Source organism: Cimex lectularius, unplaced genomic scaffold (assembly GCF_000648675.2).
Source record: "Cimex lectularius strain Harlan isolate CLEC.00 unplaced genomic scaffold, Clec_2.1 scaffold44, whole genome shotgun sequence".
NCBI classification, from domain to species: Eukaryota; Metazoa; Arthropoda; class Insecta; order Hemiptera; family Cimicidae; genus Cimex; species Cimex lectularius.
The window spans coordinates 579,910-859,775 of NW_019392639.1; the positions used below are offsets into that span (position 1 = coordinate 579,910).

Below are 279,866 nucleotides of genomic sequence, written 5' to 3' on the forward strand. Positions count from 1 at the left end.
TTTTCTTATTTCAAATGTTTCTAGTTTCAGAGAATTATTCATAAATATGCAGTTGTTTTGTCAAAGAAACAAAAAAGCCTGAGTATATTTGTTTCGCATATATCATCTATGTTTCATCATTTAGGCAATCCTGATACAATGTAAAATGTAATTTAGTTTTTACCAAATACAATTTTCAATAAAAATAAATAAAGAAAGATCACTTTAACAACTTAATGTTATTAAAAACTATATTAAATCATTTTATCATTTCCAATTACATTTATTTGAAAGAAATCAACCCAATTGCTAAGTCTTTTAATAATTCCTAATAAATACTAAAAGTGTTATTTGTTTAAGTAAAATTTTTTATTGTTGGCTGATAAAAAGACAAACAATTCTTAACTTTAGTCAAAATATTTTGAGATATGTTTATCTTTCGACAGTGGACAAGTACGCCATTGTTGACTAAAACACTTAGAAACAAATTTATTTCTGCCTTTTATCTCCTGTTATCAAATGTTACAATATCCATTGTCTTTTATTCACTAAAAAAAAATTTTAAAAAAAATCAGGCCTTTTCGCATGTAATCCCGCTTTTGAAATTCTTACAGTGCGAAAACTAACATTAATATTTCTAACTTGTTGAAGCCATTGCTTGTTTTCAACAGCAGTAGTGTCGATTACGGAGTAAATTTGAATCAATAAAAAGATCATGTCTTTGTGATGTGACCTGATCCATGCCTTCTTGAGTAATCTCCAGTAATCCTGCTAGCGATGGAGGACCCTTTGCATAGTTGTTCTGGAAATCTTAAGCACCCTGGACACAGACGCTTGACTTCTTCCATCTTTCAACAATGCTATGATTCTAGCTGAGTTGTCTGTATCGCTTAAAACCATCACAAAAAAATTTGAAACTTAAAAATGATACAAATTTAAAAAAAAAAAATCAAACCTTTGGAACGTTAGAAAGAAGCTTTACAGAAAAACCAACAAAGAGATTAACATTCAGATTTATTTACAAAATCCAATTGTAAACACGAGTGGGAAATTTTTATGTTTTATTTACCTCTAATCCTTTTAAACAGACCAAATATTGTTGTAAAATAATTAATGGAGCATTGTCTTTGGGATGGTAAAAAATATTAAGGGTGGCCACTTTTTCCCTCTCTGTATAAATATTAGGTGGATTTGTTATTTTTAGTTGAAGCAAATTTTATAATTGTTTCTTTTTTGCATCCTCCATTATTTAAAATCAATATATTTTAATTTCTAATCAATGAACACATCAATTTAGTTCTTTATGGCCAAAAATATTAAACATTTAATTTTTATACTTAGGCAAAAGCTCAATGTTTCCATGGTTACTTTTATCTATACATTTTATCTTTCTAAGTTTGCATTATTTTGTCTCAATTGTTTACATCTGGTCAACGATAGATTGTGGATAGAGATAAAAAAAGGAAACTGCTAGCAATTGAAAAGATTTTATTATTTTTTGTACAAATCACTTGTTATAATGCCACCTGTTTAAAATATGTGTACTCGTGTAGTGATTGAAAGTACAAAATTAGTTTTTTTACACATCTAAAAAAGTTCATGAACAGTGTTTTGTTTACATAGTATCAGAAAATATCCATATAACTTATTAGCGAGCTAAAATTAGAAATAAATTAACTTCCATTTCTAAAGGCATCCTATATAAACTATGTCAATACTTAGATAATAATACATGATAAAACAGTAATTACTATTAGTCTCTCTGTATATTTTTTGTCTGTTTGTCTATCTTTAAAAACACAAATTAATTAATAACTATTATAACAAACAATGCAAAAAATAAAGCCGTTTGGCATACATCACAACCATTTGTCATAAAAATTAAATAAAATATTTCAACAGATCAACACAATTTTTATCACAGATAAAAGTTCAAAGGAATAAATCTTACAAATTATTGTTAAAAATAATAAATGACAAAAAAAGGTGAATAAAAATAAAATTAAAAAAAATAAAAGGAAGTAGTGTATTTATAGTATCAAATTATGAACGCGCTTAAGAATTCTCATCACTCTAAATAATACAATTACCTCATCTTTGTGATGTGGTGTCAAGTGTTATCGACTTGTTAGACTTTTTGAAATACATCAAAATAATTTGCTTTCTTTCTGTAAGTCTTTTTGTAAAATTTAAAACAAACTAGCAATATAATCGCCATTGAAACAAAGTATAAAAGGATGCAGAGGCTGATATCAAAGAAATTAAAATCCCACAACGAATTGTGCCCAGCTTTCTCTAAACTTTTGAAAGATACGTCTTTTTCATCGACAAGAACCTCGTGCTTTAAAGATTTGCTAAACGGGACAGAAGTTGAAGATGAAGAAGTTTTTGGTAGAATATCTTCTATAACGATGAAACTTATTTTTGAGTACATTTTTCTTAAAAATTCTAATACTGCCGTATCGTTCCAGATGCCTTCATTGGTACAATTTTTGCAAATGCTCTGTGGTGGAAATTGAACTTTTGGGTGTGTCGGATCTTCCGTCTCGTCGCCTGAAAGTCGCTTATTCACACTGTTATGTGCTTTCCAGAGCCATAGAATGCTCGATTCGGTGCTGGTAACGTTTCCGGCCATTGTCGTCGCCATTTCTTGAAAATGCTTAGAACATTCTGTGCACCCAAAAAAGTATTTAATGTAACCTGTCATTCCGCTCAAGACTTGCTTTGGGTCATCGGCATTCTTTAAATCCGCTTGGACCGTCAGAGTATGAAACATGGTCCAGAGGGAACACGGATATCCTCTAAGAGTAACTTTACTCCCTTTACAACCGAGCCATCTCTCTTTTGACTGAAGAAAAACCTGTTTTTGCATTTTCTGACACTCGTCAGTCAGATTATAAAAATCTGCCCCATCAATATTTTTCTTGTTAATTAATGACTGTTTAATACAACTCAAAAACTCTATACCATTTTTGCCTATTGGGAAAAATTTATGAATTATTTCTATATAATTGAAAAGTGCATTGAACATTTCACCTTCGATGTGTTTTTTCGAAGGGATTTCGGTATAAAGGCTTTGCAACAAAGCACCTTCTATATCAACTTGGAACACGGTATCGCTCAATTGATTTGAATGTAGCTTTTTCTTTACTTGATCTTCAATTTGCAACAAGGATATAGCTTGAGTAATATCTATAACAGAATCATCAATATCAGCGTAGTCAATGGGCTTGGGCATTTTCAAACCCTTCGGTTTTAATAATTTATCTAATGCGGAGAGGATATCTTCTCTAGTAAATTGCTCGATGGGTACGTGTTGAGTGTTTCCATGTTTTTCTAAAAGATAAATCGCCGGTGTGGAAGTCACGACCAGGTTTTCTACGACATCGGCATTCGAAGGTTCAACGACGACTACTTTGACTTCTTTCGTCTCTACGAGATCCAGGGCCAACTCTTGCCCTATGAAAGAAGAGTTGTTATCAATAACGGCGATGATAAAATTTTCTCCAATGCCACTCCAGATGTCCTCGGACGTCCCTTTGTAATGAGACAGCTGGGGCAGATCACTCCTCTCTTGAAGCCTGCTTACGATAAAATGTCTCAAACCGTTAATCGTCCTCTCATCGACGAGCGATCCAAGAAATTTGTCGGGAGACAATTTTGGGAAATATTTAACCGTCGGGTAGTACATAACCTCATACTGCCGACATAGCTGGATATTTGCCTGATTTGAACAATCAACTGCTCCTATCTTTATCACGCTTCTCCAATCTAGAAAAAAAAATCAATACCATGATTTCTAAACATTTTTTATTTTGTTAAATTACTGCATTCATTGTTTTAAATTTTTTATCTAAGGAAGATAGATTTCTAAAATTCATTTTTGTTCTGATAGTACTTTGATTGATTTAGAAATGAAAGATGCTATTATATAAATAATTCAAGTAATTTCTGCTCCACAGAATAACTTTGCTTCCATCTTCTGAGTAGTTTTGATAAGTCAACTTTCTAAAGCAATATTATACAATTTGACGGTCATAAAATAAAAAAAAAAAAAAAAAAAACACTGACCATTTTGGCAACTTTGAGGTATTTATTCAGGTAATAATAGGCATGCTATTTTACTCAAAATCAAGATAATGTTGTTACGCTTTTAGATTTGCGAACAAGTGTGTTGGAATTGGTTAAATAATGAAATGTTCAAAATTCAAAACAGACACTGTACACACCACCTGTTTATACTGCGCATTTGAATAATACTGCAAAGTTATTTAGTCAGGCACCTATGTTATAAGAAAGCTACTATTGACTACACAGTAATATATCAAAGAATTAATGTTAAAAAAAATATTGAAAAATACATTCAATAGAACTAAATTTGTTCGCTTATAATACAAACTATTAAAACCTGTAAATAAACTAAATTAATTTCCAAATCAATATACAATAAATTAATTTTATTTCAGTATTTTAATTTGTAAACATTTTGAACTCTAAAATGAATTTTTTTGTATAAATTCTCCTTATTTTTGCTCTAGACTGGGTGAAAAATTTGTTAAAACAGCAAACAATTTTCCTGCATCAATTGTTTAAATGTCTTCCTATCGCAATAAAAAGTCCAAAAAGGCCTGGTAAGCACTTCTCACAGTGTAACTATGTATGTAAATATTTTTAGAAAAAATTTCCTTCGAATTATAGTAATCATTTCAAGCTCAAACAATTTACATTAATGATGAACCTTGTCGGACATTCTTATTAAATTATCTCTAACTTTTGCACTTCTAATTCTTCCTTGGCAACCATTAACTTAGATATGAATTTAACAAGGCTTTGTATGTTAATAACAAAGTTCATTGACTGACAGAGGCAATATATTTTTTGTATTATATATTTTTTTAAAATAATTTCTTTGTAGCCTGTACATATAAAAATAAATATTGTAAATATGACCAGAACTGCACCTAGAGGACACATGTTAAGGGGAAACACTCGCACTCGATATGAGGGATTAATGGGCGAGGAGGAATTTAGATTCAATTCATTGACAAAAGGAAAGTTGAGGTCGTTGTAAAAGTGACAATTTTTCTGAGGAGTTTTGATTGGAAACTCATAGTTCCAGTTCGTAAGAATAAATTGGTTGCAGTGTCTTGTTAGTTAATGATCCAAAGAGATTTCAGTCCTAAAGGCCTTCTGTCTACATATCTGACTTGGAATTCGGTAGCTCCTCGTCATTGATGAATAGTGGAGGGTAAAACTATTTTGTCACATACACTGTATATTTTTCCTCATTTAGTCTTATCCTCCATTTTTCACACCAGTCTTTGATAAACTGAAGGTGATGTATTGGATCTTCTTGAGGTCATTTTACAGGTGAATAAAGAACATCACTATTGGGTTTCACCAAGCTTTCGGCGAATGTTCCGCCATCATCAGGGCCTAATTTATTAAAAAAATAAAATTTACATAGTGATGTTCTTTATTCACCTTTAAAATGACCTCAAGAAGATCCAATACATCAGTTTAAACTACGTAGGTCGATCAATGTCAACTAGTAAACTGAAGGTGTTCTTGGATAAAATTTGAGTGAGACGATGCAATCCCGTAAGTGATATTGATGATCATATGTATAGGAATGTCAGCAGTGCAAATGGTATACATAACGACACCGAGATAATAATATATTTTAAAAAATCATACTGTGATTGTTCAACAAAATTTATTCAAAAATATTTTTGAATGTTAAGAGTTACCCTAATACATAACATGATTTTTAACTGTTAAAAATTAAGGGTGTTCGGTATTTTTCACAGGCCATTGAAAATTCTTAAATAGGAGAAAATTATAAATATATTTCAACAGCAATGTCACTTCAACACGTTTATTACGTGTTATTGCAATGTATACAGGATGTCGATAATTGAATATTTCCTCAATTCTACTAGAACGCAAAAAATTATCTTTCTAGTTGAAATTATATAATTTTGAATTGAAATAATTAAATAAATTGAAATTAATTTTTCCATTATACGTATAATTCAGCAGATTGTGGAATAACAAGTTGAAATTTTTTTTTCTGGGTTTCTATGTTTCTTTTTTTTTAGCAGATACAAATAGCGGTTTCTATGCCAAAATCACTCAATGCTCAAGTTAGCTTTAGTTTTAATATTACTAATTGATAGATAATCTCACGTTTTCCCAGAACAAATCCTACATGCCATGAAATGGTCAATTTTCAGTATTACCTCACATCTCTGTGCATGTTTACTTGATTTAAGTTTTAGCAACAAGTTATTGAAACAAAATGTTACATGGAAACTGACTGGTTCTGCTTCTTTATGAAACTGGTGTGAGGTCGGTAAAGTGACGAACCTTATAGCTTGCTGGTTTGCTGATTCATTCTGGTTTTGTAAGACATATTTTGCAAGTTAGACCTCGATACTACACCGATGAGAAGAATTCCATACTTTATTAAATAAAGGAAAAGCATTAACAGATGAAAGTGTTAAAGGGGACACCCCTTCACATATTACAAACTTATAAAAGACCACGGTTGCCAAAGCATACAAAAGATGGTTAATACTAAGAAGAAGAAGACAAAATCTGCAAGAATAGGTATGCTATATTTTCTACTTTTTATAGTATGTAAATCTTCTTCGGCTCAACTGAAAATAATATTGTTTTAATGAATTAAATACAATCTGTTCATAATTGTAAGATTTATAGTAGAAGTCTGCTGGATTATAAAAAATCATCAATATGGAGGTCGATACCGATGCGGTGCAAAGCTTTATCAGCAAAGATCTGATAGGCAGAATGAAAAAGCGCTATTGCAAGTTAAATGATGATCTGTTGCTTACTTCTCCCATGATCATGCTGGTCTGCTGATTCTTTCTGGCTGTGAGATACTTTCTGGCATTTTACCAATGGTAGTTACACAAAAAACAAGACTGATGAAACAGTATGCAAATGGTAAAATAAAGAAAAGTATGCCATAGAAAAAAACCCAGCAAGATTAGGCAGATTATGTTGTTTGGTTGATCAAGCTTCAATAAGCTCTAATACTCTTTCTTTATGAGAAAACTGTAAAAATACTGTTTCAAAAATTAAGCATAACTGTTTTGTTAATGAACTTGAAGTTGGGTTGTTTCCGACCATCTGGGTCTATACTTATTGCTTTGCGTTTCAACATCATCTGTTCTGGGACAAACTAAAAATATCTCATTGTGATTGTGCCCAACGAAGAAATTCTCAGTGTTGTCAGTGGGGGTGATGAACTTGTACGTTATCGATTATTTTGGTCTGCCTATCATTGCTGATTTGGTAAGACGTATTTCATCATAACTGGTGGAGCATGACAGACCGACCCAGTGAAGATAGGCAGACCTAAATGATCGAAATTGCACAATGAGAATAGGTGTGAACAGGAGGAAGTTTTAAGATCAACCAACGGATTCAAATCCAACTGAGACCTTGCAGAACACAACGCTTCACTGAAGACATTTTCAACATTTGCATAACATTTTGGTAGTAGAAGAAGTCTTTCTGTGACCTAACAATATGTTTGATTGAAGACTGCGATACTCACTGTAGACGTCGAGGGCAAGCCGCTTCCATACCGGAGCGAAACGATGACAGTGGCCGCACCAACTGTTGTAAAATTCTACAAGCCAGCATGAAGTGTTGTCAAAGACCTGGTTCTTGAAGCTGCTTTGGTTCAGGGAAATTATCTTGTTGAAGTTCGTGTACAACCCTTTCCCCGAGGTGATGTCGTGGTAAAATTTGAGCGAGTCCGGAGACAGGCTCGAACAGCCGACCAGGGCCAGGAAGGAGCACAGGAGAACGGCGTTCGTTTCTCTTTTCATTTTCGCTTTCTTCTCCCAACTGTTAAAAGGGCACGGGTCGCATTTTAGGAAGATAAGACAACGTCGAAGGTTTTGAAAGACCTACAGATCCAAGGAAGACGTCAGAAGTGAAAAGCCATCGGCGAAGTACTGAAATCAAGTTTTGACAGGAGTCGGGAGGTATGAATTTTGCCCGATCTACGCACCCTACCACCGCACGGGTCGTTTGATGGGATTCGCCGCTTTCACTCTTATCTTCCCTTTCTCCTTCCCTTTCGCCGCACCCACCACATTCAAACTGACTGACCCTTCAGAATTGTGACGGAAATACCGGCTCGCTGTCCCACTAACGATGTTCATCGTCAACTTTGTTATTATTTTATTCAAATCCTATATGAAAGTCCGACTAAAAGTCTAAAGTTGACATTTCTCCATTCAAAATACTGGAATGAAATAACGGAAAATACTACCCGTGCACACAATAAAGGATTATTACATAGAATCATATCCCTAAGACATGAATACTTCACCAGAAATATATTCAAACATAACATCATTCACTACACAAAACAACAGCCTCCACATCATCAAACCTATCACACAAAGACAAACCAGTAAACATGTCCAATATCCATTCCATTCGTCCACACATTGTGACACAAATTAAGTAAATTTCTCTCCTCAGACTACATTAAAATATACTTCAAAAACTACAAAACTAACACACATTTTTCCAACAATTCAACAACAACAGCTTACAAATCCGATGTAATTTGTACAATTAATTGTATGAACTGTCCAGCTGTATACATTGGGATCTCATCGCAATATCTAGAACAAACACATTTATGAATAAAACTAATCCCATGGCATTACACACCATTTTGAAAAACAATACTATTCTGATTTCACCTAAAAATTATTAAAACATACAACAAATCTTAAATAACGACAACTACTTTAAAAACATAATTAACATGATCGTAAACAATTACAACCCAACACAAAACAACACGAATACTTTCACAAAAAAAAAATTCAAATATAACATCATGCACTACACAAAACAACATCCTCCACATTTGTGTGCTGATTAGTGAACGTTAGTCGATAATTATTCAGAAATCGTGAGATGCGTTCTGGTGTGAAGTAGGTTTCAGAAAAACATTTTTTTTTATCTGCCAACGTTTCGATCTTTATTGAGATCATCTTCAGGGCCTGGGATTTACAAACATTGTTTACATGTAGGATGTGGAAAGAAGTGAATTTATACAATGCAAAAAAAATATATATTTTATATTCAATCAAAGTATTTCTACTCACTCAAAGTGTTTGTTTTCTCAACACGACACTTTGAGTGAGTAGAAATACTTTGATTGAATATAAAATATATATTTTTTTGCATTGTATAAATTCACTTCTTTCCACATCCTACATGTAAACAATGTTTGTAAATCCCAGGCCCTGAAGATAATCTCAATAAAGATCGAAACGTTGCACGATAAAGAAAATGTTTTTCTAAAACCTACGTCACACTAGACCTCATCTCACGATTTCTGAATAATTATCCTCCACATTACTCAACACATCATCAGACCTATCACATAAAGACAAACTAATATACACGTCCATTCCATTCATCCACACATTGTCATACAAATTAAGTGTATTTCTCTAATCAGACTACATTCAATTGTCTTCAAAAACCATAAAACAGAGCACACACTTTTTTCCAACAACCCAACACCAACAGCTTACAAATCCGATGTAATTTGTAAAGTTAATCATATGAATTGTCGCATCGCAATTTCGAAAAACGGAAAAAACAACATCTATGACTGTAAAACACCAAAACTAATCTCACATAGGCAACACCATTTTGAAAAAAAAAACATAACTTTGATTTCGTCAAAATACAAATACTAAATTCCGCAACTTTCTAGAAATGGTTACATAACAGAGACGTACAGAGCATTAATTGCATGCAAACTCAGCCGTAGCTACGCCAACATCATGAAGCAAATAAACTATTAAATTTCATTTTTATATGTCCCTTTCCTTCGTTATGGTCCATAATAATTAACTTCCTTTTCAATATTGAATAAACCCCGAATCACAAATCCAATCCAGAAAATTCACGACTTCCTTTGTGCCAGACAAAACCGTCTATGATCAAGGAAAATTTCCCAGATTTGCCGCTTTCCCCATCCTGATCAACAAATCAAACAACAGGTGAGAGCTAACATCACTTTTTTCTCGCCATGGTGGCTACAAAAGTTTTCTTTCTTTTATGGTTGAGCTGTACATCCCACAACACTATCCTATGCAGATTGGAGTAGCTCTGCGGTCTGGTGTGTCAGGGAAATCTTATGCTTCTTTGTATGATTTACAGACCGAATCCATCATGTTTTATCTCTTACCCAGGTAGCTAAAACGAATTATCTTTCTTCCATGGTTGAGCTGTGAATCCTAAAACACTTTCTCCTTCAGATTAGAGTAGCTCTGCAGTCTGGTATGTCATGGGACTCTTCTGTTTTAACAACTCGTTTTTGTTTTGCTAAGGTGGTTAATTTTTTTTCCTTCCATGGTTGAGCTGTACATTCCACAACACTTTCCTATGCAGATTGGAGTAGCTCTGCGATATGGAGTGTCATGGGACTCTTCTCCTTCTTTTCAGGATTTAAAGACCGAATCCCTCACGTTTTATCTCTTGCCGAGGTGGCTAAAAATTTTTCTATCTTCCATGATTGAGTTGTACATCCCGAAATACTTTCCTCTGCAGATTGAAGTAGCTCTGCGGTCTGGTGTGTCAGGAGACTCTTCTGCTTCTCTGCAGGATTTAAAGACCGAATCCATCACGTTTTATCTCTTGTCGAGGTAGTTAAAAAGAATTTTCTTTCTTCCATGGTTGAGCTGTGAATCCTAAAACACTTTCTCTCTCAGATTAGAGTAGCTCTGCAGTCTGGTGTGTCATGGGACTCTTCTGTTAAAAACATCTCGTTTTTCTTTTACCCAGGTGCCTAATTTTTTTTTCTTCCATGGTTGAGCTGTACATTCCACAACACTTTCCCCTGCAGGTTACAGTAGCTCTTTAGTATGGTGTATCACGGGACTTTACTGTTTCTTTGCATTAATTCACATGTTCTGCACCATGGACCTTTTTTGAATCCTATTTCACTTGTTTACGTACACAACACTTTGAAACACCCAGATCCACTATGACAGTCAGTCTATAAAACAATTATTAGACCCATCATTGCGTAGGGAGCGAGAGCTGGATTTAAAGGTAAACGGAATGGGATAGGAAGGTGGTCAGAAAGATATTCGAAAATGGGATTTGGAGAATTCGACGAGAACTGCTTGGCGTGTCAGATTTAATAAACTGAGAGCTAAGTGATGTTCAGAGGACGCCAGATTCAAGACTATCGAAGAAGTTGTTGGTAGGAAGGTAAGGCGACTGAAAGAAAAACCGATGCTTTGATGGGCGGATGATATGAGGACCTTAGGAAGTTGATAGTAAGAGGATGAAGAGGAAAGTTGTAGGCAGAACAGGTTGGTCTTGATTCAGGAGAAGACCCAGGCTTAAGTAAGGCTGCATCCCTTATTAGTAAGTAAAGTACCTTTCAGGCTCAATGAGTCTACCGTGCCCAGTTCTGTTTCATGAAATCTTTGAAGTGCTAAGGAGCATTGTTACCTAATTCTGTATCTTAAGACAGTTGGCAAGTGTTGAGGCCTCAATTGCTATATGGCGAGCAAGCAAGAAAAGGTCAATTGTGTTGAAACTTATGTCTCTTGTGTGTAGAGATTAGTGACCGTTAATCGATAGTTATTCAGATATCGTGAGATGCGGTCGGGTGTGATGTAGGTTTCAGAAAAACATTTTCTTTATCGTGCCAACGTTTCGATCTTTTATTGAGATCATCTTCAGGGCTCAAAGTGTTGGTCTTCTGTGTAATTGTGCCATCTTTGCGTGTCGACTCTAACGAAACGTTGGCACGATAAAGAAAATGTTTTTCTGAAACCTACATCACACCCGACCGCATCTCACGATATCTGAATAACTTATGTCTCTTGTTTACGTACACAACATTTGGAAATGTTATGAGCCATTGCGACTTTGACGCCCATTTACAACCATCGCTAGAGTCCAGTAGAACACTGCAACTTTTTTATAGGCACATGGATATAAACCAAGTAGAGAGTGGCTGTCCCGCATTCCTACGATGTTTAACCTCATTCAAAAGCTCATTCCTGCTTGTGAGTAATCTAAAATTTCATAAAGACTTCCGAACAGATTCTTTGAGTGTGACAATTGACCCACACTTATTGCTTATTACTTCTCGCCTTACAGTTCTACAGATTATTGTAGTGGGTTATCCGATCTTACAGATGGTTTCGAGTCAGGGCGCCATCTTCCTTACATGGATAATCCGTTAATACATACAGATTGACGAGCAAGCAGGAAACGGTCAATTGTGTTGAAACGTATGTCGTCTATTGAGTCAGAGACATGCATATACTAGCAAAATACTTCGCTTTTTCGTTTGGAAACAACTGTACCCATTACGATTTAATTGTACAAACACGTTATAAAATGTAGTTTTAAGGGTTGACCTATTAAAAACTCATTACTTCTGCACTTCAAATGCTTAATTTATCCTGGTTGCAGAAGTTATCTTCTTCCATTGTAGTGTTATAAGCCTTTTTTCCTATGGCGTAGCAGTGAAGTCTGACCGTTGTTGGTTCCATTTAAGTCCAGATACATTTTCTTCAGTCTACTCTTTTGAGCATACACAATATTGAAACTACTTGTCAGTAGATGTTTATATTGATTTTCAAGCCTGCTGCCCACACACAGAAGCGCAATACTATACTTTTAGATTGACTTCCCATCTACTTGTCTCACACTTCTATTTTTCTTCAACTCTTATTGAAATTTCACCCCGAAGGGTTGTCACTCCCATATGTGCTGAACCTATGGTCGATACCTCAGGAGTTAACTACCTCGTTATGAGGCTGGATCACTATCTCTCTTAAGCCATATGCCCAGACCGTCTCTTCCAAACCAAAGCCTAAAACTAACTTCTATGATACAATCGCACAAATAAATACGATTACACCTATGTATATTCTGATTAGTCTGTGAAGTTCTCGATATTCCTTTATCGACCCACATTATTAATTATCTAATCTAAATTAAGGTAGATGGGCTACTTTTATAAATATCCTGCAATCGGCATTATACACACACACTGCTGAAGGGGCAATGGTAACGCTCCATGACCTCTCACCACTTACGCTAATAAATACACGCACTCGAACAAAACATAACCACAATCAACTGTCACTACATAAAGTTTATTTAATAATAATAAAAACTTGATTGGCGTGGTTTTATATCAATTTGGCCTACCTTTCTTGTTTTGGTTTGATCAGATATGCAGATCAAACAGGACTTCGTGCTCCTCTTTTTTATGATAAAATATAAACAATATCACTACTTCAAAATAGTTTTATTTACATATTTATATAGCATAATTCAAACTTAACTTTTATTTAAATTAATTTTTTAAAAGTTTAAATGAATAAATTTAATGCATTGTAAACGTGAGAGATCACAGACATTCTTGTACAGTACACATTCTTCGATAAAAAGTTAAGATCCCATTAAGTTGAACATGTGAAAATTATCGTACTTATCAATTATTAACTTAAAACTAATTTAAAGCGAACAATGATGATTATTTTTAAATAACACTTACTTAATATAATATGGAAGGAGCAAATGGTTGGTATTTGTTTTATTATATCACTTTTTAAAATTTTGTTCAACTATCGAGGTCAACCGACGATTGGACTTATATAAGTGTACATTTCTCTTAAGAAAGGCAAGACTGCTTCGTCGTCGTACATTCCATCTTCAGCCGTACAATTCTTGCAGACGTTCTTTGGCGGGAATTGGTGTTTGTAGTGTGTCGGATCTTCCGTCTCGTCTCCGAAGAGTCTCCTGTTGACGGAGTTATGGGCCTTCCAGAGCCAGAGGACACTGTCTTCCGTGGTGGTGACGTTGCCCGGGAAGGTGACGGCCATTTTCAGGAAGTGCCTCGAACAGAAGGAACAGCCGAAGAAGTGCTTCATGTAACCCGTCATGCCGTCCAAGACGTCCTTCGGTTCGTCGGTCCCCTTGACGTACGCCTGTACTGTCAGAGTGTGGAACATGGTCCAGAGGGAACACGGGTACCCTCTGAAGAAGACGGTGCTCCCTTTGCAGCCGATCCACCTTTCCGTGGAGGGCAGAAAAACCGGTTCGTACTTGTTTAGACAATTTTCCACCAGCTTGTAGAAAAGAGCTCCGGAGAAGGTCACTTGGTCAGCGACTCCAACGTGAACGCACCGTAAAAAGTTTTTACCGTTCGCTCCCGCTGGAAAGTAATCTTTGAGGATTTTAGTGTAGTTCTGGAGAGCGGTGAGCATACATCCGGAAATCTCGTTTCTAGAAGGGATTTCGATGAAAAGCGACTGACTGAGCGCCCCTTCGATGTCAACACGGAACACCGTCGAGTCGAATTTTTTCGGATATAACTTCTCTTTAATCCGCAGCTGAAAGTTCAACGTCGAATCTACATTTTCTTTTGTCAGAAGCGCAAAATCGTAATCGGTATAATTCTTCGGCTGTGGAATGTCGATTCCTTTCTGAGATAACCTGTAACTGACATCGTACAGGATCTCGTCTCTGTTGAACCGAGGTAATGTATCGACGGTACCGTTCTTTTCTATAAAATACGCCGCGGGTACGTTCATAGAAGGTAGCGAGTCCAAAAATCTTTGGTTGCTAGGTTCGACTATTAACACTGTTAGCTCGGATGACCCAATGAGGTCAAGGACCAATTCTGATCCCGTGTAAGAAGACATGGACTCAACGACTGCCAATGCATGGCTTGCGTTAGTTTTCGACCAAATATCCTCCAACAAACCGTTAAACGGAACAAGAACGGGCAAATTATTCCTTTCACGAAGTCTGTCTATGACGAAGTGCTTTATACCCTCCATCGAAGTAAAGTTGTCGATCGGTAAGCCGTAATATTTCTGTTCGAGGTAAGATGGAAAGTACTTGACCGTGGGGAAAAATTTGATTTCGTATTCTCTGCAAAGTTTAGTGTTTTTCGGGTTTGTGCAGTCGACAGCTCCGATCTTCACGACACTTCTCCAATCTGAGGAACCAAACAATTTCAATAATTTGGCAACAAAGTGAAAAGTCTATCTCTAAAGTACTCACTTTGCAGATCTAGGGTGAGTTTTTTCCACGTGGGTGAAAACCTGTGACAGTCACCGCACCAACTGTTATAAAATTCTATTAGCCAGGAAGTCCGGCTTCTGTAGACCTCTTCGTCGAAGTTATCCGAATTCAACGGGATCAATTGGCTGAAATTTTGGTAGAGTCCTTCTCCGCTCGGATCGTGGTAAAATTTGAGGAAATCCGGCAGTTCCGACAAGACGCCAGCGATTGCACAGATCAACACAATCGACGCGAAAGGAGTTAAGTTAAACGGAACCATTGTTTAAACGTTCTTTCACAATCAACGGGGAATCATGAATCCTCGGAAACAATTTTGTGAAATTCATAAAAAAACATTTATAGCTGGGTACAACAACGTGTCCCGGCAACGCCGAATATAAACGAGCTGGTCGTCGACCAGGAGTCTTAAAGGAACCGGTCTTTCAACTAACTAGTCTTGGCCCAACAACCCCCCTTAGCCGTTCTTCCTATCAATCATCCCTACCATCCCTTTCTCTTTCCGTAGTCCTCATTAATGGATAATTAGATATCTGAATGAAAACTATCGTATGAGATAACAATATGTTCGTGTTTATGCCTTAATTAAATGAATCTCTTAGGATTTTATCGGAATGGGATCTGTTTTAGATAAGCTAGATATGTAATAGATCTAAATAATCAGCGTTTGACGTATGACTAAGAATTAAAAAAATGAACTTGACCCGAAATTTAAACTAGAGTGCTGAAAATATAGTTTTCACAGTTTTTACCTGCATATTTTGCAGTGTCTTTTCTCTAATAGATTCAACGTTTTACTTCTGTAACATCTAATATATTATGGTAATGCAGCAATTAAACATAATGCAGGAAAATCAAGAAAAAAATAGTGTCACGAGCGGGACTCGAACCTGAGACTTCCGGCTCGACCCCGAAGGTCCCGCTCGTATCACCAATTTATCGTCCAATTAATTAATAAATTTAAATCATTACTTTTAGTTAACTAGGACCAACTAAAAACATATGGATTATTATAGCAATATTTTAATTTGTCAAATAGATTTCTGGATCCATTTCTGGGAAATCTTTGGATCAAGATGATGCCCAGCAACTATTTCCGGTTTTATGTAACTAAACAATTGGGCAATTCTTCTATATAGCCTTATAGTCGTAGGGCCAATTGCACCGAATTGATTTAAACTCAGTTTAGTAGAAAACCGAGTTCAAATGATGAACCTGGTTCAACTCTGAACGCCCGTCGAGCGTGGGTTAAACCTAGTTTAGTTTAAACGACGTTCTTTTCATAATATAACCTGTACGCTGTTAAAGATTGAACTTTTGACCGACCAAAGTTGAAGGCGATTTCAATCAGTTTTTTTCCCAGGTTTCGATAAAAAATTGTTCAACTTTTGACTTGCAAATTTTCGAATTTTAATTGCACATAGTTCTAACCGTCTTTTGTTTTTCTAATCAGTAACAAGTCCGGTTATTTCTATTTATTTTATGATATAGCTCAATGCTTTTTCTCTCGCATATTTATTTATACTCGTCATTAGGCCGCAAGGTTCAGTAGAACTTGGTTCAAATTGTGAACTAGATTCTAGTGAACCCAGTTTAAAACGTGATTAGTGCAACAAGGCCTTCATTTAACATATTTTACCAATTCTACCAATGCCTTAGAACATTTGCAAATACGCCCTGTTCCTTCTGGTCAGTTTTGCACGTTCGTACAATTTTAAAAATAAATTTGAAAAAAAAAATCGTTAAGTTCTCATTCTAAGTCGGAAAGGGGGTCTTTTATTAGCTAAACGATACCGATTGTTCGGCTAACAAGGTTCAATTCGCGTGTTCGTTTCTATTCTCAAGAATTGTCCTAAATTGATCTCTGCACAAAACACGATCCACAGGGCAAAATCATTATCACTTTATTACCAATTTTCACATTGTGGTTTTAACATTATTGAAAAAAAATGCTGTCCGTTTTTGGTCAATTTTGTTATAACATAGAATTAGACATCTCATCAAGTATTGACGTTTCAATTGATTTCGAATTTGTCAAACGAAATTGACACTAATTAAATGACAAATGGGTAAAGTTCTCCTCAGGAGAGTTTACCCGATTTTATGAGAACAACGCGGAAAAGTTTTGAATGGGTGTCTTTTGTTTTGGGATTGGTTGCCTTCTGAAACGGAAGTTACTGATTCCATTGATCATACCGTGGTTTCAATTGAATTTCACTCTGATTCGGACAAGCATCGCTTAAAATAATTTCAGTTCAATTCATTAATATTTGTGATTAGGCAAACTATGTGAATTTTGGCCAGATAACTGATAAAGCCGTTGTCTATGCTTGGTCGGAACTTGGTTTTTCATTATGCTACCATGCAACCCTTGAAAATTATATTCTAATCTATTTTCATTTTTAATTAAGTGATTAAGGTTAAAATGATGTTATCGTGTAATGTGTCTGATTGATCAATTTTTTTCAGAAGCCAGATCAACCACTTCAGGAACAAGAACAGAAACTCGGTTATGACTATGGCCAATAGACATTTCCTACTGTATTTCATAGTTTTATTTTTGAATTGATGAGATAATAATCCACTTCTTAGAAGGTTAATAACTTTGGGTTCTGTACAGATGTGCGTATCTCACTCAGTTGAGTTGAATTAGACTGAGAATCTTTAACGTCCGGACTCACCCCCTAGGGGGTCTCTCAGATGCCCGATACCATCTTAGGATAGTACCAGAAAAATTTTACATTGGACTTGTCACATTCTCTGGCAAGCCAGGTTCAGAAAAGCTCTAAAAAGGGCACATCCATTCATGCGACTTTAAAAAGACAGTTTTTTTGGGTTTCAGCCACCCCCCTGGAGGTAGAGAAGGCACTCTTCGGCTCCGGTCGGTATCCTCCAGCTAAGATAGAGGTTTTTCAAACCACGACCAACTCGAGTACGGCCTCAATTGGCGTCTAGTTGGTCTAAGAACCCCTGTTTGTACCCGTTGCCTGAGGGGTGCGGGTTCAGTAACCCAGGAAGCCTTTGTCAAAGCATCAAAGCAGGGGGTAAAGAGGGAAAGGGGTTCTGTACTCATATAAAAATCCTCAATGTTCCAAGGATGAATTGAAAAAAAAACATACACCCGGATACTCTTGCAAGAAAAAGATATGGCACATCGTTGACTAGCACACTTCTCCATAATAGGAAGACTCACTACAGGAATCTACAGAACAGAAGATAAGGCGAGAAAGAACAATGGGAGTCTTACATTTGCTTTACCCTCAAAAGTATCTTCTTTGAAGCCTTTGTGAAAACACGGAACTAGTAAGAAACTTTTGCCCAGGTTTATCTATTTTAAAAATAGGTTAACATCTCGAGAATGTAGGACGGACAAGTAGGGTGTTTAGAGATGTTCTTCCTTATAAAGGAACTGCAGTTTTCTACAAGACACTGACAATCCAAGATACTCCTGGAAAGGTTTGAAGTTTTGAAAATACAACAATAAGTAGGAAGGTATGTACTATGTTTAACTAAATTTATTGATAAGATACTTAAACTTCAATTGACGCCAACGGAATCAAATAAGCAGAAGAAACAATGATCAGACTGCTGTACTACGTCTCAGGAGAAAATGTTAGGGGCTTATAGCTCAACCATGGGACTTGTCAAACCAAGATAAATTAGGACTTCCTGCCTATAAGTACAGAACAGGTGAGTTGGTTTTTCATAAGTCATTCATTGAATCTATTGTATTGGTTGTAAGAGTAAATGGACTGTCAGTCGTGTCGGACTGCCTATGCTTTATTAAAGTTACTACAGGGGCTACTGCTTCGAATGCTTTCGACTCACAGAAGCACATGAACGTGCAGCACGTCTCTATGTAAGTAGTGTTCAACCGGCTTAAATCAGAATCATCTAGATCTCATCACTAACGGAGCAAGTCGCCAACACAAGCCTCAAGCCACAAGGTACTTGGGGGATGGGGTTTAAAAATTAAAGGTCGGCCTCTTTACGATCAGTATTGGTCTATTGAGCATCTCCATTAATAAAGCTCTTCATTAAGATGGCTACTACTAGATCTCCAAGTTTGGCTAAGTTAAACAAGGTTAAGTCCTGTGTGTACCCTTTAGGCACATGCTTTTCCTCTCCGAGGAGTAGGAATCAAAGCCGACATAAACCTTCGCACCATCGATAGATATATTCCACTGTTTCTTCTTTCTTCTGGCAATATCTGTCTTGTAGAGCCTGTACATATGCCTTGGGAGTCTGTACTGTCCAGTCAGCAGTACTACTATTAATCTAGCTTTAGTTCTAGTTTTAGTACTTCTGCCGTTAGTTTCTGCATCCTTTGATGAACTTTTTCACATGCCTCTGTTCTGATACACAATCCCATTAAACCAAGAACTTGTTCTTAATCCATTGCCGGATGGAGCTTTATTTATGGCAGTTTGGTATGCCAGAAAAGAGCAATGTCTTTTTGAAACTTTCCTTGGCAAATTTATCGGCCTTTTCTTTACCCCTATGTCATCTGAGCCCTTTTACACATGCAAGGGTAATTTTTTGTTATACCCAATGTCAGACAAGATTCTGATGCAGTTCCAAACGACTCTAATCTTTACTACCGATGAGGTAATTGCCTTTAGTGCCGTCTAGCTGTTCGAATAGATGGATAATTTTTGCTAATAGTACCTAGCCTTTTAATCTGTTTGACAGTATTCAATAGATACAGACTCCGCTTGAAAGACGGTGGCATATTGCCCAAGGCTTAAGGCGCGTACAAACTAAGCAAATCTCGGCCAACAAAAGACTACCAACCGCTTCATTGGCCATGATTTGTTTAGCGTGTACGGGTGTGTTTGCGACCAACGTTCGGCCCGATATCTTGTTTTTGGTTTCGTTGGCCGAGATTCACTTAGCGTGTACCTGCCTATATTTGTATACTAGCCCTTGGCTTATTTCCATAGATAGCTCCTAGCCCATAGTCGATCTTAGCTTTCCCGTACACTCGGTCGTCCTTAAAAGGACAATGAGGATCTTAAACGTCCCCACCTAGCCTTTCGGCTTTATCGGACGTTTTGATTCTCAAGTTGAGAGCTGAAGCATGGTGTAGAGGCAGCTCAGTCACGAGGGGCCAAGACAACCTCGCACCCCGCTTGCCCATTCTGAATGGACGGGTCCGCATTAAGCATCGAACCATATGCCGCGCGCAAAGGGCTACCTAAGCCGAAATACATCAGCCTGGTCTCGCGCACTCCCTAGATAGAGAAGGCCACTCTATCTCCCAGAGTATTCCGGCTTCTCAAGCATAGAAACTACAGGATCCGCTCCGGCCGCGGTTTTGTTTAAAGTGGAATTGCTAACCACCCCCTAGAGGAGACTGCCTACGGTAAAAGGCTCCAATCGAGCCTACACCTGCGTGCAAAGCATACTTGAATAGGAGCAACCGATTCACTACCCATTTCCATCCGCCACTACTCACACATTGGAGGGATTCTGTCAGCGTAATTTTCAAGCGTAATCTCAACGCTTATACGCTTCGGTCCGATCCGCCGTATCCCGTGAGGCCAGGTGTATAACGATGATCATACGCAAGTTTCGCGCGAAGGTCACAGATAGAAGACAGCTTCTTCTCTAAGTTCCCGCCAGGGGGGAGTCCATTCCCAGTGTTACAGGGGCTGAACCTTAGAACATTTCTGTTACCCCGTAGTACAGATGGTTATGCACCCTCCCCCGTCTACGCAGACAGGATCTGGTACCCTAACTCTCGTGTGTCTCTGATTCGGTCTTAGCTGTCAACACAAGCAACTCTCATTCGATAACCGACTTGGCTGACAGCTACTTGTACTTAGTACTGCCTACAACATCGACACCCGCCAAGAGCTCTCACGACAGCGCACGACACTGCACACTAGAGAGTCGACGGCGCTCAACAGTTCCAAACCAACTTCTCAAGGTCACTACACTACTCCGTACATTATAGTCGTCAAGGATCAAGAATTTTCCGAATGAAGAAACAATGAGGCTCCACAAAGTGGTAAATAAGATACAAATGGGGCAAATAACAAATTCGATAATTTAGGAGGTCTATTGTAAGTACAGGGCATGGGACAAAACAGTTGCACCTTTCCAAATCAACAAAAAACGGTGTTGCAAGCTTTTGAATGGCGGATTTAAAACGGAAGAATTGTACTTGGTAGACTTCCATCTCTGATCAATGGAAAGGTTGGTTGAAAAGTTGATGTAGGTTTTTAATATTGAAATTATATTTCATTTTAAAAAATTAATAACTGAAGGAAGCTGGAAAAATCGGTGTTGGGAGGTGGTTTTCAATTCAATTTAAATTTTTAATTATGGGTGGGGTTTGTTGATTTAGGTCAACACACACGAGCAAATACAGCCTGAATGACTTCGTTGACTAACTAACTTGAATTTATTATTGATTATTAATATTGATAATTTTATTTCTAAAAAATCGTTCTGTATATTTAGTTTATGTTGGGCAAACTAATTTTATGATTTCTTTATCTGAGTTGGTCTTCCTTTACGATGGTCTCACGGTTGTAATAGTTAATTAATTTCAAGCGTAGACCTTTGCCGTTGGAAAGCATTGAAAGTAAGGACACCGGGGTGGCGTTAAGGTCGGCGTTAAGCGGCCGAATCGATATTCATCCACGCTAGAGAAATTTGCCAGTCGAGGGGTACAACTCGAACAGAAATGATCACCAACTCTGCGATATCACCGGAGATCACAACAAATGTCAGTTGAAAAATAAATTTTACAATTGCACTCTTATGAAAAGCCGTTTCTTGCAAACAGTTGCAGCCCGGGAAGCCGTTGGACGCCAACAGGTATGCCACGAAGAAGACCATCGCCCAGGGGATGCTCGACATCGCCTTGCTCACTGCGAACGCAAGCCAGCTTAAATATATCCTGCAAGTCGGAGATAAGCACGAATTCTATTCACTCATGCTCGGCCTCATAACCACATCGATAATTTTACAGGTAATTTTGTCTTAAACACAGCACTGAGTTTTCTGTCTCCGTCTCTCTTTAGCTGTTGCTGTTCGTTTTTTTTTTTAAATTGTCATGCTTGAAATTGGTCAAAAGTCATCGATTCCTGTTTTGTTTTGTTTGCCGTGTCGTCATGGTTGCCCGTACGATTATTCCTAGCTCAGGCCCTTTTCACGCCTTTTTCTGCCAAATGGATGGCCCCCTACCATGCTGTATTGGGTTGACATGCCAAATCCTTACTTATTTCCCATTGTCGAAATTCAATACCCTTTGTGCAAAGGCTTAATAATCCTTGACCTCAATTTAAAATAAAAAAAAACTGTAAGGGGTCAAAGAATCACGATCACTATCAGTATTTTGTAATCGTACTTTTGAATATGTTTCACTGTTATTGTTGATAACATTTTATTATGTTTTGTGATAAAAAATTCTCAACAGTGCAATTTTGACCGTCGATTTAGAAAACAACAGAACAATAAACAGTTATTCTCATCAGTGATAAATTTTAATAGGAAAATCTAGTTTAGCAACGGTGGAAACTTTTTTTATCGAGAATTAGGCAATAATTAGAAAAAGCCAGTCGACTGTTTTATAAATAAAGTTTCATTTGTCCCCTATGGAGGTTTTTATAATGGCTTTTCCTTAGGCACTCGACCATATTTCCTTATTTCTCACTCAGGTGGAAGGACGGCATTAATATCCTTCATGCGCGAGTATTTTTCCTCGAGCATGCTTGCATTCATGACAAAAATCTATGATTTTTAGCGTGGCACTCGATGGACCTGGAGCCTTTGATGTGCTATTTTTTTTACACGACTTTTATTATTTTAAAGATGCGGTTGAGACTATTTTGATGTTTTTAACTTTTTCTCCGTGCGATATCATTTAGATTTTAAAAATATAAGCCTGTTTTAAAGATGCGCCAGTTTGATGATTCATGCAGGTTTAATTTTTGAGTTTATAATGGTTTTAACAACCAAATCCAATATCGATTTTGTTGGCAGTTTATAACACTTTTCTGGACGAGAACGAAAACTACATTCTACATTTTACCAAACTAAATTAAACTTTTTCCGAATCATTTTTCCAAATCGAATTGATCTCATTCCAGATCGAATTCTACTTTTCCAAACGGAAAAGAGCCAAACTGAACTTTTTCTAATTCCAATTGCACTTTTCTCAAATGAAATTTTATTGTTCCAACCCATATTGAACTTGTAGCAAATCAAATCCTCTTTTCCAACCCAAATTGAACTTGAACACAAAAAAACCGATTTTTTTAAAAACCTAATTTCTTTTCTCAAATAAAATTCTACTTTTCTAGCCCAAATTGAACTTGTACAAAAAAAAAAAAAAAACGATTTTTTTAAAAACCTAATTTATTTTCTCAAATAAAATTCTATTGTTCCAACCCAAATTGAACTTTTACAAAAAATTGATTTTTTTAAAAACCTAATTTCTTTTCTCAAATAAAATTCTATTGTTCCAACCCAAATTGAACTTTTACAAAAAATTATTTTTTTTAAACCTTATTTATTTTCTCAAATGAAATGCCATTGTGCCAACCATAATTGAACTTGTAGCAAATCAAATTCTCTTTTCAACCCAAACTGAACTTGAACCTAAAAAATTGATTTTTTTTAAACCTAATTTCTTTTCTCAAATAAAATTATATTTTTCCAACCCTAGTTGAATTGCCAATTCAAATTACGGTTTACCCAAATCAAATTGTCTTATTCCAACCTAAATTGAACTTGTACAAAATCAAATTGTACTTTTTCCAAATCAAATTCCCCTTTTCCGACCCAAATTGACGAACATTTGCAAAATCAAATTAAACTGATTCCAGATCAAATCATATTTTTCCAGCCGAAATTCCACTTGTACCAAATTAAATTTTATTTTTCCAACCCGATTGGACTTTCCCCAAATCAAAATCTATCCAAATCAAATTCAACTCATTCAATTTCAATTTCTATTTTTTCAACCCGAATTCTACTTTAACCGTAGCAGACTGACCTTTTTCTAAACCCAATTCTCTCAAATAAAATTCTAATGGTGAACTCATTCCAAATTCTCATTACAAAATTCTATTATTCCAACCAAAATTGAACTGATTCCACTTCAAATTTTCCCATTCAAAGTAAACTATCGATTTTATTGATCAATTTGGTTGTTTGTAACACTTTTTTCTATGTGGTATACTAATTCAGATGAGACAAAAATAGGTCCAAAGCAGGTCTAGGTTGAAAGTTTTGGCAAATGGAGAGAATCCGCTTGCTCAAACACGGATTATTATAGTTTATGATTTCCCCAGAGGGCATTTTCAACTTCGGACTGACCTTTGGGTGTTTCTGTAAATAATTGTGACCGAAGCCGTTTGCTTTATAAATTGATTCTTCTTTTGTAATTGAATTGTAGCGTTTATATTGGTCAAATAATTAAGGGTGGTTATCGAAAGATGAAAAGCCTATTTGACTGTTATTCAAATAGATTTGTGATTCTGATGAACAGGCATATTGATAAAACCGTATTGGCTGATTTTATCTATTTTTATACGGATTCACATCTAAATAGACAAATATCTTCTCCCCTCATACAGACGTCCGAAACTAATTTAGGAGATTAAACATTTCCAGCATACGACAATAACAAATCAAACACCCATCACCAGAGATGAGGACTGATTGTATAATCCAAAAACATCCTTTACATCATCATATAACATCTTATAAATTTTTAACAGGACACATATCAGCAATTCCAATATCAATGAAGGAATCGGGTCCCAAAATATGAGAAGTCAAACTCATTAGGAAATGTTTTAAAAGAGATTACATTGACAACATCAGACGCCAAGCAGCATTAAAAGTATATCGCGTAAAAAGGTCACATCCAAAATAGTCTGTGAATGCATCCAAAATCTCCAAAACATGGGAAAATCTGACCTCCCGACATAGGGTGCCAGGTACAAAGGGAATCTGCACAGAACCTGCAGTTATAATAAAAGATCATCCCCTTCGTCTCAGAATGGGTCAACAAAAACAAAACGTGAAATGGATGGACTCCAGTCGGACTTATTACAGGGTAGTGCTAGGGTTATATAGCGGTCTCTGGCACACCTACATTGCATGGGAAAATTCAACGATGACCCCATTTTTACGTTATCCTAGAAGGAAGAACCTCCACCCATATTTTCTTCGAATGGGAAGCAACCGCTCAATGTTGACAATCTAGGGTACCCCTAGGTTAATAGGGGTAGAAGACCTGGTATAAGAAATTCAGCGATGATATTCAATGACTTCTTAAAAGAAAGATCGAGCCATTTTAAATGAACTTAGGAAAAGTACAAACTTGAGAATAGAAAACTCCTCCTTCCTAGCATTCTTCTCATCATTATCAATCATCTTCATCCCCTCCCATCCAGGTCTATTGCATAAATGGAACTTATGTCTGATTGCTCGGATAAATTTGACAATGGTAACATATACATTAATGTGTTTACATTGTTTTTCGAGATATCTGTTAATATCGGACCTTATCTAAAATGACGTCCCAACTGCGTGGAAATTTTAAAGGCGAGGAATGAATTGTATCTCAACAATTGTATCGATAATCTTAAGGATCTGGCGCATAGCGATAGTGTTCCTCTTTTCTTTTTTTTCTGGTCAAATTAGGTTACTGGGTTGCAACCGAATCGCTCAAATTGCAAAATTTTCCTGGATTAGGTACAGATGTGAAATTAAGATTTGCTTATTTTTTTTTTACAGCAGCGATGAGAGGAAAATGACGAGAATGGGAATTCTGTTCATACTGGACATTACAGCAAATAGATAAGGAATATTTATTTGACAACCGAGTTCAAATGTTAACTTATAAATCTGAATTGGCAATTTGCAAAATTTATAGTATCAGGATGTTGCAGTTTTTTAAATCTTTGCGACATATTAATATCTCTATGCTATGACTAAATTAATTAAAATGCATGAACCATAAACGTTTTACTTTATAGGTAATCAAAGCTATTTTTTAAACATTATTATTTCTTACATCTATTAGGTTTCGTGGTTCGATTGACCAAATAAATTATTTTCAATTAATTAATCTTTAATTAAGGTTTTGGTTGAGATAAAAAAGTCAGTGTCACGAGCGGGATTCGAACCCACGACCTTCAGCTAAATACGCTGCTGCTCTACCACTTGAGCTATCGTGTCTTCGATCCACTCGGACACCAACTTCTCATCTCAACCCCACCTTTTGACTTTTCCCTTGAAATAAGCAAAATGAAGTATACTTCACTAAAGCTCTCCGTGGCCATTTCATTTGTCCCCGAAAATCAAATAGACTAAACATTTGAAAAATGTCAAAAAGGGAGGGAAATTCAACTCTAGTTTTCTGTTGAATTTGTCCATATTATATGCATAATATAATATTATATTATATTATTATATATTATCCATATTATTATCCATATTATATGCATAATATGACTCGACTGACGCACTGTTGTCCGTCAAGCCGACGGTCAACCGGTGGAGCCCGGAGGGGATATCCCGAAGGGGAAGCGTTGTCCTGACCCGCCTGCGGATCGGTCACACACGTGCGACTCATGGGTACCTGTTGGTCGGCGCTGGTCGACCCAGGTGCCCAGCATGTCAAGATAACAGACTCGCGGTGTCGCTCGAGTTAGAGGGGTGTGCTGGGAGGGACCGAAATGGAATACCGCCGGCCTATAGGAGAATGCTCGAGCATGGCAGCGAGTTTAAAGAAAAACCTTTTAGGTTTTTGAGAGCTATTGGGATAATGGGTTATGTATAGTGGTGTATTTATTTTATAGGTTAAAGTTAAGGTTAAGTTTATGTTAGAATACGGCCTGAGCGGCGGTGCAGCATGTCATCTCAAGGCTCCGCCGCTGCTCCGCCAAGCCGGGTCGGGGCGAAATAAGGAGTACCCTCCGACCCGGATTTTAGACAGAGGATATGCATTGCATATGTGATTAGGTTTGTATATAGGAGTATGTATTTATTGTGAGAGTGAGTGTGAGAATGACTAGTTTTAGGGAACGGAAGGGCGCCGAAATGACCAAAAAAAGTCTATGGCGCCCGATCAGCGCCCAACCTCGAAGTTGCTCAGGCACCAAGATGGGTCTCCTAATCCATCAGGCCAGAGGCCTCCTAGGAGGTCTCGTAATTCTACATCCATAATATGTTTATTCTCATACGACCGGGCTTGCTTTATAAACTTAAACGTTTCTACCCACTCCTTATTATCTTACCCTGGTCCAATCTTACAGACCGCTGCTTCAGATGGAGGAGTGGCAACGAGTTCTCGGAAATCCGACCGATACAAGCCGGCGTCCCACAAGGGAGCAGTCTCGGTCCCATCCTTTATATGATCCCATACATTTGACCCCAAACCATCACCACCTTCCAATTTTGTCATCTAACTCGAATCCTCTTCGTCTCTAACCTATCCACAACGAACTATTCCGTTCCTGAATCCAAACGTTTCACGCCAACCTCTCGATCCATCCTAACTGTACTATTCGAGCCACCCGCCACGTCGCCTAGAGACCTCCTTGCTCCATAATCCTTCACACTGGATGGAGTCTCATGGCAAGTGTCATCAGGATGCAGCACTGGCGTTAGTATTAGTGCTGTGACCGTGTAAAAGAAACATAGTCTCATCACATTTGTAAAATGTACCGTTATGTATAGGCTATCAATATTTTTTTTTTAAATAAACAATTTCTCTTTCACTTTCCTTAGACTCTCAATCTGCTCATCGCTTTCAAATTGCTTATCATTCCTGCATTAGATACAGTCATGATCTTAAACCAAGAGAACATATTTCTTCCTATATTAACGCCTTCAGCGAGCTAAGCACTTATAAATCTAGAGTTTTAATGTACATAAAATTTAATCAAATAAATTCTCAAAGCTTGGGACTTCGAACTCCTTTAGCCTTATCTTTCAAAATTGCAGTGTCTATGGAATTTGCTTCCCTGGGAAGTACGTTTTTTTCTTTGGCTAGTTTCAGTTCCATGGCATCTGAGTTCTTAAAACGTCAAGAATCGTCTCCTTTTCTTCCTTCTTCCTTTTCTTTCCTCGTTTCCTTTTTTCTTTCTAGTTCTCTTTTTCTTTCTTAACGTTTCATTATTCGATTATAATGTTTAATATTTTAAAGAATATATTACGGTTATTCTTGTTTTAAATATTTTATTTATGTTTTATTATTATTATTTTACTGTTTACAAAACAGAACTTATTTCTAAGATATGTTCAAGTAAGGAGGATTGAAGCCATATTTGTTCCTTTAAATAAAAACATTTGTTGTCCCAGAAGTTTATCTAGGTATCCTGGACTTCTTTTAGAACAGTACAATCATAATTTTCCTAAATTTTCCAACTCGAGGCTGCCTTCTTTCTTTAAATTTGGCGATTGTTTTTTTTTTCTTTCTCGGGGACAGTTTTCCTCGTAATTTAATTCTTTGTTGCCAAAACTGTAATTCAGTACGGTGATTTGAATACAGCTTTAAATGGTCTGTTTAATCCCATCTTTGAACGGGTGAATGTTATCGATAGAAAAACGTCTAATATTTATCAAGTCCGACCTTTGTAGATGTTCTTTACTTTTTTAACCCCGTGTTTCCGCGATAATATCTGCTCTGTTTATACTCTTCAGTGGGTTTTATCTCGACTTGCATATATAGATAATAGTTAATTAATTGTTATTTGTCCATTCCTCGTGGCGCATCGAGGAAAAATCGAGAAATTCAGATTCAATTCAAAAACCTTTAATTTATCCTTGTTTATATGGACTATTAAAATTTACAGTCAATTTTGGCTGTTTCAAAAATCTAGAGATGCAGGAATTATATTTCAGAGATGTCTCGGTTAAATTTAAAACGTACACCTGCACGTTTAACTCCCACGGCATCATCAGTGTAAATTATCTTCCGGGTGTAAAAGGCCTGATGGACGAGAATCAGTAATGATCCGATTGCTTGGAGTTCACTCAACCCTCGACGACAATATCGCCGAGATTTGTCCAAGTCTAATTAACGGTGGATGAAAAAGGCTTTGTGTTGAAAACTATTAATCACCTTAGCAGTCAATAATCTAATATTATTCTATAACAAAGACCATATTCTGCTTGGGTGATAACGACCCCTTTGGTTCCACCTTTTATCACTTTTTGTTGTTCGTCAGACTAGTTTCGTCTATTTAAAATACAAAGAATTACCAAAATCTTAAAATTTCTCAACTATCTATAACTCTTTACATAAGTCTTAATTTAAAAAAACAAAAAAAACAACGATCATCTTTAGCTGGACTTTGTCGTCTTTTTCAAATAGTACTCATACCGGAGGTGGTTAATTTATGGCAGGGTCGATATTATTGATTATTATAACTGTCCAAATGTCAAAGTTTCAACTAAATATGATGGTCAAACGCGTTCAATGTTTCATAAGCACGCCAAACGGATCGATGCAATCAAAACATCTCATAATGCGATATTTTCGTGTTATTTTTTTCTTCTCTCGCATTATACTTGATGTCATGATGACAATCGAATTGGACAGATTTGGCTAATCTTCTATGGTCTATGTCGTTAAACCGTTGACTAAATTGCATCCAGTTATGAAACCAACCCAAATTGAACTTTTCCCAATACAAAATCTATTTGTCCAACCAAAATTTAACTTTTCCCAATACAGAATCTGTTTTTCCAACCCAAATTGAACTTTTCCCAAAAGAAAATCTATTTTTCCAACCAAAATTTACCTTTTCCCAATTCAAAACTGTTTTTTGTCCAACCCAAATTGAACTTTTCCCAATACAAAATCTACTTTTCCAACCCAAATTGAACTTTTCCCAATACAAAATCTATTTTTCCAACCAAAATTAGTCTTTTTCCAATTCAAAACTTTTTTTGTCCAAGCCAAATTTTACTTTTCTCAATACAAAATTTATTTTTCCAACCAAAATTTACCTTTTCCCAATTCAGAACTTTTTTTGTCCAACCCAAATTGAACATTTCTCAATACAAAATCTACTTTTCCAACCCAAATTGAACTTTTCCCAATACAAAATCTATTTTTCCAACCAAAATTGATCTTTTTCCAATTCAAAACTTTTTTTGTCCAAGCCAAATTTTACTTTTCTCAATACAAAATTTATTTTTCCAACCAAAATTTACCTTTTCCCAATTCAGAACTTTTTTTGTCCAACCCAAATTGAACATTTCTCAATACAAAATCTACTTTTCCAACCCAAATTGAACTTTTCCCAATACAAAATCTATTTTTCCAACCAAAATTGATCTTTTTCCAATTCAAAACGTTTTTTTTGTCCACGCCAAATTGAACTTTTCTCAATACAAAATTTATTTTTCCAACCAAAATTTACCTTTTCCCAATTCAGAACTTTTTTTTGTCCAACCCAAATTGAACTTTTCCCAATACAAAATCTATTTGTCCAACCAAAATTTAACTTTTCCCAATATAAAATCTATTTTTCCCACCCAAATTGAACTTTTCCCAATTCAAAACTTTTTTTTGTCCAACCCAATTTGAACTTTTCCCAATACAAAATTTATTTTTCCAACCCAAATTGAACTTTATACAATTCAAAATCTGTCTCCAACCCAAATTGAATTTTTCCCAAAACAAATTTCCCCCAATCCAGATTGAACTTTTCCCATATCAAACTTTCATTCCAGGTCAAATTCTATTGTTCCAACCCAAATTGAACTTTACCAAATCAAATTATATTTTTCCAACCCAAATTGAACTTTATACAATTCAAAATCTATTTGTACCAAAACAAATTAAACCTTTCCCAACCCAAATTTAGCTTTTCCCAAATGAATATATTTTTCTAATCTAAATTTTTCTGTCAATTTTAAATTCTATTTTTCCTACCCAAATTGAACTTTTCCTAGGTCAAAATCTATATTTACAACACAAATTAAAATGTTTCAAAAAATCAAAATGTATTTTCCCAACCCAAATTGAATTTTTCCCAAATATAAATCTATTTTTCCAACCCAAATTACACTTTTTCCAAATGACTCTATTTATCCAAATCAAATTGAACATGGCCCAAATCAAAATTTATTTGTTCCAACTCAAATTGAACTTTTCCCAACTTACAATTATTTTGCCAACCCAAATTTAATTTTTCCCAAATGAAAATAAATCTATGAAAGAAGATGAAAGATTCCAATCCAAATTGAACTTGTACCAAATCAAATTGAAGTTTCACCATATCAAATTCAATCTTTTCTAACCCAAATTTAACTTTTTCCTGTTTAAATTGCATTTTCCAACCAAAATTGAACTTTTTTCAATGAATTCAATTTTTCCAACAAAAATGGAATTTTTTCCAAATTAAATTTCATTTTTCCAACCCAAATTTGACTTTTACCAAGCAAATACTAATTGTTCCAAACCAAACTGGACTTTCACCAAATCAAATTGAACTGATTCCACATCAAATCCAATTTTTCCAACCCAAAGTGAACTTTTACCAAATGAACTTTTTTCAAACACAAATTTATTTTTTAAACTTTTATCAAACTAAATTGAATTTCTTTTAAATAGAATTGAACTTTTTCAAAAAGGAATTGAAACAATCTGATGGGCTGTGGATTTGCTGGTAGGCACAATTTATATTAATTCATATATTTACAATTTTAGATAAATTTAAAAGTAACAATTTTTTATTTGTATTTTGGCGGAGAAAAGATTATAGCTTTTTTAATTTTATATATATGTGAGATGTTTTTTTAACACATATTTTTGAAATAGTTAATTTTAATTTATTTATGATTTAACTATAAATTTTAAATCTAAAAAGTGTATTAAGCATATTTATATATGTAAATAAAATTTTGAATATTATTATTGTTTAAATATTTTTTTTTATTTCAGTGAAAATGTCAATAAAAAAAACCTTAAATTGATTTAGAATAGAAAGAATTTGGTTTGAAGAAATAGGAAAAGTTCAAAAAGGCATATATTGTAGATAAGGGTGGCATAATCATAACTTTGTGACTCAATGGGTATTAAAAATTTTATTTTTCAACATATAATTTCTCAACTCATGAAAAATAAATCAAAATAACCATAATTTGTACGGAGAAATAATAATGATAAAAAATATTCAATGTCAGACATTTTGACTAAAAGATTCATTACACCGGTTTTAAAAATATTTATTATTAGTTAATCAGTGTCTGTAAAATGATGATTTTGGCAATTGGACAGCAATTAGTTAGATGGTAATCAAGAGTTGATAAATATTCTGAACAACAGATAAACCATTGAACTGCTGCTATTATTTATTTTTTCTTCAATAAGGATTGTGCAAATAAATACACAGTTTAAAATATAGTTTTCATGATCACAAAGATAATTATTTTGTTTGATAGACAATTTTTGTTTCAAATAAATAAGATTTTTCATTAATAAAAGTAAAATGTATTAAATTTAAATAATGGGTTGTTGTGTCAGATGGCCAATTTTTGTATTGTTTGGGTAAGTTGTTAATCTTTACCAGGTCGGTATGGGAGTCCTCTTTCTGTCACTGAATCTGATGAGGGATTGTCGGCTCCACTTGATCGAGTACAAGTATTCAGCAATGGTCATCAACCACCTGGCCCTAGCCGGATCTTTCGTGGTCACGGCGCTGAACCTACTTATATCCGCCTTTGATCCCAGCCTGGGACGGCTCGTGCCTGTGAATACTGAACTCGTTAAGAAATAGAAAAACCAATGTATGTATTAATGTGTTAGTTTTTAAACGCAATCTTGACGTATAAGCATTGGACAAAACACACATACATGAATCACAAATTAAAAGTGCAAACATTTTTTTCCTTCGGTCAATGTTTGCCTGATCAAGAATCTTATCAATATGATTTCACCTTGACTTCATTTAGCTGAATAAATGATTTTTTTACAAGCTCATAGTGCTCAGCGTCATTTGATTTTTCATTTAATAAACAGTCTGTTCCTTTTCTTTTTCTTCATACAAACACAATAATAACAGTTATAACTAGTTTTAAAACACTGCTTAATTTGTCAATAATGTATCTAAGAAATATAAAACTGGTCGTAACTTTAGAATTTAGAACGTGAAATGTGTGTGTTGTATTAATGCACGATTATTGTAGCCAAATTTGTTTTTAAATGTAAGATGTGATTATACTATTTTTACTTACTGTTCTATAATATTTATTAACAAAAATTGAGAAAGTTTTAGACAGTAAAAAGCCTGTTTCATAATAGTTATTGTCTCAGAACCAAATTAAATTAAAATGTTAAAATTCTAATAATTGGAAAAATCAGTATTGTACTTTATTACTAAGAAAAAGAAAAGTTTTACGTATTTTCTTACAATAAATAATAGTTTTTTTCTCAAGAATTTGATATGTACACTTTTTTTGTGACGATCAGCAATAACGTTGTCAGCATTCAATTATATAAAACATAAATTGAATATGTTGAAATTATTTAATAATTTTAATAGTTTTATTTGTTAAACATAATTGATTTTATTAAAGAAACGATAACATGTCTACCTGTAAAATTATGATCGTTGTACTCTAATATCCATAAATTAAGTTGTAAGTATGTCATAAACATGTCAAACTCGGGATTAAAAAATTAAGTACAATTTAGAGAGACAAGAATGCTTTACATTGTGAATGCAAATAGTGCACAAATATGACTTTGACACAGTGACAAATTAAAAAGAAAAACTTACAAAAATATATCTGGGTTAAACAAAGTTAAAAATATATTCTAAATCTCTGCCACTGTAATGGATTGCATGGAACATCCAATTTTATTGATATTTAAACATAGTTTGAAACATTCACATATAATTTTTTTTTAAAACAAATCTGTAAACATTATATAAAAAAATCTCTAAGTTATTCACAACATATTAATTTTTTGTTTAAATTTAAGTTTTAATGATTAAATTTTGTCGAATTTCAAGTGTGTAGTGAAGTGAAAATGTTGTGCAGATGTGCGTGGGAATCCTCTTCTTGATCATTGGTGGCCTGGACATCAACCACATCAGCGACCATCTCCCCGCGGTAATCCTCAATGACATAATTCTCATCATGGTATTTCTCATATCGATACTCAACGTTATCATATCCGGCTTTGGTATGGAACACTCGAACCAGGCTCTTTTCATAGTCAGAGACAGTTAGCCGGTTGTCCGAGCTGAAACCGTGTTGCTTCTTTCATTTAGCAGTATAACATTGGAAAAAGTGAAAAATTGTAAATTAAAATATTTTGTATATACCATTGGATACAATCTTGTAAAAAATAACTATAACTGTTTTAATAAATGTCATTTAAACAATTTACTGTTTTTTGTTTTTTCAAAGTTCACACTTTGTCCTAATAATTACAGTAAATAAATTTTGTGTTTGTATGTGTATCTAATGTTAAAATCTTTTAGTAGTGACAGTGTGTTGCTTATGTTACACTATGCACATTAAAAAAATATCCTTTAAGAGTTTTAATAGCATTTATTAGATGTAGATTTCTTTTTTCCTTATAATTGATTAAATAATGCTCCAAGAAACACAAATATTAAGATGCTGCACATTGTTTAATTTGTTAATTAAATGGGTGAGTAAAAAATGACCATTTTAAAACTTTTATGAATTATTTATTGAATTAGTTTCTTGTCTTGGTATAACTTTGTAAACTCAATGTCTTGAATATTATTTTATCATTAGAGAAAAAAAATTGGCTGAAAAAATGGGTTGAGCCTGGAATTTTGGTAGTATAAAGCACTGAATGAAGGGTAAAGTTTTGAGACAAGCTTGCAACCAATTCACGGTGATCATGGTGACTGCTGATTCCTGTGATCTGTGGAGATGAACCTGATACTTACCAAAGATCTGTCTCTCCTCGTTGGGTTGATCTGTCAGACTTGTTTCGGCATTCGCCACATTCATATATTGAGTCAGGGTGACCAACGAACCACGATGGTTGGTAAAGATCAAATTATCGGCTAACCTTACAGAATCCAAGTCAATAATTCATCACTCGTGACAAATATTGGAATTAATGGCCCAATTCTAACACATCTGTCAAATAAATGGACTAGGGTCACTACGCTCTCCTGGAAGAATTGACCTGTCGATTTCTTTTAAACGTCTGAATGAGCTATTATTTGAAGAAGAAAATTTGGCAGTCAAAAAACTTGTTTGGTCTGGAATTTGACTAGAAGAATGCTGCTAAGATGTATCTACCGTTTTGAGAAATTGAGCTTTGAAGTTTTTCAAATTGAATGTCCTGAGTTAAGTTGTCATATTTTATAAAGTTTTTAGTCTTGGTCTAACTTCACATTTTTATAATCCTGAAAGCATTATAATTGATAACTTTTTTATGATATAATTTATAACTTATTTACAATTCACTTTTATATGTTTTTTAAATAAAAAAAGGTTATGTTAAATTTAACTAGCATAAATTTATGATAATTATGAAAAGGAATGTATCTGAAAAGAAAATGTTTTTACAAGCATACATTTTAATTATGATTTCTCTTACAATGTGATAAAAATATAAAACATAATGTAACACATATTTAAATTAATACCATTGAATTTCAATTTCCTTGTTCAATGCAATGCATCTCCACACTAATTGATGGTTCAAGCAGAAAATGAGTTTTCGCAGTGTAAAACCTAGAAAATAACATAAGTGGCACATACTATAATTTTATCTAGTCCAAACACTTTATTTAGTAAAATTTCGAAAATACTGATATTTTTAATACTTCTAGACTGAGTTACACTTATTTTATCAGGTCTTTCAATAGGGAAAAAACTGAAATATTTGGAGCTACTTAGCAGGGCAATGAAGGAGAAATTGTCGATACAAGCTCACAAAGCATTTTGCCGTTAGTGTTGGGCCAGGGTGGTCAATAGACAAATATGATCGGCAAGGATCAAATTATACATCAAACAATTGTCTGACATTTGCATAAGTTAGGAAAAGGGAATAAGGTCAGTAGAGAAGCTAAATGTACAGCGATTTACAAGATGAAAACAATAATTAATCTCTAATGACAAATATTGGATTTACTGGCTCAACCCCTATAAAATAAATAGACCTACATAATTATGCTCTATTGGAAAATAAAGATTTTTTAAAAATTTTGAATAAGAGAAAGGCATTCTAACAGTCCTTAGATCTGTTCAAAATTCAGAACTGCATAAGTGTATACTATGAGGTTTTGTAGATGTAACGTAATGTAATTCCTGACAGGAGGATCAATTACATGTTGGGTGTTGCGGACAAGGGGTAATTACAGTGCTTTTTACAAATTATTCCAAATAATTTAACTGCTATGTCTGGATTTGAACCCAGAACTGCTAATTCGTCAAATACGAGTTGGACGCCCTGACTTGGTTTTGATATGCAGCTAGGTTTTTGTAAATTTTGTAAAGGAGAAATTTTCTGATATGGATGAAACTAAGCTTCTATTCACCCTTCCAGACATTGATATTAAACGAATTGAAAAATAAGTTTTATTCTGGGACTTGAATAACAAATTATGAACAAAATGTATTTATAAAAAATTCCATCCTGATGAGGGTATACAAAAATTAATAATGGAAATAAAACAAAAAGAGGTAATTAAATATCTTTCGTGCCAAAATGACAAGAGGGAACTGAAGAGGGATGTAAATGTGGTAAAGGATAAAGCTTTGTAAATAGAGAGAGGAAGGGAATTCCACAGGAGATACCGATGTGGAAGGAACGACTAAATTCTGTATTTATGCTTAGTAGTTAGTAAGATAGAGGTCAGAAGGGCAGGAGTGAGTTTCATGGATGAGTAGTCACATGGAACCTCCTTGAGCGGCTTAATATAAACTGTATAAAACATTTCATAAATATGTTTAAGCTTATTTTCAACCTCTCAAATAAGTCCCTTATACAAACATCCATAATCAAAGGAGGCAAAAAATATGAATTTATGCGTACTAAAGAGTAGAAAGTGGGTGGTATGACGGATTGGATGGACAATGAAGAATCTGAGACATATGGATCCAGGGCTGATTAAGAACCTACCTTGCACCTTCAGACTACCACCTCTTTTTATTCAACAACCAACTATCTTAAGGGAAAAATATTTAATATTAAAGTGTAAACAGGTAGCATCTAGATAATAACTAATGATTAGATATGATAGGCTGTATACCACGAAAAATAAATAAATTGACAATTACAATTAATTAAGGTTTTTAGTTGAGATGAAAAAAAAGTTAATGGCACGAGCGGGATTCGAACCCACGATCTTCGGCTAGATACGCCGCTGCTCTACCACTTNAAGCGGCGTATCTAGCCGAAGATCGTGGGTTCGAATCCCGCTCGTGCCATTAACTTTTTTTCATCTCAATTAAAAACCTTAATTAATTGTAATGTATTAATTGGTCAAGTGGACCACGAAATTAGTGAATTTAATTGACAATATAAAATCAGTTTTAATTTTAATTCTTCAAATGGTTGATTTTTCTCTCACCCACGAACAAATGTTGACTCTTGGAAACTAACGAAATGTGCAGCTTTTTAGAGCTTCAACTTATTGAAGACAATAGAAATATTTTGGGTTGTAGGTTATCGGAGGTGCCGTATCTGTGGTTCTGTACCGAATGCATATCAACAGCGAGCACAGCCAGCTCATCAACAATTTGAACCACATCGTCCTCTCTTGCTTCACATTATCGATGTTTGTCGACATTGTCAAGATGAGCTTCGGCCTTGATCCGGCACTCCCTGAAAGCTCGGAGGCCAACTGACAGTAAGTGAAATACGATCGGGTATAAAATATTTTTTTTATTTTCTTATATTCCATAATACAAATAGGTCTAATGTTAAACATAGTTATTACAAAGAAACTGAAACTGTCCTTACTTTTATTCTTCAATCTCTTATCAATTTTTTTTCCCCTAGGAGCCTGCAGACGTATCACAGCTAAGCTTCGTGTGGCTCTTACACAGTTAAAAAAATGAAATGATGGCCTCTCTTGGTATTAAATATTGCTCAATTTTCTTAACTCATCCTGGAAACCTTATTTTCATGCTGAAGGGTAGTTAGTTTTGCAATGGACTGAAAAAAAAATCAAAATATTTAATTATTTTTCTAGATTTCATAGGCTTATCAATGTACCATCTTGTAATAATCAAATTTGAATATAAATCTATATAAATTGTTCTTTATTTATTTACATCTGTTTTTACACAATTTTAATAGGCAAACTAACCGATAAACTCTGAGACAGGGTCTGAATCTGAGTCGCTCCTCATGTTCCCAGTGATCTCTTCATTTTCAACTATGGGGAGGAAAAGTTGGACAAATTCTAATGTATAAGGAGGAGCGATTGCTTCCAAAACCTATAAAAAATATATTATAACTATAAAATAACTCTAAAAAACATAATAAAAATAAAAAATAGTACAGAAGTTGGTGGAATACCTCTGTAACGAAATAACGGATAAGAGAAATATCAGTATCACCCCTGTGCCAACATTGTTTTATATATTTGACAACTGGGACGACACAGCCACGACTCAGAAGGTTGACCATTCTTTCCAGCAACATTTTCTTCATTTCAAGCTAAAATTAAAGAAAAAAGTACATTAATTTATTACAGCTCAAAGGGCAATGTAAAAATTATACAAAAATTAATCTATTGTCATACTTGTATTTTTTTTTTTTTTTTTTCAACAAGCGAGCTGTTTAGTATAATTTGAACTTTACCTGCACGAGAATTTCAAGTTCGTCTTGTTTTGATTCAAATAGCCTTATAAACAAGGATAGGACTGTGTGGTGTAGCAAGGGGTGATTTGTGACAACTTCGTCCAAGAGGGCTAAATGAATCGGTGTGTGTTCGGTGCTCAGTTTAAAATACGACGGCTCCATGACAGTATACTCGACCCATCTAACAATTCCAATTGAGACAACTGGAAACCTATTAGCAAAAATTATTCTCCTAATAATTATGTTGCAACATGAACAAATATGAAAACAGCACATGCTTAAAATTATCTCTAATATAATTAATATTAAAAATGGGAAAGAAAATACTCAGTTCCTTAGAGTTTTCGAGGAATTCTCTTCATCAGGACTTTGAAGCTTTAATTAATAATTTTCAATATTAACAAATATTGTAAATAATTATAAGTATTTAAAGCTTAACAAAGGATCTTGGTCTTTTCTTTTCAACTGATTTTTTAATATAAAATTAAGCTTGTAATGGTTAATTTTAAAAATGAAAAATATGGCAAAAAACTTTGTACAAGGTATACAAGGCAAATAAACTTCTACAGTCCACCTATTTAATTTGGAAACTATCAACTTTAGCAAAAAATTGTCTTATACAAACCCGAAGTTATTATGTCTAGGAATCACTTGGTGGCAGTGGATTTAACATAACTTCACTAATTTTGTGGTCCGCTTGACCAATTAATATATTACAATTAATTAAGGTTTTTAGTTGAGATAAAAAAGTCAAAAGCACGAGCGGGATTCGAACCCACCATCTTTGGGTAGATACGCCATTTCATTTGTCGCTGAGAATCCAATCCGATTACACGACATTTGAAAAATGGCAAAAAAGGAGGGAAAACTCAAAAGGTGGGGTTGAGATAGGAAGTTGGTGTCCGAGTGGATCGAGGTCACAATAGCTCAAGTGGTAGAGCAGCAGCGTATCTAGCCGAAGATTGTGGGTTCGAATCCCGTTCGAGCCATTGACTTTTTTATCTCAACTCAAAACCTTAATTAATTGTAATTTAACATAACTTTCTCATTTAGCTGGGAAATGACACCCCCTCACGCATCTTCCGTCAGGCATAAATCAGAAAAAGTCAATTCGATCAAAAGTGGCATAAAATAAGCTCTAGATTCGAATTGTACAATAAAAATATGGGATTCCCATTTAAAATAACAAAGTTAGTTAACACCATGCGATTTCTAGCCAAAATGAACTGGGGTTTGTATAACTGTTTTTTTTTTGGTAAAATTAATCGTTTCTGAATTAAAGGGATAAACTATAGAAGTGTATATTTAAAAATACAAATTTGTTTATGAAAATTTGAGTTGTTCCCTACATAAAGTAGTTTTGGTCTTACTTAATGCAGTTGTAGATTGTAGACAGCTCAGCAATTAGTTCTGCAGAGCCTTTGCTTGTTGAACAAATGTTGTGGACTTTGTCGATTGCGTGCGTCGTCGCTTTTAGCTCGTCTTTGTTCAAAGTTCTTTTTGCGCCTGCTGTCTTTTTAGTGGGCAGAGTCTCACTGACGCTTGTGGCATAAGCAAGCAGATAAACGTACTTCGGTTTGTGCTCGGGGTTCAGTTTCATTCCAGGCCGAAATAAAGCATCGACTACTAACTCTATAGTTAAGTAGAAGTATGTATAAAAATTATTTTATATTATATAATTTATATAAATATTGTTTGTGAAGTACCTAAAAACTGGGGGATTCGGATTAGATCAATAGGTGGAGGATCTGGCGCATTATAGTTACGATAGAGAACAGTGATGTCTGCAGGGTTTAATGCGTTTCTAGCCAACATTGAAGAAAGCGCTTGGCATGCTTGAGGAAAGCTTGCCGCACCATTAAGGGACATTGTGATCGGTGTCACATCATGCCTGTAAATTTAATGTAATAATGAAGATGTTAACAGAATAAATTTTTGTTACTTACTGCTGCTGGGCACATTTTGTTATTTCTTGGGCTAGCCTTTTCATTATTGAGCCACCTTTTGTTTCCCTAGAGAGCACATGGAGAAGTACTTGACTGTATACATACGTGTGCTGACCATGACAGACCATTTTCTATATGCACAAGGAACAAAATAAATTAATATACATCAGTGTATCAGTCAAATTTTGAGAACTTACTGCACATTCATCAATGTTTTTTTGCCAGTCGTCAGTTGTGAGCAAAAAACCGGAAATTGCCGTTTTTAAAACCCTAGAAAATACTTCAATTTGCTGCGCTGCTGTTGATATACTTGTGATCTCGCCTTGGAAACCTGCGTCCGATATAAGCTGTACGGAATTAAAAATTAATGATTGTTCGTTTCTTATCGGATCATAATGGATCATACTTTAATTGTGAAATTCAGCATAAGACAATCCGGATATTCTTCGGCGAGTCTGTAAATTAGCGACCGCCAAGTGGGATGCTCTATCATCTCGGTTAACCAGGCGGGAGTCTGAAATTCACCTTGTTAAACGTATGAGTGTCTCGTATATGAATGAACATAACTCACTTCTCCCTCCTCTGTGAAAATTGTATCGGCCTTTTTTGGATCAAACGTTTTCAAGATCATCTCTTTAAGATGGTTTTCTACCATCGCTTGAACATTATTGACTTTTACCCCTGGAATAAAATTAATGTAAAAACAACGAACATGGGAGAAAAAAAAGACTAAACGTCCTTACCGCCGATAATCAACCATTCGGCAACCAAGTTGGCCATTTGAGCTACAGCCTTGTAATTATGAGAAAGAAGTTCAATTACTTGTTCAGGTATACCCCCAGCTTGAAAATACCTAGAAAGTATAATTTATTTTTTAGTAAATATTACCAAGGTAAAATTTTGTTTTATAGCTTCATCATCTCCAATTCTCACTGATATCATAAGTGGCATTTAACCAGTCTAACTGACCAACCACTGAAGATGGTGTCCGAGCAAACCAGCAAGATCAGGGAACAGTCAAGCTATATGTCTTCAACTCACAGACTTACATTTTGCAAAATATGTTTTATTATGTTATTTTTGTTTTCCTTATAGATTTTAACCACATATTAACTACTGTCAAAAGACCAAGAGTTTAGTGTAAATATTTTGAAGGCTATAGTAGAAAGCTTATTAGTTAAACTAAGAATAGATGAAAGTAGCTTGGTCATTTCTGATCATAGCAAAATGTCATTTGTCTGGCTTTCCTTGCTGTTTTGTCTGTAAGAAATGTATTGATCTTTCACCACACTAACCCATCATTGATGATGGCAGAGACCAAAATGTAAAATATCAAAACATCCAGAATGGACAGACCAAAATATTTGAAAACAATCGAATGAGGTAGGGAGAGAGAGAAAGAGAGAGAGAGTGTGTGTGTGTGAGAGAGAGAGAGAGAGAGAGAGAGAGAGAGAGAGAGAGAGAGAGAGAGAGAGAGCATACAAAAATTTGTGAAAATGACCAATCATTCCAAAAACCTCAGGAGGAAATCTCTGTTTAAGAAAAGATAACTGCCAAATGACTTTCTAGAAGGTGGCAAAACTTATAATTACTATGTTGTTTCAGTTACCAAAATTACAAGGATCAGCAGGCCAAAGATATGTTTTTTGCCATCAGTGGTAGTTTAGTGTGAAGAAATGCCATTATGTATCTGACTGAAAAAATACTGAGAATGACAGACCATAACAATCAAAAACAACCAATATGATACATCACACTAAAAACATCAAGAAGAAATGTCTCAGTTTAAGAAGATATAACTGCCAAATGGCCTTCTAGGAGATGACAAAGCTTATAATGACTGTTGTGTAGCTGTTTCTGATCATTTTGGTCTGTCGATCCTCACCGTTTGGCCTTTCATTAGACTAATGATGGCAAAAGACCAAAATGCATCTAGAAATGACTGAACTACACATTCATCAGACTTGTGTATCTCTGTAGAACTTAGAGGAGCACAAAAATAAATAAATAAATTAAAAATAAATTAAAAGAGGAAATCTCTCAGTTAAAGAAGAGATAACTGCCAAATGGTACGCCAGATGATGCCAAAACTTATAATTATTATGTTGGTTAGTAAATTATAATTATTATTTTTGATCTGTTCATCCTCACTATCTTTTATTACAATTTCTTTTCCGCCATCAGCAGTGGTTTAGTATAGAGAAAGGCCGGTACATTTCTGACAAAAAAACACTGAGAACAGACCGACCAAAATTATAATATTGATATATTATATTAAATATAATATACATATATAATATATATTATATTTTTTAGCATTTTCCCATCAATTTAGTTATCGGCCTTTCAACACACTAATCATGGCGACATATCAAAATGCATCTGGCAATTCGAAATTTTGAGAAGGGGCAGATCAAACTGCAGGATCATCAACCTCATAAGAAATCTTAAGGCGTTTACACAAAACGAAAATCTCAGCCAACGAAAGACAACCTTGAGGTTCAGGTTGCTGGCGGTAACTTCAAAAGGTTTGATGTTGAATTAGCCTTAAGACCCCCTCATAGTGCAGATACAGTGTACTGTGTAGACAAAAAACCTCTCAGACAAAAAGGAGTCCACCCAACCCAAGAGGGGTTGGCCCACAACTAGTTTTTTGAATTTTTTGACCAGGATGAAGACGATCTACACTATCAAAAGTTTTTGATAAATCCGTATACACTGAGTGAACACATTTGCCAAGCTCTAGATAATTTAAAATGTATTCTTTACAGAGAACAAGGTTCGTGATTCAGGAGCGTCCTTTGACCAATGTGTTGGCGACCAACGTTCGGCCCAATACATTGGCTGACTTTCGTAGGCCAAGATTTGCTTAGTGTGTACTCATAACGAATACTCATAACAAAAAAAGAATTCATGTACAAACATAAGCTTAAACAATAATAATTACCGTTTCAGCTGGGAGAAAATCCCTGGCTCCATGATATAATCTGGTGTGCTGAACTTTTCCAGGCACTCTTTGAGCACCTCTTGAGGGTTGTCCATCGCCTCTTCCCCGACATCGGACTGAGGGTGTAAAAACAATTAAATAATGTAATAATTAAACTTTTAAAAAAAATTTTCTCACATCGTCTCCCATGTCGTTTTCTCCCCATCCTCTCTCGTCGTCGTAATCGTCGTCCATTATTTGGAAAATAACAAAAATTCACTGTTCAAATATCGTCGGAACTCAATTACCTGAGACACTTAACATTTTTTAATATATAAAATAGATTTCTTTTTAAATATAGGTTGTTATTACGGCGAAATAGTGTAAGTTAAAAGAAAGAATCGCCGTCAGAATTTGTTTTTATTTTATTTTTTAATAATAAAGTTTCCTTTGAAACGCTTATTTTGAAAATAACGTCAACAATAACCTTACTACTTTATAAACATTTTTTAACAACTAAGCGTCAGGAAGCGGAAATTTCGACCAGGGCTGGGTCTCGTTAAAATTATTTAATTGTTAAAACTCACAAAATAGTTATAGACAAATAATACTGTGACATTATTAATTATTTTTAATTTAAAAAATTCGTTTCTTATCAGCTTTTGGTTAAAAAAATATCTAACATAAGAAAAGGAGGTTACACGATTATCGACCTTCAGAACAATACAATAAAAACAATAAATACTAGACTATTTATTATAGTCGAGAAAGATTTAAATACAAGTGTTTTACTGTCGAAAAAAAGAGGCGAATTCAAATAACCTAGGCCTGTGGTTTTTTTCCTTCATCTAAACGGAATACCCAAGGTAAGCGATTAAATCTGTGTATCCGTCAGATTTGTTTACAATGTTGTTTTTCAAAAGTGGAAAATGAAACCCAAGTCGGTTTCGAAAAAGGACGGCCCTGGGAAGCACGGCAGGGAGGTCTACCCGAACGGGAAGCAGAAAGAAGGAAGGAGCCAGTCGTGCGAGAGCCAAGAAGCATCACTCTTCAATTTTCCGTACCTGAAGTCAGTCGACAAGTCTCGAGACCTCCATTGCTTCACGATGAGTAAGCGTTCTTATGAATTGTGTCAAAACCTATCGTCATGATTGTGTTAACTGCATGCAGATTATTACTACCTAATTAGTACACTATGTTCTTTAAGAGCTGTCACCCGTTCAGTGCTTATAGCACACCGGTGAATCCTAGTTCATCATAAAACTTGATTTGTACAGTCTCAGTGGTTGAATCTCTTCTACGGTTATGTTGTACGTCCCAAAATACTGCGGGCAAAGTAGCGCCACAGTTTGTTACTAGGTGGATTCATGTTTCTTCTGCTTCTTCAGAAACTGGACGTGTCATTGGATTATACCAATCTTGTTCAAATGCCCATTTAGTCTGCAGTGTCCTGTTAAAAATACTGTTAGAATTCACAGTTTTTTCCTGCTTCCTTTAATGCATTGTTTCATTTCTTCAAAAATTTGCTAAAGGTTCTTGGGTTGTTTGTACTATATGAGTGAATTCCTATGCTACAGAAGGGCTCAGGACCTTTCCTTGTAAGAGCGTACAATCTCTTGTTGCCTCTTACTCCCACATGTCCTGGGACCTAGCTGAGACTTTATTTTTTAAACTTAATCTGTTTAGTTTTGCAATTCTTTGAGCTAATGATATTTGAACTTAATGCTTACTTGATAGTACCTTTATTCATATTGAACTGATTACACTTCTTGATTGCATGGACTTAAGGATGGAAGATACAGATGTATTTTCCTGTGGGATGTGAGTATTTAGTTCCAGGTTTGAATTCTCATGCTCCTGTACCTTCTTGCATTCTAATCCATGAAAGACCCAGAAGGTGCCATTTTTTATGAAGGGGTTTCTCTCTCTTTCCCATTCTTTTTTGGCACTTAAGTTGGGAAATTTTGCTTGAACTCGAGCAAACTGTTTAGGCTATCTTTTAGAGTTATTTCATTAAGCTGTTGCTAGCCCCTCCGTTTTAGTTCCTGTTGGAGGATTCTCTTGGATGATGCTGGTCTTGATTATCATGGTGGAAGTACTCTCGGCTCATAGACCTCGTGGTCATGGGTTCAATGTTCAATTCCCACCATCGCCTCTGGCTTTTTCACGATACCCTCCCTCCCAATTTGCATATTCAAAATAAATTGTCTCCTTGGCTAATATGTAGATCATAAGGTCATTAAAAAAAACACTATATTCATACACATTGTTATAACATCATTTGGGGACAACTTCATCCATAATGATGAGTGAAACACCTTTACTTATAAAATCATTTAACTATGCTATAGAATGTAGATTTAAAAGCTGGATCTTGAAAAACCTGCCTTCATTTACTGTACTTACAGTAAACCAGTGAGACCTAATTCATTTGTTGCAAAAGTTGTACTTCTTAAGTTTCCTTCATAGTAGAGTAGCTTTGCGAAGTATTCTGCTCTTTTGCAGAAACTATACATTCTGGTCCATTGACGATAATCTTTTTCGGATGTCGGTTGAGTTTACAGTGCACAGTCAAAAAACCTTCTGACTTCTTTCTATTCTCTAGGTTCTCTCTATTCAGTTTTTAAGAAACTTCTTTTGCTTAGTGCTTCTCTTCTTATCTTTTTTTATAAGATTTCTTCCTGTGGTTTGTCGGGTGATGAATTTGATCCTTATCGATCATATTAGTTTGCCTAGAAGAAAGTTTGTTTTGTTTCTGACACACAAAACAGCAAAGACCAAAAAAATAAAAAATAAATAAATAAATCCAGACCAAAATGAAGTGACTAAACTTATATGTATTTTTACTTGTAGTAATTATAAGGTGAGGTTGAGATGGGAAGTAGTGCCCGAGGGGATCGAAGTCACGATAGCTCAAGTGGTAGAGTAGCGGTGTATCAAGCCGAAGGTCGTGGGTTCGAACCCCGCTCGTGACACTGACTTTTTTATCTCAACCTAAAACTTTAATTAATTGAATTGTATTAATTGGTCAAGCGGACCACGAAAAATAGTGAATTTAAGTAATTATAAGCTTTGTCATCTTCTGGAAATCCATTTGGCAGTTATCTCTTGATGTCTGAGGGGTATTTGTAATTGGGTCTTCACTGATCATCTCGGTCTGCCTATTTTAGCTCGTTAGTCTGTCAGACATATTTCGCTATTTCACAGTTTTTAATACCTGTAGTTTCGGTCATTTCCAAATCATTTGGTCTGTCCTTCCTAGAAGTTTGGTCAGTTACATTTTAGTGGTTCTCCATCTTCAGTGTGTTTTTAGTTTAATTACTTTCCTTAAATTTTGTTTCATCTGCAATCTAGCATTCCTCTCAAAATTAAATGCATTAAAGTTATTCATAAGTAAAAACGCATTAATAAAACCTTGGAATCTTTCAAAATAAGCCGTAGCTACCATTTTGTATTTGATAAAGTAACTGATGATTTGTGTTGATAATTTTCGTTTTTGCATGCAGATGCTGACTTAAGGTCTTTTTATTGCATTTCAAACCTTTTAAGTTTTTACTTTGATATTGTATTTTTTTTTTGTAATATTTTAGCCATCCAGTTCTTGGCGCATATAACCTTAAATTAATTTTGTCAACTGTATCAGTGTTTTTTTTTCTTAAGTGCATTTTACGCCATATTAATTTAATTTACTTTTTAGTTTTAAACAGAAACAAGGAAGATGCTGTCGGGATGAAGGATCTGGACCGGCTCCAGTCTGAATTGGAGCAGATGCTATCTGCAGCTGCCCTCAGACTCAGGGTGCTTCACAACGAACTGAACAATTTCAGTGCCACGGAAGGAAATAGAAACGAAACTTCTGTTATAATTAACAATAATGTAAGAATGCATTTATTTGACATAATGAAACGAAGCTATTTCGCTTTATCCCTTTTAGAAAAAAAGAAAGTTAAATGACGGGCAAGTAGGTAAGTCGATGAAAGAAATGGTGAAGGTTCGCGAGAAGGAAGCGACAACAAAAATGGAGAGCTCTTCTAGTGAAAATGAAATTGTAATTACTAGTCAAAATTACAAATATATCTCATATCTGCATATGATAATTTGTCAATATTGTTTTCAAGGACAACTCTTCAGACGTTCTTTGTGAAAAAAAGAAGGAGAAGAAGAAGAAGATAAATAACGAGCTATCGAATAAGTTCTGGGCTTCGGTCGAACCTTACGTAGGAGATATCACTGAAGAAAATATCGAAGTTTGTAATTTCAGGAAATTGTTGTTTGTCACTTTCCAATTATAAATATTTTTTAAAGGACCTTGAAGAATTAATACAGAGTTGTGATAATGACATGATGATTAAGATACCACCATTAGGCCTTCATTATACATCAAGATGGGCTGATGAAGATCTAAGCGAAGAGAAACAATCATCAGCTATACGACAAACCAAAAATAGTCCAAGTTCTGAATCGGATTCAATCAGTCTAATAAAACGAGCGTCATCTTTATGGTGAGTGATTAAATATTTTTCACTTTTCTATAAAATAATTAAAATTACTTTCCAGTTCTGATAGAACTCCTGGGCCTTTTGTACAAAGACTCGTATCCGCACTGATGGATGAGCCCTCACACAATTCCTTCAACAGTAAATTAGGAGGTTTGTCAACTTATTTAAAAATTTGCTCTTTTAAGAAAAACAAAAAACTTTTTTGGTTTTAGATGAAAATGATTCTACACTTTTCCTAGGAAAGTTACCACTCTATCACACGTCATCTTGTTTTGAAAGGAGGATAAGAAGAGAACTCGAAGTCGTCGGACTTCTCGATAACAATGATAATGTATGATTTTCAATTATTTTTGTTTTTATTCTTTTGTTTAATAAATATTTGATTCTTGAAGAGTGAGGACACCGATGAAATTTTAACTGAGATTAGGAAATGTCATGAAGAACTCAAGACAGTCGCCATTCAAAATAAAGAGCACCTCACAAGGCTGGTTGAGGAGGCCAAACAGGAAATGAAAAAGCAAGAGATCAAGAAGAAAATAAAAGCCCTCGACACTCAGGTATGCGTAGAATTTATTTTACATTTTTTACAATGTTTAAAATTTATTGTTTTTCTAGTTGATTGAAATTTATCGAAAGATAACAGCGGCCAAGCTCAAAAACAAGAAAACACTCCAGGATAAGGAACGCGAACAGGCCTGGAAGACACTTAAATCACGAGAAATGTTACTCAAAGCTCTAGAAGAAGTCTAGACTTTACTTTTATCAAATCCAAAATATTTAATTTTTATGTATAAATACTATATGTACACACTGTAACCAAAACGGCATTACATAAAATGTCCTAATTTTATATTTAAAAACTAAGAAGGATGTCGGATTTATTTTTATCCAATTTTTTTATTTATGTTGAAATAAACAAGGAAGTTTAATCACATTTAATCTGGTGCATTTTTTTTCTTCTGTAGTCCTGCAGAATGAAATGTATTTATCTATAACACATTGCATATTATTAAGAAATCGTGAGATGTGGTCTGGTGTGATGTAGGTTTCAGAAAAAAATTTTCTTTATCGTGCCTATGTTTTAGTGTAACACTTTGAGCCCTGAAGATGATCTCAATAAAGATCGAAACGTTGGCACAATAAAGAAAATGTTTTTCTGAAACTTACATCACACTAGACCACATCTCACGATTTCTGAATAATTATCGATTAACGATCACTAATCACCACACATTGCATATTATTTAAAAATAATATTTCAACATTTGAAACCAGCAAAAAACTAATATTTTTAAATTGCAATTTCTTCTTGAGGTCTGCAGGCTCTTCCATATTCTTTATAGCAACCGACCGCTCTGAGCTATTGCCAACATTAATATCCATTGTAGACTTGTCTTTCCTGCAAATATGAGTTGAGCCACTTGAAACCTCTTACACCATACAACTTGATAATAATATGACGAACTCAGTCAAAAGCTGCTAAATTTCCTCATCTGAAGTGCACATACTTTATAAGGTTAAAAAGTGTTATGACTGTGTTTCAGAAAGCTATGTTGGAATTTGGAAAGTGATCCATATTTATTTTAAAAAATGGTAAGGTTCTTTTGTATATGACTGAACACTTTAGAAAATACTGTAAGAAGTATATTGGTCTATAGCTGTTGGATTTTCTAGATCACCTTTTTTACAGAGGCATCCCTGAGAGATCAAATTGAGGAAAATTTTTTTTCATACATGAAGAACAAATAGTTCAATCCAACAAATAAACTGAGCCTCTATCACTATGGGGAAATAATAAAAAAACCCTGAAACTAGATAATAAGCCTCTAACCTGTTTAGGAGCACAATAGTCATGCCTATCTATGTATGAATTGTATTGCATGTAATTTTTAATTTACAGTATTTGTTTATTATAGGCTTATATTTGTACACAGTTAATGCACCTTTTTCACCTAACTGCTTTAAATATAAGAAGATTTTTAAAAAGCATTTTATTATAAAATAGTTTAGTGGAAAACACATTAAACTCCCAATCATACACAAAACAATAAAGGTATTAAACAAATAAAATAAGACAATAAGAATATTCAAGTACAAACTATTCACAAATCATCCACGAACAGAAAAAAACTTTAACAACATTTATTTACACGTTATTTATGACCTATTTTAAGGTCATCATCAGGGCAAAACAATCTTAAATATTTTATAGATCACCTACAACAGAAAAGCCACTTGAGGCCCTGAGCCTCATATCTCTTCCTAGAAGTTAGCACTTTAAGTTATCTACATATAGTATAATTTAAAAAGAGATTAATTAATCTTAACTGTGATATTCACATGTACCTGAAAAAGTAATTTTATTTATAAAAAAAAAAAAAGCTTACTTATATGTATAATTTAACCGAGGTAACCTATACGGCCACGTTTTTTAAAAATTTTATATTATGTTGTTTTTCATGTTTATAATTAATTCCGTACTGTTAATTTTTAGAACTGAGCTTCACCTAATTTTAAATAATCTTATTATAAATGAAGTTTCTTGTTCTCAAGATATATTTCAACACTCATTGAGTTAAAGTAAGAAAAATGTAATTTTTTTTTAAATTATACAATATGTTCTAAGTGCATATTTTCCTAAAATAAACAGGCCCTGATGATGACGATATACGCGTCGAAAGCTTGGCAAAAACTTAAAGAATTGTTGTTCAGTTGTGTTCTCACCGAAGATCCTTTTTTCCAAGTTGCTCAACAGCAGGTCGATACATCATCTCATCTTTAATCTTAAATATGTGTACAGATTATTTCAAATTTACTTGAATACCGATGCAGTCCAAAAGTAACTATATTGATTATGAACTGTTGAAAATCCGAATCACTCCAATAATGCCTTTTGCAGAATTTTGGTCTAGCTGGAGCTTAGCAAAATTGGGTTCAGAAATATTTCCCCAAATGAGAGCATTGTAGATTATTATTAGGTGTATGTATAGCTATGTATAGTTTTTTATTTTTTACTGTACCATACATGACTTACTCATTTAAGATTAAGGCTGCTAAGTCCATCTTAGATGGTCCACGCATTTGTGCATTTTTTTGAAATTAAAATTAAGTCTAGAATCATTTTTAATATTTAATGGCACCATTTATTCTATGGTGTTTTAAAAAGAACTTATTTAAATGCTGCTAGTTGCATTAAAAATGAACTTGTTCAGCATCTTTGCACATTTCATTTTTGTTTCCTATTTGATTTATTTATTACCAACAAATCAGTAAATTTTCTAGATGAATAAAATTAAAATATTTATCCATGTCTGGACTAATGTGACAGTTTTTTCTAACATGTCACAAAGATTAAGTTCAACATGTGATAAGGAGAAAACCTTCTCGGTTTTACGTTTTCCAAGCCGAGATAAAATGTATTTATATTTTAATTCAGCCTTTTTGATTAAGGGTTGGTTTAGAATTGTTTAAATCACTATCAATTGATTTAAAATGAATTGGATAAAATGTGCTATAAGTCCTCTTAGAAGGCATGCTGTCTGCAGTAGAACCCAACTGGTATATTTATTGATTTGTTCCTTTATTTATTGTTAAATTAGTCTAACAATTTATTAATCGAACAATTTAGGTTATTTATTGTCAAAAACAAAGGTTGTTAAACAGCGAGGCAATGATGAAGAAAGAATATCCCAGGCCAAACTTGAATCTGTCCAGCAATAAAGGAATACCCTTGATGGGATGGTTTATACTCGTAAGTATCTTTGATATAATTTTTTTTTAAATTGTGGTTCATAAGATTTTCAAAATTTTTTTTAGCTTGTGCCTGTAGGGACGTTTGCACTAGGGACTTGGCAAGTGAAGCGAAAAAAGTGGAAAGAAAATCTTATCGAAAAGATAACGACGAAAACCAACCAACCTTCCATTCCTCTACCAGCGGAGTAAGAGTTTTTTGAAAATTAATCAATCGTAAACTTTATTTTTGTTCGGTGTTTAGTGACCGTTAGTCAATGATTATTCATAGTTTGTCAGATGCAGTCTGGTGTGACGCAGGTTTTAGAAAAAAAATTTCTTTATCGTGCCAACGTTTCGTTCTTTAATGAGATCATCTTCAGGGCTCAAAGTGTTTGTATGAAAACGCGTAAATCGAGAAATTCTCTTCCACAACTGAGATTTTTGGAACTAATAGCCCAGTCTGAGATCTGCCAAGACTAATAAGACCAAATTTGTACATATCGCACACTTACAAGACGATTAACAAAAGATAATTTTACAGGAGAGACAAACCGTAGTATTCTTTTACTTATGTATTAAGTATACGCCATTACGGTTGTTAGCAATAAAAACTGGCATGGTCCATCAATATTGTTTTTCCAAGACAAGCGAAAACACAAAACTTCAAAAATCTGCCTATACTGCCCCTAAAAAACTACCCCTTTTTGTTTGTGACACTTTTCTTGCATATATTGGCTTTCATTAATTTATTTTATATGCTCTAACGATAATGGTGGTCAATGACTGACTAAGGGTGTTAATTTTTTGTGATTGTAGACAACATACAAACCTAACAAATGAGCATAAATATCCATGTAGTAAGTTTTACTAAGGTTATTTTGGACCCAAATGTTCTTTCTTCATGGAGTCAGGGCTAATTAGTTATCTAAAATACAAAATTAATTATTGATTATTAAAAATTGTGTAATTCAAACATTAAAAAAATCATTGGAACTAAAAATAGTCATTCGGAGATGGTGAGATGTGGTCTGGTGTGACGTAGGTTTTACAAAAAACATTTTTTTAATCTTTATTGGACACTCTCAACACGACACACAAAAATGACACATCTACACGGAAAACAAACACTTTGAACTCTGAAGATGTTCTCAATAAAGATTGAAACGTTGGCATGATAAAGAAAATGTTTTTCTAAAACCTGCGTCACACCAGAGCGCATCTCACCATCTCTGAATAATCATAAACTTATTTATTATTATTTTTAAATTTTATATTGGGTTGTAAAATAAGTTCTTAGCATTTTTCAATAATTCAATTTTATCCTACTTGTATTTGGAAGCAATATTTATTCAGTCTTTATTGTTTAAATTCTCTGAAAAGGATTAAGGTGTTTTTATTGATCAGTTTCGTTCAAGATCTTGTATTTTCACAAGGTGTTTTACTAATCAAAAATTACTGATGTGTATAGTTGACGCTTCAGTAGAAAGCACCGTCCCGAACAGTTTGCTTACTCATTCTGCAGAAATTTAGATTTGGGAGACGTAAAGTGTTCTGTTTGTCCTTCAACAAGCTTTTATTACAAAAAGCCCACACGTAACGATATGAGACATTGAAGACATTTAGCACATCTCGATTTCTTTCTAAAACGCAATATAAATGGCCTATTATTATAACTGGGAATGAAAAATGGGTTTTTACTATCTTCAGAAAAATCCTGGGGAAAATCCAGTGACCAGCCATTAACAATTCCAAAAGCTGGATTACACCCTAGAACATGTTTATATTTGATGAGATTGGCATGTTGTAACAAGAAAACGAAAGAAAGAAGATTTTTTTCTGCGATGGGGGTAAAATGGGGTCTGCTCGAAATGGAGGGGCTCACCAGAAAGCTAGGCGACTCAAGAAATGTACCTTGATGGTACAAGAGCGGAGGAATGAGAGGCTAAATCTTATAATAAAAAGGAATACAATATAAGCAAAATAATATATTTAAAAAAGTTCATCTTGTATGGAACAAACTGAATTTACACTGTACAAAAAGTTCTCGTTTCCTTGTACAACAATATTCATTCAACAATGCAATGTTCAGAGATTAAATTTTAAAAAAATTCAAAATAAACAAATGAAATTAAAAATATATATACATTTAAATATTTAAATTTCTCGGTGACAAAAAAAAAAAAAAAAATCTACATCCTTCTACCAGTAAACTCCTGTCAGGATTAACCCTAACCTTCTTCCTCGGATGTATTTGCCATGATAGTTCCCTCTCTTCCACAGTACAGTTTCCTATTTTAATGGGCAACAGACTAGAGAGTAGCTATCCAACGAGGATAGGTAGGCTATGGTTACAACAGGATGCATGGGACAGACGCTGCGATTGAGCAGAAAAAATGAAAAAGTTGGTTTCCTGATATTTGGCGATTTTCTTATGGTTGCATGGTATCCGAAGACCTTGACGGATTTTGCACCGCAGAAGGGAAAAAGATTCCAGGGTTTTGTTTGATTTTTGTAAATCTCATTGCAGAGTTTGCCAACTAGTTAGGGTTTGATTTTTTTTTTTAAAGTTAGATTTATTTTCAACTTTTCTAATGTACATACTTTGTATAATGTTATTTTATCTTATTTTGTTATTTATAACCAAGCCTTTTCATATACCTCTTATGGACCAGAAGGTATATTTTCAAAGGTTCATTATTCTTGGGAAAATAGTGTGTCTGAATGATATTTGTTTTGTTTGTTTTATCAAACCCTAGACAAACTTCTCCACCGAGCTTCAGGCACCCATAATTATTTTGGGCCTGTTGTCGTATAACCCATGACAATGAATGCTTTAATGAGCTTTTGCCCAATCAAAACCCTCAGTTGTCACACAATTTGATCAATTAAAGTCAGCAGTTGATCAAAATATGACCAACATTGGCCAATCTCAAAGGGATTGTTTTCCACAATTTTACACCAGGATAACACTCACCCTGTATGTGGATTTACAGAAGCTTCAGAAATTGTTGGACTTTGGTTGGGATACGCTACCCCACCCAACGTATTTGCCCTTCAGGCTTTCACTTATTCCAGGCTAAAACACTTGGGAAAATTGTACTTCACTTAAGGAAAAACATATTGAGGAGTTCATCACTCAAAAACCTGAAAAGTTCTAAGAGGATGGAACCACAAAATAGAAAAGGTAGTGGAACAAAATGGTTCATATATTGGTGATTAAATGTGTTTACAAGTACCTGTAATTTTCATAGAATTTACCATAAAAAACACTTCGTTCATATTTTACAGCCTGATATTTAAGATCATGCAGTACTGAAACATTTTCCTTTTAGTTTAGAAATTTTTCAGTTTTTTCCTGTTTTTACTATAATGGGCACTGAAGTGTATTAAATATTTACCAAACGTAGGAAAAATCAAACTTTTTTTTTCATCCATGATACTAAATTACTGATTACCTATTTTAAGGATATAACAACCCTTTGTGGTTCCTGGCCTCCCGAATATATTTTTGACAGAAGTTTGTCATTTGTAGCTGCCTACTTGATGATAGCAATTGGCATCTATGTGTGCACCATCAAGCCACCTAAGCTTAGACATTACAACCTTTCTGCTCTTGCCGAGTTGTCCAACTTTGCACTTCGCCCCCTCCATCCTCACATGACCAGCCCAGCTTAATCTTGATAACTTCATTACTTTTGCAATATTCGCTTCTTTGTACAGATTGTACACATTCGTTCTCTTTGGCATTCATCCCTTTCTTTTAAGGTGTAGAAAATTTTTCCAAGAATTTTCCTTTTGAAGATCAAGAGTTTCTTATTATCTGTCTTGGGCATGGTCTAAGTTTGAGAAGCGTATGTCAGTATTGGGTGGATGAAGGTTTTATGGAGCCTACCGCAGAACATAACCAACTATAAAAAAATTCAAAGAAACTTTAAGCTGTAAGGAAGTAAACAATACGTGGAAATTTAGTGAAATATAACAATGACAAAGTGTAAATTATAAAGATGGGAAGTGGTCCATTTCAAGTAATAGCACACATTTTCTCCCCCTGTTACAAAAAATATTTCATATTAGTGCATCAAAATGCAGTGAATTTTTTATTACGGAAGGGACCTGCCAAGAGTTCATATTATCAAGAAACTTGAATTAACAAGAGTCGAATGTATTTTGAAAGACAAAAATATCTCCTATTAGTAGCTATGATTCTCTTGCTGATCTAGGAGATGCTATTAATGGAGTTAAACTAAAAAAACGAAAACATCCTTTAATCATGGGATTGTGTGTGCTGTGATGTCCTTCAACAACGACATAGCCAATATTTTATGCTTCCTGAGGATGCCAGAACCCCTGATTATTTTTGCTAGGGATATGTTCAATAGGAGGCAGGCTAGAGAGTCACCTTGCCTCAGCCCTGAAATCCGGATCAGGGGGTGTTTGGCGCCTTTCATATCCAGACCATGGATGACACAATATAACACAGACCAACCACTGTGGCTGATAAAATGAGGCCAAACCAATGGAGATAAGCAAGCAGACTGTAGTTGACATATTCATTATTTTCACCAACAATGAATTTGAATTGATTTTAATTTACAAATTTTAATTCATTTCTTGTATGGCCTCTTAGGCTTCGGTGTATGATGTTATAAGCACTTTTAAAATCTATAAAAAGGTGATGTGTGGATTGGAATTCAATACCTCTTTCAAGAATCATTTGAGGGGCGTTGGTGCCGCAACGGTTTAGGCGTTGACACGGTGCTCATCACTGTAAGGTAAAGGCCCCAGGTTCGAATCCAACGGCCGTGCATTCGATCCCGACATACTTACAAATGTTTTTGTTTTTTTCAAAAACAATGGCACTCAGAGGGTTGATATAATCTCTGCTGTTGTGAACCCTCGTAAAAAAAAAAAAAAAAAAAAAAAAAACTTACTGACAGAACATGCAATATTTGGCCCCTTTCATATCCAGATCATGGATGACACAATATAACCCAGACCTACCACTGTAGCTGATAAAATGAGGCAAAACAAATGAAGATAAGCAAGAAGGATCTACTTCAAAATTTTGATTGTTTGTGCATTCTGACAGAATTGTTATCAGGAAGTTAGCTAGAGATTAGCACATTGTTTCAAAAGTGTTTTGCTTTTGGTCTAGTATGATTAAGCATGCCATATACAATTACAAATATGTTCAATACATATACCTACAAATTTTTTTTTTTCCTGTAGCGATAGTGAATTGGAAGGACTTGAGTATAGGAAGGTGATAGTAACTGGTACGTTTGATCACTCTCAGGAAATGTACTTAGGGCCAAGATCTTGTTTGGTGGAGGGTGAGTCTAAATTCAACAACAAACTGGTATCGTCACGATCGAACAATGCTGCTGGATACCTGGTGATAACACCTTTCATCTTATCAGACACAAAGTGAGTTTCTTCAAATTTGACCGTTTGTATGAATTGTTAATGTAACAAATGGAAAACAAGGGAGAAAATTTTAGTAAACCGAGGCTGGGTCCCGTATTCGTTGAAAAATCCTGAAAAGAGGAAGGCTGGTCAGATTCAAGAGGAAGTTACACTCGAAGGCGTTTTGCGGGTGAGTGAACCCCCTCCGTCCTACATGCCATTAAATAAGATGGATGTTAGAGTATGGTTTGCAAGGTGAGCTCTTTTTTTTTATATTTTTTTTTTATTTTTAAATCACTAGTTTTGATGAAAATGAAACATTATTTTATTTAATGTAGGGATGTTGAATTAATGGCAGAAACAGTACAGAGTAGACCTGTTTACATCGATGCCACTGCTGAAAGTACAGTTGATGGAGGTCCCATTGGTGGACAGACAAGGTCATCTTTAAGAAATGAACACTTGTCATACATCTTTACTTGGTATTATTAGAATTATTCAATCATAAATTTAACATTATTAATTTTTTTTTAAATTTTAGGTATGCTTTAAGCGGAGTGACTGCTTATATATGGTATATTAGATTCTTAAAATGATTTTTTAAATGTTGAGATGAAATTAATGTTGCATTATGTAAATGTATATAATGTTTTATTACAATAGAATATTGCATTATTGATTTACTCGTTCTCTATAAAAAATTTAATGCAATTAAATGATATTTGGTTAATTAAAGAATTTATTGTTATGTCTTTGTGTTATTCCAGTTCTTTTCTATGATAGCTTATGAAAATTTCTTTAGGGGGTGTCAAATCGCAAAAATAACTGGAAAGAAGTATGAGCAAAAAAAGCGTAGAAAATTCAAAATATAGAAGAAAGGCAAAATCTTAAAATATGATTAAAGGAATTGGCGGTGTCGTATGCCAAAAATTAGCCGGCTTTGCTCTGTGGAGATGGGTGTGGTTAAATAGTTAAATATTAAATTCACTAGTTTTGTGGTCCACTTGACCAATTAATATCTTACAATTAAAGATATTAATTATAAAGATTTTGCGTATCAAGCCGAAGATCGTGGGTTCGAATCCCGCTCGTGCCATTGTCTTTTTTATCTCAACTGAAACCTTAATTAATTGTTAAATATTAAATTGTAAATGGGCGCCACAATGTTTAATATGTGAAACAGTTAACTGTAAAACAAAAGGTAATAATAAAATAAATAGTTATTGTGAAATTAATCAGCGAGTAAGGCATAAGCTTGTGTCTCTACAACTCAACTGGCTAAATGTGTCTATCTCGCACACTTAATAATTTCATTAGGCCAATTAACTGTATAATTAAAAAATTCTAAGTAAATAGTGCACGATATTTACATATTGAAAAGGACACATTTATTAAAATACAAAACAATTTAATTTTCTATGAGTAATTAAAAAAAAAAAATTGAGAACAACTTTACAGACTAATTTCAATTATTATTCCTTTTATGTAAGGTCTTGGTTGAGATGAAAAAGCTAGTGTCATGAATGGGATTTGAACCCACAATTCAATGCTTATTGTACTTCATCCCTGGCTCCATGTGAAGGCTAGTGTTCTTCTATTGAAGAAACTCATTTTTGAAGTGGGTTGGTCCCAAATTCAGGGTCAATTTGTCCCCATAGGTCAGAAAAAAAGCCCAGAGGCGATGGTGGGAATCGAATCTAGAAAATCTTAGTTCACCTAGTTCTATAAACAGCTGGACAGTTTTAATTCACAAATGAACTGCTGATTGACTTGATGGATCTCTGTTGGATATTTAAAATGAGGGGCGAATTATTTTATGTTATATTATTGTTGATCATATTAAACATTCTTTGACCATTAGGGTCGCTAAAAAAAAAAAAAATTCTTTTATACCATCAGCAGTTCTCAAAATTTTTCCGTTTCCGGCGCCCTTAATATATCAGAAATTTTCTGAGGCGCCACAAGTCAAAAAATAACCTACTCGACATGAACTTTATGATAATACTACAATTTTATTTAATAAATAATTGAAACACAAAAACATGTGAAATTGAAAAATTGCCTTTTGAAAAGCAATTAAGCACCCAATAGCTAAAATATAAATGGAATATTTTTTTAGGGCAATAATATAAAATACACAATTGCAGGGTCTCATTATCCATTTTGAGTGGATGGCTACCAGGGTCTAGTTTTTAAGATTTTATAAAAGGGTATTTTCAGGTTTTTTATAAATATAAAAATAAAATTTTTTATAGAAAATTTTTGCAGCACTCCAGGGAGCCACAGCACAGTTTGGTAATCTTTGCTATACATGTTTTTAGTTTAAACATTCTTGGCAATGTTGGGATTGAGTCGATCTTCAAGGAAATTTGAGATCGCTTGTAAAAAACATAAATATGTCAATCTAGACATATTTCAGACTGTTTTGCCCTGATGATGACATTAAAATAGGTCAAAAGCTTGGCAGTAACCTGAATTTGCTTTCTTCTTCACGACCATACCTTGATCCAGAGTGTTCGTTCTTATATTTACTTAGTGATATAATTATTTTTATATTGTGTTTAACTTGTTTTTTGCCTTGTGATATTAGGCTTCTCAACCTGTTTTTTGTAATAAATGCTGAGGTAAGTAGGAAATGGAACTTTTGGCTCAACACCAAATAGGAAATAACCTTAACATTTTTCAAGGAAAGTAAGGAAAACGACAATCTAAACGGCTCACTGTTTTATTTAGTTTAACTATATATACACACTCATATATTTTTTTTTTGTAAAATAAAACATATCTTTAAAAACAATATTAACAAGTAGTACAGGTATGTAGGATACCCATAAATAAAAATGCGATAAACAATACATCTGTGCTTATCAGTAAAGTTACACAATAAATAATAATTTCCTTGAGGTTTACAACACCCCGTTCTATCATTTGGGTGTTCAAAGGTAGATAAATTATTACAGCTGCCACTAAAATAATTTAGATTCTTAAAATTATTTTAAAAATGAGAATCACATATTCAAGGCACTTATATTCCAATTCTAACCAATTTAACTAATTACTATTTGATCACAATTGCAGTTTGAATGTTTTTGCAACACACAAGAAGCGCCTTGAGTGATTTAAGCTACTCAGGTTTACCATAGACACATCAGGCATTGCTTTGGTGAGTTTGATCAAGACAGACTTTATCTATCACTTCTTGTGTCTGTTACAATTATTAAATAATATATATAAAAAAATGGCTGAGAATACTGTTTGTGAAATACTATCATACCTAAATATACACAAAATCATTCATACTAATTACTTACATGTTTCACACTTACATGCATACGCTGAGTATTGGTTGTTCATAGATTCTAAGGAGCCTTATAGACCCACTACATTAATTATTTACACATTCTATTACAAACAATCTCAACGAGTTTGTTTTCGTATTTTAAAAGATAAAATTTCTCTTCAGTTCGAGCGTAATAGAAACCCGGTCTGCCAGTCCTGGGTCTGTTAAGTTATCACCGCATATTCATCATAATTTTCTCTAAAGACGTTCAGATATTTACAAGTGAGTGATTATCATCTCGTCGTCAATATCATCCTTTTCGTCATCGGTTTCTTCAACGACAGGTACTGGAGGAACAATTTTGTTATCGATCTGAGCTTCAGCCGCCTTCTTCATCCTCTGCTTCTTCCTCTTGTGGAGGATCTCAACTATGCAGTAGCCGATCGAACCGATTATGAGAACGGTGAGCATCACGTGCAGTTTCATCCTGGCGCACAAATGAGTGCTGTAAGCGTATGCAACGACGAAACCGGCACTTTCCCACAGCCTGTAGTTACTGAAAGCGGCTTCCTTGTTTCTTCTAAACAGCGTACCATAAAGACCTGCAACAACAATTAATCAATTAATATTTTCATAAACTTAATGTAAGAAATAGAATGAACAAAGAATTGAAAACTTTTAAGGAAAATGTAATATTTAAGCATAATATAAATGAAACAGTCAGAAATTTATGTCTTTTATATATATTAACAAAAATAAGATTAAAAATATATTTTTCATTAAACTTTGTCATTACGTGAACTTTATAGAGATTAGGACCATCAACACTTTGAAAGAGAAGCTTGTGGGTCAAAAGTGACCTCTCCTCAACATTTTTGGTCCTCCGGGCCGGATTTCATTCTTTAATTTTTTTGTCTTTTACTTGTTTTTGCCTTTCTTTTTGAACTCCATAACTTCTCACTAGACTTGAAATATTTTTGGCCTAATGAAAAGATAGCCGATACTCATGTCTCCTAGAGATAACACAAACAGGATTTTTGAATTTAAACAAAATTTCCAGTCCTAAGCACCAACAGGAGTGGGAAAAGGGAAAAAACCAAAATAAAGGAAGATACAATCTTTGGGCACACCGATGGATCTAGTACTTAATTAAATACAACGGGAAGGAGTATTTGGCCCCAAAACCATTCAGACCCCAAGGGCATATCCACCAGTAACTTTAAAATTAAAATGCTTGCAATTAGGGATGCGCTCAATTCAATTTGAACAGTGGTATAAAAGCAGACATAACCACGAAAGAGAGTATTAAATTCGAATATCATCAGCTTGTGAATGGTGCTGTACAAAACCTAACTAAACATGCTAGGTGTGAAAAACAGAATCAGTCTCTACTGCAGGACATACATGAGTAAGAAGCGAATGGCCTTGCAAGGAAAGGGGCTGCTACATCGTTGATAAGTCCTGAGGCCTTTTATGGTTTATGGATTCATCGCATCAACGAATATCTTAGGAAAAGAAAAAAAAAAAACATGGCGAAAGTGTGACAAAGTGAAACACAAACAATCCAAAAACCTTCATACTAGATTTGAAAGGAAAGTACTGAATGCATAAAAGGAAGAAAGAGATTCATAATTCTAACTGGATTCGAAAGTATAAAAACTACGAATTAAGAAACAATTACGAACAAAATATGACGAGAACACACAGACCAGGGCGTTTTGAGGATAGAATAAACTCACTCGGGCCGAAACAAATTCAAGTTTATGCTAAACCTGCAAAGGGCAACTGTATTTCTGGTCTGACGGTTGAAAGATATCCCGACGAATATTAGACTGTGAAAGCCTTGTCATACAAGGAAATCGGCAAATTTAAAATTTCGGTGTATTAATTGGGTTTGAACATATTCCGACTGATGGAGCAGGAAGCTTGCCATTTAAAACAGGCATTTGTTCTCGTTATTTCAGAAAGCCTACTTTTTGAAACTGGTGACGGCCGTTTTTTCGAGTTGAACCTTGACGGCAAAGTACCCGGAAAACATGTCACGTCCAGGGGAGCCTGTTGCTAAGTATCGGGTGAACATGTTTGGAACGTTTCGGTGTGCTGGGTTGAACAGATAATAGTTTCAATTTCAATTGTCGTTTCTGTTCAATCGTTTAAGATCACCTTGGTTTGCTCATCCTTGCTGGTATGATACTATCCTGAACTGACAAATATTGAATAAGCTAAAGTAGAAATGTGGGATTTTCTCCGTAGAGTGATGAACCTGTAGCTTGTTCGCTTCCGGCCATTTTGGTCTGTCAGATGATTTTTTTTCTATGCATTGTGATGGGTCTTTTAACGCACCCAAACCAGCAAATTTTGGGATTTCTCAGTAGGGGGTGATGACCATTTGTTTTAAGTTCGTCATTACCGAGGTACAAAAAAAATCGGAAACGACCAAATTCAAATAGTTTTCCTTAAAAATTTTAGTTCAGTGCTGAATAAACCCACCACTGAAAATGACACAAAAATCGCACCTGACTGACAAAAACAGGACAGACAGATCAAATTCATCGTAGATACCCAATCTTCTGTTAGGTTGCCACGTTTATCGAGCTCCTTGTTGTTATACACGAAGGGGAAAACTGTTTCTCAATGTAAATGTTCATTTTTTCATGTTAAAAGTTTGCAAAATGTGAAGAGGTCAACAGTCTAATTTAAGGCAAAATGCGTTTAACTGAGAAAACCAGCGAGAACAGGCGCCTCTTCATTTCATTTCATGACTGAACACGGCGATTCCAAAGTGTACCACACATACCAAATCGATCGAACTAAAGAATAAATGGGTGATCGAAGCCACGGTAGCTCAAGTGGTTAGAAAAGCAGCGGCGTATTGAGCCGAAGGTCGTGGGTTCGAATCCCGCCCGTGACCCAAATTTTTCATTTCGAAAAAATTGTGTATAATGAAGAATAACTTGATAAAAATAATAATTTTTGGTAAAGAATAAATATTAAAAATTCGTAGAAGAAAGATATTTATGATATGAATATGATAAGGATAGGGATAAAAAAGGCGGCCACAAGCAGCATTCTGCACCTCGACCTGAGAAGATCTAATGGGCTTCCCTGTTTTTTATAACTAACTGGCCAACTTCAGGTTGTTAATCAACCTCCATAGCCTCCTAGCAGCTCCTAAATGTAGGATCTTTTTTTCCTGTCCTAGTTGCAGTACCTGCACCTACACAAACCTACACAGAAACATAGAAGGCGTTCTCCTCCTCTTCCTGGCAGTATCTGCATCTGCAAAGTGTTTCTTCTGCGCATTCCTATCCGGTGCATGTGCCTCCTTATGTGGTAGTGCCCTGTTAGGAGTCCAACCAGAATCCTAGTTCGGTTGCGGTTGCCTTCCAGTAATTCCTTTTTAAGTTTTGCGGATGGCCCTCCTGTATCTCTTCATTAAAGATCCATTTTATAATGCACCTCTTTTGTGGCAGTATGCTAAGCGACAGGGGTTCAGGACCTAGAGAGTCCATGTTGGCCCACTCTTTCGCACCTTTTCGTTGCCTCTATACCCAGAGTGACCAGGGACCATGCCAGGGTCAGGTCATTAGTGTCACTGACTTCCGTGAGAGCTTCCATGCAGTTCCAAACACTCTTTGCCTTCATCTCGCATGAGGCTAGGGCCTTTAGAACTGCCTGACTGTCCGACAAAATGGCTATCTTCCGGGAATGCATTCCTAGCCTTTTATTTCACTGGCGCAGTGATGATTGATGATCGCTATGATTTCAGAAAATTGTTTACCGTCAGTTCTGTCTTTAGATTCATCCCGGAGATTCCAGCTCCCGTACCCTTGTCGGTTCTGACTATGATACTTTTTCGTCAAGGTTTTGCTTAGTACTTCTAGTGGTTGAGTACAAACGCATTGAATATGACAAAATCAGGCAGGTAGGCAGATCACAATGAATGAAATCGATCAAGAGAGAATTATTTTTCGAAATTCAAGAAGTATGATGGGAAGTGTAGACAGAACAGGATGATCAGAGACAATCACGCTAAAGAAACGAAATAATCCTTTTGAAACCGTGCCATTTGAGTGGTTAAATAAACTCTGTGATTGCCATGGTTTGAAATTGCAGTAAAGAGCAAGATGTTCTCTTCCGAAATTCCTCGTGCACAAAGTGAAACTCATTATAAGAAGATGGATTATTCTGAGATGATCTGTTCCTACGTAACAAACTGCAGGGATTTTGCTAACCTCGTGCGATTTGTTTCCGGCGTGGTTAGGGCAATTAAAAAAAGCGAAGAATTATAGAAAAAGATTTAGTAGATATAAACAAGCATAAATCTCTCGTTATGAGTTAATTTGATACCACGCCCAAGGCGTTCAAATAAAATATGAACCGTCAGGTCGATAATCGAGCAAGCTTTTTCCCCTGTTGTATCGAGGTTGCGAGAACACCCGGCTTATGATCGATTGCTTGGCAGAATGAGGAGAAAAAATAAGTAAAATTGAAATTGACCGAACCATCCACACCGAAAGGTCAACATCCACATGGATGCGTTTTTGAAAATGAATCCCTTTCGTAATATATCCGGCAATTTATTTTCCCGTTGAGTTTAATAACAAAGTTCAAGGCGGCTTCCACCTCGAGGGACGTTCAACTGAAAAGAAAAGAATTATCTGCTGGAGAAGTCCTTATTTCTTGTATTGCATCATACAAAGGCTTTTTTTAAAAATAAATTTGTATTAAAACGGATTAATCATTGAAAAGAAAAGAATGTTTTTATGTTTTATTTTACTTTACTGATGCCTAAACAAAAATGGCAATAGCGCAGATTCATAGAAACAAAAGGTAACGTTCTAAAATATTGTAAAAAATATTAAAAAGTCATAGTAGATCATGAAGTACTCATGAAAAATCGATATTTGTAATTAGTTATCCATAAGAAGCACATCACACACAGCAAGTCCTTGACTTTTACCTCACAAAATATCTTATATTTTCCGTATTGTAATTGGAATGGAATGGATTCGGGCTTCAGACAAAGGATACCAGGAAGGAGTCGGTGTGCCATTTTACTGGTGTACCATGGCCAGGAAGAGTCAAAAGCAACTTATTCTATATAACTCTTTCAAAAAACCAACCTATTAGTAATAGTGGATGGTGTTAGTAGTGAGTTGTAGTTGTTGATACATACTACTAATAATACTACATTAAGTCTATCAAAGACAAACAAACCAGCATACATTTCCATGCCATTTATTCAAGGCCTATCACATAAATTAAACACATTTCTCTCGTCCGATAACTTCAAAATAGCTTTCAAAAATTATAAAACAATCCAAACACTTTTTTCCAAAATTAAAGATCCCACACCAACAAATAAATCTGAAGTAATCTACAAGATCAACTGTTTAAACTGTCCGGCAACTTACATCGGTCTTACATCCCAATATCTGGACAAGAGAGTAAAGCAACATATTTATGATTGCAAAAAACCCAAGTAAAATCCTACAGCACTCGCTACCCACCATTTTGAACACCAACACAATTTCGACTTCAAAAATCCAAAAATATTACATACAGAACAAAACATAAACGTAATTTCTTAGAAATGGTTTACATCAACAGAGATAAACAGCATCAATTACAGAACAGATACGTGTAAACTCAGACGCAGCTACGACAATATCATTAATCAAGTTCAATATAGATAACATACATATATCATTACATTACATTCCACACATCAAATATTTTTCATATGGTATAATTTTTTCCTTTCTATATAATCCTGAAAGGATAATCTGGCCGAATTACATTGTTTCCCTTTGTCGGCTCTTTTCACCTCAAAGAAGTCGACGCCTTACACAAAATTGTCTTTTATATACCGACTTCCTTCCCCACCCCTTCAAAATCCAACGTATATAAACATAAAACAGCAACGTACATAAAGACAAACATTTTGAGTGAGTAGAAATACTTCGATTGAATATAAAACATATATTTTGCATTGTATAAATTCACTTTTCCACATCCTAAATGTAAACAATGTTTGTAAATCCCAGGCCCTGAAGATGATCTCAATAAAGTTCGAAACGTTGGCACGATAAAGAAAATGTTTTTCTGAAACCTACATCACACCAGACCGCATCTCACGATTTTGAATAATTATCGATTAACGGCCACTAATCACCACACACGTTAGCTAGGCATTTTTTCAATTCGATCGATTTTGATGAGTGGGAACTTGTATAATTCTTCACATTTACACGAATCTTCCGCTATACCGGATCATTTAACTGATCCCTGCAATTTTTTGGTATTAGATATTGACTCTGTTTCTATTGAAAGAAAGTTTATTCGGAAAATCTTTAAACAGCGGAGAAAATGTCTGAAAACAATGAACAAGTAATCACGTAACTAATTCATACGGTTTACCCAGTCCACCTACGAAAGGGAAAATTAATCCCAAATTTAATGGTTAAATTGTAAAACCAAAAAACCACTGTTCTCCCGGAATTTAAACAGTACCTAAAGCATATTTTCTTGGTACGTGAAAGACTTCTAAAACCATCATGTTACTAAAGCTCGTAAGAACCTTGTGGGCCCCATTAACTACCATCAGTTTAGTTAGTGCCGTAAATAAAATATTCGAAAAGGAAAAAAGAAATCCGCAGAATTAGGAACCTCCAGGGGATACTGCTTGGTGAACAGTTCGGCTTCAGGTCTTTCTTTCGACTCATGCCCAACTATGCAGTCTGGTCGACCGCACTACATGGAATTTCAGTAGTAAAAAGCTTACTGGTGTCATGTTTCTTGACATAAGTAAAGCATTTGTGGCTTAATGTATAATATGATAAACATGGTTTACCACAGAATATAGACATCTCAGCCAGTTATAACAGTGGAATTGATGTGTCCCACAGGGTTATTTCTTAGGGCCCACGCTATTTCTAATTTATATCAATGATTTGTTGAAAACTAATAAATTCTGTAAGTCTGCGGGGTCTATGACCCTTTGGCTTTAAGTTTGAATTGATGATTTCAAAACGAATCCGACGGATTAAAATAGGTAAATAGGCAGATCAAAATGATAGGAAAAGGAGAAACTAAAATTGGATCTCGGGTGAAGACGGGCCAAATAAGTGACCAAGTGCCGGTTCAGCTATAACGAACTATCAGTGCTAAGCAAAACTATTTTAGGGTTGATACTGGATGTTGTTCTGCGAGTAGGTGAACTCAAGCTGAACCGGCCCTGAGTCACAATTGGGTCGCGGGTTAAGACGGAAAAGTGTGTGAGACTGCACAAACCCACCGCTGAAGATGGCATAATGCCGAATCGCATCTGACAGACCAAAACAGGATAGGCAGATCAAAATCCTCGTAGTTGGCCAAATCTTCTGCTTAGCTTTTACTATATCTTAAGCCATAGGTGTGAATTAAAAATCATTCCATTGTCTAATCAAGCTCCTTGATGTTGATGTACGGGGGAGGATATTTCTGCGTAAAATGGAACTTCTTTTTATGTTATAAGTTTATAAAACAGATGGCGTTTAACTGATAAAATAGCGAGAGTAGACCAGGGTGATTTGTCGATAAATGTTTAATAGTTTGCTCACCGTTGACTTGAGTCTGCCAGACGGCGTCGCCGACACCCCAGAGTCCCGAGATGGCGAAGAAGACGAGCGGCGATGCCGGGTGTGGCCTCCAGTAGAGCAGAATGATGACGAGACCAGCGTGGACCAAGGCACCCAGCGCCATGATCGGGAATCTTCCGATGTACTTCATGAGAGTCCCGAAGACCAAGGAGCATATGGCGTTCACCACACCGAAGCATATCATAACGTAACCGACGTTTGGAACTCCCAGAGCGCAAGAGACATACGCCTGAAAAAAAAAAAAAAATCATTTCATTCATCCGTTTAAAAGTTCAACATTCGAACCAAGCCGGCAGACTCGGAACTTGTCGAACGTTGACAAAGGTCGGAGTCCTGGAATAAAATGTGTCGGATAAAAAATAATATAGGTTGTCCCGAGGCGATAAAAACCACACTGGGACAAGGCCGAACGGAGGAAGATGTTACCGGTCAGATTCCTGCACTATAAACAAATCCGTGGAGAAAATACGAGAACCCGGGAGGTTTATGGGTCCTCCCCTCGCCTGTCAGAATAAATCCCATTGTAAAAAGTCAAAGCTTCATCTCTTTCGTAAATCTTCCGGGAATCCCTTGAGGATGAATATGAAGGGTTCGATTCTTCGATCAAATCCGGCAATAAGTGAAAACATTAACGACAACTAATGGAAATAGAAAACTGCCTTCATAAATACCGATCAGACTTAAATATGTGGAAATAATGACTTTCATAAATATGTAGTCAAAAGCTAATAAAGAGAATTTTTTCCCGGCCGGGTAGCCACTAGGGCTATTGCTACCTCCTGACGTTTTGTCTCAAATTTGTTTTATTACCGAATTTTTAATGTTTAACCCTTCCACACATGATTAAAATACCCTAAGTCAATTAAAATACACGTTTATTATATTTAAAAGATTATCCAAGTTAAGATTGGCGGGTTTCAAGAGTTTTCATTATACTGCTGAAATCCCCCCCACTAAAGTTCAACTTTTGTTCATTCACGCTAATAAATTCATTCACACACAATAAAAATCAGGCATTCACTATGCTAAGTTAATCTAATTGGTTCGACAGATATTTGATATTCCGTACAGACCGTATATACTCTTAACAACTCACGCAAATAAATACACACAGGGTTTTTGATATTAGGCCAGTGATTACCCCTATCTTAATGCCCACATATATAAAACTAAATAACCCAGATTGGTGTGTTTGCTGGGTACTCGATGTTTCAACACAAACACACCCAAACTACAACTCTCACGCTAATAAATACATTCACACACAATAAAAATCACGCATTTGCTATCCTAAGTTAACCTAATTGGTTCGACAGATATTCGATATTCCGTACAGACCGTATATACTCTTAACAACTCACGCAAATAAATACACACAGGGTTTTTGATATTAGGCCAGTGATTACCCCTATCTTAATGCGCACATATATAAAACTAAATAACCCAGATTGGTGTGTTTGTTGGGTACTCGATATTCCAACACAAACTATAACTTTCACGCTAATAAATGCATTCACTAAAATTAAGCATATTATTTCAACTTTTTATGAAAGTGCCTTAGAAGTTTTAATCTGCAGGCAGGCCACACTTTGATGTGAATTATTGTTAAATATTATGCTCAAATTTTTTAAATTGATTTGTTTACTTAAACACTCCAGATAAAACTTGATTCTGTTAACCTGTTGCCGACATTGTTGGCTCAAGGTTTTTTTTTTAAATTGTACAAAGCCGTCTTTGTTTCAAAAATGACTCTTATCTAATAAGCCAGTTCATTTATCAACCGAGAATTTCGTTAATTGTTAAATTAGATTATTATCGCGGTACGAACGTATAAGCGAGAAGGGGTAATTAACTTGAACCAAGTCACATTCTTCAAGGATCTATTTTAATGACTTAAAATTTAAATAATTTCCTTTGCCGCGTGTTTTTTGTTTGTTTTCAAGCAATTTCCGGCTTATCAGTCAAAGACAATTTGCAAAATTCCTGGTAGATTACCTTCATAGAAAAGACCATTAGCGGGCACGCGTTTAAAAAAACAACTCTTATTTAGGTTTTCTTTTTGTTAGAAAAATCTTGCAAATAACACGTATTGAATGGATACTGCATGCAGACTTAGTACTTTCCTAGTTCTCTAGTTCAGTGCAAACTCTATCTTTCTCCTAAGGAGTGCTAGGTCATTGACTTTGCTACAGTTCCTTTCCCAGGTTGCCACCATTATCAGACACTTCACATTCGAAGATGATATGGATTGGCTGTTTTTCCTCCTCATTGTATAATCTACTAATGTGGTCATCACTAAATAAACCCATGTAATGTACATGTTTTGCCAGATGCTAGTGTTGGTTAGGGTAGTTTTAAGACAAGCTTATTTGTGCTAAGAACCTCTAGAGTTTATCCAATTCTCATTTTGTATTTTTTGAATCCATTCTGTGATGGAGGATTCTGTGTCTGTTTTTTGTTATTCCAAGTTCAGGGCTTATATTTGGTCTTACAGATCCTTCTCTGGCCAGTGCATCTACTTTTTCATTACCCAAAATTCTCTTATTTCTTGGGACACAATATATTGTATTATCAAGTTGTTCTGTTGCCCCAAGTTTTGGAGGTTTTTGTTATTATCTAACTAATTTTGATGTGATTTTTTACATCTTAACAGCTGCCCAAACTCAGCTCTTATGAAGACTTTTTTTGTCAGTATAAGGTCTTTTAAGATTTTCTAAGGCAAAATAGGGACAGGGATAAAAGAGGCGGCGACAAGGTCTACTGCACCTCTGAATAGATCTATTGTGCTCCTCGGTTATTTATTTTTATTGGCCAGCTTCAGACTACACAGCTTTTCCATCGGTTCCTTGGTGTAGGATCTTGCTTGTGATTTTTCTTGTCTTAGTTGCAAGAACCTGCACCTACATAGACCTTCACAGAAACAGAAAATGTCTTCTGCGGTCTCCTCCTCTTCCTGGAAGTATCTGCACAGTGTTTCTTCTATCTGTACTCCTATCCGGTGCATGTGCTTTCTTAACTTGCAGTACCCTGTCAGGAGTCCAACCAGAATCCTGGTTCGGCTGCGGTTGCCTTTCAGTAATTCTTTTGTAAGTTTGGCGAATGGTCCTTCTTTGAATCTCTTCGCGTGCCTCATACCTGCGGAATTGTTCCACCATGTTTTGGATTCATTAAGGATCGATTTTAAGATGTATGCTCTTTTGTGGCGGATGCTAAACCGCAGTAGGTTTCGGGATCCAGAGAGACTCCCTTTGTGGCCAACATGTCAAACTTTTGCAGTGCCTCCTTATGTTGCAGTGCCCTGTCAGGAGTCCAACCAGAATCCTGGTTCGGTTGCGGTTGCCTTCCAATAATTCTTTTGTAAATTTTGCGAATGGTCCTTGGAATCTCCGCGTGCCACATGCCTGTGGTATTGTTCCACCAGGTTGGTCTTATTAAGGATCCATTCTAAGATGTATCCTCTTTTTGGCAGGCTGCTAGGCTTGTGGGTCCATAGAGTCCATGTTGGGTCCCTTTTTGGCCAACATGTCAACCTTTTCGTTTCCTCTATGTCCCGAATGTCTGACACCCATGGTCAGGTCATTAGTGCCACTGAATTCCGTCACAGCCTCCATGCAGTTTCAAACATCTCTTTGCCTTCGCCTCGCACGTGGCTAAGGCCCTGAGAGCTGCCTGACTGTCAGGGAAAATGGCTATCTTCCGGGAATGTATTCCTAGCCTTTTTATTTCTCAGACACACGGTTCAATCGCTATGATTTCAGCCTGGAAAACTGTAGCGTACTTGCCTAGGTTTACGTCAGTTCGGTTCATCGCAAAGACCCCAGCTCACGAACCCTTGTCGGTTTTAGAGCCGTCAGTATACCAGTAGGAATTTGCCTTTAGTGGTGTTCCTTTGGCCCATTCTTCCCAGACATAATAGGTGACATGTATTTCAGCTTGAAAGACCGAAATGTACTTTCCTGATGAGTTTGATTGCTCATATTTTAAGCTTATAATCGAATGGCACTAGTAATTAATGTTCCATAGAGTGCAGTTAATTTTTATTCAACAATAGACTGTTAATGTATTTTAGTAAAAAAATTCTATTAATAATTAATTACTATTATTACTGCTAGGTTCGATTAAGTAAAATAAAAAATAGTGTTAATTGATTTCTTTGGTAGATCATTTGAGACGAATTGATTGAGATATCACAGACAGCTGCTTCGCAATTCAATATATTTTTCCAACCCTTTAGTCTTTTTCCTAGTCTATTGTTCATATTTTTTAAACGTTAGGAAATCCCTAACGATGTTATGAATATATGGGAAAGTCGTACAGTCAAGGTGAAGCTTTCTTGATTTTGCCAAATAGACTCCTTCATTGTACGAAGTCACGTTTTGAACATAATTGATCAACACTTTGAACACGAGTCTTCTTTTCAAAGCTAAAAAGAGGTCAATTTTTTAAGTTCACCGTTGCAATTTGAAAGCGAGAATTTAATTCAGAGAGCTTAATGTAGTTTTTTTGATATTTATTATAGAATATTATTTGACGGTTCAAATCTCCTGTTAAAGGCATTGAGCCTTCCAATTGAAAAGTACGTTTGTGGGAAAGTTTAATTTCCGTTATCACGGTGAGAACCCATTGTATATTGGAAGGGGGGGTTAATTTATCACAATTACATCTGACGACAGGCAATTACCTCGGGAGCGGGCCAGGGGGACAAATTGTTCTGGAAATTGTTTTATACAATTCACCTGTGTAAAATCAGCGCCGATGAAGGCCTGCTCCATCCCGATCCAGACGGTGATCGGAATCAGCAGCTGTTGGTATGGCTTCTTGAGATGGTTGGCGGTCGCGGAGAGTAGCTGGATTCCGCTCAGTTCCGCCGAGTCCGTCCTTCTTTGCTTCTCACCGTACCTGGACAGAAGAAAATGCAATATTAATCGATTAGATACAATACAGATTAGATACACTTATATTGAGAGATCTGTGGGGTGATGGACCTGTAATCTCGGTGTGTCATCAATGAAGGGTCACACAGACTAATTTGATCGACAAACATACAAACTTTACCATCTAACGCGAATAAGCCCATAGCTTTTTATAAACGTATAATAAATAATTGTTTGTATCTCTACATAAATCCGAAGTTGTGTTCAGGAAGGATGGTAGATTAAATTCTTTGGATCGTTTCTTCTAAAAAAGATGAGACTATACAGGTGGTGAATGACTATAAATACTTAGGCAATTTATTAACTCCCTGGTTTTCTTGGTCGAGACTTGTCTCCTCGAAGTCGTCGACGGCTAAATTAGCATTGAATCAAACCTGGTCGTCTATTATGACCCTTAGCACGATCCTAATCGATGTAAAGTTTATATATTTAACTCTGGGTCCCGAGGAATTCTTTGCTATGGGTGTCAGATGTGAAGCTTTCAGAGATTCGAAGCTATGGGAAAGGTAGATTCTTTCGCAATCTTGCTCGACATTCTGAAAAGGACGTGAGGATCTTTTAAGACCGCGCCTAGCCATATCGGTGTCCCTCGTGCGAGCACGGTATCTTTTCTCAAGAAGGGAGACGACACGCTTCCGTCTGCGGTGGGATGTGCAATACCGTAGATTTTCAACCTTGAAAAAGCCTCTTCTCCGCTTGGCCCTTCTGTAGTGCTGGGTCGGCAGGCCGCCCGACTAGAGTCGCAGCCGAAGTTACTCCCGCTCGATAGAGAAGCAGCTCTGTGGCTACCCCGAGTGGAGGCGCACCCCTAGCGTGGTACTTCCGACGGACGGGCCGGCACCGGTGTTTTATTTAAGTGGAATACTAACCACCTTCCAGAGGGTAAGATATACCCCCTGGGCTACTCTCAAGGAGTCTCACCACGTACCATTACGAGTCCGCCCTCAATAGCAAGCAGTTAGGCTTGGAAAGTGCTTGCGCCCGTAGTTCAGTAATTCTCGCACGTAGGACTCGCTTAGTGCTGTCCACGCAGTGTAACTGATCTCACACCGGACAGTTAATCGTGGCAAGGATCTTGTCAGAGATTCATCAAACTGTCTACTGATTTAAAACGCTTGTCAGGCGCTTGTGGAAAACGTACAGTAATTTTTCATAAGAAAACTTTTTACTCTACCAGGTCGCACACCAAATTACCTCACAGTTGCATTTTTCCTTTATCCTGGAGACGCTAGGTTCTCCAGACTCGAGACTCTCAAAAATTACCTTTGAAATAGTTCGGATATTTCTTGCTTCTCTGCCTGGCGAAATATGACATGGGCTTCTCCCTGTCATTGGCAAGTATCATTAACTGGAGTACTCATTTTTTGGCTCTCTTGATTCTGATTAATGCCCAATACCGCAGTCAATGTCCTGATAGTGCCAAGAGCTCGGCGCACTTTTCATTATATAAAAAGTTAAAGGTTGTTCAATCTGAAGAAATCCAATTTAAAGGTTACTCTTTGGTAGAGCTGCGTTGGCTTTTTAAAATGCTTCAGCTGAACTCGACCACGTGGAAAGGGGTGAGCAGGGCTTCTGCTCGCTTTGCAATTCACACGTCCTCGAATCTGTTTTTCATTTCTTGGCAGTGTTCAATTCTGGGAGAGATCAGCTTGCTTCACCTAGGTCGCTCCACTCTGTGTAGGAGTGAACTCTTCCGGGTTATTTGGAGGGTTCAAGATCTAGGCCTTTGATTGGGTTTGTGAGGCAGGCTTGGTGCTACAGATACGAACTGACAGAATAATTGAATTTTTTATTTTATTACTGAAGTAATAAGACCTAAGGCAGACGGATTTTTCGATCCTTGTCTATTTAATGTTGTTTTTCTTCTTTATATTGTATTTGGTTTATATTGTAAATATTACAGTTTTTGCATTCATTCAGTGATTCAATTGTTTTTCTCTTTGGATCCAACCGACTAAACATCTGACAGACCAAATCAGCGACGATAGGCAGACCAAAATGATCAGAACGACCAAATTTTCAATTTTTTCTTTAACTTTGCAATTCAGTTGGCTTGCCTATTAGGCTTGGAAAGTGGCTTAAATTAAAAATAGACATTACTTTTTTAGAATATGGTAAAAATTGATGTTTTAATAGTGTGCTATGTAAGGTGACGTAATTTTTTTAAAACTGTAGTTTTGCATTTAGATTAGCACAAATTCGCTTACGACAGAAATAAGTCGTTGAACTCCGTTTGCGCAATGAAGGCTGAAGAAAAAAGTTGGACGGCTTTGAAAGAACAATTTTCTGATTAAAGACCGTGGCAAAATAAAAATAAAATCAGCAACAAAGGATGTACAGATCATTAAATATTACGGTTGGATTTTTTTTTCTTTAAATACATGTTTTATCTTGACTAGCAGACGTGTGACATTTGCCTTCAATCGAGCCAACCCACATGATAGTAATAATAGAACTTTTTGAGTCTTCTTTGTTCATTTTGTTCTTGTCTTGTATATTTGCACTCATAATTTGCGCAAAATTAAATATTGTATTCTAATAAGTTTCGCACTCGACATTCACTTTTCAAATATAAAAAGTGTCTAGAGACAAGAAGCTATAATCACTAGCTCCAATAACTCGAAATTGTTCAAAAAAGTTGGCAACATGGAAATATAATGTAATATTACAAAATATCTTTCTGGAAAGTTCGTTATTGTCTTCAACACAATTTCTCTGATTTGGTCGTTGCCTATCTTATACTTGTGCAAAAAGAGACAAGACTGGTAAAAAAAGCACAGTAACCAATTAGTGAATGTGGTAAAATGTCTAAACTGCGTCTGTTAGCCAAAATATCAAGTATAAATAGATCAGGATGATGTGAAACGGTCAACATACAGGTTCTTGCAGACCCCAAGAAGAAATCTCAAAAGTGTTTCAAAAGACGACGACAGACGAAATGGTGCCCAAATCCAAAGCAGAAGATGGCGAAACACTGAAACGAAAATCTGACGCATCAAAACAGCGTGAGTAGAAAGTCGGGGATGACCTCAAACGGCCAAATTACAGCTTCATCTCATAATTGTAACAAAACCCAAGATTGGCAAAAAAGGACAGCATCACACTATTGAAGATGATAAAACTCTGAATTGCATCTGATGGACCAAAATAGCGTGGATAGAAAGATTTGGATGACCTCAACTGCCCATCACTTTGCAAACCCCAAGAAGAAATCTCAAAAGTGTTTCAAAAGACGACGACAGACGAAATGGTGCCCAAATCCAAAGCAGAAGATGGCGAAACACTGAAACGAAAATCTGACGCATCAAAACAGCGTGAGTAGAAAGTCGGGGATGACCTCAAACGGCCAAATTACAGCTTCATCTCATAATTGTAACAAAACCCAAGATTGGCAAAAAAGGACAGCATCACACTATTGAAGATGATAAAACTCTGAATTGCATCTGATGGACCAAAATAGCGTGGATAGAAAGATTTGGATGACCTCAACTGCCCATCACTTTGCAAACCCCAAGAAGAAATCTCAAAAGTGTTTCAAAAGACGACGACAGACGAAATGGTGCCCAAATCCAAAGCAGAAGATGGCGAAACACTGAAACGAAAATCTGACGCAGCAAAACAGCGTTAGTACAAAGTCTGGGATGACCCCAACGGCAAAACTACAGGTTCATCTCATAATTGTAACAAAACACAAGACTGCCAAAAAAGGATAGCATCACCCTACTGAAATGGCAAAACTACGTCATCGCATCTGACTGACCAAAACAGCGCGAATAGAAAGATTTGGATGACTTCCAACGGCCCATCACTTTGCAAACCCTAAGAACAAACCTCTCAACTGTAAAAATAGGACAACTGATAAATTGGTCTTCAAACCCAGCGTACAAGATGACAAAATTCCGAAACATGTCTGACATACCAAAGCCACGAGGAGGTCGAGATGATCAAAGATGACTATACTAGAGGTCCACTCCCAAGAAGAAACCTTAAAGAAACTTTACTTGGGGTCTGCGAGGTGATGACTTGTTGCTCGTTGTCGACCATTTTGGTTTGGCTATCCACGATCTGCTGGTCTCTCAGACGCATTTCTGCATTTCGCCTTTTTCATCGTGACTGTAATAACTATTGAAAATTGTGACATGTTTATCAGTGCTATTTATCTCGGCGGCCTTTCACTAACAATGAAAAATTATGCAAAAAAGTCGTTAAACGTAGTAATTTGACGTTGGCGTTAGAAAGGAACACAACTGTTATTTATTGTACATTATTCACTAAAATACATTCTTACACGCCATTAGGCTTTATTATTGTCTTTTAAATTACGGTGTACTTTTTTCATCCCGAGACACTGAGTAATCGGAATCGGAACCTCAGACACTGAGCAATCCTGCGAAACGTGTATGGCCTATATACAGGGTGAATTGCTACTCGTGCTACAAACTTCTCCAGTAGATTCTTCACCCTAAAATGAACAAAAAAGTTCATATTGTCCATGGTCCGATTCTCAACCATTTCAGAGTAATTTCGCTTTTTATCGATTTTGAAAGATATCACGTCCTGGCGTCGGAAAATCGTGATATCTTTTAATCTAAACATTTCTCTGAAAATCTAATAGCACCGTTGAAATTCCCGTTAATTTTTCAATAAGAAGATGACGGTGGCAAAATGTTTGGGCTAATTTTTTGTGTTTTATTTCAGCCAGAACTACAAAAAGAGTGGAAAATTGTGTAAATCGGAAAGTGTATAAAGTAATCCAGAGTTTCTAATTTTAGTCTCAGAAGGCAGCAAATTTGAGGAAAACTACCTGATTTAATAACGCTTCCAACGCACTCGTCATTTTCTTATTTAGTGGTTGTGAGACCAAGATGTTGATGACAAAAAGAGAAAAAATGGTGGTTCAAGGATTGCTAATGTTTGAGAGTGACTTGCTACTCGTGCTACAAACTTCACCAGTAGATTCTTGACCCTAAAATGAACAAAAAAGTTCATATTGACCATGGTCCGATTCTCAACCATTTCAGAGTAATTTCGCTTTTTATCGATTTTGAAAGATATCACGTCCTGGCGTCGGAAAATCGTGATATCTTTTAATCTAAACATTTCTCTTAAAATCTATAAGCACCGTTGAAATCCCCGTTAATTTTTCAATAAGAAGATGAAGGTGGCAAAACGTTTGGGTCTTTCTTCCTTGACCTTCTAGCTGTTTGTAAACTTCTTAAGCATTACATACTAAATGGGCATTAAATTAAATTAAAAAATTTCAATGGAATTATGATTTTGATTCTCTCTAAAAATTAACGGGGATTTCAACGGTGCTTATAGATTTTAAGAGAAATGTTTAGATTAAAAGATATCACGATTTTCCGACGCCAGGACGTGATATCTTTCAAAATCGATAAAAAGCGAAATTACTCTGAAATGGTTGAGAATCGGACCATGGACAATATGAACTTTTTTGTTCATTTTAGGGTGAAGAATCTACTGGAGAAGTTTGTAGCACGAGTAGCAATTCACCCTGTATATTTCCATGTCCGCGAAGATTTACTAGCGGTAGCCGTTTAAAAAACCGTTAAATTTTCCTGTTTTTCATATTATGATATTTACTATTTTTGAGTTTTTTTAAGAATGGTGTAAATACACTTATTAGATACACTTCAAATTTTGCCATTATTTCAAATTTGGAACAAAAGACTTAACTGGCGAATTTTAAGGAAAGATTTACTTCATGCCGAGTACAAAGCTTATTTTTAATTATGGATAAGTTTAAAAAAACTAAACTAACCCCAGGGACTCTCCCGACAGGTCGAAACCGAAAGTCTCAATTTCTCTCATATCCACCCCAGCACATTTCTCCTGCAATTTTTAGTGACCGACTTTAATATTTCTTGAGATTTCTCTTCATTTCGAAGGGGGAAAAAATCAGATGGAAGGTATGTAAATTTGCGCTGGAACCGCCCAACCTTGTGAACCTGACTGTCCTTCGTCTAAAAGCGAAAAACATTGAAGTTTCACAAGAAATATCCGGATCTAATCGACTCCTGCTATGGGAACTGTTTGGAGGACTCTATTTTCTGACGATTTGACGAGGTTTTTTGCGTTTTTACAGCCTCCAGGGTAGTTTTAGAGATGATACGATCGCGGATTTGTTCTTTTTAGACCGTTAGACAAAAGGTGGCGTTAACCATATCCGAGATCTGGATCCCGCGGTCAACAACCTTGGCTGGTGAAAGGACGATTCGCCTATCCCTAGGCATGCAGTTGCAAAATAATAAAACACCTGCTTTGGCAAAGTGCTTGTGGTTTTGTTGCAAATCGCCTGCTTGTCCCAGGTAATTTCAAATGGCCCCCTTCTTCTGTACACAGGGCTTTTGTATGACTTTACTCATCATCGACAACTTCTCAACTTAAAACATTTTTACTTTCTAGCCTTGTTGATGTGAATGAATTAAAGAGATGCCAGAAAGAAATCAAATCTGTAAAAATGAAGAAAATATATACATGCAAAAGAGAGTTTTTTTAAACAGTGACATTATCTTCTTGTGTTGTCTTTTAAATAATCAGCTATAGGCAATAATTCCATATTATTTGTACCCTTCGCATGAATACATAATCAGTTCATATGCTGTGATTTGTGTTCTTATTGTATGAAAATCGCCATGACATATAATTTATCACTACTCAGAAAGTTGTCTACCTTCAGAAAATTGCGATAAACCATCTTCCTCGGCACAATCGGCAAACTTAATCTCCTTGAATGGTTCCTTAAAGAAAAAAAAAATCTCGCTGAAATATGACAAATATCGTCGATTATTGGCGAATTTCACAATAGCATCGCTTAATTTCTTTGAAATTTCGAAATACATAATCTTTTTGTCTTAATCATTCAACTGATTAGTATGAATTTTAATTTGTTTTAATATAATATCCAAAGATTAGAGTGTGAGTGGAATGCTAAAATGTAGGTTTTTTAAAATCAAAACGAATCTGGGACAGGATGTAATTGCCAAAACGTTTTAAAATATCTCGAGAGGTTATAAAATATGTAATTTTTTTAAATTTCTGATTCGCCAATTAGACTTGGATTATTGGATAAGCTCAGTCCACCTGTTGAGTCATGTGTTTTCATTTCAATTCTATTAAGAAATTGAGTTCGCCAGTGATAAGCGACTTTCTATATTTTCAAACTACCAACAGTTAACGGTTTTCTTAGGTTTTGATTTGTTCCAAGGGTCAAAAGACAGGTTGAATTTTATTTTTTCTTCAAAATTGTACTCGGACCTGAAAACCCGTCTCTCCGTTAGACACGGCATTTTGACAACTTTCAAAAATTAACTGGATACTGATTTTTTTTAATTGCCGGCTTGAGGCTGGAGGCAGAAATCCGCCAGTCATAACTAATCACTGTAATCATTCCATCTTTTGCAAATCGTGTGAAAAGGAGAAAAAGGAATCAAAGCCCAAAAGCGACGTGCATGATTCTTTTTGTGCCCAATTTTATAAATTGCTCTGTCTTGCGTCACGAAACCTGAATTTCACCAAAGATTACGTACGACTAAAAAAAAACTTTGTATAAATCTGCCAATATGCTTCTTCAAAAAGTCCTTTAACCTATAATTAATACATTTCCAAATAATAAAGTCATAAATATAAACAAACATCCATCTACCCGGGGAGAAAAATCTTTGGATTGTAAAACTGCATTCTTCGCATGCTGGCTAAAGCAAAGAACACGAGGCGTGAATTAAAAGAATGCAGTATTGAGCATCACTCGGCCACCGGTTTCCTTTTTCGCATCATCCTGCCATGCAAGAATGTTCAATGACAGAAAAAATGGACGAGGATATTGCCAATTGATCTGAAAATTGACCTGTAACGTGCTTTTCTTTTAAAAGAGAAGTGTTATCCTGTTGTGTTTTTTTTTTGGTTGAAGTTACCTTCCTGTTTCGTTATTTTTACGTTTTCCATAAGAGTTTTGAATTTACAGGTGGGAATCAACCCCCAAGCGTAAAGTACTCAATACAGCGGGCCAGGCTATGAGGCGGCCAAACTTCACGTCCATCTCCTAGTTGATCTGCCCCATTTTATTAAAAAAGTTGATTTGTACTGTGTATAAAAATACGCATTGCAAATATATACATGTATAGATTTTTCTCTCAGACACAACAATAGCTCTATGGCTAGAACTAGACTCGGAGGGCACAGGTCCTTGCCTAGCCAACGCTAGAACTCAAAATGAGGGATTAAAGGGTAAGGTCTCTTCTTAAGGCGTCGGCGGGTTGTGGAGATGGAAATACGTAGGCAGGCAGTTAGTCTATTAGGATATTAGGAACCATGGAGAAGTTCATTTGGAAGAGGACTCGGATTAGTTGACAAAATTAACGTTGAGGTCGTTGTGGACAGTGAGGTTAGTGACGTAGTAAAGACCTTTCACAATTTTTCTAAGGCCTTTTCATTGGAAGGATTGGATGCGCTGGATGGAACCCCACCGTCCACTAAAAATGTCCAAATGGTTCGCAATAATGTCTTGTAGTTAGCTTTTATCCTTTATAGTTGTCCTAGTCTTCTGTTAAGTGGTAGTCTCTGAAGTCCACGTCAGTCTGGGGTCTAGGCATAGTCCTAAGTATCTGACTGAGTGGAAGTCGATATCTCCTTGTTCAGTAGATTTCGGTCCTAAAAGCCTTTATAGTTGTCCAAGTCTCCTCTTAAGTTGTAGTCTCTAAAGTCCACGTCAGTCTGGGCTCTAGGCATAGTCTTAAGTATCTGATTGAGTGGAAGTCGATAGCTCCTTGTTCGGTAGATTTCGGTCCTAAAAGCCTTTACAGTTGTCCAAGACTCCTGTTAAGTTGTAGTCTCTAAAGTCCACGTCAGTCTGGGGTCTAGGCACAGTCCTAAGTATCTGATTGAGTGGAAGTCGATAGCTCCTTGTTCGGTAGATTTCGGTCCTAAAAGCCTTTACAGTTGTCCAAGTCTCCTGTTAAGTTGTAGTCTCTAAAGTCCATGTCAGTCTGGGGTCTAGGCTTAGTCCTAAGTATCTGACTGATTGGAAGTCGACAGCTCCTTGTTCAGTAGATTTCGGTCCTAAAAACCTTTATAGTTGTCCAAGTCTTCTGTTAAGTTGTAGTCTCAAAGTTCACGTCAGTCTGCAGTCTAGGCACAGTCCTAAGTATCTGACTGAGTGGAAGTCGATAGCTCCTTGTTCAATAGATTTCGGTCCTAAAACACTTTGTAGTTGTCCAAGTGTACTGTTAAGTTGTAGTCTCTAAAGTCCACGTCAGTCTGGGGTCTAGGCATAGTCTTAAGTACCTGACTGAGTGGAAGTCGATAGTTTTGTACATAGATCCCTTTTCCGAGGCAGAAACATAATTTGCCAACTACTAGCAGGACCATGAGTACTTTTGTCCACATACAATTTAAGTGGTTTAAACAGCTATCATTGAACTTGGCCAAAGAAGAAATGGTTAATTGGTTATAACATTGGTTCACTGTTGACCGTTTTTTGTGGGACGTTTCTATACATTTGAATTTCGATGAGATTATGTGTTGATGTACCTGGAAGTTATTTACCTTGACCCTAGGCACAAGTGGAGAAAGCACAATAAAAGCTCAGTAATGTAAAGTCCATGAGAACCAGATACTACTATTCACGGCAATCCTATGACCAAGTGAATGCTTATTTTTTTGAATTATGGATCTCCACAGTTCATATAAAAATATTCCAGAACAAAGTCATAGGGTAGGGGATCAAGACAACTCGGTTTGCCTTTTAATTGGACGAATTGAATGCATTGGAAATGATATCGCGAAACCCCACAGATCCGGTATAAATGTACAAAGTGGTAGCAGTATTGTTTTATATAGTAACTAACAGATTTCGGTACTAAAAGCGTTCTTAGTTATCCAAGTCTTCTGTTAAGTTTTAGTCTCTTAAGTATCAGACTTGAGTGGAAGTCCTCTTTGTTGTTGATGTACAGCAGAGAACTTTTCAATGTAAACTGGTTACATTTTTCCTCATTCCTCTTCTTTTTCCACCAGTCTTGTGTCCAGACAGTCGAAACTCAAAGATAGTTTGAGTCTTTTGAAAGTCACTAGAAATCATCTATGTAACAACGTTCTTACCCCTTGAACTAGAATGCTATTCAACTGAATAATACTCAGATATCAATACAAACCGACGTCCCTCAAGGGAGCATTCTTGGTCCTATTATGTTTAACATTAACTGCCGATTTTCCTATACTTTCCAATACTATTATAACCACCGGATGACACGTTTTGTCTTCTAACCCGAATTCTATCCAAACAACAAAATATCTAGGTAAAATAGCACAAAAACCCTCCTCTGAAGATGGCAGACAGACCTGAATAGACCTATGCTCGGAAACGATCAAACTACATCATATTTTAACCTTATCATGCTGTCCTATTTTGTTCCGTACCAAATAGATATCAGCGAATGCAGGTTTTTAAAGCATGCAATAAAAAATTGTAGCTCTAGTTAATCATTAAATTAATGTGCATTTAAAAATATCAACTTTTTAAGATAGCCGAATAGGTTGATTTATAGCTAATTGGAAATAATTATTTTTCTTGATGAATTAATTAATGTATATTGAATAACATTCTTTTACAATAAGTTCGTGTAATTTTTTTTGGCAACCATGTAACTGTTACAATTCAACCAATTCCAACTTCTTAACATTTATATATAAAGTTTACCGGTTGTTCAACTTTAACAGAGATTTAAACAATATTGCTCAGCTCCTTGTACACTTGTTGAACCGACATTAGGTTATTTATTGTGTCCGTATATACTCGACGGTTTTTTATGCTACGCGTTTCAGCTTTGTGCCATCTTCAGTGAGGCGTCTCAAATGAATCTGAAAGAGGTTAGGTGTTGAGGGTATTGAGATGCACGCTGGCCAATCGGAGCTCTGAATTTTTGTGTAGACTACTAGCAGGTGCTTGTGTACATGGATCCCATTTCCGAGGCAGAAACTAATTTGCCAACTACTAGCAGGTACCATGGGTACTTTTGTACATGGATCCCTTTTCCGAGGCAGAAACTAATTTGCCAACTACTAGTAGGTACCATGGGTACTTTTGTACATGGATCCCATTTCCGAGGCAGAAACTAATTTGCCAACTACTAGCAGGTACCATGGGTACTTTTGTACATGGATCCCATTTCCGAGGCAGAAACTAATTTGCCAACTACTAGCAGGTACCATGGGTACTTTTGTACATGGATCCCATTTCCGAGGCAGAAACTAATATGCCAACTACTAGTAGGTACCATGGGTACTTTTGTACATGGATCCCATTTCCGAGGCAGAAACTAATTTGCCAACTACTCGCAGGTGCCATGGGTACTTTAGTACATGGATCCCTTTTCCGAGGCAGAAACTAATTTGCCAACTACTACAATAGCAGGTACCATGGGTACTTTTATACATGGATCCCTTTTCCGAGGCAGGAACATAATTTGCCAACTACTAGCAGGTACCATGGGTACTTTTATACATGGATCCCTTTTCCGAGGCAGGAACATAATTTGCCAACTACTAGGTATGCAACACTACGCCAACACGCTGCGCGATATTTGTGCCACTGCCAGAGCGCTACGCGTGGTGTGCTGCGCCACGTCTCAATGTGCTGTTCCCTTTGATACAAAAAGGGGTAACTTCAATATGCGCTTTGCCTTAAAGTATTATGACCTTTCCTGGAGTCAAATGTACAATTTGCAACCGGTTAATCAGCGCTAGTATTATTTTATTAATAGAATGAAAGATCACACGTCAAATAGCTATAGCATCGACCTGCAAGTGTGCAAAAGGGAAGCAGATGTCTGATGACCTACCATAAAAATTAGCCAAGAAGGCGATTCTCCCCTGATTAATATTCCTTACTGGGTCAGAGATAAGATTTTCACAGTTAGCTTCAATCTTCAGCCATTTTAGCTGTGAAATCCAGTTGTAGCGGATGTCGTTGGTTAAATTGGTGAGTCCTAGCATTTGCAGTCAATCAGATTCCATAGAAGGTACTGACTAAGCTGTGGAGTATTTGAGATGGATTAGGGCGAGCTAGGTGGGCAAAATAATCTGAAGTTTCCAAGCATGGCCCAAAAGAGCTTAAATCTTTAAAATATTGATATTGGGACCCCAGACCTCCCAAGCGTATAAGGAGGTACTGGTGATTAGTTTGATGTGAAGATGGTATGCATGGGAGTGAAGGATGATCCGGATGTTGTTAAATGCCGCTACCGATGATGAAAGTGATGCCAAAGAATTTTTTTTAATACAAAAAGAATAAGTGTGATGAAGCACAGTGAAGTTTCTTGCTTGCTCTATTGCTAGCTGTTTGCTTAAGCAAGGTTAACTTTTTCGGCTGATAACCGATTTTTTGCCAGATCATCAGCCAGTGATAAAAGAAAGAGGAGATGTAAAGTTTTGAATTATCCTTTTAATTGAATAAAAAATATTTAGTTTTTTTGAATCGGAATTACCTAATCGGCGGATGGTCCCATTTGGAAGATCGCAATTAACTAACGGTAGTCAAATCATTGTAACTTCATCTTCATCCTTCATTTTCCTTTTGGAATGATTGTTACGCCAGGACGTTACTAAACGCTTTGTAAGCGGTATGGCAGCCTTGGCCGACCGTGTTACTTGCAATAAGAAAAGAAACGTTTTCGGCCCAACCTTGTCCGTCATTTGATTCGGGGCCCCGTACACGATAAGGTGTTGAGTGAATGTATTTTTTGTAATAGGAAGCTACGAGATAAACGGACGTGGACAGTCAAGCAGCCTTAGCATGAGGCTGGAACATTTGATTAACTAAAACAGAAAAGTAGGAGGAGATAAGAGGTAATATCCAGGGGTTTCAATCTAAACGAGTCAGTCCGATAAAAAAAGGTAATCACGTATACAATCTTATTGGCTTGTCCTACATTAATTTAGGCTTTGGAGATGTTTAAAATGCAGAAAAATAACAGGAAATTATCTCCTGTCAAGCTACTACAATTGATTCCTGATGTCCAATAAAAATGAACTTTTTATCATCCAGTCGTCCAGCAATGAATGTGGGTGTACGATGAAAAACCAGTTCTGTGGTTGATTAAGGGAACCACAGGTCAAGATTCAGCACTCCTTCCACCACAAAGAATTTTTTTACAAAGTGGTTTAAGCAATATCATTGCACTAGACTATAAGCTTGACCATATTTTTTGTTGGACTGGAAGGTTTCTATACCTTTTAATTACAGTTATGCGGTGAAGTACTTGTAAGCTTGTCCCTAAGCACAACTGGAAAAAGAATAAGAGCTCGGTAATAAACAAGTGCCTAAGAACAAAAATTGCTATGCTCGGCAATCTTAAGACCACATGACTATTGCTAACCTGACGTTTTTGAAGTTCGGTTTAAACACCTCCAGAGTTTATATGAAAAGCTTCAAATATTTCAGAACAAATTCATAAGGTAGGCGAGCAAGACAACTCGGTTTGCCCTGATTTATCAAATACAGGAATATTTGGAATATTTAACTATGGACAGCAGACATCGTCACACGCCTTCATGAGAAAGTAAGTACAACTATGATAATCACAGGCGGATCAACATAGGTGATTTTTGTAAAGTGAAATTTATTTTACTAAGTCCTGAGAAGTGTGTGCTTTTTCTTCTTGGGTCTACAAAGTTTTGAAACTTGTAGTTTGGCCGTTTGAGGTCATCAGGTCTATCCACTCTGTTTTGATCCGTCAGACGCGATTCTGCAGCTTTTAACTATCTACAGAATTCGGATACTTTTGACCAGCCTTGACTCTTTTTTACAATTGTGATTATTCTTCTTGGGATCTTCGTAGTGATGGACCTGCGGTTTCTTCGGCTAGATCAGTGGGCTGATTTATCCAATTATTAAGTCCAAAAGAAAGTTTTTATATATGGTTGGACGTTGCCGATCGATTCGCCTATCCTTGCAGCTTATGCCAGTCGTTTTCCGACCACAGAAGAAAATCTCAGGATTTAGCGCATATTATTAGAATTCATCTTTCATGAGGTAATAAACCTGTAGTCATATCGTCCATAACCATCGCTAAAACAGCGAGGATAGGCGAACCGAATTGATCGGTAACGAACCAACCACATATAAAAACTTTCTTTTCTTCTGCCCAAAATAAAGTACACACTTTAAAAAGGAAAATTTGAGTTATGTAATAGGCTTGCATTTCTTCTGACAGAGTAATCTCAACGCAGTGTGTGTTGAAAATAATTTTTTGTAAGATGGTGCAAATAAATACGTCATATTCACACGATGGAAGGCATTCCCTGGGATTTAAGCCCAACTGGAGACGACACGACTTCATGGTAAGCAGAATTACTGTTCTTTTAAATAAGAAGTGGAGAAGGTTGAGCTGTTGTTGAGTTCTTTGAAACGTTCTTCAACATCCGGTTCCCGTCTTTGATTTTCGTCCGAATGGACGGCGAGGCCTCGCGGAAGGCCTGCTATTAGCTCCGGCTGACAGACTAAGGCCTGCTGTTACCATGTGTAACAGTGACAAATCGCGTATCAATCACGAAACGGTAACACACCCGGAACCGGCTACTCCAAAAACGCCCACCGGGCCGATTCCTTTTATTTCTAAGGACGGCTAAATGGCAATCGCTCTCGTGGGAGGGGACCTTCAAGACCATCCCTTTGCTCCGGTTCGAGTTCACTTTCAGCAAGGTTCACAAACAAAATGCCGCTCACTTTTTCGTATATCCTTGAACTTGATCCATATAAAAGTTGAGTTAGTTTTTTTTAGGACATCATCAACGAAAGAAAAGAAAAATCTGATAGTCTGCCGTATCTTCTGAAGGCTTCAACCAATCGTTGGACTTTCTTCAAACTTGATTTACTTGCTTTTTCGACCTATTTCACTAAACAATATCAATTTACCAGGGATCAGATTTATTATTATCAATAATATTATCAATGATTTCTTTGATTAAATAAGTTTAAGCAGAACAAATGGATATGACGATGGTCCTTGGGCAATATGGACTCCTGTAGTCACAATAATCCTTTGGGCAAAAGGTGTGCCTGATGACTTCCTGTATGTCACCTCTGATTGTCAATACTGATATACACGTTTTTTCTCTTTGGTCCACTTTGGAAGTCAATCCTGTTCTGTATGTCTCAATAGTGTGAAGTGATTATAACCGAAATAAAGGCGAAATTTGCAGCTTAAATTTTGTGTGAGTTTTTAAGAGACTGGAAAGAATCTTGTGAAGTGTTTTTAAGCGAAATAAAGGCGAAATTTGCCGCTGAAGTTTTGTGTGAGAATTGAAGAGCCTGGAAAGAATCTGGTGAAGTGTTTTTAAGCGAAATAAAGGCGAAATTTGCCGCTGAAGTTTTGTGTGAGAACTGAAAGAATCTTGTGAAGTGTTTTTAACCTAAATAAATACGAAATTGGCCGCTGAAGTTTTGTGTGAGAATTGAAGACACTGGAAAGAATTTTGTGAAATGTTTTTAACCTAAATAAACGCGAAATTTGTAGCTGAAGTTTTGTGTGAGAATTGCAGAAACTGGAAAGAATCTTGTGAAGTGTTTTTAAGCGAAATAAAGGCGAAATTTGCTGCTGAAGTTTTGTGTGAGTTTTTAAGAGCCTGGAAAGAATCTTGTGAAGTGTTTTTAAGCGAAATAAAGGGGAATTTGCCGCTGATGTTTTGTGTGAGAATTGAAGAGCCTGAAAAGAATCTTGTGAGGTGTTTTTAACCGAAATAAAGGCGAAATTTGTCGCTGAAGTTTTGTGTGAGAATTGAAGAGACTGGAAAGAATCTTGTGAAGTGTTTTTAAGCGAAATAAAGGCGAAATTTGTCGCTGAAGTTTTGTGTGATTATTGAAGAGACTGGAAAGAATCTTGTGAAATGTTTTTAACCTAAATAAAGGCGAAATTTGTCGCTGAAGTTTTGTGTGAGAATTGAAGAGACTGGAAAGAATCTCTTCTTCAGCCAGAAAGGAGTTCCCTTGTTATTTCCATTAATTATTGTACATCATAAAATCTTTAATAATTAAAGATTTCCTAAGCAAACGTAAACAATTTTCAAACTTCCTTAAATTGCATAAGAAAGGCGTAAAATTTCTGTCTGAGCCTTGTAAATCAACTTCAGCTTGTGCACCTCAGCATGTTATTATGTATCTTAATAATTAGTGTTTATATTCGAAGATGATAATACGTGATAATAGCACGTAAATAACCATACTTACCAAACCAGACATCTATGATCTCAAGATATGCCATGATTTTGTAAAAATGATTTATCGTTTCTGATACTACTACAATGATAAATCGATTTATAGAATGGTTCGACAAAACATATTCGCGTATAAGAGTGAAAGTAGTATAAAGTCTTCTGGAATTGGTTTTCAGACAGAAGTCCAACTTTCATTCAAGTCCTAATACGTCCTTAGTTTAATAGTTCTACCGTTAGCTTCTGCGGTGGCGTTTTGGTGAACTTTTTTTTCATGGATCTGTCCTGGACTTCTCACTGAACCGAGGGGGATTCTTAAACCATTGCCTGATGGATCTACGCTTTTTGGGAGTGGTTTTGGCAAAACAGCGATTTTATCAAGAATCTTTGCATTTTCTTCAACTCCTCCGAGGTTTGATAGGAATATCCACGATGGTTACAATTATTTATTATTTTGTAGAACATTGGCTGTTAGTAGAACATAATCCGTTTTTTTTAACCGACTCGAGGTGCAATTTTTAACGTTTTATGACACGAATTTTTATGCTAATCTGATACAAAGGAATAAAGGGTTTGAATTCGATTCAGCAGACAATCTGATAATAAGAGAAAATTGTCGGCCGACCGTTGCAATTGTCGTGATTTTCAGAGATCTATCTTTCTAGCCCTAGGGTGATTTGTAAAATACTCTTGAATTTGTCAATTTCTCAAAAAAAAAAAAACAACCACAAACAAATTACAGTGTTCAGTTGACGTTATGTAAAAAATTACTGTTCAATATAAAACATTTTTTTTGAAATGTTAAGAATGTTAGAATGTTTCTTTATCTATGTGCAACGAGAAGGAATCTAAGCTTGAATCATTTAAGTACCGGACGAGTAGGAATTCCTTATACACCAAGTTAATTGTTTCGATCCTGTTCGAGGCCCATCGAAGGATTTCCACGGAGGAAAAAAATCATTTCTCAAGTTGCCTGGGGATCGCCCTTGGTGCTTCATATCCGAGTAGGGTTCGGAACCGAGTCGTCCCGTTTCCGGAGCAGGCCTAGAACCGGTTTCTCCAGCCGCAACGATAAAAGTTGCACGAGCTGTCGATTAAAATCTGCATAAATCTGACACGGTGCCGTTCCAGAATCCTTTTACAGCTGATACTAACACCTCAAATAACTATTTGCTAGAAGTTAATTAAATAAAAACTTCTTTAAGGGCAAAAATTAATGATTTTATATAGGAAAATCAAGACTGGGTTTATTGCAAAACAGTTAAACTCAATCCTTTTATCACTATCGGGTCAAATAATCAGACACAACAAATGTTAACTGAAGAAAAAGAACCAGACGACTTCATTGTTCCTGAGAATTTTTACCAACTTTTATCGTCATTTTAGCTCATTGTTTCTCTGATTTTTTTTATAGGGGCTTGGAAGATAATCTTCTGGAAAAGGTTTCATGGGGTTTTGATTGTCACAAACCTGCTTGCTCAAAGTTGTTCCTTGAGGGACGATCCTCGCTGGTTTGGTCATGCATTGTGCAATATCCAGTGGTGGATTTTTGTGGTACGTTGCCAATTTATACAGTTATTAGGGATTTTTTTATGTCGTTTGAGATAGGTCGTCAGATATGCCCAGCACCCAAGATGGTAAACCACGGAAACTCGTCTGGGAGACCAAATCAGCGAAAATAACGGATTAGGACGATTTGACCACAAAACTACAAAATTGAACCTGTCCAGTTAACTAAGGCAAAAATAGAAACAAATAGTGGGTGTTCGAGATATATAAAAATGTAAGTAGATCGGTAGATACAGATAGGTATAGATAAAATATTCATAAATGTTTAGGTCGATATATAAATACAGATAAAGATAAATAAAAATGGATAAATGCGTAGATCGGCAGGTGCACATAGAAATAGATAAAAGTGGATAAATGTATAGATCAATAGGTAAAGATAAAGTTAGATAAAAGTGGATAAATCTATAGATCGATAGGTGCACATAGAAATAGATAAAAGTGGATAAATGTATAGATCAATAGGTAAAGATAAAGTTAGATAAAAGTGGATAAATCTATAGATCGATAGGTGCACATAGAAATAGATAAAAGTGGATAAATGTATAGATCAATAGGTAAAGATAAAGTTAGATAAAAGTGGATAAATCTATAGTTCAATAAAGGCAGATAAAGTTAGATAATAATGGGTTAAATGTATATATCAATAGATACAGATAAAGTCAGATAAAAATTCATAAATCTATAGACAAAATTATAGATCTATAGATACAGACAGGTATAGATAAAAAAATTCATAAATGTATAAATCGATAGGTGAAGATAGAAATAGATAAAAGTGGATAAATCTATAGATCAATTGGTACAGATAAAGTTAGATAAAAGTGGATAAATCTATAGTTCAATAAGGGCAGATAAAAAATTCATAAATAAATACAGACAGGTATAGACTAAAAATTCATGTATGGATGTATGTATATATGTACAAATGTATAGATCGGTAGGTACAGGTAAAGATAGATAAAAGTGGTAGGTAGATAAAAGGAAGAGGTAGAGATGAAATAGATAAATGTATCGATGGATGGAGATAGATAAAAATAAATAAATATTTAGATAGACAGATAAAGATATAGATGAAATATGGATCAATGTATAAATCGATATATGAACATATAAATAGATATGAGAGAGAGAGAGAGAGAGAGAGAGAGAGAGAGAGAGAGACAGAGAGACAGAGAGAAAGAGAGAGTAGACAAATAGATAGATAGAGAGAAAAATAGATAGAGAAAGAAAAAATAGATAGATAGAGAAAAATAGATATATAGAGAAAATAGATAGATAGAGAGAAATAGAGAGACAGAGAGAGTAGATAAATAGAGGGATAGAGAGAAAAATAGATGGATAAATAGATAGATAGAGAAAGAAAAAATAGATAGATAAATAGATAGATAGATAGAGAATAGAATAGAAGTATCGAAATTATGGTGGGTCAATGGAGTTCAAGATCAAGTGGATTAAAAGAAGTAGAATGAATACTTTCTTAAAGTATTGTAAAATAAAGTATGATATTTTATTAAGAATCATTTGGTTCGGGGACATCTTTGGATATCCATATTTGGATGCTTACTCAGGGAGGTCCGTATAGGATCGCTTGTTTTCGAACTGAACCAAGAAATACTACTGCTCGACATGCAGTTGCGATTAGTGATTCTGGCCAGGACGAAATCATTAAAAAAAACCCCCATAAACGTCGAACCAAGGCAGCTTTTATAATTTTCCATCCATAGCGGATCAGTCGCATTTCCCTGGATGGCGGACCGTGTCAGTTTTCCGCAAAGACGGACACAGCTAATCATCGGCCAAGGGCGATAAAGAAGAGGAAAAAATCATACACCCCATTGTGTTACAGAAGGGGCCTTGGCAGCGAAAATCGTTTCCGGAAATGTGAAATTCGAGAACGGATATTTGGCAGTACAGGAAGATTTAAATTGCACCAATTAACTTCGATTGGCAGTGTTTCTGGTATATTTGATAACTCTTCGGACAGAAAAAGTCTAGTCCTCTGATGACCAAGCCTAATTAATCATAGTTTTTTATTGTCAAGTTTCATTACTTTTTTGTCCATCTTAACGACCAGGTCAGCCTGGAAACAGGCATTAACACCGCTGTTAGCAGTCATTTAGCATTTGTCCCTGAAAGTCGAACCAAGCATACTAATCGAGTGCCAATGTAAACGTGAATGGAATAGGCTTGGGTAATTATAATACCATCAGAATTTTACCCTAGCAATTTGGCCATAAGGAAGGCGAAATGAACAAGCGTTAGTGGAATTGGTAATTAACTGCGCATTGCAGTTACAACAAAACAATTCACTTCAAAAATAATGTTTATCCAACTGATTTAAATCTGAAGATGATCTAAATAAAGATCGAAACGTTGGCACGATAAAGAAAATGTTTTTCTAAAACGTACGTCACATCAGACAGCATCTCACGATCTCCAAATAATGACTTAAATAAAGTTTAATAAGATCCTGAAGTCAGGACTCTGCGGTCGTTTATTCTGGATTAAGCACACTGAATACATTGAACCGGATTCCGCCTGATATCAAAATGAAGATTGCCGAAGGATAAGACTGCAACTGAAACAGTGCTAATTGGCATGCAAATTGTTGACTTTCAATCAGAAACAATTTGTTCCTTAACCATTACGCTTCCTGATATCGATTAATGTCATATGTCAAGTGCATTTATCAAAATTGCAATAAATATTCACCATGAAATTAATTAAAATCGTAAATAAGCACGTACGATTTATTAGGTGTCAAGTTTTAAAAACTTCAAAATTGACACCAACTTGAAAAATGTAAATGCAAAACAAGTTTTTGGGTTCTAAATTGATTAACCTCATCATTTGACATCTGTTTTTAGGAAATTATTGAGAAAAATCCAATCCTTTCAAACCTTATGTTCAAATGTGATTCAATTTCATAATTTTCTTTACTTGTTTTTATCCCTCTCCTTGGATTGTGATAGGAAGTAAGCTTGTTGAATTAAAAAAAAAGTTTTGATAGTCGTCGGATTTTGCCTTTTAATAATTCTGGCGTAGAATCACCACTGGAAAACGTCGGAAAAAAACGAAATTTCCTTTAGTTTTTCAGTCTTATCATAAAATGCCTCGTTCCAAATTAGTTTTCACAAATAAAAAAAACTAGACTGCGACGACTAGCATATTAAAAAAGAAGAAAATTTCTATAGCTGCACAGGTACACCAACTTATTCTTCTGGACATGTACTGCTTACTTCATTTTCACGGCTTCAAGATTCATCTTTGTCCTCTGTTCCCTCTTCACGTAGTAAAATGTCTCTATATCATCCTATCTGAATGGTTTGACCAAAATCTAGTTAAGAAGGGCTTGAAGAAAGGAATTTAAAGAAGAAAATTTGGATATTTTGTACAGCTTACTTGTAGACAGTCATTAGTTTCAATTGTCCTAACAGATTGTAATTTTTTTATACCATAAAATTAATGTAAATACAAAAATTTATTCGATTAATTAAGGTTTTAAGTTGAGATAAAAAAATCAGTGTCACGAGCGGGATTCGAACCCACGACCTTCGGCTTGATGCGCCGCTGCTTTACCACTCGTACTACTCACACTGCTACACTACTCAAGCCGAAGGTCGTGGGTTCGAATCCCGTTCGTGACACTGACTTTTTTCTCAACTTAAAACCTTAATTAATTGAATGATATTAATTGGTCAAGCGGACCACGAAAAATAGCGAATTGAACAAAAATTTATTTTAATTTACATAAAAAGAAGTTGATTCCTTGTTTTGTCAGAAGGAAGTCATTTCTAAATCAAATGATGAAAATGTTCAGTTCTGATCACATAACTGGTTGCTAAACTGGACGATGAGATAAGGCGTATTTTCAATATTCACACTTATTTTAACCACTCGTACTTACGGAATTGAAAATGGTTTATACCATTATATCCAGAAAGACATCTAATTATAGACAAAAAAATCCCAAATATGTAATGATCTTCTTAAACGGGCATCCTATATTAACAATTTCAAGCAAGACATGATAGCCTTTTACAAAGGAAAAATATGGAAAAAATTATAGGAGAATTAGAGAGTCAGATGTAGTTATCAGACGCCGCAGAATTTAGTAGGTAACATTGACAAGATTGAGAATAGGACATTGCAGACCTACCAATGGTCGTTTAATTTTCTGTTGAACCACCTCTATACATGTAGATCATGTTGTGATCTGTCACCACAAAACATTTGTCACTGTCTTTCTAGATTCAACAGACAAGGCTGAGCAGCCTGCTTTCAATCAAAGCATCGTAAACCACAAAATCACGGATGAAAAACTAATAAGTAAAGCTGTCCAGAGAGACATGCTTGGTTATAATTTGAAGAACGAAAGCCACATGATTATTGGAAAATTCACTATTTTTCATGGTACGCTTGGTCAATTAATATCTTTCAATTAATTAAGGTTTTTAGTTGAGTAAAAAAAGTCAGTGTAACGAGAGGGATTCGAACCCACGACCTTCGGCTAAATACGCCGCTGCTCTACCACTTGAGCTATCGTGACCTCGATCCACTCGAAACTAACTTCCCATCTCAACCCCCACCTTTGAATTTTCCCTCCTCCCTACTCAAGTGGTAGAGCAGCGGCGTATCTAGCCGAAGATCGTGGGTTCGAATCCCGCTCGTTACACTGACTTTTTTATCTCAACTAAAAACCTTAATTAATTGTCAAGCGGACCATGAAATTAGTGAATTTAATGAATTAAAATGAAGTATACTTCACTAAAGCTCTCCGTCGCCATTTCATTTGTCGCCGAGAATCCAATCCGATTCCACAACATTTGAAAAATGGAAAAAAGGAGGGAAAATTCAAAAAGGTGGGTTGAGATGGGAAGTTGGTGTCTGAGTCGAGTCACGATAGCTCAAGTAGTAGAGCAGCGGCTATTTAGCCTAAGGTCGTGAGTTCGAATCCCGCTCGTGACACTGACTTTTTTATCTCAACCAATACCTCACTTAAAGATTAATTAATTGAAAAATTATTTGGTCAATCGGACCACGAAACCTAATGGATTTGAAAATCATGTTCAAATCGAAAAAGCGTTTTCAGATTTCGTTTCATTTCAAAGCTCAGAAGTGTTCAGTTCCGGCGTAAACAAGTTGTCACGCGTTGGGAAAAATGTGTAGAAAATGAAGAAAAGAAATAAATACATCGAATAAAATGATTTTGTTTTTATATAGTAATTGTACTAAAATACCTTTACCTTGGAAACGGACCTTTCATGTGAAAGAACCCAATACATAGGGAATGCAAATGCTAGTTGTAAATTATAGAATATTAAAGGATGAACTTTTTCATGAATTTGTCAGTTTTCCATATCACTCTACACACTTACAAAGTCTAATTGGATTGTTAATTACTGATGAACATTCTTTATTTAATACGTGGAAGGTAAAGGTGCCCCATCGAAAAAAAAACACTTAAAAATGGGTGTATCAGAGTTCACAATCTGCTGAAAGGTGTTGCATAAGATTTTCCATTTCGTTGTAATTTTTCATTAAAGGCCTTTTAAATTTTGTCTAATTTTTGGTTTAAATTTGAAATAGATTTCACATTTGGACCGTCGGTGTTTAAGTTTTCGCACAGGATCTCGGCTCACTGAAACTGCAAAAACTTTCTCTCCAGGTCGGGTCGCCCAGTGCAAATACAATCAAATTGTGTGTATTTAACGATTTCTTTTTCCCTCCACCCCGTTTTAGTTGCAACGCCCCGTCCCGTTGCACAAGGGATTGGACACGGTTTATGGTGAAATTGGCCGGTTCGCGAATCCCGTCGATTAAATGCTGAGTGTGGAATTTGCGAGGGGACGAGGGGGTCCTGGATACCGGCTCCTGGAGAAGGGAGAAGCGGAGGTATAGGACTGGTTCTAACCAGTTTTAACCAGTCGGCGAAGAAAGCTTCACCTACTTGCTGCTGGTCGGCTCCGTCTCCCGTCTTCGAAAATTACGATCACTCAATACCAAAAATTGTTCTATGAAGATAATTATTTTTACCTTAAGATAAAAAAAAGGAAAGACAATTTTTAAACGAATAGCGCATAGTGCAAATATAATAATCAAATGTCATCAAATCAAGGAAACCAGACTTGGTATAAACTTACAAGGGATCACAGATTTCAATGAAACTTTTTTTTTGGGGATAGTAGGTCGAAAAATACTAGATTCGTGTCCAAGCGTTCTGGCATATCTATCTTGTCGATTTTAAGAGTCGAGAAAAAATAAAATAATAATAATAAAAAAAGACTTTTCCAGTTTTATCCATTAATGAGACATCAATAATAAAGAGGTCAAATTTAACAATCCTATCAAGAAATAATTTGCCCTCGAACATGTTAGATAACAACTTAATTACAAAAAGCACCAACATATTTTATAAAATTAATTCAAACAAAATCAGAACACTCGAGGTGGTACAAAACGTTTTAATGCTTTTCTCTTGTCCAATAGTAAATTAAAATGTCAATTATAAAGGAAAAAAATAGTTACGTAAAGGTCTTGAACAAAATTCTTATTTTGAATCGTTTGCTTTCTCATCAATCCCTTGGCTCCATATAGAGAACGTGTAGGCCCACGATATGAGAATCGTGCTTGAGTTTTAGGTCCCCTTGTCCCGATTTTTTGAGGAAATAGAGTTGTTTTATTATATATAGTAGTGATTATAACGTGTGTTGAGAGTGAATGTATTTACTGGCGTGAATGTTGTGTAAGATGGCTGATGGCGGGATATTGATTCTCAACCCAAAAACAGGCCGTTTTATGACTGGATTTTATCCAATCTTCACGCTATTACGGCAGTTTGAAAGCTGCATATCTCCTGTTTATTCGTATATAAACGTTTTTGATTTTGATTATTATTAGAAGTGAGAAAAAATAAAGAAAAAAAAGTTTTATTTTGCATCTTCAAACCTGAGTGCATGTTTGATGTGTTCTATTGTCTGAGGGTTTTTTATTATTTTGTCGAACGTGTTTTATGTTATGGCTGTTACTGCGCGCAATGGATTTTATTTTTGTACATTCTTCAGTGAGGTAATGCAGCAAGATTTTATCCAAATTAAACGTTATTACAACTCCATTTATTAGATTTCGTGGTCCGATTGACCAAATAACTTCTTTCAGTTAATTAATCTTTATGTAAGGTATTGGCTGAGATAAAAAAGCCAGCGTCACGAGTGGGATTCGAACCCACGACCTTCGGCTAAATAAGCCGCTGCTCTACCACTTCACGATAGCTCATGTGGTTAAAACAGGGGCGTATTTAGCCGAAGGTCGTGGGTTCGAAACACGCTCGTGGCACTGGCTGTTTTATCTTAACAAATACATAAAGATTAATTAATTGATATAAGTTATTACAACTGTTAGAAAGCTTTTTTTTAAAGAATATGTCATTATTGTCATTGTTTAGATTGTATGTTATTAAAAATGAGAAAAATAAGGAAAATAATATTTTATTTCTACGATCTTAATTTATTTGCTGAGACCAAAGTTAAGCCATTATGTTGTTTTTTAAAAGCGTTTTTAATCTCAACCAAAATTCGTACGGATCGGTGGAGTCACTTCAAAGTAATGAACACTTTTGTGATTTTCTTTAAAAAAACATCAGAGGTGGAAGTCGAAAAAATTTTGTTTAAAAATATATTTTTCAATAATTATTCAGAAATCGTGAGATGCGGTCTGGTATGATGTAGGTTTCAGAAAAACATTTTCTTTATCGTGCCAACGTTTCGATCTTTATTGAGATCATCTTCAGGGCTCAAAGACAAACGTCTTCTGTGTAATTGTGCCATTCTTGCGTGTGACTCTCAACACGGCACGCAAGACAACCAACGAAGACAAACCCTTTGAGCCCTGAAGATGATTTCAATAAAGATCGAAACGTTGGCACGATAAAGAAAATGTTTTTCTGAAACCTACATCACACCAGACCGCATCTCACGATTTTTGAATAATTATCGATTAACGGTCACTAATCACCACATATTTTTAAATGTTCTCAAATTCGTATCCAGGGTTTTTTTCGGAGTGCAGAAAACGAATATCAACTTTACTTTTGAATGAAAAATATTTTGATCTATCGATCAAGTCATTGTCTTTCCTTAGCAAGAAGTCAGTTATGAATATATTTTTCTCGTATTAAAAAATAAACGAGCTTAAATAAGCCAGCTGGAATGATAAAGTTTAATTTGATTGCAATAAACAAAGCAGAGCTTTAGAGTTTTTCTCCTTCAGTATAAAAGACAGATAAAGATCTCGATGTTGTGAAAGTCATTATTAAGTAATTGATGTAATTTAATGTTCATATAATGGGCCAATTTACAAATGACCCTACGCCCAGTTAAACAGAATACAGTTGAATGTTAAAAGTGCAAAACTATTTTATTTATAGTTTTGTATATTGATTTTTGATTTATTTGATCTCGCTTGGTAGAACGCCAAAAACGAGCAAAATATGAATTTTTTAAAGCAACAACTTTCTGTAATGATGAGAATTTATTTAATAATAATAGACAAGTTAGTAAGAACTGACAAATTGCTAATTTATTAATTAAAACATAAAATCAACCAGTAGTACCGTTAAAGGACTTAGGGTTCCGAAAGGGTTTGGGCATTCTAAATTATTAAATTGTTTATCTTAATTGATTAGATTTGAAAATAAGCCAATTGTCCAGACCGAAAAAGGCACTTTCGGTGTACTTGAAAAATGGTCGAGGTCAGGCGGAACGTCACAAGAATTCGGTACTCACGCCGGAATGCCCGCCAACCTGGCAACCCTTCTTCTGGGGGTTTGTGCGATTTTGAGAGGCGACTTCGCAAGGTAGCAGGGCCGTCCTTGGCATTTGGCAGTATCTGGCAGAATGCGAACTTTCTAGGACACCGGTTTACCGTGTGCGTGTGCGTGTGCGCATTTTTTCAACCTCGACTTGTCAAATGGCTCGTGAAACAAGAGGAAGGTCGAACAGGAAAATCCGTGTGGAAAAACGCATCCCATCGGATAATAATTAAACCCAAAGCTTTTAATTGCCACTTCAGATTGGAAATAGATTACACGCCGATTACTTGGAGTGAATCCACAATAAAATAATAAAACAACTGTTGACAAACAGTATTTAAAATAATTACTCAAACCTTTAAACTGTTTTTAAGTGTGTTGCACAATATTTACTTAAGAATATCGGCTGACCTTACACTTACACGTGCAAATTATAATAAAAGTCGATAAAAGATAGATAGAAAAAAATCTACGAAATACACTTATAGAAGATATTTAGCATAATTTTAAGCAAAATAAACCAACTGTATAAAAAAATTACCACTACAATGCAAGGGATTTGGAAGAGTGTTTATGATAGGTTCTTGACTTTTTCCAATCTGTAATCCATCAACGGTCATATATTGAAAAATATGAAGCCCATAAAACCGACTGTCATAGCCTCAATAAGCAAACATCGTGACTATGTGTTCTGTTACCTGTTGTTTCATAATTTGTTGAAGTCGTGAGGAGCGGTCAAGGATGTGGTAGTTTAGAAAAAACTCCTTTTTCCCCCTTATTCCTGACGTTTCGACCTTTATTCGGGTCATCTTCAGGGCATAAAGTGTGTTATTGTTGTGGTGTCATATTGGTGTGTACACTTTCACACAACACCAATAGGACACCAAGAATAGCACCATACTTTATGCCCTGAAGATGACCCGAATAATGATCGAAACGTCAACAAAAAAATAAAAAAGGTGTTTTTCTAAACTACCTCATTCTTGAGCAATCTTCACGACGTCAACAAATCATTGTAAATATTTTCGTTCGTGGGGTTGGAAAATTTCTATATTTTTCGTTATAACTCTGTTACACCGTCTGTGCAAATGATGCCATATATCCGAAGCGACCTTTCTGACAGACCGTTTAACTCTTCATCCGTCTGTTATTAGTAATCGTTCGTTTTGGTTCACGATATTCTGTAAAAACTCACCTCGAAAGTGGATCGACGAAGATCGCCACCATTATGACAGCGCAGATGACACAAACCAGGTAGATCATGGATATTGTGAGGATTTCGCCGTCTGGTGGCCTCTCGATCCCGTGAGAACCGCCGATGAAGCAGAAATTGGCGCCGCAGTGCCTCAGCTCGTCTTCCGCAGCCGAAGCGTTCACAGCACTTCCGCCGCCTCCATGTACATTGGCTCCCAAAACTGTAACATGAAAATGAGAAAATTAAGAATCCGAGAATACGGAAGTGCGCTGGCCAATTTCCAGCAAGCAAGTTTGTGTATCACACATATTACACGAACCAATTCACCCGGTTTTTCTCACCCTCATATCTCTGCTTCTTCTTAAGTTTGGCTTTTGAAATTGGAAAAATAAATTAAGTTTAGGCCGCTTAGGCCATTGTACAAATTTGAGCACTTAATATTACGCCTTTTTGAAAGGGGAGAATTTCAAAATTTGCATTTTTATACTGACTCACTGATCATCAAAATTATAAGGTACTTCCCGAATAGAAACTTGATGTTCAGTAAAAAGGTAGGGCTTATACAGCGAATAAAGGAAAAAATCTGAAAATTGCAATTTTCTAAAAATTAGTACCGCTTTAGTGGGGGAGATTGGAGTCTCACCATCAAAATTATAAGGCAATTCGCGTGTAGATAAAAACATAAAATTTGGTCAAAGGTAGGTCATATTGTAAAGAAAGGTAAGAATGTGAAAATTGCAATTTTCCAAAAATTAATGTCGCCTTCGTGGAGGAGGTGTAGTCTCATCATCAAAATTATTAGGCACTTCCTGTATAAGTATATTAGAAATGTGATATTTGGTACAAATATAGGTCTTATAAATTAAGGAATTAATCTGAAAATTGCAATTTTCTCAAAATTAGTGCCACTTTAGAGGGAAAGTTATAGTCTTATCATCAAAATTGTCATATAAGCCACTTCCTGAATAAGGCCAAACGATCTTATAAGAGAAAATCTATGCAAAATGATCCTGGGCCTTGAAAAAAACCAAGACGACGTCCACGATGCTAAACCGAAAAAAAGTATCATATCCCAACAAAAACTAACCGTGAAAAAATGGCCAAGTTCAGACCCCGTCCAAAAAAAAAAAATAAAATTGGCGTATCAATAAAATGATATCTACACTGTGGTCAAGCCCGTTCTTTTGTCAGTCAAACTAGTTTTTAGTTAACCTGAGACAACTCAGAAGAAAGGTAAAAATTCCAGATTCCCGTCCAAAAAAGTAAAAAAATCAGCTGACCAGTAGTGATATCTTAATGGTGGCTGACCTCACTTCAATCCTACCGTTATGAACAATTTTATTTTTATTGCTTATCCCTCGGCCAGGTTTCTAAATTGGCAAGGAGGAGTCTGGACCTTTTCACTTTTCTTATGAGCTCTCTACCTTCCCTTCACCCACCTCTCCTGTGTAAGCAAACATGGGCCTGATCTTTTAATCCTCATTCAGATATGCTAATCCAAAGTCGTATTTTGGTTAAATCCAATAAATGGATACGGCTTGAAATAGAAACGCGAGATTCAAGTCGTAAAATACTGGTCTTTGCGGGTTCTCAGAGCTGCCCGTTATCCGGAAATGGACCGGCACCTGGGTGCAAGCGACTTCCCGGTCAGACCGCTTGTTATTGACAGATTTCACATTCACTTGCTTGCAATATGACACGAATGAACGCGACAAGAATTCAATTTCCCAGGCAAATTCGTGAAATTAAGTTTCTTCTAAATTATAATTTTAAATAGCAGGGTCGTATGCCCGGTTCACAAGGCTTATTTGGACACTTGCGCCTCCTTAATTTTATTTGTTCTTTCTCGGGACGTCTATTAAATTAATTAACATCTCATTGTGCCCACGATTATTCAAACAGTATTGTCTGTGTTGCGTGTGCAGTTTCTCTTGCAATTATCCAACGGATTTCTCAGGAACAAATGTTGACATGAAACTTTAGCCAGCTCGTTAATTCGTTTTGATGATGGCAGGGAACAAGATGCGAACAACATTCGTGTCCATAACCAGAATTATACTTTTAATATAAATGTTTTCAACACAACGTTTGCTATTAAATTATTTGTAATTGCCAATTATTAAAGAAAAACACACATGTACATCTAGTGTGATAACTACCAGGACCTTTGAAAATCGTATAATGTGGGAGTTTTATGGGCCGACCAACAGCTGAGCCGGACCTCTGATTCTATGCTTTTATGTGTTTAATACAGAATAGAAACAAAACATAGACATCACCTCGAACATACAAGTCTGGTAACATTCACCCTAAAGTACTCGATATATCTTGAGGCGGGGTTGAACCCACTCCATTCTAACTAATAATTTACTTTTACTCTTCAGACGTCACACAATAACTCAAAGTACCCGATATATCTGGGGGGGGGGTTGAACCCTCTTCATTTTCGCTAATAATTTACTTTTACTCTTCAGACGTCACACACTTACCCAAAGCACTCCTTATATCTTGAGGGGGTTGAACCCACTCCATTCTCGCTAATAATTTACTTTTACTCTTCAGACGTCTATCACTCACTCTAAGGTACTCGATATATCTTGAGGCGGGGTTGAACCCACTCCATTCTCGCTAATTATTTACATTTACTCTCCAGACGACCCCCTCTCACCCCAACGTACTCAATATTCCTCGAGGCCCGGTTAAAGGACCCCTCCCTTTCACGCTAATAAATTACATTCAGTTCATTAAATTAACATAAATATAACGCAAACATGACACAAACATTACCCAAATCTCTTAAGTACCCGTTCCAGTGATCTGAGCCCAAAGATTGTGGTCAGTTCTAACGATTTGCCAAAATATTGCCTACATATATCAAAACTCCTATAATTAAAAAGATACTGTACAATTTGAATCTTTTTTTGTTTTTTTGAAAAATAATTGCTCCAGCAACTTCAAGTTTAATTGAGGGAATAAAATTAGTATTGAACTTGAAAGAAGGATTCGAATTTTAAATTGCAACTCTTCGTTTCCTGCAAGAAGATGGAAGTGATATCAATAATTTAGCACAGAGAAGGATAAAAGTACGGCGATAGGCATCATGGGATCGTAAAAATTAGGATTTGCATTGGTAAGAACGTTTTGAGGAAGAACAAATGGTATCGGAATGAATGACAAGGCCGAGATCCATAGATAAGTGTAATTGCGGGAATCGTTTTAAAATGAGAAACTTCTCGTTAGATCTCCCTTGAGATAAAGGATTACTCCGATATCCTTTCTTTTCCGATCAATTAATCAAAACTGGTTCGGTTAACCCGGTTTTACAAACTCAATTTCTTTTTATTCCGCAAACGCCTCGAGGCGTCGGGGGAGTGGAGGGAACAGCCTCACGACCGACCTTGCTAGGACGTGAAGAAACTGACCTAGGACTGTTAGTCTACGATCCGATCGGCGCATGCTAACGATTTCGGTGGGGTTTCTTTTTCTGCGTTAACCATTATTTTAAAACTCTCACCGATTTTTTTAACGATTTTACAAGACAAGAATACTAATTAAATGCAATTTTCTTTTATGCAAGGTAATTGACGGGGATTTCATCACGTAACCGGTGATTATATTTTAAGCCGTAGTGAATGGAAGTCTGAGTATCTTTTCTAATCACTTTTCGCTTGATTTAAATCTGTTTGTTGTATGGCGATTTAATTTTTAAGAACAAAGACAACACTGATGCGAGTACAACGATGGCATGAAGTTTGATCGTTTCTGATCATTCTTCCCTTATCATTTTCACTACAAGCTCATCAAATCACATAGTTGAACAAAATATTCTACTATCCGATAAAGAGGAGTAGATTGGAAAAATAACATAGCACGACTGAATATGGTGAAATCGAAATACTACTGACAGCCCAAACAGGGAACATAGAATACGATGACCTGAAACGGCGAATGTACAAGTAATAACTTTGCAGATCCCGACACAATATCTCAAAATTGTACAAAAATGACACCACTGGCAAAACGGCACTTAAAACCAGTGCAAACAAGTGCGAGATGTCTGTATGTCTGACATACTAAAGCTCCGAGGATAGGCCAGTCGTGATGATCGGAGACGACCAAACTACAGATTCATTTCTTCGCAGACTCCAACACAGTATCTTATATTTATTTGTATAAGAAGTACACGATTGATAAAATAGCACAGCAACTCACCATTGAAGATAGTGAAATGCTGAATAACGTAAGACCAACCAAATCAGCGTATAAAGGGAGACTACGAAGATCTAAAAAGGACTAACAGTAGATTCACCACTTTGCACTCCTCAACGCAATATCTCACAATTGTATAAAAAGAACACAACTGCAAAATAGTACCCGAAATTAGTGCAGTAGAGGTGAGATGGCGAAAAATGTCCGACCAAAGCTGCGGCAATAGGCAAATCGAATGATGACCAAGCTAGGGTGGGTCTACCACCCAGCAGACCCCCCAAAAAATCTGACAATTTTAAAAAAACGACACGACCGGCAATATAGCACAGAAGGTAATAAATGAATATAGAAAATGCCTAAACCCTTCTGACCACCAAAACAGCGAGGATAGACCAGAATGACCTGAAACTGCCGATTAGTTAGTACATCACATTTCAGACGCCAACAATATTTCACAATTGTATAAAAAATAAGTCCCGCCAAAACAGTACGAAGGTTACTGAAGTGGCCAAAAATGTTTGACATACAAAAACTGGAAGGATAGGGAGGTCAAGGGAGAAGCGCGAACTTCAGATCCATCATCCTCATTAAATACCAACAGGGCAAAATAACATCCCACTACTGAAAATAATGAAATGCTAAATCGCGTTTGATGGAACAAAACAGCGCGAAAAGGAAGTCGAGAATGTTCTCAAACTACAAAATAATAACTTCGCAGACTATAACACGATAACTCAAATGGTATAGAACGGTGACTGACTTTCATCAAAACCAAGCACAGATGATGGTGAAATATGTTTCCACTGGGGTCGCAATGTCATTTAACATTGAGGTTCTTTAGCGTGCGCACCTAGCCATCAGGCCTTATCACACGTTTAGATTTTCAAGTTAGGAGTGACTCACTACACGCTCGGAAGAACTGCCTTTTCCGTGACGTTCGGTGTAGAAGCCCACATCATCCCGCAGCATGCTGCCGACATGTCGTCTTCTCCCGCTTGCCCCTTCCGAGGGGGTGGGTTAACATTCTGCACTTAACCAGCGCATAAAGGAATACCCAAAAAGTCGCCGAAATGCATGGGGCAAGTCTCCCACACACTCCCTAGGTGTAAAGGCTCCGCTAGCGTCGAAACCTCCGGATGCTCTCCGGCCGCGGTTTCGATTTTAGTGGAATCTCTAACCACCCCCTAGAGGAGACCAGGCCTACGGTAAAGCGAGCCCAGACGACCTCCACCGACAAGCACCCGCCCCCGTCCACACATTCGAGGGACGCCATCATAGCTCCTCGCTGGTTATACGCTCTCGGTAATCCGATCCATCCGATTCCCACGTGTTCGGGAGGTAATTCGGAGGTCATAAGCAAGTACTACGGTCCACGGCCACGAATCAAATACAGCCTCTTCTCTAGGTACCCTCCAGGAGTCTAATTACTAAGCCACGATTCCTTACCCATGCAGCTGGGCTTGAACCTGGAACGAAAATACGCTACCCCGCAGTTGGTTATGCACCCTCCCCCGTCCATATATATATATATATATATATATATATATATATTCAAAATATATATTTAGACAAGATCTGGTACCCTAACCCTCGTGTGCCTCTGATGCAGCACCCGCCGTCCGAGGTCAGCTTGCAATCCCTTAACGCAGATGATGGTGAAATGCCGAAGCATGCATGAAATACCAAAATTACGAGGATAGATAAGTCCAGATGATCGGAGACGACCAGACTATATACCTATTACCCCGCAGACCCCAAGAAGAAATCTACCAAAAATAAAACAAAAGGACGTTGAAATGTTGAATCGCATCTAACAGACTAAAACCGAGAGGACAAATAGACCAGGATGGCCTAAAAGGGCCAAACTATAGGTTTATCACTCCGCAAAGCCCCCAACGCAATATCTCAAAAGTGCATAAAAAAAGTCACAATTGACAAAACACCAAACTTAGCACAGAAGATGACGAAATGCCGAAAATGTTTGACTGATCAAATAAAGGTCGAATTGACCGGGGACGACCAAACATGAACAACACGATGTCCGTCATCCCGCAGAACCAAAAATATCACAATTGTAAAATAAATGACTCGACTAGTAAATTAGCACAGAAGCTACCAATGAACATGATGAAATGCTGAAACGTGTCTGACAGACCAAAACAGCGAAGATAAATTGGTTGTTCTTGCCAAACACAGTTAATTCGTAGATCCTCAACGAAATCTCTCAAAATAACATTACGCGTCGAAATTTTACGGATACAGGTGCGAATTTCGTAGATTGTGAGTTTTATGTCCTTGTAAATTGAATTCCTAATAAAACGTTAGATAATATCACCGAGCAGTAAGTAGGATACACACAAAATAATAATTATTATAAAAAAAGCTAATAGTGATTGACCAGAGGGCGTTGACTGTTCGATTTCATCATAAACAGAGATCGAGATGATGCATGTTAACGATCACCTTTATAACCACAAGAAATTATGCAGATTGTAAATTATAAGCTTGTTGAATAAGTACGAATAAAACATTTTTGTGGTTGGCTTAGAATTATATAAAATGCTTCAAGCTATTAGGTTCAATAATCGTATATTCGAGCACTTTGCTTTCCGATACTACAAAACCCCGGCTTAGAAAAGATAGCAGGTTAATTCTCTGATATCATTTTGATACGGGGGTTTTGCTCATTGCCCATTATAGAAATTTGGCATAACGGTTCTCACCCAGGGAAGAGATGAGGTTGCCCCAAAGTTCGGCCGTCTGCCAGGCAAGGAAGAAGAATCCGAAGAACCTGACGACGATGGCGTCCACCTGCTGGTCGGTCAGCTTGGCGTACACCGCGGCCGCTTGGGTCAAATAGGTCGCCTTTGCTGCCCACATCGGCGCTGCGCCCAGACCCAGCAGAACACCGGCTGGCACCAGCGTGTAAAATCTGGAAGAAAGCACAAAAATTGAAATTAAACAGGGACATGTTATAACGGAAGAATTGGTCTGGAAGTAATAACACCAAGCTTAGCATAAATTGACATGATGCTATGTTATGTTTTTAAGTCTTGTAAAACTATAAAATGTATCAGGTATCATGTAAATATATCTAAGAATTTATTCTGTCTACTTATACATGCAAATAAGGAAACAGGTTTGATAATACATTTAGAACAGACGGGACCGGATGATAAAATACCCACATAAAACCAAATGCCCATAAAAACCAAATAATTAATCGCTTTTTGTATAAAAATATATATAATAGGCAGTGTGATGAACGATAGCAATAAAGATCGAGCGGGGACCTGTCAGACCATGGATATGTGGGAGAGTTGCGGACCATTTTTGGGCAGTATTCTGGGGGTTAATTTTAGGGTTATGTTAAGAGGTCACGAGGTCACTGCCTTCTTAGGCGGCGTGGAGTGCGAAGTTGTGGAATCGAATCGTGTTCAGATCAGGTCACGAACGGGATGTCTAGGTCTTTGTGGGTGGATGGCTTGGAGAGTGACATGGAAGGGAACGTTGTAAATACGACGGTTGGTGCTGGCTGGATGTTGGAAGGTTTGGGTGACCCACATCTCGTTGTGTACACTTAATGCGGATTTAGGTTCAACTAGGGGTCTGAGTTGTTCTTATCTTCGGTTGAGTTCTTGTCTTAGTTTAGTATATGGGTTTATGTAAAATGTCCAAGTAGAACCCAAATTAGAGAATTTGGTTGGATGGTGTGATTGGCCACTGTTGGCAGGTTCTTTTAGTATGGGATGCTTCTGCTGCTAAGAAAGGGTCAGAATGTAACGAGAGGGTTGCGGTGCTCGAAGGTTGTGATTTGGGTAGGTATGTCAGCGGTGTAAACATGTCTCCTTCTCTTCCAACCCTTTATTTTTTTGAGTGGCCCGGGATTTCTCTACAAATTGAGACTCTCCCTCAGCCTAAGATCCTTTGGGTATTACCAAGTCAGACTAGGTGAAGACCTTTCCTCCCGCTTCCTTGTCGGAGTACGGCAAGGAGGCTTCCTAAGTCTGATGATATAGACGAGTCTTGTCTTTATCATACCGTAATCAACCCTAACAAATAAAAATAAAAGGAAAAACCAGTGCTAATAATTATTCCAATATTCAGCTATCAATCACATATCAAAAACCAGCGGGTTTTGTATTTTAAATGTTATTTTGATTCAAAATAATTTCACAAATGTAATAAGTTTATAAAATGGCATCAAAACCAACATAGCAACAATTCTGAGACAGTTTTCTTGTGAAGTAATATAATTGTTCAATTTAATAATTTTTGAATGAAAATAAGCAAGCTATCAGTTCTATAATAAAGATTAAGCGCATTTCAGCTTTGTTTTACATAACGAAGTAGTACCGACAAGACATATAAAAAAATAATAATGCAAGATAATAGTTTCGTTCCACATGATGGCAAAGCACAATAGTTGTGCAAATTTATGGGTAAGCTTAAGCATTACTGAAAGGTCGTATTTAATTATGCAGAAAATCTACTTGTGAAACACGTTTTTATCTATACCACTCGTGCTTGCTAAGTCCTGTTTATTGTTTGGGTAACCAGTGGAGGAAAAATACATTGCAGCTATTAAGAAATATTTAATTTTGAATTAGAAAACGGGCGAGTTGAAGAAATTAGTTAATTAACAAGGAAAACAGAGGCAAAAAACAATTGTTAGTGTGACGATTGGTCACGTTGTAATCAGCAGGAAAAATGCTCAATTCAGAGAGATCGTACTTACTTGGGATAGATCTGGAATCCGATGTATGGAGCGTAGCACATCATGGAAAAGCACAGGGTCCATTTGACCGTGAGCCTTTTAATTAGAAAAGTAGGTACGAAGATGCAGGAAACGACTAGGGCGGCGTATACTGCCGAGAGGGAAACGGTGCCCAGACCGTCCTGGGCGTTGATCGAGCTCTGGAGGTTCGCGATGCCCTGGAACGCCGTGAACTGGACCATGAAGGCCAAAGAGACGGCGGCTATGTTCTTCAGTATCCTCCATTTTTCTCCTGGCGTTAGTTTTATCTTGTTGGACTTGTTGTCGGCGTCCGACTTCGGGCTTCCCGGGGGCGGCTTGAGCTCGCCGTCGTAGCCCTGGTTGTCGTATCCCCCGCCACCGGTCCCGACGACAGAGACCGTGTACACGTCTTCATCTCCTCCGCCTTTTCCACCTCCTCCCTTCTCCAGACTCGCCACCATGCTCTGGGCCTCTCCTATAACAAGCGAATCTAATTTTGAATCTTGCATTTTTATATCTGTAGTTAGCAATCAGCAGCTATTTGTCCTCAGAGTTGACAGAGAAAAAACAGCCGGATATCATACATAACGACAAATTTATATTCATAAAGGTGTGGTTTTTTCCACAGTTTTATCCTAGACAACCGGAAATAGTCTGTTTTACATTATATTTCAATGTTTTTATGCTATGATACACAAAGAATTTAGCTATGAGTTTTTATTTTTAAGTTTAAGTTTTGCGCTCTTAACGCTGTGAAGTTTCTGCATCCAGTGTGACCGTGTGACTCAGGCTATATTTCAAAGATTTTTCATCGAAGAACACTAACACTTTTACGTATGGAATAAACGATGTTAAACACTACAATCACTGAATCATTTTTTCTTTTCTTTTTATAGTGATTACTTAGAGTGCAATACATTTCCGGCAGGTAGATTTGTCATCCATAATCGATATTGTACTACTTTATTTTAATGCAAAATTATATTGTACTATAAAGTTTCTAGTATATACTAGTTCACTCTCATTTCTTCTCTTTATTTCTCTCTCTCTCTCTCCCTCCCATTTATACACTATCTTTGTCACCCATCAACTATCTCTTTCACTTTCTAATCCCCCTATCGATTGGCAACTGATATAGGATTGATCCATCTGCAGGAACGAACTTAAAAAAACTACTGAAATAATGCAACCGAATTGGGATATTGAATAAATTTGACAATAACGGATGTCATCCTAATTGGCGGACTTAGATCAATTTCCTGTCATATAAAGCGTTAAAGTTTGATGACACCAAAGGCGAATGATTTTTCACTTTGATGTCTCTAAAGGCAAATGGTTGTCTTCTTATTAAAGGCAAATAGTTATGATGCATGATGTCAAATACTTTGGATATTTGATGTCACACGGGGTACCTAATTTTGATGTTTGATGTCAAGAAAGTTGCTAATTTGAAGTTAGATGTCATTAATAACTGTTAATTTAAATGCTAGAGGTTACTACATAACATGTTTGATGTCACTAAAGACAAATAATTAACAAATTTTATGTCATGAAGGACAAATGGCAAATTTAAAAGTTACTAAAGTCAAATGATTTTGATGTTTGATGTCACCAAACAAATGATTTTTAAGTGAGAGTTCATTAAAAGCAATTGATTTTGATTTTTGATGTCATTAAAGGCAAATGATTTTATAATAAAATTAAAAGTTACTAAAATCAAAGATTGTGATATTTGATGTCAACAAAAGCAAATGATTTTTAAGATAGAGTTCTAGTTAAATTAGTTATTAAAAGCAATTGATGTTGAAGTTTAAGGTCACTAAAAGAAATTGAACTTGAAGTTTGAGTTCACTAAGAGAAAATGATTTTGATGTTTGCTTTTATTAAACGCCAACAGTTATGAAGCTTGATGTCATACTTTCGATATTTCATGTCACAAAACTTATCAATTTGAAGTTACACGGCACTAAAGGCTAAGAGAAAAAAAGTTACTAAAGTCAAAATTACTATAGTTTATTCTTATTAAAGGAAAATAGTTATGAAGCTTGATATCAAATACTTTCGATATTTCATGTCACAAAACGTATTATTTTGAAGTTAGCCGTTACTAAAGGCTAAGAGAAACAAGTTACTAAAGTCTAAGTTTCTATAAATTCTTATTAAAGGAAAACAGTTATGAAGCTTGATGTTAACTACTTTGGAAATTTGATGTCACTAGAGGTACCTAATTTTGATGTTTGATGTCAGGAAAGTTTCTAATTTGAAGGTAGATGTCATTTAAAGTAACACGTTTGATGCCACTAAACCCAAATTATTAACACATTTGATGTCATTAAGAACAAATGATTTTATAAGAAAATTAAAAGTTACTAAAATTAAAAGTTCTTGTTGACTTTTGATGTCAGGAAAGTTACTAATTTGAAGTTAGATGTAATTTAATGTAACACGTTTGATGTCACTAAACCCAAATAATTAACACATTTGATTCATTAAGAACAAACGATTTGATAAAAAAATTAAAAGTTACTAAACTCAAATGATTTTGATATTTGATGTCACTAAAGGCAAATGATTTTGAAGATTTAGGTCACTAAAAGAAAATGATTTTGACGTTTGCTGTCAACAAAAGTAAATGATTTTTAAGTTAGAGTTCATTAAATGCAATTGATATTGATTTTTGATGTCATTAAAGGCAAATGATTTTGAAGATTTAGGTCACTAAAAGAAAATGATTTTGATGTTTTCTGTCACCAAAAGCAAATGATTTTTAAGTTAGAGTTCATTAAATGCAATTGATATTGATTTTTGATGTCATTAAAGGCAAATGATTTTGATGTTTCCTTTTTACCAAGGTGAATGATTTTGAAGTTTGATGTTAAGTAAAATGATTTTATTGTATAATTAGAATTTACTAAAATGAAATGATTTTGATGTTTTTTGTCACTAAAGGCAAATAATTTTGATGTTACCAAAGGTCATTGGTTTTTATTTTGATGTCATTAATGGAGAGTGGTTTGTCGTTTGTCTTTCTGTTGTTTGTTTGTCTCTTTCTTTATCTGTCTATCTCCATTTCTAATTCACACTATCGCTTTGTCACTCATTAAATATATCTTTCTCTCTCTCTCTCTCTCTCTCTCTCTCTCTAATTTTCTCATATTCTTATTCTTCTCTATGCATTAGCGAATAAAAAAAAATGAATTTAATATTTGCAGAAAAAATCCTAACAATTTCTTAAACGATGCAGCAGAATCAGGGTAGTGTACAAATTTGTAAATAACGGGTCTCCATCGAAATTGGCGAGGATAGATCAATTTCTCGACTTATAAAACACCCCAGCAGTTCACGAGGAGGAAAAGTATGAAAAACAGCAGGGGCCTTAGACAAAACCGACCTCGAGGAATTAATCCGTTACGATCACAATAAATAATCGAATCATTTTGATTTGGGTGGTCTTTCTAGGTGAGCCTCATGATTAATTCATGAGTAATAGATAATATGCAAAGTTATGGGTGCCCGTTGCAAAATTGCAGTCGGCTAACTTAATTATCCTCTCCACAAATCACATCCGCCCGCATAGGAATTTTTAAAATTTAATTAATTTTTTTAAACGTACGGCCCATTTTAAATCGCCAAATGGAGAAACACATGATAAAAGTATCATTGATCATTTTAATATCCGTCATTAATCGTTACCTACTATCCACGTTATATTTTAATTTCTATAAATTCACATTTGTAACTGTTATTCGAATGAACGGACTGATTCAAGAACTGAGAAAGTGAAATGAAAGTTTATTTAGAAAAGACATAAATTAGCATAACCTAAATAGCATTCTTATGAAATGCAGGCAGGAAAATAGGAGGAGGATTTTGGCACTCAGACGAAAAATGGGCAGTTAATTACCAATTCTATAAGTAAAACCGTCAATATAAAAATAAACATCATTGCATTACTATTGAACCTAATTGGCTTTAGGAAAATATAATAATTATATAGCAATAGGCACTTAAAACCATCGAAAATTACCAAAAATTTTAACAATTACTTCTGTACTATTTTAAATGTATATTACGTTTTTTATATGTAAATAGTATACTTTTTTAAAGCGAAAAAAATTAGATAGATTATAGTCCATGCTTTTTTAATATCAAACGTTGTTAATTTAGTAGAGAGAATAAGCAGACCAGGGTAATCGGAGACGATCAAACAATAAATTTAATCACAATTTCAAACTATAAATTTAAATAAATAGTCATTCATAACTTGCTCTAACAATCTTTTTATTTATCATTTTGTTGATAGTGAAGGTCTTTAGGCTTTTAGTTTGTACTTATGTGTGTATTTTTTTTTAAAGCCCATTTGTAAGTATATCGGGTTCGAATCCAGCGGCTCTGCATTCGAACCCGGGACCTTTACCTTACAGTGATGAGCGCCGTTTTGGTGTCTATTGTTTTTTCTTTTAGGCAGGCAAAAATGGCTAAATTTTGGAAATTAGGAAACGATCAAATTATATTTTACTATTTTATTACTACTGAACTTGCAATTTCATACCATCCAAAAGTCACTAATTTAAACTAAAAAGTCATTAAGATTTTGATGTTTGATTTCACTAGAGACCCCAGATTGATTTTTATGTCACGAAAGTTACTAATTTAAAAAAACTGCCGATTTTAAAGTAAGAAGTCACTAAATGTAAATTATTTTGATTTTGATGTTATTAAAGGCTAATGAGTTTGAAGTTTGGTGTCACTAAAGGCAAAATGCTTTTATTGCAAAGTTAGAAGTCACTGAAGGAAATGATTTAAATATTTTATATCGCAAAAATACCTAATTAAAATTAATTATTAAAAAAAATTATTAAAAACGGCTAATTTTAATTTTACAATTCACAAAAGGTGATTTATTTTCATATTTGTTGTTATAAAAGGCAAATGATTTTCATGTTGGATATCATTCCAGGCAAATTTTTCATTGTAAAATTGTAAGTCAAGAAGACAAACAATTTTGATGTTAGATATCGCAAAAGTACCTACTTCAATGCTAGATGTCATTAAAGACTACTAACTTTAATGTCAAGATTCATAAAAGGTCACTTATTTTCATTGTGATGAATGATGATGTGATGATGTCAAATGACTTGGCTGTAAAGTTAGACGTCAATGAAGTCATATGGATTTGAAGTCGATGTCATCAAGGTAAATGATTTTTAAATTCCATGTCATTCCAGGCAAATGATTTTCAAATTCGATGTCATTACAGGCAAATGATTTTATTGTACAATTATAAGTCATTGAAGACAAATAATGCTGATGTTTGTTATCATAAAATTCACTACTTCACTGCTAGATGTTATTAAAAACTGTTAATTTTAAAGATAAAGTCACAAAAGGTCACTTAAGTTCATGTTTGATGTCACTAAATGCAAATTATTTTCAAGTTTGATGTCGGTAAAATCAAATGATTTGAAGACACTGAAGGCATAGGGAATTGAGGATTGATGACATCAGAGTAAATGATTTTCAGAATTGATATCATTGCAGGCACAAATTTAAAGGCAGATGTCATTAAAAACTGATAATTTTAATGTTAAGAGTCATAAAAGGTCATTTTCACTGTGATGTCACTAAAGGCAAATGATTTTCAAGTTTGTTGCCAGTGAAGTCAAATGTCTTATTTGTAAAGTTAGAAGTCACTAAATTCATACGGATTTGAAGTTTGATGTCATCAAGGTAAATTATTTTCAAACTCAATGTCATTACAGGCCAATGATTTTCAAATTCGATATCATTACAGGCAAATTTGTACAGGCTTTTGTTGTAATGAAATATGTCATTGTTCAATAAGTCATTGAAGACAAATGATGTTGATATTTGATATCACAAAAATCACTACTTCAATGCTAGATGTTATTAAAAACTGTTAATTTTAACGATATAGTCACAAAAGGTTTTAATTTCATGTTTGATGTCACTAAATGCAAATTATTTTCAAGTTTGATGTCGTTAAAGTCAAATGATTTGATTGTAAAATTGATTTGAAGTTTGATGACATCAGGGTAAATGATTTTCAGATTTGATATCATTGCAGGTTCAAATTTAAAGGCAGATGACATTAATAACTGATAATTTTAATGTTAAGAGTCATGAAAGGTCACTTATTTTCAGTATGATGTCACTAAAGGTAAATGATTTTCAAAGTCAATGTCATTACAGGAAAATGATTTTTAAATTCGATGTCATTACAGGCAAATCCTTTTATTGTAAAATTATAAGTCATTGACGACAAATGATGTTGATGTTTGATATCACAAAGTCACTAATTCAAAGCTGTTATCTTAATTAAACTTAAATAATAATAAAAAGTAAATTAAATTAAATAATATCATATTCAATGATGTTATTAAAAACTGTTAATTTTAACTTTAGAAGTCACAAAAGGTAATTTAATTTCATGTTTGATGTCACTAAAATCAAATGATTTTGATGTTTAATTTCAATAAAGTCAGATGATTTGATTGTAAAATTTAAAGTTACTAATGTCAAATGATTTTGATCCTTGATGTCATCAAGTCGAACGATTATGATGTTTAATGCCACTAGAGATTTTAACGCCTCTTTTGGCCTTATAAGTTCCCATTTTGAAAATGTTAACCAAGCTATCAAATTAATGTATATCTGTTTTGTACAAGAAACATTTTTTTTGCATATTTATTTCTGGTTAATCAGGTCAAGCGGGTAACTAGATTTTTGCCCCAAAACCTACTTAAATTTGTCACATTGATAATAAATAGATATCAGCCGACGAGCCATGTTACATTAAAGGCCTTTAAAGTAATTGCCTCTTGACAATTGATGACCGACTGTAGAGATAATCGGCAAAATTTTTTCCCAGAAGGAAATCGATCTGGGAACCCGGGCCGGAGTCGATTTCCACGATAAAACGCGAAAAAAAAATGTCGAAACGATTCTCCATCAATGCGTGCGACCGTGTTTTATTACGGCCATTGTTTATATTTACAAGATATTTTATTGTTTATTGATATTTTGAAGACAAGAAGAATATTATAAATTTTTCAAACGAATTATATCTACAATATTCGCCAGCACCGAAATACCTGATGAGATGTAATTTTTCGTAAAAATCTATCCAATAAAATAGATCTTTTGGTAATGACATATCATTGATATCAACTGCCGACCCGATTTTGCCATCGTGACAATTATCTCTTTTATGACAGCTGTAATTAATTAATTTTGAAAGTAATTACACGACGGAGATGATTGATCCCTGGTCAAGGCCCGACCGCAAAAGGTGTCGAAGAATTGCGAATTTGGCAACGCTCAACAAATTACAAATTGTAGCCTGACGTCTCCAGACACGTTTTCTAATGATCTCAGTTTGCATTTTTTTGTGCTGGTTAATAGTTAAAAACTGTTTAAAAAATTGAAAATATTTTTATTTAGTTTTTCTTCTTGTATTAAAGCATTGGAAAATCTTAGTATAATTCTTTTTAAATTGTGTAAAGAGCTAAAAGGTATTTACAATTGAGAAAATTAATGTTATCTCAGATTTGATTTCGAAAGTCGAATTAAACCTTTCACAACGTGGCTTATGGGCTAGCAATATTACTTTTCAGTTGAAACAGCCTCAAGGATCAAAATTTTGTAATAACTAGAAAACTAGTTGAGTTTTGGAGTTACAATTTAAAATTTTTACAAAAAAAAAATTTCCTCTTAGACTTGAAAACAAGCACATCAATGAGATTTTGTATTATTAAAGAACAATAAACTTTGAAGTGACCGTTGTTCCCACAGTAGTTGAACTGTAACACAAATTTACTTTTCTCTGATGACGCCGTGTTTTTTGACCATTTTCCGAATAAGATGGTCTATGTAAAGAGGTGATATTTCACTGAAAGATAAATAACATGCAAATATGATTCCCATTTGGATAAACTTGGCAATTCGTCAACGGACAGTGGTTTTCGTTTGAATTTTTTTTCTGTAAAAGAACCGAAATAATGACCCGTTTCTTAAAAGATAAGAGTCGGAATATGACGGGTTTTTGTATAAAAATAGAGTATGCCAATGATAATAAATGTGGCCGGGGACATGAACCGTCCCAAACAAGATGCGTCGGCTTGGAGGGGGATTTATTTACAAATCAACCAAAAACGCGGTCATTTATATCAAACAGACAAACAAAAAAACAGGATAATACATCCATATGTTAACAGGTATATAGACAAAAAGTATACAACTTGACAAAATAGGACGTCTTACTTTAATATAAATATTGTCTGGGCATGGAAATTATTCGGACTAGAAAACTTTATCCAAGCATCTACAACTTTAGAGAGATCACACAAGTTTACAGATACTGTCATAAATTATACTTGAAAATTGTGTAACAATTACGGTTAAGCTTCGGGCATCACCCACCCCGGATGTTGGCAGACCGGGGTCAGACCTTGGTCTTATCCGTCCGGCCGCTGAGTTGGACCCTAAGAGCTATCAACAGCTGTCATTTCAGCCCTCAACGCAATCAATTTCTAAATGTAAACCCATTTACACTCTCATTCATTCTTAAATACATTCTTTCTTATTCCGTTAGTGTGTTAGAGTAGTCGATATTCCTCCATCTACCATCACATTATACTTTCACGCTAATAAATACATTCCCTATTAACGTACACTACGGTACGAAACAATATCAGCACTATATACAATAAAACAACCTCGCTGAGAACAAGGAATGGCATTCTCCAATTAAGTGGGACAAATTGAATAACGTTTCAACATGCCGGAGAAAGTAAGTGTCCGTGTGTCAACCTCGCTTGGCTTATTCTTAATCGGGTGAGGATGACCCTTCTGAGTCAGATCCTCCGAGGGGCACCTATCGTTAGTGCTATTGGTAAGTGAGAGTTTCTTATTTTAAGTATTTTTTTGAAGTATTTTTAAATGCATTTTTAGCTTCAAAGGGCTTGATCGCCGATGGTTAACTACGGAGGATGGGATTTCCGTAGCTTTAGCCATATCGTCTGCCTGTCCGTTACCCTCCAGACTTACGTCCGAGCGCGCAGAACGCTGTCTTACCCAGACTCCTAAGTTAAGCTCCAGTAGATAGATGAAATGACAGCTAGGTCATTTCAGCCTCCATAGCATGCAGTTTTCCACCTCACTTTTTAATATTTTCATTTCTATTTACACACCATTCACCCAAGTAGAACTTGATACATATTATGTAACTAATCTAATTTAAGGTCGATTAGGAATTTAATATTCTACTATCGGCTTTCTCAAGCTACACATTTACACTAATAAATACAGCCAATCTCAAAACTAGATATATATTGCAAGTACATTATGCAGTAAAACAGCTCTGTTTTCTCCAAAAATCTAAACAGAGAACCCAAATATTAGCAACGTGATCAAGCACAATGCTCGTAACGGGTGGCATTCCTATCTCAAGGAGCCAAGGAATGACGCATTAGCAGGATCAACCTTTCTGTACATACCAGACCGAAAGCGGCTTTGGCTCAAAAGGGGTTCATGTATCACGCATGGCCTATTCTTTTTTTGTTCCCCTCCTGAACACTGCAGCTGAGCTGTACAGCTTATTGTACTTTATCCCTGGCTCCATATTTTGGGGGAGGGCTCGCAACACAAATGTGAACTTGAGCCCCCGTTGTACCGGTGTTTTTCCATCGAAGAAACTCATTTTTGAAGGGGGTTGGGACCAATTTCAGGATCGCTGAGATCCGATCCCGCCCCTTCCATTAATGAGTGCCGTGTCAATTTCTTTCAATTGCGGCCACCGGTCCCCTTATGCGTCAGAAAAAGTCCAGAGGCTAAGGAGGGGATCGAACCCACGACCGCGGGATCTACTAGCCGAGAGTCTGACGCCTTAACCACTCGGCTACCACGGCCCCCGTGGCCTATTCTTACTGAGGATGATCACTCTTATACGATTCATCAACCGAATTTTGATACGGTTTCCTGCCTCTCCGGTCCATCGACGCTGCCGTTTTCATTCAATAAATGTTGCATTTTTAGCGCGTGATTGGCCAGGTGTTGTGGTTAAGACATCTTGGCTTGGTTTCGCCCGCCTTTTCGTTATTTTTCAGACCTATGGGTCCGAGGATCCAGAGAACCACCAACTTTTCACCAAAGCATTCCAGTTCCGGGTTCCCCAATAAGAGCACACCTAGAGGGCCGACGGAGAACCTGTCAAGGACAGCAGTAACAATATGCCATACAAAGAAACATAATGTTTAACCAGATATGTTCTCCGTCTATACTGACACTTATAATGCTTTATAGTTTTCTGTAGGTTAGTTTTGCCATAAAAAGTTAAAACCAGATAAAAACTGACTTTTTATTATTTTATTACAAGTCTGTTAACATAACGCTAATAATATTGAAACTTTATATTCTCTCTGGTTTTACTGTCTTTCAATGTGTCTCTCTACCATTCTGCTCGTTCTAAATCAGTTTTATAATTTTTAAAAAGTAGGCGTTCATAGTACAAATCCGAGTAATACCGGTTCGTGTCGAAGGTGTGCTTTGATTGCATGCGAACATTTTAATGACAGACAGTCCTTTGACACCCGGACTGTAATTTTGCAATGGGGTGGCGAAACAGGACGTGTCCGGTCTTCAGAATCCGAGAAATCCTTATTAATTGAGACCGGCAATTATCCCTGTACGGGGTAAGTGGCCCTTATTGAAATTAAGGACTTGGCATAGATTATGCACATGTTGGGACAATTTACATAAAATATTGTCGTGTATTTTTAGTAAAATGGTACGATCGGTGTTTGCTTTTTTCTTTCAGTCGGAAGGGTAAAGAAAAATCACGATATCATCGATAGATTATTGCTATGGAGATTACAATCATACTCTGGATTGTTTTACGGGTGGTTGGATGCTAAAAGAACAATAATTACTTTCCCTTCCTGGCAGTGTTACCTATTGTTTCCTATCTGCAAACAAGATACCTGATTGACTCCCTATGCACCATCTCACATAAAAACTTACATCACAAAGAGCAATAGAAGTCCTAAGTACAAATGACTCAGCTCTGGTGCATCTTGCCTTGATTAACTTTTACGATTCTATATCAAAAACTGCCTTACAAAACTACAACTACTATCGACATCTATCCACCCGTAGTTTGGTCGCCTGACAGAAATGTTTCGGCATTTCGCCTTCTTCAGTGCAGCAGTTGTTTGGTCAGTTCTGACCTTAAAAAAACCATGCCTTTTTTAATAATTGTGAGATGTCTTCTTAGGGTCTGCGCGTACATAGACCAGTAGTTTAGCCGTTTCAGGTTCCTTGTCTAATGACCAAGACTAATCATTGTTTAGTCTGGCAGATGCCATTTAGGCCATCGTCTTCAGTATGTTGTGATGTTGGGCTATTTAGCAAATCGTAACTTTTTCAATAATTGTGAGATTTTTCTTTCGGTCTGCTGGGTGTTCGGTCTGTGGTTGGTTGTCTCAGGTCATATCGACGCAGCTTTAGTGTGCCAGGCATTTTTTGACATTTCACCGTCTTTTATGTTCGGCTTTAGCTCTGTTTTATCAGATGTAACTTTGTTATACAAGAGTTGAAGTAACGAAACCTATTCAGATCATCTTAGACTGGCTATCCTTGCAATTTTGGGCTGTCAGAAGCGTAGGAGTTTCAACACCTTCACTATGTCGGGGTGTTGTGTTATTAATAAGTCGTTATTTTTTATAATAATATTTCTTTTTAAGGTCTGCGAGGTGATGAATCTATAGTTCGGTTGCTTCCAATTTCAGCTTTCGTCTGGCAGACATGATTCGGCATTTTGTCATCTTCTGTGCTTGGTTTGGGCACTGTTTCTCCGTTGTGGCCCTTTTCAACTATTACTTGTAGGTTGACAGATTAATCTTGGTCTATTTATTATCACTGTTTTACAATTGTGAAATTTCTTCTTGGGATTTGCAGACATATAGTTTGATCGTCTCCGATCATCTCTCCGAGTCTCGCTTCTTTGGCATATCATACATTTTTCTGTATTTCGTCATCTTCCGTGCTGAAAATTTGTATTTGTTCACCTTTCTGCAAATAATAATTAAAAAAGCGCTTTGTTTATCTTAAAGTAAAGATTTTCAACAAATAAAATTTAATGTACTATGTATATTATCTTACAATTTTAACAATCGAAAGGAAATAAACGAGATAAAGATTATCAGGCTAATCTAAAAGATGCACTTTATTCTGAAAAAATTAACCAAATAAAGGAACACTTAATAAGAAACAAACAAAATCTTCAAATTAAATTTGTCCATATTGTTTTAAAAAAATCATTTAAAAATAAACCCACTCGACGTTCTGATTACAGTTCAGAAGAACAAAACATCGCAACCAACACCAGGAAAAAACAAAAAACCAACAACGCACAAATAATAACTGACAATGGAAATAACCGCCGAGACCGACCAACGTGCACGGAGACCACGCCCCCTAACGCAACGCCCCCAGCGACAAGCGACGGACGCAACATACGTTCCTGGGATAGGAAAATCCTGAAGGGTACTCATAGGGACCTGACAAAAAATCTTAAGCTTAACGAAAGAATGTGTGCAAAAATTCGACCTACTTCCACATCGCTACGGCTCGAACGACTGTTTAAATAGGATAAGCCGAAGGTACAAATAACTCAAATATATTTTTAGTTCGTTAAATGTGCAAAAAAAATCTCATGCACTCCTCGTTGCATAATTCATTTAAAAGGCCAGCGACGGGGCTTAGACGATGCAGGCAGTTTGCATACGAATGAGCTCCGAGTCTGGGTCATGGTGCCAAAACTCAAAGCAAAAATGACGAAGGCCGCCCGCTTTTCCAAGTCCGACAAAAGAAAGAAAAATGGAAAATCATAGAACGATCTTAGGGGAAACCACGTGGCACCAGTGCTGGCAATTTGCCGCCGGTCGCCCGCAATAAATCGAACGAGAAAGCAATGTCCGATGAGAGGCGAATAAATTTGCATTATACTTAATTTCTAATCTGACACGATTTGAATTCATCGGGCCGGCCTTTATTCGGTCAATCTCAGAGAAATGGAGAAATTTGTCCCACAACCGATTCTACTGGCACGTACCTCACAAGAAACTCGAACAGTTGCTGGTAAGCTATGAATAATTTACAAAATTTAATTTCTCATTATTAAATCTACTATTTTTTCGATTAAATAGATATTTACAGTATCATTATTCTCAATATAGCAGGTAAAATAATGCCTTACAAGAAGCGTATAAAGTCAGTTGAATGGGCGAGTAGTTTTCATATTTATTATTAAATAAAGATTTAAGAGTTAGCTTTGAATTTATTTATTCAGATTAAACATATTAAACGATGTGCTAAAAATAGTTTTTCGAAATTTTAAATCAATGTAGATATAAAGGGGGTTCTCCGTGCATTGTGGTAGATTGCGCTGTCCAAAATGTTTGTATGAGTGAATATTCTATGAACGAAAGTATAACACAGACAGACAAGGAGGGAGAGAGAGAAAGAGAGAGAGAGAGAGACAGAGAGACAGAGAGAGAGAGAGAGAGTGAGAGAGAGAGAAAGAGAGAGAGAATAAATAAATAGATAGATAGGGAAAAAAATAGATAGCTAAATAAACAGATAGAGAAAGAAAAAAAATAGATAGATAGATAGAGAAAAATAGATAGATAGAGAGAAATAGAGAGAGAGAGAGAAGATAAATAGAGGGATAGAGAGAAAAAATAGATGGATAAATAAATAGATAGAGAAAGAAAAAAAGGAGATAGATAAACAGATAGATAGATAGAGAAAAAATAGATAGATAGATAAATAGATGGATAGAGAGAAATAGAGAGACAGAGAGAGAAGAAAGATACATGGATAGATAGAGAGATACATAGATAGATAAATAGATAGAGATAAAGAGAGAGAGAGAGAGAGAGAAAAAGAGAGAGAGAGAGAGAGAGAGAGAGAGAGAGTAGATAAATAGAGGGATGGAGAGAAAAAATAGATGGATAAATAGTTAGATAGAGAAAGAAAAAAAGTAGATAGATAAACAGATAGATAGATAGAGAAAAAAATAGATAGATAGATAAATAGATGGATAGAGAGAAATAGAGAGACAGAGAGAGAAGAAAGATACATGGATAGATAGACAGATACATATATAGATAAATAGATAGAGATAAAGAGAGAGAGATAAAGAGAGAGAGAGAGAGAGAGAGAGAGAGAGAGAGAGAGAGAGAGAGAGAGAGTGAGAAAGAGGTAGATAAATATAGAAAATGATAGATATGTATGTTGTGTGGCGTAGGGTGTGTGTGCGTGATAGAAAGCGGAAGGTAAAAATGATAGTTATGAAATTGATAGATAGAAAGAAAAATAGATTGATAGAAAGATGAAAGTCAAGAGAGAAAAAGATAGCTATTGGCAGATAGCCAGGCATCAGTTAGACTGAAAAAAAGACTGACGATGCACAATAGACCAAGATGCAAAAATGTTTATAGAGTAAATTTTCATTAGTGATATCGCCCAAACCATTAATTCTGCAAAGGATAAACGATTAGTTAAGAAATAATTTTGAAGGGAAAAAATTGTGAAAGTTAGCCTGGAGTCACCCGTGATAGTATGCTGTTTTTTCATTCCATTAACAAACAATAAATGAAACAATTTAGTATGGAAAATAAATCAACAATAACATAGACCAAAACTAGAAATATTTTCATATTAAAGCGTATACACATATTTGACAAATAGTAGAAAAACATGCGAGGGGTCCAGGGGAAAAACGATGAGGGTTCGTTTTTATATAATTTTCAGTGTTATGCCCCATGTGTTAGCTCGATGGATGTAGTTTTAAGGATATATACTTAATAACGGGAAAAACGTTTCTATTCAATTGAAAATTATGGTGTTAATCTTGTTACATAAGTGTCCAGGAAACAGGAAAATGTTTTTTATCTTCTGAAAATGTAAACTATTATATCCATCGTCATACCCCTGGCTCCTAAATTTAAAAATAAGCTAACTGAGGGTCTCACCTATACCAGGTAATGTGTTATGTTAGAAAATCTTCACAAAATTTAAAAAAGGTATATTTGTTGCCATGTGAAAAAATTAAGGAAGAACTTTTTTTAAACTAATTACTGCTTAATTTTACAATTGTTTGTATTTCTTGTTTTATTGCATTTGATGTCAGTTGATTTTCAATTTAGAGCTTTTGTCAATGGATGTATGCATAATTACAGAGTTGTCAGCAATTGTAACTTCCTGGCGATGGTAGATAAAAGTTCATCGTTCGGTTTTCGCGTTTTTCCTTGTTTTTCTGCGCTGATATTGTGACAGAAAAAAGATAAGAATGCTATCAATATTTCATACATGTCAGGATGTTTTGATATAAGTTCGTTTGGTAAGGTATTTTTATAATTGTAAATTTTTTCAATGTTTTTTTCTTTCAAGGTACTACGATGTGTTTCAAAATTTGTTATCTATAGAAATGAAACAAAGTTGGGAAAAATCGACGGCTTCGCGTCCTTCCCCGTTGAGACTAAAAATAAAACCAGAAGTGAAAATTCTTTTCCTAAATGACGATTTAAACGTGGGGATTCGCATTTGAAGAAGGTTCGCAACGTTCACCTTGAACGCCGATACCCCAAGGACTAAAAATTATATAAAACAGAGGCTCTTCGTGCCGCCGAAGAACAATTATAGGTGTGCAAATGACAAAAAATTAACCGTAATAACGCCCATGTGGCAAATTGCCGCAAAAGAGGTATTTTTAATTTTTTTTTAGATCTAGGATTGTTTCCACTCCGACGGAATTTATCAAGGTGCGTTTTTGTCTTAAATAGATTTTAAATATCACCGTGTAAAAATTGCCCGATTAAGCAAAGCAGGTTCCATCAAGCTCTTTCAAGACAGTAGTTTTTATTAATTCGTACTATACCCTGAAGGCTAAATATAGAGACAAAAAATTGGCAAAAAGGAGGGTAATTTGTAGGTGGGGTTGAGATGGTAGTGGATGGAAGCGATAGCTCAAGTAGTAGAGCAGCGGTATCAGGCCGAAGGTCGTGGGTTCGAATCCCGCTCATGACACTGGCTTTTTTTTTCAACCTATACCTTACATAAAGATTAATTAATTGATACAGACAAAAGCTAGGCGAATATACAATACAGTGTATAATCGACCCGATATCTCAAACCAGAGATTTAAATACACTGGAAGTCCTGGTTTATCAAACATTCCGTTTTTCCGGAACGAGCCGGTTTTCCGTTTCTCTTCCCCGCGGCCCTGACAGCTTCATTGGACTGTGCCAAATTTCATCATAGGTCAGAAAACCCATTTCGTCGACTCAGAACGTGACTGTTGTCGGTGCAATATCGATACTGCTGCAATCAACCGAGAAATTAAGAAGCGCAACCGTCTCTATTTACTGGAGAACTGCACTTGTTGCGCTCATTAGAAAGATTACAAAAAAACTGATGGTTGCCTCTTGATCTTGGTGAAATAAAAAAAAGCAACCAGTGTGATGATCACGATGTCGACTAGATACGTTCATTGCTCGTGATGCAACAAAGAGAGAAAAATCCACCTGTTTTTAATTTCTTTACAAACCTGTCATACTTTCTTGTACCTGAACCGCACAATCTTAAAGCAATTTCTAAAAATTTAGTGAAAAATTCCAATAAACTTACATTAGGACTGTTAATCATGTCAGGGAAGAGGCATAAAAAAAAACAGCAAATCAAGAAAATCAGCGATTCAGTTATCATGATCTGGTGTTCAAATTGGGCTATATCTTGTCCTACAAATTTCACCGCGATACAGCCGGCTGACGCAAGCGCCACTTGATATTTTTTTTATCTCGCGACGTCGATCCTTTGTAAACAAAAAGTACAATAATAAAAGTTTTAATTTCAACCTGCCAGCATTAACGGTTATGAACAAACACACAGTCAATAAAGGAAAAATGCGCGGATGTTATCAGCGAGCGTAAGCGAACTTCCAGCGAGCTTTTATAAACAAATTAAATATAAATTTTAAGATTTCTTCTTACTGTGAGAAGATTAGCTATTCTGAAAATTTGTATAATTGTGAGGTCACATGATCGTCATATGATTCGCATGACCTGGCTGATGCTAGGTGTCAAACTGAAGATGGCTTTCGAAAAACTCGGATTCAAATAGACTATGCGACGACACGAAAAGCAAAAAGGAAGGTAAAATGTTTTCAAATGTACGACACCGAGGTCGTTCGCCTTGTTCGAATAATGGACGTTCACCCCAGGACGGACCATCAGATATGACGCTACAATACGACCAATAAAAAAAAATACAAGTGAATAAATATATCTTTGCAAATGTATTCAGACCAATTAAAAAAACTATAGTGACTGTAGTCATGGGTCAGAACAACTCGACCTGTACAATTTACTACCATCGTACTACTAGTCACCATTTTTTTCATTTTTAAATGGACCTTTCAAATTGCACAGTGGCCGAGGGAAATAACAATTAAAATATGACTGGGGCACAACCTTATCGGCACTTTCACAGAATCTACATTAAATTACAGCCGGAGGTAGAAAGAGCGGAACGTACGTTGCCGAAGTGATCTCTCGTATTGTTTAACTCTTTGACACTCGACGTTTCGACCTGAAACAATAACGGCGAACAGTAGAAAACAGTTCGACCCATTAACGAGTCATCAATCATCAAGAGGTCAAATTCGAACTTCATCCATTCTATCGAGAAATAATTTCCCCTCGAACACGTTAGATAATAAATTAATTGCAAATAACACGAACATAAACTACCAAAAAATGACTAGGGATATTACTAATTTTGTAGTATTTACTTTCCCTAGCATTTTGATTATAAATTTCATTAAAAATTATTAGAAATTACAATGTTTTTTACTATGTTTTTACGAATTTGAATTTATATAATGATGTACACAATTTAGAAATTTTATGTTTATGTTTTAGGTAAATCGAAGTATCTGTACTCAGTCAAAGTGTGTGTTTTCAGTGTGGATGTGTCATTGTTGAGTGTCGTGTGAGAGAGTTATTAATGTTTTTTGTTTATATATGTTAGATTTTGAAGGAGTGGGGAAGGAAGTAGGGATAGAAAAGCATATTTATATGAGAAGTCGGCTCCTTTGGGGTGAAATGGACCGTCAATGGAATCAAAAGTGGTTTGTCGTTCGGGCCTTGTTAGCCTTTCATGCCCTGAAGATGATCTCAATAAAGATCGAAACGTGGGCACGATAAGGAAAATGTTTTTGTAAACCTACATCACACCAGACCCCTTTCACGATCTCTAAATAATCATTAATTTACTAAATAATATAAACAAATTACAAATATCCCTATTCATTTTTGAGCAGTTTATTTCTAAGATTATAAAATTAATTCAAAGAAAATCAGAACACTCGACATGATATAAGAGTTTTTAATACTTTTCTCTTGTCCAATAGTTAAATAAAATTCCATTAATAAACAAATTTTAGTTACATGGTCTAGAACATTATTCTTATTTTGGACCATTCGCTTGATGTGTCCCACCTAATTGTGTCGTTCCTTGTCTCCAAAAGAGAGCGCGTAGGAATTCCACGCGGTATGAGAATTGTTCTTTAACCCAGCGAGGATCTTGGCCCCTTGTTTCGTTTCTTGGAAAAAACATGTTTGTTTTATTGTATATGGTGCTGATATTGTTGTAACCTTTACGTTAACACGGAATGTATTTATTAGCGTGAAAGTATGATTGGTAGATGGAGGAATATCAAGTACTCCAACACACTAACAATGAGTGGTATGTAAATAAGAAAGAATGTTTAAGAGTGAATGAACTGGTTTAAATTTAGGAATTGATTGCCTTATGGCGGAAATGACAGGTTTTGACAGCCCTTGGAGCCCAACAAGGAGGTCTGACCCCAGGAATGCCAACAGCCGGGGCGGGTGATTCTCGACGCTGTCGGTAATTTATTGTAAATTATCATAGCTGGAATTGCCGATGCACTGCAGGAAGTGGTGGGCTCAACTCTGTACTCGCATGTAGTATGTACATGCGCATGCAGATTTATGCTTATATCATTCAGTAATCAGTAACTATTTCCTTTAAAGGAAAAAATGGAAAGGTTTTAGTTTCAGTTATCCTTTCAGTCTTTCGTAGTGTATTGGTTGGTACCAACCAACTTCACCTTCTCAAATCACTTGAGGCTTATATGCATAAAGGGGCACAGCAGAACGGAGCATAAAAGTAGATGGATTCGCAAAAGAGGGAAGTGGTGAAAAGGGAAGTGTAACAACAAGCGAATCACTGAGGACAAAGGTGAAAATCTACGGACCAATACAATCTGCATCCAAAAAACGATGGTATGAACAAACCAAAAGGAACTTCTTCAGAATGTCAAGATTTTAAAGTTTAAACGATTTTTCAGTGCCCTATCCTGAGGGAAGAAAATATACTCCAGGAAAGGGCCAGCTCGCCTAAAGTCACCAGTGGAACAATTAAATTCTGCAGACTTTTTTGACACTGTTAAAATCAATCGAAAGCGAAATGAACAAAATTAATGGTTTTCTTGGATGTTTATGCTAATTAAGCATAGTCTCCGCTCACTCTGGCCACAATCTCTTGCACATCTATTCCGCAAGCGATTCTCAGCGTTATCCTTGGAATTAATAGTCCATGCTAATTTGAAAAGTTACGCTTATCTTGTTCTTAAATAAACAAACGAAAAGGAAATGGTCATTACACTTTTTAATTAACTGCCATGTTTTGACTTCATTCAGATAAAAATAGTGCATTCATACTAAATTTTTTTTTCTAGGTCATTTCGGTCCCCAACTAAGTCTATATTCTATTTACCCTTTCAAACACTACATTCATACAAATAAATACATTCATACACATAAATACATCCATACAGTACACTCATTCCGTTTGGTCGGTGGAGTAAATGATATTCCTTCACCGACCTATATATACTCAAACTAATCTAGATTGGGGTCGATGGAGTACGTTTATAAATATTCCGCCATCGACCCAGAACACACACTCATACACTCGCAACGTTCGATGGGCGATGATGACGTTATATTTCACCCTCACCCCTCGCCATTCACGCTAATAAATACATGCACTCAGACAAAACATATAGACACACCACACATAAGACATATTATATACAATAAAAAACCCAATTTTCCCTAAAAAGCGGAACAGGGGACCCAGAAACTCGCTGGCTCGAGTACCATTTTCAGATTGGATGGCATGCCTATACGCTCCCTGTAGGGAGCAAAGGCATGACATGTTTTCAGTATGTGGGACACGTTGAGCAACCTTTGTCTGCATAAGGGGCACCTGCGCGGGCTTTGGCCCAAGAGCAGGTGCCCGTGTGTCAACCGCGTATGGCCTATTCTTAATCGCGTAAGGACGATTTCTTGTTTCCGGCTAAGAAACGTGCTCTTGACGCGCAAAAGCCTCTCGGACGACCCGGCCCATAAATTGTAATATTATTATCAGTCTTAATTTCTGCTCACTTGAAAAACAAAATAAATGACGATTTTATGTTTTTTATAGAAAGTTTCAGATTAAAGAGACTCCTAACAAGTAAAATCTTATTTGATTTATAATTATTTTTCTATTACTACTTTGTTTATACTTTTAATATTATTTCACTTCACTTACATTTCATTGTAATTACTTGCTTTTTTTTCAAATTACTTGTATTTTATTGCTTAATTTATGTTTTCTTTAAGTACCAAACCATTCTTTAAACCAACCTCCCATATAATAACAGAGTATAAATAAATAAGAACGGAAATCCCCAAAGCTGAATCCTAGGTCCTATCTTCTTCTCAATATACTACAAAAAATTTACCTACATTTCCTCCAAAAATTTATCTACATTTTCTGCTGATACAGCTAGCCTTTTCCTTAAGTCCGATCCCGTCTTCTCCTGTAGAAATCTTTAACCCCAGATGTCCATGCTGGAGCTGTATAAAAAATAACTATTGTTGACTCGTAAAGCAAAATAAATGATATTTTTATGTTCTGTTTAGAAAGTTTCCGATTCGAGAGTCTCCTGGCAAGTTAAATATTATTTGATTTATTATTATATTGCTTCTTTTACAACTTTATTTTATACATTTATTTAATATAATTTCACTTCACATTTCAATATAATTATTTGGTTTTTTCTTTTATTTTGCTTTAATTTGCATCGCTTATTTTAGTTTTGCTTCAACAAACTTCCTCTGTATGGCTTAATTGGCCATGACAGGCTAATTATAAATAATAAATCAGAACGGAAATCCATTGGATTATTTTCTAGCTTGAAACGTGGGCTAAAACGAACTTTATTGTAGGTAACAATAAACTACTTCCTAACTTATATTTTAACGCCATGATAACCACTTACGGCCTTTAAGAAATTTTCCGTAATATAAATAATTCCTTTAGAAAATCCTCCTCAGAAGCTTTCAAACTATTCTAGAATTTCAGGTTGACAATCCACCGTAACGTAGAGTCAACGCCGTCTACTTTGAGCTTAAGTGGCTCCCTAGGCCCTATCTTCTTTTCAATTTACACGCACGATATACCTGCATCGTCTCCAATTACGATAACTACTACAGTCGATTCTTGATTACTCGAACCTCTGTAATTCGACTTTTTTCAAATCCACCTCGTTTTCTTATTGTGTTTGCCCACATTTTAACCTCAATAAGTCGAACATTTCGAAATGAAAACCTCGATTACAGGAATTTTCTTTGTAAGACCAAGCAACCAGCAGAATTTTTTTGCCTGATGTGCTCCTCTCTGCCACTTGTTCTTTTTTTTCAGTTCGTTCTTGTTTACCTGTTCATTTGTATACAAAAAAGTAAGACGTTAAGCGTGAAGGAGAAAAGCAAGATTGTTAGGGAGATGAAGGCATTAAAAAAAGAAAAGAAAAGGGCGGCATCGCCAAAGAATACATCCCGCCAAACACCTTATCCACAAATTTAAAAATAGGGTTAAGTATGACCACCCAAGCTACCTCTAATATCCAAGAACACCTTGAGCTCATCGAAGGTTGGTGCAAAAAGTGGAGGACAAGATTAAACGGAGAAAAGTGCATCCAATGTACGTTCACTTTGAAAAAGCAGTCTTGCCCTCCACTATACATCAACAATGAAGACCGACTTCCACTCAAGTCAAATACCTTGACACCAGACTGACGTGGAATCCCCACACAAGACTTAAAATTCAACAGAAGACTTGGACAATTACCCAGACTGCTAGGACCAAAATCCGGGTTGACCATCAGCACTAAACTGACCTTATACAAGACTTTACTGCGACCACTTTGGACATATGGTGTGGAACTATGGGGTTCCGCCAAACCATCCAATATCCAGCTTATCCAGTCCTTCCAATCAAAGGTCCTCAGACAAATCGTCAAAGCTACTTTTTACGGCTCTAACATCTCTATTCACAAAGACCTCAACGTTCCTTTTATCCACGAACTGATCCATTCCCGATTCCAAAAATTTCATACCAACCTATTGATCCATCCTAACTCTACCGCTAGAGCCCTCTCAACATATTTCCATCCCGAGAATCCACCACGTCCATTAAATCCATTAAAATGAGTGCCAGCACTGGCTGGCTTCTCATGGCATGCGTCCTCCGGGTGCAGCGCTTGCTTCAGTGTTAGTGCTGTGACCGAGCGGTGAACAGAATAATTATGATCACATTTGTATTATGTACAAGTATGTATAGGCTACAAATAAAGAAAAAAAAGTATGATTCTGCTAGTGGATTAGCCGACTCAATACCTCGAACTCGGTTAGTCCAAAAACTCGATAACTCGGATTTTTAAATTTTCCAAGGTTTGAGTTTATCGAGAGTCGACTGTATTTACAAATTGCCTAAGAAAACTCATAGAGTCAATGTGGAGCTGTAGGGTTCATCTAGACTCTTCAATATCGGTAAAATCTAGACCCAAAAGTCCCGATATTTTGAAGAAAAGTCGATGGTCTTTTTTTCCATCTAACAAGGAGCCAGATACCTTAAATTTCACTCCACTTAACTTGTATCTTCCACTCTTCAAAATTATCCTACTGAACTCAAAAGACATGGCTTAAAAGTGAGCAGTAACGAAATTGGGACACTATGAGACTCCATCATTCAACAGAAAGAACACCTGTGATGAGCAAGTGTAAAAAAATTGGGATCTTATACAAAGGCAGAATATATGACTTCTTAAACGAACCTTATCTTCTTTACTTTCGACATAATAATTGTTTTGTAGTACCCGATTTATTACCAAGAAAAAATACGATAAAAAAATAATAAGAACGAAATGATAAATGTATAACGGTATAATCACCGAAAATTGCATTACTAATTTAATTTTTAGGTAATAATTGCTCCAAAATAATAAGTCCGAATGGTTTAAAAACTCCTTCTTTGGAGAAATAATCTTCAAAGTAGAATATTTCATTGCAAAGTAGCATTGAAACAACATTCCAGACATTTCTTTCAAGTACACCTAGTAAAGGAAGGTTATCAGGGTGGGATATGTATATGGAAGCTTGTCTAGTTTATCTTTATTAGTTTATAATTTATCTTTTAGACATCTTCGTTCGTCAAAAATTAATTTTTAATTATTGTTAATTTAATGAAAATCAAGATACGAAAACTAATGAATTTAATAAGTTTAAATGAAGTATACTTCACTAAAAGCTCTCGTGGCCATTTCATCTGTCGCCGAGAATCAAATAGATTTGACATTTGAAATATGGCAAAAAGGAGGGAAAATTCAAAAGTGGGTTTGAGATGGGAAGTTAGAGTTTGAGCGGATCGAAGACACGATAGCTCAAGTGGTAGAGCAGCGGCGTATGTAGCCAAAGGTAGTGGGTTCGAATCCCGCTCGTGACACTGACTTTTTTGTCTCAACTAAAAACCTTAATTGAAAGATATTAATTGGTCAAGCGGACCACGAAAACTAGTGAATACATCAAGATATTAAGAGTGCTATCGGTCAACTAGTGGATCGATCGTCACTGTTGAACTTCGACGTGTGCCGGAACGATTTGAAAATAAAACTTTCTTCCTGACAAGTTCAAGGGCTTCGGGGCTGACCTTGTATCAACCGAAATATCGATCCGGGCTAAATAATTGACAGTATCGACCCTGCAAGACAATTAAAACAACGGTGCCAGCCCGAAAACAAGGAAAATTCGAAAGAAAACAGCAATGCCGAAAAAAAGGCCGAATCTCTGCGTATCTGTTGACAAAATCGATAATAAAAAGACCGAAGACTTTAATTAGGAAAGGGACTTTTTTCCAGGTCAAGGCTGTCGAGGTTGAAGTAAGAGGTGCTCGTTGCTTAAAGTGAGATGCTGCAACTGACCTCTCGCAATTTTCAAAACGCTTCAATTTATATTATTGATGTTAACCTGTCCCATTGTGGCCATTATAAGCGATAAACCGACAGTACAAAATGTCTATTTCTTAACATCACACATAAATTATACAAAGACAGCATACCTAAAATGTTAAAGCATTATTGTTTATTAAACATCCTTTCGTGCAGTACCTTCAGCTTCAATTAATTACATTTGTTCATGGAAAAAAAATTCTACAAGTAATCTTTCACGAGGCCATATTAATTAAAATATGCTTCAATGTCAGTATTTAAATTGCAATGTTAAAACAAATTCGATTAGTTCGTGGTAAATATGTTTTATTTATATCTTTACGGATTAAAGCTATATTTATAATAAAGAAGAATTTATCAATTTTAATTTAAATATTTTTGTCGTTATCTGCTAAAGATATGCTATCACTATGACTGACCTCTGTCAATGCAAGGTTGAGCAATGCAGCCTTGTAATATCGATGGTCTATTATTATAATTGTTATGTATTATTACTTCTATAATGTCTTTTTGTTTATAAGTTTATTTTACCGTTTTAGATCGGATGTTGAAAGCAGAATACCTAGCGGTCTATCCATCGACGGTTCGTTGACTCAGACCGGCTCAACCGATAAGAGCAACTGGTTCAATTCATTATTGTCCACAGGACTTGCGGAAACGGCAAATGCCATTTAGCAGAGTAGACTTTTTTTTGTATTGGATCAAACGGCATTCCAAAGCACGCGATGTGTGTTCTCTGAAATAATTCGTAGGGGAAAAAGTTGGAATGTGGTAAATTTTTAAAATTTAAATCGGCTCGTGGGTGGGCTCACCGTGGGCATATTTCTCAGGCCAGTTTGTCAAAGATATTAATAAACATTATTGTCGAACCGTATTTGCCATTCAGAAAGGGAATTTAGAAACTATAGCTTGGTTTCTTTTGGCCTATGTATGATTTTGATGTTTTTATCATCTCCAGTGGTGTGACAAGGCAAAAAAACCCAACACAGGCTATACATAATGTAAGAAGTTTAGTGGCCGACAAAAAGCGGAGGTCATCGACGGCCCTCTGCGCCTTTTTACTTCTTTTTCAGGTCTCTCGAGCATATTTTTTAACCTGTTGCCATTTGATTTTCTCGATCTGTTGCTGACACTCTCACCACAGACTTGAAAAAAAAATTTTTTTCCCCGTGGGTTCGCAACAGCAGAGGTCATATAAGCCCTCAGGGTGCCGGTGTTTTTGATAAAAAGCCCATTTGTCGGGTTCGAATGCAGGGCCGCTGGATTCGAACCCGGGACCTTTACCTTATAGTGATGAGCGCCGTGTCGACGGCTAAACCTTGCTGCCACCGACGCCCCCTTGCAAAACAATTTTAAAAACAATTTACAATCAGTTCGAACATGTGGTAGAAAAAAGTCTCCATTTGATTGTAAAGTTTTTTAAAATAGTTTTTCAAAGTCCTGAGGAAGGCGTCAAATACAGCCAAAAGCTCGACAGCAGAAAAACAAGTTGGTTTTTTCCCTACATGGCTTCATCCCTGATCACTTTTTTTCAATATTTATCATGAAGGCCGATACTATAATCAACGATACAAAACGATAAAAAAAAACATTGTCGGACATTCTCCATAATTTTGGAGAGTGAAAGGGTCTATAGCATAAAGATAGCAAGGCGATGGAGCTCGTCGAAAACTGAAGCTCTGTATAGTCTGTGAGCATTTCATCATCATCATTATCATCATCCCCAATTCTCTATAACCCTTTGTCTGACATCTGAAAGACCGAAGTAGCAAAGAAAGATGGACATTGATCAGAGACGAAGAAACTACATGTTCTCACCTAGCTCAACAATTGTAAATATTTCACTATTTTTCGTGGTCCGCTTGACCAATTAATATCATTCAATTAATTAAGATTTTTAGTTGAGATAAAAAAGTCAGTGTCACGAGCGGGATTCGAACCCAGGATCTTTGGCTTGATACGCCGCTACTCTACCACTTGAACTATCTTAACTTCGAAGTTACGATAGCTCAAGTGGTGGAGTAGCGGCGTATCAAGCCGAAGGTCCTGGGTTCGAATCCCGCTCGTGACACTGACTTTTTTACCTCAACTAAAAACCTTAATTAATTGAATTCTAAATATTGAAAAAATACTACTGAAGATGGCAAAAAGACGCGTACCTAACTGATTAAATCAATATAGACTGACCAAGTTGCAAGTTTAAATTTATCCCTTCAAACAAACTAAGCTGAAATTTCACAATTTAAAGAAGAGGGGTATAGAATTGTTAATTGTTGGTTGATTTAAAGTATCACCCGAAGGAACTATTCAAAAAATAATTTTTTAAAAATATCTGTGAAAAAATATTTCGCTTTCCGAGAATTTACACCCCTAAAGCTAGTATTTCCATTCTCGAAGTAAAAGTTCGAAAAGATGAGAACTTAAAAGAGACGCAAAAAATTATTAGGAATATAGACTAATTAGGAATTTTCTTTAAAGAGAAGGACGATTTTTCACTGCACAGTTAAATCAACCAAGGAAGCAGGCGAGTTTTATTTAATTAATTAATCTTACTGTCGCGGACGTCTTTGTACTGATAAATCGGACAATAAGGAACAAACATGCATTCAATGATGACGGCGTGAAGGTAAAAATCGCCTGACCATGAAAAAAAACAACACCGAGAACGGAAGAAACTGAGATGGTTTCACTTTGTTGTATTATTATGAAAGTTTGTTAAAAGCGGACACGATTTTCGAAGTTTACTTCCAGAATGGAAATACTAGCTTTAGAGGTGGAAATTTTCGGAAAGCGAAATATGCTTTCACGGATATTTAAAAAGAAAAATTATTTTTTTGGATAGTTTCTTGATTTTAAATCAATGAACAATTAGCAATTCTATACCTTCAGGGGAAACTGGATAAGTCAGATTTTGGCAAAATAAGAGAAGCGCAAATTCCAGTGATTCTTAATATCTGACAAGCTATTTATAACTGTTAAATTTAAGAAAAAAATTTCCTTTAAACGCCATGTGTCTTTTTGTACATAAAAAATTCAATTTGTACAATGGTGTAAACTGAAAAGTCGGGTGTTTTGATTTTGACTGAATCCAATTTTGCCTCGAGGGTGCAGAACTGGTTCAATTTCCTAGATCCGCTTATTCTCGATTTTTTGCTTAGTTCGAACAAATGTCGTATCGAACAGACAAAAATCGAAAGATAATGCGGCAGATTGATGGTGTTAAATGAAACATGCAATAAAATTCTCATTTTATGAATCTTGTGTAACATTGAGGTCACATTATTGTTCTTAAATAATTACACAGTATTTCATACTGACTTATTATCGATTATGGTCCGTTTTTAAAAGATGTAAATAAGTAGGATGTTATTTGCAAGATTTTCTTGGCTTGTGAAGATTTTCTGGTTAATAAACGAAAGAAAAGTCTTTCTGTGCCTATCATTTAAACACAATGCAACTTACCAAGGGGTTGTTTTTTTAAATTAAAAAATCGGACAATGCCTGAACGCTGAACTTATGTGTAAGCGGCAATTTCTTCAGGGAGGAAAATTGGATCCGGACCGGCGTACGTGCCCTAGGGGATTTCACGCTTTTTCTCTGGGCCGCGACTCTCCAAGGATGAACCCCATGACCAAGGTCAAAGTCGGTTACCGGACCGGAGAAAGGATTGAGGAAGTTGTAAAAGTGTCAGTCCGGTTTCGCCTATGATCCATACTTGTGAAACAAATTGATTAAGAATCGCTTCGCTATAGGTTTAATTCCTAGAAGACGACAAAAGAGTTCTTGGGTGAAAAGGCTTCCGATGGAAATGGGTCGGTTACGTCAAAAACGGCTTTTCCTTTTGCAAAACGTGCATCTGATCCTGGGAGCCGCTTCGTGTTTTCGGACGTCTTGCGTAAACGATTGCAGACTAATATTTTCTGATCGTTCATGAACTTTCATAATACAAGATTAGTTATTGAACTTAGGGTCAATAGCACAAACAGGTGATGTAAAGAAATCAATTAATCCAAACAAACTTTAAAAAAATGGGTCATCATTATACATAAATTGATTGATGATCTCAGAGAACAATTTGCGAAAAGTGGAATCTGAACCCCCCCTTTTTGTCTATTTTCGCTGGCTTGGTCTATGCGTTTCGACGCCTTCAGTGCTGGCTGTGAACCTGGTAGCGAACAACCTATATCAAAAGTTAAACACCTTTACTCTACAATAAATTTCATAATTCACTGGTCAACGTCTTAACTTGGCCCACCACTAAAGTGAAAAACAAAGATGATCGGAAACGACCAAACTACGGGTTCGTCACACTGCAGAGCCAATGAAAACATCTCAAAGTGAGCGAAAAGTAGTAGAAAAAGGTTAATCAGATACAATAATTCCATAGAAGAATAGTGATTACGTCCTTACTGATCTGTCAAATCAGTCATCCAGCAGTAAACTGGACAGGTAAAATTCTATGTTATGACCTGTATATTGGCCGTTTCCGATCATTTTGGACTGCGTATCAACTCTTGTTTAGTCTCTATTTGACTCCTTGCATTTCGTCATCTTCAGTGCTTTCTTGATCTTGATATTAAACAAAATAAATCCAATTTCTCCAATCGCGACCGAGCATTACACAACTTCAGATTGTACAATTCTGTTTTATTTCAACTTTGACACAAACTTACTGACGAGTGGGTATTTTTTTTTTTTTTTTACGAGGGTTCGCAACAGTAGAGGTCATATAAACCCTCAGGGTGCCGATGTTTTTGAAAAAAAGCCCATTTGTAAGTATGTCGTCCGCTGGATTCGAACCCGGGACCTTTACCTTACAGTGATGAGCGTCGTATCAAAGACTAAACCTTGCGGCCACCGATGCCCCCTGCAAGTGGGTATTGTCTGCCGTTCTTTAGTGATGTTTGACTTAGCATTATTTCTCTTTTAACAAATTGTCTTCTATGTTGGGAAATGGTTTCATTTCTTCGCAAGCACTTTGGGGAGGCAGAATGCACNATGGATTTAATTATTAAGTTTTTATAGCTGACGCGTCGTAATAAATTTTTCTCCAAATCGCCTGTTCAAGGGGGTGGGATAAAAACGATGATGGAACAAGAGGAGCTATACAAAAGTGTATATTCTCGGCGCCTTAACGCCTCATCTTCCGGTCTTCTCGTGATTTTTTTCGTTCTTCGCTTACAGAAACGGAAGAAAACCCGTCGACCGGAACGACATCGTGCAGAAGGCGTCAGTTGAAGGCGATCACCTCTACTCGACCTCACTCGAACCAAATTTGCATCAAATAATTTACGCAGCAACCCACTCACAAAAAAGACAAAGACTTCTTTCGATCCATTAAGGTAAAATAGAAATCACTTTTACCTTCGGCTTATAAGAAAATCTCCAGAAAAACCGTTTGGTATTGGAAGCTCCAAATGCACACTGATCCAATTTGCTAATCAAAATGTGAGTAAAACTAAAAAGGTTTGACAATAGTCTTGTTAAATTTTGCTTCCAGCGTCTTGTCTGTCGCTGAGTTCTAATCACAAAGATGCACTATCTAGGTTATAAATTGATCGTTAATATATGGCCAAAATTGACTGCTTAAAATGAAATAAGTCTGCTACAGCAATTGAACCATTGTACAATCTGATACTTCACGTCATTCACAAAGTTCATTCGTCCTCGAGTTGGTAGACGCTTAAGAGCTTAGTCATGCCTTCTACTACTTTACGAGGGTGAAGATGCTATTACTGGAAGTATTTCATCCAAATTGCATCTGGTCTATATCACATGTACTTCGGGAGGGTCAAACAGAGAGATGCAAGCTTGCGAAAGGATTTTTTTTATATATATGGTAAAACTGGTGTCTGGGGTAGAAGTTTTAGTGCAGAAAAAGTTAAAAATTTAGTTGAACGGCTTACTGCATGTTGCTTCAGAAGGAAAAAGAATGTCGAGGTGAATAGTGAAGTTAGTGACGTAAGGTGTAGTTGCCCGAGGTAAGCTGTCCCAGTCTTTTATAGAGATTCGACGTCTGCTGTCTAGGTGTATATGTATCTGACGTGAGATTGACGTACAGTGGGAGGGTTTTTAAGTGTAAATGTACATTTTCCTCGTTCAGTTTTGTCCTCCAGCTTTTGGATGTTGTAGGTTGGCTAGATAGGATTAGAAGACAGAATTTGTCATCCGCATAAGTGGTGATGATGGTTTTGGAGTGTATATTCAGCAGTATAAATGAAGAGTGGAAATTCCAAATGTTCTAAATTAAAAAATGTAAAATTGAACATGGTGATAAATGCATTAATAATATCACAGATTTTGATCTACCTCCCATTTTAAATATGTACATAAATAATATCAAACATCCAAATAATTAAACTAATTATTTTAATTGTTATTATTTTTATAGTAATTTAATAATATTAAGTATTTACTAGTATAATATTTATTTGTGTTATAATTTCCGCGTTTCGCACGTTCAAATTGAGCGCCATTAAAAAAATCAGCTGCTAATTGGAACGTCGCGTTGGCGGAGGTATCAGCGGGTTCACTTTGGCAATTCATGTCGAGGGAAGTCCTTCAACCTGATGATGAGCTAAAAGGCTCGAAATCCGGATCGTTGCAAAACAACTTACTGTAGTAGGAACTATCTTTTTAAAATGGATTGAACACCACACTCACTCCATCATTTATCATTTCTATTCTAAGTGCCTTAACGTTATTTTTTTCAGGAAAACAATAAAACTGCGCAAGTCAAATGGTAACTCAAAATTTTTATTGAAATGTATTTTATTGGTAATATAAGAGTATTCTTTCGCAGCTAGTGCAATGAAAAACAAAAACATACTCCATAATATGCAAAAACATAAGGAATCGAAGAAACGTTGTATGTACAGCGATACACAGAACTCTTTGGATGAAAAGTAAATTGATACATAAAACATAGAAAACCTAAATAATTTAATAGATGAAATTAACGTATAAAGATAAATTAAAGTTTTAATTATTTAGAATTTACTAGTTTCGTGGTTCGCTTGACCAATTAATATCTTACAATTAAGGTTTTTAGTTGAGATAAAAAATGGCAATTGAAAAAATGGCAAAAAGGAGGGAAAATTCAAAAGGTGGGGTTGAGATGGGAAGTTACTGTCCGAGTGGATCGAGGTCACGATAGCTCAAGTGGTAGAGTGGCGCCGTATCTAGCTGAAGATCGTGGGTTCGAATCCCGCTCGTGACACTGACTTTTTTATCTCAACTTAAAACCTTAATTAATTATTTAGAATGTTTTGGTAATAGTTTTTTCAGTTTCTGGCCAAATATCCAACAGAGAAATATTTTTTCTTGCTATCCGACGTGGCTTCTGAATCAATGACATACAAACTTTTTAATATCATCAGGTTTAGGCCCTTTGTTTAGTACGTTAACACGTTTCCACAAGTCTGTCATTGAATGTGGACTGATACTGGGTAAAACCTGGATCATCTTTGGAAGCCTTTGTAATTGGAAAATTTACTTTTAATATAGAGCCACAGGCATGTTTTAAGTCAGGAAAGAGCGAATGTTCCATGTTAACTACGAAGAACCCTTGCAAGTTAACCTGATGCCACAACATTTTGTAAATCTGTCTGAGTGAAACATTTGGAAACCCATTTTATCTTTTCAATAACGGCGAAGTCGCACATGATAAAAAGCTATGGCCGATTATTAGAAATTTCTGAACGATCTCTTCAAAATGTCCAAGTTGTACCAAAAAAAACATTTAAAAAATAAGGATGCTGTTTTTATTTTGGCCTGCACAATTATCTGACCACATAACCGGTTTCGTTCTGCCAAAAATGTGCAGGATCGAACTCAGATTCTCGACCTGGATGATAGCCATGGCACCCAGAACCTTTGGAAAAATCTTATGTACCATACTTATTCCAGTGGCATCTAAGACTAACGCAACCAACCACTTCTAAAGAGGTTTGCCACTTAGAACATTATTAGGGTTATAGGCGATGATACAGAGAACATACTAAGAAAATATCTCAGTTTTGAGGAAATTGGCACTTAGAATTTCCAGTCTTCTTAACGACATAATTTTGTTTTTCACAGATGATTTCAAATTTCTTTGAAGACTACAGGCCAAGGACTGTAACCTTACAGTTACAGAACTTTTTTTCACTTTTTAATACTTAAATCTTATTTTTTAAATTGATTTTTCTTTTTATACCCAATTAAAGTATGTCCTACAGGGGGGCATACAGGGGGGCATACAGGGGCCCTTACTATTTACAATATATCCTATCAATGACCAGCCATTTCCTAAACTAGTCATGGCATCTATGACGAACGCCACAAACCAGATCTAAAGAGGTTTGCCACTTAGAACGAATTAGGGTTATTGGCGATGGCACATAGGGCATATTAAGAAAAAAATTTCAGTTTTGAGGAAATTGGCACGTAGAACGTTTGAAATTTCCACTCTTCACTCTCGGTGCTGTCTTGATGAAAAAGCAAATTCCATTCTTACTACCAATCTTCCGACCTATTTTAAGATCATCATCAGGGCAAAACAATCTTAAATATGTCTACAGAACGACATAATTTTGTTTTTCACAGATGATTTCATATTTCTTTGAAGACTACAGGCCAAGGACTGTAACCTTACAACGAGTTTTTTTTAAACAATGGATACCAGGAACTGGAAGAGTTCCACCTGAGCCCATCGAAGAAACTCATGTTTGAAGTGAGTTGGGACCAAATTCAGGGTCGCTGAGATCTGATCCCGCCGAATGATGAGTGACGTGTCAATTTCTTTCAATTGCGGCCACCGCTTAGGCGTCCGAAAAAAGTCCAGAGGCGACGGTGGGGATCGAACCCACAACCTCGGGATCTACTAGCCTACAGAACGTTACTGTCAGCTAATGAAAGAGAGAGGAAAAGTTCTGGAATTTTACTCTCTTTTGACAGTATACAATATTAACTGTATATATAAGAAAGTATTTAGCAAATATTTTAACTCTATTGCTGACCAGCTCACCGTGAATTTAAATATTCAGGCAAGAGATGTACGTAAATAGCCGCATTGCGGAAATATAAGTAACATTATTTTTTTTAAACCATTCTTTTTGATAAAGAGTTGTACTTATTATTTTGTATTTTAATCGATTTTTTCGGTCTTGTTCTTGACATATCACAGGTCACCTTGACCTATCAAAATTTCGATTTTGTTTTACGGGCAACTACCGGTAGACCTTTCTTTCCTCGTGCTATTTGTTTCACTTGATTAAGCCCCATTGGTTTTTAATGTTATTATGTGGGAGTGAATCAATTACTTTGTTTTAAAAAAACGGTCATTCCTCCTCTTTTTAATTTTTTTAAAAACAATTCGGTCAATTTAATTCCCAGTTTCAACCGTTCCTAAATCAGTTCAGGAGGCAATGGGATTATCGAAATCAAAGATGATTCATGCTTTGATAAATGTTTTTCTACGTGTTTATTCACACATTTCGCGCTTGGGATTAATTTTTGATGTTGTTTAGCAATTTTTTTTAGTTCTCTCCACGAGGCGATAAGGCGTTACTGATAAAAAAAAATTTTAACACCGGTCAAGTTTTGACAAAAGCTTCTACTGTTTTAAAGCACTTTGTTGCCAAAGATGAATTGCTTCTTTAAATAACTTAAAATGACTACAAAGAACCTAAACAAACTGGGCGTAAATATTAAAATACTCCATATTTTTATACTGAAATTTATTAACAAATCTGTCTTTTACATAGGTTACATTATTTATTATTCATTTTTATATATCGCATGAAAGAAGAGATAACCGACCCCTAGAGACAAGAACTAATTAAAATGAAAAGAAAAAAATATATAGAGAATATTAATTTTGTAGTCTTACTCTATTAATATTCTATATAAGTAGTAACCTTGCTATCTCAGGCTAAATTTGGAAAGTCTATAAATAAAAGAGAAAATTTTCAAAAGATCGGACGATTTTAATGAAATAATTAACCGGGCTTGTGATATATTGGTCAAGTAAGAAATGCCGGTATTTATTGTTTACCATTTTTCCAAAACTGGAGGAATTTTATTGTTGTTTACCAGCTGGGCATTTTGTTATTAATATGAAATTAAAGAGGCTAATTTTTTTCCGGCCATAATTTACAGCTTAGTAAGTATGTTTTTTGTTTTTAAACGTGTATTTTTAAAATTAAATACGAAGGGAAGTGACAAAAGTATAAAAGAAATAGTGTTTTTATCGATGCTCAAGGGTTCGATGGGTAAGACGCCTTGTTTTGCTTCCTTTCACATTTTAATACTTAAATATTATTTTTCAAATTGATTTTTCTTTTTATACCCAATTAAAGTATGTCCTACAGGGGGGCATACAAGGGCCCTTACTATTTTCAATATATCCTATCAATGACCGGCCATCTTGTCATATAATCTTGATATTTCCTGAACTAGTCAGTCCGCACCCTACAGGGGGGCATACTGAGGCCCTTACTATTTACAATATATCCTATCAATGACCGGCCATCTTGTCATATAATCTTGATATTTCCTGAACTAGTCAGTCCGCACCTTTTGAATCTTCTACAGGCTGCCATTTCTTCCAGAATACACAAGAAACCGAGAAGCCTGTAAACAACCCTCGACCCTCATCCCAACCCCCTTGTCTAATCTTTCCCGATAATCCTTTAGACGGCGAAAAATATCAAGACACTTGCGGTTTTCTCTAGTGAGGTAAGTGAATACTTTTGTGCCAAACCATGAGGAAAATGAGGAAAAGAGAGAGAGAGAGAGAGAGAGAGAGAGAGAGAGAGAGAGCGATAATGAGAAAGAGATGGTCAGAACAAGAGGGGAAGAAAGAAAGTGGCTGCCAGGAAGAGAGGGAAAGAGAGAGAGAGAGAGAGAGAGAGAGAGAGAGAGAGAGAGTTTATTCCAGGTTTTTTTTGGCATATAGCAAACTCCAGCGGTTTGTCTCTGTGCTATTTCAAGGAAAGTGTATTTTATAATTTAAAATAATTATAATTTTTATAATTATGTCCGTTTTCAGGCTGAAAGATATTCGTGAAAGACCAGAAAAAGAATTAAAAGGACACAGAATGCCGGCGATGATCTCGGCTGTTTGTCGGCACATAAATTTCCCAAACTATTATTTTTTTTTTTTTTAACGAGGGTTCGCTACAGCAGAGATCATATAAACCCTCAGGGTACCGGTGTTTTTGAAAAAAACACAAAAAAAATTGTAAGTATGTCGGGTTCGAATGCAGGGCGGCTGGATTCGAACCCTGGACCTTTACCTTACAGTGTCGACGGCTAAACTGTTGCGTAATCACTGACATAAAAAGAATTTGTACGACATCTATTGACTGTAATCAAGACATTATTATTATTATTCTGTCAAATATTAAGAGGCCATTAAAGAAGTTGATGAGATGTCTGATGGTAAAATCCTTGACAGCTTGTAAAGGCGAACCAAAGAAGTTAAGATTGGATACCAACTATCATATAGAGTAGACATATTAACGGAAATAATAAAGGAAGGATATGTCGATTGACTTTTTTATATGATGGTTAGTTATTTACAACAAAAATCTGTGATTAGAACCAATCATATAGAAAAAGGGGTCGTGGGTTAAAATCCTGCTCGTGACACTAGCTTTTTAATTTCAACCAATACCTTACATAAAGATTAATTAATTGCAATAAGTTATTTGGTCAACCGGACCACGAAATATAATGGGTTTAATAAGTAAAACGAAGTATATCTTCACTAAAGCTCTCCGTGGTCATTTCATTTATCGCCGAGAATCGCATCCTGATTACCCGACATTTGAAAAATGGCAAAAAAGGAGGGAAAATTCGAAAAGTAGGTTGAAGTGGGAAGTTGGTGTCCGAGTGGATCGAACAAGCGGCGGCGTATTTACCCGAAGGTCATGGGTTCGAATCCCGCTCGTGACACTAGCTTTTTCACTTCAACCAATAGCTTAGATAAAGATTAATTAATTGAAAGAAGTTATTTGGTCAAGGACCACGAAATATAATGCACATAGAAAAAGTGAATAGGGTAGACTACTGAACTACTTTAGCCTGTAGAAATTTCATAATGAAACTTTACCCTGGATCTATATTGGATGATTTTTTCCAGTGTGTTTTTCCTTAATTGTTTTTGTATTTTTTTAAAATTTGAAGTGTCTAGCATACAAACGCTCCTAGCGAACAAAATAAACGGATTTCAGCTGATGAGTATGACCTGAACGACTCAATCAACTTTCCACTTGAGCAGAACATACGATTTATTTTCAAAATATTTTTCAATGATGTTAGATTGGTTCAAGTCTATTTTTATTATTATTCTTTGAATTTGATGATTGTCGGTCCGCAGGACGATTAATGCTTGTTACAACCGACTCTTGATCACTCTCCTGGTTTTACAATCCTTACTTTTTCATTACTCCACGGTTTTAATTTCATGTTTTCATCTTGTTCTCATTACTAGGTACAGGCATAAGATTCTAAAATAATATTCAATACAAATTATGCAACGATCTTTCTCCAAAGTAATTTTTACAACAAAGAAGAAATATTAAAGATTGTATTGGTTGGGGAAGATGTGCGAAGATCATCGTAATTTTGACGTTTTCGGTTTTTCTGTTTGTTACTTCGTCAGTAGTGTCATTTTTTTTTTTTTTTTTTAATTGGCCTTATGATCTTTGCATATTAGCCATGACGAATCTCTTATATATGTTGTTCAAATTGGCGGTTATCGGGAAAAAAGGGCCAGAGGCGACGGTGGAATCGAACCCACGAACGCGGCGTGAGAGTCTCTCATGCTAACCACTCGGCTACCGCGGTCCCCAGTAGTGTCATTAAAACAATATAAAAACGTGTATCGTTGTGAAAAATTTTGTCAACATTTACAGCTGTTTTTTTAATAATTTGATTAAATAAATTATTTACTTTTTACAAGTATGTTTGAACTGAACTAGAAGATATGAACCAAGATTTGCTTCAAAATTTGTAGATAAAGGAGATAAGAACGATTTCGAAACATCAATGTCATGAAACTTTTTATCAAAAATAATCAGAGGCAGTCAGTATGAATAGAAAGAGAGTAAAAGTCAGTACGGATTCTGCTGATGGCCAACTTGCGAATTTACCATACGTTTTCACCCGTCATGGCTCTCGGTTGCGAAAGCGTCGGTTTCCCTTCGGTATCGTCTTGCCCTTGACCGAGATCCGGGCCGGTCTTAAGCCAACACCGAGAAAATCGGACGGGAAACGGCGTCCAGAGGATAGGAGGCGAAAGGGGAAAGGACTCGGAAGTCGGGCCCAAGAAGACGTCCTTGGCGGAGTCCGTTGCAGATCCTCGCGATCTCTCGAATCGTACATGCCCGTTCCAAATCGTTTAAATGATTCATTACGGTTTAGAAAACTAATAAACTGACGTACATGCTTATTCAGACCTTGTTCAATTGATTACATGCCTCATAATCAGTAAAAGAAGAAATTAACCAATTAAACGTAAATCACCAACTGAGTAGTTTGATTTATATCATTTTTTAAAGGACGTTTTTTAAAACTCGACTTCTTGTTTATTCACCAAAATCCATGCCAATAAATAAAGTGCAAATTTGGGCGTGGGACTTGACCAAGATTAAAGGATTACTTGGAATACAAACACAAGACTTTAAACTTAATGAAATAAACATCTACTATATCGTTTATACTCGAAAGAAAAAACTTTCAAAAATTAAAAAAATTGATATCGAACTTTAGGGGTTAACCAAGCTTACTAATTCCCCAAGTGTTCAAAGTTTCCAAGTTTAAAGGACTAAAGAAAACAATTATTCCGAAATCGTGAGATGCGGTCTGGTGTGATATAGGTTTCAGAAAAACATTTTCTTTATCGTGCCAACGTTTCGATCTTTATTGAGATCATCTTCAGGGCTCAAAGTGTTTGCCTTCTGTCTAATTGTGCCATTCGAGGCACTCTCAACGCGACACGCAAGAATGGCACAATTAGACAGAAGACAAACACTTTGAGCCCTGAAGATGATCTCAATAAAGATCGAAACGTTGGCAGGATAAAGAAAATGTTTTTCTGAAACCTACATCACACCAGACCGCATCTCACGATTTCGGAATAATTATTGATTAACGGTCACTAATAATCACCACACTAAGGAAAACTGTTAATCCTCATTTTATCAAACCTAGCCGACTTAAATTGTTAAATTCTTCCGCGCAGTCACAGAAATGATGGATGGGGTGAGTATGGTTCACGTTTTATTTTTTTATTTTACGAGGGTTCGCAACAGCAGAGGTTATATCAATCCTCGGGGTGCCGGTGTTTTTGAAAAAAACAAAACATTTGTAAGTATGTCGGGTTCGAATGCAGGGCCGGTGGATTCGAACCCAGGACCTTTACCTTACAGTTATGAGCGCCGTCTCAACGCCTAAACCGTTGCGGCCACCGACGCCCCTGGTTCATTTTTTAAAATGATGGTTATAATCACAGATTTGTTCTTTAAGTTCGGGTTTCAAGCATTAAACGCTCATCATCAGTTTGAAGGATTTACAAACACCTCAATCGACATGAATTGTAAGCGTGAACCCACCGATATTATCCTAATAAGTACTGTAAGAAAATCATTTTAATTTAATAATTACTAAGCAAAAAAATCAACATCAGTAAACAAAATGTTTAACTTCTTAACAGACATAAACTACGAGATAAAATATAATTTCCTATCCTCATAATTGTTGTTTTCTCCGCTTATTGGCGGTTTGGCGGGACTCGGTGGTGTTGAGGGCGCCGTCCCGGACTCTGAGATCGAGGAATCTCCAGGGAGCTTGGAGGTGTCGATGATGACACCGACCCCTCCTCAGTAAAGCCCTTCGCACAATATTAAGATTAAAAGCATTAGTTGAGAGAAATCCGCAGGATTCCGATGACCGATGCCCACGAGATGCCCTACGTATATTTGTTTATTTCTTCTTCTTCGTTAGTAAAGAAAAACAATCCCTTCAAGAAACAATATAAAAAAATTTTCTGGTAAACACTAGCTTAAAAACTATAGTTAATACAGTATTTACGAAAACATCTTTCTTTATAGAGTAGCTATACGTAAAATATCAAGTACCAAACTTTCTAACAAACTGCATTATAAACCACTATTCGAGCAAACACTAACATAAACATTGTAGTAACGCAGTTTTTCAGAAAACCCTCATTAGTAGACATACCATATTAAAAAAATCAACTCCCTTTTTTTGAAACAATGTTATAAACCACTATTCTGGAAACACTAACATAAACAATGTAGTAACTCAATGTTTAAGAAAACCTCTCTTTAATAGACGTGTCATATTAAAAAAATTTAGTCTTTTTTATTGAAACAGTATTATAAACATTTATTAGATTTCGTGGTCCGCTTGACCAAATAAATTTTTGTCAATTAATTAATTTTTAATTAAGGTTTTGGTTGAGATAAAAAAAATCAGTGACACGAGCGGGATTCGAACCCACAATCTTCGGCTCGATATGCCGCTACTCTAACCACTTGCGCTGTCGGGACATCGACCCGCTCGGACACCAACTTCCCATCTCAACCCCAACTTTTGAATTTTCCCTCCTTTTTGCCATTTTTCAAATGTCGTGTAATCTATTTGATTCTCGGCGACAAATGAAATGGCCACGGAGTGCTTTAGTGAAGTATACTTCATTTTGCTCATTACATCCCGCTTGTGACACTGATTTTTTTATCTCAACCAAAACCTTAATTAAAGATTAATTAATTGAAAAGTATTATAGACCACTATCTGATCAACACTATATACAACACGATCAACACGATATAATGTTCACTAGTTTTTCCAATAGTTTACTTTTTCACTGTTTGCCAAAACGTGTTTTAGGATCGAAAGATAAATAACAAAAAGGGAAACCATTTCAGAAAAAGAGAAACCAAATTCATTTTGGTCAGCACCAATTAAAACCCACAGTTAAATATTTATTAATAAAAATAATGTTCTGTTAAATTGTGTTTTCCAGAAAAATTGATTTTTCTCAACAAGTTAGAGTTGATAATATTGTATGTATGTGTGTTTGTTTGTGGAGTACGTTGTGTGCGCGTTGGTTTACTATTTATCATTTTTACTTCTTATACTATTACATTTATAATGGATAAATTTTCCACTTATTCATAATATTTCACTTTTTACACAATTTCAAGTATATTTATAAAATATTGCTAACATAGTACATAAATGATGCAAACCCTTTCAGCAAAAAGTATTATAAAACAGTATTATGGTAAACACTAACATGAACCCTATAGTAAACGCAATATTTACGCAAACCTTTTATTTTGTAGACCAGCTATACTTTTGGTATAGTTTATTGTTATATAAATTGTTATATTAAAACATTATTACAAAAAAACTCAGACTAACATAAACACTAACATTGCAGAACAAACAGATGTAATATTATAATGTTTACTTTAATTAGTCTAAAAATTAACTTTACACTTTTTAACAAAACATGTCTTCTAGGATAGAAAGATAATTAACAAGACATAAAATACTCCTTTCAACAGACAGTATTGTACTTTCACCCCGAAGGGGTGTCATTCCTCCGCTCATACTAGGGTCTGTACATCAAGGGAATTCACCTACCCTGTTACGCGGTTGTGTCGCTAGTATTTCCCTTAAACCAGAAGCCCAGGAGATTGTAACATCCTAAACAACGGGGTCGACAGCTAGATCATTTCGGCCATTTACGCTTGAAAACTATAATCTAGCCTGAAATTAAATAACTTGTATAATACATTCACACAAATAATTTCGTGCACACCTATGTTCATTGCACTCATCCTAATCAGTCGGTGGAGTACTCAATATTTCTCCATCGATCTACAAACAATAATAAAAGCTAATCCACGGGCACCTGCTTTTGGGCCAAAGCCAGGCAGTTGCCCCTTATACAGAGAAAGGTTGCTCAGTCCCGCATAATATAGGCGTGTCACGCCTTGGCTCCATATAGAAAGCGTGTAAGTATGCCGCCGAATTTAAGAATGGTTCTCGAACAAGGTAGAGTTTCATAGTCCCATGTTCCACTCCTAGTGGATACCGAAAGAAGAGGTTGTGTTTCGTTCGTGGCCGTGGACCGTAGTACGTGCGTATGATCTCCGAATTACCTTCCAACCTCGTGAGAGTCGGTTGGATCGGATTGCAGAGAGGGTATAACCAGCGGGAGCTATGACTACACTGACGGCGTCCCTCGTGAGAAATGGTGGACGGGGGCGGGTGCTTATCGGTAGTGGTCGTCTGGTCTGCCTTTACCGTAGGCATGGTCTCCTCTAGAGAGTGGTTAGAGATTCCACTAAAATCGGAGGTTTCGACGCTAGCGGAGCCCCTACACCCGGGGGATAGAGTTGTCTCTATCTAAGGAGTGCGTGGGAGACTTGGCCGATGAATTTCGACCACCTTTTGGGTATCTCTTTACGCGCGGCATTGGTTAAGTGCACAACGTTAACCCCCCCTCGTAAGGGGCAAGCGGGAGAAGTCAGCATGTGTGTCGATTAATGTGTAGATTTGCGTGCTTCTACACCGAACCTCACTGAAGAAGCAGATTTTCCGTGGGCGGAGGTGACTCATAACTCGAGAACGTGTGATAAGACCTATGTGCCAGGTGCGCACGCTAAACCTCAATGTTAAATGACATTTCGTCCCCAGTGGTCCATTTTTCCGCTTTTCGGAGGTCATCGCGTGTTCTTTTCTAAAACTTCTTTTCTAGAACCAAAGGGTAATTAAAAAAAAGACTAATGCGTTTTTCAACTTTTCAGTAAGAAGTGTCAAACATTCTGGCAAACATTAACATAAATCCTACAGATAAAACAATATGATAGCGCGTACAACCATACAACTGACTAATCATCAAACACTAACAAGAATTCACTATTTTCGTGGTCCGCTTGACCAATTAATACTTTACAATTAATTAAGGTTTTTAGTCGAGATGAAAAAAAGTTAATGGCACGAGAGGGATTCGAACCCACGACCTTCGGCTAGGTACGATGAAAAATGGCAAAAGGAGGGAAAACTCATAAGGTGGGGTTGAGATGGGGAGTTGATGTCCGAGTGGATCGAGGTCACGATAGCTCAGGTGGTAGAGCAGCGGCGTATCTAGCCTAAGGTCGTGGGTTCGAATCCCTCTCGTGCCATTAACTTTTTTCATCTCGACTAAAAACCTTAATTAATTGTAAAGTATTAATTGGTCAAGCGGACCACGAAATTAGTGAATTTAATGAATTAAAATGAAGTATACTTCACTAAAGCTCTCCGTGGCCATTTCATTTGTCGTCGAGAATCCAATCCGATTACACGACATTTGAAAAATGGCAAAAAGGAGGGAAAATTCAAAAGGTGGGGTTGAGATGGGAAGTTAGTGTCCGAGTGGATCGAGGTCACGATAGCTCAAGTGGTAGAGCAGCGGCGTATCTAGCCGAAGATCGTGGGTTCGAATCCCGCTCGTGCCATTGACTTTTTTATCTCAACTAAAAACCTTAATTAATTGTAATATATTAATTGGTCAAGCGGACCACGAAATTAGTGACTTGAATAAGTTTAAAATGAAGTATACCTTCACTAAAGCTCTCCGTGGCCATTTCATTTGTCGCCGAGAATCGAATTGATTGCACATTTGAAAAATGGCAAAAAGGAGGGAAAATTCAAAAAAGGTGTTGAGGTGAAGCTGGTGTCCGAGTGGATCGAGGTCACGATAGCTCAAGTGGTAGAGCAGAGGCGTATCAAGCCGAAGATCGTGGGTTCGAATCCCGCTCGTGCCATTGACTTTTTTATCTCAACTAAAAAAACCTTAATTAATTATAATTCTTCAAAAACTTAACTTTTTCTTTAATTATAAAAATTTCTTTTTTTCAATTGACAATACTTAAAATAAACAGTTTAAATTTTAAATACAGATTTTATAAAGGCCTAGTTCGGGGCGTCGGTGGCAGGGTTCATATAACCTCGTAGTAGAAATGCCCTCGCAAATAAAAAGAAAAAAAAATGGCCTAGTTCTAACTAGTTTTGGAAGGTTTTTATTCTAAACCAAACTTTTTTATTATTTCCCAAAATTAATCAACATGTATTTAACAAAATGAGAGGGGGTTCGCAACTGCAGAGATTTTATCGAACCTTAGAGTTCCGGTGTTTTTCCACTGATAACATCGCCACTCCGATTTATTACGTGAGTTTATTTCTATAATGGACCTCATTAAAAAAAAATTAATCCATGTTTAAAAAGAACAGTCAGTTTATCCTAGCCACTTGTAATCACCTAGTTCAAATACTTGACTCTTTGATGACCGCATTGACTCATTTCGATTCAGTGTTCTTATAAGAAAAAAGTTGTTTGAATTGCCTTTTACATAACTGATAAAAAATTTTTAAAAGAAAATACAATCTGGTGAATCAAAACAATTTTCTCATCTAACAATTGTGGACACCCACGTCTCTTATATATTCTTATCATAAATATCGTCGATGAAAACCTTTTATTTAACATATTTTTCGAGATCGGCATGTGTTTTTACCATTAAACAATTAGAGTGCCAGATGATTTATTTAAACATTAAAATGAGACATATGTCTCATGGAATCGGATTTCAGAGTTGATAGGAATATCACCTGTTATCTCGTCATTTTATCTTCTGACGGAAATATTTGGTGTTGTTTTCACCTCTTGTGCCTTATCTGGCACGGGGAAGCTCGAAAGATTTAGTCGTTAACGATCCGTTCGGCACGAATTATTTTGTCTGACGGTCTGGACTCCATTTCGCGGAATGAAAAACCAAAAAAGAAGGAAAAAAAGTAAAAACGTGTTATATTTAGGGCTGTCTTATTTAAATGTGCAAAACGTGATGGCGTGTTAAAAATTATTAAAACAGTTTAGCATCCGACTTAGCAGTTTTAATTTTGACAAAACGTTCCGAGTTTAAATATCATTCCAGGAATGTGATGGATACAATAGATAAAATATAAACACTTTCTAGGAATGAAAATTTGTTGCTTCCATGTTTCATGTTTTCTTATCTATACATTATCGTTAGAATTTTATTATTTATGTACAAAAATTTTAAAAATATTAAATTTCAATTGCTAGACCCAAAAATAACAGGCAAATAATTTCATCTCATTCGTGAGTGAATTATCATGAGGAAGGACCATAAGGACAGCATAATAAATTCTATGGAATCAACCTCGGATNTTAGAATTTTATTATTTATGTACAAAAATTTTAAAAATATTAAATTTCAATTGCTAGACCCAAAAATAACAGGCAAATAATTTCATCTCATTCGTAAGTGAATTATCATTCATGAGGAAGGACCTTATGTACACCATAATAAATTCTATGGAAGCAACCTCCAACATCCATGAAAACCGAGCGTATCAAAGGAGCCAAAAACGCGGTATAGCACTAAATGATTAAAAATGTACACAGTGAACTTCACATTAAAAAAAAAAAGTGGTGATTAGTGACCGTTAATTGATAATTATTCAGAAATCTCAGATGCGGTCTGGTGTGATGTAGGTTTCAGAAAAACATTTCTTTATCGTGCTAATGTTTCGATCTTTATTGAGATCATCTTCCGGGCTCAAAGTGTTGAATGAACACGGAAAACAAACACTTTGAGCCCTGAAGATGATCTCAGTAGAGATCGAAACGTTGGCAAGATAAAGAAAATGTTTTTCTGAAACCTACATCACACCAGACCGCATCTCACGATTTCTGAATAATCATCGATTAACGGTCACTAATCACCACACATCTTTGTACATCAACTATAATAAGTTACCCGATTCATTTCATTCAAGTCAGATAGTTAGTAGACAGCAGATTGACGTGGAATTGAAGAAATGGACAATTTAAAAAAAATATTTGGACTACAGCCACTTTTAGGACAGAAATCAGTTTTGCCACTCAAAATTCAACTACTCTTCAGGCATTTCTGCGACCACTTGGTCATGGAACTGTGGGGTTCCAGCAAGCCGTATCTTCTGCTCATCCAATCCTTCCAATCAATTTTTGGATAAATTATTTAAAAAAAGATCAAAATTTTTTCATACAGACTTTTGATTTATAAAACGGATGAATGAAGTCGATTAGTTCAATATTTTTTGCGCCAGGTTGATGTTTTTATGCATCAGGGCAGAATACTCTTCAAAAATTATTAAAAAGTAAAGAAAAAACAAAGAACCTCGTAAAACAAATTTAAAAAAACGCAAAAGACTTTTGAAGGCGACAATCGTAAATTTAAAAGCTTAACAAAATTCGACCGTCCTAAATTCAAGCTAAATTTTTAAAAAGCTTGGAAATTCCTAGATTTTATTTATATAAAATATGTAGGGTTTTTATAATTATTATAAAATTAAAAGAAGCTACGACTTTACGATTCGTGTAAGTCGTCAGTTTTGTATTGATCTTTAACTATTCAGCGGAAAACGGTTTGGCTTCGGTAAATAAAATTAAAAAGATTGACAGGGATTTTTTGTTCTTTGATAGTTAATTAATTATAATTTCTTCTACTGGGATTTTTAGTCGCAAAAAGCAAATGAGATGACAGGCCTAGTGACAATGTAGCATATTTCGTAGGAAGAAGTCATCCAGCAGTGACAGTCCCTCACATCGAGGCTATCAATCTCTCAGGGGATCTCTCGGCCACCGTTTCTAACGACGTGTGGGATTTCCAGGAATGTCGGGACAAGAAAGCTGTTTGGCAACCGAATTGGGGTGAAGGTTGAACTTTTTGTAGATATTTTTGTACCGGGATTTAATAATCTATCTAAATGAGATTTGGAGGACGTTGTGATAGTTAGGTTTGAAAAGTAGAAATATTTTTCTTAATGTTTTTGATTGGATGGCCTTTGCCGTCAGCAAAAGAGCGTATGTATCGTTAGGGGGGAACAGAAACGTCGGCTGTGCATATTGTGAATAGGAAGGGCCCTAGGATGCTGCCCTGGGGGACACCCGCTTTAATAAGAATATAAGAAGAAAAGGCAGTAACGCTCTGTCAGATAGGATTATAATATGAAAATGAAAGGAAGGAAACCCTCGAGCTTCAACAGTAAACCAGAGTGCCACACCCAGTTCTGCTCAAGAGAACCTAATGTCTACCTGTGTACCTGCATAGTAAGGTTGCGTAGTAAGATCTGCAGAGAGCGTAGAAATGTGCTATAATTATTTCTAGAGCGTATATTTTCCAGTGAATGCAATTATTTTTACACATGAAAGTAATCTGGCCATTTCCAATCATTTTTGTCTGCCTGTTTTAGTCAGATCTGTAAACCCACCACTGAAGAAGTCGTGAAGCCGAAACATCTGACAGGCCAAAACAGACAGATAAAACTGATTTGAAACAACAAATTAAAGGCACAACAATTTTCAAATATTTCATTTCAAACGTTCACGAAAAAACCAAAATATTATGCTAAATTATTACATCTCTAATGCTTTTTAAACAATTTATTCAATAATCTAATTAATTTTAACTCCGTAATTATCCAATAATATAATTAACGTATAAAGTAGTGGTTTTATACGTATTTTTATGACAACAATAAACTTCCATTCGTGATTACATAATCATTCATTTCTAATGAAAGTACTGCATTACGGGGTCAGATAAGGGGAATCAATGTTGATAGAGCATTAAACCATTCATAAAAACTGATATTAACAAAAGACCAAAAAGGAAAGCGAATACAATTGCTCATAGATCTAAACTAAGAAAAAATAGGAAATTTGAAATTTTCGGGCGAGTTGGGGGTCACATACTAAGAGATTTTTATGTGTTAAGAAAAAAATTGACCTTAGTCGATGTCTATGTTTACCGTTTGTTAAACGTCGTGTGTTGATCAAAAATTGAAAAAAACCTTCAAAATATTCGTCTGGATTAAAAAAAAATAATAAAAAATGAGATAACTGACGATAGTGCTGGCTACATTAACTTAATATCGCTTAAAAAAAATGTTAATCTAAAAATAAATAAATTCATTAAATTTTTTAGCAAGGTAACTTTACTTCAACAGTTTTCCAACATTGTTCTTAATATATACGTTGAAAATTAAAATTTCTGACATGACTAAAAATTCATAGAATGTTTTTAATGTGTTGGATGAAGGTTATTATGAATTTTTAAATTTTTTTTAGAAGGTGTTGTTTAGAAGGTCATGTTCAAAAAGGGCCCAAAATTTTCAGCTCAATTCCAAATTTTTAAAGCGAATAACTGCTCATTGATCTGATACAGTATGTCAAACCGTACCAGAAAAAATGTGTAATTCGAAATTTTTTAATAAGGTTGCATCATTTTCAAAGTTTTTCCGAGTATAATTTTAAATCGATATATATTGAAAATGTAATTTTCTAATATTATTCCAATTATATAATTTTTTTTATTGTCAAGAATATTTTTAGTGTATTGGAAAGAGATATTAAAATGATGGGATGTAATTATAAAATTTCCAATTTTTTTCAAGGTTGGCTCATGTTCAAACAGGACCAAAATATTCCGCTGAATTCTAAATTTTTAAAGCGAATAACTGCTCAATGATCTGATACCATATGTCAAACCGTACCAGAAAAATTATGGAATTCGAAATTTTAAAGTAAAGTTGCATCATTTTCAAAGAATTTATTTTTCCGAGTATATTTTATATTGATATATCTTGAAAATGTAATTTTTTAATATTATTCAAATCATAAGTTCAAGTCAATTTTAATTTTTATTTTCAAGAATATTTTTAGTGTGAATAAAATGATGGGTTGTAATTATGAAATTTCCAAAATTTTTTACAAGGTTGGTTGTTCAAACAGGACCAAAATATTCTGCTGAATTCCAAATTTTTAAAGAGAATAAACGCTCATTGATCTGGTGCATTATACCAAACCAGAAAAAAATACAAAATTTGAAATTGTTTAGTAAGGTTGCAAACAAGTTAATTTTTTTTGTTATTTTTCCGAGTATAACATTAAATTATTAAATCTCGAAAATTTAATTTTTAATATAGCTCAAATGGAATAATTATTTCTTTTCAAGACTATTTTTAGTGAGCTGAATGCAGATAATAAAATAATGAGATACAATTAGAAATTGTAAATTTTTTACAAGGTGTGCTCGAATTCAAACAGGATCGAAATATTCGGCTGAATCCCAAATTTTAAAGCGGATAACTGCTCATTGATCTGACACAGTAAGTCAAACCGTCAAGCCGGAAAATAATTATGAAATTTGATTTTTTTTAGTAAGGGTCACATTCAAAGCGGTAATTTTTCGAGTATAAATTCGAAAATTTAGTTCTTTAATATGGTTAAAATCTAATATTTTTAAGGTCTGTTGGATGCAGATAATAAAACAATGGGATGAAATTATAGAAATTATGAATTTTTTGCGAGTTTGGTTTATGCTCAAAATATTCGACTAAATTCCAAATTTTAATGAAGACCAGAAAAATGTATGATAATATTTTCTTAAATTAAAAAAATATATTTTAATTTTAAATTGATATATCTTGAAAATTGAATTTTCTAATATGGTTAAAATGAAATAATTTTTTTTCAGAGTAATTTTAAATTCTGTTGGACCCGGATAATAAAATAATGGAATGAAATTATAGTTTTTTTACGAGTTTGGCTTATGTTCAAAATTTTCGAATATATTCCAAATATTAAAAAAGACAATTGCTCTTCTACACTAAGTCAATTTAATCCAGAAAAATCTACGATAATACTTTTTTTAGATTAAAAATATACATTTTTTATTTAAATTGATATATCTTGAAAATTGAATTTTATAATATGGTTAAAATTGAATAATTAAGAAATTTTTTTTTAAAGGTCAGTTGGATAATCAAATAATGGGATGAAATTATAATTTTTTTACGATTTTGGTTTATGTTCAATATCCGACTAAATTCGAAATTTTAAAGAAGACAACTGGTCTTCTACACTAAGTCAATTTGATCCAGAAAAATATATGATAATATTTTTTAACACGGTTAGCTTATGTTCAAATAAGAAGTTTTCTTGTTATTCAGAATATAATTATGTATTGATAAATTTTGAAAATTTTATTTTCTGGTATGGTTATGATTAAAAAATTTTTTTAAAGTTAAATTGGATGCAGTGTGTCGGGGATTGTTTAACCATTGTGCGTCGTACCAAAAAATCCGGGAAGAGTTGAAAATATTCAGATAAGTTTAAAATTTTTCGAAAAAATCTTTACTAAGTGATTTGGTCCAATATCTCCAAACTGGTCCAAGGTGTTTATCCTAATAGAGGTGAAATAATTAATTTTTGCCACTTACGTCTTTGTAAGGTGTTGTGAGGACGTCCAACTGGAAAAACACTGTTGTTAAGAAGGCACTCGTGTTGCGGCGTGTCACTTCGGACTGGTTAGGGATGCAAAGGAGCGTTCGGTTTTGAGGGACGCCCCACTCGTCCCCGCGACCCCCTCCTCGCCAAAAAGTGAAACCCCCCGGGCAACCCCCGCTCCACTGCCCGACACTTACCACCCTCAAACGCACGGCTATTATCGCGTCGACGTTAAACATTTGCTCGAGCGGTGTGCAAACAATAAAAAACGATTAGCATCGTCTGGCAAAAAATGAACGGCAAAATTCCCACTCCTGCACCGATTCGCGGTTATCATTTCTCGGTCAAAAGTTGCCATTTCAAATTGACTAAATTCGACCTAAACCTAAAGACACAATTATTGGGTTTTTATCGTTGCGTATAGTATCGGCCTTCATGATAAATATTGAAGTAAAGAGATCAGGGATGAAGCCATTTATTCATTTATTAATTTCCCTGAATGACAAAAATCACTACAAAGCAATATTGAAGTAAAGAGATCAGGGATGAAGCCATGAGGTGAAAAAACCAACTTGTTTTTGTGCTGTCGAGCTTTCGGCTGCACTTGACACCTTCCTCAAGACTGTGAAAAACAATTTAAAAATACTTAACAATCAGTTCGGACATGTGGTCCAAATATAAGGGGCCGGATACACCTTTTTTTTAAATAGTTTTTCAAAGTTCTGGAGAAGGTGTCAAATAAAGCCGAAAGCTCGACAGCAAAAAAACAAGTTGGTTTTTTCACCTCATGGCTTCATCCCTGATCTCTTTACTTCAATATTGGGCTTTGTAGTGATTTTTGTCATTCACGGAAATTAATAAATGAATAAATGGCTTCATCCCTGATCTCTTTACTACAATATTGGGCTTTTTAGTGATTTTTGTCATTCGGGGAAATTAATAAATGAATAAATGCTTTATTTACATAAGAGTATACAGGGTGTCCTTTTTATATGGTCTGGCTGAATTTCTCTTGAACACTCTTCTTGTGTGTGTATGTGTGTGTGTGTGTGTGTGTGTGTTTAATATTTTTTAGTCTAGTTGTCTTGTTTCAAATTTTTCCATTTTTGTAAAAAATTATACAGATCCAGTTCAACTTCATAATTTCAAATACATCCCTATACATTCTAACCCATTCAAAGTATTTTTACGCTGAAAACTTTGGTACAATTGGATTTTTTTTTAAATTATTTTTTTAGTTTGGAGGAGGCGGTGTAATTGTCTGGTCTGTGTTGGGATTTACTCTGGACTCCATATATTTGAAGGTAACGAAATACGAATCGCAAGCAACAGCCCGCCACCAGCAACTCAGGAGAATATGGTCAGCGAGGAACTGGTTGCTAGGTTTACTAGTCGCGTTTCTGTAGCAGTTACCGAAGAGTCTTCAGGGGATGTATACAATGTCCTAGTTCGTTATTTCTTCATTGCAGTTTGGAGGAGGCGATGTAATGGTCTAGACTCGGATATACACTGGACTCCATATATTTGAAGGCAACCTAACCACAGTCCGGCAAAAATTTATCGTGGAATTCATCCCTCAAACCAGCGATCTCATTAGCAGGATGACAATTCAGTCCTCATAGAGGCGGAGTTGTTCATCAGTGTTTACAAAACCTAGGATTTCCCCATCGTCCACGTCCTCCATTGCCTCCAGATTCCATTGAGTGGGATGCGTTGCAGAGAAGGCTTCTCGATCGCCACTCGCAGCCAGTTGACCTGCAACAGCTAAGTGCTATTCCTTATGAAATAGTGACAACCTAATTAATATTATGCCGAGCATGTGCACAGGGGTTTCAGCTAACTGAGAACATTATGTACGATGTGTGGTGATTAGTGACCGTTAGTGATGATTATTCGGAAATCGTGATATGCGGTCTGGTATGATGTAGGTTTCAGAAAAACATTTTCTTTATCGTGCCAACGTTTCGCTCTTTATTGAGATCATCTTCAGGGCCTGGGATTTACAAACATTGTTTAAATTTAACAAACAAATGTAGGATGTGGAAAAAAGTGAATTTATACAATGCAAAAAATATATTTTATATGTTCAGTGAGTAGAAATACTTTGATTGAATATAAATATATTTTTTGCATTGTATAAATTCACTTTTTTTCACATCCTACATGTACTTGTTAAAGGTTTTTCCAAAACCAACAAAAAAATTATTGTGTCCAATAAACAAATTTATGGAATTAAAACCTTTTATCCGTTAATTAAATTTTCCTTCAGTAAAAGCATACTTTCCAATGCAATTTATAATTTAAAAAATAAAATGCTAGGGAAAGTAAATACTACAAAATTGGAAATAACCCTATTCCTTTTTGAGCAGTTTATACAGGGTGTACCCGAGGGAATACTCTTCCGCGAAGCGTTAGGGAAGATCTCGCCGACTTAGCCAAGTCGTCTACTCCGCCGTAACTTTACCGAGCTAAGTTCTTGGAACATATTGAAATGGTTAAGTTCCTCAATTAGGTTAGTTATATCGTAGGTGTAAAACGTGACGGAGGAATATCGAGTACTCCACCACATACAGGACGGAGGAAACATAAATATATCACATATCCTAGATTTAAGTATTGTGCCTAATCCTTCTATGTTTCCATGGAAAGCTATCATATATTCCTACATCCATACAGTAGTTTGTACTATTTGTACATTACCTTGTTGCTGGTACCCATAAAAAAATTCCTGGACAGACGCTTTAATTCGGACTTAATATACCCCCCTCCCGTTCTCTCATGGAGGAGGCCAATTCTGGTGTATCGAGGTTATAAATCTTAAAAATTTATTTTGGACCACTTGCAGTTTTTGGATGTTCGATTCGCACGTGTAACTCCATGCTGGGCAAGCATACAGCAGCATAGGTTTAATAGCTTCTTTATAAATAATTAGTTTATTTNATGTAGGTTTCAGAAAAACATTTTCTTTATCGTGCCAACGTTTCGATCTTTATTGAGATCATCTTCAGGGCCTGGGATTTACAAACATTGTTTAAATTAAACAAATACGTGTAGGATGTGGAAAAGAGTGAATTTATACAATGCAAAAAATATATTTTTCATGTTCAGTGAATAGAAATACTTTGATTGAATACCGACAAAAAAATTATTGTGTCCAATAAACAAATTTATGGAATTAAAACCTTTTATCCGTTAATTAAATTTTCCTTCATGAAAAACATGATAATTTCCAATGCAATTTATAATTAAAAAAATAAAATGCTAGGGAAAGTAAATACTACATAATTGGAAATAACCCTATTCCTTTTTGAGCAGTTTATACAGGGTGTACCCCAGGGAATACTCTTCCGCGAAGCGTTAGGGAATATCTCGCCGACTTAGCCAAGTTACTCCGCCGTAACTTTACCGAGCTAAGTTCTTGTAACATGTTGAAATGGTTGACTTCCTCATTGACCCTCAATTAGGTTAGTTATATCGTAGGTGTAAAACGTGACGGAGGAATATCGAGTACTCCAGCACCCTGAGTGAGTATAAATAGGAGGTATTTAAAAGTGAGTGAGAGTGTGAACGGTTTGGAGACGAATTGCAGTGAGGGATGAAATAACCCAGATCCTAGTTGTTGATGGCCCATAGAGCCCAACCTCTGGATGGACAAGACCCCGAGTGCTAACACCCGAGGTGGATGATTCTCCAGGCCTGGCAGTATAGTAAATTATACTAAACCTGAATGAATGAATAAACATTTATTAAAAAATACTTGTACATTATGCTACTTAACATTCACTAAGCAGGGGAAGTGGATTTTTCTTAAAAACCCACTAGGTATCGAATAGGATAACAATAAACAAATGAATTAACAAAAATTTGTCAATAAAAATATAAATAAATAAATAAATGAGATTAACAAGAACAATGCAACATTAGTAATTGAATTATCACAAATTGTCTTCTAGTATCACAGCTCTGGTAAAGGAAACATAAATATATCACAGATCCTAGATTTATGTATTGTGCCTAATCTATGTTATCATACACTCCTACATCTTTACAGGTAGTTTGTACTACTTGTACGTTACCTTGTTGCTGGAGGAGAGACCCATAAAAAAATTCCTGGACAGACGCTTTAATTCGGACTTAATACACTCCACTCCCGTTCTCTCATGGAGGAGGACAATTCTGGTGTATCGTGGTTATAAATCTTAGAAATTTATTTTGGACCACTTGCAGTTTTTGTATGTTCGATTCGCACGTGTAACTCCATGCTGGGCAAGCATACAGCAGCATAGGTTTAATAGCTACTTTACAAATAATTAGTTTTATTATAATGAATTTTTTTATTATAATTTTTTGTAATTAAATTAGTATACTAAACCTGAAGTGAAGGCAGTTGGAACCATAAGGGTAACAACATAGGTCACTCGAAGATTCTACAATTATTGAGTAAGGTCAACAACCAACTATTAAGCGTTAGCTATAAAAAGGTTAAAACACCTTTAGGGAAAAAGTACTTTCAGATAGTTACTCCCTGTGAATATAACTATAGTGCGGATGATGATCATCGTAGCATAGACTGTTTTACCGTTGGCTCACTCATTAAAGACAAGGGAAGAGCTGCTGGAATACATATACCTCAGCATCTCCTTCCCTCTTGGTAATATCACCTCCGTCTTTCAGGCGGAGGTCTGGGCCATCAATGTTTGCTGCAGAACACTCAGGGATAACAAGACCGGTATTACCTCACTCTATGAGCACAGCGAAAGTGAGGATTAAAAATTGGGGTAAGAAACGATTCCTTAAGGAATGAAATCTATCCCCCAGACACAGGCAATCGAAAGAGATTGTTAAGGAAATCAAACCATCAGAATTGAAATGGCTATTCTCGAACTCAAGGAGGGGAATTAGGAGGCTGATAGGTATCCTGACGGGCCATTGCCCCTTGAGAAGACACCTCTTCATAATGGGTATTTTACCAGACCCCTTTTGCCGCTTCTGTGAAATAAAAGAAGAAACGGCACGGCACTACCTCACAGAATGTGATAGGTATACCAGGAATAGATTTGAAACTTTCGAACGAGAGGACATTGCCAAATTGCTCTCCAAGATAAAATGGTCCAAAATCTTGGGGTTTGTGAAAAGGTCCTNGTGTGTTCCTGGCTTAAGGGCTGTGTTGAGGACATGGCTTGGTAAAGCTTTTGACTTACTGTAATACAGCAGTTGTATTCTTTTTGGTATTCAATAGAATATTTTGGTTGTTCGAACCTGACCCAATCTCATAAATCATATTTAAAATGTCGATATTTGCATTGTATCATATTGCCATCTGTATTCAACACACAAATATATTCGATATTTCAATTGCATTAAAAGAAATTTTAACCATAACAAAAATTTAAATTTCTAACATATATGAATATAAAATTATAAGAATAACACATAAACAAATTACTTCTTTGAACATGCTCCTAAGTTGTTAAAAAATTTCAAATGTCATAAATTTTTCTGGTACAGTTTTACTTAGTTTAGCAGATCAATGAGCAATCCGAACTGTCCCACTTGCGATTGCCCTTCAAATCCTTCCCACATAATTTTTGAATGTCCAGAATATGAAAACGAAAGAGACAAACTGCTAAAAAATCTGAGCAAAGTCCCAAACATTTCCAAACCAATAAACTTAGAATCTGTCCTAATAAGCAACACTCCATCAGCTTTCAACATAATCTATGATTTCTAAAGTCGATAAACGTTTCTTTTTGATTATCTTCAAGCATGAAAATTTAGAAGATGAGAAGATGATGGAGCTGAATGAGTGGTGCGGGCGCGCGGCGGGGACCTGGCCCTGGTCGGCCGATCACGCTCGACAGTAAAATGAAAATAGAAGAAAACTTCATGGATAATATGCCAGCGTAAACCCCCCCCCACCAAAAAATGAGCAATTAAAATTAAAATATTTAAAATTTGGTATTTACTGAACTATTTTGGAACCCTGAGCCGACCTCATAATGAAAATGAAATATTTCTATAATTTTGAAAAGATTTAAGGGGTTGATTTATTTGTAAAAGTTTGGTGTAGGAGCTCTATGATCGAGGAATTGGACGCTTATTACAGATTTTATTGGAAAATTTTAGAAATGATTTACGACTCCATCTCCCTGATCATAAAATTTGTCTAGAAAGTAGAAATAACCTTTTCCGTCCAATATTGTAAATATCATGTCAAGAGGGATATGGTGATTTGTATTCGCATCATTCCTCCTTCTCTCCAATATATAGGACGTAAGACCAATTGGAATACTTATGAAACGCGATTTCGCCTAAAAGCAAATCATGATTTCATAATTTTCTAAACTTATCTTAGTTATACAATTGTTGAAATCAAAATAAAAACATAAAAGTTATGAATTTTTAAGTGGAACACCGGACTCGGAAAAAAAAATAGGCTAGATAAAGTCAATAAAGATCTAGAATAGCTAAAGAAAGTTTTATTAACATCTGTGATCCCTAGTCCGTTCCTCGTCCTGAACTTACAACAAAATTACTTAATCTTTTTATGTAATTTATGGTTGAAATAAAAAAGTTAGTGTCACGAGCGGAATTCGAACCTACGACCATTCATACGTCGCCGAGAATCGAATCCTGACGACACATTTGAAAAATGGCCAAAAAGGAGGGAAAATTCGAAAGGTTGTAGGTTGAAATGGGGAGTTGGTTTCCGAGTGGATCGAAGTCACGATAGCTCGAGTGGTAGAGCAGCGGCGTATTTAGCCGAAGGTCGTGGGTTCAAATCCCGCATGTGACACTAACTTTTTCATTTCAACCATTACATAAAAAGATTAAGTAATTGAAAGAAGTAATTTGGTCAATAGGCCACTAAATATAATGGATCTACAACAAAATCTTATAATTAAAGTTTTCTTTTTGATTGGTTTAATATAACAAGAACTTCCGCCTTCTTTGGACTCTTAAACTTATAATTATTGTGATTGGACTATAGCAAATATTTTTCTAACTGTCGTTTATAAACAGGATCACAGTGAAGTAGTTTTGGACGTCATTTAAACTTTTTTTTATCGTTTGAAGGGCTCAGACGACATTGATAATCTTGTGCTATATTTTTTTAAAAATATTTTTTGTTTCAGTAAAAAAAGCAAATATTGGTACACTTTGTAGCTTCACTGATAAATAAGACATATGTCAGAAGTAATTAGTAAAACTTACATAATTGTTTTTTTTATATGTAAAAAGTGGCCCAGTTATACGTTTTAATTATACATATGTATTATAATTTAGAATTTTCTTACAAATCTAATTAAGATTGCAAAAACTAATTACTATTAAAAAATAATTCATACTACAAATAACGACCCAAAAAAATGGTTGGAAAATATAAAAACAGGGTACAAATGATGAGACAAACTACTAAAAATGATTATGAAGCCAAACTCACAAGAAATACATAAAAACGATTTAGAAATGGCAAATTGCTTTAATGATTTCTTTCAAAAATGTGGTTGAGATAAAATAAGATCAAAAATAAAATAAAATATTGTAATAACTCTAAAATTGTAATTTGTAGCTCTGAATGGAATCCCATTTCTTTTTTTCTTGAACGGTATGAGTTTTGAAAAATTGGAAATATTGTATAAACACCTTAGTAATAATTTTTTTAAATAATTACCTAAAAAAACTGTCTACTTAAATTGATTTTAACCTATATTAAATTCCCATTCTTCATATTTTTAATTTATCTTTTTTACTTGGGATATTCCTTACATACTTTAAATAACTTGCCATAATAATATTTAAAAGTAGATCAAAATTTATATCAATAACTATCGCCCTATTTCTTTATCCTGGCGTTAGCAAAAATCATGGAAAAGTATATCAAAAATCGATTAATTTTTTTGTGTTCGAGCGCTAAATAAATTAAATGTTAACTTAATTAAATTAAAATCATATATATGTTCAATTTGATTTTCTTCCTAGTAAAACGGCAGAACAAGCCCAATTTGAAGTTACTAATCTGATTGCTCAAGAAAAAAAGGTCGGCATTTTTTGGACATTAAGAAGGCATTTAACCCCGTTGGCCAAGACCAATTCAAAAGTTATCTGAACTAATCAATGAAATTGTTTTTAATCTTTTAAAATAATATCATTCTGATAGGCTCAGAAAAGTAAAATTGGATCTTGCTGTAGTGCATTGTTGGCAATTAAATATGGGGGGGCCACAGGGTACAGTTTTAGGTCCTACCTTTTTCCTTACCTTACTTAAACGATTTATTAAAATTCAACATTTATGGATGAATCTTTAGTTATGTTGATGTCATTTTTTAAATTCAGCAAACCATTTAAGAAATATTACTAACTTTATTAATAAAGAAATTTATAAAAGATTGTCTTGGGCAAAATTGTCTGCTTAGATTTATAAAAAATTAACATCATTTTCATTTAAAGAATATAAAAATTAAAAAAACAGCAAAATCTCACTGGCACTCTCAACACGACACGCAAGAATGGCACAATTACACAGAAGACAAGCACTTTGAGTGAGTAGAAATACTTTGTATATAAAAAATATATTTTGCATTGTATAAATTCACTTTTCCACATCCTAAATGTATTTTTTAAATTTAAACAATGTTTGTAAATCCCAGGCCCTGAAGATGATCTCAATAAAGATCGAAACGTTGGCACGATAAAGAAAATGTTTTTCTGAAACCTACATCACACCAGACCGCATCTCACGATTTCCGAATAAATATAAAATTATTTTACATTCGTGCAGAAATATTTTAGGATGTATCTGCAAATCTCTTCTTTATTGCTGTTGTTTATTATTCTCTCATTAAAAAATATTCTCACTAAAAGCGGGGGATTAAACTAATCAATCTGTGTGATATGCAAAAAATTCCTTACTTTTCTAGCAGTGTTTAGAAGTAGCGCTTGCTGACCGTATTCAGTCGTTTCACTGGGTAGACTCAACACTGCCTGTCACTGGTGATCGTGGCACGAGTTGCAAGGATAAATATCCCTGTCGCCTACACATTATCGAGATTATAGAGTTGCTCGAGTTTGATGGCTAGTTTCTGGATTTCCTTATTTTTATCCGCGTTTGCAGTATTGACATTACCATCATTTGGGACAGAGATATCGATACCAGACGTTTTCTCGACTTTATCAGTAGCAGTATATCTTGTTTTTTATGGCCTAAGTTTCTGTCCGTCATAATACTTTCGTGCAAGTAAAGCTTACATGGCCCCTCTTGTATCAGTTTGCTGGGTTTGTACGTTAAAAGGGAACTTCAGCGATCCTGCTCTAATCTAGATTTGCGGTAAATCTAGGTTATTGTGATTCTGCAAATATTCGTTTCCTGCCCGTACCCCTCATCCATTTGTGACGTTTTGGACAGATTGGTGCCTGCGCACAGGCGACAATTATCAGAAGCTGTAAGTAGCATCCTTAGTAATAATGTAGCGGCGGTATGATCTAAACAAATAGGTATATTTGTAATTTATTCTTATTATATTAATTTTAATTAACCCATATATTCTTATTAGTTAGATACAACCAAATATAAAATACCAAAAAAAGTTAATCCTCATTTTTAATTATGGATTGACTTAAGAACAGTAAACATGAATATTTTATAACTCCTTTTGTAAACAAACACTTTTTCTGGTCTTTTCTCTATTTTAATCCAGTTGTATTTTTTTTTAATTATGGAAAGACATCATCTTGAACCCGAAGTCAAAAATGAATAGGGATATTTGTAATTTATTTATATTATTTAGTAAATTTAGAGATCGTGAAAGGGGTCTGGTGTGATATAGGTTTACAAAAACATTTTACTTATCGGGCCAACGTTTCGATCTTTATTGAGATCTTCTTCAGGGCATGAAAGGCTAACAAGGTCCGAACGACAAACCATTACCCCTTTTTTTCCATTGTCGGCCCCTTTCACCTCAAAGAAGCCGAATTCTCATATAAAAATGCCTTTCTATCAATGACACATCCACATACTTCGATTTACCTAAAAAATAAACCTAAAATTTCTAAATTGTGTACATCATTATATAAATTCTTGTATGGTTTAATATAATTTAAACAAATTTTATAAATCCCAGTCCGTAAAGACGATGGCAATGAAGATTGAAACGTGGCACGATAAAAAAAAAAAACTTTTTCTAAACCTACATCACATCAGACCACATATCATATTCTCTAAATAATCATTTATAATTTATTCTTATTCTATTTATTTTAATTATATTAACCGATATATTTTTGTTAGATGGATAAAACAAAAAAGCAAAAACAAACAAATGTTAATCCGCAATTTTAACAACGGATTTCTTTAAGAATAGTAAACATGAGGATTACTCATTTGATGAACAAACAACTTTTCTCTATTTTAATCCAGTTGTTGTTTTCTTTGACCACGGAAAGACATCATCTTGAACCAGGAGTTCGCAATGCTGTGAGAATGTGACATCGAGATCACCGGAAAGAAGATGTCTCAGAGCCTGTTGGCGTTTCTCAGGGTGAGGTCTCCCCGCCTTTAGCGCGATTCCGAGAAAATGGTAGTGCCAATAAGAGGCCTGGTAGTGGATCTCAGCGCACTACGACGGTAAAGGAGAACGGAAATATTGCCATTGCTGCATGATGGAACCATTAGTGCCCGCCAGATCCTAAATGAAGTACAAGATGTTTTATCAAGGCCTTTTTCAACACAAACGATTGTGGGAAGGTGGTCATATATCGTATGCCCCTATGGGACGACCTGCAGGCAACAGCCCGCCACCAGCAACTCAGGAGAGGATGGTCATCGAGCGCTTAGAAGAGATCAACAATTAGAAGGTTGTTATGTTTACTAGTCGCATTTCTCTATATATAGCAGTTGCCGAAGAGTCTTCAGGGGATGTACACAATGTCTCAGTTCGTGCTTTCTTCAGTGCAGTTTGGAGGAGGCGATGTAATGGTCTGGGCTGGGATTTACACTGTAGGGTGAATTGGACTTCATATTGTTGAATGCAACCTCACCGCAGTCCGTTATGTCCAAGAATTTATCGAGGAATACATCCCACAAACCAGTAATCTCTTTGGCGGGGATTTTCGATTCCCGGATGACAATGCCCGACCTGATGCAGGTTCATCAATGTTCAGAAAACCTGGAAATTTCCCATCTGGCCCTTCCCCCATTTTCTCCAAACCTGAATCCCATTGAGCACGTGTGGGATGCGTTGCAGAGAAGGCTTTTCGATCACCATCCGCACCCAGTTGACCTGCAACAACTAAGTGCAGCGTTCAACATCTTTGAAGTGAAATTCCTTATAAAATTAGTGACAACCTTACTAACATTATGCCAAACATGTGCACAGAGGTTTTACCTGGAGGACATACTATCCGTATTAATTGTTTAAAAAAATTATTGTATCCAACATACAAAATTATGGAATTAAAACCTTTTATTTCGTTATTTTTCAAGATCAATGTTTTATCAAGGCCTTTATCAACACAAACGATTGTGGGCAGTTGGCCATATATCGTATGCCCCTATGGGACGACCTGCAGCAACAACCCGCCCCCAGCAACTCAGTGGTCAGTGAGAGCCTAGAAGAGAACAATAATTTTAAGTTACAATCGGTTGTTATGTTTACTAGTCGCGTTTCTGTATGTACAGCAGTTACCAAAGTCTGCAGAGGATGTATACAAAGCACCAGTTCGTGTTTTCTTCTGTGCAGTTTGGAGGAGGCGGTGTAATGGTAAAACCCTAAATATTCTGATACATCTTTTTGAGGTATTTTTACATTGAAACAATGGTGCATTCGGATTTTAAATTTAATTTATTTTAAGTATTTTATTTTTAAGTTAAGAGGAGGCGGTGTAATGGGGGCTGGGATTTCCACCGGACGACGAACTGGACTCCATATTGTTGAAGGCAACCTCTCCGCAGTCCGTTATGTCCAAGAAATCGATAATACATCAAACCAGGGATCTCATTGGTAGGGATTTTCGATTTTTGGTTGACCTCAAAGAGGCAGAGTGGATCATCATTGTTTAGAAAACCTGGAAATTTCCTATGGGTTGCAGAGAAGGCTTTTCGATAACCATCCGCAGCCAATTGACCTGCAACAACTGAGTTCAGCGTTGCAACATCTTTGGAGTGAAATTCTTCATGAAATTAGTGACAACCTGATTACATTATGCCAAGCAGGTACCTAGAGGTTTTAGCCAACAGAGGACATTATACACCCTATTAATTGTTGCCAAGAATTATAGCGTCCAATAAATAAAATTATGAAATTAAAACCTTGTATCTTGTCATTTTTCAAAATCCCTTAATTAAATTTTCCTTCAGTAAAAACATAGTTATTTTTAATGCAATTTATCGTTTTTTTTGTTTACGCTGTCGTATTACCCATGAAGTTTTCTATTTTCATTTTACTGTCGAGCGTGATCGGCCGACCAGGGCCAGGTCCCCGCCGCGCGCCCGCACCACTCATTCAGCTCCATCATCTTCTCATCTTCTAAATTTTCATGGTTGAAGATAATCAAAAAGAAACGTTTATCGACTTTAGAAATCCATAGATTATGTTGAAAGCTGATGGATTGTTGCTTATTAGGACAGATTCTAAGTTTATTGGTTTGGAAATGTTTGGGACTTTGCTCAGATTTTTTAGCAGTTTGTCTCTTTCATTTTCATATTCTGGACATTCAAAAATTATGTGGGAAGGATTTGAAGGGCAATCGCAAGTGGGACAGTTCGGAGACGATGCCAAACCGATTCTCTTCTTGTAGCTACCCCATAGGCCATGATTTGTCTTCAGTCTAAAAATAGTAGAATAGAACTCCTTTGACATTCCTTCTGGGCTATCGCCTTCCGAAAACCATGGTTTTTTCTTGAGCTCAGGGAACAGTGACCTGTAATAATTGCCAACATTTGATGCGTTGTATTTTTCTTGCCACAGATTTCTACAAAACTTTTCCAAAAAGTTTTTCCCGTCATCTTTAGGAATTTTAATGTCAAGGGTTGGACCTGATGTTGCAGCGTCCTTTGCAAGTGCGTCCACCGTTTCATTTTGCCATAAGCCTGCATGCCCTTTCACCCAACACAATGCCACCCTTTTTCCCATGATTTTTGTCTCAAGCATTTTCTACAGATTTGGGCAAAAATATAGTTTCTGCATTTATATTCTGGGGTAATGTTATTTATCCTTTCTACTATGCTTCGACAGTCTGTGAGGATACAAAATTTAGAATCACCCAATTTTCGTAGTAATCGAGAGCGCTATCTATCGCAATATTACAAAATTGACAATTCCCCAATTCACTTTTGAGCAGTTTAGTTGGTATACTTGGTCCTGTAGAGCACATATGAATCCCTCAGTTTCCCTGGACGCTCGGCCAGATGTAAGCCCGTGAGTAAGGAGTTTCATATCTATTGCTGCATTGTGGAACCTCCCATGTAGCTTCTTTACTTGCTATTCATTTTTCTTCTCTTTTAAAGATGCAAGAGGAGGATCTTATTATTTGATGTTTGTTTTTTAAAATTATCCATCAATGGTTAGTCAGGATTCAAAAGCAAGACAATAATACACTCAGATTAAATTCCTTCAGTATGACTAATATAAAATGTCTAAGTACGGGCGTGAAATGAATTATGAAAAAAAATATTTGAAATTAATTGTAAAGATTTATTTATCGAAAAAAACTCCTTTGAAGAAATGAAATTGTGTGGGCTAAAAGCTTTACACTTTGATCCTTTTAGAACTGACTTCAACCTCTCCTGTATTTCCTGCAGTTCAAATTTTCCCACGTTAAGGTAGCCATATACGTACAGGAAGCCCTCAAATCTTTTCTTGGGGATTTCCGCAACAGAACCCACGCGCACACACGAAGAGGATTTTCCTCAAGGGAATCAAGGCCTAGTTCAGTGTTGATTGGTAAGGGTTGTTGGTTTTTCTCGTCGTTTTGGCCTCAAGGCGGAAAAAGAATTGACTTTTCCTCCACCGTGGTCTGAAGGAAGCCGCCACGTATGTTGAGGAATTCCTCAAGGCTTGGACTATTCAGGCCTTGAGGAATTCCTCAAGGCTTGTACTGTTCAGGCCTTGAGGAATTCCTTAAGGCTTGTACTTCAGGCCGAAACTTGAGGAAATCCCGCTTGTGCATGGCTTAAGGATTTGCGAAAAACTATTAACCTTGCCTGGGTTAGCACCTCTACTTTTTCAACTTTTACAAACATTACTCTTATTTTTCCAGTTTTCTTATTTCCACACTTTTTGGAACCATAGATTACGAAATTGCATCTGGGGCCTCAATCTCGCTAGGATACTTATAATGGTGAATGGTTCACACCTTCGTACAAACCACACCGAAAAAAGCTAGTTTTTCCTTTTATTTAAATTTTTTATTTTCTTTATTTACAGTAATAATTAGCAAGCCACCTTAATATTAAAGCTAATGTATCTAAAAATAAGATAACAAGTTATTTTTGACGTTTTTTTGAAGTGTTTGAATAAGCAAATACGTCATAGCTAATCTTGAAAGAAATATTTTTTATTATATATTTTTGATTGGTTTAACATTCCGTAATAAAAGCAAACATGAAAACTTCTTGTTGAAGCTTCTGTGATAAATGAGCCTGACATGTCAGAAATGAATTGTACACTCAGCACTAATTGCTACTTATATAACAATTTTGTTAATATGACAAATACCTAAGAACATTTTTGACCGAATAGTTCCGTCAATAACAATTCTCTGATGGTTCAACGGCACAACAATGTGTTCAGACGACATTTTCGTTAATATATCGTATCTATATCAATTGCAGATGTGTTGACGAAATAATGCATAAATATAGATAGATAGATAGATAACATGCTTTATTTACATTAAAGAGAAGCATTACATAATATACAATATTAAAAGCATTTTACAGCAGGGATGCTTATCCGTCTGCCGGAAGTTGGCTGTTCTTTTTCGGGCGAGCGAAAAATAAAAAATAAAAAAAAACTATATAATAATGGTAATAATAGAAAACTATAAGTAAAAACTAAATTATAAAAACTAGCTGATTTTAGATACAAGTTAAACAATTATGACTCGGTGTTATAATCGTACCAGGCATGACGTGCATAGTGTGCTAGACCTTTCAACCTCTCCATATTACGACATTTGACAGATCAAGCAGCTGAGACCTGGAAAGCGATTTATAGCCTAGATACAGGATACGGAGTTCAGACAGTATGGGACACTGGGCAACAAAATGAAAGATATCTTCCCTAACGCTTAGGTTACAGAGCGTGCACAAGAAATTTCCGATTCATGGCACAGAATTGAGGAACACTTGCTCGCATCTGAGTTTAAGAAGCTATCGAAGAGTCGGAAGTTTTATAGACCCACTAGCTTGAACATTTAGGTTAAAGGTTTCCTTAGAGTGGTCTAGGGCCTTAAAGAGAAGACACCTGTTGGAAACCTGAGCCCGATGCTCACAACTCACACGATGTTGATCACGTAGTCTGTACAAAAGTTTCCTGGCATAATTGGGCCAACTCGAGAGGTTTTCTAAACAAAAAGAAAAATCGCAACCATATTGAGAAGCTAAAGTATTCCATTGTTGAAACCAAGAACCATTAGATTTAATAACCTCGAAAGCAGTAATTTTGGCGATTCGGGCAACAGGGCCCTTAAGTACCCTTAAAACAAATGAAAAATGCAGGGAAAGCGTAAAAAGGAAAATTTTATCCACTGCCGTCTCCATATAAAGCATATAGTTTGGAGTAGAATTAGGCAGTGAGAAGATCTTCCTAATAAAAAAACGTTGCACTCTTTCTATCACTTCATAATCCTGGAAACCTCACACCTGGCCTACATAACACAAAATAGAACGGCACACTGCATTAAATACCTTGTACTTGAGTAAACCGGGATTAGATTCTGGGCCAAAAAGTAACACAATGTTCTATTCAAAGCAACCTTCGCCACTGAAGCTTTGGCTTTTAGATGAGGGATAAAAGGGAGGCTGGAAGTTAGGACAACTCCAAGATATGTTCACCCTGGAAAAACCAACGCTCGGCCTTGGCAGGCCTGCCTCCTCTTCTAAACACCATTTTGATTTAGCCAGGTTGACAGTGAGATTCCATTGATCACAGTATGATTCCAAGAGACTAATAATTTTCTGCAACCCAGTAATACTATCTGTTATCAAGACTACATCGTCAGCATACATTAAAATCTTAATAATTGTACCACTAACACGGACTTCAAAATCCAAGCTAGACGGGAGATCACTAGGACTTTCTTTTACTTGTCCCGCTTCTAGGCCCTTTAAGGGCTTTGCAGGTGACATTTTGCTTTCCTCTGCCTAGTGGTCGTGGCTCAAATTCCCCCGCCGGAACTTTGCGGAGCCAAACTGGCACCCCCAGGATGGGCCACGCGGAGGCGTCCGGCTGGGATATGGGGGAAGAGCAGTGTGGCTGTCTCTATAGTTATGTCATAATAGTTATATGGTGCTGCTTAATAAGCAGGAAAAAAACTGGTTTGCCATTTTTCAACGGCTTGCCTTGTGTTCATTCCATCGTTGTCAAGGGGAGTGCTAAACTTCTCTCCTTTCTTACAACACAAGACGGGAGATCATCCAAGTATAAGGAAAAGAGTAAAGGGCTTAGGACACATCCTTGTCTCACAGCACAAGATACCTCAAAAATTCGGAAATACCTCCTGACCCCCTGGCTGCACTCTTAGTCTATGAGAAAATTGCCTTCACGACCCTTATAAACTGACTAGATACTCCCAAATTACCGAGTTTCAGAAAGAGGGCTAATGCATAAATATAATTTTCAATAATAATTTTTTGGCGCTCCGAGCATTAGTGATTTCAAGGCAGAATTATACGCAATGTAGCACGTGGGGTGTTTAAAGATTATCCTTATTTGTTACTGCTGCCACCTTTTTTATTCTGTAGAAAAGGGTTATTGATGTGCCCCATAATCATAATCATAAACCCTTGAAGTTGGTGGGACATCGAGCAACCTTTCTCTATGTGCCTGACACGTACGCGGCCCAAAAGTAAGTGTCCGTGTGCCAACCTCGCATCGGGTGATGATCATCCCTCTTCTTCGAATCATATAAGGCAAACTGCTGACTTTAAAGGTGGCCATTCACGATCGTTCCAAGCAGTCCAAACGGAGCGACGCCGTTCCAAAAACCACGTTAATGGCAAAACTGAGCTGTGCCGAATATTCGACCGGTCCAAACTCCATCGCGCCACTCCAAATATCTACGACGCGACGACGGCATTGCGCGTTCGTGAATGGGAAAACCTGGCGTAGACGGGTGGGGATTTTGGCGTGCTAAAAGTCAAAAACGTTTATTCTTTATTGGAATGACATCCAATCGAGATTTTATTGTTGATGTGATTGAATTGTATGAAAGTTTACCATGTTTATGAAAGTGGTGGACAATGATTATATTACCACGATAGAAATAAAAGAAATTCGATCCTCAACCAGTTGGTCGACGTTTTCAAAACAAAGGATACAAATGCAATGAGAGATGCGGTATTGATAACCCCTAACAATGATCAGAAATCGTAGTAGAGAACTTAAGTTCTTTGTAGTTCATCCCTGTAGCGAGAAATCGTAATGTGGTTGCCAACCTTTCATGTAGTGATGATTTCTCTCATGACTGTCTTTTGTTTTCTAATCAAGGGGGTAACAAGCTGGAGTAAATATAAATAAGACGTTAATCTTTTTTTTGTAAGGTTTTGGTTGAAATGAAAAAATAGTGTCACGAGGGGATTCGAATCCACGACATTCGGCTAAATACGCCGCTGCGCTAACCACTTGAGCTATCCTGACTTCGATAGTTCGATCCACTCGGGCACCAACTCCCCATCTCAACCTACAACCTTTCGAATTTTCTCTCTTTTTGCCATTTTTTGGTGTCGGAGAGGATCGAAGTCACGATAGCTCAAGTGGTAGAGCAGCGGCGTATTTAGCCGAAGGCCATGGATTCAGATCCCGCTCGTGGCACTAGCTTTTTCATTTCAACCAAAACCTTACAAAAAAGATTAAATAATTGAAAGAAGTAATTTGGTCAATAGAACACTAAATATAATGAATAAATAAGACGTTTCATCCATCCTTAAATAGTTCCTCCAATCAGCGGATTCAAGGGAAAGTTCTTTCATCAAATTGATGTGGGTATTTCGGCTTCTGTTCAGGAGTCACTTCTTACACCATTTTCTCTTCGATTTTTTGCTTTTAATATGTAATTAAACAGAAGCGTAGCACAAGAGATCGTCATCCATTTTGAGAAGGTAATTCACTGGTTGACGTTCGGAGCGACTGGCTGTGGAGCGGTCGTGAATGCCCCCTCAAATTTCAGGCACTCCAAATGGAGCTGTACTTGGCGCGGTTCCATTTGGAGTGATCGTGAATGGCCTTAAGAACTCTTTTGCAATAAAATTACTCTATCAATCTCTGGTGCGCAGTCACCTAGATTATGCCAGCGTTTTTGGTCGCCGAGTTTTTTACATGGGTCTTACATGATAGAAAGGGTACAGAGAAAGGCCAGGATTATTACAAATTATGCAATCACAGGAACTACCATCATTTGATGTTATGTCATCATGTTGATCCTATGAAGCCAGACTTGTTCTCGTAGGCCTGGAGGATATAAGAGTTTTGGCTTCCGTTGTGTTTCCGTGGAAGATCCTAAATAATTTTATTGACCCGGAGATATTATCTTGTATTGGCTTTAGGGTTCCCCAGCGTCATTTACGAACCCATGAATTACTTACTTAAAGTTCACTTAAGTAAAGTTAAGTACTTCACGGCACAGGACCAAATACGGGTTACAGTCTTCAATCTCCACAGCTGTGCATTACTTAAATAAATTCGCTATCAGTGCAGACCCCTTCTCCTCGTCCCTTCAGATTTAAAAAAAAATATTAAACGCGCTTTAAAATGTAATTGAGGATTTATTTATTACTTTTGTTGTGCTATTTATTAATCTATTTATAATATTGATTTTTTGTTAAAAGTGTAAGCGCTTCTTTGCTGTTATTTTTGTTGCTGTTATTTTTATAACCTTTTTTAGTATTTTATATCATAATGATGTTTCGTTGTGTTGCTTGATTGTCCTATGCTTGGGTGCCTGACCTGTTTGGACTGTAAGTAAATAAAATAAAAAATAAAAAAATAAATAAAAATGTCCTAGGGTCACCCATCGTCAGTGCTCTTTATACATGAGATCTTTTTCCAAAAGTAGATTTTGAGATTATGCGGATTAAAAAAATATTTTAGTTAATACGAATGGTTGATAATGAGTATTTGATGATGCAGTGGGTCGAAAATAGCTTGCTGTTGAACAAACAAGTAAAACAAACATATCTATAAAGCACGTACTATATAATTTCAAAGGTTGACAGCAGTTCAAAGAATCTACAAAACCAAATGGCACAATGTTGTCAGTTAGACATGAAATGTGCATTCATTCATTTATCTTTATTTATTTTTTTAAGGGTAAAGTGTACAAATAATAACAATCACTGTGACAGTAGCCGATTAAAAACTAATTAAATGTTGACATTATAGATAATACAAATGCTGTCAGTTTGAAGAGATCCGTCTACTTAAGAAGCCAGCAAACACCAATTAAAAATTTTAAAACGTGCTAACTGCCCGTAGGTCTAAATATAAAACGTGATGTTATGAGCTGTTTTATTATATAAGTACGTAAAAATTAATGCACGTACTTGAATGCTTATTTAGCCAAGAATGGAATGTGTTGAATACTGAAAAAGGTGATCACATAATTTCTGTGTAATCCTAGGTTTATCCTTCTTTATATTCAAACCTGTCCAATTTCACACAATCCGCGAAATAATCGCGTCCCTCCGGATCATGTTATCCATCCATTTTTATTAATATTTCCACTTTTTTGACTCAGGGAACACAATAGAAGTGATAAAACACGAGATGAACTGGTCCATAAGAACCAGGCGTCCTTTTCAAAATACAAAGGACTTTAAAGGTGAAAAAATACCCGGCTGTCGAATATTTTTAACAGGATTTGAACTTGGCGAATAAAAGGTCGGTTAAACCGGAAACCAGAGATGACACCTAAAAAATACTATGTAACAAATTATGATTTATATAAGTATACCTGGAGTAGTTACCTACTCATACTCATAGGTAATTATGCTGTTTGAAGTAATTTGTGAGTTCTCGCAAAAATCGCAAATAACAGTATTTAAAATAAAATAAAAATATTTTACCCGACGAAAGTATTCTCCATTCAAAATACAACTCAATTGAAAGATTACAATTAATTGAGGTTTTTTGTTGAGATAAAAAGTCAGTGGCACGAGCGGGATTCGAACCCACGATCTTCGGCTTGATACGCCGCTGCTCTACCACTTGAGCTACTTCGATCCACTCGGACACTAACTTCCCATCTTAACCCCACCTTTTGAATTTTCCGGCTAAAACGATGTGAACGTCAAACGTACCATTTCAAAGTAGACGAACGTAGCTTTTTGAGGACGTATGTACCATAAAAATATATAAAATATTCGTTTAAGAAAATACTGAAAATATAAAAAATTATTCGTCAAAAATTCACTAATTTCGTGGTCCGCTTGACGAATTAATACGTTACAATTAATTAAGGTTTTTAGTTGAGATGAAAAAAAGTTAATGGCACGAGCGGGATTCGAACCCAGATCTTCGGCTAGATACGCCGCTGCTCTACCACTTGAGCTATCGTGACCTCGATCCACTAGGACATTAACTTCCCTTCTCAACCCCACCTTTGAAATTTCCCCAGCTTTTGAATTTTCCCTCCTTTTTGCCATTTTTCAAATGTCGTATAATCGGATTGGATTCTCTTAACGCAGCGGCGTATCAAGCCGAAGATCTTGGGTTCGAATCCCGCTCGTGCCATTGACTTTTTTATCTCAACTAAAAAACTCAATTAATTGTAATATATCAATTGGTCAAGCGGACCACGAAATTCGTGAATTCAATTGAAAGAATTCATCATGTGCTCTGCAGAGTACAGAACTTGTTCAACTCAAGGGTGGTAGCGATGGACTTGATGTTTAGTGGAGTGGTAGTTACGAAATAATGGTTAATGAATAAAATTTAAGGGTGTTAACATGGTTTGCAGATTGAGAAAGAAAGGCTTCTCAGCCAATTTTCCAAGGATGGGAATCTGGCTGATGTGATGGTTGGAAGTTGGGTGATCATCAGTTTTTTTTTAATTTTGTGGATAGTAGGAATGATAGAGAATTTATAACATAATATGGAGAAGTGCTTCGTTCTGAGAACATGTAATAAATACTTTTAGATTTAATATAAAAACCAAATTACCAACGAGTATGGTTTTTATCGATTATCCTTCAACTTAGTAAAATATGTACCAACTGAAGTGATGCGAACCGCTGTGGTGATTGTACGTTTAATATTTTACGTATCGATCAATGACATTCCCTTGAACGCAACGTTCCAATTTAGTTAGTGTATTGATTGAGCAGAATCAACAAATGCTGAATCGGCATTGGTTCATTAATTGGGTCCGTCTTCAGTTTTGCAATTAACGAAAAAGGAAGATGATTTCCAGGTGATGGTTGGTTTACAGTTTGTTGATAATGGTTTCGCTACTTTTACAAGCTGCTTGTTCAAATTTTAATTTAAACGGGTGTTGATGATCTCTACTGTTGCGAACCCACGTGAAAAAAACATCCTGGCCCGCCTGTTGAATCTGGCACACGTCAGGCCAACTTGACCGTTTGTAGTCTTTTATAGATACTTATATAAATAAAGTGGACGGAAAAAAGACTAAATACAAAGACAGACAGAAATATAGATAAAGCGAGGAAAGAGAGAGTGAGAGACAGACAGACAGAGAGAGACAGACAACAGTCAGAAAGAAGTGATGGATTGATAGATGGAGCGGAAGAAGATGCAGAGAGACTTCTTCATTCACGCTAATAAATTACTATTAATTAAGGTTTTCAGTTGAGATGAAAAACCTTAATTACTTGTAATGATTTAATTGGTCAAGCGGACCACGAAATTAGTGAATATAATAAATTAAATTCGTACATTCATTCACTCTACGCAAAAGTGTGCGATATTCATCAGTGTAATTGGTAATAAACCTTTCATTCACGCTAATAAATTACATTCTTAAATTCATTCACTCTACCCCACAGAGTACTCGATATACATTGGGTGAACTGGGGATAAACCTCTTCATTCACGCTAATAAATTACTAAATTCACTAGTTTTCGTGGTCCGCTTGACCAATTAATATCTTTCAATTAATTACGGTTTTTAGTTGAAATAAAAAAAGTCAGTGTCACGAGCAGGATTCGAACCCACGACCTTCGGCTAAATACGCCGCTGCTTTACCACTTGAGCAATCGTGACTTCGATCCAATCGGACACTAACTTCCCACCTCATCCTCATCTCTCTTAGTAAAATATGTACCAAGTGAAGTGATGCGAACCGCTGTGGTGATTGTACGTCCAGAGTAATCGATATTCTCGGGCTAATTTGGTATAAACCACTTCATTCACGCTAATAAATTACATTCGTATATTCGTTCATTCTACCCCATAGAATTCGATATTCCTAGGGTAACTGACATTGAACCCGTCCTTCACGCTAACAAACATTATATACATACAGCACAAAACACTACCCCAGTGTACTCGATCTTTCTTGGGGTTTTTGGGAGAAAGCCCAGTATGTGTGTCAGTATTTTTAAAATCCTAGACCTCGATCCACTAGGACATTAACTTCCCTTCTCAACCCCACCTTTGAAATTTCCCCAGCTTTTGAATTTTCCCTCCTTTTTGCCATTTTTCAAATGTCGNCATACAGCAAAAAATGTTCACACTACCCCAGTGTACTCGATCTTTCTTGGGGTTTTTGGGAGAAAGCCCAGTATGTGTGTCAGTATTTTTAAAATCCTATTTTAATTAGATTTTACATGACAGACGCTTGAAGAGATTCTACCTTCAAAATAATCCATATCTTCCCAGAGAAAATGTTTGCTCATTGACTTGTGTATGATATATTATGATAAGACGGTAGTTCGTTTGTCTAATTTTCTTTCATACTGAATGTTCGGAGGGTAAAAATGCTTAAAAAAAAATTCGTGATAAGAGATAATAATCTGCTGTTTACCAGCTACCCAACTTTGATGTTTGCACTATAAACAACAATATTAGCTCGGTTACTCAATTGTTTTGCTAACGGGAAACGGTACAAAACAAATTGACAAAAATCATCATATCTCCGACGCGACCAAAGCGAAACCCATTTTGCCAAATCCGCCCTGAGTCAGCGGATTCGACAATTGATGGACGAACAGACGGTCATTACAAATTGCTGAAGGCAATCGCCACGGCAATTCAAAAATTACAGAGATTTACGGGGCCGGAACATTTAATTAACTTATCAGTGGCGAGCACCGTGTCTCTTTACCGATAAATGTCGAGGTCTTTTCCTTTTTTTTATAGCGTTTAAATTTTCATACGTAATTGAACGAGAAGAACAAACATAAAATTTTATTGTACTGATACGTGTAAAAACATCATGAAAGGTGAAACGTAGGTCTTTAAGAGGAAAAAACAGTCTAAGATTTCTATTATAACCATATAGATTTTTTTTTATCGCGAAAAAAACTAATTTTGGCGGATGCTATTTTATCATATACAAAAATAGATTTTTCTAATTTGTTCTTAACTATCTTCTCGTTTTAACCCGTTAACTACGAAAACAGATTTTTAAACCGGATCGGCTAATCGCGGATCGAAGCCACACTTACGTCAATGAGTAATTGCCGTGAATCATACCTTTAACGAATTTACATTTTTTTCAATATTTTTTACGATTTTTTTTTTAGAATTAACAAAATCATGTAAACATAACCGCTGAATTTTTTTGGCGTTCAATTAAAATTTTAATTTTAAGCTGATAACCCAGAAATGGCCGAAGTGACTAATTATATTATAAATTTGATTTAATTTATCTTTTCAGTCATTCAAAATGGTCCTATCAGCCTAAAATGTTATCTACCTTAAAATAATTACAAGTGATTCCGGTTGGTCAGAGAGAGAGAGAGAGGGCGAGAGAGAGAGAGAGAGAGAGAGAGAGAGAGAGAGAGAGAGAAAGNTCTCTCTCTCTCTCTCTCTCTCTCTCTCTCTCTCTCTCTCTCTCTCTCTCTCTCTCTCTCTCTCTCGTTATTTTGCTCTTATTGCTTTTCAATCACTCCAAATATTGGTTAGAATTTTGTTAATTATTCAGTTTAAAATTTATTTTGTATTATAAATAATTCTCTCGGTCTGTTTAATTTGATTATTATTTGGCAGACAGATGCTCATGGGCACTTTTTTTAAATTTTCAAAAATTCTAAATCTTTTTAAAAATTAAGCGTAAACTTTTTTGAACCTTTGGAGAAGTAAAATAATCAATGTTTGAAATATTATAATGCAATAAATGCTATTTGTAGTGAATTTTGATACGCGCTCTACCTAGTATTTTCGAAAGTAATAGGTTTTAATGAATTAATTGCCATATAGGTATTATAATTTATATATATATATATATAATTTGTTTTTTTGACTCTCCCTCCTCAGACCTCACCAAAAATATATATATATGGTTAGGTCTGAGGAGTGAGAGCCAAATTCAAAAAAACAAAACAACGTTATATAATTTCTACCAAAGCACAGATAATAACAGTTCAGATTGATTTTCAATTGTGCAGGATAATGGTCCCTTTTATAAATAGGAGAATGGGTTTCCTTCCGTAAATACAGTTATAACGGTCGTGGCCTTCTCTCGACATAACTCGTTTCCATATCAACGTTGATAATCGAGCGAAGGCCGACCAATGCACCTTATTTGGCCGGGTAAGACACGATTGAAATCGGATTTCCGACAATGAGAGGATCGGGTTGACAGCGTTTCAAGCCGAAAGGAAAATTACTCAAAGATCCCGCTTGTTTGCTCTTCTTCGCGGTTTTTTCCCCCCAGTTGAGGCCAAACAAACGCGCAATCAGACACTCGAGGATTAACGTGGAGACAATCCGAGCGCGCAATTAAAAACTACTTGATAAAGGAAGCGGAAGGGATGGACGGTTTGCCGTCTTTACTTTTATGTTTTCGAGTTTTTATAGACTGAACGGTTCCTTTAGTTTTTTTAATCAATCGTTGACCCCAATGTGAATTTGGAATTTGATCCTACGGATAAACAAAAACAATTCACTTTAAATAATTAGCAAAACCAATACTTACCAAACCGGTTCTTTGTTCGTAAATGTTCAAATACAGCAAAGGTTGGAAAACATAATTTTCATTTGAATATTGGCAAAAAAGAGAGAAATGTAAAAATATTGCAGGTTGAGATGGTTAGATGGTGTCTCTAGGAAGTAACGATAGTGGTAGAAGCACAGGTTCCGGAGGTCGTGGATTTGAGGAACTAATTAAAAAAAAAAGGGACCGTTAATATTTTAAATTATCTCTTGGACAATGCTTAATTTATTATCCTACAACAGTATTAGGTCCGTTTTAAATTATTAGAGCAAAATAATTTTAAAACTACTAATTTCAATCTTTGTAAAACGAGAATGGGAAAACCGCTGGGCTCGAAGAAATAGAAATAACCTTGCCAAACTGTGGCAGGTTAAGAAAGAAGTCGGTCCCTGGTCCACTGAGAACGGTTCGAAAAGGGAAAAGACCAGTGACAAGACTACCCATAGGTCATACAGGAATAAAGCACGGGCACCTTCTGACCGGAAAGCGACCGTGTAGGTGCCCTTTGTGTAAGGATAGAATAACGGTTGAGTACCTCTTCAAGTGCGGAAGGCTTGATGCATATAGACAATATTTTGGCACATCATCAAACCTGTGCGTAGTCTTGAGGCACGGCAGCGGGCACAGGTCGCCGCTGTTCCGGTACTTTAGGGCTACAGGAATTTTTAAATGTATATAGATTTGTTATGTGTGTTTGACTTTATGTAAATTTATTGGAATGAATGTAATTTATTAGCATGAAAGGAAGGGGTGATTTAACCCCGCCTCGAGGAATATCGAGTACTCTGGGGGAGTAGATGTGACCAGAGCTCTATGTTCCTATCGAGTATTGTGTTTGTGTTAATTTATTGTAATGAATGTAATTTATTAGCGTGAAAGGAAGGGGTTGCTTATTACCCCGCCCCAAGGAATATCGCGTACTCTGGGGTGAGTGTATGACGCCTGGAGAGTAAAAGTAATTTATTAGCGTGAAAGGAAGGGGTTGCTTATAACCCCGCCCCGAGGGATATCGAGCACACTGGGGGGGGGGTGAATGTGATCAGACGTCTATGTTTGTGGTGATGTATATATACATTGTATATTTTGTTTCTATTCTGTATTTGACAACCTGAGATACAAACGAGAGAGTAGCATTCTAGAATATCAAAGTAGTATATATCTGAAATCAGAGAGTCAGTAACCAGATAGAGACGCTCAAATGGCTGAAGTTTAAAACGAAATATGCGCGAAAGAAAAGAAAAATAACGAAAAGACGCAGAGGGCCGGCGATGGCCGCAGCTGTTTGTCGGCCCAAAAAATCCCACTTATACATACAGCAAAATAAAACACATATATGATCTCTCAATTGTATTAATCCATTTATGTTTTACTGGTCTGATTGACCATATCAATTGTTTCAATTAATTATTCTTTTTATGTAAGATCTTGGTCGAGATGAAAAAGTCAGTGTCACGAGCGGGATTCGAAACCACGACCGAAAAAGACAAAAAGATTTCTCTAGAGCAGCGGCGTATTAAACCGAAGGTCATCGGTTCGAATCCCGCTCGTGACACTGACTTTTTCATCTCAACCAAGCCCTTACATAAAAAGAATAAAAGTTAAATCTTTGAATAGTCAATCTCTTCTTTGTTCTTTTCTATACAACTTCTTTCTAACGTTCCAATTTTTTATATATATATTTTTTTTTAACTTTGTACCATTTTGATGTTTCAAACTTGTTTGGCTGATGGTTTTAAGTGTTACAGATTCGGCTAGACTCCTAGAGTTGTTGGAAGATGGAAGAAGTCCATTTGGCCAGGGTACTTAAGTTACCCGATCCTGGAAGTTAGAGTCAAACGGGCATGAGTACTTTTCCGCCAAATTAACCCAATGTTTGACCCAGAATGTTTTTTTGTTGATAACCTCAAAGGCTAGAGAACGAGAAAGCAGGTGCAGAAAGCGGTGAGTAGCAGATTCAAAGTCNATCTGAAATCAGAGAGTCAGTAACCAGATCGAGACGCTCAAATGGCTGAAATTTAAAACAAAATATGCGCGAAAGAAAAGAAAAAGAAGGAAAAGACGCAGAGGGCCGGCAATGACCGCAGCTGTTTGTCGGCCCATAAACTTCCCACTTATACATAGAGCAAAATAAAACACATATATGATCCTCAATTGTATTAATCCATTATGTTTTACTGGTCTGATTGACCATATTAATTGTTTCAATTAATTATTCTTTTATTGTAAGATCTTGGTCTAGATGAAAAAGTCAGTGTCACGAGCGGGATTCGAACCCACGACCGAAAAAGACAAAAAGATTTCTCTAGAACAGCGGCGTATTAAACCGAAGGTCATCGGTTCGAATCCCGCTCGTGACACTGACTTTTTCATCGCAACCAAGCCCTTACATAAATAGAATAAAAGTGTTTAATTAACCCAATGTTTGACCCAGAATGTTTTTTGTTGATAACCTCAAAGGCTAGAGAACGAGAAAGCAGGTGCAGAAAGCGGTGAGTAGCAGATTCAAAGTCTTGATGCAGTATCTAAAAGATCTACTTCTACAGAACTTCTGTAGGATATCTTCACAAAATCCTATTTTATTAAATTGTTGTAAATTTAATATTGTCTTTTGTCGATTTCTAAATTGTTGATAGATGAACCTTAAAAAAATTAAAACATATGGCAATAAAACAATGTTTATTCGTTTCTAGTATAATTTTGTTAAGAATATTTTTTTTCTTAAATTATTCTATTTTACTTTTTTTTATAAAGAACATTTTGAGAATAAATCCATGTTCATCGTCTACGTAAGGACTTTTTACTAACGTTGTGCACGGAGGGAGTCTGGAGAACTATGAAGTTGTCCATGTCGTCGCAGTTTTGCCTTCTTTGCAAATCGATCGTCTTCTCCAGGAAGGAGACTTTGGTCTCCAGCTCGCGTACCGAATCCGATAGGGTCCTGTTGATGTCGGTGAGCTTCTTGTTCTCTCTCATAAGCTGCTTGATTGTGTCGGAGAGCTCGGAAGCCTGACGAGTGAAGTTGTCCACCACCCTTTTGCAGAAGACGGTTATCGACTTCTCCATCAAGCTGACCGGGGATTCGAGGCTGAGGAATGTCTCTTTCACCGTGGCGATCTCCTTGTTGAGCGAGTCCAAGTCCCTAGCCAATTTCTTGCAATTTTCGCATTCCTCCGACTTCGACCTGTGTACGTTCAATTTGGAGAAGTCCGGGTAATTCCTGGAGTCGTTTTTCGGAAGGATCTTACCTCGGCAATGAAACAAATCGTTAAAACAGCTGGAGCAAATCGGCATTTTTCGAACTCCTTTAGCGGCTGGTTGTATTTGTACGTTCTTTCCAATGCGAATCCTGCATTTGGCCTTCAGGACCTCTCCTAAGTACTTTTATGCTGGATAAATGTCCTTTTCTTAATTTTTTACATTTTTTTATTAAAAGTAATGATAAAATTATCATGTGTTTTGTTAAACTGTATTTATAACTATCTTTTTTACAGAAATATTATACAAACTATTAACATGAATACGTTTTGGGATGGGCACACATTTTTATTTGCATTATCAGAAAGTAGCATGGGTTAGTTTGGTTAAGTTGGTTTTTCCACCCATAATCCTATGACTTATCAGTTGATGGGTTTTGGTCTGCGAGTCGGTAAACTTATGCTGAATTGGCATAGGATCACTCAATTGGGTGAGGACCCACTGAAGATGTCTTAATGCCGAAACACATTTCAACAAACTCGCGAGTAAAGACGGACCCAATGAGTGATCCTATGCAGGTTCACTATTACAAAAACACGTTGTTTTTTTCAACCTAGACCCACAAATGCTGGTTATTTTTTACGCTTTAAGAGGAGATCATGGTAAGTCCACAACACAATATTACACAAAGATTTGGATGTACTATTCGTAAAAGATGTCATATGAAACTATTAGGGATCCAACATAATTCCCTCTAAAATATCTGTATAAGTTCTACTATCTGTGGCTTTGGCAGCAGAATGTATGTAAACCTTTGAGAACAGTTGAGAGTCGGGAGCAGCTATGGGCCGAGAGAGCTATCGACCCTCAATTAGGTAAGTTATTTAGTTGTATATAATAGGCACTTTCAACACAACACGCAAGAATGCCACAATTACACAGAAGACAAACACTTTGAGACCTGAAGATGATCTCAATAAAGGTCGAAACGTTGGCACGATAAAGAAAATGTTTTTCTGAAACCTACATCACACCAGACCGCATCTCACGATTTCTGAATAGTTATATATACAATAATATGCTTAAAGGGTGATGGAAAAATATCGACTACCATTTGAGTGAATAGGATGTAAATAGGAGACAATAATTTAAGAATAAGTGGAATGTGAATGGGTTTGGAACTGCATGCGATGGGTCCTGAATTGACCTAGCTGGTGGCAGCCCCCTGCAGAGTCCAACCCCGATGACTGAGGTCTGTCCCCGGACTTCCAACACCCTTGGTGAGTGATTGACAAGGCCTGCCAGGAATTTTTTGTAAGTAGCAAAAGCTGGGATTACCTGTGGATTGCTAGAAGCGATAGTTTCAACCCTGCACGTGTTTGTATGTATATGTTCATATTTTTGGGGCGTCGGTGGCCGCAACGGTTTAGCCTTGACACCACGCTCATCACTGTAAGGTAAAGGTCCCGGGTTCGAATCCAGCCCTGCGTTCGAACCTGGCATTCTTACAAATGGGCTTTTTTTCAAAAACACCGGCGCCCTGAGCGTTAATTTAACCTCTTCTGTTGCGAACCATCATAAAAAATATCCATATTCAAAATATTAATACTTTCGGAAAAACTGGCAGTTTTAAGAACTCTCCAAGCCTACGTGATCAACTAACTAAACTTGTCTGGAACTTCCTAAATGCCCTAAAAAACAGGAATTGACCAACGCTAAAGCGGGTCCCAGGTCTGAGGGTATTTCAAGCAACGAGCCAGATATATGTCTTCTTTTTTAAAATTCTGAAGTTTCTCTCGCTTTATGATGAACAAAGCCAAAAAACAAAATTGAATTAAGTCATATAAATAAATTACTGATTGATTTCTATAAGCTCAACTCCGCACATAAATGTACATACAATTTACAGAATTGAAGTTCGGGTCTCATGTGTTTCAACGAGAAAGTTAACCTCAAAAGGCAGTCATTTCAGCGTCCATGTAGTTTATAAACATAGACAGACTCTCACTAATGTTTAACTACATTCATGGTGGAGTGAGTGTGTGGTTGAATATTTTTAAAAAGATAGTTCCTACTCAAAATAAGTTATTTTCAATGATCCGGATTTCGAGCCTACAGGTCATCATCAGGTTGAAGAAGCTCTACAATGATCGTTGAAAATTACTTACTGTGAGTAGGAGCTTATATCTTTTTAACAAGACTGAACAACACACTCACTCCACCATTTATCTTTTCTAGCCAGATATAGTAATTGCTAAAAATTCATTTTTGACATAACCTACAGCTACAATAAAAAAAGGCTGAAATATCTAGTAACTAAAGAACGCAAAATACTGGGTGCGAAAACCAGGCACGAGACAAGCAAAAAGTTTACTCGCAATGACAAGCCAATGGGAGAAAGTGGAATTCCTTCTCGAAAAAAAGGAATTAACAACTATAACAAGAATATTTACAAAAAATGCTTCAGTTCAGTACAGAGATCAGTAGAAAAGGTAGAGACGAGAGAACATCCTACGCAATCGCCCCGCCATAGGTAGGGAAGTGCTATGGCACCTGGAAAAACCTTTCTTGACCTATGTAGGTCTTGCTATCAAAATCCCCGAGAAGATCTTTTTACTTCCTAAAAGAAACGCAATTTTTCCGGGAAATCCATTAGCGAAAATCGGCAAAAAAGAGGAAAGTTGATGTGCTAAAAGAAGAAATCTATACCCAGGCAAGTTTTTCATCGAGTACTGAGGTACTTCTCGGTCTTTACCTTGAGGAATATTGAACCCATTCGAGTTTATTGATGGTGTGCTTATCATTTTCCTTTTTAATGTAAAATTCACTGATTTGATGATGATGAAGGATCATCAGGCCAAGAACTTTCTCAAAGACGGTTTATGTGGTTATATACCCTAAGAGGTAGAGTAAGACGGTCATATTGTTTAATTAAAAAATAATTGTAAGCACATTGTTAAAGGTATATGTAAATAAACAGACATTATACGTGGCGAAAATTGACGACAAATCTGACTTTTTTAAAATATATTTTTTAAAACGAGAAAACAAAACAGAACAAAAGAAAACAACACACAAACCCCCAGGGGGCCAGAAAAAAACAAAAAAACAAAAAAACATTTGTAAGTATGTCGGGTTCGAATGCAGGGCCGCTGGATTCGAACCCGGGACCTTTACCTTACAGTGATGAGCGCCGTGTCAACGCTTACACCATTGCAGCCACCAACAATCCACTAACTGATTATTGATGATCCTGCTGTCTGTGATCATTCATTCTTCATTCATCGATTTAGATTTTCATGTATTCATGTTTATTCTTCGATTGCTGCACAAATTTTCAAAAAGTTTGAGACTGACCATGAACTGCCCCCTCATCACCAAATTGTACAATACATTAAAAATTAAAAACAGGAAGGAGCGTTTGGGGCAATTCGTTTGATATTTTTGTTATATTTTTTCATTACAAAAGGATTTTTGTTTGTTTTTGTAATAAATTTTTTCGCCTTACAATAGTTAAGCTTGCTTTTAGATATTGCTGATAACTTCTAACTAATCCTTTTTTAAAAATTATGCTCTTTTATTCTGACGAACGTAAAAACTTCTGTCTTATGAAGGAAATACAGTTGAAACATACGACCTTCTAATGTATTTAACTTGACGGATAGAAAGCGTTTAAAGCTTGACAGGGTGATTAAAAGTGACTCGCTTTCCTTTTTCTCAGAGAAAATCTCCCAAAGTCATTCTCCCATGTCATTCGCCCTTTGAATTGAACATTGGAAAATAAAGCTTAACTCGATTATTTTAGACATGTTAAGGTTTTACGTAAGTCCTTGAACGTTCTGAATCGTAAAAGGAGAAATAAAATCATACTAGGCTAAATTAATGCGCTAAAGTTTTCATTTTTTTACATAAAATTCTTCTAGAAACTGTCCATAGGCTGAATTATCCTTAAATATAAAATAATCACTTTACAAGTTTGGGCATATATGTTGAGAATAATATAGGATCGAAAAGGAAGTCACACTTTACCCCTCCTCGTTCGATTATGCTCAAGAACGAACAAATATCCATACATTTGCCACTTTTTAGCTTTCGGTTGTGAAACCTGGGCAAATATAATTGGCAATCTTTCACCCGTTAACAAGATTAGCTCGGGGCCTGTTTTTCGAAATTTGCGTTTGCCTTGTTATCACGGATTATATCACTTTCAGGGCCAATGCCGGCTGTTAATTCGATCGTCAAATAGTGATGGTAATGGTCGGACGTTTTAACAGAAATTAGGCCTGACAACTTTTACAGTATCAAACTAACTAAAATTAACGCACAAGAAATCAAGTTTAACCTTTAACCTTTAAGTTTGCGAAATAGCAACGTAACCTTACACTCTAACTTGCAATTATTAATCGTTAGGCAGGATTATTGCTAGATGTCTTGGTCATATACTATCAAGTATCAACAGACTCGCTAATGACCACAAGAAGGACCTTAGGCAAATCCTGGGGACTAAAACCGAAAATGGCCTATTGGCTATATACGGCAGTAATAAGACCCAGAATAACCTATGGATCACTAATCTGGTGGAACAAAGCTCAACAAAAAGTAGCTACCCAAACATTAGGCAGCTTACAAAGATTAGCAAACCTATGTATCACAGGGGCGATGAGAACAACCCCTACAAACGCATTAGAAACCTTGCTAAACCTACCTCCACTTGAAATATTCATACAAGGAGAGGCTAGGAAAAGCTCATTTAGGCTCCAAAAACAATTAAATTGGAAAGGAACCAAACAATTCGGGCATACAACCATAATCAATAAAATCAGACACCCATTGTTAGAAATGGGGACTGACTACATGATCCCGGAAACAATCTTCACAACTTCCTATAAAGTCTCAACAGACTATAAAGGAGAGGAAGAACACAGGAAAGTACCAGATACAATGATATGGTATACGGATGGCTCCAAAACAAACGAAGGAACCGGATCAGGCGTTTTCTGTACAAGCCCAAAACATGAGCATCAAACTCATTAGGGAAGTATACTTCGGTCTTTCAAGCAGAAATACATGCCATCAACGCTTGTGTCCTGGAAAATCTTAAAAGAGGTTACACTGACAAAAAAATCCTCATAAGATCAGACAGCCAAGCAGCTATTAAAGCGTTGGCATGTAAAAGAATTACATCAAAACTAGTCAGTGAATGTATCCAAAATCTCCACCTTGGGTGCCAGGGCACACGGGAATTCTGGCTAACGAAGAAGCAGACAAACTGGCCAGAGGAGGATCTGCAAGACCATTCATAGGCCCCGAACCTATCCTTGGGATAACAAAAACAAACATAGAATGCTCCATCGCAGAATGGACCCAAACAAAACAAAGAGAGAAGTGGATAAACTCTAGCGGCGCTAGACATAGTAAACTTATGATGAAACAACCCTCACCAAAATTGGCAAAAACACTGCTACAATTGGGAGGGCAAAACTCAGAGGAGTGGTGAGACTACTAACCGGTCACTGGCATCTGAGAAAACATCTACACAACATGGGCATATACAACGATGATCCCATTTGCAGATTATGTAATGAGGAGGAGGAAACAGCCACTCATATCATCTTCGAATGCGAAGCAACAGCTCAATGGATGTTTAACCTAACGTACGAAAAAGACTCAGGGAACCAAATTGTAGCCATAACAGTCAATGACCTGATACTTCTGAGAAGAAGGAATGAGTCTATTGACTAAACTAGGGAACTGGGAAGGTACAATAAGCCAGAAGAGCCCCGCTTCCCAGTATCCTTTCCACCATGGTGGCTGGGGTTGCTGTTCAAGTTGCAACGGGACCTTTCACAGCAGTACTCTTTGATTCTGCGATCATATCTAGCTGACAGGAGCTTCAGAATTAGACATGATGACGGGTGCTCCACGCTAAGAGAGATGTCAGGGGGACTGCCACAGGGCAGAATCCTTGGTCCTCTCCTATACTATTCACGAGTGACTTGCCTAAGAAAGATTCGACTGTAGTGCTACGTTTGAAACCGCCATCTTGGCTACTGGAGAAAGAAGAAGCAACGACCAAGCTTCGAACAATTCTCACTCTCTACGTGGACAGCAAGTTGGCGCATTTAATTAAACGAGACAAAATCTGTGCATGTTAACTTCACCAATGGAAAGTTTGTCACTATTCCATTAGAACTGAATGCAACTAGGGTACCATATGCAAATACAGTGAAGTACTTGGATATGACCTTAGATGCCAAACTCAAGTAGAAAGAGCATGTTAAGAAAAAAATTCAAAATCAAATTTCGGAAAATGTACCGGCTCCTTAGTCGATATTCAGAATTGGATACTCTCAGCATGGTGCTCCTTTACGAGCAAGTTCTAAAGCCTGTCTGGACCTATGGTATCCAGCTTTGGGGCTGTACCAAGAAAACTAATGCGAAGATGATACAGACGTTTCAAAATAAAATGTTACGGAGCATTGTGAATGCACCTTGATACATTCGCAACGACGATCACATCGTAATCTCCGGGTGGAAACTGTTGGTGCTGCAATCCAACACTTTTCTGTGAATCATGACCAAAGGCTTCACCGGCATCAAAATGAGTAAGCTCTTTAGTTGTTGGGTAACAGCGAAGAAGTAAGAAAAGTCAAGAAGTCGAAGCCCTTAGACTTGGTGCTCCGCTCGTTCAGTGTTTTTATCACTGGTATTCATTATGGCAAAAGTGCAGTGAGATTTGTTTCTCTTGGACTGTGGAGGTTCGTGAACTAATTACTCCTTAATGTGCATTATGTATTAAAGTGAAGTAACTGATGGGTATGTACTCAGTAGTTATCCAATAATAAAAAACAAATGGTATATTTGTATACAACTAGCTCAAAACAAATTAAGGACCCGGATCAGGTATTTTCTTCACAAGCCCAACAAATAATGAGCTCTTGTACTCATTAGCACTTCTTTCAAACTGAAATACATGCTTATTGTGCTTTAGAAAACCTAAGATTACACTGACAAATAAATCCTCACAAGGTCATAGCCAAGCAGCTATTAACAGCATTAGCATGTAAAAAGGTCACATCTAAATAGTCAAGAGAATACATCCAAAACCTTGAAATCGTTGGGAAACGTAACACCCTGATATTTTAGGTCCCAAGAGACAAACGAATTTTGAGGATTGAAAAAGCAGACAAACTGGCCAAAGATCTGCAAGACAACAGGGTGTTGTTTTTAAATAACCGGGCTGAAATTCTCTTGAGCCAATGACGCTATAAAAAAAACAACGTTTTTAATTTTTTTGTTTATCTAGTTTCAAATTTTTCCTTTTTTTGGTAGATAAATTATACAGGCACCTCAGGCCCAATTCAACTTCAAAATTTCAAATACGACCCTATACACACTGACACATCATTTCAAAGGATTTTTACACTGAAAACAATGGTGAAAACGGATTTTAAATTGGTCAAAGTTATGGCAAAAAGTTTGGACAAAACATCAAAAAAGCAGTGGTTTGTTATTAATCACATTTCAGGGGCAACCTGGCTGCTTGCGTAAAGATGTAAAGATTTGATTTTTTTAACCACTCTTCACCGGTGCTCAGAGCAATAGAGTCCAGGGGAGATGGATTGATAAGCATTTTCTGTCCTTTGCCGCTGTTCTTGAACTGAGGTTGCTGGCGTAGAAACTGTGTTTTAAATGGCCTCACAGAAAATAGCAAAGAGGAGTTAAATCGGGTGAAAGAGGAGGCCAACAGATCGGGCCATGAGGTCCTATCCACCCATCGCGAAAGTAACGATTCAAGGTCTCACCTGCAAAGAATTTTATGCAGGGCATCCATCAAGCTGGAGAATCATTCTTTATCGTTGTTGCAGAGGAACATCATCTAACAGTGTTGGAAAAACCTCCCTCAAAAAATTGACGAACTGAGCACCATTTAACTTATTTTCGTAGAAATAAGCCCGAATTAATTTATTTCCAAGAGTACACAACAAGCTTTGATACTGTGAACCACCTGATGATGACAAGAGTACGAAATTTTTGGATTTTCCTCTGCCTAAGTTCGAAAATTCCGACAATTTAGTATGCCATTAGAGGGGAACCTGGATTCATCAATCCATAAGATCTACGGAAAAACGTTTTCTTCAGCCTCCCAAACCGACATTGCAAAGAACATGACACGCCGTCTTAATCAGAGTCTCGAAGTCCCTGGGAAGATGAGAGCAAAACGGCTTCAAATTGTAAAACTGGAGAACATCTCTAATTTTTTGAAAAAACCTAAAACCATTCCGACATTTGGGAAAGAGGAATACGAATTTTCGCGAAGATTCAGTAAAATTTTTATTATGTAAGGTCTTGGTCGAAATGAAAAAAATAGTGTTGTCACGAGCGGGATTCGAACCCACGACCTTCGGCTCAATAATACCCTTCTCAGACCACTTGAGTTATCGTGAATTCGATCCACTCGGACACCGACTCCCCATCACAACCTACAATCTTTTCAATTTTCCCTCCTTTTTGCCATTTTTCAAATGTGCAATCAGGATTCGATTCTTAACAACTTATGAAGTGGCCCCGGGGAGCTGTTAGTGACGTTTTCTCCAAAAATGTAAAAATTTGAAATTAGACTACAATTGTGTTTTAAATAGCGTCATTGGAAGAACCAGCCATCTAAAAAAGACACCCCGTGTAAGCCTTGTACTTGGAACCACAAAAACAAAGTATCCGCTACCTCAGATGCATTAACAAAAGACAAAAGGAAAGATAGACAAAATCCAGAGGTACCAGACACAGCAAGGTTAAGATTTATCATACTTCCGGCCTATTCGTTAATTTATACAGCCAGTAAAATGTAAGTATTTCATAATAATGCAAATTAAAATTACATTATAAAAAGAGTAGTAAAATTAGTAGTTCTGTTTAAAAAAACCGTTTCGTGATTTAAACAAAGGGACTGAATATTTAATTTCGGTATTGGAGAAGTATTATGAATGTCGATTCTTTTGAAAGAAGCCCGAGTAATAAGAGGAATGATTGTTATTCCGTGTTTCCTTTCGAATTGCTCCGGTTGACTTTTGTGGGAACGAAGGAATTTAATGTTTCCGATGATTTTCCCATAATTATTCCAAATAACATATACGACAACGAGAGGTAAAAAATTGCCTATAAAAGCCAAACAAACTGAAAACGATTGGTGAACTTATGTACCTACGAGGTCGGTAAAATTGTATCAAAATTTGCCAATAAGAAAATCGGAAAAAAAACGCCGCAGTGGGAAATGCTCTCTTAGAGGCCTTGGGCCGCTCTTGATAACCGGAGGTGAAGGAAAATCTACCGGAAAGGCGAGAAAATAATGAATGAAAACCCCTGGCTTTGAAGCGGTTGATTCATGACTGTGAATACAACGAGATTTTCACGGAGCAGCAACCTTCGAAGGTCATACATTCTGCGACCGTCTATTTCTGAAAGGTGACTTTGCCACATCGATTTTCTTCTTCTTTCTTATTTTTAGGTTACGCAACTTCACCGGTCTGTTAATCCCTTTATATTTCACAAAATAAACGAGTGCCGAAATGCCACACACTAAACGATAAAATCACCGTTGGATGTTTGTATTTTTATATGAACTACATATTTCGTTACAAGTTTTATTATTTCTTAACTGCTGTAAACAGTTTTAAACCTCTTGGAGTAAAAATGTATTATAAGAGGTTGGAGTTGGTGTCCGATTGGATCGAAGTCTCGACAGCTCAAGTGGTAGAGCGGCGGCTTATTTAGCCGAAGGTCATAGGTTCGAATCCCGCTCGTGACACTGACTTTTTCATTTCAACCAAAACCTTACATAAAAAGATTAAGTAATTGAAAGAAGTAATTTGGTCAATAGACCAGTAAATATAATGGTATTACAAGAATTATTTTTGCTCGCTTTACTTTATAAAAACGAGCAGAAATTTACAAAATTTTCGGTAACAACCAGCGAAACTCTTTCTTCCACGTTCTTCGTCGCAAAATTTTTTTCTCACTTTACCCAATGAGGTGTTTATTCAATGTTTTATTTAATTTCATAAATCTATTACTTATTCTTACTTCTCGGCTCGACGGTCCATCTTAAGACTTGCTTCACTGACATCTTTCGAATGTCCTCCTCCACATCCTGGAGCAATCTTAAAACGGGTCTTATTCGGGGTCTTGTACCACCAAGGTGTTATTGAGAAGTTATTTAAGATCCTCGGTAACATCCATCCATGATCGCCTTCCTTTACTACATCGATTAAATTCCCGTTTTCCACAACTGGTCCAAAAACAACTCAGAATCTTCCTTTCTCCGCAGTTGCACCTCCGGCCACATGACCGTTTCATATAAACCGATCTTTCGTATTATGGATGAATTTCTATGGAAAGGTAAAGTACAACGCCGGGAAAAAACTTTCCTGCCGCAACCTGCATTTGATGTCCTGTCCAACCTCATCCTTCTTAGTGAATATCGAGTCCAGATAACTGGACTCAATCACTGCTTTGTGTGTGTGTGATTTTATCAAGGATATTCAGCCAGATTCAGGTACCAATGACTAACAATGTAAGTAACTCTCTATGTAAAGAAATAAATAGATGAATAAATAAATATGCTAATAAATACATAAATAATCGGATAAACAACTTAAACACTAATATCTTACAATTAATTAAGGTTTTCAGTTGCGATAAAAAAGTCAATGGCACGAGCGGGATTCGAACTCACGATCTTCGGCTTGTTACGCCGCTGCTCTACCACTTAATCTATCGTGACCTCGATCCCCTCGGAGACTAACTTCCCATCTCAACGAGATCACGATAGCTCAAGTGGTAGAGCAGCGGCGTATCAAGCCGAAGATCGTGGGTTCGAATCCCTCTCGTGCCATTGACTTTTTTATCGCAACTGAAAACCTTAATTAATTGTAAGATATTAATTGGTCAAGCGGACCACGAAACTAGTGAATTTATTAAACACTAATGTTACAATTCTTGAAGTATTTCAAGTCATAGACTTCCGTGTCACCCTTTGCCAGCAGCGAGCTTAAGTTCACTGGCCTTTTAATTTGCCCCAGTCCAATTCTTTCAGAAACTGGTCTCCCTGGGCCTCATATTCGGTGCATTATAGTAGTATATGGTTAAGGCTCTCTTCTACACCTCACGTTGCGCAGTATCCTGTATACATATGAACCGAAGATGCCATGGCCAGTTCAGAGTTGGGTAATTGTTGAGAAGAAAGCTTTTCCTCTCTCTGTTTCTTGAAACCAGGGCTTCTTTTGTAATGTTGGGAATAATGAACGGTAGAACTTTCCTTCTGTGCCCGTATCGTACCAATTTTGCCACTTTCTGCACACGTCTCTTTTGATATTGTTTGTAACGTCTCCGACGGTTAGCTGCACAGTCGTGGGAGATCCTTTAATGGTTGCCTCCTTGGTTAACTGGTCGACTATTTCATTATGGACATACGTGCATGTCACTTAAAAGGATTATTTATTCATCCAGCATATTACAATGTTTTTGCCTTGATTCCTTAATTTGTAGGTTAACTGACAATTTCGATTAAAATGTATTCATACTTCTTATCAAAATAGAAAGTGCGTAGCTGGCATATCGTGGTGAGACTGTCCGTCATAATCCCAATTTTTTTATTTGGTATTCCAGCGCTTCAGTATACCTTCTGCTGTGTAAGAGCTAACAAAATTCGGAAGTAGGTGTTCAGCCTGTCATAAAATGCACAACGTGCGGAACCATTCAGTTTTGATCCGTCTGTGAAGATAAGGAGGTGATCTGGGAATTTTTCGCACCTGTCTGCCCTGAATGCATTTCTACGAAATTGGCTGGGCATTCTGTATAATTCGTGCTTGACGATTTATTTCGCTTATTATTGCTTGATATTCCAGCGAGAAAATTGGTAGTATCCAATTTTTGTAAACAGACTATATTATTGGAACTAGGGAGAGAAACGATTCGACTATAAGCTGAGCTTTTTTCTTTCGACAATATCTGTCTGTCAAAACCTTTTGTGCTAAATGGCTTACTTTCGTTAATAGTGTCTTTAACGTATATCTGTNTTCCAACCGGAACATTCGCCGAAAGCTTGGTGAAACCCAATAGTGATGTTCTTTATTCACCTGTAAAATGACCTCAAGAAGATCCAATACAACATCAGTTTAAACTACGAAGGTCGATCATCGTCAACTAGAATTTTTTCCAGGAATCTATTTTGGCAGTCCTAATCACTGCTTTGAGGCGAATATGAACTTTTTCAACAAAAAACACTTAAAAAGTTCAGCCTTATGATGTTATATTGATGTGTGATTGATGCGATCTTTTTGACACTTTCTCATCGGGATCTATACGATTACGTAGATCCAAAACTCTCTTTAAAGATTTTATTATTTTGTTGAAAACTGTAAAAAAACTTGCAAATTTGCAGTGTGAGACTGGGTGAGACGAACACGATAAAAAATTATTTCATTATCATTTAACGCGAGAAACACGTCAATGTACTAATATGGAGAGTGTGTCAGAATTAGTCAAAAGTAGAACAGAAAGAGAGTATCGTAGATTGGGAAGAACAACCGGCAAACAGTCAAACATCAGACCCGAACAAAAAAATATAGAATAATACATCAAATTTGGTGTGATTTAACAATTATCCGTAGGAACAACTTGTTTAAAAGACTCCCCCAATTAAACCCAAGAATATTTGAACCCATTAGGCAAAATACGTGGGAAATATTGTATTTTTGCGTCGTTACGTTTTTGTTTGATTTTCCAATTGCTTTGCGATTTTCGAAGAGCCGTCATTACCAAAGGAAACACGGTCTTTTCTTTTTCTAAAATGAATAGATCGAAAAATAATGAACCCGACCTGACAAAAATCACATCAAATTACATTTTAATTGGCTTCAGTGTTTTCCATTCAAATAACACGACATTAAAAATCATTATATTAGGCTTAGCCGACGTTAAAAATCCCAGGATATGTCATGACGAAACTGATTGGCTAATGGTTAACTACAACCTTGAATGCTCATCTATATCTTTTCACTAAAGCTATAATAAATCGATATAATTAGTTTATTAGGAATAAATAGTTAAAAGGGGTTTCATAGCTTCAAATGCTTGAAGAACGTTAAGTAACATTTTTCCTATTTTGATTTGTTTAACTCCACTTGTACTCAATGCACTTTAATTTTATTGGTAGGCGAATGAGCTTGGCTTATTTACTTAAAATTTCAATGGGTTCCATTTTTAATGAGAACTGCGATTATCGTGTCCAGTTTGAAGCTGTTAAGAAAAGCAATTAAAAACTTGGGCATCATTAAGAGGTAGATGGTAGATTTTAGAAATAGCCTTAAAAATCTTCTACTAATCACATGTTCGTTGCCATTTTTGGAAATACATATTTCGTCATAGACCTGTGCCAGGTCTCATTGTTTGGACAATTTTACGCTGAATAAGACGAACATGTTAATTTTTGCACTTTTTACGAAAACTAAGAAATGAGCTGTGGAACCGGGAAATTGTCCTGGATAGGCGCCTTATAGCAATAGGAAATTTTAATCAACTTTCAATTGTTCACCTTCCATTTTGCCCGATTTCTAAACAGATTTACTGAGTATTTCACAATTTTTTTTTTGGGGGGGAAAGGTGGTTTTTTACGTTCACATGGAAAATATCGATCACTCTCTCTCCCTATTTTCAAAATTGCATAAATTTTAAACCGTCATGTTTTCGCAAATTTTACCCTCTACAACTTTTGTTCCGAGAATTTTTTTTTTTTGAAAAATTAAACAGGGAAGCGACAATTCTTACTTTGATCTTTTTGGGATGGGGAATGCTTCTGATATCGATAAACAATTGTTTACATCATCATGAAAATTCAACTTTTCCTTCCCATTTTACAGGTGTTATAGCAGTTTGACTTCGAATAACGTATTAAAACAATAGGTTTATTTATTGAAAAATCGGGAAAGAGCGATCGGTTGTTTTCTCCAACGTAAACGTAACAAACCAACTTTCTTCCCAAAAATCGCGAATAACTCCCATCTTTCCAGTTAACACTGATGTTCCCCAAGGGTGTATCCTAGGAACTATCTTTTACTCAATGTACATCGTGATATTCCTAAAAGTTCAAGACTAAATCATCCCCTGCACCTACTTACATCTTATCGTCTAATCAGTTTATTATCTGTTCCTGGCAAAACATTTGAGAGAATCCTCCTCGCCTCGAACCTTTTGTTCAATCCAAGACCATAATTACAACCAACAGTTTTTGTTTCAAACTCAATACTTCACTGTACAGCAATTCAACTCTTATCATTTCAAGAGATATTCTAAGCTTACGGGTATCTTGCGCTCTTTCCCATCTTTCCAGTTCACTGGTATTCCTCAAGGGTGTATCTTAGGTCCTATCCTTAATATACCTTCATGATATTCCTAAAAGGTTTTAAACCAAACGAAACATTTCATCTTCCTACATCCTATCATCAAATCAGTTTTATTATTTGTTCCTGGCAAAATACTTAAGAAACTCCTTCTCAAACCCCTTTATACTAATCTAAAATCCCAGTTTATAATCCGCAGTCATCAGTTTGAATTTCGAGCTCGATCCTCTGCAGTTCAGCATTTTGAATCCTATTATTTTAAGAGGTAGCTTTAGGTTTGCGGGGTCACGTGCTCTGTATCATGTCCTAAAACACTGCTGTTCCCCAAGGTTGTATCCTAGGTTTTATGCTCTTATCAATTTACACCCACGATATCCCTTCAGCTGTTCTTTCCTTTCACCCTAATATTGTATCTCCGATAGAAACCTTCCAGATCCCAAATCAAAGACCAAATAATGAACGATTCTTCAAAAAAGAGCCCAAGTTTTTCTTATTTTTCCATATCCAATTTCACACTCAACCATACAAATCACCTTATTAGCTGTCTGATTAAAGGTGAGCATATTTGAGAACCACCAAAGGATGAAGACTCCATCCAAATAAATTTGTAATATAAAAATGTAATTTCATTATAGTTGTGGCTAAACCAAATCATCCCCTGCACCTAGCTACATCCTATCGTCTAATCAGTTTATTATCTGTTCCCAGCAAAACATTTGAGAGAATCCTCCTCGCCTTGATCCTGTTGTACAATCCAAGATCATGATTCCAACCAACAGTTTGTATTTCAAACTCAACATTTCACTGTACAGCAATTCAACTCTTATCACTTTAAGAGATATTTTAAGCTTATGAGAATCTTGCGCTCTTTCTTTCCAGTTCACTGGTGTTGCCCAAGGGTGTATCTTAGGTTACGAAACCTTTCACCTTCCTACATCATATCATCAAATCAATTTTATTATCCTCTGCTGGCAAAATACTTAAGAAACTCCTTCTCAAGCCCCTTTATACTAATAAAAAATCCCACTTCATAATCTCCAATCGTCAGTTCGGGTTTCGAGGTCGACCCACTACTGTACAGAATTTCGAATCTTATCATTTTAAGAGGTATTTTTAGGTTTTTCGGAGGCCACGTGCTCTGTATCATGTTCTAAAACACTGGTGTTCCTCAAGGTTGTATCCTAGGTTTTATGCTGTTATCAATTGACACCCATGATATCCCTTAAGCTGTTCTTTCCTTTCAACCTAATAATGTCATCTCCGATAGAAACCTTCCAGATCCCAAATCAAAGACCGAATAATGAACGATTCTTCAAAAAAGAGCCAATGTTTTTCTTATTTTTCCATATCCAATTTCACCCTCAACCATACAAATCACCGTACAAGCTGTCGGATTAAAGGTGAGCATATTTGAGAACCACTAACGGGTGAAGACTCAATCCAAATAAATTTGTAATGTAAAAATGTAATTTCATTACAGTTGTGGCTTAAAAAAAAAAAAAAAGACATAAAAGGTGTAGGATATAACTTTTTCATGAAGGATTTTTTAAATTTTTAATTTATATATCTCTGTTAATCGTCTACCTATTTTTTTTTAAATTAAGAGTATGTCAAGTATCAGTTTTCCTATGGAAACTGTCGGAGATCTGGCGTGTGGAACGAGTTAGTTTTTTTTATGAAGGTGTCATTCGCTTTTATTAATGGCGATAGGAAAGGATGTAGTTTAGCCGTGATACCATCGACCGTATAAATACGGCGTTTGGTGTCTTAAGATAAAATCGGGTAGGAAATCCTCAATGCAGCCAAGGACGTCTTTGCTAGACTTCTTTCCGTTTAAACGGTGGAAAGATTCGCTTATCAAAATTGTCTGTCAGACTCACAAAGAAAAACTACACTTAGCATTCAAACTGCTTGAGCAATGTGTGGTATCACAGAACTAGCAAATTTTAGATTTTTTGTTGTGTTGCATTTATACAAAAAACTTGAGAAAAAGCCAATTCATAATGAATATTCATTGTATGAATATTACATCATTTTGCTTACGTTCGCAAACTTGTTGCGATATGGAAAATTAATGTCTTTTTAAAGATTAACAACCCGCCATATTGGCCGACAAAAGAAAACAAAAGAAGAAGTGAGTTAAAGATAAAATGGATGTCAGGTAATCCAATTAGACATAATAATGACGTCAGACTCTGTAATTTTGTGAGTTCGTTTTGTTCTGTTTTATCGGCCCAGGCTCCGAATGTAAAGGTGGCCATTCACGATCGTTCCAAATGGAACCGCGCCAAGCCGTATAAGCTCCATTTGGTGTGCCTGAAACTTGAGGGGGCATTCACGACCGCTCCACAGCCAGTCGCTCCGAACGTCATCTAGTGAATTATCTTCTCAAAATGGATGACGATCTCTTGTGCTACGCTGCTGTTTGTTTATATATTAAAAGCAAAAAACCGAAGAGGAAATGGAGAAGTAACTCCTGAACAGATGCCATAATACACATATCAATTTGATGAAAGATCTTTCCCTTGAACCCGCTGATTGGAGGAACTATTTAAGGATGGATGAAACGTCTTATTTATTTATTAAATTTAGTGTTGTATTGACCAAATTACTTCTTTCAATTCACGAGCGGGATCTGAATCTCGGAATCTGAATGAAATGGCTTTCGGATAAATACGCCGCTGCACTGTCACTTGAGCTATCGTGACTTCAATCCTCTCCGACACCAAAAATGGCAAAAAGAGAGAAAATTCGAAAGGTTGTAGGTTGAGATGGGGAGTTGGTGCCCGAGTGGATCGAACTATCGAAGTCACGATAGCTCAAGTGGTTAGCGCAGCGGCGTATTTAGCCGAATGTCGTGGATTCGAATCCCCTCGTGGCACTATTTTTTCATTTGAGCCAAAACCTTACAAAAAAAGAGATTACTGTCTTATTTATATTTACTACAGCTTGTTACCCCCTTGATTAGAAAACAAAAGACAGTCATGAGAGAAATCATCAACCACATTACGATTTCTCGCTACAGGGATGAACTACAGAGAACTTAAGTTCTCTACTACGATTTCTGATCATTGTTATGGGTTATCAATACCGCATCTCTCATTGCATTTGTATCCTTTGTTTTGAAAACGTCGACCAACTGGTTGAGGATCGAATTTCTTTTATTTCTATCGTGGTAATATAATCATTGTCCACCACTTTCATAAACATGGTAAACTTTCATACAATCCAATCACCTCAACAATAAAATCTCGATTGGATGTCATTACCAATAAAGAATAAACGTTTTTGACTTTTTGAGAATGTACGACGGAGATGTGCTCAGTGACAGAAAGACGGAGACTGCGCCAAAAAAACGAGGGGCTTCCCATTCGCGACCACGCCAGCGCGCCAAAATCCCCACCCTCCACGCCAGGTTTTCTCATTTACGAACGCGCCATGCCGTCGTCGCGCCGTAGATATTTGAAGTGGTCCGATGGAATTTGGACCGGTCGAATATTCGGCACAGCTCAGTTTAGCCATTGACGTGGTTTTTGGAACGGCGTCGCTCCGTTTGGACTGCTAGGAGCGATCGTGAATGCCCATCTTTAGAATAGGTCTTACCATCACGGTGTATCTGTAGTAGGTCTGCATCCCCAGTTTTTTCCCACTTCTTCACACCATCAAAGCTCATCTCGCCATAAAAATGGTGGATCCGATATATGCATATATACGCAAAGATATTTGGTCTCTTTTTTAATTTCTATCACTCTATTATTGACTGTTATCTGTCTCATGTGATTCAATTCCCGTTTCCGTGTAAAACCGACTATGGTTGTTTTATTAGGGTTGATTCATAAGCGAGCGGTTTTGCACCATTCTTCTGTGATTTTTCCTGGAATTTTCCCCTGGCGGTCAGGACGATATCACCCTGATTCCCTGACACTTTATCCCTTTACGGTCCAGTTTCGATTAATTCGTCAACTTTAGGCGAGATGATAGTACAACTCAAGAAAGGTCATCCAGTATGAAAAAAAATCAAATGCAATTCACAACCCTGTCTTACCCCACACTTTGCATGCCCTATCATTCTCTCACACCCGGAAGCTCCAAAATTAAACTTATTTAATTTCATCAGTTGAGTTTTCGAGCTCGATCCTCTACTGTAGAGCATGTCGAATCCTTTTAAGAGGTATTTTTAGGTTTGTGGAGGTTACGTGATCCGTATCATGTTCTGGTGTACCCCAAGGTTGTATCCTAGGTTTTATGCTCTTATCAATTTACACCCATGATATCCCTTCAGCTGTTCTTTCCTTTCAATCTAATCTTGTCATTTCCGGCAGAATCTTCCAGATTCCAAATCAATGACCCAACAATAAAAGATTCTTCAAAAAGCCACGCTCTTCCTATTTTTCCATATCCTAATTTCCCCAAGGTTTTGTGTCCAACGCGTCATATAAAGCCGACAAATTACACCGATTAGGTAGAAATTGAACTGAAGAAACTCCCGTTCGGAAAATGTTCATGGGCGCGTTGTAAATAGCGCTCACGTCTGCTATTTGCCCCGGTTCGAGTAGCAATTATTCAACGTTCACGGCCGGCAGAAAAATGTGAAAACGTAAATGGTACAAAACCGACTTACGGAAACGGCAAAGGTAAACTCTTTCTCACGATTATCCAACACATTCAAAGTTCAAGGGCAAAGTGTAAAGAAATATGTAAATAACATTTACTGATATATTTAATAACGATCAACTATCAAATACAACCGTAGCATACAATTTAAATAAATATCAAGAACCTATCATGGAGAATAAACTTTCGCTTTGTATTTAATAACAAATAGGTTGTCTAGTATTGTTGTCTAGGAGTGTTAAATAAGATAATTGGAATTTAATTTCAGTTCAAATTTTCAAGATGTCGAAAATTTAGGAAAGATGATCAATTTCATTAGGTGGATCGACCTTCGGACTTACCTAAGGACGCCGTAAATAAAACATCGGGGGGGATTTATTAAGTTTTAAGGCCATTTAAGCACTTAGTAGCACTTAGAAAGCCTTTAAGAATTTTAGAAAAATATATAACATTAGTCGTTGCCGATAATTTTGGTCTGTCTACGCAAATTGTTGTGGCCTGACAGTCCGTTTTTGTCCAAATATCACAAAAACCATTACTGCACATTTAAAAAAAGGCCGACAAATGTCTGACATACCACAACAGTGAAGATAGACGTGACCAGATATACTCAGAGACGATTCAAAATTTAAAAAATCCTTCAAGAGAAAGTACCTACAGACTTTTTTTGTCACAACGGTAATAAAATTAAAATTTATTTTGAGAGATTCTTCACCCACTCGTGGTCATGAAATATTCTTACTGACATTTTTAACACTATGGCTTATAATTAAGGAATTAGTATGTTGAAAAGGGAAGAGTGGAATTTAAGGTATATTCTTGCCAGGTCATGGTCAAAAGGGATGTTCGGTTTGGTTGAGGACGGTGAGATTGGATATGGCGAAATAAAAGGAGCATCGACAATTTTTCGTAAGATCTTACATTGTTGGGTGTTTAATTTATGATGTGGAAGCTTTTCTTGAGGGGTGATTAGATCGGAATGAGAAGAATGAACAGCTGTATCAGTAAAAGTAGATATAATTATTAGAAAAGATGTACGGATATCATGGGATTAAATTGATAAGAGCATAAAACCTAGGATACAACCTTGGGAAACACCAGTGTTAGAGAACATGATACCGAGCACGTGACCTCCGAAAAACATAAAAATACCTCTTAAAACGATAAGATTCGAAATGCTGCACAGTAGTGGGTCGAGCACGAAACCCGAACTGACGATTGGAGATTATGAAGTGGGATTTTATATTAGTATAAAGGGGCTTGAGAAGGAGTTTCTTAAGTATTTTGCCAGCAGAAGATAATAAAATTGATTTGATGATACGATGTAGGAAGGTGAAAGGTTTCGTAACCTAAGATACACCCTTGGGAAACACCAGTGAACTGGAAAGAAAGATCGCAAGATTCTCATAAGCTTAAAATATCTCTTAAAGTGATAAGAGTTGAATTGCTGTACAGTGAAATGTTGAGTTTGAAATACAAACTGTTGGATGGAATTATGGTCTTGGATTGTACAACAGGATCAAGGCGAGGAGGATTCTCTCAAATGTTTTGCCAGGAACAGATAATAAACTGATTAGACGATAGGATGTAGCTAGGTGCAGGGGATGATTTGGTTTAGCCACAACTGTAATGAAATTACATTTTTACATTACAAATTTGTTTGAATGGAGTCTTCACCCTTTGATGGTTCTCAAATATGCTCACCTTTAATTCGACAGCTAATAAGGTGATTTGTATGGTTGAAAGTGAAATTGGATATGGAAAAATAAGAAAAACATGGACTCTTTTTTGAAGAATCGTTCATTATTCGGTCTTTGATTTAGAATCTGGAAGGTTTCTATCGGAGATACAATATTAGGATGAAAGGGAAGAACAGCTGAAGGGATATCGTGGGTGGACACCAGAATTTTAGGACATGATACAGAGCACGTGACCCCGCAAACCTAAAACTACCTCTTAAAATAATAGAATTCGAAATGCTGTATTGCAGAGGATCGAGCACAAAAATCAAACTAATGACTGCGGATTATAAACTGGGATTTTAGATTAGTATAAAGGGGTTTGAGAAGGAGTTTCTTAAGTATTTTGCAAGGAACAAGTAATAAAACTGATTTGATGATATGATGTAGGCAGGTGAAAGTTTCGTTTGGTTTAGAACCTTTTAGGAATATCATGAATGTATATTGAGGATAGGACTTAAGATACACCTTGAGGAACACCAGTGAACTGGAAAGATGGGAAAGAGCGCAAGATACCCGTAAGCTTAGAATATCTCTTGAAATGATAAGAGTTGAATTGCCCTACAGAGAAGTATTGAGTTTGAAACCTGGAATTATAGCTTTTATAATCTTTTAGGAATATCAACAGTGTATATTGAGTAAAGGATAGGCCCTAGGATATACCCTCGGGGAACACAATTATGATGATTTGGGATTCACTGGGATTGTAGATTAGTATACAGGGTTTGAGGAAGAGTTTCTTAAGTATTTTGCCAGGAACAAATAATAAAACTGATTTCATGATAGGATGTAGGAAGACGAAATGTTTCGTTTGATTTATAAATTTTTAGGAATATCAAGAGAGTATATTGAGGAAAGGGTAGGACCTAACATACAACCTTGGGGAATACCAGTGTGATGGGTGATTGGAGATTTTACTGGGATGTTGTACTAGTATAAAGGGGTTTGGGAAAGAGTTTCTTAAGTATTTGCCAGCAGCAAAAAAAAAAAAAAAAAAAAAAAAAAACAGATGGGCGGTAGCATTTAGGAAGTAAAAGGTTTCTTTCATCTTAGATGAATATCCCAAGTGTGTAGTGATTGAATAGAGAATCTTTTAAAAAAATTTAAAAAAAGGGCTAGCAGAACTAAAAAACCAAACTATTTTTTGAAAAAGCTACAGTTTAATGTTTCAACTGTATAAGTCAGGTACTTTCTATTGATTGATACAGAAGATTAGTTGAATCAAATAGAAATTATTGTAAAATAATATCTTTAAATAGATCAGAATGTTATATCATTTACAAAAATTTGGTTTATTTCAGAAAATTCTCCAAAATAAATCCAAGACATCCAATATTAGTTACCTACACATTGTTAAATTTTACTAAAATCGCCTCGTCTATTGTCATTTGGATCGACATATTGGTGATTTTATGGAACAACATATTTATTCGTAATTTGGTGAGCATGTCATCACGTCCGAGGCACAATAAAACAATTTCCTTCTCCTCACTTATGAAAAATGAGTCCTTGTATTGTCATCGAGCGAAACGACTCAATTTTTGTTTCACAATAATTCCCTTGACAGCTGCATTTAGCCTCAACGAGTTGGGAAAACAGATTTTCAGAAAAACGAAGTATTTTTTCACATCAAAATTATTCTTAAATTTATAAAAATACAAAAACATTCTTGGTTCTGAATGTGATACAGGATGGATGGTGAGTTTTCATTTGTTTACTGCCGAAATTTTATTATATATGTATTTATATATGAAACTACAAAGAACTTTTCCGAATGGTATTTGCCATGCTAGCGGTCCTGGGTTCGAATCCTGGCACATCGCATAAATTTTAAATTAAGAATAGTATGGCTTATAAGGTAATTTGTATGTACTTACGTTTTCGTGGTCAATTGACCAGTTATTTCGTTCAATTAATTATTCTTTTTATGTAAGGCCTTGGTTGAGATAAAAAAGTCAGTTTCACGAGTGGGATTCGAACCCACGACCTTCGGCTAGATACGCCGCTGCTCTAACCACTTGACGTATCGTGACTTCGATCCGCTCGGACACCAACTCGGCCATCTCAAAAAAATCTCTGAATCATCACTGAAAATGGCAAAAAGAGGGGAAATTCGAACGGTGGTACAGATGGCGAGTTGGTGTCCGAGAGGAACGATAGCTGGAGGGGTAGAGCAGCTGCGAATTTAGCCGCAAGTCGTGGGTTCGAATCCCGCTCGTGACACTGACTTTTTTTATCTCAACCAAGACCTTACATAAAAAAAATAATTAATTGAAAGAAGTAATTTGTAGGGTTGGTGAGATTCGATATGGAAAAATATTAAGAACGCGGACTCTTTTTTGAAGAATCTTTTATTGTATTGGAATCTGGAAGATTCTGCCGGAAATGACAAGATTAGGTTGAAAGGAAAGAACGGCTGAAGGGATATCATGGGTGTAAATTGATAAGAGGATAAAACCTAGGATATAACCTTGGGGGACACCAGAACATGATATGGAGCACGTGACCTCCGCAAACATCAAAATACCTCTTAAAATGATAGGATTCGACATGCTGTACAGTAGAGGATCGAGCTCGAAAACCCAACTGATGACTGCAGATTATAAACTGGGATTTTAGATTAGTATAAAGGGGTTTGAGAAAAAGTTTCTTAAGTATTCTGCCAGGAGCAAATAATAAAACTGATTTGATGATGTGATGAAGGAAGATGAAATTTTTTTTTGGTTTATAATCTTTTAGGAATATCATGATTGTATATCGAGTAAAGGATAGTACTTAGGATTCACCCTTGGGGGACACCAGTATAACGATTGGGGATATTACTGGGATTTTAGGTTAGTATAAAGGGGTTTAGGAACGAGTTTCTTAATTGTTTGCCAGCAGTAAATAATAAACTGATTGACGATAGGATGTATGAAAGTTAAAGGAAGTTTTGTAAAGTGGTCCGTCCATTCGTCCGCGACATCTAACTGGTAGTCGGACGTTAAGCCCTCATGTATGTCAGAAATTACTTTACTGTTTTAAGTATAAAGCACTCGGCTCACAAACGTAATTCTTTATCGTAAAAATAAAATAAATAAATGTAAATTCTCTTTTTTTAATAAATTATTATGGAATATTTGCCTTAAGGCAATCAACTTTCACCAATTAAGGGGTGGAAAGGTCGCAGCGATTTCAATGTCCATTCACTATCTGCCGATGCCTCCGTCAAGGGATTGACAAATTTTGATCGATCCTTAATCAAATAAATTGCGCGATAATGAATCTCGGTAATCCGCGCCTGGCTTTATCTTACAGGAATTAACCTTTGGACTTCCGAGACGTTTCTCCTTGGTTTAACGCCTTTGCCATCGCACGCAAGGCCCACGGTTATGTAGGTCTCAATTTTGTCGCCGACCCGCCTCATTTGGGCTTCTCTCGCATTGAAATCCTTTAATCGATGCAACATATCAATTACATATAAATTAGTACAGTTTGGCCTTGAAAATTTTAAGGTCACATGGAAATTTGCAAAAAAAAATCGACGACAAGTTTCGTCAACTGCTTGTACCATACGCAACAGAGAAGTTCGTACCATAGGCCGATCCTCAACCCTTTCGCCCGATATTAAATTTATTATTCATTCATATTAATTTTTTAAACTTTTTTTAGGTCTTGAACTGTTTGAAAAAAAAAACACTGTAAAGAGCTAGATACGCTGCTGCTCTACCACTCGAGCTATCGTGACCTCGATCCACTCGGACACCAAATTCCCATCTCAACCTCACCTTTTGAATTTTCTCTCCTTTTTGCCATTTTTCGTGGGTTCGAATCCCGCTGGTGCCATTGACTTTTTTATCTCAACTAAAAACCTTAATTAATTGTAAGATATTAATTTGTCAAGCGGACTACGAAACTAGTGAATTTAACTGTAAAGAGCGTTAAATTTCCTCTAAGAAGGAATCCCTTCAAGTACTTTCAATTTAATTTTAGTTTATAAAGAGACAAACACTAAATATTTTAAAAATTGATGAATTTAACGTTTTGAAAAAAAAATTTACACCTCGCTGGAAAAATACGCGGTAGAGCTTGGGAAATTTCATAAAAACTTCTCGTTTAATAAGCTTTCTATGGGTAGAGAGGTTCTTGCGTGTCACGAGCACGACCTGCCTGAGAACCTGAGCCGAAACGAGGTATCGACCTTACCTGATTCAGAATAGGTCATACGCGGTTTACCCTTTTCTCTTCCTTTCGGTCGTCTCTCTCTATCTTTCACCTCTTTTCTCTTCCACATACTCTCTCTCTTTCTCACTTCTTCTCTCATTCACTCTCACTCTCTCTCCCTCTCTCTCTCTCTCTCTTTCTATGTTTCCCAGTTCCCTTTCTCTTTCTATTTATCTATCCATGCGCATATCTCTTTTTTTAGGCTTTCCTTTTGGTACAGTTCTTGTAAGGTTGTACAGTTCGTATTTGCTATTTTGAATAATAAGCATGTTATTGGGTGTTTTATTTGACGTAATTAGACTTATTTTTTTAACTTATTTATTATAAATAAGATGAGCCGCAGCATGGATCGAAATGAATTTAAAATAATGAAATAAATAAAAATAAGGTTAATTACTTTAAATACTACAACATATTGTTGTATTCAATACTATAACAAAGAACAATATTTCTTTTGTTTTATAGAAAAATTAACAGCAAGAATCCCGCTGAAAATTGGCCGGAATAGCGTGGTCAACCAAAATTTCAAAAAGAGGGAGAAAATGTATTAAAATATAGAGAAGACGGAAATTCCAATCGAAATGGATAATCCCAAATTACGATCTCATCAAAGATGCACGCGTGTACGGGATTCGGTCGTAAATTTAAAAAGCCGTACGTGTCCCACTCGGCACAAGGTCCTCGGGCATTCCAGGCCCAGGCCGGTTCTCTGATTTATTTGACGGGCAACCTCTGCCGAGTCCTTACTCTTCGTTTCCTGTTGATCGGAAGTCCGGTGTCGTCCATCGAATCGGCCGCGGACAATGGAAAAAACTGGACTGTACCAAGTCCCTTCGGAGCACGACTTGTTTAACTAATCAGCATTTTTATGCCATAACGACCAGGCTGGCTAATGTAATATGTTCTGTCTACTCAATATGTTCTCACTTTACACTACTGTCTCACGCGTTATGTTCAAAACAGAAAAACTATCCAGCAAGCCAAAATGCAGACAACAATTTGTCTTTCGTAAAATATTATTAAATATTCTTTATAACATTGGTAAATTGTTGTAAAGTTTTAGTTAATTTAGGATTTAGAAAAAAAAGAATAATAAAAACAATTGAAATCGTGTAAAAGTAGTTTTTCAACTTTAAAATGAGAAGTGAGAGAGAGAGAGAAGGAAAGAAAGAAAGAGAGAGAGAGAAGGAAAGATAGAGAGAGAGAGACTGAGAAAGAGAAGGAAATTAAGAGAAAGAGAAAGAGAGAGAGAGAAGGAGGGGGAGAGAGAGTGAGAGAGGGAGAGAGAGAGAGAGAAGGAAAGATAGAGAGAGAGACTGAGAGAGAGAAGGAAATAAAGTGAAAGAGAAAGAAAAAGAGAGAGAGAGAGAGGGAGAGAGAGTGACAGAGGGAGAGAGAGAGAGAGAAGGAAAGATAGAGAGAGAGAGACTGAGAGAGAGAAGGAAATAAAGTGAAAGAGAAAGAAAAAGAGATAGAGAGAGGGAGAGAGAGTGAGAAGGAAAGATAGAGAGAGAGACTGAGAGAGAGAAGGAAATAAAGAGAAAGAGAAAGAGAGAGGGAGGGAGGGAGAGAGAGAAAGAGAGAGAGAGAAAGAGAGAGAGAGAAAGAGAGAGAGTGAGAGAGAGAAAGAGAGACTGAGAGAGAGAAAGAAATAAAGAGAAAAAGAAAGAGAGAGAGAGGGAGCGAAAGAGAGAGAGAGGGAGGGAGAGATAGAGAGAGAGAGAGTGAGAGAGGGAGAGAGAGAGAGAAGGAAAGATACAGAGAGAGAGACTGAGAGAGAGAAGGAAATAAAGAGAAAGAGAAAGAGAGAGAGAGAGAGAGAGAGAGAGAGAGAGGAGAGAGAGAGGGAGAGAGGAAGAGAGTGAGAGAGAGAGAGAGAGAGAGAGAGAGAGAGAGAGAGTGAGAGAGATAGTGAGTGGATGAGATAGATGGTATGTTATTGTTTGCTGTATGTAATACTAAAGGAAAGATGAAGGTAATTGTCTAATTTATCATAATACCAACTTCTTGCTTGAACTAATTGACTCTTTTTCCGGTTATGGTTCTTGCCCTATTCCTTACCGAGCGAGTGTTAAATCGAGAGCGGCTACTTGAAAATGGCCGAAGGCCCGAGGGACAAAAACAAATACTTACCGGAGCTACAATCACGGCTTCGTAATTACAAGCGAGGATGTTCTGCTAATTGTGGTGTAAACGGCCTTCTAAAACTGGAAGGCAATGAATCATTCAGCCGTCGAGTATTGTAATTTGGACAAAACCGTTGAAAAGATTTTGCAATCAGTGTATCGCTGCGATAATTAAAGCTTAAAACGTCGCCATTAAGTGTTAGATAGTATAAAAATAAATATTACGAAAAGATTTTATCGCGTTGATGAGGTTTTACCGAACTAATGTATTCCCTTTGTATTACTCTCTTTGAGAATGCAAGCCAAAAAATGTGGATATTTGATCATTTAATCTAATTCAATTAATTAATCTTTATGTAAGATATTGGTTGAGATAAAAAAGTAAGTGTCACGAGCGGGATTCGAATACAAACCTTCGGTTAAATACGCCGCTGCTCTACCACTTGAGCTATATATAGGTGACATGAGGAGTTGGTATCCGAGTGGAACGACGTCATAGCTCAAGTGATTAGAGCAGCGGCTTATTTAGCCGAAATTCGTGGGTTCGAATCCTACTCGTGATACTGATTTTTATCTCAACCAAAACCGTAAATAAAGATTAACTAATTGAAAGAAGTTATTTGGTCAACGGACCAAGAAATACAATGGATTTAATTTAATTTTTAGAAGCTTTTTTTAATGTTCAATTTTGTACCAAAAAGGGTTTTTGTATACTTCGTATAATTATCAAGATTGTTTTAATAAAAGTGTGGGAATCTTAATGTCTAGGATTTTTTAATCGTTTGTAATCCAAAAATAAATATTTTTTAGTACTTAAACCTTAATTTTATATTGTGAAAATAGACCTTGCGTACGTATTTTTTCTGTAAATATCAGATTAGTCAATATTTTCAAAAAACCACTATGCACAGTCCGAGGAAATAAATTAAAACAAAACTCAGAACTGGAAAAAGACATTGCTGTGATGATAGAAAATTCAGAAGCATATCAATACCAACTTTGTGCTATAATTAACCTAAGCAACTAACGAATTTAAAAACAAAATTTGATAAAGCTTTATAATTGGAATAAAAATAAATTTTGAAACAAAAGAATATAAATAAATAGATAAGTAATACAATTAAAAAAACATAATTACTGTCTTGAAAACTCCATAATTTAATATGGATTATTCTTATCGTAAATTGATTATTGTTGTTGTTATTTTATTCTGTAGGTTTATTCAGAAATCATGAGATGCGGTCTGGTGTGATGTAGGTTTTAGAAAAATATTTTCTTTATCGTGCCAACGTTTCGATCTTTATTGAGATCATCTTCAGGGTTCAAAGTGTTTGTCTTCTGTCTAATTGTGCCATTCTTGCGTGTCGTGTCGAGAATGCCCTCGATGGCACAATTACACAGAAGACAAACACTTTGAGCCCTGAAGATGATCTCAATAAAGATCGAAACGGCACGATAAAGAAAATGTTTTTCTGAAACCTACATCACACCAGACCGCATCTCACGATTTCTGAATAATTATCGATTAACGGTCTCTAATCACCACACATTTTGTAGGTTGTTGTTCAAATTTATTTTTTATCTTGAAAAATTCTATTCCATAGACCTAGAAAACCAGAAACACACTTTCATAAAAAGAAATCAGCTGTTATGACTTAAAAAAAATTAAAATACAAAAAAAAGTGTCCCATTTTCACTGGGCAGGTAAGTTACTTTTATTAATTTTTAGCATGTTTTTTTAAAAATATTTGATTTTTTTTGTATTTTAAGGCAGAGCAGCTGAAGAAGGGGAGCGGGCAGCACCCCGAAATCGATATTTGTTTTATTTAAAAAAAAAGACTACTTTTTATGAAAATGTGTTTTTGGTAGCCCATGTATATGGAATAGAGTGGATCAAGATAAAAAATTCAATTTTTCCTTGAGAGAATGATTTAATTTATCTAACCTAAATATTTATCACATATTTATAAACGGGCCGTCATTACGTATAATTTTTAACTAGTTTTTTTTTGTATGTGTAAATTATGTTTAAATTTGCATCTGACCTACGGCAATGGGAATTCGCGCTGATGTGGTAATTGCACCGGTAGAGCTGACAGTAGTGACATTCAGGCGTTACAGAAGTGATCTGACACGTTAATCGGGGCCTCACAATGTTTCCTTCATTTTCATAATTAATTTGACATTTCGTGGAATCGGCCAGGACACAATGCCAGCCGACGAGGGCCAGGTTCCCAATCGCAAATATCAGCAACAAATATCGTAATATAGGATATCCTCATCCCAGGAGCAATTTTTATTATGTAATTAACTCGTAAAAAGCTCGATTATGTAGTATACTGTATATAGTATAAAGGGTGTCTCAAAAGGATTGCGGAACTTTATTCTAGAACAAATGGCTATTAAAAATCTCCTAGCTTTTTTCCAAGGATGTTCATTTTTTTTATTTGGTTAGGAATAGTTTTCATCTATAATTTCGTAATATAGAGAGCATTTGGTAGCATTGTTTTATGCCTACTCTTCATGAAAGTTCCAGGAAGATGTTGCAATATTAAGGATATAAAGTACCTCATTGAAGTAGTTGATTTCTTTGGGAGATGACAGGATGTGAAGAAAGGATCAATGATTTGAAAGGGGAATTGTTAAAGGGGAAATAGGCTTGCCATAGTATATGTTTAAAAAAAAATAAAACCTCAATTTTTTACGGATTTTCCAGGAATAAGCATTAAAATTTTCGGAAATTGAGGTGTAGAGGTTTTTGGTTCGGAAAATAATTTTATGGCCGAGAATTTTCCCATGACAGGTTAGTAAATTGTCCAAAGAACGTATAAAGACACACCCGAAGAAAGGTTCGATCGAATTGGGAAGTTTTTAGATCAGAAATACGTTGGATGATGCATTTCTCACAAACATACAGGCACACCTAATTTATCTTAAAATCTCTTTAAACTCTTCAATTTTTCTCTCGTTCTCTTCTCTCTCTACCTAATCTATTCCTATTTACTTATCTGTAAGCTGTGTGTTTTTTATCTTTCACCTGTATCTCTTTCTCGTTTTCTTTTTGCTTAATTTTTGTGATTCTGTTTCTTTCACTGACTGACTGATTCACTGACTTTTACTGTCATTCTCTCTCTCTCTCTCTCTCTCTCTCTCTCTCTCTCTCTCTCTCTCTCTCTCTCTCTCTCTCTCTCTCCCTCTCTCTTTATATCTCAACTTCCCATTTGTACCAAGATGAAAAATACATAGTAAATTACATTTATTAATACTTACACTGTACATAACGAAACAAAATCTCTCTCTCTCTCTCTCTCTCTCTTTCTGTCTCTCTCTCCCCCATTCTCTTTCTATTTATACATAAATAAATACCTGTTTTTGAATGGCTTTTCATTTTCTCTACTTTTCGGTGTGGTTCTCTCTATCTTTCACCTCGTTTCTCTTCCACATATTCCTTCTCTCTTTCTCATTTTTGTCTCACTCACTCATTATCCCTCTCTCTCTCTCTTTCTTCTCTTTCTCTTTCTATTTATCTATCCATGCACTTATCTCTTTTTTTTAGGATTTTCCTTTTCTCTTTTTTACGGTCGGTCTCTCTCTTTCCTTCACCTTTTTTCTCATCCACATACTCTCTCTCTCTCTCTCTCTCTCTCTCTCTCTCTCTTTCTCACTCACTCACTCACTCACTCACTCACTCACTTCTCCTCTCTTCCCCACTCACGCCTTTTCTCTCTCTCTCTTTCTCTTTCTTTGTATCTATCCATGCACCTATCTCTTTTTGTATGGCTTTCCCCCTTTCGGTCGGCTCTAACTCTATCTTTCACCTCCTTTCTCTTTCAAATACTCTCTCTCTTCTCACGTTTTCTCCCTCTCTCTCTCTCTCTCTCTCTCTCTCTCTCTCTCTCTCTTCTTATATCTCTCACTCTTATTATATATTGATATCTTTCTCTCTATTTCTTGCTCTATTACTCACACACACACTCCACAAATAAAGTCAAGTACGTATATGCATTATTTATCTACTCTAATTTAAAAGTCCTAATTGCAGTTTTCATGTACTGGTAATTTAAATAATCTAATTTTATGTAATTAAAATTATGAAAATTTTTTGGACAGAGAAAAGAAGGTTAGCTAGCACTTCAACACTTATTCTGCTGTGTTTACTTGCATTGCATGGTTTTGTCGGTATGCATTATTTACACTGATGAGGTGATCAAGGGATAATCCAATCATAAGAAATATTTTCTGACATTTGGTTTTGTTCAAATAAAATTAGCTGATATTACAATAAATACTAACGGAGGCATAAAAGTAGAAGGGCAAATGACGCCGGGATGCCAAATAGGAAAATTACAATTTACTATTAATCAATCCTTATTATTTGTTTTTAAAAAACAATGGTTAGGGATTACAAAAGATTAATACATACCATGGTTCTCGAAAGTTTGTAGACTTATAGTATCGAACTAGGGGGGGGGGGGGTTCAACCAAGCATTGCAACTCTCAACGTGTACAAAGATTCCAACCGTCCTAAGAAAAATTATTCCCTTTGTTCCAAAATTCCACCCATCCCAATTCCCGTCACCCCAGATGTTCCTCCCGTTCAACTGAGACACTCTTGGTGACGAAGAAAATAAAAAGTGGTCATTTTTATTTTTTCTACAGAAGGCTCAATGGGTGATTTCTCCTCGCATGTTTTTCATGTCGGTTTTATTCGTAGAACATTTTTACGGTGTAATTGTGTTTTACAGTTTTTTTAAACCCTTTCCATCACCCCGCGGACCTGAGGAAGACATACCGGCGGACAAACGCTTTAACTTAATCGAATTTACATATCTAAGGGACTTCAAATAAATGGGATAAAATTACCTCCCAACGATCTTTCCTTCAGGCGAGACCGCTAGTCGGTTTTCGAAGAAACAATATTTTCATTTTGAAACCTAAAACAAAAGGTCTTCCCTTGCTGGTTTCCCCTTGCACATTTACATTTTCTTGATTTTCTTTTCTATATATTTATATTATCTAAAATCTTCTTACTAACAAGAGGAAAACAACCCCGAACCCTTTGAAATCACAGACTAGTTTATGGAGATTAGGCGGCCATTCTGCTGATGTGATGATCATTCGCAAACGTTCTCTTTCTGCATTGAATTTGGTACAGCTGAAGAGTTTATGTTCGGCGTCTTCTTCGGTGCTGCAAACGGAGCATAAAGGGCTTTCTCTTTTCTTATATTTATGGATATATCTTGCGAAGTTTCCATGTCCTAATACCATTTGGGTGGTCTAGTAATCGGGGTGTAGCCATTTTGCTTTTTGTCTCCTTTCAACGCTCGGGAAAAATTTGCATGTCATCCGAGCTTTATTGCTTTTTGTCCATCTTTCTTGCCATGATGCCCTTGTCATTTTTCCCGAGTACTCTTTTGCCACGGTTGTGCTTCGGAACTAGTTTATTTCTCCTTGGCTTGCTCCTGTATCAATTGCCTCATTTTTCTTTTTTTGGTGGATGACCACCCTTTCTTTAAGGACAGATCTATTGGCGGTGCTATTACTTGTATGGCGTGCGTTGAAATCGTCCTGTACCCTTTTGTGGTTCTTATAAAAGCTATTCGTTGGCTTTGCTCTATTTTAGCTTAGCTAAAAAAAACCATTTTCCCTTTGAGCATTAGGGTTTGGCACTTTTCGGGGGCTACCTTTAGCTTCGCAAGCTCACACCATTTGACGTGTGTGTTTTACAGATGCAAAAATCAATAAAAAAGAAAAAAACATAAAAGCATGACATTATTGAGTTGGATCGACAGTTGGGTAAAATTGACTGAAAACATTGAACGTTAAATAATGTGACTCATTAGTCATTGTATTTTTTCTGTTTATCGTTTGTTTGTCGTCGTAACAACTTTGCATGTGTATAAAGATTTTCTTTTAGGATTAAAAGTTTGACGATTTCCTCCGTTGTGCGTTGTTATGTAAATGTTGCTGTTTTTATTTGAACTGATTCATTTTATTTGTATCATGACTGCTTGTACGTTCATTAAAAATTATGCAATCCACTGCATGTTGATGATGGTGTGTTGTGAGTTGCGTAATTACGTCGCCTTTTGTCTGCAGTTGTCTCTCCTTTTGTACTTTCTACTAAAAGTAACTGATCAATTAAATACTGTCGAACCTCTTGGCAAAACCGAAAGAATATCAGGCCAGTTTAGAACAGTCTATGATGAAACAGTAATTTTCTCGAAAACAATCCGCCTTTTTAAAGATTGAAGAGATTAACCAATTCACCGAAAGAAAATTACTCAAATAATCATTAGTGGTCCAAAGCAAGTCATTGATTACCCAGGGTTCGAAAAAAAATCATATTATCTAGTTTACAATATAACGTCAAGGGTACGGCCAACCAGGCTCGTTAGAAATTCGTTATGTTCCAGAATTTTGTTCGACAATCGACACTTGGGATATTATATATATATATATATATATATATATATCTAATAGAGAGAGAGAGAGAGAGAGTGAGTGAGAGAGAAAGCGAGCGAGCGAGCGAGAGAGAAAGAGAGAGAGAGAGAGAGTGAGTGAAATAGATTTTTCCAAATGGCTGAGGATTTGAACATATATAAATATGTCCTCGGTGGGGTCTAGTTTTAGGATCTCAACCCTTTTATCTAATCAATCCAAATACATACGGTTGAAAACTTGTTTTTTATATGCCTATCTCTATCATTCTCTCTCTCTCTCTTTCTCTCTCTCTCTCTCTCTCTTCTCTCTCTCTCTCTAACTATCTATGCCTCTATCTCTTTCTATCTATATCTTTATCTATCTCTCTATCTCGCTCTCTATCTCTGTCTCTTCCTCTCTCTCTATCTTTCTCTCTATCTCTCTGTTTTTTCTCTATCTCTCTCTCTCTCTATCTATGTCTCTATCTCTCTCTCTCTATCTCTATATCGCTCTTTATCTATCTCTCTATTTCTCTTTATCTATCTTTTTCTCACTCTATCCATTTATCTACTCTCTCTCTCTCTCTCTCTCTCTCTCTCTCTCTCTCTCTCTATGTATCTCTCTCTCTCTCTATCTATCTATGCCTCTATCTCTCTCTCTATCTATCTCTGTTTATCTCTCTGTTTATCTTTCTCTCTCTCTCTCTCTCTATCACTCCCTCTATATTTCTCTCTATCTCTCTGTTTTTTCTCTATCTATCTATCTCTCTCTATATATATCTATGCCTCTATCTCTCTCTATCTATATCTTTATCTATCTCTCTATCTCGCTCTCTATCTATCTCTCTGTCTATCTCTCTCTCTATCACTCCCTCTATCTTTCTCTCTATCTCTCTGTTTCTTTCTCTATCTATTTATCTATCTATCTCTATCTATGTCTCTATCTCTCTCTATCTATCTCTATATCGCTCTCTATCGGTATCTCTAACTGTCTCTCTATTTCTCTCTGTCTATCTTTTTTCCCTCTCTATCTATTTATCTACTCTCTCTCTTTATCTCTATATCGCTCTTTATCTATTTATCTACTCTCTCTCTCTCCTTATCTCTATATCGCTTTCTATCTATATCTCTATCTGTCTCTCTATTTCGCTCTCTATTTATCTCGCTATCTATCTTTTTTCTCCCTCTCTCTATCTTTTTTGTCTCTCTATCCATTTATCTACTCTCTCTCTCTCTCTCTCTCTCACTCTCTCTCTCTCTCCTCATAAGGGAAAATCATTATCTTTTTATCTATATATCTATCTATTTGTCTGTCGTCTATCTATCTATCTATCTATTTAATCTATCCATCACTTCTGTCTGTTTGCCTCCCCCCTATCTCCATACTCTATATCTATCTATCCCGACTGTAAATCTTTACACTCTTACAACACTGGCTTTACCAGCATAGAAGTAGATCCAAAATTAAAAATTAATATAAATTTATTGCCCCCGTTTCTCTGTATGCTTTTCCGCTCCATCTATCAATCTTCACTTCTTTCTGTCTGTCTCTTTCTCTCTCTCCCTCTATCAATCTATCTTTCCCCAATCATCGCCTCTCTGTCCTATTCTCCCTATCTACATTTCTTTCTTTACACCATTTCTGTGTTTTTTTTCCAGCCTTCGCAGAAATACCGAACGAAGGCGGCAACCGGGCCAGACCGGCTTGTAATTTATTCAAGTGCAATTCGCATGGCGTGCTATTGCTATATGTAAATTCTAACATTGTTGCCAGTATACGTTTAACGAAGGCACTTAAGAAACGCCCCCAAACTTCAGGAAACATAAATTGTCTGGATTAAAATAAAATTTAAGAAAGGGAGCTTTTTCGTCGTTTTTGACCATTTTTTACAATTTCAATAATATTCAGTTGACAATCCAAATGAATAATTTATGATTGGTAATCAGAAAAAGTGATCTCAAAATGATTTTTTGTTTTTTAATCCGAATTTTTGTCAAATTGAATAATTTGTATTGAACAATAAAAAGAAAACACTTGCTACCGAAGGACAAAAGTAATGTATCGTAAAGTACAGGTTTTCACCGATTTAAGCATAGTAGATGTTTTGCCTTTAGGACAACCATTTGATATTGACTAGATGAGACTTTGTCTTGATTAAAAGGGTGCTAAAAATTTTTTTTTTAATGATGCACACAAGATAATTTTATGATCTACCACTTCCAATTTGTTATGAAATGAACGAGAAAATCAACAGAATAATCGGGAACCAAAGTATTTTTTTTTATTCTGCATTGTTTATACAGCTAAGATTATGAGAGTAAACATCGGTAAAAAAAATGTAGCGTCGTATTCAAAATCTCTCCACGTACGAATGTGGAACGAGGTCGTAAAGATTCGCGAAACCTTCAAACCGGTACGAATATGCTTTAGCGGGGTTCCTGATTCAATAATTTTGCCTATTGTTCATTAATTTATGTTTTACAACCTGTGGACGAAACGGCCGGCTCGTATCGCCTTTTGCCGATTTTGGCGTGAGACGCGGCGACCTTCTCGGGTCGTCGGACGGAGTATCGGTTGCCCTTTTCCACTCATTGTTATTCAAACGGTCGGCCGAACGTCAAAACACCAGGAACGTGTTTCGGATCCCGGATAAACACGGTCAAATCCTTCCATTGAACACTCACGGCCAAAATATGCACAAGTTGAGCCATAATCTTACAAACGGGGATAACAGATGGAATATCGCATAACGGATTATCAGAAACATATGCCATATGATATGATGTGCATTTTCACATACGGTTAAGCCAAACTTAACGCACAGATATTCTGCAAAGTTTACACATGAGGGATTGAGAAATATGCAAATTTTTGTACCATACCTACTGTTTGCCTATTAATACTTCGATACCACATTTTTCCTTCCATGAAAAGAGTTACTGCTAAATTGGCGAATGATTTTTCACTGAAATAACGTCTATTTAAAATAAAAACGTTAACAAATGGCCATAAGGTAGCAGTAACTCTTTAAGTTTCAACAAATAAATAATAAAATACGGATGTAAGCGAAGTGGAGAACGTATCATTTTGACTGTAAAACATATTTTGGTCGACTGTCGCACTTTGCAACCCTTTAGGCAAAGGCTCAATCTTTCGAGTTATTTAAAGGAGTTACTGGGTCCTCAGTGTCTCTTTCGAAGAGCACGATTACACGACATTTAAAAAATGGCAAAAAGGAGAGACAATTTAAAAGGTGCGGTTGAGATGGGAAGTTGGTGTCCGAGTGGATCGAGGTCACGATAGCTCAAGTGGTAGAGCAGCGGCGTATCAAATCGAAGATCGTGGGTTCGAATCCCGCTCGTGCCATTGACTTTTTATCTCAACTAAAAACCTTAATTAACTGTGATATATTAATGGGTCAAGCGGACCACGAAATTAGGGAATTAAGTGATAATATAAAAGAAAATAATATAAAATGAACATTAGTAGGATTCCTTAATTTGTAATTTATGTTTTTGAATTTATCTATGTAATTGCCTCTATTAAATAATTCACGAAGCGTCCTGAAAAATAAAAATGTCCAATGGAAAGAGTTTATGGTAAAAAAAAAAAAAAAGCAGGGAGGTTCCTCTTTACGACAGTGAAACATGGTTTTCAATTTTTTAAAAATTAGTTAGTTATATTTTTATATGCGTCTCCCCAGCATATACCATAATGAATATGCAATTTAGTACGGCTAAATATAGAATTTAATTAAAATTGCTTTATCGCATTTGTTTCACAGAAATCTCTCTTAGACTACGTAACACTTTTTTTATGACTTCAACATGTTCAGACAATTTATTTTAAGTTTTACATTTTCTATGGGACTAATAGTGAAGCAAATTTTGAGTTTGTACTGAACGATGGACATTTCTAGGAAAACCAGCCTAGAAAAATATTAATATTGTGATTTATTTCTTCTACGACCATCCAATTATTACCTGAATATTTAGCAGAGATATCATTAGCAAAAGTTGTTAGGTAACTCTTAAAGCCCTCATGTAATATATCGTTAAAATAAACGAAGAAAAGTATAGGGCCTTGCACAGACCCTGCGGCATCCCGTGTTCGACATTCCTCTTGGAACTCAAACTTTGGCTACAATTTTTAACGTTTTTGTAACAGAAAGCAAATAAGAATCCTCCATAAATTTATCGAGAATATAAATGATTATTTTCACTTGAGTTCGTAAATTTTCCGTCTTTAAACTTTTACTCGGACTCAACTCTGTTTTACTTAGAGATTTTCTCTTAACAAGTAGAGAGCCGGTACACAAGCTTTTCTCTTTAAGGCAAAATACGGTTATTTAGCACACTCTCCTAAAAAAAATCGCAGTTTGCATAACGGTTTCGTTAGAAAATGTAAGTAGTACAAACACGGGATTGTACACGACCTTTTCGGTCGAGGATGGCGTCCTATTTATTTTCCTTCGCCCACTAGCTGGCCGAACGGTGTAGAATTCAAAATTGACAACATACTTAAATATTTCACGATGTGATCCGTATGGAAGTAGGTAGATAGAATTTCCATTTAATAATAGTGCGATACAGTAACACAGTAAGATAAAAAGAGAAAAATATGTTAAGGATAAAATAGTAAAACAATAACTAAAAATTATGTCATTTAACCAATCTGTACATTTTCGCCTGTCTCCTAAAAGCGTTGCTAGCAGGTGGCAGGAATGATGTCAGTGAACAAATGAATATTTGGACATCGTGAGATGTGGTCTGGTGTGATGTAGGTTTAGAAAAACATTTTCTTTATCGCGCCGTTTTTTTTATTATTTTTTTTTATTGGCCTTATGATCTTGCATATTAGCCATAGTACGAATTCTTGTGTGTTCAAATTGGGGGTTATCGGGAAAAAAGGGCCAAAGGCGCCGGTGGGAATCGAACCCACGACCGCGGCGTGAGAGTCTCTCATGCTAACCACTCGGCTACCGCGGTCCCCCGCGCCAACGTTTCGATCTTTATTGAGATCATCTTCAGGGCCCAAAGTGTTTGTTTTCTGTGTAGATGTGTCATTATTGAGTCTCGTGTTGAGAGTGCCCTCAACTACCAGACCAGATTTTTTGAACAATTGTAAATATATTATGTGATCATTATATTAAATCATCATATTATAATTAAACTAAACATTTATATAAACTTATATGTATATATCTTTTTTCTAAGCGAGAAACCCGATTTTAAAACTTGAAATGTACTAATTCATATCGGTAATTCCGTGCTTCACGTGCGTACTAAGCAATAGCCTGACTTTGATGATTTATCGAGTGCAGTAGTTAGTATGTGGTGAAAAATACAAGAAAATAGTACAGCCATAAATAGCTTTTGGTTTGTCAAAAAATGATAATTGGCCGGGTAAAAGCTCTCCTGTTCATTCGTAGCGCTAGACATATAAAATGTGTCTTCTTTAAAAAAAAGACAGTAAACTATTCCCGGCGTCATCAGCTATTACGAATCGGAATTAAACGCTTTTACCGACTATTTCTGGTTCTAATTAGACCCGTTCACGTGTTCGTGACATTGGCGACGAGGCATTGAACCTTGTGATTGACAAGGATGATCACACGTGATCTGCTTACCTTAAATGTACATTTGACGGACGCGATACCATCTCGGATCGGAATACAAAAGTGGAAGCCTTGGATGTATTTTTGTGGTAAATACCCCTGTGGATCAACGCAGCCGCCCTTGCCGAACACGAAGTAAACAATTCCCAGAAGTGGGTGAATTTATAACAAATAGAATTTGTTATACATATATTTTTATATATTCCTGTACATAGAGCGTCCGACTAGTTTTTGTCACACTAGCGATCCTGGGTTTGAATCTCGGCATTTTAATTGACAATAATATGAAAGAAGGATTGTAAAATAGTTTAACCCTTAGTTGCAACACTATGGAAATGAATTTATTTATTTTTAATAATTTGTTTGATCATAAAAACCGGCCCGTTGATTTCATGAAAGCTTCATGCGCACTGCCAGTCAAGTTTAATACCACCTCAATTTTTTGCAATAAAAGAATGAAAATAAAGATTTCAAATAAAATTTTATTAAAACAAGGACAAGATATTTGTGAAATGAATGTACACTGCTGTGTATCATGTATAAATGGGGTGGGACGGTCGAGAAAGGGACGAGTTCAGCTCCACCCTCTCATTTTAGGGGTTGGTTGTACCACCCTAGGGTGGTCACTGAGATTTCATTGGGCCGCATTGCAAAATGGCCTCTTGAACCATGAAAGACGGATGTTGTATCTTCAGCCCCACATTGTTTATAATTTGTGGCCAATAGATCTACTATTTTCTGTACTAATTATATATAAAAGATCAGAGATATGGCGAATTTGCGGAAAAACACTCACAAGGTGACCAGGTTGGAGTGTCACGGATTTGGGCCAAACATTTTTTGTTGATTCTAAACACAAAATATAGTAAAAGCTATCAAACAGTTTATTTCATAGAGGGGTGAGTGAAAGAAAATTTGAAAACCTGCATTATTTTCCGGACAACCCAATATATATACAGACTGCAGGTGGTATTTACCATGCTGTATAATGTTGATGTACTTTGTGTATTTCTTTTTTTTGTTGTTGCTAAATAAACATTATTATTATATTACAGACTACTACGTGTTGTCAGATGATAAAAATCTCTCGTCAAAGGACATCTTCCGAAAAAGGACACCATCTCGCTTTGTAAGAGGTTTCTGCACTTAGCGGAATGTCTTCTGAACATGTTATATTAGCTGGTTTTGCGTTTCTTTTATGACGAATCTTAATTAACTTAATTCTACATTTATTACACCAGAGATACAAGGGAAAGACCAGGTCGGTGGGTCACGGATTTTGGCCAAACTTTTTTTCGGGGTTCTACCCTCCAAAATATCCGTATCCGCCACTTCTTCTGAATTTGGTTTCGCCAAATTAAATTTGAAATTTTTCATTTTTGAATATTTTTATTTTGCCGTTCTACTTGCTCCAAGCAACTACGTGAATATATCATTTTACAGCATTTTTAATTTAGATTGCAATAACAATAAAAGATATTAAAGTTTCTTAATAACCAACCAATTTCGAAAAATCAAATCTTTTTCAATTAAACTAAGCCATAATTTTTTTTCGTCCAACTATATGAAATTTTGTTTTAGAACCTCAAGAGACCCTTAAATAAAAATTTTTGTTTGAATTTAAATGTAACCATTTTTTGATTTTTAAAATTTTTCCGGTTTTTAAGAAGTCATTACCGGAATATCTGATTGAAACGGCTAAAACGATGTGAACGTCAAACATACCATTTCAAAGTAGACGAATGTTTTTTGAAGACGTATGTACCATAAAACTATACAAAATATTCCTTTAAGAAAATACTCAAAATATAAAAAATTATTTGTCAAAAATTTGAGAAAAATGATGTTAAGAGTTTGCACCCGGAATGACAGGGTCGTCAAAATTATATTGTCCATGACGAATTCACGTATTGAAGTCAAAAAATTAATTTACATCAATTTCATCGAAAGTATATCTAAGAGTTTTGTAACGCTAGAATCATGACAATCAGGTCAAATCCATATTTTGGCCATTTTCTGACCTACTTTGCTTAGAGAATGTTTGTTAAAATATGCAAGAAGTCAATATTCTGTTGATTTATCTTTCTAAATTCTACCAAATTATAATATTCTGCGTCGTAGAACATTTTTGTTTTTATGTTAACTAACAATGAAATTCTAACACCAAAAAATTTTTTGTTAATATTCAAATAACGTTTTATGCTGATTTAATTAAATTTACTTTATATTTATTGTTTTTATTAATATTTTAATTTGTATAACATAAATAAATTCATTCAACTAGAATTATATTTGGTCTGTCCTGTTTCAAAATTAGTGAAGTTGAATTTCGTTGAGAATTCACTAGTTTTCGTGGCCCGCTTGAACAAATAATATCTTTCAATTAATTAAGGTTTTTAGTTGAGATAAAAAAGTCAGTGTCACGAGCGGGATTCGAACGCACGACCTTCGACTAAATACGCCGCTACTCTACCACTTGAGCTATCGTGACTTCACATTGACTTTGATGTCACGATAGCTCAAGTGGTAGAGCAGCGCCGTATCGAGCCGAAGGTCGTGAGTTCGAATCCCCCTCGTGACACTGAATTTTTTATCTCAAATAAAAACTTTAATTAATTTGTTGAGAATGTGTTGCTGGTCAATGTACATTATAATAAATTTAAAATAATGAATTAATAAATAATCTCATGCCACAGAAGAAATTTCATATTAAATAAAATTAAAATATTAATAAAAATTGTAAGTATAAAATAAATTTAATTAAACGAGCATAAATCGTTATTTATAGATTTAAAAAATATTATTTTTTGTGTAATAAAAAAATAATAATAATAAAATAAAATATTATTTTTTGTGTAATACATTTTGTTCGTTTGTGTTTTGCTTTTTATTAATTCATTATTTTAAATTTATTATAATAGAAATAAAAAATAAATAAAAACTGACCTACTCACAAGAAGTGGCGGAAACGCGTCCGATATTTTGGAGAGTAGAATCACCAAAAAAAGTTTGGTCCAAATCCGTGGACCTGGTCCTCCCCTCGTCAGTTCTTTCCAACCTATCAAATATGTACAGCTTTCATCAGGTTTTTAAAACTATTTATAATGATTTAAATTTAATATCTACTAATAATATTAGAAATCATGGATTCAACCATAATAAATCCGTGACTTTTGCTTAATAGAATGGTCGATAACCGTCCATTCCACATTACAATTACCTAATCTTTTATATTCAGTTAAAATATTAAGGCTATTATCAATTACAAAATAATTTTGCCCATTGTCAGTAAATTTATTCCCCAACGGCAATCTTTTGTTTAAAATCTAATTACATATCAGCCGACTCTTATCGCTTATTAATGTTTTAAATATAAATTATCTCAAAAACTTGAAAAAACGTTATCTCGTTAAATTTAGATTATTCTGCCAGACACAACATTGAAAAAACTTATCTTTTTTAAACATGTTTTCATTTCTGTTTTGCCTTGGCATTGTTTCTAGTTTGCTGAGAGTTTATAAAATCAGGAAGAGAAATTAGTATTAGAAATTTAAAAAAAAGTATTCATAAATCGTGAGATGCGGTGTGATGTAGGTTTCAGAAAAACATTTACTTTATCGTGCATACGTTTCGATCTTTATTGAGATCATCTTCAGGGCCTGGGATTTACAAACATTGTATAAATTTAACAAATACATGTAGGATGTAGAAAAAAATGAATTTATACAATGCAAAAAAATATATGTTTTATATTCAATCAAAGTATTTCTACTCACTCAAAGTGTTTGTTTTCTCAACACGACACGCAAGAATGGCACAATTACGCAGAAAACAAACACTTTGAGTGATACTTTGATTGAATATGAAAAATATTTTTTGCATTGTATAAATTCACTTTTTTCCACATCCTACATGTATTTGTTAAATTTAAACAAAGTTTGTAAATCCCAGGCCCTGAAGACGATCTCAATTAAGATCGAAACGTTGGAACGATAAAGAAATTTTTTTTTCTAAACGTCACACCAGACCGCATCTCACGATTTCTGAATAATCATCGACTAACCGCCACTAATCACCAAATATTTATAATTTTATGGAGATGTCGTTTTCACCGTCAAGAATGTATTATGCTGGCCATGTGCGCCATAACCTTAAACCTAAAACGCTTGTACAATAGTTTTCCATGTTAATCGTTTTCTTCATCCTTGGGAAAGTATGTATATCATTTTACTACATTACGCATTTTGCTACATACAGTATATTACCGTGTATTTATTTGAATTTGTTATAAAATAGGCCCTGATGATGGCACTGTAAGGTACCGAAGCTCGGTGAACCCAGCATTTAATCTTCTTTTTTTCACCTGTCTAATTTCCTCTACAAAATTAATATTTTTGATATAATTTTTAAGATCTTACACTCTTTTATAATTTGCCACAAGTAGGAAGTTTGAAAATTAAAAACATCATAATGCATTTCGAACAGTTTTTTTAATGATTGTGTTGATCAAGGATAAGAGAATTTTTTCTCCATGAGGATAAGATTGAACGTCCGTCCCATATCAACCGTCAACAAAAACAATAAATATTTATTTAGAAATCGTGAGATGCGGTCTGGTGTGATGTAGGTTTCAGAAAAACATTTTCTTTATCGTGCCAACGTTTCGATCTTTATTGAGATCATCTTCAGGGCCTGGAATTTACAAACATTGTTTACATATTACAATTACATTTTGGATGTGGAAAAGTGAATTTATACAATGCAAAATATTTTATATATTCAATCTAAGTATTTCTACTCACTCAAAGTGTTTGTCTTCTGTGTAATTGTGCCATTCTTGCGTGTCGTGTCGAGAGTGCCAGACCGCATCTCACTATTTCTAAATAAATATCGATTAACGGTCACTAATCACCACACAAAAAACAATAAAACCTAAACTGGCCAAAATTTAGTTTAATCTAAATAATTGAAGTTCTGAGATTTTAAGGTTCTCAGTTCAACATTTTTGATCGGGATATAAATTGAACTTGGTTTCTTTTCCTGAGATTTCTCCTTGGATAACAATTCTCTAAATCTCATTAAGTTTCATCTCCCCACATAAAAATTTCTGAGTGAAAAGCTATTAAAAATCACACGTTTAAAGAAAAATAATGCCGATATTTTCTGTTCAACTGCAAGTTTTCCATGTAGAAAACTAGATCAAGTCCTACGATTAAATAGGGATTTGTTGAAATGTAAAGGCAGAAGCCTTAAATGGCTAAAGGTTCAACACGGGCTTACTTTGGCATGGTGAAGGCCGGATTTACTACTCTCACTTATTTCTCATATGAGACATGTTGCGATATACAGTTTACATATGTTTTTAGTTCAATAAAATATAATTGTACTAACGTGTTACAGATTTATTTTTTTAAAGATATTTATTTTATTTACTGCTATCTGTACATAATATACATTGAGCATAAATAATAGTTAGTTATAAACAAATCTGACAGACCGTCAGACCAGGAGGCAGTGGGGAGAGAAACCAAACAGTGCTGGAACTCTCTTTTATTTAATGGGGGGGGGGTTAAAGTTAATTCGGTGGGTTAGATAGAAGATCTAACGAGGCCATCGTCGTTTTAAACGGCGTGGAGGATTGTAAGGGTGAGATGTTGAGGAAAGAGTTAGGGCTAGTGAGTTAGGGTGGAGGGAGAGTTTAGGGTGAAAAGTGAAAAGCGTGTTCGGATAAGATCTTTCACGAAAGGGATTTTAAGATCTTTATGGATCGTTTGATTGGTGACGTAGAAGGGAGCATTGAGGATAGGGCGGAGAACTTTAGATTGAAAAGACTGAATTCGTTGGATATTGGATGCTTTGGCCAAGCTCCACAGCTCGACTCCGTAGGTCCAAATAGGTCTGATGAGTGTTTTGTAAGCGGTTAGTTCGTTATGAATGCTTAGTTTTGATTTTGGTCCAAGAAGGTGTCTGAGCAGTCCATATCTTTTGTTAAGTTCTTGCCGTTTTAATCGTGTGTGTGGTTCCAAGTAAGTCTACTGTCTAAGGAAAGCCCAAGGTAGCGGAATTGGTTCGATGGTGGTATTATTTTGTTGTAAATGTGCACTGGTGGACATGTTTGTCGTTTGAGCGTAAACGTAACTTGTTGGCTTTTTTGTTCGTTTAACCTGATCCGCCACAGATTGCACCAGTTGGGAATAAGGTTCAGGTGTTGTTGGAGGGTGTTGATAAGATTGCGGTGCCATCCGCGTAGGTTGTGATTTGTGTGTTTGGATGTGTGGGTATGTCTGCAGTTAGATGGTGTAGAGGATTGGGTCTAGGATACTTACTTGTGGAACGCCAGCTTTGATTGGTGTGATAGGTGAAAAATCGGTGCCGATTCTTACTTTAAACCATCGATCTGAGATGAAGGATTTCACGATAAGGTAGTAGGAATGAGGGAGGATACATTTTAACTTATAGAGGAAGCCGGGGTGCTAAACTCGGTCAAATGCTTCCATAACGTCCAGAAATACGGCTGAGCAGTATAGTTTGTTTTCTAGAGCCGAGGATATCGTGTCGACTACTCTGAAGCAGGCTGAACAATGGAATGGAGAGGTCGAAACCCAAATTGATTGTTAGGAATTACGTTTTCAGAGTCGAATATAGGAATTAGTCTTTTAAGGAGGATACATTGAAAGATTTTGGATGAAATAGGGAGGAGGCTTATTGGTCTATAAGAGGATGGGGCAGTGGGGCATTTGTCTGGTTTTGGTATTGCATAGGGAGATAGTTTACACTGGATAGGGAAATAGGTTGTGCGAAATATTGCATTGTAAATAGATGTAATGAACACTATTGCTTTTTTGGGTAGATTTCGGAGGATTTTAAGGGTAATAAGATCATGGCCTGGGGATTTTCTTTCGGAAAGGCGTGAAAAATAATGGTCAGATGTATGCTCCAAGTTATCTCCTTTGGCCAATAGAAATTCGATGCCTCCTTTATTGCATAATAATTTTAAATAGATGTTCAAAATATAATTAAATTTGCGTCGAGATGGTGGAAAAATTAAAGGATGTAAAACATTGCATACGTCAAAAACACCAATGAGTCCCAAAAGATTTTCCAATAGATTTAAAAGCATAACAGTGACTTTCAAGACCAGTTATTCCAATCTCAATTAATCATTCTTGTTATTTAAAGTTTTGGTTGAGATAAAAAGTTAGTGTCACGAGCGGGATTCGAATCCACGACCTTCGGCTAAATTCGCCGCTGCTCTACGATTTCAGCTATCGCGACTTCGATCCACTCGGACAACTCCTCAACTGAACCTACAATCTTTCGAATATTCCCTCCTTTTTGCCATTTTTCAAATGTCGTGTAATTAGGATTCGATTCTTACCGATTTATGACGTGAACACGGGGAGCTGTTAGTGAAGTTATACTTCGTTTTACTTATTAAATCCATTATATTTAGTGGTCTGAATGACCAAATTACTTCTTTCTATTAATTATTCTTTGTATGTAAGGTCTTGGTTGAAATGAAAAAGTTAGTGTCACGAGCGGGTTTCGAACCCACGACTTTCGGCTCAATACGCCGCTGCTCTACCACTTGAGCTATCGCGACTTGGATCCACTCGGACCAACTATCCCATCTCAAGCTAAATCTTTTAGAAGCACCAAGGGAAGGTTAACCCACGAGTTTCTACCCATTATTGAGGACCGAGCAAGAGCAAAGTGGTTTCAACCAGATTTCTGGATCACACAAATAATGACAGGTCTCGGAAATTTCAACGCTTACTTGCACCGATTCCGTAGAGCTAACAGTCCACTGTGTCCCGACTGCAGAGTTGATGACAGTGTCCAACACAGACTATTCAACTGCCCCCTCCTTGAGAGTGTGAGGGAACCACTAAAGCTCCTCTTCCGCCACACTTGGCCACCGACCCTCAACGAACTGGTTAAAGAAAAGAGGACGTTTGAGGTCCTCAAGCCTGTTAGGCGAGCTATAGTGGATAAAGTACCTGATTAGTTTGTTTTTCTTTCTTTTTTCTTCTTTTTCTTCCTATGATGTTACTTGTTAGATCTTAACGTTTCCCTGAACTTTTAATTCCGGGCTGGTTACTCCATGTACCCATAATTGTTATTTATTTATTAAAATATTGTATTTATTAGAAAGTGTATTCAAAAGCATTAACCAGCAAAGGGGAGACCTATTAGATTAGATAAATTAATAATAAGAAAAAAAATTTCCCTTCTTCCTTGGGTCTTCCCTTTCAGGGCAAGGTCGAAGGAAGACGTTAAGCACAATAAGATCCCCTAAACTTGCATCCCATTTGAATTAGTTTAGTGGCCGTGGTCCGCCGGTATGGGGTCTCCCTTAGGTACGGCGGGGAGGTGAATGGGAGGAAAAAAAAGCTAGTCTTTCGAATTTTTCCTCCTTTTTGCCATTTTTCAAATGTCGTGAAAATTACCGATTCTTACCGACTTATGAAGTGGCCATATCCTCATCTCCCTATGTTATTCCAATATTTAAGAGCAGTGAACCTTTTCAAAGGTTTGTTTCCCTTTTGGAGTTGTAAGGGCTGCACTTACACTTTCCTATTTCGTTTCTGACCTTTGTTAAAGGTTTTCCCGATTTTTGCTTTTTGATTAAGGACGAGTTTTCAGGAGTATCGAGGATTGTATCGGCTCAAGAATGGCTCTCCTATGGTCAAATTTTAATGGTTCATGTTTTTTATGTGTCTAGTATTTTATTTGGGTATGTCCGGTAAATATGGCTGCCAAAATCATGTTCCTTTCTATTGAGTAGGACCTCCTCTTGTAGGTGCTAGTTCTATGATGTAAATAAGCATCGATTAAGAAAAGCGAATTCCAGGGCAAGTGGAAAGTCCCCTAATTGTCGTCTCGGGCGGAAACTCCCCAAAATAATTAAAGAGTGAATTATGCATGCGGCTCATTCAGAGGTGTGAAGTGGAAAGCTTAGCTAATGGCCATTTGCCCAGGTCAAGAGAGGAAAATTATTCAACGCATCACAGAAAAGAATATTTAAAACGACTGAAATAGATTTTTTTAAATTTCAACTCTTTGGAAATAGTTGAATTTTGGAATTCTTTGATAATATAAAGCAGGCTTAAAACTTCAAATGCAAAATCTCTCATGCATTTTTGTCTACGGTTCGCATTTTCGTTGGTGGGAACAATTTTTTTTTGTGAATGGACTGGCGGAAACGGCGTCATTTCCTACCGTCCTTTGTCATGAGGACGAATGTTCAACGTCAAATTTGATGGGCTGGTCAAACAGTAATTGTTTCTTGATTCACAACAGAGCCGGGAGTGAGGAAGGACCCCTGACTCCCTCATTCATGACATCCATTGACAATATTTCCTAATCTGAAAGATCGTTGTCGCGTTGTCGACATTTTTACCCGGACTCTAAAATCGAACCTCCTCACTGGTCCGCCTATTCTCGCTTTTTATCGGCAATCGGATTGCTTTCATTCCCTAATTTTATATGACATTTTCAGACTCGAAGCCTCTTCAAATTTTTCATTTTAGACTACAGAAAATAAACTATATTATAAATTCACTAATTTCGTGGTCCGCTTGACCAATTAATATATTACAATTAATTAAGGTTTTTAGTTGAGATAAAAAAGTCAATGGCACGAGCGGGATTCGAACCCACGATCTTCGGCTAAATACACCGCTGCTCTACCACTTGAGCTATCATGGACTTAAATTTTAAGTTTTATAAGTTTCTTCTAGATACAAGTGACTTGCTTTTTTGCTTAGTTACATTTTTGAAAAAATATTGTAAGCAATTTCAATTATTTATTCTTTTTATGTAAGGTATTGGTTGAAATAAAAAAGTTAGTGCCCCGAGCGGGATTTGAACCCACATCTTCACCTTCGAACACAGCAGGTCGTGGGTTCGAATCCCGCTCTTGACGCTAACTTTTCCATCTCAACCAAGACGTTAGATAAAAAAAATAATTAATTTAAATAAGTACTTTGGTCAATTAGACCATTAAACATGTGCAAAAATTTAAATAATAAATATTAGTAAGTCACATTGAGAGAGTAGTGAAGAAATACAGCATAAACGAATCGACCATTTAAAGAAAAGTCTATTGTCAAAAATGATGGAAAAATTTGGGTCACGAGCGGGATTCGAACCCACATCTATGGCTTCGACCACAGCCGAAGGTCGTGGGTTCGATTAACGCTCATGACGCTATTTTTTTTCATTTCATCCAAGACCTTACATAAAAAGAATAATTAATTGAAATTTTTTCAAAAATTTAAATTAGCAACAAAATTTTCGGCCTTTTGGGGACTCATTAGCTTCAACGCAAATGTCTAATGTTTTTCGATTAGTAATACCGTAAAAGTTTTCATTAAAATCCAAGTTTTGGAAGTAAAGCTTTTCTAAAAGCTGGATGATATATTATTAAATAAATTCACTAATTTCGTGGTCCGCTTGCCCAATTAATATATTATAATTAATTAAGGTTTTTTTTAGTTTTGGTAAAAAAGTCAATGGCACGAGCGGGATTCGAACCCACGATCTTCGGCTCTTGAAAAATGGCAAAAAGGAGGGAAAATTCAAAAGGTGCAGTTGAGATGGGAAGTTGGTGTCCGAGTGGAGCTCAAGTGGTAGACCAGCGGCGTATCAAGCCGAAGATCGTGGGTTCGAATCCCGCTCGTGCCATTGACTTTTTTATCTCAACTAAAAAAACCTTAATTAATTATAATTATTAAATAACTTGACAATTGCAAAGGGTGATGAACTCAAAAAAATCCTATGTAAACAAAGAATTTATCACTCATCCACTGACGTAGATTAGGTTTGAATTATTTACCGAAGATTAAATTGTCAACAGGTTAATTCTTGTGCAAAGACTCAGGATTCATGGGCGGAAGTTAACGGTGAAAAATCCGACTTTTAATTATCCAGTTTCCGGGAGGGGACCGATAATTAAGCCAGAAATTACTGTTCAAGTTTTTGATTGGTGACTCTGACACAATTTTGGCATAATATTTATTGATATTTAATTACGTTTGTTTTCTCAGTTGTAATATAATTGTGAAAGCCGTTAACAATGAAATGAGTCCCATTCATATGGTTGTGTTTAGGGCTTTTATGACTTTAATAAACTCAAATTACGCCGTATCTAGAGAACAGCGATTTACATAATAATAACTGCGTTTACATTATGCTGTATTTATTATCTTGATTAAAAGGTTAGGTGAAATAAACACAAATGCATTTTACGAAAACTATTAAAAGTCAAGTTTTTGTTTGTAATCTTATTTTTAACGGGATTTGGAAATAATTATTTTATAAATTTGAATCTTAATGCACTGAGCTGTGATTTAATAATCAAGTGTGGGCCTTCAACAAGAATTCCAATTCGCAACGTCTCAAATCAATCCATTCTAAAATTCTCCGTCAAAATATAAATGCTCTTTTTTACGTTTCAAATTACACTATTCATAACTGTGGCTGGAAATGATAAATGATGGAGTGAGTGTGGTGTTCAATCCTTTTTAAAAAGATAGTTCCTACTCACATTAAGTTGTTTTGCAACGATCCGGATTTCGAGCCTTTTAGCTAGACAACTTGGCAAAATGCGAGGTTTACCAACTCAATTGTAATGATTGTGATATTAATATATAGGACAAAGCGGTAGAGAAATAAAAACAAGAGTAAAAGAACACTTGCATAAATCGAGCAAATTTTCGGAATTTAAGGACCATCTAAAAGAAACAAAGCATAATTTCAATTCAAATCTAAATACAAGAGTGTTACATAGTTCATTTCAACAAAGGGAAAGAATTAGATTGGTTTGAGAAATTTGAAATTAAAAAAATGTAAAATTGAACATGGTGATAAATGCATTAATAATATAACAGATTTTGATCTACCTCCCATTTTAAATATGTACATAAATAATATCAAACATCCAAATAATTAAACTAATTATTTTAATTGTTATTATTTTTATAGTAATTTAATAATATTAAGTATTTACTAGTATAATATTTATTTGTGTTATAATTTCCGCGTTTCGCACGTTCAAATTGAGCGCCATTAAAAAAATCAGCTGCTAATTGGAACGTCGCGTTGGCGGAGGTATCAGCGGGTTCACTTTGGCAATTCATGTCGAGAGACGTGGTTGTAGAAGTCCTTCAACCTGATGATGAGCTAAAAGGCTCGAAATCCGGATCGTTGCAAAACAACTTACTGTGAGTAGGAACTATCTTTTTAAAAAGGATTAAAGGTGGACAGTTCAATGTTTATTTCGAATCTGGTCCCAGTCCTCTCTCGTTGATTTCAGTTTGAAGAAAAAAAAATCAGGGATCACATATTTCCAATTTAATGTATTTACGTGGTTTGGGGTAGGGATGAGCATCGATAGGAAAACATCGGAACCTCACCATCGATGGTTTGACTCTATACTATACACATCGATGGTTTTTTGAGTACTCATTATTCAAAACTCAAATTATCTTCACATGCATAAATTCGTGTTATGTGCCACTTGAGAAACACTAATTTTTCAAATGTCGCCATTTCTGAACCTTTATTAGTTACTTTTAATTAATTAAGATTTTTTAGTTGAGATAAAAAAGTCAGTGTCACGAGCGGGATTCGAACCTACGATCTTCGGCTAGATACGACGCTGCTCTACCACTTGATCTATCGTGACCCCGATCCACTCGGACACTAGTGAATTTAATAAGTTGAAATGAAGTATACCTTCACTAAAGCTCTCCGTGGCCATTTCATTTGTCGCCAAGAATCTAATAGATAACACAACATTTGAAAAATGGCAAAAAGGAGTGAAAATTCAAAAGGTGGGGTTGAGATGGGAAGTTAGTGTCCGAGTGGATTGAAGTCACGATAGTTCAAGTGGCAGAGTAGCGGAGTATCAAGCAGAAGGTCGTGGGTTCGAATCCCGCTCGTCACACTGACTTTTTTTATCTCAACTAAAAACCTTAATTAATTGAAAGATATTAATTGGTCAAGCGGACCAAAACTAGTGACTTTATTAGTTAGTTACTTGATTAATAAAAACGAGGTTTATTATTTTAGTAACATTTATTAGGATGTTTTTTGCCGTTCGTTTCATTTATCTCTCAGTCCGTTTTAAATAAAATACGTCTATTATTAAAGTATTTTGTGCCTGTGAATTTTATTCAAAATACTTCCCCGTTTTTTCTTCATTAATTTGGAAAACATCCATATTCCAAGCCCCGATTCCAGTTCCTTGCTCCCAAAAAATAAATAAATTAATTAATTAAAAAAATAACACGTACGGAACTAAAATCAACCATATCCTTAATTTATTAACTTATTAAAATTAATTTATCCAAATTTTACAATGAAACACTACCACATCTCTGAAACGGAATTTAAAAAAAACGTAGTTTTAAAGACGATTTACCTGAGTTCTGGTTTTTAAAATAATCTCTCCTACTTTGGAAAATAATCGTTCAGAGGGATTTAAAATCGGACGGGTCACATTCATACCAGAAGAATATTCGTCATTCCCTATTCACAAAAGTGGAACTTAGGGAAAACCTAAAAAGCGAAGTTTATAAAACATCGATGGTCAAAAAACATCGACATAGCAACATCATACATTAACATTATATATTAAAAAAAAAATATTTTGCATTGTATAAATTCCCTTTTTTCCACATCCTAGATGCATTTGTTAAATGTAAGCAATGTTTGTAAATCCCAGCCTCTGAAGATGATCTCAATAAAGATCGAAACGTTGGCACGATAAAGAAAATGTTTTTCTGAAACCTAAATCACACCAGACCGCATCTCACGATTTCTGAATAAATACTGTCAGATTTTCAAATTAATGGCCATAAAGTTAAAACTCTGTTTTACGTAATTCATTCAGGCCGGGAAAACCACCCTCACCCGCTTTTGTAAAGTCCAAAGTCGGCAGTTGTAGCTAAAAGCCCGTGATTCAAGAACGACATGAAACGTCATGAAATGACTGAAGTATGGGCGGAAAGACCTGCCTCATCCGGTTTATTCAACGTGTCGGATTCTTCAGTATCATACTATCATCCATATTTTGTCAAAATTATTTTGAAGAATCCATGACACATGGATGAAAGGAAAGACTACTCTTCGGAAAAAATAAGTGCGTATATTTTGTACATACATTTTAATTTTAAATCTCTCAAAAAACTAAAAGTAATTATATTCTGATTTGATAAAAACAATCTTCTAGAGGATTACATTCTTTGATGTAGTTAATAAAGATAAGCAAATTAAATGTGTCAACTGGTTTTAGAAGGCTTAACCGGAATCAAATTAGATTTTGTGTCCATTTTCAGTGAGAACGGTTATTAAATAACCGTGTTAATTTATTCCTTACGATTTCCGCAATTTGCAAAGTCGGTATTTAAATTATTTCCCCATTCGCTGAAATTTTAACATAAAAGGCTAATTTCAACGCCGAGACAAAATTGGCAAATTGTCCCTCGGCATAGTGAATATTCATGTTTATATTGTTTTTTTTGTATAAATTGATTCTTGAACGGAAGAAAGGAAGTCCGACCAGGAAGCGAACAGACGACACGCGACGTTTTACGAAAAAATCGGTCCTTCGGATTCTTTCGGAAGAGTCACCGTGGGAGACACCAATGACATTGGCTAATTGTGCCTCCCGGTGATCATGGTCGCGCTCACCTTCTCACAACCTCTAATTAAACGTAATCTCGAGGAGAGAAAAACGATTCAATTTACTCAAAGTAATTTATATAAAAAGACACTTTTTATATTCTAAACTAAATAAATGCCCAAAAGTGTTATATTGCCTTTCTGTGTACCTTGAAAGTGTTATATTATTCATCTGTGAGACCAGTTGAATATGGTAGTGTGGGTTGGGCCCCTATATACAATAAGCCTACTTTGTTTCTGGAAAGAGCCCCAAAAAAGTTCTTAAGAATTGCAGCATTTAAATTAAAAATTAAAAGAGAACCTCATGAGTATGGTCCATTTTTGAATGAAATTGCTATCCTCTCTTTGGAAGATAGAATATTTCTCATTGTCTTGCTGTTCCTCCATTACTAGTTACATTCTAAAGTGGTTAGTCCCAAGCTGCTCGAATGTGTAACGATTCAAGCACCTTAATTTAATTCCAGGATAATGAAAACTTTGTCCTATTCCTAGTCAAACGAACTATATGAAATGCATGGCAATAAACAAACTAATGCGGGAAGGGAATGAACTCATTATTGATTGACTTTTCTCTAGGTTACATCAACACATAAAAACACCATAATAATTGAGAAGCTTTTTGTTAGTCACAAAAATGTAATACTCAATAGGATTCTCCTGTAATTAAAATATTTAAACAAATTAATTAAGGTTTTGAGTCGAGATAAAAAAGTCAATGGCTCGAGCGGGATTCGAACCCACGATCTTCGGCTTGATATGCCGCTGCTCTACCACTTGAGCTATCGTGACCTCGATCCACTCGGACACTAACTTCCCATCTCAACCACACCTTTTGAATTATCCCTCCTTTTTGCCATTTTTCAAAAAAATTCAAGAAAATTCATAATAAAAGAAATAAAACTGAAATAGTACACGAACTCTAGATCAAGGTATGATTTTGAAGGAATAAGCAAATTCAGTTGTTACTGCCGAGCTTTCGACCTATTTTCATGTCATCAGCAGAGCGTAATTTATTTATTTTTCTGCTTATTAATTTATGCTCATGTTTTGGGCTTGTACAGTAAATGCCCTATCCGGTTCCTTCGTGTGGTTTGGAGCCATCTGTATACCATATCATCGTGTCTGATGCTCTCCTGTGTTCTTCCTCTCCTTTACAGACCGTTGAGACTTTGTAGGATGTTGTGAAGATTGTTTCCGGGATCACATAGTCAGTCCCGATTTCAAAGAATGGGTGTCTGACCGTTTAGTAGTCCTACCACTCTTCTGACTTTGGCCCTCTCCAATTTCAGCAGTGCTTTTGCCCGTCTTGGTGAGGGTTGTTTCATCATAAGTTTACTACTGATCTTATGAGGATTATTTTATCACTGTGACCTCTTTTAAGTTTTTCCAGAGCACAAACATTGATGGCATGTACTTCTGCTTGAAAGACCGAAGTGTACATCCCTAATGAGTTTGATTGCTCATATTTTGGGCTTGTACAGAAAACGCCTGATCCGGTCCCTTCGTTTGTTTTGGAGCCATCTGTACACCATATCATTGAGTCTGATGCTCTCCTGTGTTCTTCCTCTCCTTTATATACAGTTGAGACTTTGTAGGATGTGAAGATTGTTTCCGGGATCATATAGTCAGTCCCGATTTCAAAGAATGGGTGTCTGATTTTGTTAATTATAGCTGTTTGCCCGAATTGTTTAGTTCCTATCCAGTTTTTGGAGCCTAAATGAGCTTGCCAGTAGAATCTACATTCCAAAAGAAACCAAAAGGTCCTAATTAACTATGATCCGAATCTAGACAGTTTAGGAGTTATTCCCCTTTTTCTGATTTTTTTCAGAATTCAAGATCTTACTTCAAATAAACAATGATAACTCCAAAACTAAAATGTTTTGGAAAAATCCATTGATACCATTGAAAATTGCATTAAGTATCCAATAAGATGTGATCAATACTAAACTTGTAAACCTTCGTGAAATAAGCGTTTTAGTAGCGCCTAATACCTTAAAAAAACATCTTTTTTTCAAAGTTGAAAATCAATCAAAAGAATGGGTGTCTGATTTTGTTGATTATGGTTGTATGCCTGAATTGTTTAGTACCTATCCAATTTAATTGTTTTTGAAGCCTAAATAAGCTTTTCCTACCCTCCCCTTGTATGAATATTTCCAGTGGAGGTAAGTTTAGCAAGTTTCTAGTGCACTTGTAGGGGTTATTCTCATTGCCCCTGTGATACATAGCTTTGCCAGTCTTTCTATGCTGCCTAATGTTTGAGTAGCTGCTTTTTGTTGAGCTTTGGTCTACCAGTTTAATGACCCATAGGTTATTTTGGGTCTTACTGCCGTGCATAGCCTATATACATAATTCCTGGCAATAATCAAACATGTTTTCAATATCCGAAATTATGTTCGGGATGGAAATATGTTTAAAAGTTGCTGGGAGGTTAAATTTAGGTCCTGGGGTTTCTTGTAATAATGTACTTTGGTTACTTTTGTTTATTATCAGAGAATGTTGATTTTATCAGCACTTGTATATTTATGAGGAATACATTCCCTTGACTTTTATCTGCTTTTCCTGCGCATGCCGGCACTTGTGTCGGATTTCGACATGAATCGCACCCACGAGATTTTAATTCGTAATTTGATCCCAATGAAAGATTAGCCTTCACCTTTGAAATTTGTTTATTTATCTCTTTGCCTAGCTGACGAAACATCGGATTAAGTCGGAAACTTATGATTGTTTAAACAACATTGCGAGACCAAAAATTTAAACACAAAAACCCATCGTCAGAGATCGTCAGATGCTGTCTGGTGTGACGCAGGTTTTAGAAAAACATTTTCTTTTCTGCCAACGTTTCGATCTTTACTGAGATCATCTTCAGGGTACAAAGTGTTTGTTTCCTGTGTAGATGTGTCGTTGAGAGTGCCAGTGAGACATTTTTCTAAAACTTACGTCATACCAGACCGCATCTCACGGTCTCCAAATAATCATTAACGGTCACTAAACACCATAAATCACTTTATTTATATATTTGAAATTTACTGTAAATACATAATTTTATCGCCAGTACATTGTGAACGGTAAAAGACAGTGGGCTGCACCGTCATTCCAGTTGAATATAAATGATCATTTGTATAATTACTATACGCTGTAATGTTTTGATTGAACAATAAAGCTTACAATATATAATAAAAAATCTTTCTCAGTAAATCAAATGGTAAACGTTAGCCAAGCCATTATTTCAAATAGAAGGCTATGGAAATTATCTTCCACATGTGTATTCTAATGTAATGAGTGATAATTTAAACTTCCACTATTGTGTCCCGGGAACATCTGATTCCCATGAGACAATCTTTTTTCTCCGCGGAATTTAATTGGAGAAATCTATTTGACATGGAAATACATTTTTGGGGTTTTTTTGGTTTGGTTCCGACGAAAACGCTAGGAAAAAGGAAAAGAGTAAAAAAAATCTACGATATGAAGTTTATAAAAGCGAATCGGTACGCTGGATATGAATACATTAGTGATGAGGCTGTGGAGTAAGGCCACTTCCTGCAATCTCGACCTTCCGCTTGTTTTCGTATCAGAAAGAGAAAGAAAAAAAGAACACTTCTCGTATTTAATTTATAGCGGCCTCTTAAGCGTTCACGCTCGACCGTCGGCCGATTCCGCGGAACGTTTCGCGCATAAAATTGTGTAACAAGGTGGACCTTCCCGTCGCTTCGTCCCTTTCTCGAGAAAAACATTCGACCGTCAAATTTGTGCATTGTCTTTTATATATACATTATGGACTGATATTTTGTTCCGATACGGAAGAAACGGTCCAAAAATGTCAACCAGTTCACCACCTAAGAACTTGCTTTTGTACAGTATAATACGAAGGATACAGATAGATTTTGTCTTTAACGATTAAATATCTGGATCAACTCATATCGGCATTACCTTGGATACCGATTCAGAACCCCATAATTAATGATATACACTGATTATAGACATTTCTTTTACTTTCGTTTAACGGTCCACACAACTACATCAAATCAGAAACTATAAGGTGTAAAGGGTGATGGAGGAATATCGAGTACTCCACCGGTGAATGTCATGTAAAATAGAAAATAATGTTTTTAAGAATGTGAATGGGTTTGGGTTTAGGAACTGATTGCGCTGGGGGCTGAAATGACCTTAGCTGTTGCTATAGCCCCTGCTAGCCTCGGCTGGGCGGTTACGACCGATGTCTGACCACGGACTGCCAACACTCGGGGTGGATGATTCCCAAGTCCTACCGATAATTTGTTGTCAATTAACAAAAGCTCGAACTGCCGGTGGACTGCAAGAAGTGAGAGACTCCGTACACGCGTGTTTATATATACATACAGCTTTTGTAAATAATTCGTCGTGATCATTATATAAATTGTTGGGGACATTTGCGAAATGTAAATGTTTTATATGGTAATTTATTAGCTTGCTCTCATGTTTACAAACACCTTCCTACCCAAATACTCGCTGCCCTGCTTAAGCGCAATTGCCGTGTCGGGTGGCATTTCTACACGCTTTCTATCAGAGTCAAGGAATGCACCCTTCGATTAAGTGGTACACATCGAGCAACCTTTCTCTACATGCCATACTCAAACGCGGACTTTGGCCAGACCTCGCATGGCTTATTCTTAATCGGGTGAGGATGGCTCTTCTATGATTCGACCCCCTGAGGAAAACCCATCGATTCTGCACTTGATACGTGGGAGCTTCTCTGGCGATCTGGCCGTTGCTACTTTCTTTTAATCATATTCATTATTATATTTTTAGCCCGGAAGTCCCAGCCTTGTCCGCTTTTCCGTTACCTATGTGTCCGGAGATCCAGACCACCGTTTTGCCGATACGCTCCAGTACTAATACTTAGTACTAATAATTGGTGTGATATCCTAGCCAAATATCATTATTGCAAGCTCTACTCTTATAAACAATAAATCTACCTTGTTTATTAAAAAAAAAAAAAAAAAAAAAAAAAAGTGTTCAACTATCAGAGTTGTCCTCGTAAGGTAAAGTTCAAGTGTGGCGAAGTGAATTGCGCTGCCTAACGCCTGAGGGTGGCCGCTTTCAAAACACGTACTTACACCAGACTAGGATCTTATATGGTCACGTATTTTCTCCAGAACGAGATTTGTTCTAAGTACGATCATTTATATTTACAAGAAACCACCAATTAACCAAATAGCATACCGTGAATCATTAACTCGGCTTAATAACACACCGGCTTAGTGGCTTAAATGGTGAAACTACAAAAAACAAAGTACATAGTTTAATGAATTACAAAACCTTTAATTTAAAAAAATTTTATACGTCCCAAGTTATAATCAATAGGCGAGATTTTTGATTTAAAAAAACCGTTATTTGTTGTAAAATTTTTATTAACGAAAAATGTGCATCTGATTATTCTTTAGGACAAATTTGAATAAACATTTTTTTATCGTGCTAACGTTTCGATCTTTATTGAGATCATCTTCAGGGTTCAAAGTGTTTGTTTTCTGCGTAATTGTGTCATTCTTGTGTGTCGTGTCATGAAGGGCACTCTCAGCACGATAAAGTAAATGTTTGTCTGAAACCTATATCACACCAGACCGCATCTAACGATTTCTGAATAATCATTGATTTTAATCTTTGTTTTTCGGTGATACTAGGTCGGTAAATATTAGACACATATTTTTACGTAGGTTAAGAAAATGATAAACAAGATTTAAATTAATTTAAATAAAACAAGAACAGAAAACCAAAATGCTCCCTGCCATGTTGATATTTTTTAAACAATTCGGAATTTTCCCATCCTTTTCCCAATGGAGATTCGATTTCGAAATTTAGATTTGATAAAAAATTTCAAACCAAAATACCAAGGTCGACTATACCTGGTATACACCAGGATCGAGTATGGGTCGGGATTGGGTACTTATGGAATAAAACCAAGTCTAGAATTCATACAAGCCTTAGGAAATACTTCACTCTCTTTCCGGTGGAGACCTATTGGACACTGTGCCAGAGAGATCAAAATTATAATCAACAAAAGTAAAGCCTGACTCGCACGACCGGGCAGCAGTAAAAGCTCCTCATCAGTAGTAAAGCTCAGAGCAGTTTACGATTGTCGTCAGACATTGTGGACGGCAATAAACCTGGCTTGGTTACTAGGGCACACAGGGCCAAGGGGTAAAAAGGAGGCTGATAAATTGGCCAAGGAGAATACGATCAGGGCAAATCTATGTGACAAACATCCATCAGACAATAGAAGTCACAAGAGGTAAAATAAGCCCTTGGTTCAATAAGACGTATTTCAGGACAGGAGGCTGAAAAGGTTAAAAAACACCGTCGGCTAACCAAAACTACTAGGAGTATTTGGACCTGGAACCAAATACTCAGAACCCATGGGAAAATACACCAGTATCTTCCAAGCTGAGATTCATGCAATCGAAAGATGTACCCAACTCAACCTAAGTAAAGGGTACAAAAACAAGAATATAGCTATCATGTCGGATAGCCAAGCAGCCATGAAAGCACTAAGGTCAAATACAATTAGCTCAAGGATGGTGCTGAACTGCAAAACCAAACTAAATATATTAGGTATGCAGAATAAAGTCAGTCTCTGCTGGGTCCCAGGACACATGGGAGTAGAAGGCAACGAGAAAGCGGACACCCTTGAAAGGAAAGGGGCAGTTACACCGCTGATATGTCCTGAACCCTACTGTGGCTTAGGAATCCACACTATTAACGAGTATCTCAGACAGAAGGACAAAAATAAAATGAGGGAACTTTGGAATTCTCTCATTGTATTTAGACAATCCAAGAATCTTCTAACCAATGTTGGTAAGAAAGAAATCACAGAATGTATCAAAGGAAGCAGGAACTGCGAATTCTAACAGGATTCCTAACAGGACACTGCAGATTAAATGGACAGTTAAAGAAAATTGGAACAATCCAAGAAGGCACATGTAGATTCTGCAAGGAGGCAGAAGAGACACCAACACATTTACTAACAAACTGCGGAGCTTCACTAGCCCGCAGAAGGAAATGTTTTGGGATGTATAATGTGACCATAGGAGCGCTTCAACCACTGAAACCGGGCCTATTAATCAAGTTTCTTGATGAAATAGGATTCACCGATGTACTTTAGGCATAGGACGGGGGATACGATAGCCCTTAAAGGGCGCAGCATACTATACCCTGAAATACATCTACATCTACAACCAAAACTACTAAACCTAGGAAGGTACTAGGAGAATGATAGCAGGATGAAGAACTCAATGGTGTAAAGTCCCGACCCGTTTTGGACATTAAGTTCTAGTCGGCCATTGGGGACAATAATACAATCAACCTTGTACACCGCAGGGCATACAGAGCAGAGAGGCAACACGCAGTCCCTCATAAATTGGCCAAGGAAAGTTCGATTAGTACACTTTCAGCTCATTTGCTATCTACTCGGACAGCCAAGGCATAAAAGACGAAACCTGTTGGAGGACAACAACCAATTTAACCTTGACATAGTGTGTATAAAATAATTGTCATAGCAGCAGAAACAAGCACGGGCATATATTGCCAGGAAGAAGATACAGCGGAACATCAGTTGGACCCTCCTGGGAAAGGGAAAGCCCAGGCCTGAAGGAAACACACGGAAGTGTGCTTAACAAAGTTTAGGGATCTGATAAAAAAGTATTAAGCTTAACGGAGAGCTTTAGATAATAATGAAGATTGCACAATAGACTAATATTGGTCACGGTACACATACTCAATTCTTAAATTTAAAAGCTGATAGAAAAATGTAGAGTACTTCACCACCGTACTTAAGTGATTAGTATGTAAATAAGTAAGGATGAATCTTTTTAAAAAGATAGTTCCTACATACAATAAGTTGTTTTCAACGATCCGGATTTCGAGCCTACAGCTCATCATCAGGTTGAAGGAGCTCTACAACCTGATGATGAGCTGTATGCTCGAAATCGTTGAAAACAACTTACTGCGAGTCGGAACTATCTTGTTAAAAAGATTGAACAACACACTCAGTCCACCATTTCTTTTCTAAGTAAGAATCTATATAAGAATAAGAATGAGTGAGAGTGTGACTATGTTTATAAACTGCGTGGACGCTGAAATGACTGCCTTTTGAGGTTAACTTTCTCGGTGAAACAGATGAGACCCGAACTTCAATTCTATGCACATTTATGTGCGGAGTTGAGCTTATAGAAACCAATCAGTAATTTATACGATATATATGACTTAATTCAATTTTATTTTTTGGGTTTCTTTAACATAGATAAAGCGCGAGAGAATTCAAAATTTTTACCTTAGCGTATTTATAATTTTTCTATAAGCCCACCCGCTGACAGTGTTCGAGAGATAATATACCGTTGTTATAATGAAATTTTTCTAAGCGGTTTTTGAGCTGATGAACTTTTATCAGCGATCAACGTTGAACCCAAGACCTACATACGTCTTGATAAATCACGTGCATAATGACAAGGCTTAAACATTAAGCTCTGCGCACAGTAGGGGAATTACGTTTATTACGTTTGCAATTACAGCAAACCAGCTGCTATTAATAAAAGAGATAAAAAAACACGTTACACCTGTGAAAAAGAAAGAACATGGCGATATCACCTTATCTCTGTCGTAATTAATGACGAAAGCGCATTAAAAAATTATTGTTCAATTAAATTGTGAACTATATACAAACTATAGTAGCTTTTCTCCCCGTAAGATATATTATCTCATATTAAAACAGACAAAAACAAATAAATTACTAAGTATGAGAAAAACAGACTCAAGCATGTAAACAATAGGTGAAGAGGATAAATTTACTTAATATTTATCATCAAATATATTTTTCAAGATAACGTTTGACAACTGCACAGGTTTTTTTAAGTGTTGACTGGATCCACAAGATGAAAACCAACAACTTCTGCCGCAAATAGAAACAAAGGTGCTAATGTGCTGATTTTTTATATCACTTTTCATTATAATAGTTCTGATGATGGTTTTTTTGTGATTAAATTTTTGGTCTCGCAATGTTGTTTAAACAATCATAAGTTTCCGACTTAATCCGATGTTTCTTCAGCTAGGCAAAGAGATAAATAAACAAATCTCAAAGGTGAAGGCTAATCTTTCATTGGGATCAAATTACGAATTAAAATCTCGTGGGTGCGATTCATGTCGAAATCCGACACAAGTGCCGGCATGCGCAGGAAAAGCAGATAAAAGTCAAGGGAAGTCTTAATGTACACCTCATAAATATACGAGTGCTGATAAAATCAAGTCTCTGATAATAAACAAAAGTAACCGAAGTACATTATTACAAGAAACCCCAGGACCTAAATTTAACCTTCCAGCAACTTTTAAACATAATTCCATCCCGAACATAATTTCGGATATTGAAAACATTTTGATTATTGCCAGGAATTATGTATATAGGCTATGCACGGCAGTAAGACCCAAAATAATCTATGGATCATTAATCTGGAAGACCAAAGCTCAACAAAAAGTAGCTACTCAAACATTAGGCAGCATACAAAGACTAGCAAAGGTATGTATCACAGGGGCAATGAGAACAACCCGTACAAGTGCTCTAGAAACTCTGCTAAACCTACCTCCACTGGAAATATTTATAAAGGTAGAGGCTAGGAAAAGCTCATTTAGGCTTCAAAAACAATTAAATTGGATAGGTACTAAACAATTCAGGCATACAACCATAGTCAACAAAATCAGACACCCATTCTTTGAAATCGGGACTGACTATATGATCCCGGAAACAATCTTCACATCCTGCAAAGTCTCAACGGTCTGTAAAGGAGAGGAAGAACACAGGAGAGCATCAGACACGATGATATGGTATACAGATGGCTCCAAACCACACGAAGGAACCGGATAGGGCATTTACTGTACAAGCCCAAAACATGAGCATAAATTAATAAGCATAAAAATAAATAAATTACGCTCTGCTGATGACATGAAAATAGGTCAAAAGCTCGGCAATAACAACTGAATTTGCTTATTCCTTTAAAATCATACATTGATCTAGAGTTCGTGTATTATTTCAGTTTTATTTATTTTATTTTAATAACATTCTTAATTATAAATAAATGGCAAAAAGGAGGGAAAACTCAAAAGGTGGGGTTGGGATGGGAAGTTGATGTCCTAGTGGATCGAGGTCACGATAGCTCAAGTGGTCGAGCAGCGGCGTATCTAGCCGATGATTGTGGGTTCGAATCCCGCTCGTGCCATTGACTTTTTTATCTCAACTAAAAACCTTAATTAATCTTATTATATTCATTGGTCAAGCGGACCACGAAATTAGTGAACTTAATTATAATATTGTTTTTTCATATTTTTTTAACAATGTTGTCTTTTAACTTTTACACTATTTTATATAAATGTGTGGTGTTTAGTGACCGTTAGCCAATGATTATTCGGAGAACGTGAGGTGCTGTCTGGTGTGACGTAGGTTTTACAAAAACATTTTCTTTCTCGTGCCAACGTTTCGATCTTTATTGAGATCATCTTCAGGGCTCAAAGTGTTTGTTTTCCGTGTAGATGTGTCATTCTTGTGTGTCGTGTTGAGCGTGTCCAATAAATATAAAGAAAAAGTTTTTCATCCAAAACCAGACCCCATCTCACGATCTCCGAATAACTATTTTATAGTTTCGACGATTTTTTTAATGTTTTAATTAGACAATTTTCAATAATGAATAATTTTGTATTTTAAATAACTAATTAGCCCTAACCCCATGAAGAAAGCACATTTGGTCCAAAATAATCTTAGTAAACCTTACTACATGGATATTTATGCTCGTTGTTAGGTTTGTATGTTACCTGTTACCAACATAATAAAAACACATTTAAAGTCAGTCATTGACCACCACTATCGTTAGAGCAAATAAAATAAATTAGTGAAAGCCAATATATACAAGAAAAGAGTTACGAACGAGAGAGTTAAAAGGGGTAGTTTTTTAGGGTAGTTAGGCAGCCAGTTTTTATTGTTAACAACCGTAATGGCGTGTACGTAATACACAAGTAAAAAAAAAAAACGACGGTTTGTTTCTCCTGTAAAATTATCTTTTGTTGTGTCACTTTTCTTGTGGGTGTGCGATATGTACAAATTTGGTCTTATATTAGACTTAGCAGATCTCAGACTGTGCTATTAGATCCAAAAATCTCAGTTGTGGAAGAAAATTTCTCGATTTACGCGAGATTAACACTATTAAGGCAGGTTTTAACGCAAGCAGATCTGGGAATGAGCTAGCTCACAGAATCAAAAAATTTCAGGTTGTGTTTTGCCTTATTTTTTTTTCTCAGCTGTACCTTGACAACCACAACATGAACTTTAAGTCATATTCAGGAGGTGGCACTTTCATGTCATAAACAAGACTTAACGTCCGACTATCGGTTGGGTATCGCGGATGAGGGGTCAAATCACTTTACAAAACATTTTTCATACTATTATCAATTAAAAAGCCATAAGCTCAGCCGGGATTCGAACTCAGAACCGCCGACGTGGCAAAATCGAGACGGACGTTCTAACACTCGGTACGCGGTCACTTTGGCTGACTTATTTCCTGGGTTCGAATCCCGGCAGAGCCTATGGTTTTACAACTCTGCCACCTTCCTATTTAACAGTAGGAGCAATTAAAAAATAACATCAAGCTGATTTAAAGGTCAACATTAATTATTAATCCATTTATGTTTACTGGTCTAATTGACAAATTAGTTATTTCTATTAATTATTCTTTTTGTAAAGTCTTGGTTGAGATGAAAAAGTGAGCGACACGAGCGGGATTCGAACCGACGACTTTCGGCTGGTTAAGGATGGTTAGGTCAAACTTCCGATCAAATCATTTTATATATTTAAACCCGTGGTTATTTATATGCAAATTAATTGGTTGATTCTACCTGCAATATACTTTATAATCACTGAAAAATGATTTTGTTAATGGGAAAATATTTTACTTTACTTATGATCAATTTTGCGATATTTTTGCAGCTCTCAAATTGATTAAATTACAACTTGATGAACCTCGATCATAGCGGTTCTGTGTGCTTTTGCTATCAGACGCTCAGATGTAAAGTGGACATTATTAATAATTCATTAGTAATTCAACTATCTCCTGCTATTTTGTACTATTTTCCTCCTGTTCAGCTTACTTAATAGTTGAGATCTTAAAACGAGACTAACTTTATAGAAAGTTTTAATGTAAGGTCTTGGTTGAGATGAAAAAGTTGGTGTCACGAGCGGGATTCGAACCCGCGACCTTCGGTTCAAAACACCTCTGCTCTTACCACTTGAGCTATCGTGACTTCGATCCACTCGGGCATCTACTCCCGTCTCAACCTACAACCTTTCAAATTTTCCTTCTTTTTTGCCATTTTTCAAGTCACGATAGCTCAAGCGATTAGAGGAGCGCGTTTTGAGCCGAAAGTCGTCGGTTCGAATCCAGCTCGTGACGCTCACTTTTTCATCTCAACCAAGAATTTACATTGCGAATAACTAATTGAAATAAACATTAAGCTAATCCGGTAGCTTTAATTAAATTTAAGTATGAAATCTTTCCATAGATTTCCGATTTGCTTTTTAATGTATTTTGGTAATTTCTGATCACACTGGCCCGCAAATGAGTTTCACCTTTTGTTCTTTTGTTTTGTCGTGTCAGTATGTCCACTGATGATTATAAAATGGCGAAACACGTTTGACACACAAAATAGACGAACCAGGATGAAACCACCAAAACTTAGGTTAATTAGCCCGCATACCAAAACAGCGAATGGATTTGTTTATAAATTCAAGTCGTTTAACTTTAAAGCATGATGATAAAATTAACCTTCTCTAAGAAAAAAAAAAAAGAAAAAAAAACACATTGGGTTACCAATAGAATAGCATTTCCGAAAACATTCCGGCTCGCCGATTCAAGCGGAAACAGGAAGAGCGGATCCTTATTAAGTGTTAATTGAGGGAGGTAAGTCTCCAATCGTCCTCGCTCATCCATAAGGTTTAACCTCTCGCAAAAAAAACCCGGCCTTGCGTGAGGATCAGCGAAATACAAAATATAAACAACTTTCTCTATAAGGACGTGTTTTATTCATCCTACGTAAGGCAATTTCGATAAGATCTTAGTTGATAAATTTGCGCTGGAGAAAAAAAAACAACCAACGTACCAAAAGAATTCTCATTTTAAATTCTACGCATAATACAGGTCATGAACGCAATTCTGCGCTCAATTTAAATGTTTATAATAATAAACCTTTAAATGACTTTTGCAAAATATGGAAAGCATAAATATCCCGAAGAGAGTAAAAGTCATTCATGAGTGTAATTTCTACTAGAATTCTAGTTTGATAACAGATTCAAAGTTTAATCTGTAATATTTTTTATTAATTAATCTTTTTACGTAAGGTTTGATTGAAATTAAAAAGCTAGTGTCACGAGCGGGGTTCGAACCCACGACCTTCGGCTAAATACGCCGCTGCTCTACCACTTGAGCTATCGTGACTTCGATCCACTCGGGCACCAACTCCCCATTTCAACCTTCAACCTTTCAAATTTTCCCTCCTTTTTGCCAATTTTTAAATATTTTTATATTATTGTAGATGGGACATAATGAATTTTATCAAGGAGATGTAATATCTTTTTACTCTTTCCATCCTTAGAAAAATCCCCAAAAAGCCGTAGTTTTCCTAACCATCGCTAAACCCAACAAACCACAACCTTCAGAATTCCTTCCGTCCAATCAATTTACTGGTATTTATAATTCCTGGTAAATTACTTGAAAAACTCCTTTATAAACAAATACACCCCATCTAAAATAATTCCCGGCCATCTCCATCAATTTGAATTTAGGCGTTATCGTTCTACCGTTCAACTACTGTCGACATCATCGCATTCTCCCTCGAAAAGAAAGAATGCGGAGAGTTTTTCTTCAAGGCAGCTTGGTTTGCTCTAGAAATTCAAGGGCATCCTACCGTCTGCACCCAACCTCCTTCTTAAATCCTACCTGACCGACTTGCACTTAAGAGCATGGGGGATCCTTACCCTGGGACAGAGGAGTCACTCAGGGTAGTGTTCTCGGTCCGCTGATGTTCACAGTATAATCTGCTGGCGTACGTACCGTCCCGCCACCCCTGGCCTAACAAACGCTGATGACACTGTCATTCTATCCCTAACACCGAACCCTCCAGACATTCCGTTCATATTCTATAGAACAATGGTTCAAAAAATTGCGAATCAATATAAACATCACAAAGTCCCAAAACATAATGTTTTTAATAACCCTCTGTCTCATCACTAATCTATTATACATCATGTCTCTCCCACAAACGTTATGAGCTACCTAGGGATTTATCTAAAATTCCATTACAAGACGGTAAAAGGATACAACTGAACCGACGATACTGATTACTTAAAATACTACTTAAACAACAGATTTAAACTCTCCCATGACAACAAAATACTTATATACAACTCCATACTGATTGGAAACTATTATGGACAAACGACATAGAACTATGAGGTACAACCAAACCCTCAGATCTCCACGGAATCCAGACATTACAATCAGGAATTTTTAGGTCCATTGTCAACGCCCCGTTCTATGTTTTTAACCACATCAACCATTATGACGTAAATCTTCCCTTTTTAAAAGGAGTTGTAAAATCCAGTAAAAATTCTACACTAACCTCCAATCTCACTCTGACCTCCCGTGCAACTAACTGCTTTCCTGCCAGGGCACAGAGGAATTTTGGTAACGAGAAATCAGACAGTTTGACCAGAGAAGGATCTACAAGACCATACTTGAACCTATCCTTGGGAAAACAAAAAGAAATATGGAATCCTCCATCGCAGAATGGATACAAACAAAACAAAAGGAGAAGTGGATAAACTTAGCGGCGGTAGACACAGAAAACTTATGATGAAACGACCCGCACCAAGACTGGCAAAAATTACTGCAAATAGATAGGGCTAAACTCAGAGGAGTGGTACTACTAACCGGCCACTAGCATCTGAGAAAATATCTACACAACACGAGCATAAACAAAGATGATCCCATCTGCAGATTATTTAATGAGGAGGAGGAAAAGCACACCCATGTCATCTTCGACTGCGAAGCAACAGCTCAATGAAGAATCAACCTCACATACGAAAAAATCTAGGGAATGAAATTGTAGCAGCGACAGTCAATGACCTGATACTTCTAATGAGAAGGATAGAGTCTATTGCGCTGAACTAAGGAACTAGGAAGGTACAATAAGCCAGAAGGCTGCAGTGCCTGGGGAGTACAAACCCTGCTTCCTAGTATCCTTATCACCATACCACACCATACGAGAGGAGTCATAGGACTACTGACGGGTCACTGCCATCTGAGAAAACATCTACAACATGGGCATATATAACGATGATCCCATCTGCAGATTATGTAATGAGGAAGAGGAAACAGCCACTCATATCATCTTCGAATGCGAAGCAACAGCTCAATGGAGATTTAACCTAACATACGAAAAAACTTAGGGAATGAAATTATAGCAACGACAGTCAATGACCTGATACTTCTAAGAAGAACGATTGAGTTTATTGCACTGAACTAAGAAATTAGGAAGGTACAATAAGCAAAAAGGCTGCAGTGCCTGAAGATCACAAACCCTGCTTCCTTGTATCTTTATTACCAACTGCTTTCCTCCCGATGTCTTCCCGGCAATCCTCTACGAAGTCTGTAACGGCAGTGGCCTCGTGACCTGCTCTCAGAGAATGCGATTAATTGAGTGATTATTTCCAATTTAGGAGTGCTATTACTGGATAGCTTTTCGACTCGAAGACTTTTTTTAAATTTGAATTATCTTGTTATCTATATAATTTATTGAGTTTCATGCAGATTGTTGCTCTATTAATAAATTAAAAAAAGGAACCATTAGTTTATTTTTTGTCTTGTTTATCCATATGTTTATGCTTTCTATCATAAAAAAAACTTGTCAGAGCTTGTAAAAAAACTTATAATTTAACCGATTGCATTGATCAAAGATATAGACGAATTGAACCAATTAAAGGCTGTAACATACTAATTATCCAGAATCCGTATTTGTCATAAAAGGATAAGATCATCCACTTAAAATGGCATAATCATCGATCCTTGGAACTGGAAAAAACTCTACAAATAGCATTAATCATAATTTTTGAAGTATTGCTTTATTTGAAACCAGGTGCCATTGAAGTTGATTATTTATCACCGGAAAGAATCAAACTTGTTCAACGACCTATGAAGGAATCTGAACGAAACGCTTCCACGTCGACCTTTCATTTCCGACTGTTAGCCGTCCTTAGGCCGTAAACGGTTTTATTATCATCCCCCGGAGTTTCACTTCGAAATAATGATGTTTATTTTGTCGTGGTATTAAGAGATAAAAAAAATTAAGTAAAAAAATAGTCTTTATAGGCCGATAAAACTTAAATAATGCCGGCCTTATTGACGACAAGATGAATAAATTAATGTAAATGTTTCATTTTGCCGAAACTGTTATTTAAAAGAGATGTCCCAGTAAAATTTATACCAGCTTTTTATAGTCTGATACTCTGAGGGTTTTTTTATTCGATATGGGAACCATAATCGATAATATATGCGGTGAATGGCGTAGGACGTCCGAATCAAAACTCTTTCCTCTTTTCTACCTTTCCAAAGTCCGGCAGAAAATCGATAATATTTTACACCCAAAAAGAACACCCGGCATTAATTTATTTCTGTTGTTTATTTTAAAATTGCCATGAGGTATATTTTTAAGTTGAATTTCGATTCGCATTAGGTCCTTGCAAGTCCAGTAAAATCACCGTGCTTTTCTTCCTGTACCATTTGTACCAGTTTTTCAGGTGCAGGTCGCATCTCATGAGCAGCCATGATACAAAACTCAGGTCGACGAGGAAGAGTATCCCCAAAAGCGCGCTCTGCAGCATTATGGTCAATGCAAACAGCGTCATCTAACGATATAGAACAATAAAAATCTGCTAAGAACTAATAAAATATTTAGATATTTACGTGGCTTTCCATATGCTCCTCGCCGTTCTCGTCTTCCTGGTTAGCGAGGGCTATGTCGGAACCGACGAGTTTCAGGGCTACGAATGTGAATATGACTATTACTGGAGAGAGCCCAGCCATAACGAACACATCGCAAAGCAGCAACTTTCTTTCTCTGTCGCATTCCGAATTGGAAAACCAGGCTACTAACGATTCTACCAGGTTGTACCTAAATAAATCCGTCAATCAATTATAATGATTTGATAGAAATCAATATCAGATATATTACACTCTCCTATTATGCTGCTTTATGAAAACACTTAAAATAGATTTCGACAACATGACTCAGTAGAGTGCAAATGTGAATTTCTTTATATAAGGTATATTATAATAGGTTGAACAAATATTTGTGTCTAGAATAATGCCTGCAGACAACTTTCGTTATGTTAATTACTCAGTCTAGTTCCCCGCATAATTTAAAACTGATAAGACGATTTCCCATACTGAGATATTTTGTTGTGATCTGTTCAACCTTGTCCGCATATATAAAACACCCAATGCAGATTCAGCATGTGTATACGGACTCGCATATCAACATCCACATCCAGCTTCATAAACTATAATGCCATGTTCTAATATCGGTATTGCGGGAAGCTGGTCTGCAGGTCGTGTACAATCGTGAGACTTGAAGTTTATGCTTTGTATCATAAAAAATCTCTCGAAATTTGTCCGGTTTTTCAAACGAGAAGTGCTTTATACATGAGTGAAGTTTGATTGAAATCGGTCATGCTTAAAAGTGTGTTGCTTTGTAGTATAAATATATCGTACTGTGTTCTCCGGCTCCTTCAACCCTTTGGCCAATCTTGATTATATTCGGACCCGTGTTCAAGGCAAATATATAAATTTTAAACAATTTCGGTCAATAATTTAGCGAGATATCGAAGAAAGTTTGAATGGTCTCAGTCGTGACCAGCGTACATTATTCAGGCGACAAAGCAACACACTTTTAAGCAAGGCAAATTTTAACCAAATTTTGCTATAAGTTAAAGATACCAGAGGTTAATAATTGTGACAAGTTTGATCAAATGCAGTCAATCTGTTGAATAGTCAAATGATCAATGAAGAAAATGCCAATTAAATATTGATCATGAATATGACGCAGTTCGAATCATCTTTATTGATTTATTAATCCATATATGTTTTACGTTCATAATTGGCCATATTATTTCATTTAATTATTCTTTTTATCTAAGGTGTTGGTACGAAAAAGTCAGTGTAACGTGCAGAATTGGAACCCACGACCTTCGGCCAAAATCGCCGCTGCAACCTCGAGAAAAAATGAGTCGTGTAGACGATCGGCGAGTGCGAGCCTTGTGGCTTCTGATAGCTGCTTGCTCCCCGGTTGAGGATTTAATAGAAGGGTGTTGCATATTCAGCTGTTGATTGAAAGACAAAAAGGTTTTTTGAAATCGTGGTGATGCCTGGTGACGACCATATAATACACCACACGCTGCTATGGTACACGGTACAATAAGCAGGAGTTTTACATCAGTCCCGTCGTTTTTGGATAAACTTTGGCGGACTGGGAGAGCTGCAGCTACCTCTTAAAAATAATAAGAATTGGTTTCACACCTGCATTAAGCAGTAAAGATTAAGGCGTTGACTCGGCGACCCATCACTGCTAGTTAAACATCACCTGGCATATTTACAAATGGCGTTCTTCAAAAACACCAACACTACTAGGGTTCATATAATTTCGTTGAAATACTATCATAAACACCAAAACGCGTCTGACAAACCAAGCCAGAGAAAAAGGAGAGCAGGATGAAAGAAACGACCACGGTTTGTCAATTGCATGAATACATTGATTACAAGGTACCACTTCAGATGCCAAAAAGTCACAAAGCGTCTAACAAGCTAAGACCATCGAGTTTATTGGAAGTTTCAGATTGATCGGATACCACAATTTCACAGAGTTACAATTCATTTATTTATGTATAATATATCCATATTTTACACAAGAGTGACACTCTAGCAATATACTTTTTTTTTGAGTATTGCAATATATTTGATTATAAAATAAATATACTAAAAGAAAAAGTCTACTCTCTAAGGTCCAACCGATCAATTATTATTATGTTTTTTTTTGCTTTTTTTTTGGGGGGGGGGGTTTACGCTGGCATATTACCCATGAAGTTTTCTATTTTCATTTTACTGTCGAGCGGGATCGGCTGACCAGGACCAGGTCCCCACTCATTCAGCTCCATCATCTTCTCATCTTCTAAATTTTCATGGTTGAAGATAATCAAAAAGAAAAGTTTATCGACTTTAGAAATCCATAGATTATGTTGAAAGCTGATGGATTTTTGCTTATTAGGACAGATTCTAAATTTATTAGTTTGGAAATGTTTGGGACTTTGCTCAGATTTTTTAGCAGTTTGTCTCTTTCATTTTCGTATTCTGGACATTCAAAAATTATGTGGGAAGGATTTGAAGGACAATCGCGAGTGGGGCAGTTCGGAGACGATGCCAAACCGATTCTTTTCTTGTAGCTACCCCATAGGCCATGATTTGTCTTCAGTCTAAAAATAGTAGAATAGAACTCCTTTGACATTCCTTCTGGGCTATCGCCTTCCGAAAACCATAGTTTTTTCTTGAGCTAAGGGAACAATGACCTGTAATAATTGCCAACATTTGATGCGTTGTATTTTTCTTGCCACAGATTTCTACAAAACTTTTCCAAAAAGTTTTTCCCGTCATCTTTAGGAATTTTAATGTCAAGGGTTGGACCTGATATTGCCGCCTCCTTTGCAAGTGCGTCCACCGTTTCATTTTGCCATAAGCCTACATGCCCTTTCACCCAACACAATGCCACCCTTTTTCCCATGATTTTTTTCCTCAAGCATTTTCCTACAGATTTGGGCAAAAATATAGTTTCTGCATTTATATTCTGGGGTAATGTTATTTATCCTTTCTACAATGCTTCGACAGTCTGTGAGGATACAAAATTTAGAATCACCCAATTTGCGTATGTAATCGAGAGCGCTATCTATCGCAATTAGTTTTGCTGTATAAACAGACATTGCAATATACTTAAAAATTAAAAAAACTACCTCTCTATTTCTAAATATCAAGAAGAATCAGTTTTTGAAGTCGGCCTTGGATCACATCGACATATGTTTTAAAACGGAGCTTTTTTAGATTAAATTTATAAAATTGCAAGCAGTATTTTGTTTTGATATAGAAAGTGTTTCCAAATTTGAATGAACTCTTAGTAATTTGAACGGGGTTGTTTTTGGAAAGGGTCAATCCGATTTTTGTTAACAGGAGACTTACTTGGGTATGCGAACGCAGTTGAAGACGAATCCACAGAGCTCACAGTGGCGGCTGTCACTCTCCGCAAGCCACGCTTCCAAGCAGCTCTTGTGGACGCGCAGCATCGTTCCCCTGCAGTAGCATGGTGATATGAAAGACTCGACGTCTTCCTGTTCGTGGCAAATTCTGCAGCATTCGCTCGGAAACAACCTGAAAATAAAGAACGTCAAGTCGGAAGTCACTGCGAGAACGCCTACCCTCCTCACCTCAAATCCGTTTTACACTCCCACGCGCTGTACATTGGAAATATCTCATCGGAGTGCGTGAGCATTGATGGCACGACCTTCTTACAATCCGTGAATGTCTGGCATGACTTGTTGTCGAACTTGCAAGAGTAGAAACTTTTTTGGGAAATAGTATCGTCTTCTCCAAAGTCTTCTACCTGCACGTCGAGCTCGCCGCTGGACGGGTCCCCGAAACCTTCGTCCCGGAGACCTTGCGACCGTGCGATTCCAGCATCCTGCGCCATCCCATGCTCCGATGAGACCTGGCTGACGAGCGGTATCTAACAGAATAAATTGCCTAAGTAAATTTTCCAGCTTTTTCATTTATGAAATATTCTACAACGACAAACGAAAACAACAAATTGAACAACAAATTAAGAAAGAGAGTGAGAGGAGTATGGAAGGTAGATTGGGAGTAAAGAATTAAGAATAGAAATGGGAGAGAGTTAGGTGATAAAATGAATGAGTTAGGTAAACAAAGCCAGAGGGTGAAAGACAGTAAGAAAATATCAAGGAGGGAAAGAGGTAGAGTAGCAGACAGGTTAAGAGAAATAGGTCAGAGGAAGATGCAATATTGAGTGCATTAGAGTGAGCAGAAGAGCCAGAAAACAAGAAGACTGTGAAAGAATGACTGAGTTATAGAGTGAGAGAAAATGAGACAAACGAAGAGACGAGGAATAGAGAGGTAGATAGATAGATAGACAAATAGATAGATAGAGAGAATGAGAGAGAGAGAGAGATAGAAAGAGAATTACTATGGAAGAGAGGAAGATAAATAGACTTTAAAAAACTCTTAAAAATAGAGGGAGAGAATGAGAAAGTAGTGAGGGATTAAGTCAGAGAAGGTAAGTGAAAATGAGACGAAGAAAGAGACAAGAAATAAGAGACAGTTTGTGGGACAATGACAGACAGGTTGAGAGAATATAAAAGAGAGGTGGGAGAATATTACCATGGAAGAGGGGAAGACAAATAGACTAAAAAAACTGACAACTTTAAAAAAGAGTGAGATAATGAAAAAGTATTAAGGGAAATAATCATAGAAGGTGAGAGAAATTGAGACAGAGAACGAGAGGAGAAATGAGGGAGAGCGACTGACAGATTGAGAAGGTGAAAAAAGAGATATTACGGATGAGATTGCCAGATAGATAGAAAGATGGATATATATATAGATAAATAGAAAGATAGAGACTAATATTGCAAGAGAGAACTTTGTAACATACAAAATAAGTAAGGTAATAAATTAACAACATTCTAACCGATATTTATTTCAACAAGTGATCCCGGTTGGTCGGAGAGAGAGAGAGAAAGAGAGAGAGAGAGAGAGAGAGAGAGAGAGAGAGAGAGAGAGAGAGAGAGAGAAAGAGAGAGAGAGAGAGAGATAGTGAGTCAATTAGAATGCGGAGAATATACATAAGAAAGGAAAAAGAGTGTGACAGATTTATTATGGAGAGGTAGAGACAGACATATATATACTAATAGAGAATTAGTGTCAGCAGATAAAATTTACAAAAAATAATAAACAGAAGAAATCCAGAAGAGTGTGAGGGATTTAAAGTCAGCAGATAAAAAATTAAAAAAAGAACAAAAAGAAAGAAGAGTGTGAAAAATTTATTATGGAGAGGCAGAGGTAGATATATAGTAATAGAGATTTAGCGTGAGCAGATAAAAAATTTAAAAAAAGAAAAACAAGAAAGAAGGGTGCAAAAGATTTACTATGGAGAGGAGATATTATATAGTAATATAGATTTAGTCAGCAGTTAAAAAATTTACCAAAAAATAAAACAGAAAAAAAGAAGTGTGAGAGATTGATTGTGCGGAGGGAGAGGTAGATATATAGTAATAGAGATTTAGAGTTAGCAGATAAAAAAATTAAAAAGAAAAAAAAGAAGAAGAGTGTGAGAGATTTATTATGGAGAGGAGAGATAGACAGATATATAGTAATAGAGATTTAGAGTCAGCAGATAAAAAAAAAATTAAAAAAAAAAGAAAAAAGTAACAAGAGTGTGAAAGATTTATTATGGAGAGGGCGATATATAGTAATATAGATTTAAAGTCAGGAGATAAAAAAATTTAAAAAAAAAGAAAAAAGGAAGAAGAGTGTGAAAGATGTATTATGGAGAGGGAGAGTTAGGTAGTATAGTAATATTGATTTAGAGTCAGCAGATAAAAAATTTAAAAATAAAAAAAGAAGAGTGTGAGAGATTTATTATGGAGAGGAAGAGTTAGACAGATATATACATATATACAGATATAGACAGATTTTTTAGAGATTTAGAGTCAGCAGATAAAAAAATTTTAAAAAAAAAGAAAGAGTGTGAAAGGTTTATTATGGAGAGGGAGGTATATAGTGATAGAGATTTAGAGTCAGGATATAAAAAATTAAAAAAAAAAAAAAAACAAGGAAAAAGAGTGTGAAAGATGTATTATGGAAAGGGAGAGGTAGGTAGTATAGTCATATAGATTTAGAGTCAGCAGATCAAAAATTTACAACAAAAAAAAATAGAAAAAAGGGAGAAGAGTGTAAAGGAATGCATAACTGAAATAGCAATGAGTGAAATATTTTGTTAAGCAAACTTGTAAGTAAAAAATGATCTCTTAGTGAGTCATGTTCTTTTCTTTTGTTTTATTAATTGGCCAAGCATTTAAAAAATTGACTGCGTTGACCGAGAGAGATAAGAATGTCCGATTCTCCTGTCAAGTTTCCCGTACTCGGTTCAATTCTCGGCGTCGCCCTTGTAAAATATAGATAAACATGTATTTTAAATGTTAGCTGTATCTCTTGGCCATTCGTATATAAACTTCAACGTTAAGCGAATTATTTCCGTCACAATCGACCATCTTTTTTGTAAATGGAAAACCCGTAAAGATAACCGTGAACCATATCCATTTCGGCTCGAGTTTACAACTAGCTTAACTTTTCCATTTTAACACTTTCGGATCGTCTTAACGGATAAAACTTTAATAAACTGTTCAAAAAATTCTAGTACTAAGTTCTTGAGTAACTATCTTTACGTACTTACTGGGGAGATGAACCTAAGTCAAATTATTCTAGAAGGTGTACATTTTTGAATTTTGATTATAAATGAAGAAAACCGTCACCGTTAAAACATGTGTTTTAACATTTTTACAGTAATAAATTTTCTTTGTACAGGCATCGATAACGTCTCTGTTGCTTCTGTACATCTAACAAGAAGAATATGTGAACTACCTAAAAAAATCTGATTCAGTGGCAATTTTAAAAGTCCCTGCTTAAAAGAAAGTATAAGCTAAGACATGAAAATTATATTATTGAATCGGCTACGGATCATGGATATAAAATCTTGTTTTGGTGAATGAAAGATATGAAGTTTCTTGTGCATTCAAAGCTTTCTCATCAATAATAACTGATTTATTAAAATTTCTGGTCATTCAGATTAATCTAGGGCTGAGTTCTTTGTCATTTATAAAATATCAGAATTATAATATAATGTGTACGAATTTATTTCATTCTACTTCATTTATTTTTATTATTCAGAAATCGTAAGATGCGGTCTGGTGTGGTGTAGGTTTCAAAAAAACATTTTCTTTATCGTGCCAACGTTTCAGTCTTTACTGAGATCATCTTCAGGGCCTGGGATTTACAAATATTGTTTAAATTTAACAAATACATGTAGGAGGTGGAAAAAGTGAATTTATACAATGCAAAAAAATATTTTTTTATTTTCAATCAAAGTATTTCTACCTAAGTGTTTGTTTTCTGCGTAATTGTGCCATTCTTGCGTGTGTGTTGATTGAATATAAAAAATATGTTTTTCCATTGTATAAATTCACTGTTTTCTACATCCTACGTGTTTTTGTTAAATTGACCCCATCAAAACACTAGTAAGAGCACGTCCACTTCCAGATAGAATCCACGATCTTGAAAGGACTCTTCGTCAAGAATGGGCTAACCTCCAGCAAAGAGGCATTTCAGGACTGGTAGAAAGTATGCCGAGGCGTCTTCGAGATGATTAAGGCAAGAGGAGGAAATACGTGATATTGAAATGTTAATTACAAATCTAAAACAAAATTTATCTGTCAGTCTTTTTTCTCATTTTTCTTAGCAATTTACATTTTATTTTTAACTTTTTTAGACGTAATAGAATTATTAAACGTTAAAAAACTTGAAACTTTGATTAATGTATAAAAATATATACAACTCAAATTATATGACAAGTGGGTGGAATTTTTTGCCTGTCAGTGTATGATAGCCTAAGTACCATTCTCAACTAAAATAGTTTACAATTAATTCAGCTTTTGATCGTTGCTGATCTTGTATATCAAATAGACATCATGTACTTGCCTCTAATACGTTTATTGTTTTATATAATACCTTGAAGTTTTTATATATTTTTCTCCTAAACTAATTAATTTTAAGATAGAATGCAGACTAGATGGAACAGGTGCAATTGAATACAAATTAAAAAAAAACTATAAATAAAAAAATATATGCAATAAAATTCATACATACATTATGATTTTATGTCAAAGATATAGTATCTTGTTATATTTATGTGGATTTTTGCTGATTATAAGAGAAAATATTGAATGTGACCTCCAAATCCCACAACAGCCTTTTTTCTGTCTCCATTCGTCAACCAGAAGATACTAGTAATCATTTCAATTGAGACTCCGTTGAAATCTTGACTGTTCGAACGATAATCCGCTTACTTCCGGGCATTCACCTTGGAAACCCGGTCTCCGATTAGCCAGAGATTGTCGCGAACAAAAAGATGAACTCTGCCCTTACAAAAAAAAAAAACTTTCTAGGCCGGGCCGAAACCGAATCGAAAAATTATCCCGGACCGCTACCGACCGCATGATCACCGGCCAGAAACAGACGTGTCTTAGATGTAAACATTCCTTTTCTTCCGCGTCGAAATCCGCCCAACTAAATATCAAGGGCGTTAGATAAAAATTGGATCCTTTTAGAATAATTGCAAAGTTGAATTGATTCAGAACAAAGAGTTTGGTTTTTAACTACAATGCGGTGGTTCAATCAAGGGCGATAGCTGTTATTATGCAGAAAGTTTATTATATTAATATCCACATCAACTAGATTCTGCTGAGAACTAATGATCACCTTGAAAAACCTAATTTTGTCTATATAATTCTAGCCAGTAATTAATATATAAATTAAATAATGACTCAAAAAGTACATCATAAGAAAACATTATCATTTTTGACCTCATATGGACTAAATGATTGGTAGCACTTTCACACGTTTCGTTGGTTTTAGGTCTTAGATTAAAAAATAATCTGTGTTCCATAAAACAAGACCCCGATTTTCAACCTAAAACCTTTTACATATATGGGTGTAATAATTTGTCAGTACCAGCGATGAGTGTAAACAAAAAGAGCATCTTGATTCTCTTTGTGTTTCACTGACTCGTTTAAAAGTTTAATCTGTAATAATTGCAAATATCAAAATGTTATTCAAAACAGTTGTCAAATCGTGGGGTAATCTACATTCACCCACAGGCCTACACATACACATTCAATCTAAAAAAAGCATTTATACAAAATGTACAGATAAAATTTATGGAGTCATTGGGTATTTAATATTACACCAGTGCCTCTCCCCTTTCATTCTTAAACACAATTTACCCTAAAATACCTAATTTGGTGGGTGTGTGAGTTCCACACACACACATACACACACAAAACATGCTCAGGAGTTGTGCTACCTATTTTGTCATACGTCCTGTTTGAGATGAAGGCATGAACCGCGCTTTCATTAAGTCATGCCAAGAAACTGCAGTCAGCCCATCGCAAAATAACCCTCCGAATGATAAAAGGTTTCAAGTTCAACGATGAGCTAGATTATCGACCTGCTGGAAACATGAAGTTTTTTTTTCGGAGGATCTACGGAAGAGGTCAACACAGAGAAAACTTCCTTTCGGTTTTCGCCGAGCTTTCGACAGTTTTTATACTGTCATCTTCAGGGCTTAAACCTTAATGGGGAAATAAAAAGACATGGTGTTTTGGGCACAGAAGTACATTACGTAAAACTAGTAAAATCTTCCTTTCTTTGTTTTCAGGTACATGTGATCACAGTGTGTTTCTTATACATATATATAATTAACTTATCTTAAATTACTATACATTAAGATCCCAGATCAAAAAAAAACCTGTTCGACGAGAGGAACAAAGGTTTTTTTTTTGATCTGGGATCTTATTCTATAATAATTTAATTGTAAGATAAGTTAATTATATAAATTACATATATATGTATAAGAAACACACTGTGATCGCATGTACCTGAAAACAAAGAAAGGAAGATTTTACTAGTTTTTTTAGAATTTTATGAGATGCTGAGCCCCAAAAAACGTAATGTGCTTCTGTGCCCAAAACACCATGTCTTTTTATTTCCCCATTAAGGTTTAAGCCCTGAAGATGACAGTATAAAAACTGTCGAAAGCTCGGCGAAAACCGAAAGGAAGTTTTTCTCTGTGTTGACCACTTCCGTAGATCCTCCGAAAAAACTTCAGGTTTCAAATTCCTTTGAGGCTGCTTGCCTTCTGGCAGGACTTGAGCCAATAGACATGAAATTTTTGAATTTTTTGCCTGTCAGTGTATTTTATTCATTTATTTTAATTTTTTGCTATTTATGCGAAAAAGAGAGAAAAAGACTATTCTTACATTGTGTTTTCCAGGTGCAGTTTAACTATTTTGACTTCTTCATATCTAATAATTTCGTTTTGGCGGTTAATATAATTGGATTTAATATTTTCTTACGAGTGCCAATAAATCACGTAACCGTCTAAACTTAAATTAACGCGGAACTTTAAACGAAGCGCATTAATCTTGAGCGTAAATGTTTCCGACTTATAACAATGTCATTTGTGAATTATTATACAATTGAAAATCTAGTTATTTTTCTAGCTAAAACCCAGTTAATGTTGAATTATCCCAATATGCAAATAAGACGTACATATGTCAAATATAATTTCACTAATTAAAATGTGACCAGTAAATTTGTTCGAGGTCAGATAAATCGTTTTTTTAAAACTAAATTGTTTGAAATTGTAGGGAGGAAATCCGCTGTAAGATTACTATCCGTTTTAAATTAAAACCCATTTCGACCTTGCCGTTTGTACCGTACACGAGTTACGAGACGTGCAAACGCTAATGAACCGTTGTTTTCTTTTGGGATTTCTTTTTCTGCTTAAGGAAATTTAATTTAAAAGCTGGAATTATTTACTAACAATCGGACATGTAATTATAAAAAATTTAAAGGCTTGTTCATAGAAAACGGATTTGCCTTAGTCGCTAGAAATTTATTTCATCTGTACAATGTGGACAAATAAATAAACCCAGACCCCTTAAATCTTTTAGTAGTTTTGATGTCAATTAAGCAATTCAAAATCAATAACTTCAGAAATGTGTGGTGGTTATTGACCGTTAATCGATAATTATTCAGAAATCGTGAGATGCGGCCTGGTGTGATGTAGGTTTCAGAAAAACATTTTCTTTATCGTGCCAACGTTTCGATCTTTATTGAGATCATCTTCAGGGCCTGGGATTTAAAACATTGTTTACATTTAACAAATACATGTAGGATGTGGAAAAAAATGAATTTATACAATGTTCCACATCCTACATGTATTTGTTAAATGTAAACAATGTTTGTAAATCCCAGGCCTAGTCGGCCAACTTTAATTGTTGGGGGGATAGTGTAGTGTATGAGAGACAATTAGTTTTAGTTTAATTTAAAGTTGTAGAAATGTTTAAATGTTGTAGAAAAAGTGTATAGACTGGGAGGGAAGAAATGTGAGACAGACGGATCCCATTTCGCACGACGGACGTTGATTCAGTCTTGTTCTAACTCTGGAAAGAAGATGATCGCGGCCGTCTTGCGGATACTGGGTGAGTGCCTTGTGTTCTGTCCCTCTCAGGCTGAGTAGTTTTTGCAATACCAGGTTCGTAGAATAGTTTTGGGGGAACTGTAACACCTTTTAGTTGTAATTGTAAAGATAATAAATTGTTCATTATCTTTTAATATAGATTTTTTGTAGCTTAATAAAGTGAACCTTATTAAGCACCTGTTGTCATATTTTATCTGCAGTGTTTTCCAATTAATGTTTAAATATAAAATTATTGAGTAATTGAGGATTCGTACGAATAAAATGTTAGCATAGTAAATAATAGTTATTTGTTCTCCAAGGGCCAACCTAACATCAATAAAGATCGAAACGTTGGCACGATAAAGAAAATGTTTTTCTGAAACCTACATCACACCAGACCGCATCTCGCTATTTCTGAATAATTAACTTCAGAAAGCTAACATTTGACGTAATTACTGCTTCAGTCCTTTGTAAACTCCTAAAAAACCCATAGTTTTACTAACCACTCGCATCCATGGATCACCCATACATAGACTCAACAAACCGCACCACCTATCGTTTACCTTTTTACTGCTAATTCTTGTAAACCTTTTGAGAAAATTCTGTTGTAAGTAAATACTCCTAGAATCATAAAATTCTACTGTTCAACGGTGCCATCGTGATCATAATCGCATGGTCTCGACTTCGACTCAAGGATTAAAGGAATTAAAGATGAGATGATGTATCGACGTGCTGTTGAACTTGGAAAAAAGGATCTTCGATGAGGTCACAGCAGAACGACAATTCTTTAAGTTTTTGCCAAGCTTTCAACGATTATATCGTCATCATTAGTGCTACAACTCGATGAGTATTGAAATATAACTTGAGAATAAGAAACTGCATTTATGATGAGATTATTTAAACTTAGGTGAAGCTCTCTCTCGGTTAAAATATAAATGTAAGTATATGCGTCTTTTTTTAAATAAAATTATTTTTTTTCTTAGGTACATTAGAATATCACAGTTAAGATTAAATTAAGCATTTTTAAATTGTACTATATACAGATAACTTAAATTAAAGTGCTAACTTCTACCAAGGGAGAAAAATGAGGCTCAGGTGACTTTTCCGTTCCACCTGGGTTTATTATGGAAACTCCAGGGCATCCTAACATTTACACACTGCCTAATCCTTAAGTGGCTGGTAGGCACTTTAGAGTACGGGTCGAAACTTCTCATTTGTGCAAGATGGACGCAGCGTACTAGGTCCGTTACTGTACTAAGAACACTGCTGATATCCCGCTGAAGACACTGCCACTCTATCCTCCAACTCCGACTCTGTTATAGCTCACCAAACCCTAGACACTCTTATGAATATGGAACATTGGTTCAAAAAATAACGAATCAAACTTAACAACGCAAAATCGCAAAACATGATCTTCACCCTTCATCGCATCATTCCTCACAGGATCTAGTATAACCTCACCCTTTCCTACCGTTCCATGGGCTGTACTAGACAAGTGACGGACCTGATAAAATAAAAACCACAAGTCCTAAAAAGACGTACCGATACTTAAAAGACTACTAAACAATATATTATACTTATACGCAACTTAATACACAATCATCCATCCTCCGCAGAATCCACACCTTGCAATCACGCTTAGATTATCATCAGCCCTTTCTTTTTCCAACTGTACCATGTATTACGACCTAAATAATCCATTTATAAAAGGAGTTGCAAGATCCAGCTTAGTTTGTATTTTTTTAAACTCATCATTGATATAAATAAATAAAACAATATTCGTTTCAATATGATGAAGAGGTTTGCAGAAAAACGAGGGTCCAAACCATATTTTAATCAGCCAAATATTTGGATAGTTTGGTGATGGTCATGTTAGTTGATTAATTAAAATTAGGCCTAGAGTATGGCATTCACTAAATTAAAGAGCGTATAAACCGTTTTTCGGATAAACACCTGGTCTTTTCCCATTTTTTGTTTAATTCTAGTCGATGGATTTTAATTATACCTTTCGATTGCTACTTCCCTATTGTTCTATAATATGAGAAAATAATCGTTACAATATGGCGAAGTGTTTTAGAGAAGAGTGTACCGAAATGTAAAAATTAATTTCAGGAGAAGCGATTTTCTGATCGAACTCGAATTTTTCCGTTATCGACGTTATTTAAGCCAGTAAAACGTTACACACTGATTCTTCTTGCAGTAAGGATGTCGATAGATTTTTTTAAGGTAGTTTGGACATAGAATATACATAAAAGACAAGAGGCAGTTCGTCAAGCAAGATATACCAGAACACTCGATTCGCAACATTCAAAAAATGCACTAGTTTTCGTTGTCCGCTTGACCAATTAATATCTTTCAATTAAGGTTTTTATCTCAACTAAAAACCTTAATTAATTGAAAGATATTAAAAAAGAAAATATAAAAAATATTTTTCGTCACCAACGCATATGATAGTAAGCTGGTGTTGACCCAATATTTATTTTTACTCTAAAGCTCTACTTTTCATTTATTTTTAAGTTATATGAATAACTTAAGAAAAATAAGGTGATAAACATGAATTGCTATTGATTTTCAAAACGGAATGACTGTGGTTTTTCTTTTATGAGCGTAAATATTAAAGATTTGCCAGATCCATATGTAATCCACTTAAGCCGGATTTACGATTCTATGTGCTTTCTTTAATCCGGATAATCAGGCAAATCTTTTCCACCACATTGAGCTTCGTTGGTTTTTCAAAATCCGTTGTCAAGAGTGTTGGCCAATACATTGTTGTAATCCCTACATCCTTAAATAATTGGTGACAACTCGAGCTACATGCGGTCGAGCATTATCATTCATTAAAACGAAGCCTCAATAAATGGATTGAATAGGTCATAGCTTTCTGATACTTCGTTCGCCATGGGCATAGATGTTGATTCCACCCCCTGCTATAACCGTCTTTGAAAATACTAGCTCACGCATGGCACGTCTTCTGCGCATACGGACCCGGTCATCTGTTTGCCACAAATAAAACCGGGACTCATCTGTGATGAGAAGACTCCCTAAATATGCGCAAGCAAACTATGCTGCTAAGCATTCTGGCTTAGCTAGGCTTTTCTACCGGAAAAACTTCTGGCTTTTCTACTCGATGCCTCTCCAGTATTAGAGACCTGATGCACAAAAAGACCGCCGTTGGCGTAAGTATCCGCCCGGGCGAGATCTCAGCTTTAAACCATTCTTTTAAGAAAAAAATTTTTTTTTACTCAAATTTGTTTAATAAAAGAAAACAATTTACAAACCAATTAACTCGCTCGACAAGTTGAAAGGATAAAATTGAACTGATTCTCTGTCTGATGGTCTGATTTTCCTTATTTTTAATTCAAAGATAAATAACACTCTATAAAGATAAACAGTTATTAATGTTGTGTTTACGTTACGTTATATATATTTATATACGTTTACGTAAACATAACAATGTATATACAGGGTGTTCGGCTACTCGTGTTACAACCTTTGCCAGTAGATGGTATGGTTTGGTGAAAAAGGATACTACGAAGCGGTGTTTGCACTCCCCAGGCACTGCAGCCTTCTGGCTTATTGCACCTTCCTAGTTCCTTAGTTCAGTGCAATAGACTCTATCCTTCTCATTAGAGGTATCAGGTCATTGACTGCCGCTGCTGCAATTTGATTCCTTAAGTTTTTTCCGCACGTTAGGTTAAATCTCCATTGAGCTGTTGTTTCGCAGTCGAAGATGATATGAGTGGCTGTTTCCTCTTCCTCATTACATAATCTGCAGATGGGATCATCGTTGTATATACCCATGTTGTGTAGATGTTTTCTCAGATGCAAGTGACCGGTTAGTAGTCCTACCACTCTTCTAACTTTGGCCCTCTCCAATTTCAGCAGTGCTTTTGCCAGTCTTGGTGAGGGCTGTTTTATCATAAGTTTACTACTGATCTGAGGATTTTTTTTGTCAGTGTGACCTATTTTAAGTTTTTCCAGGGCACGAGCATTGATGGCATGTATTTCTGCTTGAAAGACCGAAGGGTACATCCCTAATGAGATTGATTGCTCGTGTTTTGGGCTTGTACAGAAAACGCCTGATCCGGTTCCTTCGTTTGTTCTGGAGCCATCTGTATACAGTATCATTTTTGTATCTGATGCTCTCTGTGATTTTCCTCTCCTTTTTAGTCCGTTGAGACTTTATAGAAAGTAGTGATGGAAGTAGTGGATCATATAATCAGTCCCCATTTCTAATAATGGGTGTTTGATTTTGTTCATTACAGTTGTTTGCCCGAATTGTTTAGTTTCTATCCAATTTAATTGTTTTTGGAGCCTAAATGAGCTTGCCAGTAGATTTTACATTCCAAAAGAAACCAAAAGGTCCTAATTAACTATGGTCCGAATCTAGATAGTTTAGGAGATATTCCCCTTTTTCTGATTTTTTTTCTGAATTCAAGATCTTATTTCAAATAAATAAAGATAACTCCAAAACTAAAATGTTTTGGAAAACTCCATTGATACCATTGAAAATTGCATTAAGTATCCAATAAGATGTGATCGATACTAAACTTGTAAACCTTCGTGAAATAAGCGTTTTAGTAGCGAGAACTTTGAAAAAAGTTTTTTTTTTTCAATGTTGAAAATCTTACTATGGGGATTCTAAAGGACTATTACCAAAGCTAAAGATTAGCAAATTTCAGAAAACGAATCCATTTAATATCCTTTTTAGTGGAGTAATTTTGTTTTTTAATTACTTTTTTCAAGGATGAAGAATGTGATGAAGGAAAAGAAAAAACGTGGTTGAAGTAGGGTGGAAAGATTAATAATAATCAAACATAAAAACTGAATGAATTTTTGAATGAATTCATTAAACTTTTTTTAAAATTTTGATTCGAAATGCTTTTCACCCCCTGCAATGTATTTTCGAATTAAACCCGTAAAGCTCGTACATAAGATGTATATCAGCGTATTCTTCATTTGAAAAAGTAGCAATAGTGTTAACAAGATACATAGACTAAAAACGTTTTGAATCTTAAAACTCTTTTATTCCGGAGAATAATAATACAATAATTTTCTAATCAAAGTTGCAGTCCAGTTGGTAAACAATTGCGTTAATTCGGTTTGGAACTCAAATTAAAAAAACGTTTAAAAAATAAATTCATTCAAAATTTCATTCAGTTTCTTTTTTTAAATTTTCCACCTTACCAATCCGTCACGGTTTTTTTCCTTTCCTCCATCAGCTTCTCCATCTTTGAACAAATAATTAAAAAATAAATCGCACCACTAAAAAGATATTAAATGGAGTACGTTTTCGGAAATTTGCTGGTCTCTAGGTTAGGAAATAGTAGTTTAGAATCACCAAAGTAAGTTATTTAACTATGAAAAAAAATTTTTTTTTCGAAGTTATCGCTACTAAAACACTTATTTCTCGAAGGTTTACAAAATTAATATTGATCGCATCTTATTGGAAATTTAACGCAGTTTTCAATGGTAACAATTTATTTCTCCAAAATCTTTTAGTTCTGGAGTTATTATTACTTATTTGACGCAAGGTCGTGAAATCTGAAAAAATCAGAAAAAGTGTAATAACTCCGAAACTTCTGAGATTCGGACCATAGCTAATTAGGACGTTTTGGTTTGATTTTAAATGTAGAATTTATGGGCAAAGTTTTTAACAAGTAGCCAAACACCCTGTATATACAATGACAGGCAAAAAATCCACTCACTGTAATATAAATTGATTTTTATATATTAACCAAAGTTTCACAATTTCTAACGTTTAATACTTGAGTCTTGTCTAAAAAATTTAAAAAAGTAAATTGCTAAGGAAAATGAAAAAAAGACACACCGCGCTCAACATCCTCAGCACTAAGATGCATTTTAAGTCTAAAAATTGAAATTGAGAACAAAGAAAAAAACTAAACAGTTTATTGCTTCAGAATTCAAATGAGACTAAATAAAAATGTTAAATTCCGTAGTAACTAAACATTGAAAAATCTTTTATCCTTGTTTTGGATTAAGGATTAAGTGTGGAATTTATATACCCAATGTAAAACATAGCATAAACAAATATTTATTGACAAAAACTATGAGACAAATTAAGGGCAGAATTTTCTTTTATCGAAAAAATGAAAAAAGAAACCGGGTGGAATGTTTTGCCCTTCAGTGTATATCTATCTAATTTGCTATTAATAAGTTTTTATTTTATACGACTGTTCTCAACAGGAGAGGGCACCGCCGAGGGTTGATATGATCTCTGCTGTTGCAAACCCTCATTAAATAATAAAAAAATAATAGAAGTAAGTTTGTGATTAATTGTACATGATCGTACGAGATTGTTAAGAATGTTATTATTATTTTATGACTGTCTGTATTTCACATTTTGTTCTTTCCAACATAAAGTCCGCCTTGTACACATAAATATGACCCTATTTTCCCAACAGTAGGAGTTTATTTTTAAAAGCCTTAATTACAGAGAGACCGTTATAAATAAAAATTGTATCGGGACAATATTTTAAAAAGTTAAAGAGCAAGCTTTCCTTGTTGAATTTAAAACCCACTCCAATTTATTTACACTTAAATGGGAAAAAAAACCTAACTTTCCATGACGTAACAAATATAAAATTGTAAAACCGTTTTTATTTTTAAGAAAAAGAAACGCCATTAATGGAAACGATGAATAATACTACCGAGAGATAACAGGAGGGAAAACGTGAGCGTTCTCCTTTATTCAGTACGGAGATTAAAAAAAAATTGTGTAAACAAAAAGCCATTTATCCACAGCGGTTGCCGGCTTCCAACCAGATTTATCCAGTTTGAAGGCAAGGTCGTCGTTTTCGCTGAGAAACATTGGAAAGAAAGTCCCAGAACGAGGTGTGGCACCGGTAATTTTTCAACAAGGAGGCACTCTTATAAAACATGCAACAGTGGTGGGAGAATGGGAAATGTTTCAAAGTTTAAATATTTTTTTAAATTTAGATTATGTATATTGTAGGTATACGAAGGGAAAATGAATCGACCGCCTAAATATCAAAAATTTGTTGAGGATGCGGTCAGAAAGAAGTGAGTATTGTAACTTCTCGCCTTCGACTTTCCAACAGCTTTAATTTTATAAATAGACTTTATTAAAGGTTCTAATTATTGTAACCTTTTGCTTTTATAGTATTTTTAGAGGTTTAAAAATGTGTTACTGTAATCCCGTAATTGTAGCTCTGAAGATGACTGTAATAAAGCTCGAAAACTTGGCGGGAAGTTACAATACTCACTTCTTTGTGACCGCATCCCTCATCCTCAACAAATTTGTGATTGTATGAACAATCTCATAAGACAGGGATCGTTTAAATTTAGCAAATCGCATGATATCGACTAACATTTTTTATTTTATTTATTTTTCATACGAAAGGTTGATAAAATGATAATAATTTTTCGAAGCTTTTATATTATTACTAGAGAAAAAAATTCTATGCTGTTACACAATGTAACTTTCCAAACCCAACATCTCTTGAGATAAAAATTATTTTGAACAAAATTACATATTTGGTACTTTTGAAGCTTATCTACTTCGTTTAAACAATTGAACCGATTTCACATAATTTTAAAAAAATGTCGTGTTTTATAACGCGACTTTTTCATAATGAAGGACATGCTAAGAGAGAAAGCACAATTTTATGTTAAAAAAAATTGAAATGTACAACATTGAACAACAGGCAAAGCTTAAATAAATTCCAGTGAGAACTAGGTCTGGATTATGCTCATGGATTGAGAAAATTACGAGTTTAATTTTAATCCAAAACTAAACAGAAACACAAATTCCGATAAACAGTAATGATGAATTTAGTTCATTGCTCGTAGCATGTTGTGTGTTTAACTGAAAGCCTAAGCAGGCAAAATTTATTAAATTTCAGTAAAGTAAAAAATAGAGTGCTGTCTATTCAATTAGCAAACAATGTTTAACACCCAAAATTCGCTAAATTTTGAAAGGGTTCTAATAAAGAATTTGACTGTTGTCGTCAATTGAGATGACAAAGTTTACCTTAACACCAAACGTAATCCTTTTACTTGTTTATTATATAGATTTACTTAATTTTTGTTCAGATTTGCATATTGTAAAAATATATAGAACGGTCAAGACTTTATCATTATTATTAATTTTCAAATAATATTTAGATTCGATAATTATGAATGTGGTTCATTGTTTAAAGCAAGTTGTGTGTTTAATTTAAAGCCTATGCAGGCAAAATTTATTAAATTTCAGTCAAAATGAAGGCTGAAGGAAGTCTCATTCAATTTGAATATAGTACACTCATAAAAGGCAAAATAATGAATGGATTTCAGGTCGAAGAATTCTTCTTGACGCCCTTGGAGTTAACAAATTCAGTTTACTTTCGTACCAAACCCTAAATCGCATATTTTTAATCAATTCCAGAAAAAAATATTGACGAATATCGTTGGGTGATAATGCAGCTCTGATGTATACGGAAATCGTGGCAAGAAAAATTATATTTTTGATGTTCGATGATCGTTTCTACGATTTCTTCCTATAAATAGAAAATATTTTGTTTATATTTTTGCCTCGACTAAACTGGCAAAATTACTATAAATTAGAATGACGATTTAAAGGAAATAGTGTTCTATGAAACAATAAGGCGAAGCTGGTTCGTTATGTTAACATATTGTGGACTTGTAAACATAGGCAATATTCAAATGAATTCCAGGAAAGAATAAGGTAAAGAATATTTTTCAATTAATTAATATTTATGAAAGGTAATGGTCGAAATAAAAAAGTCAGTGTCACGAGCGGGATTCGAACCCACGACCTTCGGCTAAATACGCCGCTGCTCTACCACTAGAGCTATCGTGTCTTCGATCAATTATTAAGAAATTGGTACTGTTCATTTGCTAGTACAGAAGCTGATGTTGGGGTATAATAACTGTTGTGAAATAATTTTTTTAAATTTTTGCAGTCCAAAGATTAGTTATATGCAGGGTTATTCGTGAAGATTAGAGGAGCGTCAGTGGCCGCAACGGTTTGGGCGTTGACACGGCGCTTATCACTGTAAGGTAAAGGTCCCGGGTTCGAATCCAGCGGCCCTACATTCGAACCCGACATACTTACAAATGGTCTTTTTTTTCTTTTTAAAAAACACCGGTACCGTGAGGGTTTATATGACTTCTGCTGTTGCGAACCCTCGTTAGAAGAAAAAATTAAAATAAATAAAGGATAAATAAAGGTTATTCAAATATAATGAAAATTC

At 35.9% G+C, this 279,866-nt stretch overlaps 8 protein-coding genes, 1 long non-coding RNA gene and 2 other non-coding genes across 23 annotated transcripts; 3 read left to right on the forward strand and 8 right to left on the reverse strand.

The window, feature by feature from the left end:
• Positions 1-366: 366 nt before the first annotated feature.
• LOC106664274 lies at positions 367-960 on the reverse strand. Its single transcript, XR_001340156.2, has 3 exons — positions 935-960; positions 607-860; positions 367-527 (listed from the first exon to the last, which is right to left on the reverse strand). It is a non-coding gene; the product is annotated as an uncharacterized LOC106664274 (long non-coding RNA).
• A 490-nt stretch (positions 961-1,450) lies between these two features.
• On the reverse strand, positions 1,451-8,104 carry LOC106664267 (sulfhydryl oxidase 2-like). Its single transcript, XM_014389840.2, has 2 exons — positions 7,565-8,104; positions 1,451-3,750 (listed from the first exon to the last, which is right to left on the reverse strand). Exons 1-2 carry the CDS (start codon positions 7,839-7,841, stop codon positions 2,108-2,110), a joined length of 1,920 nt encoding a protein of 639 aa, XP_014245326.1. The 5' UTR covers positions 7,842-8,104; the 3' UTR covers positions 1,451-2,107.
• Positions 8,105-13,569: 5,465 nt separating this feature from the next.
• LOC106665066 (sulfhydryl oxidase 2-like) lies at positions 13,570-15,556 on the reverse strand. The gene is made up of 2 exons (XM_014391243.2): positions 15,097-15,556; positions 13,570-15,031 (listed from the first exon to the last, which is right to left on the reverse strand). The coding sequence occupies exons 1-2, from the start codon at positions 15,374-15,376 to the stop codon at positions 13,662-13,664; spliced, it is 1,650 nt and encodes a 549-aa protein (XP_014246729.1). The 5' UTR covers positions 15,377-15,556; the 3' UTR covers positions 13,570-13,661.
• A 2,914-nt stretch (positions 15,557-18,470) lies between these two features.
• LOC106662757 (ninjurin-2) lies at positions 18,471-38,193 on the forward strand. Of its 11 annotated transcripts, XM_024228122.1 has the most exons (8): positions 18,471-18,606; positions 18,683-18,804; positions 20,883-21,127; positions 21,193-21,315; positions 21,676-21,850; positions 21,911-22,096; positions 32,670-32,886; positions 34,144-34,233. In XM_024228122.1, exons 5-7 carry the CDS (start codon positions 21,809-21,811, stop codon positions 32,874-32,876), a joined length of 435 nt encoding a protein of 144 aa, XP_024083890.1. In that variant the 5' UTR covers positions 18,471-18,606; positions 18,683-18,804; positions 20,883-21,127; positions 21,193-21,315; positions 21,676-21,808; the 3' UTR covers positions 32,877-32,886; positions 34,144-34,233. The 11 variants fall into 11 exon arrangements, with proteins under 11 accessions (XP_024083890.1, XP_024083886.1, XP_014242546.1 ...); XM_024228118.1 differs by having other exon boundaries at positions 20,883-21,315; XM_014387060.2 differs by having other exon boundaries at positions 20,883-21,315; positions 21,681-21,850.
• On the reverse strand, positions 37,970-44,249 carry LOC106662747 (negative elongation factor D). Its single transcript, XM_014386994.2, has 14 exons — positions 44,153-44,249; positions 43,979-44,096; positions 43,802-43,917; positions 41,598-41,707; positions 41,426-41,535; positions 41,261-41,368; positions 41,052-41,201; positions 40,855-40,985; positions 40,615-40,799; positions 40,279-40,540; positions 38,909-39,119; positions 38,624-38,764; positions 38,412-38,541; positions 37,970-38,257 (listed from the first exon to the last, which is right to left on the reverse strand). Exons 2-14 carry the CDS (start codon positions 44,033-44,035, stop codon positions 38,226-38,228), a joined length of 1,743 nt encoding a protein of 580 aa, XP_014242480.1. The 5' UTR covers positions 44,036-44,096; positions 44,153-44,249; the 3' UTR covers positions 37,970-38,225.
• Positions 44,250-44,316: 67 nt separating this feature from the next.
• LOC106662752 (transcriptional adapter 3) lies at positions 44,317-49,232 on the forward strand. Of its 2 annotated transcripts, XM_014387008.2 has the most exons (10): positions 44,317-44,646; positions 44,704-44,890; positions 47,478-47,656; positions 47,715-47,828; positions 47,899-48,027; positions 48,086-48,282; positions 48,338-48,429; positions 48,492-48,610; positions 48,672-48,836; positions 48,895-49,232. In XM_014387008.2, exons 2-10 carry the CDS (start codon positions 44,710-44,712, stop codon positions 49,027-49,029), a joined length of 1,311 nt encoding a protein of 436 aa, XP_014242494.1. In that variant the 5' UTR covers positions 44,317-44,646; positions 44,704-44,709; the 3' UTR covers positions 49,030-49,232. The 2 variants fall into 2 exon arrangements, with proteins under 2 accessions (XP_014242494.1, XP_014242503.1); XM_014387017.2 differs by lacking the exon at positions 47,715-47,828.
• A 2,431-nt stretch (positions 49,233-51,663) lies between these two features.
• Positions 51,664-58,165, forward strand: LOC106665609 (surfeit locus protein 1). The gene is made up of 7 exons (XM_014392113.2): positions 51,664-51,837; positions 51,908-52,030; positions 52,096-52,217; positions 57,241-57,438; positions 57,499-57,672; positions 57,756-57,899; positions 57,959-58,165. Exons 1-7 carry the CDS (start codon positions 51,772-51,774, stop codon positions 58,011-58,013), a joined length of 882 nt encoding a protein of 293 aa, XP_014247599.1. The 5' UTR covers positions 51,664-51,771; the 3' UTR covers positions 58,014-58,165.
• A 2,451-nt stretch (positions 58,166-60,616) lies between these two features.
• On the reverse strand, positions 60,617-159,922 carry LOC106663438 (UNC93-like protein). The gene is made up of 7 exons (XM_014388267.2): positions 159,820-159,922; positions 110,022-110,496; positions 108,007-108,215; positions 101,075-101,294; positions 73,077-73,239; positions 68,302-68,569; positions 60,617-61,299 (listed from the first exon to the last, which is right to left on the reverse strand). The coding sequence occupies exons 2-7, from the start codon at positions 110,480-110,482 to the stop codon at positions 60,974-60,976; spliced, it is 1,647 nt and encodes a 548-aa protein (XP_014243753.1). The 5' UTR covers positions 110,483-110,496; positions 159,820-159,922; the 3' UTR covers positions 60,617-60,973.
• Positions 159,923-176,353: 16,431 nt separating this feature from the next.
• LOC112127382 lies at positions 176,354-176,447 on the reverse strand. The gene has a single exon (XR_002910546.1). It is a non-coding gene; the product is annotated as a U6atac minor spliceosomal RNA (small nuclear RNA).
• Positions 176,448-254,398: 77,951 nt separating this feature from the next.
• On the reverse strand, positions 254,399-254,472 carry Trnak-uuu. The gene has a single exon. It is a non-coding gene; the product is annotated as a tRNA-Lys (tRNA).
• Positions 254,473-258,884: 4,412 nt separating this feature from the next.
• LOC106665766 (E3 ubiquitin-protein ligase MARCH2-like) lies at positions 258,885-265,894 on the reverse strand. Of its 2 annotated transcripts, none has more exons than XM_014392468.2 (5): positions 265,786-265,894; positions 262,748-263,046; positions 262,503-262,691; positions 259,188-259,395; positions 258,885-259,129 (listed from the first exon to the last, which is right to left on the reverse strand). In XM_014392468.2, the coding sequence occupies exons 2-5, from the start codon at positions 263,008-263,010 to the stop codon at positions 258,932-258,934; spliced, it is 858 nt and encodes a 285-aa protein (XP_014247954.1). In that variant the 5' UTR covers positions 263,011-263,046; positions 265,786-265,894; the 3' UTR covers positions 258,885-258,931. The 2 variants fall into 2 exon arrangements, with proteins under 2 accessions (XP_014247954.1, XP_014247962.1); XM_014392476.1 differs by having other exon boundaries at positions 265,782-265,886.
• Positions 265,895-279,866: the final 13,972 nt, after the last annotated feature.

What these genes read in the sequence shown, in the direction of transcription:
- LOC106664267 (XM_014389840.2), bottom strand. Translation starts at nt 7,841, where the DNA reads ATGAAAAGAGAAACGAACGCCGTTCTCCTGTGCTCCTTCCTGGCCCTG. An exon ending in GCTTGCCCTCGACGTCTACA is followed by an intron (nt 3,751 to 7,564) that starts GTGAGTATCGCA and finishes TTTTTTTTCTAG; the next exon opens with ATTGGAGAAGCGTGATAAAG.
- LOC106665066 (XM_014391243.2), bottom strand. Translation starts at nt 15,376, where the DNA reads ATGGTTCCGTTTAACTTAACTCCTTTCGCGTCGATTGTGTTGATCTGT. An exon ending in ACTCACCCTAGATCTGCAAA is followed by an intron (nt 15,032 to 15,096) that starts GTGAGTACTTTA and finishes TTGGTTCCTCAG; the next exon opens with ATTGGAGAAGTGTCGTGAAG.
- LOC106662757 (XM_024228118.1), top strand. Translation starts at nt 21,809, where the DNA reads ATGATCACCAACTCTGCGATATCACCGGAGATCACAACAAAT. An exon ending in CACCGGAGATCACAACAAAT is followed by an intron (nt 21,851 to 21,910) that starts GTCAGTTGAAAA and finishes TCTTGCAAACAG; the next exon opens with TTGCAGCCCGGGAAGCCGTT. An exon ending in CCACATCGATAATTTTACAG is followed by an intron (nt 22,097 to 32,669) that starts GTAATTTTGTCT and finishes AATCTTTACCAG; the next exon opens with GTCGGTATGGGAGTCCTCTT.
- LOC106662747 (XM_014386994.2), bottom strand. Translation starts at nt 44,035, where the DNA reads ATGGACGACGATTACGACGACGAGAGAGGATGGGGAGAAAACGACATG. An exon ending in TGCTGAATTTCACAATTAAA is followed by an intron (nt 41,202 to 41,260) that starts GTATGATCCATT and finishes AATTCCGTACAG; the next exon opens with CTTATATCGGACGCAGGTTT. An exon ending in TCCGTTATTTCGTTACAGAG is followed by an intron (nt 38,542 to 38,623) that starts GTATTCCACCAA and finishes TATTTTTTATAG; the next exon opens with GTTTTGGAAGCAATCGCTCC.
- LOC106662752 (XM_014387008.2), top strand. Translation starts at nt 44,710, where the DNA reads ATGAAACCCAAGTCGGTTTCGAAAAAGGACGGCCCTGGGAAGCACGGC. An exon ending in CCTCCATTGCTTCACGATGA is followed by an intron (nt 44,891 to 47,477) that starts GTAAGCGTTCTT and finishes TTTACTTTTTAG; the next exon opens with TTTTAAACAGAAACAAGGAA. An exon ending in TCACTGAAGAAAATATCGAA is followed by an intron (nt 48,028 to 48,085) that starts GTTTGTAATTTC and finishes TATTTTTTAAAG; the next exon opens with GACCTTGAAGAATTAATACA.
- LOC106665609 (XM_014392113.2), top strand. Translation starts at nt 51,772, where the DNA reads ATGAATTGGATAAAATGTGCTATAAGTCCTCTTAGAAGGCATGCTGTC. An exon ending in TCCATTCCTCTACCAGCGGA is followed by an intron (nt 52,218 to 57,240) that starts GTAAGAGTTTTT and finishes TTTTTCCTGTAG; the next exon opens with CGATAGTGAATTGGAAGGAC. An exon ending in TTGTCATACATCTTTACTTG is followed by an intron (nt 57,900 to 57,958) that starts GTATTATTAGAA and finishes TTTAAATTTTAG; the next exon opens with GTATGCTTTAAGCGGAGTGA.
- LOC106663438 (XM_014388267.2), bottom strand. Translation starts at nt 110,482, where the DNA reads ATGGTGGCGAGTCTGGAGAAGGGAGGAGGTGGAAAAGGCGGAGGAGAT. An exon ending in GGATTCCAGATCTATCCCAA is followed by an intron (nt 108,216 to 110,021) that starts GTAAGTACGATC and finishes GCTTTCTTCCAG; the next exon opens with ATTTTACACGCTGGTGCCAG. An exon ending in CTGGCAGACTCAAGTCAACG is followed by an intron (nt 61,300 to 68,301) that starts GTGAGCAAACTA and finishes TTGTTGTTGCAG; the next exon opens with GTCTTTATGGTACGCTGTTT.
- LOC106665766 (XM_014392468.2), bottom strand. Translation starts at nt 263,010, where the DNA reads ATGGCGCAGGATGCTGGAATCGCACGGTCGCAAGGTCTCCGGGACGAA. An exon ending in GAGTGTAAAACGGATTTGAG is followed by an intron (nt 262,692 to 262,747) that starts GTGAGGAGGGTA and finishes CTTTATTTTCAG; the next exon opens with GTTGTTTCCGAGCGAATGCT. An exon ending in AACTGCGTTCGCATACCCAA is followed by an intron (nt 259,396 to 262,502) that starts GTAAGTCTCCTG and finishes GGATTTATTTAG; the next exon opens with GTACAACCTGGTAGAATCGT.